General features: G+C 46.0%; 5 protein-coding genes across 20 annotated transcripts in view; 1 reads left to right on the top strand and 4 right to left on the bottom strand.

Moving 5' to 3' along the window:
* Positions 1–45,283: 45,283 nt before the first annotated feature.
* Positions 45,284–73,313, bottom strand: CHAF1B (chromatin assembly factor 1 subunit B). The gene is made up of 14 exons (XM_069582343.1): positions 73,206–73,313; positions 72,403–72,632; positions 71,086–71,218; positions 70,276–70,393; positions 69,186–69,289; positions 64,871–64,967; positions 62,717–62,801; positions 61,300–61,393; positions 52,394–52,463; positions 52,202–52,293; positions 48,831–48,978; positions 47,634–48,065; positions 46,932–47,026; positions 45,284–46,065 (listed from the first exon to the last, which is right to left on the bottom strand). The coding sequence occupies exons 2-14, from the start codon at positions 72,526–72,528 to the stop codon at positions 45,965–45,967; spliced, it is 1,695 nt and encodes a 564-aa protein (XP_069438444.1). The 5' UTR covers positions 72,529–72,632; positions 73,206–73,313; the 3' UTR covers positions 45,284–45,964.
* A 7,433-nt stretch (positions 73,314–80,746) lies between these two features.
* MORC3 (MORC family CW-type zinc finger 3) lies at positions 80,747–125,410 on the bottom strand. Its single transcript, XM_069567793.1, has 17 exons — positions 125,288–125,410; positions 110,523–110,595; positions 107,866–107,998; positions 106,745–106,959; positions 106,061–106,208; positions 104,472–104,619; positions 102,307–102,435; positions 101,980–102,102; positions 98,799–98,896; positions 97,069–97,173; positions 96,387–96,509; positions 96,205–96,279; positions 95,292–95,337; positions 93,974–94,140; positions 89,729–90,617; positions 86,308–86,465; positions 80,747–83,905 (listed from the first exon to the last, which is right to left on the bottom strand). The coding sequence occupies exons 1-17, from the start codon at positions 125,324–125,326 to the stop codon at positions 83,752–83,754; spliced, it is 2,823 nt and encodes a 940-aa protein (XP_069423894.1). The 5' UTR covers positions 125,327–125,410; the 3' UTR covers positions 80,747–83,751.
* Positions 123,961–128,291, top strand: LOC138427810 (uncharacterized). The gene is made up of 2 exons (XM_069567807.1): positions 123,961–125,481; positions 127,264–128,291. The coding sequence occupies exons 1-2, from the start codon at positions 124,746–124,748 to the stop codon at positions 127,266–127,268; spliced, it is 741 nt and encodes a 246-aa protein (XP_069423908.1). The 5' UTR covers positions 123,961–124,745; the 3' UTR covers positions 127,269–128,291.
* An 11,256-nt stretch (positions 128,292–139,547) lies between these two features.
* DOP1B (DOP1 leucine zipper like protein B) lies at positions 139,548–269,925 on the bottom strand. 16 transcript variants are annotated; one of them, XR_011255472.1, is made up of 37 exons: positions 269,723–269,925; positions 263,305–263,469; positions 235,378–235,559; positions 234,664–234,834; positions 227,718–227,907; positions 225,184–225,282; positions 224,735–224,858; positions 222,405–222,514; positions 218,918–219,032; positions 213,517–213,637; positions 211,462–211,581; positions 206,065–206,167; positions 204,501–204,692; positions 201,240–201,897; positions 198,359–198,630; positions 187,411–187,563; positions 186,269–186,369; positions 184,878–185,068; positions 180,530–182,132; positions 179,700–179,811; positions 178,671–178,859; positions 175,376–175,498; positions 173,643–173,798; positions 169,331–169,386; positions 166,507–166,611; positions 166,330–166,396; positions 163,573–163,717; positions 156,715–156,800; positions 156,386–156,495; positions 156,096–156,242; positions 154,635–154,696; positions 153,993–154,121; positions 145,111–145,302; positions 143,296–143,351; positions 142,855–143,016; positions 140,964–141,093; positions 139,548–140,108 (listed from the first exon to the last, which is right to left on the bottom strand). XR_011255472.1 is itself a non-coding variant. In XM_069582234.1 (37 exons), exons 2-37 carry the CDS (start codon positions 263,440–263,442, stop codon positions 139,854–139,856), a joined length of 6,870 nt encoding a protein of 2,289 aa, XP_069438335.1. In that variant the 5' UTR covers positions 263,443–263,469; positions 269,723–269,925; the 3' UTR covers positions 139,548–139,853. The 16 variants fall into 16 exon arrangements, 7 of the variants coding, with proteins under 7 accessions (XP_069438335.1, XP_069438346.1, XP_069438354.1 ...); XR_011255475.1 differs by having other exon boundaries at positions 145,111–145,177; XR_011255474.1 differs by having other exon boundaries at positions 156,715–156,797.
* An 8,871-nt stretch (positions 269,926–278,796) lies between these two features.
* Positions 278,797–279,505, bottom strand: part of LOC138436538 (carbonyl reductase [NADPH] 3) — an 8,703-nt gene continuing 7,994 nt past the window's right edge. Inside the window, exon 3 of the mRNA XM_069582205.1 lies at positions 278,797–279,283. Within this exon, the coding sequence (XP_069438306.1) occupies positions 278,847–279,283 (437 nt within the window). The 3' untranslated portion in view covers positions 278,797–278,846. The remainder of the gene's footprint in view (positions 279,284–279,505) is intronic.

Genomic DNA, 279,505 nt, shown 5'->3' with positions numbered 1-279,505 from the left:
CAGACTTTCCTGGTGGCCCAGAGGTTGGGAGTCTGCCCGCCAGTGCAGGGGACGTGGGTTCCGTCCCCGGACCGGGAGGAGGCCACGTACCACGGGGCAACGGAGCCCATATGCGCCACAACCACTGAGCCCTCGCGCCCCAGAGCCGTGCTCCGCAATAAGGGAAGTCACTGCAATGAGAAGCTCTTGCGCCACAACTAGAGAGCGCAGCAGTGAAGACCCAGCACAGCCAAAAAGAAAACTAAACAGATGTATAACGCCATTAACATATACGTCCACAAGGACCATGTTTCCAGGACCTCTTAGTCGCGGATTTTATGTAATATATATATATTTATATATATTTGAAAGAAAGGGACTTGCTGAGGACTGCTCCATGAAAAGAGAAAGCTGCCTGGTAGGGAAACATACACACAAGATTAGAAAATTCTCATTTACAGTTGCAATAACCCTTAAGAAAAAGATGCATGTTCCTGCTCTTTCTGCAGAAACATTAAGACAGGCCTAGTTACAGGTTCTTCCCTAGATAATAGAACTGAGTCCTCTCACTGAGGTTTATACTATGCACTTCTAGAAAGGTTTGGTGATTATGGACTCGCCTCAGATTAATATTTTCAATATAAAGGGAAAAACAAGGTAAATATGTAAGATTTCAAGAGGAAACCCTTATACTGAAATATGTTATCAAGATATTTTTTAATATGGCAATAGTACTATTTGGACTCCTTTATTCATGCACGAAATGACATTATCCAGAAAGAAAAGTCTAATAAACACTGCAATAATGAGTATAAAAGATATTTTAAGAAATTTGCAACAATTGCAATCTGATATGAAATTATTTGCAATTTTCAAAGTCTCAAGAGTTGGAATACCAAAAGAAAAAAAGTGTAAAGCAACTTGCTCAGGTGACTTGAAGACACTTAAACTCCTTGAGCGTGAGAAGACATTCATGAAACCGGAAATCCAAATCTCCTTCTGCACATAAGTGATTGTTCATTAAATGCTGCCTGGGGGCCCTGGGATGGGGGCAGCAGGACCGCAGGGGAAAGCTGAGCACCGTTCTTGAAGACGGCAAAAGCCTGGGTCCTCCATTAATGATACCAGGCAGGGCCTGGGGGGCACAGGGGCACAGAGCCTTCCTGTGTCCCTCATCTCCTTGATTACAGGAAACAGCTGACTCATTGGGAAAGACCCTGATGCTGGGAAAGATCGAAGGCGAGAGGAGAAGAGGGGGACAGAGGGTGAGATGGTTGGAGGGCATCACCGACTCAATGGACATAAGTTTGAGTAAACTCCGGGAGTTGGTGATGGACAGGGAGGCCTGGTGTGCTGCGGTCCATGGGATTGCGAAGAGTCGGACATGACTGAGCGACTGAAATGAACTGAACTGAACAAGAGATGGTGAAGGACAGGGAAGCCTGGCGTGCTGCAGTCCGTGGGGTTGCAAAGAGTCAGACACAGCTGAGCAGCAGTAACACAGGAGAAATGGGGAGACGCTTGCTAAACCAAATCGGGCCTCCGGCCTAGGCAAGCCCATCGCACATTCTTTCTGCAGAAAACGTCCATTTTAGACAAATGAAATCATAATTGGCAGAGCTCTGAAACTGAATGGCCACGGAGGGGAGAGAGGGGAACAAGCAGAGAAAACCCAGGCCGGGGGTGTGGGTTGGGAAGGGATGACAAGTAAGTGAAACAGATTTAACTAAGACTTGGAAGATTAAAAAAAAAAAAAAAAAGCCACCGCACTTCTCTACAGTATCCTCACTCTTTCCTACCCAAGAGAGACAGGAGTGTGTGTGTGCGTGTGTCTGTGTGTGCCTGCGTGTGTGTGTGAAAGAGAGAGAGAGAAGGAAAGAGAGTGAAATCTGAGGTCCTGTAATACTGGAAGCCATTTCTTGAATCACAAGCACAGAGCCATTTGCTGGGCAAATATCCAAAGGAAAACACAGAAATTTCATTCTAGTAAATTATTTTAAAACACCACCAACTGGCTTTCGCAGGTGCGTGTGGGCAAGGCATTAGCAAACAGCCCATTTCCTGCCAGAGAAAGGCCGGTGGAGGTCACCCCGTAAATGTGGAGGGCCCAGGCCCCCGCCCCGGGGCATGTCACCTGCACACTCCCCTCCCCTCTCACTGGGCCGGTTCTGCCCCAGGAAAGCTCAGCGCCATGCACACCTTAATTCTTCTCTCTTGAGGGCATTTCTATTTATGAAGCTCAATAAATGTCAATAAATGATTGACAGCCTGGAGCTTTCCAGCACACGGGAGCCCCTGCAGGGAGCATCACCGGCCTCCAGCTCTAGGGAGGTCTGGATTTTTTTTTTTTCAGTCATCCCAGGCATTCTTCCAAACTAAAGAATTTGCATAGGATTCCTATCCAGCATAATAAATAGCAAGAAGGCAGGACTTAACAGCCAGGAAAACACTGGAGAGTTTTGGTTGAGCGGTTTCAACAGGTGTCTGGGAAGCTGGTACCTGCCGTGGGTAGGAGCTCACTGTGACCTTGCTGATCAAGGAATGGAGTCGAGGGGCTTCCAGGACAGAGAAGAGGTTGTGGGAAGGGGCAGACCCAGTGCTGCCCTTGGGAGTGCTTGACCCCAGCCCTCTGCTCCGACAACCCTCTCAGCAGGAGGGGTCGTCTCCTTTCCATCCGTAGCTCCATGGATATTTCTGCTATGACATTCATCATTCACCTTTGTAGGGTTTATGAATTGCTCCATAATACCCGAGCATAAGAGGAGGGCATGGCAACCCACTCCAGTGTTCTTGCCTTGAGAATCCCATGGACAGAGGAGCCTGGCAGGCCACAATCCATAGGACACAACTGAAGCAACTCTGCATGCACGCAAGCGCCAAGCGTAAGAATATCACCTGCCTTTGTTTTCTTTTTTAATTAAAACGTGTGGTTCTGTTTAAAACCATAATGAGATACCACTACATGCCCATAAGAATGGCTAAAATTTAAAGGATTGACAACATCAGATGTTGACAAGGAAGTGAAGCAACTGCAGCTTACATTCTTGGGAGGTGGACTGTAAATTTGAACCACTGCTTTGGTAATTCCGAGGGGGCACTTGGGGGTGCTTCTGGGTGCTGGTAATGTCCCCTCCCTCGACCTGGGAGGTAGCTACACAGCTGTACTCGTTCTGGAATCATGTATCCAGATGGACACCAACAATTGAGGTACTCTGTTTCAGTGCTTGTTTTCTTTACAACTCACGCTATGCTTGTCTTCTTTCTCCACTAGATTGTTCTAGTCACTTTTTTTACTCCCATACCCTTGTACGGGAGTGAGGAATCATAGTTCCTCAACAAGTGACTTGTGACTGAAGGCATGGCTTTGGGCTTTACAAAAGAATGCCGCTATTGAATCCCTTCAGATATCCCACTCATACATTTTACCTATGACATTATTTTATTTGAGGCTTCCCTGGTGGCTCAATCAGTAAAGAATCTGCCTGCAATGCAGAAGATCCAGGGTCAATTCCTGGGTCAGGAAGACCCTCCTGGAGAAGGAAATGAATGGTTACCCACTCCAGTATTCTTGACTGGGAAATAAATCCCATGGACAGAGGAGCCTGGCAGGCTAAGGTCCATGGGGTCACAAAGGGTCAGACACAACTTAGCAACTAAACCACACTGCACAGTATTTTATTTTAAAAATCCATTTGCACAGAATTTCTTGGGATCACATTGTGTGGAACACAAGGCCTCCTAGAACCATGGGCCACTCCACTAATGGAAACTCCACTACAGGGGAGGAGAAAGAGCAGGCTGATGGACTTTATACGGTGCCGAGAACCCATCCTTTTTCCCAAGTGGTGGTTGACCCTCATTTCACCAGGGGAGCCAGTGGTAGACCGCAGAAATAGACACATGCTCCTTCCATGCCCAAATGCGGCCAGAGCTATGGTTAAACCGGGGTCTTTGAAGAGAAGCTCTGAAGTATGATTCCGGTGCTCGAAAATACCTGCATACAGATGCCTTTACACAAAATTTTTTTCATGAAAGCAAAGGCTTTCCATTCATATGAAAAGAATTTAAGCTTCCCCTATTTGATCATCTCCAAATCTTCCAACTTATTTACGGCCACTCCCATCTCCTGCTTCCTTTGTGCTCCTCTCTCCCCCTCTCAAAAGCTGTCTTCACACGAACTGGGGTCCCCAGCCCTCCAGATTTCTCTAGACTGCCTCCTCCACTATCTCTCTCTGTCCTGTGTTGTTCAATTCTTTCATATCTTTCCTGATTTTCTATTTGTTCTATCCATTATTGAGATGCAGCTTTCCGCGTGGCTCAGATGGTAAAGAATCCGCCTGCCAACGCAGGGCACTCAGGTTCGACCCGAGTCAGGAAGATCCCCTGGAGAAGGGCATGGCAACCCACTCCAGTATTCTTGCCTGGAGAATTCCATGGACAGAGGAGCCTGGTGGGCTAGTCCTTGGGGTCACGTAGAGTTGAGGTAGGGATATTGAAACCTCTGACTGTAAATCGGGGATTTGTTTCTCCCTACAGTTCTGTAAGTTTTTACTTCATGTATTTTGAAGCTCTGTTATCAGCTGCATAAACTAAGAATTATGCCCTATTCATCTAAACCTAACCGTATCAATAGTCACCTTAAATCTAAATGGTCCAAATATTTCAATTTAAAAAAAGAGGTTGTCAAAGTGGATTAAAAAGCAAGACCCAACTATAAGATGCCTATGTAGAAATCCACTTTAAAAATAAAGACAAGTCCATTCTCTATGTCTGTGTCTCTAGAAGAGGGTAGAGTGAATTGAGAGAGAAAGTAGCATTGAAATATGCACCTTAAAATGCGTAAAATAGAGAGCTAGTGGGAAGTTGCTATACAGTATAGGGAGCCCTGTGATGACCTAGAGAGGTGGGATGAGGGGATGGGAGGGAGGTTCAGGAGGGAGTGGGTATGTGTATGCTGATGGCTTGTTCATGTTGTTTTACAGCAGAAACCCACATAACATTGTAAAGCAATTATCCTCCAATTAAAAATAAAATCTTTTTTCAAAAGACAAAGTAAGTTAAAGGCAAAATAATAGGAAGATACACATTGTTAACACTAATTTTTTTTTAAAGGATAGAGTGGCTATATTAATACCAGACAAAACAGGTTTTAGACCAGAGAAAATTAACATGGATGTTAAAAGGTTAAAATAATGATGAAGGGGTCATAACAATTTTGAACTCTTCTGGATACTATTCACTCTTCCAGCTCCTTCTCATAAAACAGCGAACGTAATCTTTTAAAATTGGGAGCTGCCAGCAGATGGTGATTGCAGCCATGAAATTAAAAGACGCTTACTCCTTGGAAGGAAAGTTATGACCAAACTAGACAGCATATTAAAAAGCAGAGACTTTACTTTGTCAACAAAGGTCTATCTAGTCAAGGCTATGGTTTTTCCAGTGGTCATGTATGGATGTGAGAGTTGGACTATAAAGAAAGCTGAGCACCGAAGAATTGATGCTTTTGAACTGTGGTGTTGGAGAAGACTCTCGAGAGTCCATTGGACTGCAAGGAGATTCAACCAGTCCATTCTAAAGGAGATCAGTCCTGAATAATCATTGGTTGTACTGATGCTGAAGCTGAAACTCCAGTACTTTGGCCACCTGATGCAAAGAGCTGACTCATTGGAAAAGACCCTGATGCTGGGAAAGACTGAGGGTAGGAGGAGAAGGGGGCAACAGAGGATGAGATGGTTGGATGGCATCACCGACTCAATGGACATGAGTTTAGGTAAACTCCGGGAGTTGGTGATGGACAGGGGGGCCTGGCGTGCTGTGGTTCATGGGGTCACAAAGAGTCGGACACAAATGAGCAACTGAACTGAACTGAGTTCAGGACAGCAGACTAAATTCAAATGTTTAAGTGGCTAGCCCGCCCAGGACCTCATCAAAAAAAAAAAAAAAAAAAGGACAAAATATAACAACAAAGAGAATAGGAGAGGGGACATCAGGGTTTTTTTAATTCATGAAGATAGAAAGCTAATATGAAAAATATAATTATTGAATCAGGATGGTGAGAGACACAGCTGAGCGTACAAGTGAGAAGTCTGCAGTTAAGAAGAGGGACTCACCCTATGGCAGACCCTAGGGATATTCAAAATGAAGGCTTGCAGAAGAGGAGAATGGAGGCGAGAATGAAAAATGTCAGGGGATTCCTTGTTTATTGCCTCCCCTCGGCCCCACCACACACACACAGAACATGAAAGCAAGTGGACAAACTAGGGAAAGAATCATTACCTGGGAAGAGGGAGGTAGTGTGGGTGCTTCTACTTTGGGCTTTTGAGAAGTCCTTGAGGGTAAAACCAGCTTCTTGCTCCCTCTGGCGTAAGGGAAGACTTTCTTTTGCCAAGCCCTGCTTCTGCAAATAACACTCCTTGCCAGCTTCTGTATTGCTTTACGTTTCAAAGAAGCATCAGACATTTGAGGAAAGCCTGCAACGTGCAAGAGAGAGAAAAGAGAAAAAACTGACGCCAGAGGAAACAGATAGTTCAGAGAAGAGAAGGTTTTAAAATCTCTATTCTATATTCTCGGAGAAATTCAAGATCTTATTCCATCCATAACAACAGAATGCCATGTAAAAGATAAGAAAATGGAAAAGGCTCTTAAGCGAAAGCTTTTCTAATAGAATACATTTTTAACAGTTAAACAGAGGGATTGGAACATAAAGTAGAGAAAATGTTCCAGAGCATAACAAAGATTAAAGTGCAAATAAAATTGAACCAGAAACTAAAAAAATCATATAAAACATATGAAAGACACAAAGCATCATTTTAAGAGGTGAAAAATCTGACAACCAGGAGTTCCTGAAAGCAATAAAGCAAAAGGACCAGTGGAAAAAAACGGTGAAAAAAATTTCCCGAAACAGAAGGGAGACCTGAATTTTCCAGATTGGAAAGGGCTTAGCATGTGTGAAATGGAATGAATAATCAAAAATTTACACTAATAAGATACATCCCCATGAAATTTCAGAACATCAGAGTAAAAGAAGAAAAGACTTTAAAAAACCCCAGAGAGAAAAAAAAAAAAAAACCCTCCAGATCATATAGAAAGAATAACTGGCTTTTTCTCATTCAAAGCAGCCCTACATTCTCGTTAGTCCCTTTCTCAGCGTACTATCCACTCCCCTATAGGCCTTCTTAGACTGTGTGACTGTCTTTATTAATTCACACATATGGTTTTTTTTTCTGTCTCCTCCATTAGATTCCAGGTCCTTCAAGGCAGAAATTTTGTCCATCTTTCTGGACAAAAAATAAGGCTGAAAATAAGTCTGTGTTTGAATTGGAGGGAAGCAGAGAAGGTAGGAGGCATGAGACCCTCCCTGGAAAGTTAGCAAACCAGCACTGACTCATGCTATGGTGTAAATGACTGCTATCTCAGCAAGTTCAAGTGCCTGAGGGTGGAGGGAAAGAGGCACCAGGATTTACTTGGGTCCTTACACCACGTGGCAGCCTATCCAACGAAAGAACATTTTTGGAAGAGGTCTCAGCCCAAAAGCTGCCTTTGGAGCTTGAGTTAAATTCAGTCCCTTGTCTGCCTTTTCCACACTGGCCAGGCCACACTGGCATAGAAATCCTCCTCTCTGATGCACCCCTTCCATTTCAGCCACCTGCTTTTTTCCACTCCTGAAACACCAAACTGCAAAGCCCAAGCAGTGTATGAAGGCCTAGGTCTTACAGGATTAAGAAACTCTACCAGCACACACCATGGGTTCCACGGGAACATTTCAAGCAGGTGAGACTGGAGGACTGAGAAATTGAGAAAGTGTTAAATGATGGCTGGTAATACTATAGGAAGCCACAGAAAATTGCAAGCAACACATTTTGAAAAGAAGAGAATCTTTTTAATTAAAATGTAATAATGACCCAGTAATTTCACCCCTAGGTAAATACCCAAACTAATCGTAAAAGGCTAAAAAAAAAAGAAAAGAAAAGAAAACAGATACTTAAACAAACCCTTATACATGAATGTTCATAGCAGCATCACTCACATTTTCCAAAATGTGGAAAAAATCCAAATGTCCATTAACAGGTGGATAATTAACAAAATATGGTATTGGGTTGGCCAAAAAGTTTGTTCAGGTTTAAAACCCTGAACAAGCTTTTTCTCCAGGCCACTGTGTCTGTACAGTGGAGTATTACCCAGCCCCCAAAAGGAAGAAGGGACGAACACATGCTTCAACATGCATGTGTGTGTGCATGCTCAGTGGTTTTAGTCGTGTCTGACTCTTGGCGACCCTACAGACTAGCCCGCCAGGCTCCTCTGTCCACGGGCTTTTCCAGGCAAGAATACTGGAGTGGGTTGCCACTTCCCCCTCTAGAGGATCTTCCCGACCCACGGATAGAACCCGCGTCTCTTTACGTTTCCAGCATTGCAGGCAGATTCTTGAACACTAGCGCCACCTGGGAAGCTTTAATGTTAATGCACCTCAAAGAAAACATGCTAAGTAAAAGGGACCAAACACCAAGGTCACTCACTGCATGATTGCAATTGTATGAACTTGCATGATGTCCTCAGGATTTATCCACATGGGCATGTACCAAAACTTCATTCCTTTTTAAGGCTGAATAATATTCCACTGTATAGCTAGACCAGACGTGCTGTGTATGTTCCCTGCTGGACCAGCTCAACCAGATGGGAGGTTCCCAGGGTTTACGGGGGAGAAAAAGCCTGCTTCAAGGCTTAGAGAAAAGGCTCTCAGCTAACTCAGCATTGAGCTTTCTCACAGCCCAGGAACTCTTTATCCGTTGTTTCTTCTACCTGGAATGCTCTCTCCCCTAAATCGTCAAATGGTTTATTACTTTCCTTCACTCACGCTCCTTCTCAAATGTCAACTCCTCAAAGATGCCTTCATTTCCTCTCTAGGAAGATCTGGAAGCTGCTGACCAGTGGCAACTGTAGGATAAAATAAGTGTTAAGAGAAGAAAAATCTTGCAAACCAGGCTGCTCCAACTCAACCTCTCTACCTGATGCAGAGGAATAAACTGAAATCCAAGGGTAACCCCCTCGTGCACAGAACGACATCAACCCAGGTTCCAGTAGAGTCAACAAGTTCAGAATGAAAACACAGGGTGAGAGTTTCCAGAAGGCTGCTGTCCACAGCCTTGCTCCCCCTTCCAAACCCCCAAACAATTGAAGATCTAAGCAGAGAATAGAAACTATCGGCATGCCACATTCCAGAATAATACTACGGGGATGGCTCAAACAGTGCTCAGGAACACAAAAAGACAAATTCTTCGAATGTTACTTTTGAACAAACCAAATAATAAACATGTCCAAAAGTTTAGTCAAGGCTGTTTGAAGTGTACCCATCTCTCCACCTCCACCCACAGGTAACTACTATATGGTGCTCTTTATAGAAAACTCCAGACAGATCTTAATGTTTTCATCACACCCAGAAAGATAATTAAGTGATATGATGAAGGTATGAGCTAAAGCTACAATAGTGATCATATTGCAACATATAAATATATCAAATCAACACGCTGTACACCTTAAACTTATACAATGTTATACAGAAATTATATATCAACTTTGAAAAAGAAACTCTAAAAAACAGGAACAGGGATAATTACACTTTGTCACTTCTTACCATTATGACTTTTATGTCCTTTTTTTTTTTTTTTTTTTTGCCTTACTGCAATATTTGTAACCTCCAGAACAATGTTGAATAGAAGTGTTGAAAGTGAGAATCCTTGCCTTATTCCCAATCTCAGAGAAAACAACTGTCTTTCACCATCGGATACAATATTAGTTTGGGCTTCCCTGGTAGCTCAGATAGTAAAGAATCTGTCTACAATGCAGGAGATCCATTGGGTCGGGAAGATCCGCTGGAGAAGTAAATGGCTACCCACTCCAGTATTCATGCCTGGAGAATCCCATGGACAGAGGAGCCTGGTGGGCTACAGCCCAAGGGGTCACAAAGAGTTGAACATGATGGAGCAACTAACACACTAGCTTCAGTCAAGTATATTTTAGAGAAGACTATACGAATGGATCAGTTCAGTTCAGTTCAGTTCAGTCGCTCAGTCGTGTCCGACTCTTTGCCATCCCATGGACTGCAGCTCGCCAGGCCTCCCTGTCCATCACCAACTCCCGGAGTTCACGCAAACTCATGTCCATTGAGTCGGTGATGCCATCCAACCATCTTATCCTCTGTCGTCCCCTTCTCCGCCCACCTTACAGTTCATGAATTCTTGACTGTTTGATAACATATTTCTGTTGCCTTGTCATAGGAATGATGACTTGACTGGGTGTGGAAAACTGGGCCATACAGAACTCCTCAAACAAAACCTTCATTAGACACTGTTCCATTTTCTTTCTTTCATTTAAAACTGCTAAGGATAAATCTGAAGTTAGACAATTTTCTTTTAGTATATAATGTTATTTTTGCTATATGCCCTTTAACCTTACCCTTTCAGTAATTTCACTCAGACTTTATAGTTCTTTATTATTTTTGTCCTAAGTAATGAAGGACTCAGTGTACAAATGTGTCTATGTTTTCCTTCATTTCAGGAAATTCTGGTTTTTATTATACCTTTTAGTTTTTTTTCTACTCAACTTGTTCTGTTATATTTTTTAGGTCTACAAAATTAACTGTATGTTGGATATTTGGGTTGTCAGTCCTCCACATTGAGCACTGCTTTTTTCAGATGGAAAGGGTTATTATCATGATCACAGTGACAGCTTCATAGAAGTGTGTGTATGTGTACCTAGACAGATCAAATGGCATGCTTTGTAGATGTGCAGTTTGGTATACTTTAATTATATCTCAATAAAATTGAAAAAATATCACTTAAAATGTAACCTGTTTGAGAGTTAAAATAAATATAAGTAACTAAAAATGAGGAAGTCATAGGATGAAATATCAGCTTTGAGTCTTTAATCTGTTAAATATAAATTACCTCTAAATAAGGCAGACATTCTAATTGCAAGAATATAATTGTTTTAATACCTGGAAAAGAAGAAACTGTTTTTAATTGACAATAGTATAAAGTAGGGGAAAAAACTCCAGAACAAGCAAATAAAATTGGGGAAGAGGAGGACAGATGCTCTGTTTTTCATCTGTCATAAGAGAAAATAAAAAAGAGATAATTGTGGTACTGAAACTGATATATTGTGAGAAAATAGGCTTAAGTATATTGTTTAAGTTATAAAGGTAAATTTGGAATCCAAACAGACTATATGCCTTCTAAATTTAAAGGAGAAAAAAAGTTAACATAGCAAATGATTAGAAATAGAAAAAAAAACAGAAAGGAAATATTAAATACACGCACACAAATATTTTTCAGTTAGATGTGATCATTTAAAAAATAATCAGGTGAACTTACTAAAAGGTAAGAATTTTCATACTGGAAGGCAATGGCACCCCACTCCAGTACTCTTGCCTGGAAAATCCTATGGACGGAGGAGCCTGTTAGGCTGTAGTCCATGGGGTCGCTAAGAGTCAGATATGACTGAGCAACTTCACTTTCACTTTTCACTTTCATGCATTGGAGAAAGAAGTGGCAACCCACTCCAGTGTTCTTACCTGGAGAATCCCAGGGACAGGGGAGCCTGATGGGCTGCCGTCTATGGGGTTGCACAGAGTCAGACACGATTGAAGCGACTTAGCAAGTATATGCCCATATATTAATACTAAAACAAAATAACTTAGAGAAGCTGAAAGCAAAATTACAAGCAACATGATAGATACATGGTGAGTATAATCATGGCAAATAAAAATAAAGCAGGGGAAGACATATAATATTAAAACTAAGGAAACTTGAATTTTTTGAATGAAAACTAGGTTATACACAAGGGTCACTTCATCATGGTCAATTTTATAGTCCATAATGAAAAAGTCTCTCTCATGAACTGGAAAGAACTGGCAGGAGCACATTCATAGAAAAACATTTTAAGTCACTATTATCAAGTAAGGCCCAATAAAACAAAGTTGAAAAAAACAAAAAAAACCCTCAGATATAAATGACCTGAATAATAGAATGAAGAAGGTTGATCTTATACATATATGTCTAATTCTGCATCCTGAAAAGAAAGAGAAAATACAGTACTCTGTCTTTTCAAAAACAATGGCAGTCTTATACAATTTTATAATATGCTGCTACTGCTGCTGCTAAGTCACTTCAGTCATGTCTGACTCTGTGCGACCCCATAGACGGCAGTCCACCAGGCTCCCCCGTCCCTGGGATTCTCCAGGCAAGAACACTGGAGTGGGTTGCCATTTCCTTCTCCAATATATTAGATCACAAAGAAAACCTCAATAATTTCCAAGAAGTGAAATAGAAACCACATTCTAAAGCTATAATAAAACTAAAAATAATAAAGTTGAAGCAAAAAAAATATTAATACCCAACCTATCGGAAATGTTAAAAAAAAAAGTCTGTTTTTCCTTGTTTCAAAAAGGAAATCAAACTAGAACTGCAGCCTATCTAGGAAATTACAATAATGAAGGTATTAAATATCAAACCCCAGGGGATAGGGTCAAAGTTGAAGGCAAAGTAATAATCGTATCCTTAAACACTTCTTGCAAAAATGAACCACGAACTTGGGTTGGGGGGGGGACTAGAAAAATTAATACAAAACTTATTGAAAACATAGAGAAAAAAATAGAAGAATTGATAATGAATTCAAGATTTAGGGTTTTTGCAAAACAAAGTACAAAGACCACAAACCAGCTTGATCACTTTTTGGAAAAAAAAAAAAAAAGATAAGGATGAGAGAACACAAATACATAAAATCGAAATTAAGCAAGGGAAGCAATTATTAAACAATAATTTTGGCAACTCTTGCCAGTTAATGGTCTTCTGAGAAAGTGCATCTTACATAGACCTGGACTGAAGAAAAGATGGGAAAGCTAACTCAGTAATTTGGGGGAAAATAGTAAAGGCTGGCAGTGAACTGTTCCCCCACAAAAGCCTCATGCTCAGATGGGCTGATGGCAAGTCTTTCAAACTTTGAAAGAACAAGCACTTTCTAGGCTGTTTAAACTTTTCAATGGCTGGTGGTTCCTCCCACTCAAGACAGTTGTTAAGTGTGGAGGATAAAGGGAGGCAGAGGGCCCGCTGAAACTTATCAGCACGTTTGAATTTGGAACGGCTTTCCCCACTACAGGTTCCGATCGCAGAAGAACCATATAACCAGCCGGTGACGCAGCTTGGGGAGTGTGAGCTCACAAGTGGTAGCTGATGCCGTACAGGTGACCTACTAGCTCACCCCTGAGAAACTCACAGGAGAAAAAGGCAAGAGGGGGTTCTTCTCTGGTGGCACAGTGGATAAGAATCTACCTACCCATGCAGGAGACATGGTTTCCATCCCTGATCTGGGATGATTCCCGCTTGCCTCTGAGCCAGGAAGCCAGGGGCTACAGCTGTTGAGCCTGCGCTCGAGAGCCCAAATCAGCTGTAATTCCTGAGCTCACGTGCCACAACTAGCGAAGCCCTGCCACCCAGAGCGTGTGCTTGGCAATAAGAGAAGCTGCTGCGATGAGAGGTCCGAGCACCGCAGCTGGAGACTGACCCCATCACCACCACCGCCAGAGAATAGCCTGCAAAGCAACGAAGACCCAGTACAGCTCAAAATAAAACAAATAAAATCATTTCTCAAAAAAGGAAGAGAAACATCAACACAGAAGGATGGATGGAAGAAAAACAACCCAAGAAAGAAATCTAGGAGGACTGAGCGGAAATTTAGATCCAGTGTGGCTTGACGCTCAAGTCACTGAAACACAGACCCAGGAGAAGTGACCAAGGGCATGAACTTGATGTGGGCCATTCAGTAGGGAGGTTGGGGTGATGGTAAGAACACAGTCAACAAGCCCCAAATGGAAAGCATGCCTTTCACAGTTACCGAGCAACTGCGGGAGGCCAGGCACAGAAAAAAGGAAAGGGTGTCATTCCCACCAGTCGGCAGTGGCGGCGGCGGCCGGCACACTAAGCGCAGCCGGGAGCTACCCCACGTCCGAGGTCAGGGGTAGCGGCCTAGAGTGCCAGGCTGCGATGGCCCAGGAATGGCCGAGAGGAGCTACCCCACGTCCAAGGTCAGGGGTGATGGCCAGGAGGAGATACCCCGCGTCCAAGGCCAGGGGCGGCAGCCGGAAGGAGCAACCCCATGCCCAAGGAGTAGTGGCTGCTTGGGCACAGGAGGGCCTAGAGGAGCCATCCCACATTGAAGGTCAGGAAGGGCAGCAGGAGGAGATACCCCTCGTCCAAGGTAAGGAGCAGTGGCTGTGCTTTGCTGAAGCAGCCGTGAAGAGATACCCCACGCCCGAGGTAAGAGAAACCCAAGTAAGATGGTAGGTGTTGCAAGAGGGCATCAGAGGGCAGACACACTGAAACCATACTCACAGAAAACTAGTCAGTCTAATCACACTAGGGCCACAGCCTTGTCTAACTCAATGAAACCAAGCCATGCCTGCGGGGCAACCCAAGATGGGCGGGTCATGGTGGAGAGGTCTGACAGAATGTGGTCCACTGGAGGAGGGAATGGCAAACCACTTCAGTATTCTTGCCTTGAGAACCCCATGAACAGTATGACAAGGAAAAATGATAGGATACTGAAAGAGGTACTCCGCAGGTCAGTAGGTGCCCAATATGCTACTGGAGATCAGTGGAGAAATAACTCCAGAAAGAATGAAGGGATGGAGCCAAAGCAAAAACAATACCCAGCTGTGGATGTGACTGGTGACAGGAGCAAGGTCCAATGCTGTAAAGAGCAATATTGCATAGGAACCTGGAATGTCAGGTCCATGAATCAAGGCAAATTGGAAGTGGCCAAACAAGAGATGGCAAGGGTGAACGTCGACATTCTAGGAATCAGCGAACTAAAATGGTCTGGAATGGGTGAATTTAACTCAGATGACCATTATATCTACTACTGCGGGCAGGAATCCCTCAGAAGAAATGGAGTAGCCATCAGGGTCAACAGAAGAGTCCGATATGCAGTACTTGGATGCAATCTCAAAATTGACAGAATGATCTCTGGTCGTTTCCAAGGCAAACCATTCAATATCACAGTTATCCAAGTCTATGCCCCAACCAGTAATGCTGAAGAAGCTGAAGTTGAACGGTTTTATGAAGACCTACAAGACCTTTTAGAACTAACACCCAAAAAAGATGTCCTTTTCATTCTAGGGGACTGGAATGCAAAAGTAGGAAGTCAAGAAACACCTGGAGTAACAGGCAATTTTGGCCTTGGAATGAAGAATGAAGCAGGGCAAAGACTAATAGAGTTTTGCCAAGAAAATGCACTGGTCATAGCAAACACCCTCTTCCAACAACACAAGAGAAGACTCTACACATGGACATGACTAGATGGTCAACACCGAAATCAGATTGATTCTATTCTTTGCAGCAAAAGATGGAGAAGCTCTATACAGTCAACAAAAACAAGTCCAGGAGCTGACTGTGGCTCAGACCATGAACTCCTTATTACCAAATTCAGACTCAAATTGAAGAAAGTAGGGAAAACCGCTAGACCATTCAGGTATGACCTAAATCAAATCCCTTATGATTATACAGTGGAAGTGAGAAATAGATTTAAGGGCCTAGATCTGATAGACAGAGTGCCTGATGAACTATGGAATGAGGTTCGTGACATTGTACAGGAGACAAGGATCAAGACCATCCGCATGGAAAAGAAATGCAAAAAAGCAAAATGGCTGTCTGGGGAAGCCTTACAAATAGCTGTGAAAAGAAGAGAAGCGAAAAGCCAAGGCGAAAAGGAAAGATATAAGCATCTGAATGCAGAGTTCCAAAGAATAGCAAGAAGAGATAAGAAAGCCTTCTTCAGAGATCAATGCAAAGAAATAGAGGAAAACTACAGAATGGGAAAGACTAGAGATCTCTTCAAGAAAATTAGAGATACTAAGGGAACATTTCATGCAAAGATGGGCTCGATAAAGGACAGAAATGGTATGGACCTAATAGAAGCAGAAGATATTAAGAAGGGATGGGAAGAATACACAGAAGAACTGTATAAAAAGGATCTTCATGACCTGGATAATCACGATGGTGTGATCACTCATCTAGAGCCAGACATCTTGGAATGTGAAGTCAAATGGGCCTTAGAAAGCATCACTATGAACAAAGCTAGTGGAGGTGATGGAATTCCAGTTGAGCTATTTCAAATCCTGAAAGATGATGCTGTGAAAGTGCTGCACTCAATATGCCAGCAAATTTGGAAAACTAGCAGTGGCCACAGGACTGGAAAAGGTCAGTTTTCATTCCAATCCCAAAGAAAAACAATGCCAAAGAATGCTCAAACTACCGCACAATTGCACTCTTCTCACACGCTAATAAAGTAATGCTCAAAATTCTCCACGCCAGCCTTCAGCCATACGTGAACCATAAACTTCCTGATGTTCAAGCTGGTTTTAGAAAAGGCAGAGGAACCAGAGATCAAATTGCCAACATCCTCTGGATCATGGAAAAAGCAAGAGAGTTCCAGAAAAACATCTATTTCTGCTTTATTGACTATGCCAAAGCCTTTGACTGTGTAGATCACAATAAACTGTGGAAAATTCTGAAAGAGATGGGAATACCAGACCACCTGACCTGCCTCTTGAGAAATCTGTATGCAGGCCAGGAAGCAACAGTTAGAACTGGACATGGAACAACAGACTGGTTCCAATTAGGAAAAGGAGTACGTCAAGGCTGTACCTTGTCACCCTGCTTATTTGACTTCTATGCAGAGTACATCATGGGAAATGCTGGGCTGGAAGAAACACAAGCTGGAATCAAGATTGCCAGGAGAAATATCAATAACCTCAGATATGCAGATGACACCACCCTTATGGCAGAAAGTGAAGAGGACCTAAAAAGACTCTTGATGAAAGTGAAAGAGGAGAGTGAAAAAGTTGGCTTAAAGCTCAACATTCAGAAAACGAAGATCATGGCATCTGTTCCCATCACTTCATGGGAAATAGATGGAGAAACAGTGGAAACAGTGTCAGACTTTATTTTGGGGGGCTCCAAAATCACTGCAGATGGTGATTGCAGTGATGAAATTAAAAGACACTTACTCCTTGGAAGAAAAGTTATGACCAACCTAGATAGCATATTCGAAAGCAGAGATATTACTTTGCCGACTAAGGTCTGTCTAGTCAAGGCTATGGTTTTTCCTGTGGTCAAGTATGGATGTGAGAGTTGGACTGTGAAGAAGGCTGAGTGCCAAAGAATTGATGCATTTGAACTGTGGTGTTGGAGAAGACTCTTGAGAGTCCCTTGGACTGCAAGGAGATCCAACCAGTCCATTCTGAAAGAGATCAGCCCTGGGATTTCTTTGGAAGGAATGATGCTAAAGCTGAAGCTCCAGTACTTTGGCCACCTCATGTGAAGAGTTGACTCATTGGAAAAGACTCTGATGCTGTGAGGGATTGGGCACAGGAGGAGAAGGGGACGACAGAGGATGAGATGCCTGGATGGCATCAATGACTCGATGAACGCGAGTCTGGGTGAACTCTGGGAGTTGGTGATGGACAGGGAGGCTCGGCGTGCTGCAGTTCATGGGGTCACAAAGAGTCGGACACTACTGAGCGACTGAACTGAACTGAACTGAACATAAATAAAGAAAAACAGTTCATTCATCAATTTAAAAAATTATTGAAGGGCCGGGGAAAGAGGGAAAGCCCCTGGATTCTTTGTGCTGGGCTCAGTGTCCAACTCTTGGTGACCCCGTGGACTGTAGGCCTCCAGGCTCCTGTGTCCATGGGATTCTCCAGGCCAAGAATACTGGAGTGGGTTCCCTTGCCCTCCTCCAAGGGATCTTCCCAACCCAAGGATGGAACCCAGGTCTCCCCCATTGCAGGCGGATTCTTTTCCATCTAAGCCATCAGCTCAGTTCAGTTCAGTCACTCAGTTGTGTCCAACTCTTTGCAACCTCATGAACTGCAGCACGCCAGACCTCTCTGTCCATCACCAACTCCCGGAGTTTACTTAAACTCATGTCCATTGAGTCGGTAATGCCATCCAACAATCTCTTTTTGTGTGTTTGTGTGTGTGTGTAATAAAGTTTTATTAAAGTATAAAGGAGATAGGGAAAGCTTCTGACATAGGCATCAGAAGGGGGCAGAAAAAGTACCTGCTTGTTAGTGTTAGCAATGAAGTTATATACTCTCTAGTGAATCCAAAGAATGTCTGGAGGTTGTAAAGACCTCACCAGACCTACTCCCATAATTTACCTTTTAAGATAAAAAAAAGTTTGTCCTTTCTTCCTCCTTGAGAATTCCAGACCCCTCTCTCCTTGGGGACCCCTAGACTTTTTATCAACCTGCCTAGGAAATGACTCTCTCATTCCCCCCTTTTCTTTTAGGAGAATTATGTTGCCTAGGGAAAAGGGGCGTCGTTCTCGTTCCATAACTGCTTTCGAGCTGAGAAGGGGCGTTGTCCCTAAATTGGCAACATATTCTCCTAATCCTCCTATTGAGGATATCTGATCCAGGGGCCCCAAATAGTAGTTGGAGGAAGGTGCAGCAGTAGCAGGAGTTTGAGCAACCTTTTGTAACTTAAAAGCTTTCATGCAGCTAGAAACAAATCCAATTATACAATACAGATGTAAGGCAACATAGTCACTAAAACAAGTTAAAATCAAAATTAAAAGTCACATTATGCCCATAGTTAAAATGCAATGTGTTGCACCAGTCCATTTTAGGGTTGGTAGATGTCATCAGATGAAGAAGAGGCATTGCATGTGATTGTTGTTGAAGGTATTCACAGACTTGGAGAAAGTCCTTTCCTTGAAGTGGAGATGTCCACCACGGGAAGCCTTCCACTGATGAAGAGAATCTTTATAACCTCCTTAGCCTGTTCACTTGTCCTGAAGGATCCCAGACGAGTCCCCAAGATGAAAGGTTGTTGTTGAATCACGACGCCGGGATTCTTGGCCCCTGGAGGAGAAGAATTCAATCCGGGGCCAGAGGTGAGGCTTGATTGCTCAGAGCTTTTGTGTAATAAAGTTTTATTAAAGTATAAAGGAGATAGGGAAAGCTTCTGACATAGGCATCAGAAGGGGGCAGAAAGAGTACCCCCATCCAACCATCTCATCCTCTGTTTTCCCCTTCTCCTCCTACCCTCAGTCTTTCTCAACATCAGGGTCTTTTCCAGTGAGTCAGTTCTTTGTATCAGGTGGCCAAAATATTGGAGTTTCAGCTTCAACATCAGTCCTTCCAATGAATATTCAGGACTGATTTCCTTTAGGATGGACTGGTTGGATCTCCTTGCAGTCCAAGGGATTCTCAAGAGTCTTCTCCAACACCGCAGTTCAAAAGCATCAATCCTTCAGCGCTCAGCTTTCTTTATAGTCCAACTCTCACATCCATACATGACCACTGGAAAAACCATAGCCTTGACTAGATGGACCCAAGCCATTAGGGAAGCCCATTTCTCAAGTCTAAAGCTACCCTTCTGTGGTCTGCTAGATCCAAGGGCTGGGACCCCTTTGCCATCAGACTCCAGCAGGAGGTGCCAGAGGGAGCCAGGCCAGTGTGATTAACCGCCCCTGGTTCTGACTCCAGGCGCCTCGGCTTGCCTTGTATCTCTTTGTACCTCTTCAGAGTGACATGGCAGCCAAGTAGATTCTCCTCAAGATCTAAGCTCTGACTCTGAGGGGACCCAACTTGTGCCCTCTCATTTCTCCTCATTTCCCTAGTGGCTCAGGGGGAAAGAATCCACCTGCAGTGCCGGAGATGCACGTTCAGTCCCTGGGTCAGGAAGATCCCCTGGAGAAGGAAATGGCAACCCGCTCCAGTACTCTTGCCTGGAGAATCCCGTGGACAGAGGAGCCTGGTGGGCTGCAGTCCACGGGGTCACAAAGAATCAGACAGGACTGAGTGACTGACCATACTCGCAGGATAGCAAAGACAGCAAAATATATAATATACACACACACCAGGCCAAGCTCAGTATCTCAGTTATGCATACTGATACAGTTCCTTAGTAAACTATTAGCAAACAGATTACATAAATATACACCGTAAATAAACTGATTTATTCTAAATAGATCTCAGAGGTCTCAGTAGGTCAAAAAAGGAAAAAAGTAAGAGTATCACAAGGATCATTAAGACAGACTTTCACAGCTTGTCCTTTTTTTCGGTGGTTTTTTTTTTTTTAATTGTAGTTGGTTTACAATGTTGTGTTAGTTTGAAGAGTACAGCAATATGATTCATATATATATATATGTATATCCTCTTTTTCAGATTCTTTGCCATTAAATAGGATATTGAATATAGTTTCCTGCATTGTACAGTAGGACATTGCTATTTATATTATATGTAGTAGTATCTGTTAATCCCAAATCCCTAGTTTATCCCTCCCTCTCCCTTTCCACCACCTTTTCCAGCTACAGAAAGAAGCAGAAAACAAAGTCAGGAAAAAAAGCATTTCTTTAAATATGAAACTAGGGGACTGGCCTTGTTGTTGAACATTATTATGGAAGTGTTGAACTAGACTATTGAACAATAGAATCAAGAAGAGAAATAAATCACTGAAAATCAGAGGGAAAGTTATACTTATTTCCTGATAACATGGTTGAAAGCCTAGAAAATCTAGTTCAATAAGATGGTTGGTTAAAAAAGAAACAGACTTCCCGGGTGGCCCAGCGGCTAAGACTGCAGTCCCAGGGCAGGGGGCCTGGGTTCGGTTCCGAGGACATTGGAACCCACATGGCGCAACTAAAGATCCCACATACTGCAACTGAGACCTGGTGAAGTCACATAAATATATAAAAAACAAATAAATAGATAGATGATAGGGAGATAGAGAGGGATGGAAAACTTTTAAATAACAAGCAATAGCCATTGTATTCAGATCAAGGCAGGATCTGCAGACACTGCAACAGTTGTCAGAGAGAGTTGTTAACACAAAGAATTAGTTAAACAGGTACTGGAGGGTGGAGAAAAGGAGATGGTGGTCGTAGTAGGCAGATAATGTCCCCCCAAAGATGTCTGCATCATAACACCCAGAACCTGTAAACACGGAGGGTGACAAGGCAAGAGCAACTGAGGTTACAGGTGGAGTTAAGGTTTTAATCAGGGGACTCTAAAAGCCTCTGATGCCGGAAGAGATTGGGGGCAGGAGGAGAAGGGGACGACAGAGGATGAGATGGCTGGATGGCATCACCGACTCGATGGACATGAGTCTGAGTGAACTCTGGGAGTTGATGATGGACAGGGAGGCCTGGCGTGCTGCGATTCATGGGGTCGCAAAGAGTCAGACACGACTCAGCCACTGAACTGAACTGAACTGAACTGAACTGAACTGAATGGGGGAGTGGCCGAGATTCTTCAGGTGGGCCCAGTGTACTCTCAAGGGTCTTTATAGGGGGATGGGGTGGGGGGGATGCAAGGTGGGGGACACGCTGCGGAGGGGACGTGGGGAGGAGGCACCAGCAGAGAGCTGGCAGCCTGAGAAGGACTTACCCCAGTGTTGCTGCTGGCTTTGAAGGTGGATGAGGGGAATGAGCTCAGGAATGAGACGTCTGGAAAAGGCAAGGATTCTCCTCAAGAGCCTCCGGGAGGAGCCAGCTCTGCCAACACTTAGATTTCAGCCCAGGGAAAGCAGCACGGGACGCCTAACCTCCACAACTGTAAAATGATAACTTGGTGTTTTTCTCTATGTTTTGGCCATGCCCTGCAGCACATGGGATCTTAGTTCCCTGTTGTTGTCATTAAATCGCTGAGTCACGTCCGACTCTTTGTGACCCCATGGACTGTAACATGCCAGGCTCCTCTGTCCTCCACTATCTTTCAGAGCTTGCTCAAACTCATGTCCGTTGAGTTGGTGATGCCATCCAACCATCTCATCCTCTGTCGTCCCCTTCTCCTCCCACCTTCAATCTTTCCCAGCATCAGTGTTTTTTCCAATGAGTCGGCTCTTTGCTTTAGGTGGTCAAAGTATTGGAGCGTCAGCATCAGTCTTTCCAATGAATTTTCAGGATTGATTTCCTTCGAGATTGACTGGTTTGATCTCCTTGCTGTCCAAGGGACTCTCAGGAGTCTTCTCCAGCACCACAGTTTGAAAGCATCAATTCTTTGGTGCTCAACCTTCATTACGGTCGAACTCTCAGATCCATATGTGACTACTGGAAAAACCATAGCTTTGACTCGACGGACCTTTGTCAGCAAAATGATGGCTCTGCTTTTTAAGATGCTGTCTAGGTGTGTCATAGCTTTCCTTTCAAGGAGCAAGCATCTTTTAATTTCACAGCTACAGTCACCATCTGCAGTGATTTTAGAGCCCAAGAAAATAAAAGCCAGTCACCGTTTCTGTTTTCCCCCCATCTATTTGCCATGAAGTGATGGGACCGAATGCCATGATCTTAGTTTTCTGAATGTTGAGCTTTAAGCCAGCTTTTCCACTCTCCCCTTTCACCCTCATCAAGAGGCTCTTTAATTCCTCTTCACTTTCTGCTATTAAAGTGGTATCATCTGCATATCTGAGGTTGTTGGTATTTCTCCCTGCAATCTTGATTCCAGTTTGTGATTCATCCAGCCCAGCATGTCTCATGATGTACTCTGTATATAAGTTAAATAAGCAGGGGGACAGTATACAGCCTTGATGTCCTCCTTTCTATGACCAAGGATCAAACCTGTACCCCCTGCATTGAAAGCATGGAACCTTAACCACTGGACTCCCTGGGAAGTCCCTATTTTGCATTGTTTTAAGCCACTTAGGGTGTGACCATTTGTTACCGGAGTCACAGGAAACCAGTGTGGACAGTGAGTTAATACAAAGAAAGTAACTGCAGGAAGCAGCTGAGCTCTGCGATGCTTGGGAGCAGGGGAAGAGCTGAGAGGTCTGGAAGCTCAAAGCACAGGTCTGCAGAGCTAGGACCACTGAGGGTTGCAGGGGGCTGGCTCAGGTGGTGCAGGCTGGCACCGACACCAGGGCCCTTGAGGGCCCTGCAAGGTGACACCAACAGGATGGCAAGCAAAGGAAGATGTGAGCTCACCGTCTCTAGCCTTGTGGTCTCCCTCTGAGCCGCTGCTAACAGAAACGAATGCACAGTCAGCTTCCAAGGGAGAAATGTCATGGGAATCCCCAGGCGGTCCAGTGGTTAGGACTTGGCACACTCCCTGTGTGGGGTGGGAAGAGGAGGCCCAAGTTTGATCCCTGGTGGAGGAACTAAGATCCCACAAGCCTTGTGGTGCAGCCAGAACAAACACGAAAAAGGAGAAATGCAAGGATGAGCATCCCTGTCTCGCTCCTAATCGGAGAGGTGAAGCTTTCCGTTTTTCTCCATTGAGTATAATGTTCCTTGTGGATTTGTTGTGTGTAGCCTTTATTAGGTTAACATTATGTTGCTTCTGTAGCCAGTCTATTGAAGATTTGTATATGAAAAGAAGTATTTTGTCAAATGCTTTTTCTGCATCTGCTGAGATAGTTGTGTGATTTTTATCTTTCATTTTCTTAGTGTGAGGTGTTATGCTTATTGATTTGCGTCCATAGCACCCCAGGGATGAATCCCCTTGGGTCCCGGTGTATAATCTTTTCTATGTGTTCCTGAATTCGGTTTGCTAACATTTTGTTGAGAATTTTTGTATCTACATCTATCATGAATATTGGTCTATAGTTTTTCTCTTGGGATGTCCTTATCTGGTTTATCAGGGCAGTGCTGGCCTTGTGGAAAAAGTTTGGAGGTACTCCCCCCTCAATTTTTTGGAAGTGTTTAAGAAGGACCTGCATTAATTCTTCTTTGATGTTTGATAGAATTCGTCTGTGAAACCATCTGGGCCTGAGGTTCTCTGTGTTGGGAGATGTTTGGTTTCTGATTTAATCTCTGCTGATTTGGTCTCACCACTCTCACTTGACAGTGTTGGAAGGCCTACCTAGAGCAATTAGACAAAGCCAAAAACAATCAGGAAGGAAGAAATAAAATTGTGGTTTTCAGATGATCAGATTCTGTATACAGAAAATCCCAAGAGTCAGCCAAAAAAAAAAAAAGCCATTGAAAGTAATCAATGATTTTAGTAACGTTGCAGGATACAAAATCAACGTGCAAAAATCAGTTTGAGATGGATCTTTTCATCACTGGCAACAGAAACACACCTTCACTGATACATAAAGCTGCAGTTATTAAAACAGTATCAGTAGACATATCCCTAGGTAGATTTATGGTACAAAAAAGAAAAGAGAAAGAGATTTATGGACATAAGGAAATGTATGAAATTTAAAAAAAAGTGACTTCAAACTAATTGGAGAAAGATAAATTACTCGAGGAAAGGTGTTGAAGTGCCTGGCCAACTTTGGAAAATAAAGCTTAACTTTCAACTTCACTTCTGACACTGCAATACAATAAATCTCATAGAGATCAAAGATTCACTCTTAAAAATAAATGATAAACCTAGAAGAGAAAGAGTGAACATTTTTATAGTCTTGGGGTGACAAAGGCCTTTCTAAGCAGAAAGAGAAAAAACAAACTTAACTATATACAATGTAGAATTTAAAGCTCGCAAAAATTACACATAAAAAATCAAGACAAACTAGGGGAAAAAATAATAATACATATGTAAAGGCACTCAGATAAACTGATAAGAAAAAAAGCTAAAGAGAAAAATGGGGGAAAGATGGGCATAAACACGGCCAACTGAAAAAAAATTAATGGGTGACTTCCCTCGTGGTCTAGTGGGTAAGACTTTGCCTTCCAATGCAGAGGGTGCTGGTTTGATTCCTGGTCAGGGAGCTAAAATCCCACATGTCTCATGGCCAAAAAAACAAAACATAAAACAGAAACAATATTGTAACGAATTTAATAAAGTCTTTAAAAATGGTCATCATCAAAAAAAAAAAAACCTTTTAAAAACTTAATGGAAATTCCAAATGAAAGCAAAGTATTTTTTAACTACCAGCTTACCAAGGATTTCACTGTGTGTTAAACTGACACCTGCATGGCTGGTGGGAGTGTGGACTGGTATGAGCACTTAGCAAGCATTTGATGACACAGATCACCCTTTGACAGATGCGTATCCTTTGACTTGGTGGTTTCTAGGCCTTATCCAGAAGGAATACTTTCACATGGGAGCAAAAGTAGCTGCACAAGATATCCCTTGTGGCATGTGTCTTCACTCATGGGTGTGTGTGTGCCCAGTCGTGTCTGACTCTTTGCGACCCAATGGACTGTTGCCAGCAGGCTCCAATGTCTGTGGAATTTTGCAGGCAAGAATGCTGGAGTGGGTTGCCGTTTCCTACTCCAGAGGACTGATCCAGGGATCAAACACGTGTCTCCTGAGTTGGCAGGCAAATTCTTTTACCTCTGAGCCATCTGGGAAGCTCTTGTTTTCTTCATTACCAAAAAAGAAAAGGAAAAAAGTGACAAGATGACTCGGGGTGCCTAATGGGGGGAAATGATTAAGGAAACCATGCTAAGACCACTAAGCACCTATTAAAAACTCTTCCCAGGCTTCCCTGGTGGCTGAGTGGTCAAGAATCCGCCTGCCAATGCACGGGACATGGGTTCAATTCCTGGCCTGGGAAGATCCCACATGTTGTGGAGCAACTAAGCCTGTGCACCACAAGAGCTGATTCTGTGCTCTAGGGGCCAGGAGCTGCAACGACAGAGTCCACATGTTGCAACTGCTGAAGGCTATGCGCCCCAGAGCTGGTGCTCCCCAACAAGAGACGCCAGAGCACCCCAACTCGAGAGTATCCCCTGCTCACCGTAGCTAGGGAAAGCCCGTGCCCAGCAATGAGGACCCCATAGACTGTAGCCCGCCAGGCTCCCCCGTCCATGGGATTCTCCAGGCAAGAATACTGGAGTGGGTTGCTATTTCCTTCTCCAGGGGATCTTCTCAGCCCAGGGATTGAATCCAGGTCTCCCACATTGCTGGCAGACTCTTTACCCTCTGAGCCACAAAGAAGACCCAGCATAGCCAAAAATAAATGAAAAACCAAACTCTCCCCAAGGTCACAAATGGCCTTTACTTTGCAAAAAACCACTGGCCAGTTTTGCTGTCCTTAACCTTGCTCGTTATGGTCGCATGAGAACCACCCCATCCCTTCCGGAAGTCTGTTCCTTCGACCCGAGGACACGTGGTCGCCAAGCCCTCCTCCCGCTCGCCACCTGCTCTACTGCAGTCTCTTTGCTCTTCTTCTCTTCCAGACCCAGATCTCCGTCCTTGGCATTTTCCTCTTCCTCGACTGGTGAGCTTGTTCAGTCCCTGATTTTAAAATTTCATTCACATGCTGCTCTTCCAGAGTGCCAGGTCTGACTACTCCACAGCCTCCTCCATTTCCCTGCTCACAAGTCTCCTAGCCTCTCCAGCAACACGGCTGAAAGAGAAACCAGGCTTTCTCCCCAAACTGAAAGGTTCCCCCATCTTGATCCATGGTGTCATTGGCCCGTTAGTCCTAAACCTAGTGCTGTTCGTGTCTTCATCTTACAACAGTTAGGCAGTAAGACGCTGGGCAGAGGCTGCTAGTTGTGCACCGGTTGTCCTTTCTACCCTATCTCCCTACCAACAGGATTCCAGTCTTGTTTGGAGGTAGCCCTGGGCTTCGCTGGTGGCCCAGAAGGTAAAGAATCCGCCTGCAGTGCCGGAAACCCAGGTTCGATCCCTGGGTTGGGGAGATCCCCTGGAGAAGGAAATGGCAACCCGCTCCAGTATTCTTGCCTGGAGAATCCCATGGACAGAGGAGCCTGGCGGCCTATAGTCCATGGGGTCACAAAGAGTTGGACACGACTGAGTGACTAACGTGATGACGACCAGTGTACCCAGAAAAACACATTTATATTTCCAAGCCTCATATCTAGACCTGGGCCAATTAAATATAAGTGGAAGTTGCTAAGGCTTCTGGAAAGCCATCTTTAGCATCTTTTTTATCAGTCCCTGGGTCACAGATGTGACATTGGTGGTATGCAGCCGCTTTATGACCACAAAGAGACATACACTATGTAGCTGTGCTTTGTGTTTAGATCTTTCAAATATCCAATAGCAAGTATATACAGTAGGTGCCTTTTTAAAAGTGACAATTTAAGATTAATTGATTAGTTACCATTTGTCCAGAAAATTGATGTTAGCCATCCTTGTGTTTCTGCATTCCAGGTCCAGCTTCTTTGTCCTCCTACATTGGAAATTAGGGAACTTCCTGGCAGTTCAGTGGTTAGCACTCTGCACTTCTACTGCAGGGGGCCCAGGTTTGATCCTTGGTCAGGGAACTAAGGTCCTACAAGCTGCCTGGTGCAGCCAAAAAAAAAAGGAAATTAGCTACAAACAGACTAATCAATGTCCTCAAGACTCAGTAAACCATAGGATCCTCTCCTGCTCCCTTCATCTTGAATGTTGGCCGGCTGCACAGTGATTTTGTTTTTTAAGGAAAAAAAGGAAAACTAATAAATCTGAGAGCTGTCTGAGCATCCAGCAGTTGACACCTTCTCTGATCCCCAGGTTGGAAAATGGGAAGCCAGTAACCGACGTACACAGGAGAAATCCCGACTGTAACTGGTTATGAAGCTCATAAATATGCACCTCCAGGCACCCCGGGAGGTGGCCACAGTGTTTCGTGTTTCAGAATGTCATTGCAAAGGGGGCCCACTTGTAAAAACACTTTTTTCCACTGAGCATTAGCACCACCGAGAGGGGGATCAATCCGCTGGACTCCTTACAAGGGAACAAAAAAAGACGAACCTTTCAACCAGGCGTTTTATTGACTTTTTAACACACGCTGGTCACCGCCTTTTGGTTTTTGCATTTCCACAGTTATTTCCTCTCTTTACTCCACTTTTTATCTCCAAAGGTACATTTTCTTTTTTCTAAGTGGACTAAATAAATAAGTCTGTGAAAGGTTGACTTCGTAGCAGGATATGGGGGACATGTTGAGCTCTCCGAGCAGGAAATGTACTTGCCAGGGAGTCGATAAAGCATCTCTCTTTGGAGGTGTGTTTTGGAATCTGGGAAACAGCCCGAGTCTGTCTGGCAAGAGGAATAGCATTCAGCAGCCCTGGGGCTCGGCAGGACGCTCAGACGCGGATGCAGGTCTCAGCAGAACAGCCTAGAAGGTGTTAGTGATACGCTGAGAGCCCGCAGGGAGGGGAGTGCCTGGTTATATATGATTCCCGATGATGGGGGCTTGTGGGGCCTCCCACCACCTGCCTAATTCTTGGAAACCTTTCTCTCCTGAACCAAGGCTTTGGCTTCCGTTTGATCTGGACATTTCCAGAAGGTGCTATCTTAGGGATAAAGTATGGCCGTGCAAGTTAAAACCCCAGATGGCATCCATGTGATTTATGTAACAGACGCCGTCCTCCTGGTGTTAAAGCTACAGAAAAAAAGAAGAAGAAGAAGAAGAAGAAGAAGAAGAAGAAGAAGAAGAAGAGGAAGAAGTCTGTTTGCTCCCAGCTGCAGGGCACATTGGCAGGTGCTGTCTCTGGCTCGGATGTCACGTCAGGCAAAGGGAAGCCCCCACAGGCAAGAGAACTGGGCCTCCTTTGAGCTTGAGCTTCTGCTTCTTCCTGGCAGGGCCCCCGCCCCAAGTCTCAGGCTGGATGCTGGTAACAGCAGCTCCCCGCTCAGGGGACCTTGAGATGCCCGGGCCCAGGTTTCCTCCTCTGTAACCGAGGGCGCTGACAGAGCAGCCCCGAAGTCCCAGCGCCCTCTGTGTTCTCCAGCTGCCAACACTTCCTCATTCTCAGGAGGCAGGAAGAGCGGAGGGTGTGCAGGGAGCCCTTCCAAGGGCCCCTGAGACGCTTGGCATCTCTCCCTCTGGAGAGAAAAGGGCAAGCACGGAATCACTGGGTCCAAACAGGCCTGCAGGCTGACCTTCAGAATACCCAAACCAGTTGCTATTTGTATCCCCAAACTGGTGCGGTCTGGGGGAAAACCCCAGGAGTCTCCCCATGGGTTTATTCTTTTTTCTAATTGGAGGATATGCTTTATTGACTCATTAGAAAAGACCCTGATGCTAGGAAAGATGGAAGGGGAGAGGAGAAGGGGACAACGGAGGATGAGATGGCTGGAAGGCATCACCGACTCGATGGACGTGAGTTTGAGAGAACTCCAAGAGCTGGTGATGGACAGGGAGGCCTGGCGTGCTGCGGCCTACGGGGTTGCAAAGAGCTGGACACGACTGAGCGACTGAAGGGAACTGATGGAATTCCTTTACAATGCTGTGTTGGTTTCCACTGTGCAACAGGGCGAATCTCTCATAATCATATATGCCTTCCCTCTTGAGCCTCCACGTCTGACCCCCCCCAGCCCAAGCCATCACAGAGAGACAGGCTTGGCTCCCCGTGTGATACAGCAGCTCCCCAGTAGCTGTCTATATCACACGTGGTCATCTATATGTATCAACATAACTTTCTCAGTCCTTCCAACCCTCTCCTTCCCCTTCTCTGTCCACGAGTCCCTTCTTTACATCTGCATCTCCACTGCTTCCCTGTAAATAGGTTCATCAGTATTCTTTTTCTAGATTTCACACACATGCATTAATATACGATTGTGGGGTTTTTTGCCACATTGAGTCTTAGCTATTGCATGCGGCATCTTTCCTTGTAACGTGTGGCTCCTCTCTGTGGTGCACACTTTCCTCCAGTTGTAGCTCAAGAGCTTCCCTCTAGTTGTGGTGTGTGGGCTTAGCTGCTCCGTGGCTTGCAGGATCTTATTCCCTGACTGGGGATCGAACCCATGTCCCCTGCATTGGAAGGTGGGTTCTAAACCACTGGACCTCCAGGGAAGTCCCTCTCTTTATTGTTTTGAATGCAGGTAACCTTCATCTTTGGATGACTCGAATGGGCACCAAGCTAAAGCAAACTACTGTTCCTGCTGGAGTGATTTGTTCGGAGCCAACAGGACTACATGTCCAAGCCCAAGTAACAGGGACAGGGACCTGGGTAGGTTGGTAGGAAGGGAACAGGTGATGGAAGGTGAGAGGTAGATGAAAGGGACAGGGGAGTATGGTTATATGGCAGGGAAATGGTGCATGGATGGATGGATGGATGGATGTTGGTTGGATGACGGCTGGATCATGGTAGGTGGATAGGTGGATGGGTGAGTGTGTGGCTACAGGAAAGAAGCCATTCTCATAATAGCTTTTTTTGGTCACATAGGGAGCGGCATGCAGAATCTTAAGCTCCCTGACCAGGGATAGAATTCCCCCTGCAGTGGAAATGCAGCACTTTAACCACTGGACCGCCAGGGAAGTCGCTTCATAATAGCTGTTAGAGAGAAATGATCAGTGTTCACAATGATTCCAAAAAATCCTGTGGCTAAAGAGCAGGTTAAGAGACAAATGTTCCTCATTGGTTTAATGTTTTCCACCTTGTGAGTTTGCTCTTTGCAGAACTTGTCTCTTTCAGCAAAGTTTTTATTTCCCAGCTGTCCTTTGTAGAGTCGCATGACAGAGCCTTTCTTGCCTTAATGGCTCATTCATTCAACAGCTGGAGAAGGCAATGGCACCCCACTCCAATACTCATGCCTGGAATATCCCATGGACGGAGGAGCCTGGTAGGCTACAGTCCATGAGGTCTCGAAGAGTCCAACAGTACTAAGCAACTTCACTTTCACTTTTCACTTTCACGAGTTGGAGAAGGAAATGGCCACCCACTCCAGTGTTCTTGCCTGGAGCATCCCAGGGACGGGGGAGCCTGGTGGGCTGCCGACTATGGGGTCGCACAGAGTCGGACACGACTGAAGCGACTTAGCAGCAGCAGCAGCAGCAGCCTTCAATAGCTATTTATTCATTGTCTCGCTTTTGACAGGTAGCCCATGCAATACGTTTGTTCTATTTTTTTTTCAACCTCCAAATAAAAGGGAAATCCTGACAGTCTAGGCAGACAAAAAACATACAAGCAAATTAATTTATAATCACACACCGTGATCAGTGCCATGATGTCATGACAGAATGACAGGTGGGTCTCATCCGGGAAGAGGTCAGTGAGGACCTCTTGAAAAGAAGAGGTTGAAGCCAAGACCTGAGGGTCAGCAAAGAGCCAGGTGAGAGTACAGCAGCGAAGGGGCCTCCAGGCAGAAGATGTGGTCTATGCAAAGGCCCTGTGCAGGCAGAGAGCTCGGTGTTCAGGTTAGATGGACAGCCAAGATGGCCCCAGTGTGCTGTCCAGGCTGACCTCATATATGGTGCATTGGCACCATCTCAGGGTCATCAGTTATCCTAATGTATCTACCCAAAGTGCCCTAGTTGGGGCAATCTATTTCAGGGTCACCCTGAGGATGAGAGGCAAGTGATAAACACATCAGAGGGGACTTTGGGAGCCAAGCACGCTGGCTGCATGAGGAATTCTGTCTCTGCACACTGAGAAACCACTGGATAGGACTCCTGCAACTTTCTCAGGTACCAGGTACATGTAAAGGCAGCTGGGAGATCCAAGACCAGGAATTCCTGTCCGTCCATAAGTCAAAATATCTTTCCTGAGCATATCAGACACTATGCTATGCACTGGAGATTTTAAAAATGAAAAAGAAAAGACAAACAAATGGCTAATAAGCACATGAAAAGATGCTCAGCATCCTTAGTCATCCATGAAATGTAAATCAAGAGCACAATGATAATTACCATATGTACTTGTTTCTTCAATTTTTTTTTTTTTTGATGTGGACCATTTTTAAAGTCTTTCCTGAATTTGCTACAATATTGCTCCTGTTTTATGTCTTGGTGGGGGGTTTTTGTTTGTTTTTTGGCCATGAGGAATGTGGGATCTAAGCTCCCCGACCAGGAATCGAACTCACTGATTGACCCGGTGCATTGGAAGGGGGAGTCTTAACCACTGGACCACAAGGAAGTTCCTGTATTCGTTTCTTAGGACTGCCGTAACAAAGAACCACGAACTAGGCAGCTTAGACGACAGAAAGGTCTGGTCTCGCAATTCTGAGGCTGGAAGGCCAAGACCATGGGTGTGGGCAGGGTAGGGTCCCTCTGCGGCTGTGCGGGCCCCTGAGGCCTTTCTCTTTGGCTTGTCCATGGGCGTCTTCGCCCTGGGTCTTCATGTTGCCTGCCCTTTGTGCATCTCCACCCCTGTGTCCAGGTTTCCCTTTCTCATAAGAACCTAGGCGTGTTGGATACAGGCCCGCACTGATGACCTCGTTTTAACTCAACTGTTTCTGTAAAGATCCTATTTCTAAACAAAGATCCTATCTCTGAATAAAATTACATTCTGCGGTGCTGGGGTTAGGGTTCCAGCGTACCTTTTTGGGGGGCACAATTCAACCTATTGTGCTATTGTTGTTGTTCAGTTGCTCAGTAGTGTTCAGCTGTTTGCAACCCCATGGACTGCTGCACGCCAGGCTTCCTTGTCCTTCACTGTCTCCTGGAGTTTGCTCAAATTCATGTCTGTTGAGTCAGTGATGCCATCCAACCATCTCATCCTCTGTCATCCCCTTCTCCTCTTGCCTTCAATCTTTTCCAGCATCAGGGTCTTTTCCAATGAGTCGACTCTTCACATCAGGCAGCCGAAGTATTAGAGCTTCAGCATCAGTCCTTCCAGTGAATATTCAAGGTTGATTTCCTTTAGGATTGACTGATTTGATATCCTTGCTGCCCAAGTGACTCTCAAGAGTCTTTTCTAGCACCACAATTCAAAAGCACCGATTCTTCAGCGCTCAGCCTTCTTATGGTCCAACTCTCCCCTCTGTACATGACTACTGGGAAAACCATAGTTGACTATACGGACCTTTGTCCACAAAGTGATGTCTCTGCTTTTTAATATGCTGTCTCGTTTGTCATAGCTTTTCTTCCAAGGAGCAACCATCTTTTAATTCTGTGGCTGCAGTCACCATCCGCAGTGATTTTGGAGCCCAAGAAAATAGAACTGATGACAGACTCAGATGGATACTTGTATCCTAGGGTTCATAGCAACATCATTCATACCAGCCCGAAAGTGGAGACAATCCAAGTGTTCATAAACCAATGAATGAACAAGCACAATGTGTTATGCCTGTACACGGGAATATTATTTGGTCATAAGAAGAAGGTAAGGTCTAGTACGTGCTGAAACGTGGATGAACCTCAAAAATATTATGCTAAGTGAGGGAAGCCAGTCACAAAAGGACGGATAGTGTATGATTCCAGTTGTATGAAACATAGAGTAGGCAAATTCATACAGACAAAGTAGAACAGAGGTTGCCAGAGGCTGTGGGGTGAGAGGAGTGGGGAGCTGCTGTTGAGTGAGTACGGAGCTTCTCTTTGGGGTGATGGAAAAGATCTGGAGGGGGCGGTGCTGGTAACAATACAATGAATGTAATTAACGCCACTGAGTTGTATGCTTTAACACATTGTTGATCAGGGGATTTTTGCAGAAATTAATGTCTGCGGTGATTTGTTACATAAGTGACATGATGCTTCAATAGTATTGAAGCATCTCTGGTGAATAATGTTCTGGTAACAAAAAAACATTGATACATCTTTGACCATAAAAAGTTAAAATGGCTAAAATGACAAACCTTATGTTTTATATATGTTATCATAACTTTGGGCTTCCCTGATAGCTCAGTTGGTAAAGAATCTGCCTGCAATGCAGGAAATCCGGCTTTGACTCCTAGGTTGGGAAGATCCCCTGGAGAAGGGATAGGCTACCCACTCCAGTTTTCTTGGGCTTCCCTTGTGGCTCAGCTGGTAAAGAATCCGCCTGGAATGCGGAAGACCTGGGTTTGATCCCTGGGTTGGGAAGATCCCCTGGAGAAGGGAAAGGCTACCCACTCCAGTATTCAGGCCGGAGAATTCCATGGGCTACATTGTCCATGGGGTTGCAAAGGGTCAGACACAACTGAGGAACTTTCACTTTCACTTTCTTTCATAACTTTAAAAAAGAAGATCCAGTCCCTGCTTTCTATGGAGTCTCACATAGGTGGTGGGGGTGGGAGTGGCAGAGTTGGAGCTGGAGAGAGAGCTGGTTCTGCTCCAGAAATCCCCCTTGGGAGTGGACTTGGGGGCAGCATCACCCTGGACAAGGATCGGAAGGAGTGGCCCCCAGACACTCTGGAGGTTCTGCCAGTGGTGATGGGTGGGAACCCCAGGCCGCACAAGGGCTTGTCCAAGAGAGACCAAGGTGAGTTCTTGTCAGTGGTTTTCAAATCTAAAAGCAAAACCACTGTTAAAGGAAAAACATCAATCAATTTAAGAAAGAAATCGGCTTCCCTGGCAGCTCAGAAGATAAAGAATCTGCCTGTAATGCAGGAGAGCTGGAGTCAACCCCTGGGTCAAGACGACCCTCTGGAGAAGGGAATGGCAACCCACTCCAATATCCTTGCCTGAGAAATCCCATGGATAGAACAGCCTGGCTGGCTACCATCCACAGAGGTCACATGCTGGGGGCGCTCCGCAGAAAGAGAGAGGCAGTGGAACTATCCTCAGCAAAGCCGAAGGGTCCCAAAGAGAGGTGAGCCTGCTGTCCGCCAACCCAGCCCCTTGCCGAGCGAGAGAAAATCAGAGGTGACAGGAGTTCCGTCTGAGCAGTTCTGCTTTATTGTCACAAACTCTTGGTTTATATAGGCAAGCATGGGGGTTTTGCGAGGGACTTTCCATAGTTGCACCAATCACATTAAAGGTCAAATCATCATGTGCCATAGTTGCACCAATCTCGTTAAAGGTCAAATCATCATGTGCCTTCATTATAACAGGAGTCTAAGGTGATCACGCACTGTCCACGTGCACAGAAATCAAGAGAGCCAATCAAAAACTTTAACATAGACCACGCCCCTCTCTCTTCCGCCAGGCGCCATCTTAGTTTCCAACCGCAAAGCTAACCCATCTTTTTTAAGGTTTCCCATTTAGGGCCCCACAGTCACAAAGAGTCAGATACGACTGGGCGACTAAGTCTCAAGAAAGAAATGGGCTTCCCAGGTGGCATTAGTGGTAAAGAACCTGCCTGCCGACACAGGAGACTTAAAAGACTCTGATTCAATCCCTGGAGGAGGGCATGGCACCCCACTCCAGTATCCCTGCCTGGAGAATCCCATGGACAGAGGAGCCTGGTGGGCTACAGTCGGTGGGGTCACAAAGAGGCGGATAGAATTGAAGCAACTTAGCAAGATAGGCATGGAAAATTTTATTTGCACCAACCTGAGGATTACAACCTGGGAGACAATCTTTCAGAAAGCTCTGAGGACCGTTCTGCCTGTTAAAGCACAGTTATATACATTTTTAAGACAAAGCGTTATACGTCATTATACACATTGACAGTTCGTACGATCTAGAGCTACACGTACAAAGCAAGTAGTGGGTTATGGCTCGCTGTGGTCCCTTAACAATTAAAAAGGAAGGTTATCTCCTAAGGAGTTGTGACCCTTTATGAGATTAAGCAGGAAGGTTATCTGTTAAGGAAGTCTGGTTAATGCAGCATAAGACACACCGAAGTGGAGGGAGGAGGCCCAAAGGGGCCAAGAAAATGTTATGTCTAAACTTTCTTGTCTTGTCAAAAATTTGAATTTTATTTCACCATCCCTGATGCTCAGTGAGTGCCTACTATGCAGAAGGCGCTTCACCGTCTCATTTCCTTCTCACAGAACCAAGGAGATGAGAGTGGTTGGCACCCTGGCCTTCCCCAGGGAACCCGAGGTGCAGCGAGGCCATGTGACTTGCCCACGGCCACAGGCATTAATCGGTGGGGACGGGCCTCCAGGCCAGTTCTCTGGGCCCAGGGCTGCCCCCTTTCTGTCAAGGGGAGCCCAGCAGATCCATCCTAGCCGCTGGGAAGGGGTCCCGGGGCCAGGCCAGGCCAGGCAGGTGGCCACAAGCTCAGGCTGCCCTTTGGGGTCCCCTGAGTGTGTTGGCAGCCCCAGGCCCTCCACTGCATATTCTGCCAGCACTCAGGGCTGGAGCGAGCACATCTAGGAACAGAAAAAAAGACCCCAGGATGAAGGACCAGCCCTGATTCCTCCAGCATCTCAGCTGAGCCTTGAATGGCTTGTGCCCAGAGAAACTAACTTCCCTCCCCAAGGTGGCTGGTAGGTGTGCTTCACCACCGAGGCCCTCTTTGCTTTCTTTTTAAAATATTAATATTTATTTGGCTGCCCTGGGTCTTAGTTGCCGCATGCAGGATCTTCATTGTGTTTGTGGCATGTGCCATCTAGTTCCCTGACCAGGAATCGAACCTGGACTCCTCCGCATTGGGAGTGCAGAGTCTTTGCCACTGGACCACGCCTCAAAGTCCCAAGGCCCTTCTTTCAACTCTCCGTTAGTGAAGCACAGCATGGCACCCCCATGTCACACAGAAGAGAGCTCTGGTTGCACAATTAGCTCCACTGCTGAGCAGATAAGCACAAAAAGCCAACCCGAAGCTGCAGGTGAAGGCCAGGCCGTTGAGGGAACAGACCTGGTGTCCGCCCACCTCACCGGCTGCAACCCCCAAACACCCTGCCTCCGGATGGCCACATGGTGTCTCCTCCATCTCCTGCGTCAGCCAGGAGACAGGAGACTCCCGATGAAGCCGAAGGTCTGGCCTTAGAAGTAAAAATGGCCAGTGACTCCCAGCCGAGCGAGGACCGGACGGACCCAGGTATGTGACTCAGGCCAGGCTGCCCCGCGATGCTGTCATTTCTGCTGCTGCTGCCGCCACCGTGGTTTCCACCACCCGGGGCAGGCCAGTGGTTTGGCAGCTACATGTTCGGAGACCCTGCTCTTCCTGGAGCTTGTTTAGCCTGGAAACGAGGGCACCCCGAATGAGTGGTGGAATTCACCTCATTGGAACAAGGACACATTGGAACAAGAGTGTGCGCTGCTCTGTGTGGACATAGGCAGACCCGGGTTTGATTCCATAGGTGGGAGATGCGTCCCCCTAGGCTGAGCAGGGATGGAGCACAGGGTGGAGAGCTCCCCGTCCCTGGGAGTGTCCAGGTTAAGGCTGGGTGAGATGAAGCCTCAACGCACAGCAACCGTGCTTGGGAGCAGGGGGAATTACCTGAGCAGGACTGCTGGTGGTGGTCAAGGGCCTGGCCCCTGGGGCTCTGTTTTCCTGGAAGCCAGTTCAGCCTCTGTCCCTCATACAGCCCAGTGTGGGCACCTACCCCTCCTGGGCCTCGGACCCTCCTCTTCCTGTAAGAAGGGCAATTGGCCGAACATTCGGGAATCCCACCAGGCTGACGGCTTCCAGCTCTGTAACTCCAATCTCTAAGGCCCTCGTGGTGTGCAGTCTTGGAGTTTCATGTCACGAGTGAATAACCACAGTCATCAGAGTCAGAGTCACTACAAGGACTATCATCTTGATCTCCGGAATGCTCCTCGATTATGGGCTCCCCCTATTCCCACCCCAGGCCAACATTCTGGCCCAGGCCCATCACCACTGCTTGGACCATTGCAGTCGCCTCCTGACTGGGGTTCTCTGCACCATTCTCAGTGTGCATGCAGAGGGCTCTTTCTAAAACACAGCGGGGAGTGGGTGCCTATGAGGGGTTCCCCTTTGTACTTTGACTATACTCAAGCTCCTCTCCATGCTTAACCTGCCCCCATCTCTGAACTCATCACACACCATCTACTGTCTGGTTCACAAAGCTCCAGCCACATGAGTATCAGTTTATCTGTCTGTTCCTGAAAGGTCAGGCCTTCCCACCTTGGGACCTTTCTGGCTGTTTCTTCTACTCACACCTCTTCATATTTCAAGCCTTGGCTTAAATATCCTTCAAGTCAGTATTTGCCCTGCTGCTAAGTCTGCTAAGTTGCTTCAGTCGTGTCCGACCCTGTGAGACCCCATAGACGGCAGCCCACCAGGCTCCCCCTGTCCCTAGGAGTCTCCAGGCAAGAACACTGGAGGGGGTTGCCATTTCCTTCTCCAATGCATGAAAGTGAAAAGTGAAAGTGAATTCATGTCCACTTTTAGTGACTCCAGGGACTGCAGCCTACCAGGCTCCTCCGTCCATGAGATTTTCCAGGCAAGAGTACTGGAGTGGGGTGCCATTGCACGCACAAGGAGGCGTCACACTCAGTGGTGGAGGTGATGGAGGTGTTACAGGAGCAGGAATGGCTGATGTGTTTGAGGCTCAGCGGGTGGGGGGCACCTACTCCATGCTTCTCGCTGAATCGGCATTGCAAGTCTGTGAGGCAGGGGCTCTCTGTCATCTCATGTTACAGGTGAGCAAGACAGGAAAGGCTCAGCAAGGCTGAGCAACAAACCCTTGGCCACATAGCAAGTGGCAGAGTCAGGGTTCAAGCCCAGACAGGCTGGCTGGCCCCAGAGCCCATGACCTTCTAACCCTGCGATTGCTGAGAACCTGGGTTCTGCTGGGTCCAGCTGCCACAGGTTAACTCACAGGTGCTTCCGCTTGTACCTTCTCATAGGAAACCAGCTCCATGCTATTTTAATAGTTCCTGAATTGCTCTTTGAGGAGTTGTCAGAATATCGTGTAGTCTCATAGATTAGAGTTATTTGGGTGGAGAGAGGGCATTCTACCTAAATATCTAAGAGCTATTAAACTAACCATGAATTAGGGACCCAGATCTCCCACTCTGCAGAGTCCAGTCTGCTGGTCTGCTCTCCAGAACATGAGCATTCTGAATTTCCAAGGTTGGCCAAAACTGGTGGTTGTGGTGGTTTTCTTATGTGAATTTATTTCTTAGGGAAGTGGAGTTGACTTGTAATGTTGTGTTCAGATCTACAGAGAATTGATTCAGTTGTCATATTTTTTTTTTCAGATTCTTTTCATTATATGGAGCTTCCCCTGTGGATCAGATGGTAAAGAATCTGCCTGCAGTGCAGGAGACCCAGGTTTGAGCCCTAATATATAGATACCAAATATAGTTCCCTGAGCTATACAGTAGGCCCTTGTTATTTACGTGATGGCTAATTTTAAGTGTCCATTTAGAGAGTGTTTTGGGGTGAGAGTAACATTTAAGTCTGTGAACTCTGAGTAAGTGGATTGTTCTCCCTAACCTGGGGGTGGGGTTCGTCCAATCAGTTGAAGAGCTGAATAGAACAAAAAGTCCAGCCTCACTAAGCAAGAGGGAGCTCTCCCGGGTTTCCACTTGCCAGCCTTTGGACTGGAACTTCAGCATCAGCTTTCCTGGGTCTCTAGGCGGCTGGCCCACACTGCAGATTCGGGACTTGCCAGCCTCCATAATCTTGTGAGCTAATTCTTATAGTGAATCTCTCTCCCTCTCACTTGTGTATTTACACATATGTATAAATTCACATGTATGTATATTTATATACACATACATGTGTATAGTTATATACATACATGTGTATGTATACTTGTATACATAAATATAAATATGTGTGTATATTTACATGAATGCATGCTCAGTCAACTAAGTCATTTCCAACTCTTTGCGACCCCATGGGCTGTAGCCCACCAGGATCCTCTGTCCATAGCATTTTTCAGGCAAGAATACTAGAGTGGGTTGCCATTTCCTTCTCCAGGAGATCTTCCCGACCCAGGACTCGAACCTGCATCTACTGAGTTTCCTGCACTGGCAGGTGGATTCTTTACCGCTAGTGCCACCTGGGAAGTGTGTGTATATTTATATGCACATATATATAAAGATATGTGCATATTTATATATACACACATATCCTATTGTGTACTTGTCTGGAGAACCCTAGTATAGTGATTAAATATGTCCCCAGGGATCGCAAAATTTCTCCCCTGAGAAAATGGAAGTCTCAGTTTAAGAGGAAGGTACATGTCCCACTCAATCCTTTCAACCACCGTTTGAGGCAAAGGCTGGATTCCTATTTTACAGATGGGAAAACTGAGCCCTAGGGAGATGACGTAAAACGTGCCAAGTCATACAGCAGTTTAGCAGTTGAGCCAGAATGGAAACTCCACCCTTTCTAGCCCCAGAGTCCACGCCTGGCTATGCTCCCCCCAGAGCCCCTTCACACCGCCTCACACACTCTGGCAGCCACATTTGTGGTGAGAACCCCACAGTCACGTGGCTTGCTGGCCTAAGCTCCCCGCCACCATCTAGGACAACGCCCTCGTCAGTCTCACGTGCACTAGCAAGTGGAACGAGGGCTAAAATTGTTAAGTGCTGGCTTGAAATCTAAAGCCAGAAGCTTTCATGTTGATATACGGCAGAAACCAACGCAATAATGTAAAGCAATTATCCCCCAATTAAAGATAAATAAATTTAAATTAAAAAGGGGCTTCCCTGGTGACTGAGAAGGTAAAGAACATGCCTGCAATGCAGGAGATCTGGGTTCAATCCCTGGATTGGGAAGATCTGGAGAAGAAAATGGCAACCCACTCCAGGATTCTTGCCTGGAGAATCCCATGGACAGAGGAGCCTGGACAAATTTAAAAAATAAAACTGCAAGGGCCTCGAGTGTCCTAAGCAGAAACTACCCTCTCACTCGGCTCCCGAGGAAAAGGTTCAGAGCCAAACGCTCCTCCGATCCCAGCACGCTGACTGCTCACCTCTGAGCCTTTCGGGTCAGTCGCCTGTCAGCTTGCAGGGAACGTGATAAATTGAATCTCATCTTTGTTTCTGCACTTGCCACATTATTGAACAGGGGATTTTTGCAGAAACTAAGGACTGTGGCCAATGATTTGTTATGTAGGTGAATACCGAAGCATCTCTGGTCAGCAACGTTTGGGTAACAAAAAGCACATTACTACGGTCAGTATTAACATTTTTCCACAGCAGCGACAAGGTCCAGCTAACAGCTGCATCACATATAGCTACACCGTGACTTAATCTCCTTTTGGCAGACACTTTGGTGATTTCCAGTCTTGCTTTCCATTTCCAAACATTGCAACGAATCTTTGTATATATGTCTGTACAGTTGGGAGGCATAGCGGATATTACATTTGTGGCTAATGTAGAGAAATGTCATTATTAAGGCTGTATTTATTTATTTATTTTCTTGGTTTAAAAATTTTAAAGCCCTTCTGAAGTTAGTGTCTTCAAGCTCATTATACTTTTGGCACGGTGACTATAAGTGCCTTTTCAACCTAACTTAGATGCATGTGAAGTTCTCCTGGTGTGCTCTGAGTCAGCATGTGACTTGGATTTATAGAGCTCTTTGAGAAGACAAAATAGCATTTAATTATCTAGAAAGTAATAAACGTGAAAACTGTATTGTAATAGATAATATACTACTTCCATAACAACGGGATTAGAAACCCTTTCAGTGAAAATATTTGAAATGAGTTAATTAATTTGACCGTGGAGCTAAGGCCTGGCAATATCGCCCCCTAGTGGCTTGTTGGAGCGCTCGTCCCACCGGTAACCGAGAGCTCGTTCCCGCTTTGGGGAGGGGCTCCAACAGCAGAGCATTAACTCATTCTAACTTCTGGGTTAGAAGCAGAGTGCCACTGGGGCGCGGGGGAAGAGCAAAGTTTTCTTCAAGATTCGGCCTCTTCTTGAGTAGTTGAATATGGAGCTTCTTTATGAAATCAATGAGTCCAAAGAATTTTAACGCCAGTCATTGGCATATCGTCCGGATTTCACAACTCCTACCCATTCCCTTGCACCGCAAGGAGATCCAGCCAGCCCATCCTAAAGGAGATCAGTCCTGAGTGTTCATTGAAAGGACTGATGTTGAAGCTGAAATTCCAATACTTTGGCCACCTGATGCGAAGAGCTGACTCATTTGAAGACCCTGATGCTGGAAAGAATGAAGGTGGGAGAAGGGGATGACAGAGGATGAGAAGGGTGGATGGCATCACCGACTCGACTGATGTGAGTTTGAGTGAACTCCGGGAGTTGGTGATGGACAGGGAGGCCTGGCATGCTGCAGTCCATGGGGTCGCAGAGTCAGACATGACTGAGTGACTGAACTGAACTGAACTGATCCCATTCTCAATGCCAAGTGAGCTTGAGGTGCCAAGGGAGGCTGAGGAGCTGGTGGTGGGGCTCCTCACCAGCAGGGGACTGCCATCTGTCCTCACCCCCATCACTCAGGAGCAGCCTGAGCCCGGGGGATGCTCACTGGATGCATCAGAGATGAGCTAAGTGTGTCTTGCGCTTGCGAACGCCTAGAAAGCCTGAGCTGCCTCCTTCCTTCCTCGCCCCCTCCTTTGTTGTTTTTCCCGTCTTCCCGAGAGGCCTTCCCCACTGAAAGCTGCAGCCTACCCTCCACTCAGCTCCCATAACGCCCCTCACCTTTCTCTTTTTTCCGTAAGTCACCTTCTTATACGCGCTAGCTCTATGGTTGGCCTCCCCCAAGCAGAACATGAGCTGCGGGAGGGAGGGCAGAGCTTTGTCTGTTTTGTGCCTCAGTGTATCCACTGGTGTCTGCGTGCTGTGCTGTGCTTAGTCGCTCAGTCGTGTCCAACTCTTCATGACCCCGTAGACTGTAGCCTACCAGGCTCCTCTGGCCAGAGATTCTCCAGGCAAGTATACTGGAGTGGGTTGCCATGCCCTTCTCCAGGGGATCTTCCCAACCTGGGGCTCGAACCCACATCTCCCACATGGCAGGCGGATTCTTCACCAGCTGAGCTATCAGGGTATCTAGGTGTCCAATGAACAGATGAACCAAGTGAGCAGATGAGGACACGTGGATTACTTCCATAATCCACTCCCTCCTCCATCTGTTGCTCTGTCTGGCCAGCAGGGGCTGAAGTTGGCATCCAGGGACACTCATGTCAAGCCTGACAGGGATGTGGACCCCTCCGGGAGAGGTGGGACTGGGTGGGCAGCAGAGACTCTTGAGCCAGGCAGTACCAGACTCTAGTACCAGGCCGGGTCAGTGTGGACAGCGCCCTCTAGTGCCCGTGAGAGTTCATACTTAGGTGAGACCAGGTGTCTATTGAAAGTCGCTCAGTCGTGCCAACTCTTTGCAACCCCATGGATTGTCCATGGGATTCTCCAGGCCAGAATACTGGAGTGGGCAGCCTTTCCCTTCTCCAGGGGATCTTCCCAACCCGGGGACTGAATCCAGGCCTCCCGCATTGCAGGCAGCTTCTTTACGAGCTGAGCGACCAGGAAAGCCCTTGTGTGACCCCCACACAGAAGGAGACGGGATCTGGTTTACCCTCCACCCTTTAATTCTGTTTCTCATTTCTGCCCTCCTGCCTTTTCTCTGACCCTTCTCCCCTACCAAAGGAGGCATAGTCTTTAGAGCTGTGAAGAAACTCCCTCAGATGAAGTAGTTTGTCTGAGGTCCTGCCTCTCCCATACAGACCGACAGACAGACACACACACACACCTCAGGGGAGAGGGAGCTGAGACTGCAATACAGCAAAAATAACCCAAAAGGGGAGATGCAGGAGTGCTGGGAGAGTCTAGCTGGGACGGGGGGCCAGGCCCGTTCATCCTGCACCCCTCACTCACCCCTAGGACTCGAGACCTGCGTTACTTAAATGGACACTGACCAATCATCTTGGTAAGAAAGGTCCATAACATCAATCCAATGCAGACAAGGGTGCTTTCAGCAAGGACAACAGTGGCTGGCAGGGGGCAGAAATGGGTCAGAGGACTGGACATTGACTCGCCCTCCTGCCTCTTCCCCACGGGGGGGCCCTGGCCCTGGTGGGCATCCTGATAGGCCTGGTCACCCAGGCCTGGTATGATGAAGCCGTCACCTCTGCTGCCGGCTGCCCCGCGGGCCTACAGGCCACTCCTCCCCAGACTCCAGGAAACTCGTTATCAAGTTCTCCCAGGCCTCTCTCCATCCAGCAGGCAGCCGGGATTCAGACACAAACCCCACCCACCTACAAATCAGAATGGCAGGCAGGTCGCTGCACTCAGTAGGGATACGGGCCCCCCAGCAGCTGCCCCGCCATCACCTGGGTGAAGCAGGCTCTGGATCGGGACGTGGGGGTGCCACCGCTGGGGCTCTCACTGCCACGTGTAACTTACAGTCAGGGTGGCAGACGGGGAATAACTGGGCCCCGCCTCCTCCCCCCATTCCTGTTGTCGCCCCTCTGCTGGGGGTGGTCAGAGAAGCAGACCTGCTTACTGAGGCACGCGGGACCCACAGTGACTCCTGTTTGCACGGGACCAACCCCTAGAAAAGATACATCGCTCCAGCTGCAGGATATTTTCATTTTTTGGCTGAGCTGCCTAGCACATGTGATCTTAGTTCCCTGAATAGAGGTCGAACCTGTGCCCCGCCCCTGCACTGGAAGCACGCCAGTCTTAGCCATCGGACAGCCAAGGAAGTCCCCAGCTGCAGGAAATTTAAGGTCATTTTTCCTCTGAAGAGCTGATGGCATCTCCCACATTGTTATCCTTTCGGTTTGGACAGAAGTGCTGCTGTCCCTCAGTGATGGATCAGAGAAGCAAGAGAAAGCTTTCGGTGCAGATGCATTTAACCGGCAGAGACTGCCTCCAGCGGAAGCTTCCCTCTCTTGACTTCTCAATCCTGGCTGCGCCTCAGATGGCCAGAGGAGTCTTCAAGAATCCCGAGGCTCAGCCAGTGCCCCAGACCAAGGAGGCCAGACTTGAGCGACAGGACCCGGCCATCGACGTCTGACAGCTCTTTGGGAGACCTCAAGGTGGAGAACCCCTGGTCAAAACAGCTGCTCTTTGACCTCTCAAAACGTCTTTGTATATTGGACGTGACCCACACCTGCGTTACTACAACTCTGTATCGATTCACCTGCAAGCTCTCCACGTTGTAAATCACCCCCTTTGCCTCTTTCCCGTGGAGAGGGAGGCGGGCTCTTTTTTCCGTTAACTGGGTTGTGGACAGAGCTTCCCAGGTGACTCAGCGGTGAAGAATCTGCCTGACAATGCAGGAGAGGCAGGTTGGGGAAGATCCCCTGGAGGAGGACACCAACCCGCTCCAGTATTCTTGCCTGGAGCATCCCATGGCCTGAGGAGGCCGGCGGGGGCTACAGTCCACGGGGTCGCAGAGAGTTGGACACAACTGAGCACACACACGGGCACAGGCTGTGGATGAGGCAACAAAGAACCAAGTTCTTTCCAACTCTCTTGCTTGCTGCCGGCCTGAGCTGAGGAGGGTCGTTCTCCCACCCTCAGGGGCTCCCCGCCAGAGGTGGGATGTGCGGGTCCTGAACTTGCCCTCTGGTCTGGCTCAGACAGGGCAGGGGGCACTGGTGCAGCCTCGCCTGGGGGCTTCATCGTGCCGGGGTGCCGGCGCCAGGCGTCGTGGAAGCAGCTGTTAGCTCCGCTCAGGGTGACACAGCCGCACCGGCATCCGGGGCCGTGCCAGTCACCACCTCTCGGTCACGTCGCCAGTGTCTCCTGTGCCAAGAGGAGCCTCCAAACGGGTGATGCCCGCTGCAGGGATGGCACATCACATCTCAGCCCGCAAGGCCCATTTAACCCCAGGAGGGAAAGGACCACACCAGCAGCCCAGGTGCTGAGCGAGCAGAAGCACAGGCCACCGAGGACAGGTACTTCTGCTTTGAAAAATCAAGAAGGTAACCTATGTGTTAACCAAACTGCATATAAAGTAAAATCACAACCCTTCCTCCTCCCAAAAATAACATAAAAAAAAGATTTTTAAAAGGAAATATGCTGAAACAGTAGCAAGGGTTTCCTTCCACTCCATTTCCTTCGGAGATGGGTGATTTCCACCTCCAACCCCGTTTTTCCCCCCAATTCACTCTAGTTTACTATCTTTCTAAAAAGAGCATTATTACCTTTAAAATCTGAAAGCAAACATAACAAACTTCCAGAAGTTAATTAACTATTTAGAAGCTAAGTTGATCAAATAATCCAACACACTAAAACCCAATGGAATAAACCTTCTCAAAGTACTGACTCCTCTAATTCCGGCTGTAGGAGAGCCCACCGTCAAGTGTCTGCGTTTTCATACAAATATTCCGAGGCAGGAGTCACTCATTTTCACATCAGGGAATACTGAAAGTAAAAGGCGCTCAGTTCGTATCCAAGTCTTTGCGACCCCACGGATGATACAGGGCTCCCATCTCAGAAACTCAAGAAAAAGAGAATGCAATCTATTAAGATGTTCGCATCTCCGAGGTAAAAACAAATCCTAAATACAAGAGGCGGCATATCTCTGGAGAAGACCAGGCCACGTGTATCTTCCGTTGGAGAAATCCACTTCCGACAGACGGCGCTGCTCTCAGCTGCCTTCAGGCCCACCTCTCGCTGGCACCCGCGGGCCCCAGAGCTAGCCACCTTCAGGCACAGGACAGGTCTCATCGAGGGTCCGTGACTCGGGGTCCTTCTCCATGCTCACCAAGTCGGGGCCGCTTCAGTTCCGGGGGGCTGACCTGAGGGTCTGCAGGCGTCTCTGAGGCTTAAACACACACAAGGTTGGTGGGTGAGTGAAAACGTCTCTAAGTTAAGAGCTGAAGTTTACGAGGTAAATTTCGTGTCCAGACAAAGGAACTGGACTGCCTGGCCTGGTCCTTCGTGGATCTGAGGGGGAGATCTGACCCAGTGGTTTGCAGCCAGGGGTGGCCGTGCCCCTCGAGGGGCAGTGGGCAGAGTCTGGTGACACTGCAGATGTCACGAGGCGGGGGAAGGGATGACAGCGCCCAGGGTGCTGCTATGCCACCTGCATCCACAGGACAGCCCCACAGCGAGGACTGACGCCCACAGCACCAGCAGGGCCGAACTGAGAACCAGCTCTACACCATCTCCCCGCCTCAGGTTTAAACAACAAGCCTGGTAAGATGCATCCTTTTTTAAAGCCAGATTTTATTTACTTTTATTTATATGACTGTGTGGGGTCTCAGTGGAGACACACAAGATCTAGTTCCCCAACCAGGGACTGAACCCAGGCCCCCTGCATTGGGAGAGTGGAGTCTTAGCTACTGGACCACTAGGGAAGTCCCAAGATGTATCCTTGATTTCTCGGAAGTGACTTAAAGTCACGTGGTGTTCATTTCCAAAAGAGACAGTATTCTCATTAATTATATTAGACAGTGTCGCTTAAAAGTGAAAGTGTTAACCCACTCAGTCGTGTCTCTTTGTGACCCCATGGACTGCAGCCCACCAGGCTCCTCTGTCCACCAGATTTTCTGGGCAACAATACTGGAGTGGGTGGCCATTCCCTTCTCCAGGGGATCTTCCTGACCCAGGGATCAAACCTGGGTCTCCCGCATTGCAGGCAGATTCTTTACCAGCTGAGCCACCAGGGAAGCCCGCAGTGTCACTCACCTGATGGAATTTCCTCTGTGGAAGGGCTGGAAGTTATAGGGGTTGATATGGAATTCAGTGGAGAATCTGTCTTTAAGGGTATTAAGTTTATTCTCCTGGATTAAGAAGAGAAGTAAAAGGTCGTGAGCGTCACAGAGGTTGACTGTATATGGTACCAAGGTTCCTAGGAAAAACAGGTGTGAGGTGACCTCATGCGAGGCCCTGAATACTATGTCAATGTGCCTCCTTACTTAGTAACTAAGGATCATGTACTCAGTTAAATCGTCAACCAGCCATCTAAAAACTTCAAAATCCATGCTTTGTTAATTTCCAATGACGCACTAACCACCCTGCTAGATGCTTCATATTAAGACTATCAGAAAGGCTTCCAGTATGGAAGCTCTAAGACACGGACGGTTCTTTTTAAAAAAAATCCAGTCTCAATTCTCAACAGTTACTTTTTAAAAATTCTAACTGCAAGAAACTCACAAGAAATTAAGGGGGGGAACTTTAATATCAAAAAGACTTCAAACATTATCCTACTCCCCTCCCCCACCAGAAGCGAGGTGGACGGAGGTCTGAGCAAGACCAGGGCCCCTCAGATGTCAGGAAACGCTTCTCTGGCCGCCGTGTGGGAGCTCGCACAGTACAAGGCGGGGGGCTTTCAGCTCATGCTGTTTTCCCAACTGCAAGGACGCGTTCTTTCTGTGTCTGAGTGCTTACCGGGGTGTGGGCTTGCTCCAGGCCTGCAGGGTGTTCAGGGTGACCCTCCGGGACGGCTGGGCCTTGGCGTTCTGACTGCTGGGCTGCAGGGGCTTCTCCTTGGGGGGCCCTGCTGGGGAGCCTCTGGCACCAAGCGCGGCCGCGGGGGTGTCCTTGGCCGCTGGGGGGCCCGGAGACTGTTTCGCCTGCGGGGGGGTGGTGGAGGGGCTGCTGGGGTCCTGGATTCTGCCGGTGGGGGTGCCCTCCCCCGGCCTGGGTCCTGGCGAAGACCCAGAGGGGGTCTGACCCTTGGTTTTCTTCGCTGTATCAGGAGTTCGCACACTCAGAACCGGCTTCTCTTTCAGGGGGATTCCCAGCTCATCTTTCTTGAACGTCACAAAGGAGCAATAACCGTCCGTGGAAGAGATGGCCAGGAAGGCCCCATCGCTGGACCTTCGTTCCCAAAACAGAAGCAGAAGGGAGGAAGTTTACCAAACGCTGCTGGCTACTCTGGGCACGCTCATCACCAGGCAGGAAAACAGAAGTGTGAGCACCGTCCCCAGCTTTGTTTGAAGACAAGAGTCGTTGTGGGGAAGGGGCCCAGCTGAGAAGGGGCTTGTGTGACCCCTTCCCTGCCCCCTGCTCCACCCGCCTCGAGCTTCTCAGGGCCCCAGCACCTCTGCCTTGTCATGAACTTAACCAGGGAATCAAGGTGAGACGGCCTCCTCTCGCCCACCAAGATCAAAAGAGGACTAAAAGAAGATCAAGAGTTACAAAGAGCAAGAACCGGGTGGCGGGGTGGCGAGGCCCAGGCTGGGCCCCAGCGGGCAGGAGAGATGGAGGAAGGTGCCCGGGGTGCTAAGAACCCCAAGCAGGAAGGCCAGGGCGGTGATACCCCCAGACAGGCCCACTTCCGGGGCCCCCTGTGTGTCTGGGCTTCCTTCCTCCTGGGGACCTGGCAAGTCCCCAGATGACCAGGGAGCCCAGGCGTCTTCCTCTCAGTTTATGAGAATGAGAAGAATCCACAGGGTGATCCGTGTGGCATCAATACCCACCCAAGGTGACCACCAGAAGCAGTATTGTAGCAAGTGAGACACAGCTTTCCTTTTAACGTTAATACTTTTTTTCAAAAAAAAAAAAAAGCTGGTAAATAAGAGCCAACCAAGCCAACTACAGGGCTACCCCAAGCGAGGGTACGCGTCCTCACTGTCCACTCACCAGGAAATATCACTCAGGGTGTGGTAATGGATGTTGGACACGTAGCCGAATGGGAACAGCTGCTGGGTGTCGTACAGAAGCACCGAGTCCTCGGAAGCCACGGCGAACACCAGGCGGTATGGCAGGCTTATCAGCTCCATGCCCGGTTCTGGTTATGGGTGAACACAGGGGCAGAGAAGGTCAAACAAGCCAAGCTCTCAGAGCAAACACATCTCCACCCGACCCCCACCAAGCCCCGCCCCTGGGGACGTAAGTGACATAATTTCACAAAAGACTGGTTTGCTGTATGCCTTACAGAATTCAGTTTTGTCTTACTTTATATATGAATATCAGAATCTAGGGCTTCCCAGGTGGCTCAGATAGTAAACAATCTGCCTGCAGTGTGGGAGACCCGGGTTCGATCTCTGGGTTGGGAAGATCCCCTGGAAAACAGCAACCCACTCCAGTATTCTTGCCTGTAGAATCCCATGGACAGTGGAGCCCAGTGGGCTACAGTCCATGGGGTCACAAAGAGTTGGACGTGACTGAGCAACTAACACACACCTAAGAATCAAGGAGAACCATGCATGAACCAATGAGGACACCATGTTCTGATCTGAGACTCATGGGCACCTGAGATCCGAAAAGAAGGGAAGGAAGATGTGTGGATGAGGCAAGTCACCCTGGGGTCAGCACCTGACGAGGAAAAGTCAGGGTCACATAGAAATGCCTTATCAAGGGATGTTTTCATGCTGTCTGCGCTGTGCTAAGTTGCTCAGTCGTGGCCGACTTTTTGCGACCCCATGGACTGTAGCCCGCCAGACTGCTCTGTCCTTGGGGATTCTCCAGGCAAGAATAGTGGAGTGGGTTCCCATTTCCTATTCCAGGGGATCTTCCCAACCCAGGGATTGAACTCAGGTCTCCCGCACTGCAGGAGGATTGTTTTACCAGCTGAGCCACCAGGGAAACCCAGGAATACTGGAGTGGGTGGCCTATCCCTTCTCCAGAGGATCTTTCCCACCCAGGAATCGAACCGAGATGTCCTGCATTGCAGGCAGATTCTTTACCAGCTGAGCTAGCAGGAAAGTCATTCAAGGAGAGGTTTAGAAAGTTGAAAACAGCTTCTGCATCTAGCCTTGGAGGAACAGGGACCAACTGACCCTTCCCCTGAAAGAAGTGAAATACCTGGCAGAACACTGAAACCAGGGTCCGGGGGACACTGTCCACAAGCCCATGGAGGACAGCGATCCCACAGAGACGGGAAGCAAGAGACCCGAGCCCCGCCACCGCCCCTGCCTTCTGCCTGGAGTTCCCAGGCCCTGCAAAGGTGGAGGAAACCCAGGCGGCGTCCAGCAGATGCCCTGAGCTGGGAACCAAGAGGCTTGGTGGAGCGTGCGGCGGTGGGGCAGAGAGATAGCTGTGGGGGCCTCCCGAGTGTTCAGCCGACGCTGGCAATACATGCATGTGAGAAAACTACAGGCAAGAAAGAGCCATCCCTAAGAAGGCCAGCAATCAGACAGACAATCCACAGGATGGGAGGAAGTATCTGCAACTGATGCTACGGACAAGGGCTTCATTTCCAAAATACACAAACAGCTCATGCAACTCAACAACAACAAAACAACCCTATCCAAAAATGGCCAGGAGACCTAAACAGACATTTCTGCAAAGAAGACATACAGATGGCCCATATGAAAAGATGCTCAACATCACTAATTACTAGAGAAATACAAGTCTAAACTACAGTGAGGCACCACCTCACACTGGTCAGAGCGGCCATCATTAAAAAGTCTATAGACAACAAATGCTGGAGCCAGGAAGCACAGCCAAACTTAAAAAAAAAAATAAAAAGAATGAAAATACATCTGCATCCACTAAAGTAAAATCCCCACAATGTCTAATAAAAAATTATCAGGCACGCCAAGAAGCAGAAAAATATCCATAATGAAGAGAAAAAAGTCAATCAAAACCAACCCTTTGTACACAAAGCCATTAAAAGAGTTGTTTTAAAAACTGTAGTCCACATGTTCTAGAAGCAAGAGGAAAGCAGATATGCATAAGGAAGAGCCAACTTGAACTCTGGAGATGAGAACCACACTGTCACAGGAATGCACTGGATGGCACCAAGGGCAGGCGACAGAGAAGAAAAGGTACGTGAACTCAAAATACGGCTGCAGAAACCATCCAAAATCAAACACTGGCAGGTGGGGGGTGGAGCTGGGGGAGCCGAGTGAACAGAGCCTCAGCAAGCCGTGGGGGCTTCAAGCAGCCGGACACACGTGTGGCTGGAGCCCCTGAAGAAGGGGGAGAGAGAAGGTGACAGCACAAAGTCTCTGAAGAAGTAACTGGCCAAGTTCCCCATATCTGGGGCTTTCCTGGAGGTCTAGTGCCTAAGATTCTGTGCTCCCAACACAGGCGGCCTGGGGTTCAATCCCTGGTCAGAGAACTAGCTCCCTCATGCCGTAACTAAAGATCCCGCACCCACAACTAAGACTGGGTGAAGTGCTCAGTCGTGTCCGACTCTTTGCGACCCCATGGAACAAGCTCCTCTGTCCATGGGATTCTCCAGGCAAGAACACTGGAGTGGGTTGCCATTTCCTACCCCAGGGGATCTTTCCGACCCAGGGATCAAACCCAGGTCTCCTGCATTGCAGGCAGATGCTTTACCATCTGAGTCACCAGGGAAGCCGCTGATCAGGTACAACCAAATAAATAAATATATATATTTTTAAAAGCTCCTCTAATTTGATGGAAACTATAAACTTGTTTATAGTTTAGCTCCTCTGTCCATGGGATTCTCCAGGCAAGAACACTGGAGTGGGTTGCCATTTCCTACCCCAGGGGATCTTTCCGACCCAGGGATCAAACCCAGGTCTCCTGCATTGCAGGCAGATGCTTTACCATCTGAGTCACCAGGGAAGCCGCTGATCAGGTACAACCAAATAAATAAATACATATATTTTTAAAAGCTCCTCTAATTTGATGGAAACTATAAACTTGTAGATCTAAGCCAGTCAATGAACCCCAAGCACAGGAAACACAAAGAAAACTGTGGCAGGCACACTGTGACAGGACTACTTAAAGCCACCGACAAACAGAAAAATCTTAAAAGCAGCCAGTGGAGGGAAAACAGTTACACAGAAATCCAGTTCATGTATCAGTTTTACTGCACAGGAAACTGATGATGAATGATAGTTGACCAAGCAGCAGAGAGACAAAGCTACTACTTTCATTCCTTTACAGTTGCTTGTAGCAAAAGAATGAGTGTATTCTAGACAATGCGTAGGCTGACACGTTATTTTGATAACGTCAATCTTTGCTCCTAAGACTGGTCAAATGGAACTAACCCCCATACTCACCTCTTCCCTCCCCACCCCGGTCACTTAACACACCTGCTTCTGGCACCGGCCTCAGCTCGAAGTAGACGGGGCAGCAGCGGACAGCGAGCGTTGCCTTTGCGGGACACGGGAGGTGGGCGATGGGCCTGGAAGATGAATTGAGGTTTTGCAAAAAGGCACCGTCACTTAACAAAAGCAATAAAAAAAGAAGGGGTAAACGTTTCATATATTTCTTTAATTGCCTACCTTTTAAGATTTTTCCTGGAGAATACGTAAGTCGTGTTCGTTACATTTTCACCAGATTCCACGCACCCAGCTGGAGAAGCAGGAGAGGAAGGCAAGGCCTGTGTTATTATCAGACTGTTCACCAACAGAGATGCAAGAGCTTCAGTTCGGGTTTATATAAGATTCCCCAGAAAGATTATTTCCCGGACAATGTTTGATGACTAAGGACAAATGCAAACATTTTGTCCCTGTCTGGGCTCAGCCCTTACTGCAGTTCTAGCCACCTGTCACCCCCCTGAGTGTCACCTCCCAAAAGGCTCAGCCGCCTGGGAGCCCCTACCAGGCCTGGGCAGGAAGAACAGAAAGCAGGGATCCTGGCCTCAGTGACCTCTGCCTGGGAATCCAGCCAATCCCTGTGGTGAAGCGCTGTGATCAGACCCTCGGCTTGCTGTCCACCCCCCCAATTCTGACCTCAGGTGCCACCCAAAGGCTGAGACTTGGGCTTCTTTAATCTGCCTGATGGTACCCTGAGGCTGCCAGAAGACCAGCCCTCTGCTGACATCTCCAGCCCCTGCAGAAGCTGCCTTTGCCCTGGGGAGCAGTCCACATCTGAGAGCTCACTGCAGGCTATACTCAAAACCAGGTCAGACCCTGTTGGAGAATGCCAGTCACACACAGCTACTTTTGGGAACATCTCCATGTTTTATACTAACATTTCCACATACCTATACAACCACACAGTCTTCCACATGACCATTCCATACCCCAGGGGAGGGCAGCAGACAGAGCCAGTGTCTCCCTACCCTCTCCCGCTCACCCATCCTTCCATCCCCAAATAATCCATCTTAACAAACCATTGGGTCATTGCTAATTTCCTCCATGCTCACATAATCATCGGGCTTCCCTGGTGGCTGAGAGGTTAAAGCATCTGCCTCCAATGTGGGAAACCCGGGTTCGATCCCTGAATCGGGAAGATCCCCTGGAGAAGGAAATGGCAACCCACTCCAGTATTCTTGCCTGCAGAATCCCATGGACAGAGGAGCTTGGTAGGCTACAGTCCATGGGGTCACAAAGAGTCAGACATGACTGACTTCACTTTCACATAATCATCACAACCAGTTATAACTCAACTGCAGGTACATTATACAGTGGCTTTTTAAAACCTGTTTTACAAAATGGGATATTATTCACACTTGTGCTCATTACCAGCATGGCACCAATGGATCCTTTCTTTAGTAGCTGCCTACTGTGCACTGGTATGAAAATACCACAATTCATCCTAAGTGAGTATTGCTTTTTTTTTTTTTTTTAACAACTACAAACCATGTTTGCAATAAACACGCTTGGACATATACCCTATGTACTGTTTTCATTTTTTAATGAAGTGAATCTCAGATGACTCAGCAAAGCCGATGCGCTGATCGGTTACCAGACTGCTTTCCAGAAAGGCTCTGATAATCCGCACTCCCTCCAGCAATAGCCACACCCACACCCTTCAGCCATAGGTATTTTCAGCTTTTCAGTGTGAAATGAATAGAGCCATGCCTAACTTATATTAAGGTAACTGGCACTGCCTTGACGGTTGTTGGGTTTCTGAACATTCTCCTGTGTGTGCTGATATCACCCAAAGATCTGCTTTTCTACAAACTGCCTTTTGTATTTGGCTCTCATTTCTCTCTTCCAGATTTTTTCCCTTTGTTTTTTTGTTCTTCTTGCCAATTGGCAGAGTGCTCACATACGATATCATTTAGCACTTTCTTTCCTGTTCCATGAACATTATTTCCCAGCTCCATCATATGACTACTGATACTGTCTACTGCATTTCTTGCCTGTAGGCAAGCTCTACATTCTACAGCCAAGTAGGTCTATCATTTAAGAGCTTCTGGGTCTCCAGTCTTTTGCTTGGTCTTCCCCAGTCCTAGAAAGGCCTTCTAGATTTTCTTGTAAGAGTTTTACATTTTCATGTTTGATATTTAAGTATGGAGTTCACCTGAGATTTATTTTTATACATAAGCTAGGAGTCTAGTTTCATTTCCTTCCACACATCTGGACATTCCAGCATTCTTCACTCACTAACCCCTTCTTCCCACTGAAATACCCTCAGGTTACCTACTAAATTTCCTTTTATCCCAAGATCTATTTATGGATTCTGCTCTGGTCCACTGATCTATATGCTTATTCCTATACCAATATGGGTAGAAAGGAGCCTGGTGGGCTGGTCCACAGGGTAGCAGAGTCGGACACGACTGAAGTGACTGAACACCCATACCAATACCATACTATTTGGTAACAGTTATTATTGTTCAGTCACTCAGTTCTGTCCAACTCTTTGTGACTCCACGGACAGCAGCACACCAAAATTCCCTGTTGTTCTTCAATATCTCCCTGAGTTTGCTCAAACTCATGTCCATTGAGTTGGTGATGCCACCCAACCATCTCATTCTCTATCATCCCCTTCTCCTCCTGTCTTCAATCTTTCCCAAGATCAGGGTCTTTTCCAATGAGTTGGCTCTTAGCATCAGGTGGCCAAAGTATTGGAACTTCAGCTTTCGCATCAGTCCTTCCAATGGATATTCAAGATTGATTTCCTTTAGGATTGACTGGTTTGATCTCCTTGCAGTCCAAGGGACTCTCAAGTGTCTTCTCCAACATCACAGTTGAAAAGCATCAAGTCTTAAGCACTCAGCTTTCTTTATGGTCCAACTCTCACATCCATACGTGACTACTGGAAAAAACCATAGCTTTGACTAGACAGACCTTTGCCGGCAAAGTACTACCTTTGCTTTTTAATGTGCTGTCTAGGTTAGTCATAGCTTTTCTTCCAAGGAGTAAGTGTCTTTTAATTCCCTGGCTGCAGTGATCGTTCACAGTGATTTTGGAGCCCAGAAAAATAAAGTCTGTCACTGTTTCCATTGTTTCTCCAACTATTTGCCATGAAGTGATAGAACCGGATGCCATGATTTTCATTTTTTAAATGTTGAGTTTTAAGCCAGCTTTCTCACTCTTCTCTTTCACCTTCATCAAGAGGCCCTTTAGTTTCTCTTCCCTTTCTGCCATAAGGCTGGTGTGATCTGCATATCTGAGGTTATTGATATTTCTCCTGGCAATCTTGATTCCAGCTTGAACTTCATCCAGCCCAGCATTTCACATGATGTTCAGTTCAGTTCAGTCCAGTTGCTCAGTCGTGTCCGACTCTTTGTGACCCCATGAATCGCAGCACGCCAGGCCTCCCTGTCCATCACCAGCTCCCGGAGTTCACTCAGACTCATGTCCATCGAGTCCGTGATGCCATCCAGCCATCCCATCCTCGGTCGTCCCCTTCTCCTACTGCCCCCAATCCCTCCCAGAATCAGAGTCTTTGCCAATGAGTCAACTCTTCGCATGAGGTGGCCAAAGTACTGGAGTTTCAGCTTCAGCATTATTCCCTCCAAAGAAATCCCAGGGTTGATCTCCTTCAGAAAGGACTGGTTGGATCTCTTCGCAGTCCAAGGGACTCTCAAGAGTCTTCTCCAGCACCACAGTTCAAAAGCATCAATCCTTCGGCACTCAGCCTTCTTCACAGTCTAACTCTCACATCCATACATGACCACAGGAAAAACCGTAGCCTTGACTAGACGGACCCTAGTCGGCAAAGTAATGTCCCTGCTTTTGAATATGCTATCTAGATTGGTCATAACTTTTCTTCCAAGGAGTAAGCATCTTTTAATTTCATGGCTGCAGTCACCATCTGTGGTGATTTTAGAGCCCCCAAAAATAAAGTCTGACATTTTTTCCACTGTTTCCCCATCTATTTCCCATGAAGTGATGGGACCAGATGCCATGATCTTAGTTTTCTGAATGTTGAGCTTTAGGCCAACTTTTTCATTCTCCTCTTTCACTTTCATCAAGAGGCTTTTTAGCTCCTCTTCACTTTCTGCCATAAGGGTAGTGTCATCTGCATATCTGAGGTTATTGATATTTCTCCTGGCAATCTTGATTTCAGCTTGTGTTTCTTCCAGTCCAGCATTTCTCATGATGTACTCTGCATAGAAGTTAAATAAGCAGGGTGACAATATACAGCCTTGATGTATTCCTTTTCCTATTTGGAACCAGTCTGTTGTTCCATGTCCAGTTCTAACTGTTGCTTCCTGACCTGCATACAGATTTCTCAAGAGGCAGGTTAGGTGGTCTGGTATTCCCATCTCTTTCAGAATTTTCCACAGTTTATTGTGATCCACACAGTCAAAGGCTTTGGCATAGTCAACAAAGCAGAAATAGATGTTTCTCTGGAACTCTCTTGCTTTTCCCATGATCCAGCGGATGTTGGCAATTTGATCTCTGGTTCCTCTGCCTTTTCTAAAACCAGCTTGAACATCAGGAAGTTCACAGTTCACGTATTGCTGAAGCCTGGCTTGGAGAATTTTGAGCATTACTTTACTAGCATGTGAGATGAGTGCAATTGTGCGGTAGTTTGAGCATTCTTTGGCATTGCCTTTTTTGGGGATTGGAATGAAAACTGCCCTTTTCCAGTCCTGTGGCCACTGCTGAGTCTTCCACATTTGCTGGCATATTGAGTGCAGCACTTTCACAGCATCATCTTTCAGGATTTGAAATAGCTCAACTGGAATTCCATCACCTCCACTAGCTTTATTCATAGGGATGTTTCCTAAGGCCCACTTGACTTCACATTCCAGGATGTCTGGCTCTAGATTAGTGATCACATCATCATGATTATCTGGGTGGTGAAGATCTTTTTTGTATAGTTCTTCCATGTATTCTTGCCACCTCTTGTTAATATCTTCTGCTTCTGTTAGGTCCATGCCATTTCTGTCCTTTATTGAGCCCATCTTTGCATGAAATGTTCCCTTGGTATCTCTTATTTTCTTGAAGAGATCTCTAGTCTTTCCCATTCTGTTATTTTCCTTGATTTCTTTGCATTGATCGCTGAAGAAGGCTTTCTTATCTCTTCTTGCTATTCTTTGGAACTCTGCATTCAGATGCCTATATCTTTCCTTTTCTCCTTTGCTTTTTGCCTCTCTCCTTTTCACAGCTATTTGTAAGGCCTCCCCAGACAGCCATTTTGCTTTTTTGCATTTCTTTTCCATGGGGATGGTCTTGATCCCTGTCTCCTGTACAATGTCACGAACCTCATTCCATAGTTCATCAGGCACTCTATCTATCAGATCTAGGCCCTTAAATCTATTTCTCACTTCCACTGTATAATCATAAGGGATTTGATTTAGGTCATACCTGAATGGTCTAGCGGTTTTCCCTACTTTCTTCAATTTAAGTCTGAATTTGGTAATGAGTTCATGATCTGAGCCACAGTCAACAAAAACAAGACCAGGAGCTGACTGTGGCTCACATGATGTACTCTGCATATAAGTTAAATAAGCAAGGTGACAATATACAGCCTTGACGTACTCCTTTCCCAATCTGGAACCAGTCCATTGTTCTATGTCTGGTTCTAACTGTTGCTTCTTGACCTGCATAACAGGTTTTGTAGGAGGCAGGTAAGGTGGTCTGGTATTCCCATCTCTTTAAGAATATTCCAGTTTGTTGTGATCCACACAGTCAAAGGCTTTGGCGTAGTCAGTGAAGCAGATGTTTTTCTGGAATCCTTTTGCCTTTTCTATGATCCCATGGATGTTGGCAATTTGATCACTGGTTCCTCTGCCTTTTCTAAATCCAACTTGAACATCTGGAATTTCTTGTTTCATGTATTGTTGAAGCCTAGGTTGGATAATTTTGAGCATTACTTTGCTAGGGTGTGAGATGAGTGCAACTGTATGGTAGTTTGAATATTCTTTGGCATTGTCCTCATTTGGGATTGGAATGAAAACTGCCCTTTTCCAGTCCTGTGGCCAATGCGGTTTTCCAAATTTGCTGGCCTATTGAGCACAGCACTTTCACAGCATCATCTTTTAGGATTCGAAATACCTCAACTGGAATTCTATCACCACCACTAGCTTTGTTCATAGGGATGTTTCCTAAGGCCCACTTGACTTCACATTCCAGGATGTCTGGCTCTAGGTGAGTGATCACACCATTGTGGTTATCTGGGTCATGAAGATATTTTTTTGTATAGTTCTTCTGTGTATTCTTGCCACCTCTTCTTAATATCTTCTGCTTCTGTTAGGTCCATACCGTTTCTGTCTATTGTACCCTTGTTTGTGTGAAATGTTTCCTTGGTATCTCTAATTTTCTTGAAAAGATCTCTAGTTTTTCCCATTCTGTTGTTTTCTCTATTTCTTTGCATTGTTCACTGAGGAAGGCTTTCTTATCTCTCCTTGCTATTCTTTGGAACTCTTCAGATGGGTATATTTTTCAGCATTCAAATGGATATATCTTTCCTTTTCTCCTTTGCCTTTCACTTCTCTTCTTTCTCAACTACTTGTAAGTCTTCCTCAGACAAACATTTTGCCTTTTTGCATTTCTTTTTCTTGGTGATGGTTTTGATCACCACCTCTTATACAATGTTACAAACCTCCATCCATAGTTCTTCAGGCACTATATCATATCTAATCCCTTGAATCTATTTCTTACTTCCACTGTATAATCGTAAGGGATGGGATTTAGGTCATACTTGAATGGCCCAGTGGTTTTCCCTACTTTTTTCATTTTAAGTCTGACTTTGACAATAAGGAGTTCATGATCTGAGTGACAGTCAGCTTCCAGTCTTGTTTTTTCTGACTGTATAGAGCTTCTCCATCTTCAGCTGCAAAGAATATAATCCATCTGATTTCAGTATTAACCATCTGGTGATGCCCATGTTTACAGTCTTTTCTTGTATTGATGGGAAGAGAGTGTTTGCTATGACCAGTGCATTCTCTTGGCAAAACTCCGTTAGCCTTTGTCCTGCTTCATTTTGTATCCCAAGATCAAACTTGCCTGTCTCTAGGTTGTCTCTCGACTTCCTACTTTTGCATTCCAGTCCCCTATGATGAAAAGCACATCTTTTTTTGCATTATAAAATCTCTGACATTCAGACAAAGAGATGCCTGCTCAAGTGTTATTCTTCTTTCATAAGCGCTAATGCTCAGTCATGTTTGACTCTTTGTGACCCCATAGACTGTAACCTGCCAGGCTCCTCTGTGCATGGAATTTTCCAGGCAAGAATACTGGAGTGGGTTGCCATTTCCTTCTCCAGGGGATCTTCTGGACTCCCTGGATGAGAGGACTCCCAGGATTGAACCTGCATCTCCTGCATTGCAGGTAGATTCTTTACCACTGAGCCACATGGGAAGCTGGTTGCATTATTCTTTGCATTTACTCTACTAAACAAACCTGAGATGTCATCCAATTAAAAAAACAGAAAACCAAAAGAAACAACCAAAAAACCCTAAACGGGATCCTTAAGGGAACCCTTATATGGAAAACAATGAGTATGTTAATTTTTAGAACACAAAATATCTATTTGTTCAGAACTTGTTTTATAACCATCAATAAGACCTTCTAGTCTTCTTCACCAAGGCTCTGTGACTTATTAAATTTTTTCCTATGTAGTACCATGTCTTCTGGACTTTGTACTATTATGAATGGAACAACTGTCCTTTTCACATTTCTAAGTACTTATTCTAGTGTAGCAGATAAAGAATTTATGTATTTTTACAATATTTAGCCACCTTATCAAATTCTTTTTTGATTCTGATAGTATTTTTTTTAATCTCTTGGATTTTCTAGAAACATAACCCTATCACATTTTCTTCTTTTCCAATCTCTGTCATTGCATTTCCTGCATTTATTAACACCACTGAGAATCATTAACAGTGACAGCAGATATCCATCGGGTATCTGATTTAAACTGAAAATGTATTTAGAGCTGCCATTAAGAAAAAGGATTTGATACTGAGTTTAGTAAGTAACTTTTAATTTACTTAAGCAATTAATTGCTCTTGGTCCTGGGACCACCCCCAAGCCAATGTCATTCCCACATGTTCTCTGTTGTCCTTTTATAGTCTAATCCACACGTCTGTGTGATTCACACACTCCTGGAGGCCCCCACTCAGCCTGGCTGGAACACGTAGTGGCAAACCTGACCTGCGCCCTCCTGTTTGGTGGAGCCCTGGTTCACATCACTGAATCACACACAGGATGGTGCCCGAGCAGTGGAGAGCAGGGGTCTCTGAGACCACGCTGGCTATAGCACTGTCCTTGCTGATTCTGCTAGGCTCACCCTCTCGCCCTCCTGCAGACAACGAGCCTGACATGTCCTCGCTGACTCTGCTGACCTGTCAGACTTCACCACTACACACCCACAAGTTATTCCAACCCGACTTGTCTGTGTCTAGACCCTGTCACAACAGGATGCTTCATTACTCAGAATAAACATGATAAGGGCACTTTCTCATTAGTTTTAGAACTATGACCTCGGTATATATGTCTAGGGAAAAGGAATTTGTTAAAATTTTTTTTTTAATTGAATTTATCTAAGAGAATATATTTATCACTCTAGTCTAGTGGCTCACAAACTTGTCTGTGTGTTAATACCACTGGGGATCTTTCTGAAATTGCAAAACCCAGACCACACACTCCAAACCAGTTAAAATACAATCTCTAGGGGGGTGGGACCCAAGTACCAGGACTTTCGGAAGCTCGCTGGAGGTTTTGGAAGGGCTTCCCAGGTGGTGCTAGTGGTAAAGAGCCCATCTGCCAATGGAGGAGACCTAAGAGACGTGGGTTCAATCCCTGGGTCAGGAAGATCCCTTGGAGGGCATGGCAACCCACTCCAGTATTCTTGCCTGGAGAATCCTGTGGACAGAGGGGTCTGGTGGGCTACAGTCCATGGGGTTGCAAAGAGTCAGACACAACTGAAGCGTGTGTGGACAGGTTGGGACCACTGGTTTCATCAGAATTCCCTGAACTGCAAAAAGCATCCCAGAATGAGGAGCCCAGACCCCAGCACTGCTGCCCTCCTGCCCTCAAATCCAAAGCTTCGTGAAACACACCTGGTGTGAGAAGCAAAGATCCATCAGGAGTGAAACTCAGTCTACGGAAGAACGACTTCATGCTGTCATCGTGGAACATCCGGTAACTTCTCGCCTGCAGCACACGAAATTTACATGTTATCCTGAATCTTCACATTCACAATAAAGGCTTACCAATTCCTACCTCTTCACTACATATTGTCATCTATTACTGACATAATAATAGGTATGAAATTGTAACACATTACAAATCAAATAATCACACAGGACTGCAAAGGCCATCAGTCTTGAACTCATCTCCCATTGTTGGTAAGGAAAGCTGTGTGTGTGTGTGTGTGTGTGTGTGTGTGTGTGTGTATCTACGTGTTTGAAAGTGAAAGTGTAAAGCTGTTCAATTGTGTCCAACTCTGTGACCCGCCAGGCTCTTCTGTCCCTGGGACTCCCCGGGCAAGAATACTGGAGTGGGTCTGTGTGTTTGTGTGGTTCAACAATTATTAAATGCATATACCTCTGTAAGAACACACCATGCTGTGAGCAGTGCTTTGCCTGGGAAATGAGACTGGGAAAAGGCAGGAAGTTAACTAGGAGCCCTTTTGTTTGTTATCTGTGTGCATATATTTAGAATCTCCCACCAAATGAACCCTTTTTAAAAAGAAAATAGTAACCCCATCATCTTCCCAGACAACATGGCTTGAACACCTATGTGGAACAGTTTTTGCTGCCATGCACCTGACACTTTAGAAACACTAAGCATTTAATCCTCCAGACCCAGGCCAGCCCACAGCCCACTCTGCCTTATTAACCTGCTCCCCAGGACTGCTTTGCAGTCATCCCTCCTTTGGTCCAGTAACCACTTTGCTCCCTTTCAGCTCCTTGCCTGCCTTAGTATTCAGTCATCTGACATCTCGAGGACCAGGGCGCTACCTTTATTTGCTGCTTCTTCCCAAAGATCAGAACCCTTCCCATTCCTGGGTACCAGCCCAGTGGCCCACGTTGCCCCTCAACCTGCCTGGAAGGTGCTGGACCCACCTGCCCTCCTGTTGCCTAGGGCTGGGATGTTCCTGGTCAGTGGTTCCTGACCCTCACTGCACCTCAGACCCCAGGGCCCTGGCTGCCTCCAGCCATGTGAAACATATCTCTGGGGGTGAGGCCCAGGCACCTGTACTTTTACATGCTGCCCAGGTGACTCCATAGCTCATGCAGGACTGGAAACCCCTGAGATTCACCACCTACTCTTCCCCTGGCCCCCAGAGGTCCCCACTCCCACTCAGGTCAGCCCAGCACCCCCACACTGAGACTCGGCAGTCTGAGAGGAAGTCACACCGCAGTTCAGGTGTCGGGGCCTGGCCGCCAGGGGCTTAGCCGCAAGATACAGAGGCACTCATGACTTCCTGGGTCCCAACTTAAGCACAGGTGGGATAGAATGTCAATCCTGTACCTCTCCTTCGGCCCCCACTCCAGACAGCATCTTTGAGACGTTAAAAGCCACACGTTTCTTCTGCGTGCTGTACACCCTCAGGATCCTAAACAAAGAAGACAAGTCTGACCTATCTCTTCTAGTAAGTGAATTACGTTTCACATAGAAACAATCTAGTACCAGAACTAAAGACTGCTTCAACAACTTGCAGCCTGCAAAACCACTGACCAAAGACTTTCACACTTAACTGAATGACATGGGCAAATATTAACAACTGAAAGGCTACCTACCGCTAATGTAGGGGGGGAAATACGCCATAATTTCACTTTTTTACGGAATGTTTCAACTTGTCAAGGGAGATGAACTTCGGGTCTTGGACGTGTGGCCCAGTGGCCATCTGCACAACTGTCGTGAAGTTGATTTTGTGTGGAAGGGTCTTGGCCTCAGGGATTTGCAAAAATAAGGAAAACACTAGCAGGTAAACTGGTTGTTGGTAATTCATATTATTCCCCAAGCCGATCAGACTGTTTCACTCCTGAGTGTTGAATAAAACACATACATCAGGGGATTACCCTGGCAGTCCAGTGGTTATAACTCGGCCCTTCCACTGCAGAGGGCATGGGTTCAATCCCTGGTTGGGGAACTAAGATCCCACATGTCACTGGGGCAAAGCCAAAGAATTCGCCCACATATACCAGAAAATAAATGACATCTGGAATGTTATAGGAGATTCTACAAGAGATAAACACTAATTCTTCCTTAGTGTTTTCATTCCAGGGTTATCTGAAATCCAGTTTGTTATACTCAAAAGTAGCTGTATGTGCTTAGTCACTCAGTTGTGTCTGACTCTGAGACCCCATCAGGCTCCTCTGTCCATGGAATTCTCCAGGCAAGAACATTGGAGTGGGTTGCCATTTCCTACCCCAGGGGATCTTCCCAACCCAGAGATTGAACCCGGGTTTCCTGTACTGCAGGCAGATTCTTAACCATTGGAGTCACCAGGGGAGGCACTTCTCAATTAAGGCAGTAATAAACCTAACAAAAGACTTCATGGCTCTATACGCGCTATACTAAAAATGTCATTATGTACTTTTTTTCTAGTGATAACTTTCAACCTAAAACAAATCTGCAAATGGCTAGAGCAGGACCATTATAAATCTGAGAAGAAAAGCTGAAGAGACTTGAAAAAGGACTATTATGACAGGTGAGCGATATGATTGGTACCTCTGTGTTTTTTTTTTTAAATTTAGCTACACCAGGTCTTTGTTGCAGCATGTAGGATCTAGTTCCCTGACCAGGAATTGAACCCAGGTCCCCTGCAGTGGGAGCACAGAGTCTTAACTACTGGACCACCAGGGAAATCCTCCTGGCTTTTTAAAAAATTCTTTGTTCCAAGAACACAATTAAATTACTGTATTTAATTATACCAGTAAATACAGCAACAGGACCTCCTTGAAACAAGGAGGAAAACAAGATAAAATATCTTTTCAAATTAATTTAAATGGAGTTGTTAAAATCACTGTAGCAGTAAACACTAATCAAAAAAATGAAAAAAATATCCAACCTTACCACTAGGTATCTCTTCTTTCCTAAGTCATATTTATAAGACTTTTTCTTTAAAAAAGTTCAGATTTAACTCAGAGCTATTTCTGCATTCATTCACCCATTCAATAAAGATTTATTAAGTACTAACTTTGTGTAAGGCTCTTGTCCTAATCCGTCTCCAATTTCTTACTCTGTTTTAAGAATGCTGCTGCTGCTAAGTCTCTTCAATTGTGCCCGATTCTGTGCGACCCCAGAGACGGCAGCCCACCGGGCTCCCCTGTCCCTGGGATTCTCCAGGCAAGAACACTGGAGTGGGTGGCCATTTCCTTCTCCAATGCATGAAAGTGAAAGTGAAGATGCTCAGTCATATCCGATTCTTAGTGACCCCATGGACTGCAGCCCACCAGGCTCCTCCGTCCATGGGATTCTCCAAGCAAGAGTGCTGGAGTGGGTTGCCATTGCCTTCTCCAGTTTTAAGAATAACAGTAAAATAAAATGCTTTCTATGAAATCAGGAACAAAAGAATCAAAGCTAGATTGTGGTTTATATTGGTTAAGCTGTAATAAAAATATCTCTGAAGAAAACTTCAAGCTAACAGAGGTGAGGACAACTCGTCAAATACTAACTTACCTGTCACAGCTCAGGGTAGCAACATATTGACCCAAAGGATCCCAGGTTACTCCTTGTACGTAACTTTTATGTTCATTAAAAATTGAGATCTTCTGGCCTATGGATAAAGCATACAACACACTACTAAAATCCACTAATGCACAAATGGTACAGACTACAATTTAAGTATTATTACTTTGCTGTTCCATCATTCAGCAGCGGGTGATTGAGCCTCTCTACCAAACCCCAAGTCAGGCTCTGGGGTCAAAGATAACCACACGGTCCCCCGTCCCAGGGAGCTCAGAGCTCCCAGTGGCAGCTATGCACACACAGTCCCCTTGGAGAGCAAGCTGGACAGAAAGAATACGAGTGGCAGGGGCACGGGGAGGGGAGAACAGACCACCACTGGGCACGCACACTGACACCATGGGGAGGACGAGGGGCAGCCAAGAGAGCAGGGGTGAGGGTGGAGAAGGCGTGAGCTCAGAGTTCAGGCCTCCAGGTTAGGCAGGACATAAGGGGGCCAGCGGGGAGAGAAGGCAGCATTCTGAGCAAACCCACGGGGTGAAAGCCAGCTTGGTGTTCGGGGAAATGACAGGCAGCTGAGACTGCTGGTGTGTGCGACACCCTCGTGTGCGAGAGAAAGGTTCTGGGGGCTCACAGTGCAGCTCGGCGCAGCGCTGAGCTGGGAAGTGACCTGCATGTCAAGGATGAAGCCGAGGGTTGACGAGAGCACACACAGGAAGTGTCACTAGTCGGGAGGGGACAGGAGACCAGGTGAGAGCCAAGGGCCTGCCCCAGAGCAAGGCAGGCCCAGACGGGAAAGGGCTTTGGGGGAGAAACGTGGAGGATAAAACCAGTCACACACAAAGACGACCTGGAAGAAGTGAAGAGGGAGTTAGGAAGCCTTGGCCAGTCTTTGAGAAACAAAACCCTCTTCTGGAGGGAGCACTCTACACCTGGTCACTCACTCTGGCGACCTCCTCGCCTCTCACTCACTCAACCTTCTGCCGGGGGCACCCACTCCCCACACCCACCACTGCCCCCTAAAACCGCAGGCCCCAAGGTCACCAGGGACCTTCATGTGCACACCACAGATGTCAGACTAACTGCGTCCCCCTCCCCTTCATGAGGCTCTTCTCTGGGAGTCTGCTGGGATTAAGTGGCTGGGGATGAAGAAACGGCTTCGGGAGATCTTTGGAGGTCTGTGGGGGAGGCTGCTGGGGAAACAGGGGTGGGATTGGACCTCACAAGCGAAAAGGGCAGGGACCTTGGGACCACCCACTCGCCCCCGAAGGCTGCTGGGGACGCATCTGCAGGGGCTTGGGGTGCAGCGTGTGGGTCTGTGACCAGCTGTGTTCAGCCTGGGACCAGGACCACAGCCGATCCTGGGCTGGGGTTTGTCTTGGTGGGGCAGGTGGATGAAGACGGTCTGTGTTTGTACATGATCCCCTTGGGAAACAAGCTAGACAGGGAGAATACAAGAGGCTGGAGGGGCCGACAGACCAGGAAGCAGAGGGCTCAGTGGACCGCGGGGCTCCTGGAAGGCAATGAGCAAGAATCGGACGTGCTGAGGGACCAGGTGGAGATGTGCTGATGGGGGGCAGGCCACCTGGCCTGAGGTGTCCCTGTCAGAGCTGTCGGAGGACAGGCCTTCAGAGACAGATGCCCAGCTCTGGGACAGCGGACAGGAGACAGGACAAGTGCGGACCAAGTGGGCATTCTTCTTCAAGGGCCATCTTCAAGATGATGACTTAACTCTGGAGTCAAAATCACTGCAGATGGTAACTGCAGCCATGAAATTAAAAGACACTTGGCTCCTTGGAAGAAAAGTTATGACAAACCTAGACAGCATATTAAAAAGCAGAGACATTACTTTGCCAACAAAGGTCCGTCTAGTCAAAGCTATGGTTTTTCCAGTGGTCATGTATGGATGTGAGAGTTGGACTATAAAGAAAGCTAAGCGCCGAACAATTGATGCTTTTGAGCTGTGGTGTTGGAGAAGACTCTTGCGAGTCCCTTAGACTGCAAGGAGATCCAACCAGTCCATCCTAAAGGAGATCAATTCTGAATATTCATTAGAAGGACTGATGTTGAAGCTGAAACCCCAATACTTTGGCACCTGATGTGAAAAAATGACTTATTTGAAAAGACCCTGATGCTGGGAAAGATTGACGGTGGGAGGAAAAAGGGACAACAGAGGATGAGATGGTTAGATGGCTTCACTGGCTCAATGGACATGAGTCTGAGTAAAGTGGGAGTTGGTGATGGATAGGGAAGCCTGGTCTGCTGCAGTCCGTGGGGTCACAAAGAGTCGGACACGACTGAGCAACTGAACTGAACTGAAGGTGATGGGCAGGAGATGGAATCACAGCACGTGCAAATCCACAAATACAAAAACTTACTGACTTTGAACAACCTTGCCCATGTTACACATTTAAAACAAAGGCTTACAATGAAGTCTCGATTTCCACACTCCTTAAAAACCGCTCCTCCCCCTGCCCCCTTCTCTGCTGTCCCAGGATCAGCATGCCACGTGCTAATAAGTAAAATCAGGTAGCTCTACTGCTCAAAGCCCTTTGGCAGCTCACGATCACACCTAGGATACAACCTGAGACCCGACCCGGGTGGCCGGGCCCACCACCACCCTCCAGCCTGGGGGTCCTCCTTCCCCCTCCTGCTCCTGCAACCCTCGACTTCCTGTTGCCTGGACACAACAAGCTGTTTTGGCCACAGGGCCTCCGCACCTGCTGTTCCCACAGGCAGGAACACCATTCCCCAAAACAATGCACACAGTCTTCATTCCCCAACTTCATTCCAGTCTCTTTTCAAACTCCACGTGTTCAGAGAAGCCTTTTTGATCACCCGACCACTCGCTGACCCCTCGGGGCGCCATCACTTCCTAACATCAGATGGACGGTTGCGCACTTATTCACATCCTGCTAGAACGCGACCATCATATTTGGGTATTTTCCAGCACCTGCAAGAATGCCCAGCGGGCTGGTAGCGTTCAAGGTCATTACAACTGGTTTCAGAGGTGCTGGATGGAGTGTCTGCAGACACCAAAATATCAAGGTTTGGGAAAAAGAAGATGAGGATGCTGGTCACACCCGTCTTCCCCTTGGCCGAAATGTTTGGGACTGATTAGGGAGTGTGACACAGAGGAGGCAAGAGAAGCTGCTTCAGGGAACAGCATGGAACTATTAACACAAGAGAGGCTTTTGCAGTATGGATGGAAACCGGGCCATGCACCGCTGAGACCGCAGAGGATGCCAACAGCCACAGCCTGACCCCTGACCTGGGTATCTGGGCTGGTGGAGAATGACCAGATAAAGGAGAGGAGAGGAAGAGGTTTGGGAGAAACCAAGCTTGACTGCAGGACTGTGGCGGGAAAAAGTTGTTAGGCATTGGCCACCACTGCTATTTTCAAACTGTAGTTAACTTCTCATGTGTTTACCTCCCATCTCCTCCCACACCCATCCAAAACAGATTCTTTCAAAGCAGTGAGGTATCCTTTGCTTTATTTGATGTCCTGAAATGTAAAGCTGACCATGAAGTGAAGTGAACTGAAAGTCGCTCAGTTGTGTCCAACTCTTTGTGACCCCAAAGACTATATAGTCCATGGAATTCTCCAGGCCTGAATACTGGGGTGGGTAGCCTTTCCCTTCTCCAGGGGGTCTTCCCACCCCAGGGATTGAACCCAGGTCTCCCACACTGCGGGTGAGCCACCAGGGAAACCTGATCAAACCTACCGCTATATCGAGCAGGAAATGCCCCACTAATAAGGATGACTTGATAACCTTCCAAGATCCTCAGGTCTGTGAAGGCAGGGATCAGCCCTGTCCCTCCCCACCTGCTCCCCCGTCATGTCTGTACCCCCAGGCGTGTGGTGTCTACCTTGCTTTGGCATCAGCAACTCATGACTCATAACACCACTGCTAAACCTCATACATTCCAACTGCATCCCTGGCATACGGGGATAATCCCTAAGCTGTCCAGCTAAACTTCTGTTTCAGTCCGCTAAAGAAACTCTTCTGAAGCGTTTCATGGTTCGACTTTTCAGCCACTTGGAATATCGCTCCCCTAATAATGGGCTTTCCTGGTGGCTCAGACAGCAAAGACCCTGCCTGAAACGCAGAAGACCTGGTTCCAGCCCTAGGTCGGGAAGATCCCCTGGAGGAGGAAATGGCAACCCACTTCAGTACTCTTGCCTGGGAAATTCCATGGGCAGAGGAGCCTGGTGGGCTATAGTACATGGGGTCGCAGAGAATTGGACATGACTGAACAACTAACACTTGCACTTTGCCCCCGACAATAGCAAAAACACATCAGCTACCTTTACTAACGTCCCACATGATGGCCGTGTTGTCCACAGAGGCAGAAGCCATTAAATTCCCGTCAGTTGCCCAGCAAATATCATACACGTCTTCTAAGTGGCCCCTAGAACCCAAAGAGGAAAAAGAAAAGAAAAAGCAATTCTTGTCTTGAGGAGAGGAAAAAAAAAAAGTCAAAAATTTAAAGGCAAACTCAGGGCCCACACAATGGGATTGTAGAATTCCCACTAGAGCTACATTAGCTATATAGCTATATTAGCTGTAGCTATAAACTACTACATTCAAGGATATTTGTATCTTTAAAATTGATTCAAGTTTACTGAAGAAAATTTTATAAGAGAAACTAGGGAACTCTATTTTAATGGCTTTTAATGGAAAATCCATTTTAATCCATATTTTTATCTTTTTAAGCCAGGGGTCCCCAATCCCTGGACTGCTACCAGCCCGTGGCCTGTTAGGAACTGGGCTAGCTGGCAGGAGGCTAGGAGGAGGCAGGAGGAGCTTCCTGTGTATTTACAGCCACTCCCCGTCGATCACATTACTGCCTGAGCTCCGCCTCCTCTCAGGTCAGCAGTGGCTCTGGATTCTCACAGGGCCGCGAGCCCTGCAGTGAATGGTGCTTGAGAGGGACCCAGGTGGCAGGCTCCTTGTGAGAATTTAATGCCTGATGATCTGAGGTGGAGCTCAGGCCATGAGGTGAGCTCTGGGGAGTGGCTCAGGGAGGAGGACCTCAGGAGACCATGATGAATCAACTCCCTGCATACTCTATCACTGAGCAGCAAGTGACAACTGTATAATTATTTCATTATATATTATAATGTAATAATAACAACAGAAATAAAGTGCACAAAAAATGTAATGCACTTGAATCAGTCAGAAATCACCCCTCACCCCAAGTCTGTGGAAAAACTGTCTTCCATGAAACCTGTCCCTGGTGCCAAAAATATTGGGGGGCCGCTGTTTTAAACTATGCCTGCATTACTGTCTTGCACAAGTAAAAGTTTTAAGTGAGATATGAAAGTCTAAATGCCTATCAGCTGAATGCATTCAGGTCCTAAAGCTAAACCCTCTGCAGGTCCCTCCCAAGGTTACCTCAGGGTTTTTACAGCAGTCCAATTCTCCTTGTTCAGCTGAGCCTCATCCTCATCCTGAAAAGCAACCTGTTCCGGCTCCTTGTTATCATTCACCTTCCAGAGCAGAATGACAGCATCTGCAGAGTGAGTCGATTAAACGCAAATCACGCTTTCCTGTGTGGCTTCTTCACTTCTGGATTTTTAGGACATTAAACAATATCTACAGACACTATGGCCATGAGGATTTACCTCTAAGAATTCGGGCAGGAACAGCAAGTTTCCCTTCTGAACAAAAGCTTTCTAATTTACTGTGTTCTTATATTGTGTTTTTCTGTATCAGATATTTTAAGCTCTATAATGGAAATCTGGGGGGGTTTTTTGGGGGGGTGCATACTGGGTGGCTTATGGGATCTTATTTCCTGACCAGCAATGGAACCAGGGCCCCCAGCAGTGGAAGCACAGGGTCCTAACCACTGGACCACCAGGGAATTCCCTCTATAATAGGAATTTTCAAATGTATACAAAAGTACAGAAACCGTTCACTGCAGCACTGTTTACAATAGCGAGGACATGGAAGCAACCTAAATGTCCATCAACAGAATGGATAAAGAAGATGTGGTACATAAATGCAACGGAATATTACTTAGCTATAAAAAAGAATGAAATACTCCCCATAACATATCCCCATAACTCCCCTAAACTATCTAAATGACAGATTCAGAGGGTCAAGCGACCTCTGAAATGAGAAAGTATATCTAGCTCAAATCTCAGTATTGGCTATGAGACATGTGTGTATCTGGTTTCTACAGATTCAAAGTAAAATACTCACCGTCCCCTCCTGATGCTAAAATTTCCCCATTTGGAGAAAAACGTACGACATTGACCGCTTTGGTATGACGAGCAAGATTGGACAAAAATTCAACGATGGCCTTTCCATCTGGTCCTTTTTCTACCTTCCAGATCTGTTGATACAAAAACACTCATTCAGAGAAACATGTAGTGAGCAGGCTTCATACTGCACCTACTAAAACAACCCTGCACTGATTTTCAGAAAGAAAATTTAGTTTCTCTTTTGAAATGTAAGAGGAAGTAATTCCTATCTGAAATATAAACCTCCAGTGCCACTGCCTCCCACCTCTTTCTTGTGCAAACTCTTCCCCTAGAGGAAACGGGCTCAGGGTTCTGAAATAATAACATCACCACATCCAGTGACATCCGTCTATGTAACAGGACCCTAGGAAGAAAGTTGCTCGCTATTGCCTCATTGTTGACTCAAGATCCTGAAAATTTATCCATCTGGGCTAAATACACATATACATACACTTTGTCACTCAGCTGTGTCCGACTCTTTGAGACCCCCAGGCTCCTCTGTCCATGGGATTCTCCAGGCCAGAATACTGGAGTGGATTTGCCATTTCCTCTTCCAGGGGATCTTCCCCACCCAGGGATCCAACTGGCACCTCCTGCCTTTGGCAAGCAGATTCTTTACCGCTAGTGCACCTGGGAAGCCCCTGGGCTAGGTAACTTAGTACAATAATTTGTGATGATTGCCTGCAGTGTGCGTGCTCAGTCCTGTCCGACTCTTTGCAACCCCAGGCTCCTGTGTCCATGGGATTTCCCAGGGGAAAAAAATACTGCAGTGGGCTGCCATTTCCTCCTCCAGGGGGATCTTCCCGACTCAGGGATTGAACCTGCGTCTCAGGCATTGGCAGATTCTTTACCACTGAGCCAGCCAGCTGGGTAGCCCCGCGTTTAACAGTCATTATAAAAACACAAGAGTGCCCTGCTCGGGAAAACCATCTAAGGCTTGGAATCTGCGATATCTGCTCGCGTTTACCGATCCTGCACTTCATTACTGACTCAAGTCGGAGATTCTGTCAGCAACCAAGGACATCTGTTTTAGTCAATGGTGGGTTTTACTTCCAATTCTGGGGCTTTTGTCTGTGTAATCTGACGTGTTCAATATGTTGCTCCATTAAAAGCTCTGCCTATTATAGTTTTATTTCCATTATCATAAAATTGGTTTAAATGTTAATGAAACAGTATACCTAAAAAAAAAAACAAAAAACAAAAACACAAGAGTGGAGGGAGAATGCCACTTCAACGTTGCTTCCAGGGCCCTTCCCACTCCCCATGCCCCGCTTACCCTGACAGCCGTGTCCACCCCCGCGGAGGCCAGCCGGTGGATCCTCCCGGCGGCTCCATACTGGAAGTCCAGGCTGTACACCGGCTCCTTGTTGTGCCAGGCGATCTCGCAAGTGATGACTTTCATCCTCCGGAGTCTTCAAGGAGCGAAACACAGTTCCTCAGGGGGTGGTGCGTGGGGGTGGGGGTTGGGGTGCCCCCGTTGGTTCTCCAAAGACGGAGGAGAGAGAGCTGCAAATGGTTGGTGATGAGATCAATCTCTCATCAAGCACTGAACGCTCAAGCCTGAGCCCAGGAGCCCTGCCGACCCTGGGAGAGGATGTCAGTGCGGCCCTCTGACGCAGCCCTCGCAGCTCCACCTTAAGTGGTTCGCGGAGTCCGCGGCTGTTTTCAGTTTATTCTCCGGGTATGTCCAGAAAAGCAACGAGGGACGGACACCCAGGGAGGGGAAAGCAAGGCCCGGGCCGGGCCAGGCCAAGCTGAGAGGGGGCGAGACCGGGTATCTGGGGGTGGGCGCCCCGGGGAGACGGCTACCGGGGGTGAGGGAGGGCAGGGGCCGCGGCGGAAGGGCTGCTCGGCAAGCCGACCGAGGCCGGGGAGGAAGGGGGCAGCCGGGAAAGCCGGAACCGGACCTGAGACCTGGCTGAGAGGAGGCCGCCGGGGGCGCTTCTCCTAAGCTCCCCCGGGTCCTCGCGGCTGGCCCTCGACGAGGGCCGCTCGCCACCTCACCCGGCTCCTCACCCTTCACCCAGGCCCGGCCGGGAAAGCGCGGGGACGCGAGTGGCCGCGCGGGAAAAGCAGTACCTGCAGGGATGCGTTCAAGCCGCTGGGCCGCCAGCTCCCGCCGCCGCGCGCGCGCCGCTTCCCGCGCGCCGCAGGCCCCGCCTCCTGATGGGCGGGGCCTCGGGACTCCCCGCCTCCGAGTGGGCGGGGATCTAGAGACTTCCCCCCTCCTCGTAGGCGGGGATCCACAGAGGCCCCGCCCCGCCGCGGAGGCGTGACCAGCGCCCTTGGACTCGGCTGGCTCCCGCCGGTTTATTATTTCCCTGCGGAACGACGCATCGGTGGAACGATGAGGGAGTCCAGTCACTTCTTCCCTTGTTAATTTAGCAAACATTTACTGAGCATCTGCTATATGCTGGACCCTATGCTGGACCTGGATACACAGTGGAGAGCGAAGCTGACGCAGACTTCAGTTCAGTTCAGTAGCTCAGTCGTGTCCGACTTTTTGCGACCCTATGGACGGCTGCACCGCCAGGCCACCCTGTCCATCACCAACTCCCGGAGCTTACTCAAATTTATGTCCATTGAGTCGGTGATGCTATCCAACCATCTCATCCTCTGTCGTCCCCTCTCCTCCCGCCTTCAATCTTCCCAGCATCAGGGTCTTTTTCAATGAGTCAGTTCTTCGCATCAGGTAGCCAAAGTATTGGAGTTTCAGCTTCAGCATCAGTCCTTCCAATGAATATTCAGGACTGATTTCCTTTAGGATGGACTGGTTGGATCTCCTTGCAGTCCAAGGGACTCTCAAGAGTCTTCTCCAACACCACAGTTCAAAAGCAGACTTACTCTCAGGAGAATTTGCAGTCTGCTAAAAAAAAACGGAGGGCCCTTCTGTAGGACAGGTGGGGACACTGTAACTCTGAGACTCACCCAAGACTACCACGACTTTCACTAGTGCAGTGACTATCTGACAGCTGTAACCTGTTTTGGTCACTAGTGATAGATAGTGAAGTCGCTCAGTCGTGTTACCTACCAGGCTTCTCCATCCATGGGATTCTCCAGGCAAGAATACTGGAGTGGGTTACCATTTCCTTCTCCAGGGGATCTTCCCGACCCAGGGATCGAACCCGGGTCTCCCGCATTGAAGGCAGACACTTTAACCTCTGAGCCACCAGCGAAGCCCTTTTGGTCACTAGTGTTTCAAAATAAATAAACCACAGAAACGTCTTCAGGCCTCCTGTCATTTTCCCAAATAATAATTTAAAAAGTGAAAAGGAGTATGTCAAGGTTATATATTGCCACCCTGCTTATTTAACTTATATGCAGAGTACATCATGTGAAATGCTGGGCTGGAGGAATCACAAGCTGAAATCAAGATTGCTGGGAGAAATATCAGCAACCTCAGATGTGCAGATGATACCACTCAAATGGCAGAAAGAGAAGAGGAACTAACGAGTCTCTTGATGAACATGAAAGAGAAGAGTGGAAAAGCTGGCTTAAAATTCAACGTTCAAAAAACAAAGATTATGGCATCTGGTCCCATCACTTCATGGCAAAATAGATGGGGAAAAAGTGGAATCGATGAGATTTTATTTTCTTGGTCTCCAAGATCACTGTGGACAGTGACTACAGGCATGATTAAAAGACGCTTGCTCCTTGGAAGAAAATCTGTGACCAACCTAGACAGCATATTTAAAGGAAGAGACATCACTTTGCCAGCAAATGTCCATATAGTCAAAGATACGGTTTTTCCAGTAGTTGTGTATGGATGTGAGAGTTGGACCATAAAGAAGGCTGAGCACCGCAGAATTGATGTTTTTGAATTGTGGTTGGAGAAGACTCTTGAGAGTCCCTTGGACTGCAAGATCAAATCAGTCCATCCTAAAGGAAATGGGTCCTGAATAGTCATTGGAAAGACTGATGCTGAAATTGAAGTTTCAATACTTTGACCACCTGATGCACAGAGCCAACTTATTGGAAAAGACCCTGATGCTGGAAAAGATTGATGGCAAAAGAAGAGGGTGACAGAGGATGAAATGGTTGGACGGCATCAACAACTCAATGGACATGAGTCTGAGCAAACTCTGGGAGATAGTGAAGGACAGGGAAGCCTGGCAGGCAGCAGTCCATGGGGTTGCAAAGAGTCAGACATGACTTAGCAACTGAACAAAAGCAGCAGCAAAACACAGTGAAAAGAAACATGAAAGGAACAATGTGCTTTTACAGTCCTGAATGTGAACTTACTTTAGACTTGAAGGATCAAAGAAAGTTTGAAGAGGAGACATTTAAAGTGGGTTTCAAGTGATAGAGTTTTGGAATGAACAGCTCTGGGAAATGCGAATTGAAGGTAAAGGAACTCACTGTCAACAATAGAGATACAAAGAAGCAGTGGGACCTGGCCGTGGGAAAGGATGGGTGGATCAGGGACCCATTAGTCTCTGGACATAAACAAGCCGGTCATGTGGACAAGTGCAAGCATGCGTTCTCAGTCGCTGCAGTTGTGTCTGACTCTTTGTGACCCTATGGACTATAAGCCCACCAGGCTCTTCTGTCCATGGGATTCTCCATGCAAGAATACTGGAGTGGGCTGCCATGCCCTCTTCAGGGGGTTTAAATTCTCCTTCTAAATTAATTGGAATCCTGATTCCATACATTAGTCTGGGAGCTTGGTTGAAATGAGATTGGTCCAGATAAACAGACAATCTCCTTGTGCTGACTGACAGCAGGTTTCTGGACCTTCAAAGCCAAGGCGTTTTGTGAAGCCAGTCCTACCCTGTGCAACCTTGCAGAAGACAGCTCAAGGGCCTCCCCGACGTGACTCTCCCACTCCCCACCTTTCCTGCTTTCTCTCTGGATGTTTTGGCCCTGAATTCAATCAGGTCTCTTGCTCCTTTGGCAAACAAAAATTGGGATTTGGGTTTTTTATATTTTTTTGATGTATTTATATAGTCTCTAGATCATTTTGGAGAATTCAAAACTATGTGATTATTCAGTACCTGGTGCTTACAGTATACCTCAATTAACAGATGCACTTATGAACACTTCCTAAAAATAGAATTTAACATTTTAAAGTGAGGTCGTTAATCAGAAGGCAGAAATGAATGTAGCAAGGCCTTTAGAAATGGGTTAATTTTCCAAATGTGACATTTTACCTGTAAGTTTCCTGGAAGGAAAGGAAACAAATATCCTGTGATGCAAAGCCTCGATGAAAGGAAATACAGGTTTGTCTGAGGAGCCAACTCTTGCTTTTAAAAAAATTTTTCTTTTCTGGCATTTTTAGGAAAGAGTTGTCATGGATTCCTATATAAATGCTAGTCAAACGCTTTTATCCAGTTTTACAAAAGGTATACAAATCGTCTACAAACTGTCTCATGTTGATGAATATGACTGCATGCTCCTTAAGTCTAGAGGAAGCTAGGACAATGTAGTTTTTAGATGTTCTCTGAGTTATGGCTAGAATTTAGAGAACTTGGGAGTGGGAATGACTAATATGTGCTGTAGATAATCTAGTTGTTTGAAAAGCACAGATAAGAGGAGGGGAAAAAGGAAGATTCCACTCCTAGGTATGTACCCAAAAGAATTAAAAGCAAAGACACCAATAGATATTTATACAATAGTATTCATAGCAGCATTATTAATAGTAAAAAGTGGAACCAACTTAAATGTCCATGGATGGATGAATGGATAAAATATGGTATGTCCATACAATGGAGTATCATTCAGCCTTAAAAAGCAATGAAACTGGTATCTGCAACAATATAGATGAACCTTAAAAATGTTATGCAAAGTGAAATAAGCCAAACATAAAAGAACAAACACGTTATGATTCCACTTAGATATTTAGAATAAGCAAATTCGTAGAGACAGAAAGTAGAGGCCACCAAGGGACAGGTGGGAATGGGAAGTTATTGTTTACAGGATATACAGTTTATGTGAAATGATGAAAAAGTCCTGGAAATGGATGGTGGAGGTAGTTGCCCAATGATATGAATGTACTTCATGCCTCTAAATTGTACACTTAAAAATGGTACTTACACAATAAAAAAATTCGTCAATATTTACAATCACAAATTATTACCAGAGGGATAAGTTAATGGGAATATAGATAAAACAAGATTGACCATGAGTTGGAAACTGTTGAAGTGACGGGTGCACATGAGTTCATTATAATAGTTTTTCTACTTTCCTTTTTACGGGAGTATGGTTGATTTACAATGTTGTTTTAGTTTCAGGTGTGCAGCAAAGTCAATGTTATACATACACCCATTTTTTAGATTCGTTTCCCCTATAGGCCATTACAGAGTACTGAAGAGTTCCCCGTGCTATACAGTAAGTCCTTGGTTATCTATTTTATATATAGTGGTGTGTATATATATCAACCCCAATCTCCCAATTTATCCCTCCCTCTTCCTTTTACCCCCTGGTAACCATAAATCTGTTTTCTACATCTATAAATCTATTTGTTCTGCAGATAAGTTCATTTGTATCCTTTTTTTGGTTCCACATATAACCAACATCATATGTCTTTCTCTTAGTTCACAATGACACTCTCTAGGTCCCATCCACATTGCTCTACATGGCATTATTTCATTCATTTTTATAGCTAAGTAATATTCCGTTGCATTATGTACCACATCTTCTTTATCCATTCTTCTGTTGATGGACATTTAGGTTGCTTCCATGTCCTCGCTATTGTAAACAGTGCTGCAGTGAACGGTTTCTGTACTTTTGTATACATTTGAAAATTCCTATTATAGAGGGAATTCCCTGGTGGTCCAGTGGTTAGGACCCTGTGCTTCCACTGCTGGGGGCCCTGGTTCCATTGCTGGTCAGGAAACTAAGATCCCATAAGCCACCCAGTATGCACCCCCCCCCCCACCAAAAAAACCCCAAATTTCCATTATAGAGCTTAAAATATCTGATACTGAAAAAAACAATTTAAGAACACAGTAAATTAGTAGAAAATGAGAAACTACTGGTTAAAGTGATTACAGGGAATACTTTTATCATATAGTTTACATAATGGAATTAAAGATACTATATAATGATACATAGTATTTATTATTGCCCTGCTGCTGCTGCTAAGTCGCTTCAGTCGTGTCCGACTCTGTGCGACCCCATAGACAGCAGCCCACCAGGCTCCCCCGTCCCTGGGATTCTCCAGGCAAGAACACTGGAGTGGGTTCCCATTTCCTTCTCCAATGCATGAAAGTGAAAACTGAAAGTGAAGTCATTCAGTTGTGTCCAACTCTTGGTGACCCCATGGACCCTCAGTTCAGTTCAGTTGCTCAGTCGTGTCCTACTCTGCAACCCCATGAATCGCAGCACACCAGGCCTCCCTGTCCAGCACCATGGACCCTAGACCCCTCTAATTCTATGCCCAGGAAAAGGTCAGACTGTGAGCTGCTTAGACAACTCCCAAGTCACACAGCAAGTTGGGAAGAGCCCCCTCTAGTGTCTCAGCTGTCTGCACAGAGAGACACTCCACCAAGGGACTCGCAAAAACATGGGACAACTGTCTATTCAGAAAAAGAAAACAAAAAGCCCAAACTTACTTCCAGTCAGCCCTGGTTCAGATCACAGCAAACACTTTGAAAACTGGCCACACAGTTGAAAACACAGGCCAAAATTTTCCACAGTATTTAACAAGAAACCCATAGGTAAGACTGTTGACTCATGTACTCAATACTTCGTGAATATAAAGCACCATTACACTGTTATGAGGATACAGCTGGGTTCTGGATAATACCTACCTACTGAAGACACTCAACCTAAGGATTAGCCAGGTTGGGGTACAAAGTTCTTTTGAGTCTATGTATTGTTACCATAATACCGAGTCCTGACTGCTTTGCAAGAAATTAACACTGAATCTCCAACTTGTTTTATCTGTTTGAAATAGGTAATTGAATTTACTCAGCCCACTCTTAGCAGAATGCTTGTTCAGGAAATTTAACTTGTGATTCACACATTATAATGGTTAATTCATTCTCTATGACCCCATTCACCTAAAAACTTCACCTGCATTTGAATGGCTTGAATTTACGACGACTGTCTTCTCTGGTCTTGAATTTCTCTCTAGAGGCCAGTATATGTAAATTAACTTTGTGATCACAAAATTAATCCTGGAAAACAGTATATATTTTCCTCTATGCCAAATGGAAGGATATTAATGGCATTCTTTGTGAGCTGTGACCAATGTCCAAAAGACAAATATTGTTGACCTTTGAACACGGGCTTGAACTGCCTGGGTTCACTTATATGTGGATTTTTTTCAATATATTGGAAATTTGGGGGGGAGATTACAATTTAAAAAAAAACAGTTGAGCTGCATGACCCAGAAATATCTAAAAATTTTAGAAAAAGCTGGAGGAGAGGGCTGAATTAGTTGGCTGGCATCAATATATACACATTACTATATGTAAAACAGATAACCAAAACATACCTACTGTATAGCACAGGGAACTATACTCAATATTTTGTAGTAACTTATAAGAGAAAATATAAAAATATACATATATAACTGAATCACTGTGCTGTACTCCTGAAATTAACATGGTGTAAATCATTTATACTTCAGAATTCATATATAACAGTGCATGATTTATTTAATAAGGAAAATTTAGGTATGTCATAAAAGTATAAAATATACAGAGATACTATAGGGTGAGTGAAACTTAATATAAAATTAATGTGTTGTTTCCTATTTTATAACTTTGCTCTCAAAGAATTATATTACCATACAGTAAGTTTCTAACTGAAAGAACTGCTTATCATCACAGGTAAGTTTCAAAAAAAACTGCAACATTTCCAATACTATATTAAGAATATGACTATAATACTGTATGCCATAATGACTATAAAACTGTATACCATAAAAATTTGATAATAATTAGTGTACCGAATAGGCTATCATGAAGCAATTATATCAGTTACACTAGGCTGCCATAAAGCAATCATATTATTGCTTCTTCATTATCGGTGCATGAATCATTATACCTGTAAATAAATATGAATTCTTCACATTACCTTCCCATTTTCAGTATCTTTCACATGAGACAATACTGAAGTACACACTGAGATGGTCCATCTTTTTGTAAACAAATGACAAGTTCTGGTAGTACAGTACTTTAAACATTTTCCTTATGACTCTTTCTCTAGCTTACTTTAAGAATACAGTAAATGATACATATAACATATCCTACTTGACTATTCAACAGGAAGTCTTCTGGTCAAGTTATTAGTAACTTTGGGTGGGTCAAAAGTATGTGGATTTTTTGACTAAATGGGGGTCGGTACCCATAAAGCCGCACGCTGTTCAAGGGCCAGAAAAACATGACTCCAGTGAGTCTCTCACTCCATCCCAATGAATCTATGTGACACCGTGCAAAGTAAGATTTAACCAACAGCACGTTTTCTGAAAGCTTTGAGCCATTTGTGGCCACATTAACAGACACTCAGCTTCTTTAAAACAATAAACTGAAGAATCCAAAAGAGGCAGCAGAGTTATGACGGGGACACAGGAAAAGGAATTAAAGTGGCCAATAAAACATGGGAACATGTTCAACCTGGGACAAAGAAATGCAAGCCTCCATTTTCCCACATATTAGTAAGTTTGATGGAGATAGGAAGAAACACACTTGTACATTTATTTTTCATAGGAGTTTAAGTACAACGATTTCTGGATGGCAACATTTATTAAAATTAACATACCATATACTCTTTGACCAATCAGTATTCATGACAAGGAATTTACATTCTGGATACGCTTGAAAAAGTATGTGTGGTGGGTATTTATTTTCACAGTAGTGTTTTTTCCAGAAAGAAAGAAAAGGAGCATTGGGAGCGTATTCATGTCATTTTAAAATGCTACTAAAGCTGTTCAAAGAGTAATATGGAAATGTTACCAATTACATGGTATAATACCTGTGTAGATTTGATACAAATATATAATCAAATATAAAGATACAAAATTTAATAGAAACTGAATGCATATATATGAATGTGTATATGTATGCAGCTAATATCTTCTGGAAGGACATACAAAAAAATACTGGTCACCTTCAGGGAGGCAGTGGGGAAGTCTTTTCACAGTATAGCATTCTGTTGTTATTTATATTTCTAACTTGGGCACCAGCTCTGCTTCCCTTTCCCTGACCTCGTACCCCAGGAGAAAGTGGCCATGCAGATTCTGGGTTGGTTTCAGGAACCATTTGACTTCAACACTTACACTCATCACTAGAGGGTGTAGATCAATGGCTCTTGGCTCTGATGGTGCACTGGGAGGCCTTAAAAAAAGTCTGACAACTGGTTCAACCCTCAAAACTCTTATAGTATGGGGAGCATCCTCACGCTGGGATTCCTAAGAACTCCTCAAGTGGTTCTAAAATGCAGCCAGTGGAGAACCACTAGTACGTATTTAACCTTTGATTATTCCTCCGTGTCAAATAATGACCTAATGGGTCTTGCGACAGTACAAGTCAAGTGTCTGAGACTGTGGGCAGTCACCAGTGCCTCCTGGTCACAGTAGGAATTAAGACCGAATAAAGGAAACCTCAATATGCCCCACTGGCCTTGCCGTGTGAACATTTAGCGTTCACTGAGTTTGTAGTCTCTGCTGAGGTCTTGTTTGTAGGGACTGTGGACAATTCTAGTTTACGTCCTCATACTGTTTTGTTTTAAAGCTTTAAACAATTGGTTTAAGCAACACACTCCTCCCACACTAGCCTTTTAACAAATTTAACAAAAAAAAAGAGGTAGAGGTACCTCAATATATGCGATGTGGGTCCATGTTGTTCTCTTAAATTTGCTAGCCACATTTTCAGTCTTATCTTGGCAATATTTTCTTAAAGAGTGAATATTAGGTTAAATATTTTAAAAGAATCAACTTAGCAAGCAAGTTTCTCTTACTAATTCTATGATTAATTTTCCCATTAAGCCAGTTAACAGCCATATAATATGGATTTCTGCAAGAATATAGCTGACCAAAAGGAAGGGGAAAATTGCAAATTCCAGAAATAAGTGCTACATAAATATTCACAAACTTAGACATGCTATACACAGCTGCTCGCATTTAGGCAAGTTTTAAATGATTTATACAAAGAAAGTTTCTTTTTCAGTGTAAAATGCACGCACACACTCTCAAGGTGAGCCCAGTCTTAGACTCTTAATGGAAACAAACAGTATTAGTCTTCTAAATGTAACTTCTAATGAATATAATGAGCTCAACTTGAGGGTCTTAACAGACACAATCTTAGTTTTCAAAATATAACTTGAATATAGAATTCCTTAAAAGTAATATCTGAAATGTTAGCCATCATATATATTTTTATTACAAGATTTTTAAAATCTGAGGAGATACAATTGTGACAGAAAACCAGCTTCATACCAAAAATACACTTTTAATTACCTTATCAAGCAAATAAAATTTCACTTATTTGCTTTTTCTAGAAGTTAATGTACAATAAAAAATTTAACATTGTACATGACAGACATGTAATTAAGCATATAAAAGGAACATGTATTCAATGTTCAGAAACAAAAGTAAAAATAAATAGCAATGATAAAACTTTGAAAAAAATAATGCACATTTTAGTTGTGGAAAATACGATTCTTAATTATATACACAGTTATACTTAATAGAAAGCCATCTCTTTATAATTGCACAAAACAAGGGACCAATAAAGCATAATTTTTAGGGCATGTAATACTATAATCCTAGGTTGTTTGTTGCTTAACTCCAGGATATAAAACACTTAGGTTTGTAATATAATAAAAAGTATGCAGTACTGCTGGAGAAAGATTGTCTTCCTCAACTCATATTAACCTGCAGTAATTCTACAAAAGGCTGTACAGGAAATTTCACAAAAAGAAATATTAAACAATTATTGTGCCCACTCCATGCAAACTAAGCAGCCAAAAATGGGCTTCAAGGTAAATGTAGTGGGACATTTAATATTTTTGATACTTTTATACTAAAAATCACCACTTTTTTCTGCAAAAAACACTTTGCATTTGATCATGATTGGCAATCTCAACACACAAAACATCCCAGCAAAATGGAGTTTCTGCTTTACTTTCTTTTAATGAAAAAAATATTTCAGGAAATAAGAATTTATAAAAAAGAATCATTAATGCTCAATTCACTGAAAACTTATCAGGAATGTTATTCCATTTTAAAAAACCCTGTTTTAAACTTTTCTGTAAGAAAATCAAAGGTAACATTTCCATTCGTATTATGGCACAGCCCTCAAGTCAGAGAAAAATACACTTTAGGGAACCAGAAAAGATTGCACAAAGGTTAGGGGTCAACCTGAAAACCTCTTGGTGAAAAACACTTGAGTCCTTTAGGGCAATAAAAAAATATGTGCAGACTTAATTATAAGTATTTACATTTCAAAGCAGAATCATGAGTTAGCTGTGTAGCTGCTCAATATCAATGATTCACAGGCATTTCAAAGGTGTGATAATGTGTACACAGTATTTGTGTCCACACTTGAATGCATAGAATACAGCAAAGAATACAGTTCTCCAGTCTGTTACCTATCATACCTATAACAAAATTGTTTACATTTTGAAAGCTGTACAACCAAAAGACTGAGCAAATACTTTTCATTATCTCAAAGACACTTTAAGTACTACTGATTTCACTCATTTGTTCCACAACTTGTCCTAAGATCTCATCAACTACATCAACATCGTAATTCACTTGCTGAAGATCGAGATCAGGTACAATCATGGCCAGGAGCTGTCCTACGTTAACTCGAAGAGATCGAAGTTTGAGGCTGAAAACACAAACATTATACCTATTAGATGAACATTATAATAATACAGCTTAATATTCACATAGGGCTTAAAATTTAAGAGAAATATTAAAATGGAATCTCTAGAATGGCACACAAACTAAATGAAAAGCAAAACTTCCTCAAGAGAACTGGATTTAATAATTCACTTAATAATTTATAATTTAACAACTAAATATTTATCTGTTGGTAAATACAATGTTTCATAAAACTAGAAGCTCTGTTTGGTTCCAACTAATATAATTTTAATTCGAGACTGGAAAAAATGTGGACTGGTAAACACATAAATAACAAGATGCTATTTACAACTAAAAATCTTGGTATTACCTGGAAAACAGTATTTTTATACTAGTGAGAACACTGGTCTAAGAATAAGATGTAGCTCTTTGAATTTCAGCTTCCTTCAGAGGAAAGTAAACTGAACTGTTCCCTAAACCATGTTCTGTGAGATATCCATAGTTGTATAAATGGATGTGTGGTTAACTAAGCTTAATAAACTTTGGCTTAAATAATGTTAAACAAGATCTTTTTTAAATGCAGAATTTCTCTGAACCTGTCATATACTAAAGTTCACTATCAATTGTACTATGAATTCATTATAAACACTGGGAAACTCTAGATTAAATGATCATGATGATTCGTTCCTGATGTCCATACATGTAGCTATCTGCATATGAACATTCTGGACTTTAGATACACACCTACAACTATTCAGCAAGTGGTCTTTCCTTGAAGATTGACTGAAAACACGTGGATGAAGAGAATGTTACAGTTGTTTCTATTCTGTCCCCTCCCAAATATAAGAAGTCTGTCTTTAGTTTAGATACTGATCTTTCTAGGGTAGAAATCTCTGAAGGAGCAAGATGCTCATCTTTAGGTTGACAACACACAAAAATGTGATTGTACATTTGGTTTCTGAGCTTATCTTAGGATTCCATTGGATCTTGGATAAAATTTTACACCATTCCCATAACAGTTGCTTTCTGTCCAAGCTTACCCACTCATCTTCAATCAGATGCCTAATTTCTATATAAAAAACAGACAAAGCGCCAGGATGACCCTACAGCCATCTCTGACCCTCCTATCCTTTAAGTCTTTGGAGTGTCCTGGCTAACTTCCCTTCTCTACAGGACACATCACAAGACCCTATTTCAGTGTATGTAACAGCACTGAGAGAAAGCACTGTGAGCTCCATATGCAATTTTAAAGAATGTAGCCACATTAAAAACTAAAACGAAGCAATAAATTTAAGTTACATATGAAATATCATTTCATCATATGATCAAAATATTGAGGCGTTTTCTTCTCCTTTTTTAGAATATGAGGGTATCAAAATCCAGCATGTATTTTATACTTAAAGCACATCTCAACTCAGACTAGCTACGTTTCAAGTGCCAGTGGCCAAATGTGGCTATACTGTCTTGGAAAGCACAAATATAAATGATCATCAATGACTCAAAGTTCAGTGTGCAAGTGGACCATCTGGAAAACTGTTTAAAAGTTTCCAACTCAATAACCTGTACTTTGGCCCAAGGATCTGTATTTTACAAGTACTACAGATGTTTGTGGTTAACATTTTCCAAGACACCAATTGGGAGTTTATTTTCTGAAACCTTGGCCCCATAGTTATATGTACTAATCTATTCATTCTATTTCCATAAACAGGTTTAATGAAATCCTTCAAAAACTCAAATGTCAGGTAAGGATGGTAAACTATTTCCCAACAACAGTATGTTTTAGGTACCAAGTCTTATTATATTAGTAGGAAGAGTTATACAATTTTATCCCTTAATGACCATTTTTTTCCTTAATGAATATTTTTGAATGATAAGCTACCAACAGACCACCAATACTGTCAGAACCCCAAGTCCATTTAGTACCTTGTTTTCTTATTTTCACAGAACTTCCTCCTTATTATCACCTGTAATGGCAATTTTCAGTAATTGTGGATTTCCTAAGTTAAAATTGCGGAAGGCACGCAGTAAAATGAGACAGCAAACCATAAATAAGTCGTGCCAAGTAGAGAAAGAAATCAAGGTTAAAAATTAAGTTTCATGAAATGGACCCTTATCCTCTAAGTCACTGCCTAATTCAGTCCATTCTTTAACATCTGGGACAATTTTCACTTTCTCACCCCCAAATATTCCTAACCACTCTGATCAATCAGAGCTTTATTCCTTTGAAATTCCTATTTCACTTAGGTTCACTAAACTGTTAGTTCCCTGAAGGAAAGGATGACGACATGTACTTCTTTCTGTATCTATCATAATGCTGGGATCACAGCAGTGAGCAACTTCTTTTGACAGAACAACCTTTGAGGAATACTAGCAGTATCACGCTAACCAGAACTGCAGCCCCAGCCAAACTGCCTCATCTCACATTACCTTTCCCCATCAGTGTAATTTACAGACTCCTCGATGTTACTTGAAGTTGATACATCAGCTCCTACTTGTCCACTTGCAGATTTTAATTGTTCGATTTCAGCTTTCAGTTCTTCACACTGCGAACGGATTTGTGATTTTTCCACTTCCAATAATTCAATCTGATAAAAAATTAATTTTATAACTGTAAAATTTTAAAATACTACTATCAAAGTACAAATTTAAGCTAAGAAATGTACAAAACTCTGCTTGATGAAAATCTCCATCAAAAAATTAAGACACTACTCTAGTGGCTCAGACAGTAAAGAATCTGCCTGCAATACAGGGACTTGGTCTGGAAAGAACCCCTGGAGAAGGGAATGGCAACCCACTCCAGTATTCTTGCCTGGAGAATTCTATGGACACAGGAGCCTGGCAAGCTACAGTCTATGGGGTCGCAAAGAGTCAGATACGACTGAACGACTAACACTTTCACTTTACACTCGAAAAAGAAAACCAAGAAAACGTAGACAAAAAACAGCATAGTATAAATAAAGCGTCACTTGTTTAGTTTCTCTTAAATGAAGACCTACAAGACCTTTTAGAACTAACACCATGAAAGATGTCCTTTTATCATAGGGCACTGGAATGCAAAAGTAGGAAGTCAAGAGCTTGGAGTAACAGGCAAATTTGGCCTTGGAGTATAAAATGAAACAGGGCAAAGGCTGCTTTTGCCAAGAGTTTTGCCAAGAGAACACACTGGTCATAGAAAATACCACTTCCAAAAACACAAGAGATGACTCTACACATGGACGTCACCAGATGGTCAATACCGGTATCAGACTGATTATATTCTTTGCAGCCAAAGATGGAGAAGCTCTATACAGTCAACAAAAACAAGACCGAAAGCTAACTGTGGCTCAAATCATGAACTCCTTATTGCAAAATTCAGACCTGAATTGAAGAAAGTAGGGGAAACCACTAGACCATTCAGGTATGACCTAAATCAAACCCCTTATGAATATACAATGGGAGTGACAAATAGATTCAAGGGATTAGATCTGATAGACAGAGTGCCTGAAGAACTATGGAGGGAGGTTTGTGACATTCTACAGGAGGTGGTGATGAAAACCATCCCCAAGAAAAAGAAATGCAAGAAAGCAAAATGGCTGTCTGAAGAGGCCTTACAAATAGTTGTGAAAAGAGAAGCTAAAGGCAAAGGAGAAAAGGAAAGATATACCCATCTGAATGCAGAGTTCCAAATAGCAAGGAGAGATAAGAAAGCCTTCCTCAGTGAACAATGCAAAGAAATAGAGGAAAACAATAGAATGGGAAAGACTAGCGATCTTTTCAAGAAAATAAGAGCTATCAAGGGAATATTTCAAGCAAAGATGGGCACAATAAAAGACAGAAACGGTATGGACCTAAGAGAAGCAAAAGATATCATGAAGAGGTGGCAAGAAAACACAGAACTGTACAAAAAAGATCCTTATGAACCAGATAATCACGATGTGTGATCACTCACCTAGAACCAGACATCTTGGAATGTGAAGTCAAGTGGGCCTTAGGAAGTATCACTACAAACAAAGCTAGTGGTGGTGACAGAATTTCAGCTGAGGCATTTCAAATCCTAAAAGATGATGCTGTTAAAAGTGCTGTACGCAATATGCCAGCAAATTTGGAAAACTCAGCAGTGGCCAAAGGACTGGAAAAGGTTAATTTTCATTCCAATCCCAAAGAAGGGCAATGCCAAAGAATGTTCAAACTACTGCACAATTGCACTCATTTCACATGATAGCAAAGTAATGCTCAAAATCCTTCAAGCTAGGCTTCAAAAGTTTGCAGGCCAAGAACTTTCAGATGTACAAGCTGAATTTAGAAAAGGGAGAGGAACCAGAGATCAAATTGCCAACATCCACTGGACCAGAGAAAAAGCAAGAGAATTCCAGAAAAACATTTACTTCTGCTTCACTGACTATGCTAAAGCCTTTGACTGTGTAGATCACAACAAACTGTGGAAAATTCTTAAAGAGGTGGGAATACCAGACAGATTACCTTACCTACCTCCTGAGAAACCTGTATGCAGGTCAAGAAGCAAAGAATTAAAAATAGACATGCAACAATGGACTGGTTCAAAACTGGAAAAGGAGTACGTCAAGGGTGTATATTGTCACCCTGGTTATTTAACTTACGTGCAGAGTACATCATGCAAAATGCCAGGCTAGATGAAGCTCAAGCTGGAATCAAGATTGCAGGGAGAAATATCACTAACCTCAGATATGCAGATGAAACCACCCTAATGGCAGAAAGCTAAACAGCCTCTTGATGATGGTGAAAAAGGAGAGTGAAAAAGCTGGTTTAAAACTCATCATTCAAAAAACAGAAGATTATGGCATCTGGTCCCATTACTTCATGGCAAATAGATGGGGGAAAAGTGGAAACAGTGACAGATTTTATTTTCCTGGGCTCCAAAATCACCAGGGATGGTGACTGCAGCCATGAAATTAAAACACACTTTCTTCTTGGAAGAAAGTTATGACAGACCTAGACAGCCTATTAAAAAGCAGAGACATCACTTTGCCAACAAAGGTCCATAGAGTCAGAGCTATGGTTTTTCTAGTAGTCATGTATGGATGTGAGAGAGGGCCCATAATGAAGGTTGAGTGCTAAAGAACTGATGCTTCTGAATTGTGGTGTTGGAGAAATCTCTAGAAGAGTCCCTTGGACTGCAAGGAGATCCAACCAGTCCATCCTAAAGGAAATCAGTCCTGAATATTCATTGGAAGGACTGATACTGAAGCTGAAACTCCAATCCTTTGGCCACCTGATGTGAAGAACCAACTCGTTTGAAAACACCCTGATGCTGAGAAAGATTGAGGACAGAAGGGGATAACAGAGGATGAGATGGTTGGATAACATCACCAACTTGATGGAACGAGTTTGAGCAAGCTCTGGGATTGGTAATGGACAGGGAAGCCTGGCGTGCTGCAGTCCCCATGGGGTCACAAAGAGTCGGACACGACTTAGTGGCTGGACAACAACAACAAACATTGTCATCTACCTCATATGGTCATTTTCAGGCTTATAAATAACAGGCATAGAACTCCCAGCATATTAGTAACTGACTGTCTCAGAGCCAATGAGCAGGATGATTCCTCATGGTTCAGTAGGGTCCTGTGTAAACAGGACATTTACCAGACCTGGTCCCCACCCTTTCAATTCCATCACTGCCCATCCCTTCAAGATGCTGAAAGAACCACAATGACCCTTCGCATTTCCAGATGCCCACATCAGGACCACTCCCAGTCGAGAACCAGTGGACTAGCAGGTAGTCGAGAAATGGAAATATTCTGAAGTGATTTATTCCAATCTAGCAACTGAGGAGTTAAGGCTGGGATGCCCCTGGACACCGACACCTCTCATTATGCTGAGGGATATAACTCACCTCACTTTTATACTGGTCCCTTTCAACACTGCATTTGTCCAGCTGCCTAAATACATCATCAAGCTGCACAACCATTTCATCCATCTCACTTTTACTCTCACTACTGGAACAATGACTGCATTCAGCCTTTACATGTTGCAAAGCGCTACACTGCTTTTTCAGCCTTTCAATTTCTTCCAAGGCTTGACGATACTGAGATACCACATGGTCTGGACTTTCAGGTTTACCATTAATACTTTCCAGTAAAAATACAGCATCCGTTTCAGTAGACTGATGGCAAGTTTCCTTCTTCACGTATTTGTTATTCATTTCCAGTATTCTCTGCTGTAACACGTTGATTTGGTCAGTAAACATGTGGCACTGTCTTTTATAATTCTCTCTTTCTTGGGTGACGAGACGCAGCTCATTTCTTAGTTCATTTAACTGGCAACTAGCGTCACTAGCAGATTTATCTGAGGTTCCCTGGGTTTCATGTGCCTTTCCTTCAGTTCCCACACAGGCTGGCAGTGCGGCTGCGTCCTTCCTTACATCTATCTCATCTTCAGTGGCCTCTTCCTTTTTAACGACTAAACCTGGCACTTCAGTCTGGGTGGCTGTAGTGGTTCCCTGATCGCACCGGGATGCTGAGGTACCTGTGGAACCAGGCTGGCCACAAGGTTCCTTATCACCCACAGGCTCCACTGCAACACTGCTTTGCTCCATGGGACTCTGCTGCAGTTTCCCTTCAGTATCGTCATCTCCTGCAGGCTTGGGAGTACTATTCTCTTCTAAGATGATGACATCTTCATCATCATCATCATCTTGATGAGAATTTTCAAATACTTGATTACTCAATCTCCGATTCTTTGCATTCAAAATTGAGGAGCGAGTGGGGAGTCTCCGTTTCAGGCTGGAAAAAATTTCATATATGAAATATAGGATTATAAAATGTAGATATGGAAAAAATAAGATGACCTTGAAGTAATCTATCTTGAAATTCTAAGAAATGCCCACATTCATTTTTTTAAACAACATATTTACAGAATACTGCTCAATGATTTAATAAAGCAGAGATTATTTTCTCCTTTTACAGATGAGGAAACAAGACTATTAAGACCTCTTCAAAGTACCACATTGTTATACTGCCAATTTATCTCATTTGATGTCTTCTGGCATTTCAATTTAACATCTTGAAACAGAATACCACCACTAGCCCCAGGGGTGCTCTCTGTAACCCAGGGGTCGCTGAACGGCACTGCCATTCCCGTCTGTCCATCGTACTTCCATCAACATTCAGGGATCAAAGGTGGGTCACAAGGTGAACCAGCACACCCTACCCTTTCATGGAAAACAATTTCCCCTGCACTAAAAACTGCCTTGGTTTCTTCATCTGATTAGTTTTCTGTGAATTTATCACCAATTGATCACTTTTTGTCCCACCTAAGAGGGATATTTGTACTGATGTGCCATTTGGGTCTTATGTGTTAAGACCTCATTTCTCGAGAAAGATCACCCCTTTCCTTAGGCTTACTCTCTCATATGAAGAGGGCATAATCTTCAATAAGAACTTGAGAAAGGGCACACGACATAAAAAATGTGAAATATTACACAGTGAAAATATTCTTTTCACCTCTCAAGTTCACTGATGGTTTGGTTTTTATACAGACTTCCAGGTTGGGAATTACTTTCTCAAAACTCTAAAAGCATTATCCCATCATTATCTACCAGTCACTGTTCCTGCTGCTCTGATTGCTGATCTTTTGAATATAGCCTGCATTCTCTCTTAAACAAAAAATTCTTTTCCCCAAGTGCTTCAAAACGTCATGATGATATTTCTTATCTTCTCCCAGACATTACGTTGTGGAAATTACGCCTTTCTCCCATTATTTCCACCCTTCTCTGATGTCCCATCCTGGAACACCCTCACTCAGAGGTTGGTCCCTCCAGTACACTGTCTTCTTTTTCCTGTCTTCCATTTATCTCTTCATTCTGGGATAGTTATCTGTTAAACATCTGCCCAGCTCTCAGTTAGCTCCGCATGGTCTCTTCTGCTCCCTTTGTTTGAGCTGTGTGCCTCTGGGGACCCTTGGCTGTATTTCTATTTCGGACCGGAAGCAGTGAGGGCTGGCTGTGGGAGCCCAAGGATGCCATCATCACCACCCAGGGCTTTCCTCTTGGGAGCCAGGGAAGGGAGGAGGGGAGACAGGCTCCTTACCATTCAGTATTCAAACGTTCCCCTACTCCTTCTGCTTCCAAAACAGTGGCAGTGAAAGCTGCTCCAGAGAGTAAGCTCCTACCTTCTGACAGAGGAAGAGCAGCGGCACTTCTGGCCTTTGCAGGCTGTGAAAAGACCCAGGGGACTACCCTCCCCTGAACTCATACTAGCCTCCTGGTCTTACCCCCAGTTTCCCACCTTCAGAAATGTCCAATGCTTCCAAGTTCTGAGACAGTCTAGTAATCCAAGCAGTTAAGCATTTAATTAGAAGTTACCCTGTTCTTTTTCTTACCAGGCTAATTCCTATTTGTTTGTCAAGACTTAGTTTAGGGACTATCTCCCCAGACTTTGGCTCTATGAATTTAGGAACAGAGGTTTACAAATTAAAAATCTCGCTCTGTTCTCTTCTACCATTTTGGTGGCTATGTGTGTGCATTCAAGTTGCTTCAGTCCTGTCTGACTCTTTGCGACCCCATGGACTATAGCCTGCCAGGCTCCTCTGTCCACGGGATTCTCCAGGCAAGAATACTGGAGTGGGTTGTCATACCCTCCTCTAGTGATGGCAGTCACTTTCAAAGATAAATTCCATTACCTTGTCTATAAACATTATAAAAATTTTACTTTTTTCTTACTTTGTCTGGAACCAGCTTTATGAAGAAAACCCAAGAATATCATGGAGACTAGTTTAAAAAAATTCACACATGTTCTCAGTTAAGCAGCAATCCAGGCACAAAACAAGACCTCAAAATGTAGGCTATATATAAAGAGCAAACTATTTCAAAACATGACCCCCATGACGTATATATGCATAAAGGCAGTTATTGTAAATCTTTTCTCAATTTTCAAAAATTCTTTTGAAGGGCTTCCCTGGCGGCTCAGTAGTAAAGAATCTACCTGCCAGTACAGGAGACGTGGGTTCGATTCCTGCCTGGGGAGGATCCCACATGCCTTGGGGGCAGTGGGGTCCCACGCACAACTGCTGGGCCCACATGCTACGACTACTGAAGCCCGCAGCGCAGGAGCCTGCTCCACCAGTAAAGGGGCCACCGCGTGGCAAGAGGCTCGTGCACCGCAACTAGGAAAAAAGCCCTCGCGGTGGCCAAGATCCAGCACAGACAAAGAGAGATCAGCAAATTAAAGAAAAACCTCCCAGAACGTCTGGTCTCACTATTTCAGAGAATCTAGTCTCAGTGTTTCTCTTCAAATCCAGACGGAGTCTAATGTATTAGTTAACCGACATCAGTCTTCATTCTTCACCTGTGTTCCTTCTATTCGCTTTGTAAGGATAACCTGTGCAGAGTATTGCTTTTAGAATTTCAGGAACCAACCTAGCACCGTCTCATCATAAAGCATTCCCTGACCATTCCAGTCAAGAGTGCTAACTGTTCACTTCGCGTCATCATACATCTTTCTCTCCTTTTTCCATCCACTCATCCAAACACACAACATGTCGTGGGCTACGCTGAGAACTCATGGGCCACAGCAACATGATACTGCTGTGCTGTGGACTGCCACTGCTTCGCGTTCTTCTTTACTCAGATGCTGTTTATCTTAAAAGCAGGAATTTTCTCACTATACAGAACTGCAAAGAGGTGACAGTATGATCAATTTTCACAATGAAAAAAAAACATTCTTTTAATTGATTTAAACAGTAACAGAAGTAGGGTAGAGGTAAGTTTAGACAATAAAAGCAAAATACCTCATCCTTATGGCTTCCCTTGCGGCACAGCGGTAAAGAATCCGCCTGCCCATTCAGGAGACATGGGTTTGATTCCTGGATCAGGAAGATCCCCTGGTGTAGGAAATGGCAAGCCACTCCAGTATCCTTGCCTGAGAAATCCCATGGACAGAAGGAGCCTGGCGGGCTACAGTCCATGGGGTCGCAAAAGAGTTGGACATGACTTAGCAACTGAACAAAAACCAACTCAAGACTTTTAAAAATATGTGTATAAACTACACCTTCTTAGGAGTGCATTATTGCCATAAAAGTGTCAAGTAAAGGCTGTCTCATACTTGTTTCCCAAATGGAAAAACACATTTTAGCCACTGACCTGTTATTCTCAGGTTCAGATTGGGGTGAACCTCGATGATGGTTTATAAGCCTTGTTGAGTAAGTATTTGCTACTTCTGAAAGATGTCCTCGTGGAATACTTTCCTTAACGGGAGTAAAGGTTTGACTTGACACAGGGGTTTTTGGAAACAGAAGTTCGGCATGAATCTGTTGAAGGAAAAAAAATTTGATCTTAAAAAGAGATTTTTAAAATGTGTCCTGTCCAAACACAAAGTACTCTTTCCCTATCCCCCTACCCCAGAGGCACTGAGAACTATCCTAACCACGTGAGCTTGTGCTGTGTACACTGAACCACGGAGTGACAAAGAGCCGAGTCCAGCCTGCAAGTGAGTCAAGACTGGTTTCACATTTTTAAACACATGAACAAAACAGAGAATGAATACACCACGGAGACTGTATGTGTGGTCCACAGAGCCTAAAATACCACCTGACCTTTTACAGAAAGATTTGTTGACCTTGGACTATATAGAGAGCCTACACAGGTACGTAATAAAAACATTATTCCAAGAGAAAGAAACAGAAGATAGAGTCACAGAGACACTGCCTTTAAAAAATCTAAACCCACTATTCTTTTCCTCCCATTTCTGTTCTCACTCTCAAACCCTCAGCCTTTATATAAGAAAACATTCCAATGTATTGATAAACATACATATACCAACAGCCCACAACTTCCAATACAAGAAGTACAACTACCTACTTACACACCAAAAAAAAAGCTCAACACCATTAAGCATTAAGCAAGATAGGGCTATGGGATTCAGAGAGGCAAACTACTATGTATAAAAGAGACAAGCAATAAGGATATATTATTATACAGCACAGGAAATTATAGCCATTGTTTTTATTGGAGTATTATCTGTAAAAATTCTGAATCACATGCTGCACACCCAAAACTAATATTACAAAATAAACTAAACTTTCAATTAAAAAAAGAGAGAGAGAGAACAGGAGGGAGGGTCAATGATGTAGCTTTGGTCTAAGTCAGTACTAGAATGCAGTGCCCTAGGTGTTTCTGTTAATTTTTCCTTGACTGTCTAACAAGAAGATTCTTCAAAGAATATCTACCTTTCCCCAGATGCCCAACTTATGAATAAAATTGAACCGTCTGAGTGAAGTTGTTGGGTTAGGAAGTCAGGGCTGGGAAGGAGGGTAAGAAGCGGGTACATGAAGAAAAGAGAATGTGAACTCAACGAACAAGACTGCTTCAACCTGCTACGCAACTCCTGAGTTTAAAGTTGAGTACTAAGTTAATCACCACCCAATCCAGGACACAGCTGTAATTTGGAAGGCCTCATTACCTGAGGGACTGTTTCCGGTTGTCTGATCCTGAACTTTTCCCTGTCTCTTAAAAAAAAAAAAGAGAGAGAGAGAGAAAATAAAAAGAAAAATGAACAATTTTAAATTTATTTCATTTTTCAATTGTTTTCCAATGACATACTTGCCACTTCACTGCTAAGTCACTTAGACAGGTAGGTACACTGACCTCTGCTTCACTGTCATTATAATCAGTGTTAAGCCCTAGGCAGGGAGGTACTTTCTACCTCTTATCTCAGTAACACCCTCATGTCTGCCAATCTTGCTTCAAACTTTATCTTCAAGAATAATGCACCTGAAATCTTCATGAACTTGACCTTCCACGAGCAGTACGTAAGCCTAATGTTCCCCGTGGCTCACTGCTGTTCCCAGCTTCTCTCTCTACCTCTATTCTCCATTAGGCCCATTCACATTATTTACTCTGGTTAAGCTGAACAAACCATTGTTCTCCACCCAACAAATTCCACTGCTCTCCACCCAACAGGAATTTTCCTGATCCATGTCCCCAACCAAAGGAATTTATCCTTATGGGCTTCCTCACAGGACAGAGTCAGGCCTTTTACAGGAGTTGTCAACTTCACACTGGTAACGCACACACGTTTCACTTTCTCTGTTAAAAGGGCAGTACTCACTTCTGATTCATTGGTGTTTTAGCCCCAAAAAACAAAACTATACCGCATATGCAAAGTATCTTGTAGACAGGACAGCCATAACCAGCAGGTATGCACAGCATAAACTTAAAAAGCACTTGATGGTATACAGCAGACACTCCACATCTTGGACTCATCTCTTGTGGCTATACTGCTGTCTCTCAGAGACGCACTGACTGATGCTGCAGGCAAAGCACTGCGGACGGTCTGGGTTTTATCCTCCCACACACGTTAACACAACACTCACTTCTTTTTATAGGTTTTCTCATAAGTGGGATGCACCACATCTTCATCTTCAGGTTCTTCTGGAACGTCACAATTTCTAGTCAGAAAAACCACACGGGAATAACACGTCACCAGCGCCTATTCATACATCTTGAACAGTACTTTCTGCCTTTCCAAAAAAGGGTGCTACCAACTATATGGTACCTGAACTGTGGGTCAGGGTTATTGGAGCAATACCATTTTTCTGGAAGTTGATCTATCCCATCTGGTAATTTTCGCCACTTTAGACAGGTATCACATTGAACCCATGTCTGATCAGGACGTTTCCTGTAACAAAATAACAACTCAATATTAACATGGAAATACCGACCTAAGGACTTCATTGGACTTTCTCCCACAAAATTCTCCTATTAATTTTGTCCCTGAAAATTCCATAACTACTTTGGTGGACAATTAGTTTTTAAAAACAATTCTGGCTACTATTGAAGTGACAGACTAATTTAAACAAAGTGATTTAAATCTCTTGTTTATAGCACATTATTAATTTTTTCTGTAGTAAGAACTCAAAAACCTAAGAAAATACTACAAACAACGTGCTCTGAAATTTATATTAAGTTAGCATCTGTAGTGTCAAATCCAATATACTTCTTAGCACAATAACAACTCAAGTACAGAAAATAGGCAAGTTATGTTATTGCAATTTAAGCAATTTTTATAGCTGTATTACATTTTACCCTCTACTATAGCATCTCTCTCGGAGAAGGCAATGGCAACCCACTCCAGTACTCTTGCCTGGAAAATCCCATGGACAGAGGAGCCTGGTAGGAGCCAGCCTTCCAATACCACATCCTGATATTAAAGTCAATTATTTTTTAAATGTACTTACTGAATATCTTCAACTGGCAAGTGCAGAGGGTATTCTGCATGTTTTTTCACTTTCATTTCATTCCAGTAATCATTCAGCTTATCTCCTAGTGCTGATATTGTTAGCCTCAAAAAGAAGTAAATTATAAAATCAGTTCAAGAAAAAAAAAAAGATAAATATTAAATCTCTGTCAAACACAAAGTAAGCAGAAGCAACCTAGTATTTATTATGTGAACACTAGGGGGTGGGGCGGAGAAGGCAATGGCAACCGACTCCAGTACTCTTGCCCGGAAAATCCCATGGACAGACGAGCCTGGTAGGCTGCAGTCCATGGGATTGCTAAGAGTCGGACACGACTGAGTGACTTCACTTTCACTTTTCATTTTCATGCATTGGAGAAGGAAATGGCAACCCACTCCAGTGTTCTTGCCTGGAGAATCCCAGGGACGGGGGAGCCTGGTGGGCTGCCATTTCTGGGGTCGCACAGAGTTGGACACGACTGAAGTGACTTAGCAGTAGCAGCAGGGGGTGGGGAGGGCAGGGTGGAGGGTTCTCCAAAACGTTAATTAAGAACGCTCAGAGTCATGGCAATCTTCTCTAAGTATCTTTAAAAGGTCATAGAACAGAGCCAGGGTCACCAGGAATAAGACAGAATATACTAGTACTTCAGGTCCTCTGCTGAGAAAGTATGCTGCCAACCAACCCACCAACTACTTTCTGAATCTCAACCCGGCAGCCCTTCCAGAGGAGCTCCAGCTGTGCTCTCTCGCCACACTCTTCCCTCCAGCAGCAGAGACTGTTCCAGCCTACGCACGGCCCTGGGCAGAGACAGGTTTCCTCTAAGGACAGCTCCGCCCTACATCCGCTGCTGACAGCAGGCCATGTCTACAGATGGAGACTGATCGGGCCTCTTGGCAAGCTCCCGCCATGGCAGGTATTGTGTTCTTAAGTCGGTCACAACCTCTACTGGGATCTGAACCTCTGACTTCTGGGACTGGGAACCCTCCCCAAGTTCCTTTACTGTCTACTCTTTTTCAACCCAGAGGTAACAGTTGTTGTTTTTGCTCCTGACAGTTCTGGATAAGCCACTGTCCTTTTTAACCCTTTGAGCAATCACCTTCTACTACTGTGGTTAACAGCTCCTTATATTTTGTTTAAATAACAGAGGTAGCTGTAGTCTCAGGACTGCACTCTGAATGATATAGTTATGATTTTCTCTATCATGTGTTTTCTAATTTGCTGATTCTGCTATTATTCCTTTCCTTCCACTTTATTTGTTCTTTATTTATAAGAAGTTTGCATTCTATTCTGTAATATATGCTCACTAGGACAGCTGTTGGTACTTCCTAAATTTACAAGTAAAATTGATGATCATATTTATTTTATGGCTTCTAATCATTCTTAGAAGATAGGAGTATTTCTATCTAAAGTACAGAGGATTAAAGTTTCTTTAAGTTCCCATCCAAGATGGAAATTTCTAGATTTTATACTTCACAAAAAAATGTTACCAAGCATGAAATTCCTCTAATACAAATCTCAGAAATATTTCATTAGTAAAGACAGAGGAGAATATATTTCTATTTGTGATGGAGTAGAATATAATTCCTAGGGTGGAAAAAAAATGATTACATGTGTTTTCTAGGTAAGCCTCCCACAAAAGAGAAACAAATTCAGCTTAGAAAAACTTGAGGAAGTATTTCCAAAATAAATTGTAAAAAGTCAGTCATCAATCATTTTAATAGGTAACATACCTATATTCGTTAGTGTAATCGAAATCTTGTTTATTATGAGTTGGTTTTAGGAAATAGCAGTCTATAATCCCCACTACTCCAACACCCATGTTGTTTGCCTGAAAAACAAAATGAAATTGGCATTTTAAACATTAGATATGATACTCCTGCACTGCAGGCAGACTCTTTACCAGCTGAGCCACAAGGGAAGCCCTTCATGATGCTCAAAACAATTATTCCTTCACCAAAATTTAAGAACTTTATGAAACATTTTCCTATATTTTATCTCATGATTCTTATGACATTTAGATTGAGTAACAGTATCTGGAATCTAACTTACTTCTGGGGGAGATAATTCATAAAAATATAATAGCGTTCCTCCAAAACCACTTCCACTTTCAAGCATTCACTTAAGACAAGTATAATCACTCCCTGTTTTATACAAGGGGAAAAAATCCTCTCTACTGGGATGCAATATCTTAGCAGGTAGAAACCACAACTCACTCCTTCCTATATCAGGGCCTAGCAAAGGCTCTGGCACATTAATATTCCATAAGTTTGCTAGACAGAAATTAAAGTCATTTATCCAAAGTTATATATTCAGTTGCTAATTGTGATGAAATAAAAACTTTAAATTCAACTGACCTAATTTATTTTTAAACCTGCTAGCTAAAATATTGAACTCAACATATCTGAATCATATTCTGATTATCTACATATGATCAACACATATATTTTGTTCATAATTGTAGCTGAGTCTAAGTACAATGATAAAAAGTGAAATACTGACATATAAAAAGAACATTTTCATAGATACAGCTATAGATAAAGCCATAAAAACCTAATCTCAATGTGACTCTACTAAAAGCCATCAGTGCTTTCTCATTTCATACAAGTTGTAAATCACAGCACCCTTCACTTGTAGTTCTTTTCATGTTCTTTCTGGCCTTACCTTCCTCTTCCCCCATTACTGCATTCCCAATTACCATCTGGTCCAAAGTGAAGTGAAAGTCATTCAGTTGTCTCTCACTCTTTGCAACCCCATGGGTTATACAGTCTATGGAATTCTCCAGGCCAGAATACTGGAGTGGGTAGCCATTCCCTTCTCCAGGGGATCTTTCTAACCCAGGGATTGAACCCAGGCCTCCCACATTGCAGGAGATTCTTCAACATTGTTGGGCAGATTCTTTAACTGCTGAACCACCAGGGAAGCCCACCTGGTCCAAATAATCCCTTCAAGATTGCCATTCTCTCAGAAGCCTCTTTCTTTTCCTTTGCAGACCTTCTTTTCTGGGCCTAGAAAACTCTTGTTAGACTTTCCAAAACAGTAAATTAACTCAGTCTCCTCTCAATCACCACTTTCTCCAAGAAGCCCATTCTGATGCTTCAAGTCAAAGTGAAAGTTGTTCAGTCATGTCCAACTCTTTGAGACCCTATGGACTATACAGTCTATGGAATTCTCCAAGCCAGAATACTGGAGTGGATAGCCTATCCCTTCTCCAACGGATGTTCCTCATCCAGGAATCGAACTGGGGTCTCCTGCACTGCAGGCGGATTCTTTACCAACTGAGCTATCAGGGAAGCCTGATGCTCCAAGGAGATACCATATTCCCCTCAGCAAAAAGAGCTCTGGGGGCATGTGTATCTTTTCCTCTTTTTCTGCTGACATCTAGCATGGCAAATCATACCAAATACTTAATAAATTGTTTACTGAATCCAAATACTAGAACCAGTTCATCTTCTGGTACAGAAAAACATTAAAAGTTGGCTGTAAAAGCTTATTTTTTTATGAGTTCAAACTTAACCAAAAATAACACAAATTTAGCTGGGTTGGAAAAATGAGCTACACATCTTACTTACATCAAATTGATTAAAAGAAAAAAAAATGTGTATTTTGTAGCAGACACTATTGGTTCTTTTGAATCCCAATTTGAAAAACTGAAGTATAGCTGATTTATAATACTATGCTAGTTGCAGGTGTATGACACATCCAGTATTTTTAATTATACTCCATTTAAAGTTATTATTAAATACTGGCTACATTTCCTCTGCTGTACAATACAGCCTTATAGCTTATTTTATACATAGTAGTCTGTACCTCTTAATCCCCTGCCCCATCTCTCCCTGCCACCCTGTCCCCACTGGTAATCACTAGTGTCTTCTCAATATTTGAGTCTATTTCTGTTTTATTATATTTATTGAGTTGTTTATTTTTTTGATTCCACACGTAAGTGATAATATACAGTCTTTTGTCTTTTTCTAATATATTTCACTAAGCATAATACTCTTCAGGTCCATCTACACTGTTGCAAAGAATTCAGAGTAAAATAAAATGAACAGAAAATGAAAATCATGGAACTCGAAAACAAAATATGCCTAGACTTAAAATCTTTTTAACAAAGCTTAATTTTAGAATTTAACACTAAATTCTTAACACACACATCAAAAAAACATTTCTGTGGAAACAAGTAAAAGATAAACAGACTAACACAGTAGGCAATGTTCATCATCCTAAACTGAACTCTACAAAAATGAAAGTGGTTTAGAAGGAAAATTTTAACATATTTAGGAACTAATCCAGAAAAGTAAATCACCTATCAGATACTACTTTTTAGGCTACTGCAGCAACAGTGAATTAAAACCAATCAATTTTATTCTCACATAAAATAATCCAGGATCCTTATCCAAGTGTAGCGACAGGATCCGCATCTGTACCTGAGAGCCACACTCATCTTTAGGTCTAAGGCAAGCTATGTATGGGCCCCAGTTCCTCATCTGTAAAACACAGAAAATGCTCTGTCCTCCTTGTAAGATTATTCAAGACCAAATGAGAAAATAATACATGAGTGCTCTACGGTCAAGCCCCATAATGCTGTTAAAAACACTGATATTAGAAGTTGAGGCAAAGGCAGGGGGCTTCCATGGTGGTCCAGCAGCTAAGACTCTGCACTCTCAATGCATGGGGCCTGGGTCTGATCACTGTTCAGGGACCTGGATCCCACGTGCCGCAACTAAAGATCCTATATGCCACAATGAAGAAATCCCACACCCCAAAACTAAGAAACGGTGCAGCCAAATAAATACATATTTTAAGACAAATAAATAAAAGTCATTAGGTAAAAAGCACATTATTTCACGTTTGACCTGTAACATGTTATCCTAACTTTTAAAAAGATTCAGACATTTTCAGATATAAGCTTACCTTTAACTGACATCCAACTTTTTCATAAGCTTTGATGAGTCTGTTTCTGTGATACATCATTATTCCATAATGATCTTTATTTCTGCAATTGAATCCAAAAGTAATTCTCACAGTTTTATTAGTCTTAAATATTAAGGAAAATTCTGAACACACTATCTCACTTCCCTTAATTCATCCTATTTCATTGAGTTCAACGGTGCATAAAAAAGGACAAAGTTGGACAGGATTAGAATCTGTTGTCAGGATAAAAAAAGAAATGGGCAAGGGAAATACACTTGATATCTCTCTCTATATATATACACAGCATCTTAAGAAAGTAAAGGATACTAAAAACTTGGGTCGATATATATCACGTTCAATGTAGGCAAGGCTCTTCGAAACTAGCTGGGTCTTTACTTTCTGTCCACGCAAGATGATCTGCATTCGTGGCTTTAGATATAATATACTGCAGTAAGCCTGCAAAGACACACAACAACTGACTGTTGTTTCCAAATAATTACCAATGGATCTGTTCAACATTACTTAATGTGTTTTTAAAAAGAAAGCTACCGCAGTGCTTTGACAATAAAATACGACAGACTAAAAGGTGCTTTAGTTAGTATTTGATTACTGTATTAAAAACAAGCTCAATATACTGGAGCCAGTAAAAAGGGTTTGCAGAAAACAATCAACTGACCCACACAGATGTTGATAAGTTACGTGGAAACAAGTTTAAAAAGGGCATGTATGGTATAATCTCATTTTAATGGATGACCAGTGCAAGTTCAATGCATGAAGCAGGGCACTCAAAGTCAGTGCTCTGGGACAACCCAGAGAGAGGCGGTAGGCAGGGACGGGGCAGGGGGTGCGGCGGGGGGGTGGGGGGGGAATACATGTGCACCCGTGGCTGATTCATGTTGATATATGGCAAAAACCAATTAAAATAAATAAATAAAATTTAAAAAATGTCTATATAGACAAAAAAGGACCTATATTTTCTGACTCTGCTGTCAAAAACATATATTGTTATTATAATTTTAAAGCATCGATAAATTTTACTTGTGCAGAAATAAGCAAAAATCTAATATAAAAAAAGGGGACTATTGTTAAGTTTGAAAATAAAAAAAAGGCAGCAATATTTAACGGGAGTGGACAGACAACACCTTTTCCATATGGAACTGTAACAATCAGCAGTCATCCAAATGTGCTTTCAATTCTTTTTTATTTTTTAGTACCCTGACCAGGAACTGAACCTGAACAATCACAGTTTGAAAGCACCGAGTCCTAACCACTGCACTGCGAGGCTAAATGTGTTTTCAATTCTTCATGCATCAAAGCTTAGATACTTGAGAATCATAACCAAACCTAGCATCCTAATACATGTTAGAATATGATCTCTTGTGCCTGCCTGCAAGCTCTCAGAAATCTCTAAAGGAAATGAATTGAACAACTCAATGAGGATATAGTAATATGAAAAATTCAATACAAAACTAAAATTTGAACATTTCTCTCACTTTTTTCCTCCTGACTCCTGATTTCAAAAGTAGTGTTTTGTCACATAAAATAAATTTATTACTGATATTTTGAAACATTTTACTTTGCAGTATACTAAAACTATTCCATCTGCTCTGGCTATCTCTGGGTATTCTTGAGCAAGACTTTCTTAACCACTAAGATATACTTCCCTATCACACTGGGGTATGGCAAGAAATAGGAACATCTACCATTGTAATTGCTGGAATCTCAGAACAAGTTACATAGTAAAGCTGTCAACGTTATCCTTAGCTTGGGGTGTGAGATCATTTTATTGCAAAAAAAGGGAACGGGGCAAGTCCCTGGAGGTCCGGTAGTTAGGACCCTGCACTTCCACTGCAGGGAGCGAGGAAGGCCTGTGGCTCCTGGCTGGGGAACTAAGATCTGACACACCAGGATGTGGCTGACCAAAAGGAAAAAAAGGGGGTGCGGGGTGCGGAGTCAGTACTGCATGTCTCACAGTGACTAAGAAACAGCAGTATTATCATATCAACATTGTTATATTGAGACATTAATTCTTTCAATCTTAAAAGCATATTCCACTTTAAGGTCAAATCTCAGAGATATTTACCACAAAATTATATTAAGGCGCATTTTCTGTAGGCTATATGTAAAATGGCTTTAGAGTACCAATCAATGCATGTGTTCTAGAATATTTTAATTTTCTAAAAAGACAGTTTGGTATTTTGATTGAATTAACCAATATGGTCACCAGGGCATCTTGATTCAAGTAGTCCCAATCCAAATAATTGATCACACAGTAAAAGAACTTTTACAACCACTACAGACCTGATGACTTTGCAATTTAAAAACTTTTCTAAGAAAATAAAACAGCCAGTGAGCATGACAAATTTAATACACTGTTTCATGTCTGAGACACTTTCATTTAGAGATTTCTGGCAGCATTTATAACACAAGTGGATAATGTAATTTCCATCATTTGCTAGTTTTCTCACTCCCACAGAGAGCAGAATACGCACCCTCAGGGAATAGTCACTCTCAGGGGCAATTTGGTCCATTCTTTCTTGCTTCTTGTACCCTTTCTTCCCTGCTGTCTCATCTAAATCTTCTGGAATTCTGATGTCATATTTATCCTTATCAAAATCAAACTCTGTTGCACTTTTGTAGCTGTAAAAAATTTTTTTAAAGAGCTAAATATTAACTTCACCATAAGAGAAGCAAGGAAGTAACCTTTAGTTAACAAAATAAAGCACAAACAAATACATGGTAAGAGTCAAGATCTGAGGAGTTGGAGGCAGGAAGGAAGACAAGGAATCCAGGAAGGTGCAGAAACTGTATTTACTCACATATTACCAGTGGGAATGTCAAATGAGAGCGCCACATTCTGATAGCATCTTAAAAAACTAACCTAGCAACTGCCATATGATCCAGCAATTACACTCCTGGGCATTCATCCAATAAAATGACGACCATATTCCCACAAAAACCTCTCTGCACTTATTTCACAGCTTTATTTGTAGTAACTGAAAATTGTAAACAGCTAGATTGGTAAACACACTGTGGTCCATGCATACCATGCAATACTAAAAAAGGAAGCAAGCAGAAACACACAAGAACCTGTATCAATCTTCAGAAAATTAAGCTGAATGAAAAAAAGCCAATCCCAAAAGGTTTCATACTATATGATTCCAGTTATATAATAATATTCTTTAAAATGACAAAGACATAGAAATGGAAAAACATGTTAGCAGTTGCCAGGGATTAAGGAAGGAGTGGGTGTGGATATAAAAGGGATCTTGAGCTGATGAAAATGTCCTTACTGTATCAATGTCAGTATCAACAGTACTATCTTAGTACAGTGTTCCAAGATGTTACCACCGGGGGGAACCTGGGGAAGGAGTACCTGAGATTTCTTACAACTACACAGGAGTCTGCAAGTACCTCAAAATTGAGTTAAAAAAAAAAAATGGGGGTGAGGATGGGAGAGGCAGGGAAGAAAGGAAGAGAAAAGAAGAAGGGAATGCAAGAGGTCAGAAAAGTGTAAGAATGAAAGGACTTTAAGATTATCACTCTTTCAGCTTAACTCCTATGGTTCAACAGATCAATTAGATCTCTCAATATTATACACTCACCCTAAAGTTCATAGCTTCATTTGGAAAGGATTTTATCCTCAGAAAGATTTAGCAACACAGAAGTCTCATCTATGTTACTTTTCTCAACAGATGCTGAATCATGCTTAGTTTTATGTAATGAACCAAAAGGATTTTTCTAACTTTACCAAGTTGGGATTTGTTGGCTGGGCTTTATCTTGCTGTGTCTTTTTTTTTGAGGAGAGGGATGGTATAACCAAGAGCAAAAAAACAGTGCTATGTAGATAGAGTGGCAGAGCCAGGAAATTTATTTATAATAATATAAAATCATCTCAAATTGAAGCCAAAGAAGCCTCAATGAAACACTCTTGGGAAAAGGTAAATCATTAAATATGCCATAAAATGAGGGCCTTCCAATACATTTCTACTCGGTGTAACAATGGATGAACATAATGAAATTACTCCATGCACTTTACTTCCCAAATGGTTAACCAGCTGAGGGTTACCGTTTCATTTACCTTCTGAGATTCCAAATGATGATCCTGGTTCCCTTCTTGCCTATGATAGCATCAAGTTCTGCCAGTAACTGCTGTTCCTTAGAAAATAGAGAATGTTCCAGAATTGCAGCAAGGCTCGCTTTTGATTCTGTTGAATTTAATACCTGTCGTATATCCTAAGTTAAAGACTTAGACCAATAACATTTTTCAATTATAATATGGAAATCAACTCAAACTGAAAAACTACTAAATTATCCTCTAAATTTTAAAATCACAGTGTGATTTCAAATGTACAACAAGAAGTATGAACAAGTATATTATGACTCCTAACGAATTTAATGATTTCAAATATTTGAATGTTTATACAGAAGACATTTTCCTAAAGACATCTTGTTTTCCATGGTTGTTGGTGAAAATTTCAAGCTAGACCGTAAGTCTTACTGACCACAAAAAGACTGAAATAAAAAGGTGAGCTCTGGGAAGCTTAATAAAAATGCAATCACCTTATGTTGAGTATTTCCATGGCACAATTCCAACAGAGACCAGAGAGGGACAAACATTTAGCCCAGATGCAGAGTAGAAGCAGTGAATAGGAACAAGAGCTAGAATGGAAGGTACGATTTAAAAACAAGAACCAGAGGAGGCCAAAAGGATGGAATGGTCCAGACCACTTCCTCAGTTTCCATTTCAAAATCAAAAGGATATGTTCTTTGTTGAATGCCACGATCGGGACAACAACATGTTCTGCTTTTATGACTTCCAAGTACGTCTGAGACAAGAAACCCACGCTCATGCTTTCTCCATTTTTGGTAAAAACCATTGCATCTTTACCCAAACGCATAGATCCTGACTTGAAGCCATTTCCATACAATCCAACTGGGACATGATCATTCATGGTGACTTTCTCACTGAAGCCAAAGCTAAAAAGAAAAAAGTATAAACTTCATTTATTTTAATTCAAACATTGTTAATATCAAGTAAAATGCCTAAGTTTGAATGTTGGCCCTATCCTTCCTTTCTGGAAGATCTGTACTGATGTGTTTCCCCATCTCTTAAGTGAAGGAAGCCAAATCCACACTACAGGGATGTAAGGACTGTTGCTGTTTTTGGTCGCTCAGTCGTGTCTGACTCTTTGTGATCCCATCGACTATAGCCCACCAGGCTCCTCTGTCCACGGGATTTCCCAGGCAAGGATACTGGAGTGGTTGCCATACACACGCTAAAACAGGAGCTCATTGCCTGGCACATCCTAGCTGAATGGATGAACTAATTGAGGCTTCTGGGACCTTGAGATTTCACCTCTTCCTCCTGCTGGGGAGAACCTGCCTTTTCTGGCTGGAGGACAGCAGAAGCACCTCTGCTCCAAACCCTCCCTCTATCTCCATCCTGTACTACGTATTTTAGCTTCCATGTCATCCTGTTCTTTGACCCTAGAGACCAAGGCCTTACGGCTATGCCACTTCTTCATCCTTTGAATCACTTTAAATTTACCAGTTCCCATTCCCCAAAGTGTTAGGTTTTATTGGATATGGTAGCTAAAACGATTTTTCTACTAAAGCACAAACAACAGAGGACAATGTGCTACAGCTCTAAAGGAATGGTGGGATCTTAGGGAAGTTAAGACAGGGGAGGGATGATGAGAATGGCCGGGATTGCCGAATAGCCTGACAGCAGTGGAAACTGATAGAAGGCTTAGAGAACAGAGCACATTATGGGCACAACAGTTCATGTCTAACAAACAGGAACTACAGGCAATGAGAATGGTACATGAAACACTTCAACTAGGCAACAACAATGATTTTAAGGAGTGCGACCCTTTTACATACCTTAGCATTTTATGTAATTTGTCTGAAGTCATACCATTCCCATTATCAGTGAATGTCAGGCATATACAGTCATTTATTACTGTTTTGTCAATCCATATCTGTTTAGCATTCACATCAGGATCATAAGCATTATCTGGGAAATAAAAGTTAGAAAAATTTTGATTTTGGTTTTTAAAGAGCAATCCATTGTGAACAACCCTTTATAACCAGCAACAGAATAATATATTTTAAGGAAAATTTAAAAGCTGAAATATTTCCAAACTCCTAAGATTTGATGACATGAAACTAACCTGTGCCATGCTATATATTGCTCACTGACTCTTAAAGAATTAACTCTATCTAAAGCCATCCATCTGTTACATGAAGAATGGCGACAGGAACCCACTACAAGTGTAAAGCCAAAAGAATCACTGCCATGAAGAGGTGATCAAGACAGGAAGGTCTCTGCCCGAAGAACTAGCCTAGCTATCATAAAGGAAACTGAGCTGAGTATCAACAGCACTTCAGGCTGACATGGAAAGTCCACACAGGATCACTCAATGAATGAGAAAGCAGTATGGCTAACGTACACACAGACGAGTTTACCTGCTGCACATTTCTTCAAATTTTAGCCCTTTTTAATCTAACATAAGCTTCTGACGACAGGTACATTTTTATCATCTTCGTGAAAGTGACAGTCGCCTAGTGATATTTACTCTGCAACACCATGAACTGTAGCCCACCAGGCTCCTTTGTACATGGAGTTCTCCAGGCAAGAATACTGGAGTGGGTAGCCATTCCCTTCTCCAGGGAATCTTCCCAACCCAGAGATCAAAGCCGGGTCTCCAGAATTGCAGGCGGGTTCTTTACCATCTGAGCCACCAGGGAAGCCATCTCTGTACACCTCATCACTTAACACCCTTGTCTAGCATACTTGTTTCTCTCAGAACAGTTATTAAGTATTAAGGACTACAGCAAAGAAAAAGGAAAAAAATTTCAACAGTAGCAGTAATAACATCAACTTATAAACTATCTAAAATCTATCTGAATATTTCTGACTGACTAAAAATACTTTTAAGGTATATTTTGAAGACTTTATTATAATATAAAAAGTGGCTCTCAAGCTCCTGTAAGCCTTCAATTAAAATAATCTTTCTCATCAACCACTTCAGCATTATTAAAAACAACACACTTAAAATGTGATACACCACAAAGAGCATAATGGCTTTCAGTTGCCCTATCCCAAAACTAGACAAGTACTATGTATGAATGAAGAGTCCCAGCTGAGCAGTTCCTCTGGGTTGCCATAAAAAGGAAAAAGAGTGACTATGAATAGCTGTAATGTTATCTCATTTATACTTCAGAGTTTACATCTCAACAGAACATGTTAGGGACTCTGGAAAATCTAACTACACCAAAGAAAAGAAGGAAGTGAAAGCCACTCAGTCATGTTTGACTCTTTGTGACCCCATGGCCTATGAAGTCCATGGAATTCTCCAGGCCAGAATACTAGAGTGGATAGCCTTTCCCTTCTCCAGGAGATTTTCCCAACTCAGGGATCAAACCCAGATCTCCCATATTGCGGGCAGGTTCTTTACCAGCTGAGCCACAAGGGAAGCCCAATAATTCTGGAGTGGGTAGCGTATCCCTTCTCCAGAGGATCTTCCCGACCCAGGAATCGAACCTGGGTCTCCTGCATTGCAGGCGGATTCTTTACCAACTGAACTATCAGGAATAAATAAAAGAAGGGTTCTCAAATTTTCTTTCTTTCCTTATTCTTGGTGCATCCATTTTAGAACCATTCCTTGACAAATAATCTAAAGTGTATCTAAGAATTCCCCAAAAATATGGTTTTCCTTTATTATCTGTTTCACAAACACGTTTAAATCAAACAATTCATGTGTATGAATTTTACCAAAGAAAAACCATAATGCAAATCCGATCATGACCTTGCCTCTTTTCTCATGTTCACTAAAACACTTTTAGGACTTCCCTGGAGGTCCAGTGGTTAAGAATCTGCCTTGCAATGCAAGGGACACTGGTCTGATCCCTGGTCGAGGAAGACCCCACATGCTTCAGAGCAGCCAAGCCAGCAGACCGCAACTACCGAGCCCACAGCCCGAGAGCTGCAACTGCGGAGGCCCGTGCACCGAGCGCCCGTGCTCTGCAACGGGAGAAGCCCGCACACCACAAGGAAGAGCGGCCCCTGCTTGCCGCCTCTAGAGAAAGCCTCCATGCAGCAGCAAAGACCCACAACAGCCAAATACATATACACATGTACATAAAACCTCCTAATTACTAACAGCAGAAAAATACTAGAAATAATTTCCAACTTTAAAATAAACATAATTCTCATTTTTCGGCAACAGACCTATTTCTTTTATGATGAGACTAAAAATATTTTCAACATAAATGCTTCAGGAACTCTGCAAATTAAAATACTTTGCTCTGACAGTAGTATAGGGAAATACTTAAAACAACAGTATACAGGGAAAGCTGGGCAACGACCGATCGGAGTCTAGTTTGAATGGTTGTGATGCTAGATAACCTTTACTAATGTTATCACTGACACATTTGGTTTTTTTAAAAAGCACGTCTTCATGTTACTTTTCAATAAAAAGCTTTCTAGAACTTCAACTGCCAGCAACAGATTATATATGAAACATCAATTTACTTACCTATTAATTCAGCAACTGCACTAAATGGCCAAGTGTGACTTGTAGAATTTGTATGTAAAAACTTCGGGCAAAGCTGAAACAAACCAATGATTCATGTAAATTAATTAAGGTCTCACTTTTGCAAATAGAAGCCAAAATAATCTTTCGTCACAGTATTAACACCAAGATCAAGCAAAAAGGACTTAACTGCTTGTGCCAGGAGATACCTGGAAGATAAAGCCCATATTAGATTCCTGGAAAATGAGGCTGAAAATCAGCCAGTTTCTCATTAAGATGGGTGGCAAACCCCTTGCCTCTTTGTGCCCACCAATCCAGAGTCGTATCAGAAAGGGCCCAATGCCAAGATGCTCCACCCTGCTGGAGCTGCCTCAAAACTGAGAGCATTAGTTGCTCAGGTGTGTCCCATCTCTGAGGTCCCGTGGGCCCACCAGGCTCCTTTGTCTATGGGATTCTCCAGGCAAGAATACTGGAGTAGACTGCCATGTCCTCCTCCAGGGGATCGTCCAGATCCAGGGATCGAACCTGCATTTCTAACGTCTCTTGCATTGACAGGTGGGTTCTTTACCACTAGAGCCACCTCAAAATTACCATGAGATAAAACTAAGACTTTGTCAAAGGGATGTTATCGCCTTTTGTGCATTAGGCTTAATAAACATATCTATAAAGTCCTCAAACAATGCCAAGTAACAACTCAAATGCAACAAACCTCCTTGACTTCCAGAGATTTTGTCTGATTCATCGTAATAAAGGATGGAAGAGTATGTTAATCATACAGGGCACTCTCTTAATTCTGAGTAATGCAGATTTCAAATGTGTAAAAATGTACAAATGGTTCAAAAAGGCTGAGGCTTGGATATTTCAATACGCAGAGAATTTTCATGAAATGAGGACTTTTCTGTGTTCATTTTGAACAGATTATCTCATATTTAAGGAAGAAAAAAGAGGCAATTTAAGTGTTTCATGTAAAGAGCCTAGAGATATGACTATAACCAAACATTTGTAGTGTTCAGCTGCTCCCACAAGATGTCAGAAAAAGCTCTGCTTTTCCTCTGTCCACCCTCAGTTTTAGACCATCTTCAAGCATGTTTACCATCAGGTTGAATTACACATGTGAAAAAAGGTATTCTGTGCAAGAGTGGTTTGCAAACTGGAGTATATGGAATTACGACTTTCTACAGCATTTATCTACGTAATAACGGAGTATAAGGAATTCCAGAACTTTCTAAAGCAGAGTTTTTATAAAGAAAATCAATTTCCAGACCATCATCTTCTACAAGAACCCTCCTGTCAATTAGTCCACCTGAGTCCTATCCTAGCCCCTCCTCTTGTGCAAGCATCACTTCTCCATTTATGAAAGAACACTCCTCAGCCAACCGAGATCCTGCTATGGGGGATGGTCTTGGGGTGTCGGCTACCAAAAGAGAGAATGACTGATCAACACCAGTACCCGTAGAAGAGTTTGTCTTTGTTCTCTATTTTATGAATTTGTTAGGTGTGACGTCTGGAGTTAGAAATTGGGTATTCTGCAGCAGATGCAGGTTTAATCCCTAGGTTGGGAGGATCCCTTGGAGTAGGAAATGGCAACAATTCCAGTACGCTTGCCTAGAAAATCCCATGGACAGAGGAGCCCAGCAGGCTACAGTCCACAGGTTCAGCCAGACACAACTGGGCACAAATGACACAGGGGTGAAGTCTGGAGTTAGAAACTAGGTATTTAGGTCCCTGTTTAATAGTTTTAGAATATCTGGCAGACTGTGTGCAGATTGTCAACTTTCATTTAGTGACTTCATTCTATACACCACCTCCAAAACATGGTACACAATGTTTCCTGGGTAAGAGTCCCAGGGGAACAAAGCAAAGAAGGCATCGGTGAGAAATGATGAACGATAAATAGTGGCTTTTAGTGTATTTAAACACAAGCATTATGTATCAGTTCAGTTCAGTCGCTCAGTCGTGTCCGACTCTTTGTGACCCCATGAATCGCAGCACGCCAGGCCTCCCTGTCCATCACCATCTCCCGGTGTTCACTCAGACTCACATCCATCGAGTCCGTGATGCCATCCAGCCATCTCATCCTTGGTCGTCCCCTTCTCCTGCCCCCAAGCCCTCCCAGCATCAGAGTCTTTTCCAATGAGCCAACTCTTCACATGAGGTGGCCAAAGTACTGGAGTTTCAGCTTTAGCATCATTCCTTCCAAAGAAATCCCAGGGCTGATCTCCTTCAGAATGGACTGGTTGGATCTCCTTGCAGTCCAAGGGACTCTCAAGAGTCTTCTCCAACATCACAGTTCAAAAGCATCAATTCTTTGGCGCTCAGCCTTCTTCACAGTCCAACTCTCACATCCATACATGACCACAGGAAAAACCATAGCCTTGACTAGACGGACCTTAGTCGGCAAAGTAATGTCTCTGCTTTTCAATATGCTATCTAGGTTGGTCATAACTTTTCTTCCAAGGAGTAAGCGTCTTTTAATTTCATGGCTGCAGTCACCATCTGCAGTGATTTTGGAGCCCCAAAAAATAGTCTGACATTGTTTCCACTGTTTCCCCATCTATTTCCCATGAAGTGATGGGACCGGATGCCATGATCTTCGTTTTCTGAATGTTGAGCTTTAGACCAACTTTTTCACTCTCCACTTTCACTTTCATCAAGAGGCTTTTTAGTTCCTCTTCACTTTCTGCCATAAGGGTGGTGTCATCTGCATATCTGAGGTTATTGATATTTCTCCCGGCAATCTTGATTCCAGCTTGTGTTTCTTCCAGTCCAGCGTTTCTCATGATGTTCTCTGCATATAAGTTAAATATTGCATAGGAACCTGGAATGTCAGGTCCATGAATCAAGGCAAATTGGAAGTGGTCAAACAAGAGATGGCAAGAGTGAACGTCGACATTCTAGGAATCAGCAAACTAAAATGGACTGGAATAGGTGAATTTAACTCAGATGACCATTATATCTACTACTGTGGGCAGGAATCCCTCAGAAGAAATGGAGTAGCCATCATGGTCAACAAGAGAGTCCGAAATGCAGTATTTGGATGCAATCTCAAAAACGACAGAATGATCTCTGTTCATCTCCAAGGCAAATCATTCAATATCACAGTTATCCAAGTCTATGCCCCAACCAGTAATGCTGAAGAAGCTGAAGTTGAACGGTTTTATGAAGACCTACAAGACCTTTTAGAACTAACACCCAAAAAAGAAGCATTATGTATAGGTATTATTAATTCTCATCTCTAAAACAATTAGCTGGAAAGAAAAACTCCCTAGAACAGCCAACACACACACACACACACACACACACACACACACCCACACCAGACAGACTATGGAGTATCTGATCACACACATACACACAGGTCATATACACTGATCACACACACACACACAGCCCTATAGAGTATCTTTAACTAGACGCGTGATCCTGATCTCACACACACAGCCTCTGGAGTATCTTTAACTAGATGTATGATCCTGATCCCAGGTAAGCAATTGAACCTTCTGTGCCTCAGGTTTTATCGTCTGTGAAAATGAGGATGATAATAACAGCAGCTTACCAACATGTTAGAAGAATTAAACAATTTAATATTTGTAAATACTCAGAAGAACACCTGGGACATAATAAGCATTATAAGTGTGTGTTGTCTTTTTTTTTTTAAGGTAAGCATATCTTTAAAGTCCCAGGTGGCACAGTGGTAAAGAATCCCAATGCCAATGCAGGAGATGCAAGAGACATGGGCTCAATTCCTGGGTCAGGAAGATTCTCCTGGAGTAGGAAATGGCAACCCATTTCAGTACTCTTGCCTGGAAAATTCTTTGGAATGAGGAGCTTGGCGGGCTACAGTCCATGGGGTTGCAAAGAGTTGGACACGACTGAGCAACTATGAATGAACTATGAACATACCTTTAAAGGCACAACTGAGCTCACATATAAATAAAAAAAACACTCAAGGGCCTCAAGTCAAGAAGAAATTAAAAACAAAAATAAGATTTGAAAATAGGGATACCCTAGGGACTAGAGTGGGGTGCTTAACTGGAATATAAAGGTTTCCATTTTAATGGTGACTGTGGATTGGAAATGTGGCAGAGAAGCATGTACTTGCAGGTAGCTGCCCCCTCCTACCTCAATACAAAGGCGGGCAGAGGAAATATGCTCAATGAGAAGCTTGTCTGTTTCTGTCTGCAGTCAAGGTTAAAAGAAAAAAGTGTACCATGAAGTTCTGTAAAGAGGTGCGTCTTTACTTGGGTTAAGTGTTTCAATTTAACCTGCAGAACCACTGTGGAGACACAGCCTCAACCGGACTGCACATGATTCTCTGGGGTCATTCAGTTCAGTTCAGTTGCTCAGTCGTGTCCGACTCTTTGCGACCTCATGAATCACAGCACGCCAGGCCTCCCTGTCCATCACCAACTCCCGGAGTTCACTCAGACTCACGTCCATTACTTGGGGAATACTTGAGTACACAATCTAAAACAATCTAAAATAATTGTTTAAGGAAACAATCCACCAGGAGAAAATGTTTTCAGACAAGACACAGTAGTCTTAGTGCATCCCCAACTTCAACACTGGGTAAAAGAAATATCAGCCTATAAAACTGCTCCTGCTGCTGCAGCTCGCTCAGTTGTGTCCGACTCTGTGAGACGCCAGGGACTGTAGCCTGCCAGGCTCCTCTGTCCATGGGATTTTCTAGGCAGGAGTACTGGAGTGGGTTGCCATGCCCTCCTCCAGGGGATCTTCCCAACCCAGGGATCGAACCTGGGTCTCCTGCATTGCAGACAGATTCTTTACCACTGAGCCACCAGGGAAGCCGTATAAAATAAGAATCCCTTGAAATAGCTAGACCTTTAAAAAGTAAGACTCCCCTCCAAAAAACACACAAAAAGGAGATGCAATGAAGACCATATAGATATTTTAAAGAATCAACAGAATTTTTAGAATCAACAGCATTTTTAGAATCAACAAATGGCCCCAGATTTTAAAAATCCTTTAAATATAAGACTTTGAATGTGGACGCCTGAACACAGGAGTGTTTACCTCGGCTCCCTCTTGGAGCTGCTATCTAATGAAGGAAAAGGGGTGGGGGGCATAAACCCAGGAGAACAAAAAGAACCAAAGCAGCAATTAAAAATAGTGGACAAAATAGCAGCTTGGAGACTGGGAAGTACAGAGTAGTGACAACTGCTTCAATGTCCTGGAAAGAGCGAAACCCAAAGCCTGCAGGAGATGGGAAAACCAACAAGAAGAAGGTCAGAAACCCTGGCAATCCCAGGAAGACTTAAGAAATAAGACTTGCTCCTTTGAAGTCAAAGATACTAGATGTCATATGAAAAATGGGAAAGGCTGAAAGTATTTAAAGAAGAAAGATTCCCAGATCCTTTTACCCTGAGCAAGTCCTTCAGCTACACTCGGCAAACCATGGGAAGACAAGAGGTCTGTTCTCTGGAGAAACTGATGGCCGTGGACTCGGAGACAAGTGGAAATAGGTGGGTAAAAGCAAGCCAGGCAACAGGCCAGAATAAATGCTCAAAGGATTTCCACAAGGGTGTAATGACCATTGAATGAGGAAAAGACAGTTTTGCAACAAACAGTGCTGGGAAACCCTGATATTCGTAAAAGAATCAAGTTGTACCCCGTTGTTGCTCAGTCACTAAGTCGCCTCTGACTCCTCGCGACCCCATGGACTCTAGCGCGCCAGGCTTCCCCATCCTCCACTATTTCCCAGAGTTTGCTCAAGTTCATGTCCACTGTGCCGATGATGCCATCCAACTACCTCATCCTTTGCCACCCTCTTCTCCTTCTGCCTTCAAGCCCTTCATGGATCATGCCCCTGTCATGGTGAAGGGGCTTACATAATAAAGCTACGAGTCATGCTGTGGAGGGTCACCCAAAGCAGACGGGTCATAGAGGACAGTTCTGACAAAACATAGTCCACTGGAGGAGGGAATGGCAAACCACTCCAGTGTTCTTGCCACAAGAACCCCCTGAACAGTACAAAAAGTCATACCCTTCCCCTACACCATAAATAAAAATTAACTCAAAATGAATCAAAGGCCTGACCTTCTGAGCTGAAACGCTAGAATCTTTAGAAGGAAACATAGAGGAAACATTTTATGACATCGGGTTTGGCAATGATTTTGACATGTCACCAAAAGCACAAGAAACCAAAGAAAAAAGAACCTGAATTGTACTAAAATTTAAAACTTCTCTACATCAAGTGCCACATTCTATAGAGTGAAAAGGCAACCTACAGAAGAGGGGCAAAAACCCAGCAAAGCAAGTAATATGCAAAATATATAAAGAATTCTCACAACTCAAGAAGAAGACGATAAACAGATTTAAAAATGGGTAAAGGACTCAAGACATTTCTCCAAAGATGCTCAACATCTCTAATCATTAAGGAAATGAAAATCAAAACTACAGTGAGATACCACCTTACACTCAAAGGCACGACCATTATTAACAACAACAACAAAACCCCACAACAACAAAAACAGAAAATAACAAGTACTGGAGAGGCTGTAAAGCAACTGGAATCCCTGTGCACCCGACCACAGGACTAGAAAAGGTCAGTTTTCATTCCAATCCCAAAGAAAGGCAATGTCAAAGAATGTTCAAACTACTGCATAATTGCACTCATCTCACAAGCTAGCAAATACTCAAAATTCTCCAAGCCAGGTTTCAATAGCACATTAACTGTGAACTCCCAGATACTCAAGCTGGATTTAGAAAAGGCAGAAGAACCAGAGATCCAATTGCCAACATCCACTGGATCACAGAAAAACGAAGGAATTCCAGAGAAACATCTGCTTCATTGACTATGTGAAAGCCTTTGTGTGGGTTACAACAAACTGTGGAAAATTCTTAAACAGATGGGAATATCAGACAGACCATCTTACCTGCCTCCTGAGAAACCTGTATGCAGGTCAAGAAGCAACAGTTAGAACAAGACATAGAACAGACTGGTTATTGGGAAAAGAGCATGTCATGTAAAATACCAGGCTGGATAACTCACAAGCTGGAATCACAATTGCCAGGAGATACACCAACAACCTCAAACATGCAGATGACACCATTCTAACACAGAAAGCGAGAACTAAAGAGCCTCTTGCTGAGGTGAAAGAGGAGAGCAAAAAAGCTGGCTTAAAACTCAACATTCAAAAAACTAAAATCATGGCATGTAGTCACATCACTTCATGGCAGATAGGGAAACAATGGAAACAGAGACAACTTTATTTTCTTGGGCTCCAAAATCACTGCAGGCGGTGACTGCAGCCATGAAATTAAAAGACGCTTGCTCCTTAGAAGAAAAGCTATGACAAACCTAGCTTTGCAACCCCATGGACTGTAGCACACCAGGATTCCCTATCCTCCACTATTTCCCAGAGTTTGCGTATTAAAAAGCAGAGACATCACTCTGCTGACAAAAATCTGAATAGTCAAAGCTATAGCTTTTCTAGTAGTCGTGTACAGATGTGAGAATTGGACCAAACAGAAGGCTGAGTGCCAAAGAATTCATGGTTTTGAAGTGTGGTGTTGAGAAGACTCTTTGAGAGTCCCTTGGAGAGCAAGGAATCAAACCAGTCAATCCTAAAGAAAATCAACCCTGAATATTCACTGGAAAGACTGAAGCTGAAACTCCAATACTTTGGCCACCTGATGAGCAGAGCCGACTCACTGGAAAAGACCCTGATGCCAGGAAAGATTGAGGCCAGGAGAAGGAGACGACAGAAGGTTTAGACAGTTGGATGGCATTACCAACTCAGTGGACATGAGTGTGAATAAACTCCGGGAGATAGTGAAGGACAGGGAAACCTGGTATGCTTCAGTCTATGGAGTCAAAAAGAGTCGGACATGACTTACCCAACTAAACAACAAAAATGGTGAAGCTAGTGTGGAAAACAATATGGAGGGTCCTCAAAAAACTAAATGTAGATTTACCATATGATGTAGGAATTCTATTTTTAGGTATAAACTGAAAAGAACTGACAGCAGGGTCTTTTTCCCCTTAACTGCAATAGAGTTGATTTACAATGCTGCGATAGTCTCAGGTGTAGAGCAAGGTGATTCAGTCTTATATGTACTTCAAAGTGATTCTACATATATACATACACACACACACACACACACACACATACTTTTTCAGACTCTTCTCCAGTATCGTTTATTATAAGATGTTACATATAGCTCCCTGCGCTGCTATACAGTAGGTAGGTCCTTACTACTGATTTTGTGTACAGTAGTGAGGGTCTTTAAGAGGTATCTGCACACCTGTGATCAGAGCAGCATTACCCTAACAGCCAAAGTGAAAGCAACACAAATACCGACTGATGCACAAATGAACAAATGTGGCACATCTGAATATACAGCGGAATGTTAATTATTCAGCCTCAAAAGGGAAGGAAAATTTAGCACACGCTACAGTATGCATGAACCTCGAGGACGTTATGCTGAGTGGAATAAGTTAACCACAAAGAGACAAATGATGTATGATTCCACTTATATGATGTACCCACAGATGTCACATTCATAGAAGGTAAAACGGTGGCTGCCAGGAGCTGGTGGAAAGTGGAACGAAGAGTTATTTTTTCATGGGTTCAGAGTTTTAGTTTTCCAAGATGAAGGGTTCTGGAGATTGGCTGTACAATGCGAACGTATATAACGCTACTGAGCTGCACGTTTAAAATGTTTCAGTTCAGTTCAGTCGCTCAGTCCTGTCTGACTCTTCGAGTCCGTGATGCCATCCAGCCATCTCATCCTCCGTCATCCCCTTTTCCTCCTGCCCCCAATCCCTCCCAACATCAGAGTCTTTTCCAATGAGTCAACTCTTCGCACGAGGTGGCCAAAGTACTGGAGTTTCAGCTTTAGCATCATTCCTTCCAAAGAACATCCAGGGCTGATGTCCTTTAGAATGGTTAGGACAGTAAATTTTATGTTATGTGTATTTTACCACAATAATAAACAAATAAAAACCAAGTGAGCAAACTGAACAACATAACACTCCTATCTCCTGTCCCCTGCTGAGCTACCTGAAGAGCTAGCAGCCAGGATTACCTATGCCATGGCGGAGACCAGATGCAGAATTCCCTCTGGAAAAAAGGAATGATTTCTAAACTTTTTATCTGGTTCTTTTACAACTGTACCATGCCACTCTGGACAGCATTTTCCCCTCTCACTTAAAAAAAAATTATTTTAAAAGTTATTTTATTGTTGTTTAGTCACTAAGACATGTCCGACAATAATGGCACCCCACTCCAGTACTCTTGCCTGGAAAATTCCATGGACGGAAGAGCCTGGTAGGCTGCAGTCCATGGGGTCACTGATGGTCGGACACGACTGAGCGACTTCACTTTCACTTTTCATTTTCATGCATTGGAGAAGGAAATGGCAACCCACTCCAGTATTCTTGTCTGGAGAATCCCAGGGACGGCGAAGCCTGGTGGGCTGCCATCTCTGGGGTAGCAGAGTCGGACACGACTGAAGTGACTTAGCAGCAGCAGCAGACTGTAGCCCACTAGGGTCCTGGGTCCATGGAATTCTCCATGCAAGACTACTGGAGTAGGTTGCCATTTCCTTCTCCATGGGATCTTCCTGACCCAGGGATCAAACCCAGGTCTCCTGCACTGGTGCGCAATTGCTCAGTCATATCTGAATCTCTGCAACACAATGGAGTGAGTTGCCATTTCCTACTGCTGGGATCTTCCTGACCCAGGGATAGAACCCGAATCTCCTAAGCCACGTGGGGAGACAGATTTGGGGAATGATAATTCCTTGCTTTTTGACTGCTGCCCCCCCTCACCCCGTCCCGTTGTCCTGCTGAACTCCTGCATTGGTAGGTGGATTCATTATCACTGAGCCACCAGGGAAGCCCCAAAGTTATTCTAAACATCCTTATTTTCTAGTCTAACATTTTTATTCTCTAGGAACAACAGATTCTGACACAGAGTACCTCAACGACAAGCTGGCTCTTCCTACCTGATCACCCAATACTGAAACTCACCAAAGGACAAGCTCTATTCAGGTATGAACATCCAGCTTTTAGTGTCTCATCTGGAAATATAAGCACACTTGAGAATGTGTAAAATTAGAATAAAAAAACAACACACAGTAAAAAGAACATAAAAAAGACAGAGGCAATGCAGTGAACAAAAGAAAACTTCAAAAACACTATGAATAATACAGCCAGTGACAAGAACAAATATTTTGTCGAGTTTTTTAAAGATTTTCGGAGAACAAGACAATGTTTCTAATAATTAAATACATGGTAAAAGGTAGGAAATCAAATGGAGACAATGTTTTTAAAGATATTCGGAGAACAAGACAATGTTTCTCATAATTAAATACATGGTAAAAGGTAGGAGATCAAATGGGGAAAATCTCCCCAAAAGAAAAGAAAAAGCAGTGAAAAGGAAAACAGAAGATGAACAAAAACAGAAAAACAGATGGGAAATTGCTGTCAAAAATCTGAGAAAATTTCCCTGATGTTATTACAGGTTTCTAGCCTAAGTACTAGAACAATGTACTGCATGTGTGCTTAGTCACGCAGTTGTGTCCAACTCCTTGAGACCCCATAGACTGCAGCCCAGCCAGCTCCTCTGTCCATGGGGATTCTCCAGGCAAGAATCCTGGAGTGGGTAGCATGCCCTTTTCCAGGGGATCTCCCCAGCCCAGGGATGGAACCCAGGTCTCCCTCACTGCAGGTGGATTCTTTACCATCTCAGTCACCAGGGGAAGCCCAGTATAATGCATAGGACTCTATTAAACAATAAAGCATGCCTTGAAAACTCTGACAAGAAATCACTTCCAATCTAGAATTACAAGCCCAGCCAAATTATATGTAAAGAAAGAGCAAGGATAGCATAAACATATTTCCAAGAAAAGACACATAAATGTTCTTCCCATGTACTCTGTTCTCAAGAAGCTACACCTGTTTTTGGAAAAATGGATAGGCTTCACTGTTAACAGTAACAGAGACAGTAAATGTTTACTGACTATTTACGGCATGCAGAGGACCGTTATAAGACTTCTATGTGTACTGGTTCAGTTAATTTTTAAAGCAGCCCTTTTAGGTGGTAAGATGATTATTCTCTCTTCAGGTTACACATTCAGTTATGTCAGACTTTGAACCCAGGCACATGGGCTCCAGAACCCACGTTCTCAGTCACTAAGCTACTGCTGGTGGCCGAGAGAAAACCCCAGAAGAGGAATATGTGATGGGAAGGGAAAACAAAGAAAAGGGGAAGGAAATGTCCATAAAATTGATAAACGGAAGTCCCCAACTCACAACTAAGCCAGCAAAAAATGACAAAATTTGGGTGTGCTCGAACACATCTGGAAAAGATTTTCCAGTTGTCTGAAAGTTTGGATGAAAGAGTAATCAGTACAGAGAAAAACTAAGCAAACAAATACAAATCAATTACTAACTTCAAGGAAAACACAAAGCTATACAGCAAAGAAAAAGCAATCATAGTTTTGGCTGGCTCATTTCTGAATAACGCTAAGAGTGACAATAAATCATATGGTAATTCAACCAAAAGAAAAAGTGAACTGAAGAGTGTGCATATGTGTCACTTAAATCTATAGCAGGATTTCTGGAAAACAAAATGGTATCAACATTTACTTAGAATCATGGAGGCAAAAAGCAAAAACTTAAGTTTCTGTCACTCTGCATTCCATTTCAGAATTTACAGAGCTAATGATTTTTTAAAATTTGCACACATTATGGGTCACTTTATGTTCTATGATTTTTGACAAACCCATAAACAACATCTGAGAGCTATACCAAAGGGATGATCAAACCTTCAAAAATGAAACTATTTATGGGAACTGAAATATCTATTTCACATAATTTTCATGTTACGAACATTAGTCTTTGATCTTTTTTTCCCCAAACATTTAAGGATCTTGTAGCCATACAAAAACAGGTGGCAGGCTGGATTTGGCCCATAAACTGCAGTTTGCCAACTCCTGTCCTAAAGCAACAGACCACTTGGAATACAGTCCAGAAGCTGCAGATAGGAGATTTCCATCACTGAGCTTCAAAACAGTCCGCATTACCCATAAAACAAAGATGTAGCTAGCACATGGACAGCAGCTACACCCAGAGAACCAGCTAACCACAGGGCCAGTCTCTCAAGATGGTATTGACCCGTATCTTTGCTCTCTTTGTCTTCTCAATCCTGAAGACAGAGACAGCAACTTGGGAGGGGCTGGGGAGTGGGGAAGAGAATCAAAGTGCAGAAATAGCAAGGGAAAGAAAAAAAAAACAAAAACAACCCAGTTCACTTTTCCTCACCAGTTTTCTGGACCAAAATTTGGCCCAATCTGAGGGGAAGGAGCGAGCTTTAAACTGAAGAAGAGCTTCTCAAGTAATTTAACAATGCTAAAGTGCTTAGTCAGTCAGTCGTGTCCCGCTCTTTTGAGATCCTATGGACCATAGCCCTCAGGCTACATTCATGGGGATTCTCCAGGCAAGAATAACTGGAGTGGGTTGCCAAGCCCTCCTCCAGGGGCTCTTCCCAGCCCGGGGATCGGGGATCGAACCCAGGTCTCCAGCATTGCAGGTAGATTCTTTACCATCTGAACCACCAGGGAAGCCCGGTGATTAAACAGTGAAAGTGTAAGTGAAGTCTCTCAGTCGTGTCCGACTCTTTGTCACCCCATGGACTGTAGCCTGCCAGGCTCCTCCGTCCATGAGATTTTCCAGGCAAGAATACTGGCTGCTGCTACTGCTGCCAAGTCACTTCAGAATACTGGAGTGGGTTGCCATTTCCTTCTCCAGAGGATCCTCCCGACCCAGGGATCAAACCCAGGTCTCCCGCACTGCAGACAGACTCTTTACTGTCTGAGCCACCAGGGAAGCCCAGATTAAACAATACCTGAGGCTAACTGGTGGAGAAGGCAATGGCAACCCACTCCAGTACTCTTGCCTGGAAAATCCCATGGATGGAGGAGCCTGGAAGGCTGCAGTCCATGGGGTTGCTAAGAGTCGGACATGACTGAGTGACTTCACTTTCACTTTTCACTTTCACTTTTCACTTTCATGCATCAGGGAAGGAAATGGCAACCCACTCCAGTGTTCTTGCCTGGAGGATCCTGGGGACGCGGGAGCCTGGTGGGCTGCCATCTATGTGGTCGCACAGGGTTGGACACGACTGAAGCGACTTAGCAGCAGCAGCAGCAGCAGCAGAGGCTAACTGGAAATCACTAGGATATGCCCAGATTCACTCAGGTTAATTAGCAACAATGTCTAAGGCCAGCAGTAAGAAAGAATAAAATTGCTCTCTGTATTCCATCTACTTAATACAAGCTCATTCAATAAACCACTTAGGAACCCAGAAGCATCTATTAAAGATATGTAAAGAATGCTCATAAACCAATTAAAAGTTCCCCTCAAAAGAAACAGAGAATAGAAACACGGGCATGGAACATGAAGGGCTTTTTTTCTTTTTCTTTTTAGGAAGGTTTCTTTTAACCCAAAATCAAAAGGGTGAATGAAGTGTGACAAACTTTCAGCTTCTCAGTCAAACGTAAAGTGAAATTTTACACTAATCAGGAAAAAATGTTAAAAGTCAGATGATAGCAGGGGTCTGTTAGGAATCTCGCCAAATGAAAGTCAAAAGGCAAAAATACCATTTTAAAGCAATCGTATTACCATTCGAATGATGAGACTGGCACAGCCATTCTCTGGCCTGAGCAAACACCCTGACGAGAAGGGGTATATTTTTGCATAACAAGGCAAACTTTTTCAGGAGAATCGGGTAGGGAGAGCAAGCCCACACTCTTGAGGCAGAGAAATTTTAATTTATTGTGACTGCTCCCTTCGGAAAAAAAAAAAAAAAAGACGCACAGGTACAAAACACGCTCAAGATTTCCAAGAGGCCGAGATGCTCCGGAACGAGACACCGCCAGGAGACAAGACGGGGCAAATCGGAGAGCTCGGTGACCACCTAGGAGCGATCTGGGCTCCCGTTGGATGAAGCGGAGGGAAAAGTGAAGTCGCTCAGTCGTGTCCGACTCTTGGCGACCCCGTGGGCTGTACAGCCTACGAGGCTCCTCCGTCCATGGGATTTCCCAGGCAGGAGTACTGGACTGGGTTGCCATTCCCTTTCTCCAGGGGAATCTTCCCCACCCAGGGATCGAACCCGGGCCTCCTGCATTGCGAGCGGACGCTCTGACAGTCTCAGCCACCCAGGGAAGCAGGAGGGAAGGCGGCAGGAATTGAAATGAATGAGGATGACGAGTCCCAGCTCGCAGCACCCCGGGGCCAGCCGCCAGGAGGTCAAGGCCGCGGGGCATTTCTGGCCGCCGACGGCCACTCCCCCAGCACTCCGGGACGCTCCGAGGGCCCGCGGAGGCCGGGAAAGGGTCAGGGGCCCCCGCGGGCCGAGGGGCGGGCTGGCCGCCGAGGCCTCGCCCTCGGACGACAGCTGCGGGGCAAACCGGGGGAGGGAGCCAAGGAGGAGGAGCCGCCCCGCCCCGAAGCCGCGGAGGCAAAACAGAAACCCAAAGCCCAGGAAACGAAACGAGACACGGCCCGGCCCTGCCTGCCGCCGCCGCCGCCGCCGCCGCCGCTGCCGAGCGTCTAAGCCGTCGGGAGAGAGATGGCCGCCGCCGCCTGCCCCGGCCCCGCCGCGGCCCCAAGCCGCCGCGCCGGGCCGACGAGCCGCCCCCGCCCACCGCCGGCCTCCCCACCCCCCCCCGAGCGCCTCGCTTGCCCGCCTGCCCGCCCTCCTGGGACACGGCCCGCTCCACCCCTCGCGGCTGCTCACCGCGCTGAGGCGGATCCCGCTGGGTGGCTGCGTCGCCATCTTGAGCGAGTTACAAAGCCAGGACCGGCCTCAGCCGCAATCAGACTGGGAGGTGGCTGCGGAGCGCCCGCCTACTTCCGGGGCGGGGCGCGCGTGGCTGACCCCGCCCCCCGACTTCCGCCTCCCGGCCCCTTGTAGTTGGGAGCGTAGGGCAGGTAAATTCCTAGTAGGGGTGAAGGAAGCCGGGACCGCTAGAGAGGTGGGTAGGCTTCAGGCTCCCGGCGGGAGCCTTCAGAGTAAGGTGCATACGGCCCACAGGCTTTGCCAAACAGTAATCGGTATTTTGTTGTTCACTCGCTCAGTCGTGTCCGACTCTTTACGACCCCGTGGACTGCAGCACACCAGGCCTCCCTGCTCATCACCATCTCCCGGAGTTTGCTCAAACTCATGTCCATTGAATCAGTGATGCCATCCAGCCATGTCATCCTCTGTCGTCCCCTTCTCCCGCCTTCAATCTTCCCCAACATCAGAGTCTTTTCCAATAAGTCGGCTCTTTGCATCAGGTGGCCAAAGGATTGGAGCTTCAGCTTCAGCATCAGTCCTTCCAATGAATAGTCAGGGTTGATTTTCTTTGGCATTGACTGGTTTGATTTCCTTGCAGTCCAGGGGACTCTCAAGCATATTCTCCAGCAGCACAGTTCGAAAGCATCAGTTCTTTGTGCTCAGCCTCTCACATACATACCTGACTACTGGAAAAACCGTAGCTTTGACTAGACAGACCTTTGTAGGCGCAGTAACGTCTCTTTTTTTAATATGTTGTCTAGGTTTGTAATAGCTTTTCTTCCAAGGAGCAAGCGTCTTTTAACTTCCGTCCACAGTGATTTTAGAGCCCAAGAAAATAAAATCTGTCACTGTTTCCCCATCTTTTTGCCACGAAGTGATGGGACTGGATGGCATGATCTTAGTTTTCTGAATGTTGAGTCTTAAGCCAGCTTTCTCACTCTCTTCTTTCACCTTCATCAAGGGGCTCTTTAATTCCTCTTTGCTTTCTGCCATAAGGGCGGTGTCTTCTGCATATCTGAGGTTATTGATAATTCTCCTGACTAATTGATATTAATCAGTATGGAGGCTGCAAATAATAAAGAGCTCTGGGGTCTTGGGAATTACAGCTGGGGATACACAGTTCATTTCAGTTCAGTTCAGTTGCTCAGTCGTGTCCGACTCTTTGCCACCCCATGAATCGCAGCACGCCAGGCCTCCCTGTCCATCACCAACTCCTGGAATTCCAGTGGTCATGTATGGATGTGAGAGTTGGACTGTGAAGAAAGCTGAGCACTGAGGAATCGATGCTTTTGAACTGTGGTGTTGGAGAAGACTCTTGAGAGTCCCTTGGACTGCAAGGAGATCCAATCAGTCCATTCTGAAGATCAGCCCTGGGATTTCTTTGGAGGGAATGATGCTGAAGCTGAAACTCCGGTACTTTGGCCACCTCATGTGAAGAGTTGACTCATTGGAAAAGACTCTGATGCTGGAAGGGATTGGGGGCAGGAGGAGAAGGGGACGACAGAGGATGAGATGGCTGGATGGCATCACTGACTCAGAAGTGAGTCTGAGTGAACTCCAGGAGTTGGTGATAGGCTCTAGCAAAATAGAATGTTTGGGGAAGAGAAAGAGTCAGGGGGTTATAAAGGCAAAATCCACAAGTTTTGTTAAAGTTGTATTGCAAGAATTATGATTGACTTTGATAGTAAAAGGAAATATTTGTCCTTAAGGGATGGATTTGTCACCAGTTATTTAGGGTATGGGCCGGATAAGTGTCTTGAATTTCTGGAACCCTGTGCAAATGTTCAGGATATCTTTGTTAGATGATAAGTGGTCAAAAGGTCAGATTCAGTCTGGGCAGAGACATAAGTCACTTCCTCAGTGGCCTCTGGCTCCAGTCTGGAGAGTTCTTTTAGCAGTACAAAACTGACTCTTTTTTGATTTTCCTTTTGCAGCTTGAGGTCCCCAAGTTTGAAGACAGGTGCCATGGGTATTGGTGACCCAAAAAGATGCACTTGAAGTGCTTGACTGGGCTGGACATGAATTACACTGAAGAAAGCCGTCACATGCCCACCAGTGTCATCCTGTTGTGAAACTTTAATGAGACGAGGTGACTCAGGTGGTAAAGAATCTGCCTGCAAGACAGGAGACCTGGGTTCAAACCCTGGGTAGGACAGATCCCCTGGAGAAGAGAATGGCAACCCACTCCAGTATTCTTGCCTGGAGAATCCCATGGACGGAGAAGTCTGGTGGGCTACAGTCTATGGGGTCGCAAAGAGTTGGATATGACTGAGTGACTAATACTTAATGAGATGAAGACTTGTACTTTGGGGAAATACCCTAAAAATTATCACCCTTCATCCTGATGAAAAGAGTCCTTTCTCATATGCAGTTTAGTCCTTTTGCTCCTGCACATGTATCTATATCAGCCTTGAGCTGGGTCTTGGGCTAATTAGTAGGATATAGAAATGAATAAGTTGGGACTTCCTTGGTGGTCCATGGGTTAAGCCTCCGAGATAACGCTGTAGGGGGTGGGAGTTCCATCCTGGGTGGAAAACTAAGATCCTGCTTGCCAGGCAGCCAAAGAAAAATGAAAGAAATGAATAAGTCAAGGGCTGTCAGATATTGCAGTTAAATAAAGAGTTAAAAGGTTTTCCTTAAAATATTCACTGCATTTAAAAGAAAAATACTTATTTGGCTGTGCCAGGGTCTTACTTGTGGCATGTGGGATCTTTAGTCACAGCATGTGAACTGTTGGTGCAGCATGTGGGATCCAGTTCCCTGACTGGGGATGAAACCCAGGCCCCTGCACTGGGATTGCAGAGTCCTACCCACAGGACCACCAGGGAAGTCCTCATTGCATCTTTATAATTGTAAAAGAAATACATTTGCTTTGTAAAATTCAGATAATACGGAAATATGAAACATAACATTTACCCCAATCCCTTTACCGGAACATATGAATTTGGTGTACATTACTCCATATTTCAGTCCAGTTCATTCGCTCAGTCATGTCCAACTCTTTGCGACCCCATGAATCACAGCACACCAGGCCTCCCTGTCCATCACCAATTCCCGGAGTTCACTCAGACTCACGTCCATCGAGTCAGTGATGCCATTCAGCCATCTCATCCTCTGTCGTCCCCTTGTCCTGCCCCCAATCCCTCCCAGCATCAGAGTCTTTTCCAATGAGTCGACTCTTCGCATGAGGTGGCCGAAGTACTGGAGTTTCAGCTTTAGCATCATTCCTTCCAAAGAAATCCCATCGCTGATCTCCTTCAGAATGGACTGGTTGGACCTCCTTGCAGATCTCCATATTTACTATATGCTAAATATATATGCTAAATACTATTTACAGTATGGAACTAGACCTTACATTCTCCTCTGCAGCTCGTGTTTTTAATTATTTCAGTTTGAGATTTCTAAGTGCCCAAATAGTTTTGAACAAAGGAGGAAATGTTAAAAACAAATAGGACTTTCCTGGTGGTCCAGTGGTTAAGAATCTGCCTGCCAATACAGGGGACGATCCCTGGTCCTGGAAGATCCCAAGCCATGAGACAGCTAGCCCACGTGGTGTCCTAACCCCCATGCTCTGAAATAAGAGAAGCCAAGTACTGCAATTAGAGAGTGGCCCCTGCTCACCACAAAGAGAGAAAGCCTGCACAGCAACCAAGATCCAACACAGCCAGAAATAAATAAATACAATCAAAAACAACAACAACAAAACCTGTGCTCTGTTGTCACCCTTACTATTGACCACTGGGTTCTCAACTGAAAAAAAAAAGCACAATCTAAAAGTTGAGAATTATGTTTTATTCAATGGACATACTGAGGACTGAGGCCAAGAAGACAGCCTCTCAGACAGCTCTGAGGGACTGTTCTGAAGACGTAACGGTGGCGCTAGAATAGGGGTTTTTGCAGAACACCTAGGTAGTCAGAGTGTCAAAAGATTACAGTTAACCGACAGAGGATGAGATGGTTGGATGGAGTCACCGACTCGATGGACATGAGTTTAAGCAAGCTCTGAGAATTGGTGATGGACAGGGAAGCCTGGCGTGCTGCAGTTCATGGGGCTGCAAAGAGTCAGACACAACCGAGCGACTGAACTAAAAGAAAGCCAATCATCTCAAGTTAGTGAATTCAGTGCTTTTCTTGATATGAGAAGAGGCAAGAGTCTGGGCTTATTGAAATCAACCCTTTGATGTGCACCTTAACTATTTAGAGCCAGTATCCTATTTTTCCCATCCTGAATCCCCTCAAGGTGGGCAGTGGTTGATGATTTGATGGCCGCAACATCCTTCCTTTACTGATACAGCAGGTAACATTCTTTGTCCACAGGATAAATGGCATGTGAAACACCTAAGTAAGAATGCTAGTTAATACCATTTGCAATGCTCTGAACTGGGTAATTTCTCAGTTCCTTCCAAGTTTAAGATCATATTATTACATTAGAGGCTCTTTCAACTGTTTATTGAGAACCTACTTTGTGTCTGTCAAAGTGAGGGGTCCTGGAACGCAGTGATGAGTAAAACAGAGGTTTCCATTCCTGTGGAATCTACAGTCTCTCGGCTGTTTATTCAATAAGTTGCAGCCCATTTGTTGTGAAATCAATTTGGTGAGTTTGTTAAAAAAAAAAAAAAAAAAGACTAGAATAACATACTACAGTGTCAGCCTGGGCCCAAATCCAGGTTATTCATTTATTAACCATGTGATGTTCAGCAATGTGGATTTTGAAATGAGATTAGCCTGGACTATCTGGATGTGCCCTAGATGCGATCACAAGTGTGTTTATAAGACAGAAGCAGAGAGAGACTTGGTCACAGAAGGCCACTTACCACTGAAGCATCTCTCTAGAGACTTGAAGATGCTATGTGGCTGGATTGGAAAGTGGAGAAGGGCCATGAAGCAAAGAATGCAGGGACTGTAGCTTCAGAAACTAGAAAGGCGAGGAAACCCCATTCTAGAGTCCCTAGAGTTTACAGAGAGAATGAGTCTCTGCAGACATCTTGGTTTCAGCTCGTTTTGGACCCCTGGCTTCCAGAACTCTAGCTTCTGAATACATTCCTGCAGTTTGAAGACACTAAATTACAGTAATTTGTTAGAACAGCAACAGGAATAGACAGTAGTCTATTCAGGTAGAAGCAAACACTTACCGGCACATACAAATTGTTGCCTCCCCACCCCGAAAGTTTTTTAACCCAGTTGTGCATACTTCAGTTCTGCATTCTCAAGGCTTACTCATATGAAAGAAATGTGAAGCAGACATGTTCGGGCTAAACTTAAAAACCACGTGGGTATAAAAGGGGCTTTTCAGGAAAGTAAATGCTTTTGCTTCTGTTAGATATACTCAAGCTGACTTGGAAATCTCTGTTTTTTAAAAAATGTAAAGCTGAGATTGATATGATTTTAATGGTTAAAAACTACCTTCTTTGCGGAATGCTGAATGTTTGTATCCCCCATCCCCCCCCAAAAAATCCATGTTACCTAGCCTCCCCCCCACCATGTGATGGCATTTGGAGGTGGGGCCTTTGGGAGGATAATTAGGTCAAGAGGGTGGATCCCTCATTAATGGGATTGAAAGTGTGAAAGTGTTAGTCACTCAGTCCAACTGAGTCCAACTCTTTGCAACCCCATAGACTGTAGCCCGCCAGGCTCCTCTGTCCATGGAATTCTCCAGGTGAGAATACTGGAGTGGATTGCCATTCCCTTCTCCAGGGGATCTTCCCGACCTAAGGATTGAACCTAGGTCTCCTGCACTGCAGGCAGATCCTTTACCACTGAGCCACCAGAGAAGCCCATGAATAGAATCAAGAGTCTTTGTAAAAGAGACTATAGAGATGCCTCAACAGCCGTCTGTTATGTGAAGACACAGCAGGTAGAACCAAGAAAGTGTTGGGATTTTTTGGCCATACCACACAGCTTGTGGGACCTTAGTTCTGTGACCAGGGATTGAACCCAGACCCTGGACAGATGAGAGTGCCAAGTCCTAACCACTGGACAACCGGGACATTTCCAAGGTGCTTTGAGCTTGGACTTCCCAATTATAGAATTGTGAGAAATTAGTTTATTGTTTAAGCCACCCAATCTGTGGTGTCAGCAGCCCAAACTAAGAAAAGAGAAATTTTAAAATTCCATACAAGAGTAAGAATATTGGAATAGAGTAAAATTTCCCACTGACATAAATCAAACACAATATGAAAACTGGTTGCTTTCAAAAACCTACACAGCTGTGCATCTTGACTTCCATGGACTATCTCTCAGAGGTCCTTCAGCACTGTACATGAAAACCTTCATCACATTATTTTACTGTTTCCTAACATTTTATTATATCATGTTGTCATTCATGTAGCCAGTCTCCTACTGGTGGATAGTGAGGTTGTTGCCAAACTTCTTGCTATTATCAATATTTACAATGAATAACTTGTACATAAGTCATTTTGCACATATGCATGTATATAATAAATTCCTGGCAGTAGAATTATGGAATCAAAAATATACACATGGCTTACATGATTGCAGTCCCCCCAGGGATTGAACCACCCCGTACAGCACAGAGTCTTAACCGCCGGATCGCCAGGGAAGTCTCCATTCATTTTTACTTTTGGTAGAAATTGCCCCCACTTTCTCCACAGAACTTGTACCAATCTATATTCTATAGCAACGGAGGAGAGATGCTGTTCACCTATAACTGATGTTGGCTGCAATGGTCAGCGACTAATATCTCAGAGCAATGTTTTTTTCATGTTGTAAGTATGGGTATCGTTTTACATTTGTGAAAGCCAATTGTGTGTGTGTGTGTATATGTACTCCGTATTTATATCTTTTGCCCATATTTCTATTCTATTTTGATTGTTCTTTCAGTACTGAAGAAATTAGTCCTTTGTAATATGTCTCAAATGTTTTTCTGTCTGCTGTCTTTTACTTTGCTTCTGATGATTTTTTGTTGTGCAGTTTTAAAATTTACATAGCCAAAACTTATAGAACTTTCTCTTAGGCTCCTAGAATTTATGTTCATCTAAGAAAGATCATCTCCATTGTTGGCTTAATACCTTTTCTTCAGTTCTTCTAGCATTTTCATCTTTCCTTCACGGTTTCCAATCTTTGATCTGTTTGGGATTTGTTTTGGTGAAAGATGTGAGAGATGAATACAACTCACTTTCCCCCTGTTGGGTACCCAGTTCTCCCAACACCATTTGTTGAATAAGATACCTTTCTTTCCCACTACAGTTTGAAGTACTACTTTTATCATGTGTTAAACTTTTCTATGTGTTTTGTTCCATTGATAGAATTGCTAGTCTAGTCCTATTGATCTCTTGTCCGTTTCTGCACTGGTACCAATTATTTTAGCTTTATAATATAAAGATTATATTGAGGTTAGTTCTCTCAACTCTTCAATAAGTTAAAATTTATAACTTGATGATGCTGAATTTTCCTCTCCAAGATCTACTAAATCTTCCCTTTAGCTCCAAGTCTTGTCTGCTTTTGTAGGGTTGTCTTCAAGGAGCTCTTCTAAAGTTTTTTTTTCCCCCTTGTTTTATTATTGTTGTTATTGGAAGACAGATTTCATCTGTCTCATAACGGGTCACATATATATATTACATTGATACCAAAAAACTATATTGATGTGTACATATTACCTTTTATTTTCTGGCTGTGCCACAGAGCATGTGAGCTCTTCATTCTCTGACCAAGATCAGAGAGATCCATGCCAAGAATCAGACCTGTGCCCCCTGTAGTCCAAGCGCGGAGTCTGAGCTACTGGACCACCAGGGAAGTCCCTGTGTTAACTTTCTATTGAATTTATTGCGTTTAGGCCATTCATACTGTTCACCTGGCCACAAGCTCTACCCAAACCGCCCCCCCCCCCCGCCCCCACAACAGTTTTAAACAACTTGTCTTTTTCCTGATGGAATCTATATTGATAGCCTGGCTTAGCTTCAGAAACAAACAGAAAATAATTGGAAGGAAAATGTGGGACAATATACAGTCAAGGGCTTGTTACAGTAGTGCCCTTACTACAACACAAAGCTCCCCGAGCAGTGCAGTTAGTGCCCAGTCAAGTGCTCCCCCTCCATACGGTATGGAAGCGTTTGGTTGTCCAAGGGTCCAGGAAGAATTCAGCATGAGCCCAGTGAAGTCCGAGTGGGCACTCCTCACAGAGATGCTGCAGCTGGGCTGGGGTGACTTAAGTCATCGGGCAGTGCTGGGACCAGCAGGATACGGTGGGAAATCCCACCAAGCAGAGCACCCTCCTGTGTCCACAGAGGGGAGTCACGAGAATCTCAGCGAGGGGATTCTTTGAGTGATGGAGAGGCCAAGATGGGGGCAGAAAACCCAGTTTCCGGAGCCCACACTCTCTACAGTCCTACAGACTGATTTATTCAAACTTAGTTTCACTTCCGTTTTTCTTCTTCCTTCCAGCAGCACCTTGGCAGATAAGTCAACCTTTCTGTTCTTCATTTAGCTCTCTGCCGTCTGCCCGTAAATGCCAGACAGCAAAGGAACCAAAGAGACAGGCTCTGTCTTTTCCACAAAAGGGCGCTTGCCTTGGACCAGTTATGAGCACTGCGTCATTGGGTGTTTTCATAGGGTCCCTCTGGGAAGGTGCCTTGCTGAGCCTGAGGAGAAAGAAGCAGGCCTGGGGCGTTTTGGATCTCAAAGACGGGTTCCTCTATATCTGTTGAATAAACCAACAAATGACTTGAGCTGGTCTTTGCCAGGTGAAAAGAGGAAAACAGTATCGAGTGGATGAAACAACATATGTAAGAAATGCAGGAGATGAAAAATCCCAAGTGGTTGGAGGAGACAGGAGAGAGCGAGCTAAGGCCTTCAGGAGGCTAGAAACCCCATCAGGCATCAAGAGTCATTACTTTAAAACAATTTTTTTTTTTTCAATGTGGGCCATTTTTCAACTCATTATTGAATTTCGTTACAATATTGCTTCTGTTTTGTTTTTGTTTTTTTTTTTTTGGCCAGAAGGCATGTAGGCTATCAGCTTCCCAACAGGGATTGAACCTCCACGCCCTTAACTCCTGGACCACTAAAGAAGTCCCAACAATCATTATTACAATTTCAATTTAGGGTAAAACGTGGAGCAACTTCTTTTTCTGAAGCTGAAACACTGAAGGGCAAGTTTGTCCTTATTATTCCCCCTCCCATCTGCTTCTGGTTGACTTTGGGTGGGGGGAAACTTGGGCTGGTACAAATGCTTGTTCACCAGATAAGGTGGGGCCCGGGCTATCTCCCCTGCTCTCACTTTAAATTCACAGTATTTTAAAATTTTTACTGTGGTATTATACACAAAGCGTAACATTTATCATTTTAGCCCTTGGGTGGACGATTCAGCAACATTAATTACATTCACATTGTTGTAAAACTGTCAACAGCGTCCATCTCCAGGACTTTCTCAACCCTAACCGAAATTTTGTGCCCATTGAACAATGACTCCTCAGCCCTTTCTCCTCCAGCCCATGGCAACCGCTATTCTGTTTCCTTTTCCTATGAATTTGACTAGTTCAGGCAGCTCGTGTAAGTGGAATCATATTTGTCCTTTTGTGACTGGTTTACTTCACTTAGCATCATGTGCTCAAGGTTCATCCAAGTTGTAGCTCGTGTCTGAATTTCATTCCTTTTTGAGGCTGAATCATCTTCCACTGTATGTCTATACCACGTTTATCCATTCATCCACTGATGGACATACAGGCTATTTCCACTTCAGCTTTTGTGGATAATGCTGCCACAGATGTGGGTGTACAAGCATCTGTTTGTGACGCTGCTTTCAGTTTTTACTGGAATTGCTGGATCACAGGGTAATTCTATCTTAAATTCTTTGAGGGACTCTCTTCGTAGACCCAATTTTAAAGTCCATTTCCCCCTTGGCTTGAAGGTAGGCATACTGATTTAGATAGAGTACCACTTGGAAAGAGCTACCCGTTTAGGAGGAAAAGTAACCAGACAAGCTTCAGCCTTGCGGGCTTCTTCCTTGTTTCCGTAAGAGGCATCATCTCTGTGAACTCATTGCTCTGCACACTAGTGTTTCTCTAAGAGTGGTCCAGGAAGCCCTGGCCTCAAAAATAACTTATAATACAGACTTCCCTGTGGTTCAGTGGATAGGAGTCTGCCTGCCAGTGCAGGGGTCCCTGGTTCAATCCCTGGTCTAAGAAGATTCCACATGCTGTGGAGCAACTAAACCCGTGCATCACGACTCCTGAGCCTGTGTGCTGCAAATACGGAAGCCCATGTGCCTAGAGCCCGCGCTCTGCAACGAGAAGCCCCCAGTGAGAAGCCCGCATAGCGCAAGTAGCGAGGAGCCCCTGATTGCCAAGATACCACTGTAGGGACTGTCACAACGTCCAGTTGCCCCTTGGTGTAGAATGGACTCCTCTGCTGGTCCAAGTCCACATGACCAGTCTCTCCTTTAATGGTGCTGCTTTTCCATGTTTGTGGGTTCCTGTAGTCAAAGCTATGGTTCTTCCAGTAGTCACGTAAAGATGTGAGAGTTGGACCATAAAGAAAAGCTGAGCACCAAAGAATTGATGCTTTTGAATTGTGATGCTAGAGAATACTCTTGGAGAGTCCCTTGGACAGCAAGGAGATCAAGCTAGTCAATCCTAAAGGAAATCAACACTGAATGTTCATTGCAAGGACTGATGCTGAAGCTCCAATACTTTTGGTCACCTGATTCAAAGAGCTGACTCATTGGAAAAGAACTTGGTGCTGGGACAGACTGAAGGCAGGAGGAGGGGCGGGGGACGACAGAGGATGAGATGGTTGGATGGTATCACCGGCTCAATGGACATGAATTTGAGCAAACTCTAGGAGATAGTGAAGGACACCGAAGCCTGGCATGCTACAGCCCATGGGTCGCAAAGTTGGACACGACTTGTGACTGAACAACAATTAAACTGCAAATAATACCTAGTAGAAGGCATTGTCTTACATCAGAATTTTATTCCAAAGACCAGATTCTGTCTGGTATCCCAGGTTGTTGTTCAAAGCTTTTAATTACAGGCTTCATCAACTGTCCAGACCCATCCAGCTCCTAATTTTGCTGGGCATACACACATACTGGGAAATAAGGCTTGTTCTCCTTTAAGACACTCCTCACCACACCTTGAGAGTTGGGAGCCACCCACTGTGCCGTGACCACAGGGTGGCCAGGTTTGGCAGGAAGCCCACTGAGCAGGGTGCCCTCAGAAGTAGTCTTCCACACCTCGCCACTCAGCAGCAGCCCTCCTGGGGTTTTCCTGAACTCTTCTTGGCACTGGGCTTGAGGACATAGTGCTGTAGACCAAGACGAACATAGAGTCTGTTGACTTTGGAGAACTGGGTAACACTGCTTACCTCCTCCGCTGCTTAGGAAACAACCCAGATGACACAGCGCCACGCCCAACCCCTGGAAAGCACCCCAGTGGTAACGACCGTGTCATTCCCATACATATGGGCTCTGTTCTCACTGCATCGCCCTGCAGCTGTGTGTGTTCCAAACCCTGCTTTCTTAGAACAAGGGTTCCAGCTCACTGCTTGCCCCCAGAGCAGTGGCACTTTGGTCCTTGGGCTGGACACCTGGTTTACCTTCTAGGAGGAACTGAGTCAGAACAGTCATCTTCAAAGTGGGGTGGAGAAGAGGCTCCATGAGGAAGGAAGAAAAAAAAACTGGTAATGTCGTTTTTCCTCATACTTAAACAAAAACAACAAATGCGGGGACTTCCCTGGCTGCCCAGGGATTAAGGTCCTATTCTTCCACTGCAGGGGCCCAGGTTTGATCCTTGGTCGGGGAGCTAAGATCCTACGTATCGTGTGATGTGGCCAAAAAAAAAAACAAAAAAAAACTCTATCTTCTCTTTTATAAAATACACAATCTATGTGGATACTCAGGTCAATTAATGCAACACACAGGCTTGTAGATTCTGAGAGTGAGCACAAGCTTCGCTTTCGCTGGTGGGGGCTTCCCAGGTGGCACAGTGGTAAAGAATCCACTTGCCGGTGCAGGAGATCCAAGAGATGTGGGTTCGATCCCTGGGACAGGAAGATCCCTGGAGTAGGAAATGGCAACCCACTCCAGTATTCTTGCCTGGAGAATTCCATGAACAGAGGAGCCTGGAGGGCTGCAGTCCATGGAGCTGCAGAGTCAGATATGACTGAACACACACACACACATGATTAAAACTATACAGACCACTGAAGCAACACGGGTGAGTCCAGAGATTGTCATACTTAGTGAAGTCAGATAAAGACATCATATGATATTGCTTATATGTGGTATTAAAAAAAAAGATACAAAGGAACTTATAAAGCAGAAACAGACTCATAGACTTAGAGAACAAACTTATGGTTACAGGTAGGGGCAAGGGTGGGGGTTGGGGGGAGGTACAGTTAGGGGTTGACATGTATACCCTGGTATATTTAAAATGGATTATCAACAAGGATCTACTGTGTAGCATGTGGAACTCTGCTCAATATTATGTAACAACCTAAATGGGAAAAGAATTGGAAAAAGAATAGATTCATGTATAACTGAATCACTTTGCTGTACACCTGAAATTAACACAACATTGTTAATAGTATGCTCCAATATAAAATAAAAAGTCAAAAAAATAAGACACAAAAGATCCAAAAAAAGTGGAAAAAAAATATAGATCACCAAGGGAACACAGAGAGGATTAGTTCCTACAACTCTGAGGGGTAATTACCATTGATAATTCCACTTCGTAGTTGAGAAAACTGAGGCACAAAGTATGCCCAGTCTAGCATGAGGGTAAAACTGAGTCCTCAAACTCATATCCTTCGAGTCAGTGATGCCACCCAACCATCTCACCCTCTGTTGTCCCCTTCTCCTTCTGCCTTCAATCTTTCCCAACATCAGGGTCTTTTCCAGTGAGTTGCTCTTCACATCAGGTGGCCAAAGTATTGGAGCTTCAGCATCACATTTACAAGACTTCTTTTTTACTGTTTTATGCTAAACAGAGATGTATTATTAAATCCCTTTAAGATTTCTACTTGATAAAAAAGGATTAAATTACATACGGTATTGAGTTGTTTTAGACACTGGAGAGAGAAAAAAAGGAAAATCTAAGTACAGATACAAGAACTATCTTTCATAGCATAATAGCTACTGATGATATAAATAAGCTATTAGATTTGTTGTCAATTTTGGGGGGTGCCATACCATGCGGCGTGTGAGATCTTAGTTCCTCCACCAGGAATCCAAACTGGGACTCTTGCATTGGGAACACTGAGTCTCTGCTGCTAGACCAACAGGGAAGTCCCTGAATGTAATTTTTAACACATATTTGTATGATTACCCATACGTGATGGTGCTTTTTGACTCTTAGCTATTATGGAGGGAACCAAGTGGTTCTGTGTTCCCCACATCCTCTCTTGGGACCAGTGACACAAATTGCTTCTGTCCTGCTCACAAACTCATACATGGTTAGGATGTTACAAGAAACGAAACCAATAATGTTTGTCAAGTCCCCAAACACCTCTGTCTGGAGAAAGGATGTATCTGAGAGCCCACATCGGAGCAGTCAGCATCGTCTGACCTGGAAAGTGATGTCATGGAATGCCCTGGTGGCTGAAAAGGGAACATGAGACAGGCAGGTCTGGGAGGCAAGCCCGGAGCACAGGCAGAGAGCATGCAAGACGGGTGCCAAGTGGACTCTAAATAGGGAAGCTGGTGTAAGACAAAGAGGCTTGAAAAGAGTGAGACGGCACGTTGCCATCCCCCAGGAGTCTGTGCCGAGGAACCTAGGAATTATTTTCACGAACAGAGACGTCTGCAGAGGTATAGAGTTCCCAGAGAGGACAGAGGAATAAGGAAGAGTCCAGAGTGAATTTCCCCGACAGTAGTTTGAGGCATTAAAGCCTCTGTGACCACGATGATTGATTTATGTCAAGTGGAAAGTGCTGGTCAGGCACACTGCAGTCTACAACTGAGGTGACAGCTGTCGGAGGGTTGAAAACGGTGTATTTTTTACGCAGCAGAAGGTGCAAACACGTGATTTTAATGCGGCAAGAGTTAAATACACTGAGATTGTCTTCACGCTCACACCTCTGCTGAATAGTCAAAGGTAACGGGGCTATTAGTATTTTCAGAAAATAATGTATTTTCATTTTAAAATGTGGTACCAAAAGAAACACTTAAAGGGACACATGTATGAAAGGTTAAAAATAATATTCAACAAGTTAAGAATGTTTAGAGAAATGTACTGACACATCTGCAACAAAAAAACCCAACTTTGCAATCTCTTCATGGTTTACTTTATATTACAAATTTTGTGCCACCGTTAGATGATATATTAATTTCACTTCTTTACATACATTGAGGAAGAAACATAAAATCAGACCTAAATATATTACAAGGCATTTCAGGGAGGTGTTTTTTGTTGGCCACCGAAAAAAAAAAAAAAAGATCTGAAATTTACTTTCGAAATTGAGATAGACTTGTTTAGAACCACTATCCTGGCTCCTTTTCCATTTTCAGTATATCCTGGCTTTTCTCAAGGTCTCAGTAAATGGCTTACACAAATTCTCTGGTCCAAGGTTAACATTCCAGATGTTCCAAAAAGTCATGTTCAACACATTCTTCCAGTTGTTTCAAGACCCTTGGGTTATCTGCGACAGGAAACTCCATGAGTGGAGGAGGGCCTTGGGTGTCGGCGGGCAGTCGACTCTGGGTTTTAAAAGCACAGTTTAGAGTCCCAAAGAAGGGAATCAGTTGCCTAATGCTGGAAAGAGAATGCTGGCGCAGCAGAGGGAACTCGCTCTTCATGCCGATCTCATCTGAGCTGCTGATTTCCTGCAGAAAACGAAGACACGCTAACGGTTAGAGAGGCCCATGCAGGCGGTGAAAGCTAAGACACGAGTCCTCTAGGAAAACTCCCTGTCTGCTCTGAAGACAGCAGCGTCAACTCGAATCCCATGTCCCCACTGCAGTCTTCCACCCGATATCGCTGTGAGCCATCCTGCTGGGGCCCCTGCCACCCCTCCTGTAGGCCCTTCCTCTGAGTCACGGAGGGACTCTGCGGGCACGTCTCCTTCTACAGCAGGGGTCCCCAACCTGTGGTCTATTCAGGAACAGGGCTGCAAAGCAGGAGGTGCGCGGTGGAACAAGATGAGATTACAGAGTAGACTGGACATTAGCAACACACTCCGGGTGTCCCTGTCTCCCATGACTCCCAGCTGGGACATCAGGTTGCAGGAAAACAAGCTCAGGGCTCCCAGTGATGCTGCATTATGGTGAGCTGGATCATTATTTCATTATCACAATGTAACGATAAAAGAAATAAAGTGCACAATAAAGGTAATGAAACTACCCTGAAACCACACCCCCAACCCATCCCAGCTCCCTGGCCCGTGGAAAGAGTGCCTCCCACAAAACCACCTCCTGATGCTGAAGAAGTTGTGGACCACTGTTCTGTAGGACTGTGTCCACCCAGGAGGCTTTGCCTCTTAGCATCCGGGATGAGAAAGTGACATACAAATGCTAAGACAAAGATGAAATGTACAACCCTCTCCAAGTCTGAACACTTAAGAGGCATTTTGAACACTGTTCAAAGTCATTGAAATCAAATGGCATATGAAGTACTTCACTCACCCCGAGCCCGTCCCCCTCCACCACAAATACAAATTTTGTAAAAAGGAAAACAATTACCCCATATTTTAATTTTAGAAGTTCAAGAATCCTAACAGTGTGGGGCTTGCATGCTTGGTGATCCTCCTCTAAATCTGAGGAGAAGGCAGGGCTTTCTGTGTCCACTTCGGGAACAAATGCCCACCTGTAACTGGAGGAAGAGAATCCAAGGTCAGGCACGTGGGCTCAGAGCCCACCCAAAGGGTTTCAAATAGCTTCTCTGAGATGTAATTCACGTACCACACAGTTCACTCATTTAAAGTGTACTATTCAGGACTTCCCTAGTGGTTCAGTGGCTAAGACTCCACGCTCCCAGTGTCGGGAATGTGGGTTCAATCCCCGGTAGGGGAACTAGATTCCACATGCCGCAACTTAAGAGTTCACACGCTGCAACTAAGACCCAGGACGGCCCAAAATACAAATAAATAAAAAGCAGATCGCACCATTCCACAGCTTTTGGTATATTCACAGAATTGTACCTCCATCACCATCCATCGTGATCAATTTTAGGATATTTGAAAACCCCAAATAGCATCGCTGCTCCCTTTAGTGCTCACCCCTCAATCCACTCCAATTCTCCCTCAATCTCATCCCTCAATCCACTCCTCAATCGAGGCCACCACTAAACCACTTTCTGTCTGTACAGGTCTTTTTTATTCTGGACATTTCATATAAATCAAAATCATGGTTGTACATGATTACATTCCAACCAATGTACTACATGGCTGTTTGTACCTGGCTTCTCTCACTTAACCTACTATCGTCAAGGCGCGCCCACGCTGTACCACGTGCCGACACTTCCATCTCTCTGTGTTGTAGACTGCAGCACTGTCTGGACACACCATATGTTATTTATCTGCTTGTCAATTGATGGACATTTAGGTTTTCTCTACTTTTTGCCTATTATGATTAGTGCTGCTATGCATATTCACGTACACTGGAACTCACTTAAAGAAAAAAAAAACAACTTTCTTTTTTAGAGCAGTTTTAGGTTCATCCAAAATTGAGCAGCAAGTATGGAGGTTTCCCATCTGCCCCCTGCCCGCTCTCTGCTAGGCTGAGCCCCCCTGTCAACACTGCCACTGGAAACGTACATCTGTTACAATCGATGAACTGACATTGACTCCCCATCATCACCCCAAGTCCAGAGTTAAGCTTAGGGTTCACTCTTGGAGCTGCATCTTCCATTGGCTTGGACAAGTGTGTAATGACACGTGTCCACAGTATGGTGGACACACAATCACACATAGTTATCTCACTGACCTGAAAATCCTGTGCCCTGCCTCCCTCTCCACTCCTGGGACACACTCATCTGTTTACTGTCTTTACAATTTTGTCCTTTAGATCATCATGTAGTTGAAAACATATGGTACGTAGCCGTTTCAGACTGGCTTCTTTCATTCTGTGTTTCTAACCATAAACATTTCTACACAATTCCTCTCTTTAGGGCGACAGGACAGAGAGAAGTGGCATCTGGGGCCAGGCATGAAATGAAACATACAAGCGGCCGTGTTAAGCCCACAGGAAATGTGAGCCAACAGGGGCAGAGTGAACTGGAGAGAGCGTGTTCCATTTAGTTAATTAAAAACAAAGAGACCAAAAAAAAAAAAAAAAGAAAAAAGAAAGAAAATACACAAATGCAGTGAGGATCACCAGTGCAAGACTCTGTTTTATAAGCACCCAATAGCAGAACCCGCTGAAACACACACGAACAGAAACCCATCCGTAAACACCACTGTGAGCCAAATTCACCAAACCACAGATGTTGCGAGTAATCTGAAACTGAGTATTCTGAGCAGGCTCCTCAGCCACTGGTAACCCACATGGTGTACAGGAAAGAACAAGTGAAAGTGTTGACGAGGAAAGAAAAGTCACCCCCTTCAAAGAGGACATGTGGTCTCCTATGACTTACATTTGAAATAACGGCATCTTGTCAGGTGGAAAAGAAAGTGCTGTGTCTAGGAATTTGCAAGCTGATAAATAGAGGACCAGCTCGCTCTGGGGTATCTCCCCCACCGACTGTCCGTTTCCATCAGAGGCTGCAACTTTAGTTCTGTTGATTTTGTTGCTGTTTCTATAAATTAACAAAGAAACTCTTGTTAGAAATTCATTCACATCCACTGTAGTCCTTTTGCCTATGAAAGGTCCATAAGAAGGTTTTTTCCTTTTGAAAAATGGTCAGAATAGCTGGTCCCTTCACAACTACTTCAAGAAAATGGTGTTTAGGATGAGCTAACCCTACATCATAAATTGATGTCCACAGTCTGGATCTTAAAAAAAAAAATCAAACCAAAAAAAATACAGTGATGTCCATTAACCTTCACATATATGCACAGACTCATACACTACTTACCTCAATGATTCATTGTCCTTTTGCAGCTCTTCTTCAAGCTGTATGAATGCCTGAATCTTAAAAAAAAAAGAGTGAATTCAAGTTCCTATTTGAGAGAGGTTAAATCTAGCTTAATGTTTACAATTTATATGTCCATAAAAAACAGCAAATAAAACAAAAGGAATCAAAAATATGAAAAGAAAACCTACAAAATGGGAAAAAAATATTTGCAAACCAAATACAGTAAGGGATAACATCCAAAATACTTAAAGAACTCATACAACTCAATAATGAAAAAGCAAAGAATCAAATAAAAAATGGGCAGAGGACTTGAATTGACATTTTTCCAAAGAAGATATAGGAATGGCCAACAGGCACATGAAAAGATGCTCAACATCACTAATCATCAAGGAAACGCAAATCGAAACCACGATGAGACATCACCTCACACCCGTTAGAACTGCTGTCATCCAACGGGCGAGATTACAAATGTTGGTGAGGATGTGGAGAAAAGGGAACCCTTTGTGCACTGCTGGTGGGATTATAAACTGGTAGTCACTGAGGAAAACAGCAGGACGGCTCCTCAAAACATTAAAAATAGAACTGCCGTATGCGCCACGAAACCCACTTCTGGGACTATGCTCCAAGAAATGAAAATATTCTCAAAGAGATATGTGCACCCCCATATTCAAGGCAGCATTATTTACCAGGCTGGCCAAAAAGTTCGTTCAGCTTTTTCTGTGACGTTGGAAGAAACTGAATGAACTTTTTGGTCAACTCGATACAGTAGCCAAGACATGGAAACATCCTGAGTGTCTATCAACAAATAAATGGATTAAGAAACTGTCTCATATATATATATGAATATACACACATATATGTATATATACACACACGTGTGTATACATACACACATACATGCATATGTATATATGTATGAGAACACACACACACAGTAGAATTATTCAGTATGAAAAGGAGGAATCTTGCCATTGGCACATCTGCAGTAATTTGGAAGGACGCTGAGGGCATAACATTATGTAAAATAAGGCAGAAGAGGAAGACAAATACTGTATGATCTCACTTATAAGGGGAAACTAAGAAACACACCAAAGCAAAACCAAACCAAACTCACAGAAGAGATCGGAGGAAGGGGGTGGGAGGAGGGAAAATTGAATGAAGGTGGGCAAAAGGTACGAACGTCGATTTATAAGACATGTTATTACTAGGGATAATGCTGGATGTGACAACTGTAGTCAAAGCTGCTCTAAGTCACAGGTGAACGTAAAGAAAGTAAATCCTGGGTTGTCATCACAAGGAAAAAATTCTTTTCTTTTGGATCCGTATGAGATGATGGATGCTAACTGAACGTGATAAGGGTCTCATGATATACTTCAGTCAAATCATTATGTGTTACACTTTAAACTTATATGCTGCTGCATGACACTTATATCTCATTAAAAGTGGGAAAAGCTCAGTTTAAAAAATAGCAAATAGTGAGTTCTATGGCGGTCCAGTGGTTAAGACGTCAATGCTTTCACTGCTGGGTTCAACCTTTGGCTGGGGAAGTCAGATCCCAAAAGTCACGTGGGATGGCCAAAAAAAAAAAAAAGCAAATAATATCAAATTAATTTAAATAACTACAGTTGACAGGTCAACTATGATTAGAGGATAAAATATCTCTACTTAACCAAGAGCTGACCATGCACTACCAACATGATTGAAAATTTTAAGTTTTACAGATCAAATTAGATATACACGAAAGGATACATTATTCCTGAAAATGCATTTTAAAAAGCTCCAATTTTACCTCAAAAATAAAGTACTTGCACTTACCAATTCAGAGACCATTATTGGCCACAGTGAAGTCAAATGTTGGGGAGATATTCTTAGCAGCAAAACTCTGAAAAAAAGAAACATCTGAGCAGCAACTGAGGATGTCTGTCCCACTCTGAGATTGTCTGTCAGGCGTTCTAAGGAGAGAAGATTTTCGAGATGTCACACAAATGAGGAGTTTGGAGCTTCTCACTAGACAAAGAGGAAAAACACAACTGCAATTGCTCTGACATTTGACAACAACTGTAGGTGAGCTGGGTGTTGGGAGAATGGTATTGCTCTCCATATTTGCCCATAGCCCTCTTCTTTGTGAGGCATAGCAGTTCATGGCCTTTGCTAAAGAAGTAAACCGAGGGTCTCTTATTCCCCTGCTACAGCTGAGTAGGAAGGAGGGCATCAACTTCTGGCTCAAGCCAGAAATCCACTCCATCATCAATGAGCGTGTAAATGATGTTGGTGGTTTTTTCTAATTCTTAATTTTTGGTCATGCTGTCTAGCTTGCGGGATCTTAGTTCCCTGACCCGGGGTCAGACCTGTGCCCCCTGCAGTAGAAGCATGGAGTCCTAACTGCTGGACCTCCAGGGAAGTCCTGTAAATGTTCTTCTAAGCATACGAAGTACCATATGTACAAACTGTAAGATCACATAGGTTGGTTGGCAGATGACACTGTATTTTGGGGGTGAGGAGTGACAAGTGAAGTGAGTAAATAAAAGAATTATACAGTTAAGGTTAGATTTGATGACTATGACAAAAACTTCAATTCCTGCAGGAAAAAAGTTGAGTGAAACTCTCTAGTCCCTAAGTCTTCCCCATTCCTCCACTGAAATAATTGCTTATAGAATATGATTCTTCTCATAATTTAAGGTTTCTGAGGAATATGACAAGTTGCCATGGCAAACAGCTGAACTATGGTCATGCTGGTTAAGATTCACTGGAGTACATTAGTAATAAACTTCTCTTAAAATCATATAATATTCTTTCTTCCTGAGTATTTAAGCTATGTTAGACAGTGAAAGCAAAAAGTTGATCTCTTATGGTTCCAGTATGAAAAGGTAGCATTTCAGACAACTATACCACATGGGAGAGAAGAGCATCCTCAATGATGTAAAATGTTGACACAAGTATATACATTCTATGTTCACTGCAATCCCTATAGTGACCACTGCAAAAAACTTTAAAAAGAGACACATCTCCAAACCCACTTTAAATACATCAAAATAGAATGCTGAAAAAATGTTCAAGTAACCTCAGGAAAATAGAAAAAGGCAAACAAAGGAATGAAAAATAAAGAACAAACAGAAAATAAACAAAAAGGCATAATATACCCTGCTGCTGCTGCTGCTAAGTTGCTTCAGTCTTGTCCGACTCTGTGCGACCCCATAGATGGCAGCCCACCAGGCTCCCCTGTCCCTGGGATTCTCCAGGCAAGAACACTGGAGTGGGCTGCCATTTCCTTTTCCAAACCATGAAAGTGAAAAGTGAAAGTGAAGTCGCTCAGTCATATCCAACTCCTAGAGACCCCATGGACTGCAGCCTACCAGGCTCCTCCATCCATAGGGTTTTCCAGGCAAGAGTACTGGGGTGGGGTGCCATTGCCTTCTCTGTAATATATCCTGACATGGCAGTAATTACATTAAAGGTAAACTGTCTAAATCCACTAGTTAAAAGAGAGAGATTGGTTGAATAGATTAAAGAAATGACCTACTTGTATGCTATCTTACACAAAACTCACTTCAAATATATTAGTAGATTAAAGATAAAAGGATGGGAAAAGACACACTGGGCAAACATTTAAAGAAAGCTGGAGTGGCACTATTAATATGGAATGGACTTCAGAGCAGAGCAAAGCACCAGGGTCAAAGACGGACACTGCAGAGTGAAAGGTCAGTTCAGCAGGAAGATATAACATTCCTAAATGCCTGTGTACCAAACCACAGAGGTCTAAATTACAAGAAGAAAGAACTACCAGAACTCAAAGAAAAATAACTTCTGACAACTGTAGCTGAGGTTCAAGATCCCTACCCCATGATGGATAGAAGCCTTAGGAAAAAAAACAGTCAAGTAAGGATATAGAAGAACCAAGCAATACCATCAGCCTGCAGGATCTAAAAACACTTGCAGAACACTCCACTCAACACAGCAGAATGCATCTCATTAACTGCTCGTGGAACATTCACCAAGACTGCTTAATGACCCATGACAAAATCTAACTTCAACAAATTTAAATTCTACAAAGAATGTTCTCTGACCACGTGTGTGTGCTTAGTCACTCAATCGTGTTTGACTCTTTGTGACCCCATGGACTGTAGCCTGCCAGACTCCTCTGTCCATGAGGATTCTCCAGGCAAGATTCTCCAGGGTTGCCATGCCCTCCTCCAGGGGATCTTCCCAACCCAGGGATCAAACCCAGGTCTCCCACATTGCAGGCGGATTCTTTACCGTCTGAGCCATCAGGGAAGCCCACTCTGACCATAATGGACTCAAACTGGAAATTAATTATAGAACAACTGGAAACATTTGGAAATTAACAAACTTCTATTAATAAATAAGATATGGGCTGAAGAGGAGGCATCAAAGCAAATAAAACATATAAAGCAATGAATGAAAATTAAAAGATTATCAGATTTTGTGGGATACAGTTAAAGTAATGAGAATGAAATGTATAGCACTAAATGCTTACATTATAAAAGAAGAAAGCACTCAATTCTATAATTCAAGCCTCTATCTTAAGAGACTTGGAGAAGGAAATGGCAACCTACTCCAGTATTCTTGCCTGGAGAATCCCATGGATAGAGGAGCCTGGCAGGCTACAGTTCATGGGGTCGCAAGAGTTGGACACGACTTAGTGACTAAACCACCACCACCACCACCTAAAAGCAAGGACAAAGAAGGGCATGATAAAGAGCAGACATTAATGAAATTGCAAACAAAACAAAAATAATACACACAAAAAAATTCAAACTAAAGTTTGGTAATTTGAGAAGAACAATAAAACTGATAAACTTCTAGAAACACTAACCCCAAAAAAGAGAAGGTAAATTATCAATGTCAGGAATGAAACAAAGGTTATCTCTATAGGCATCAAAAGGATAATGACACTTGAATTACTGTTTAAATGAGGATGCAAAATGGTACATCCACTCTGAAAAACAGTTTGGCAGTTTCATAGAGAGTTTCTTAAGAGTTTCTTAGAGAGTTAGATGACAAAAGTCCATCTAGTCAAAGCTATGGTTTTTCCAGTGGTCATGTTTGGACGTGAGAGTTGGACTATAAAGAAAGCTGAGCGCTGAAGAATCGATGCTTTTGAACTGTGGTGTTGGAGAAGACTCTTGAGAGTCCCTTGGACTGCAAGGAGATCCAACCAGTCCATCCTAAAGGAAACCAGTCCTGAATATTCACTGGAAGGACTGATGCTGAAGCTGAAACTCCAATACTTTGGCTACCTGATTCAAAGAACTGACTCATTTGAAAAGACCCTGATGCTGGGAAAGACTGAAGGTGGGAGGAGAAGGGGACGACAGAGGATGAGATGGCTGGATGGCATCACCAACTTGATGGACATGAGTTTGAGTAAGCTCCGGGAGTTGGTGAGGGACAGGGAGGCCTGGTGTGCTGTAGTCCATGGGGTTGCAAAGAGTCAAACACGACTGAGCGACTGAACTGAACTAGAGAGTTAAACACACATTTACCACAGGACCCTGTAATCAAACCCTTGTGTAGAGAAATGACAATTTACAACCACACAAAAATGGTACATGCATGCTTATCATAGAGGCTTTATTTCTAATAACCCCAAACTGGAACAACACAAATGTCCTCCAGTTACATGGATAAATGAACTGTGAAACATTCATAAAATGCAGTATTATTACTCATTAAAAAAGAGCAAACCTTGATACACCCATGAACCTACTTGCCTCTGGATGGATCTCAGAGGCATCGTACTCAATGAAAAAGCTGTTCTCAAAAGGGGACATGCTGCACGATTCTATTCATACAATATTCTCAAAGTGACAAATGAAAGTGATGGAGAACAGGCGAGCAGTTTCCAAGGGTCAAGGCTGGGTAGAGGGTGTGCCTCTACAAAGAAGTGAGTGGCTTGATGCTGGGAAAGATAGAAGGCAGGAGGAGAAAGGGACCACAGAGGATGAGATGGTTGTATGGCGTCACCAACTCAGTGGACATGAGTTTGGGTAAACTCCAGGAGTTGGTGATGGACAGGGAGGCCTGGCGTGCTGCAGTTCGTGAGTCAGACACAACTGAGCGACTGACCTGAAATGAGTGGCTTGAGGGCATCGGTTAGTGGTGAGGGAAGAGTTCTATGTCCTAGCTGTGGTGCTGTCCACAAGAATTTGTAGAGGAGATTCATTCACAGAACTGGACATACACACAAACATACACAAGAAGGATGCATTGTAGAAACTGGTGAGATCTGAACAAGTCTCTAGTTGAGTTGCGGTAATATTCCCATGTCAATTTTCGGCCTTGATGAGGGACTATGCTTATGTGAGATGTTACCACGGGGAAAGCTGAACAAATGGTACCCAGGAACACTAGGTACTATTGGTGCAACTTCTTGTGAGTCTTAATCTATTTAAAGAAAAAACAGATTTTAAAAAAGTGGTTTGTACAAATAGGGCATATTTTGTATTGATACTTCAAATCAAAATTAAACTCGAGATTATTCTTCAGTCCAGATGATCTATTTTAGAATCTCTAATACGCCTTTCTTAGCTGAGTGGTAAACCTTACAGACTTAAGGAGTCCTTGTGAGCAGACAGAGGAGACAGCCCTGAGCCAGAACCATGCACCACTGTCAAGGTTGCAGAATCGCGTTTTAGGCTGGCCAGGTAATCTTGCTGAGCCCACTTCCTATCTGTGAAACTCACCTGCCTCAAAGGGTGCTGCCTGAAGACCACAGCCTACTGTTGGGAGCCAGAGAGCTCAGACTCCAGTCCAGGTTTTGCCAGGTAGTGGCAATACAACTTTACAGAGGTGCTGATCCCTCTGAGCATCGGTATCCTGATGTGAAAATGGAACTAACACGGGACAACGAGGGAGACTTAAAAGATGGGAGGGACTTCAGGAGACCTAGAAGGAGCTGCCCTCATCAGTTAAAGGGCACGGAGTGTTGCCTTGGGGTCTTTCTGATCCCTTCGTCAGGGGCCTTTCTAGGGGGTGATGACTATCTTCCTTTAATTCTAGACAAGCAGCATTTGGTCATCCTTCCCATTAAAAATAATAATTGCTTTGAGCTCATTTATAGATTCTTCTGAGGTCAATGTAAAATTTATGTCATGAGGAGCCAAGATATACGGCGTTATTTAGCTCCACACTCCATGCACAACGATCACCCTCACCCAGGGCTGCTTGATGGTGGTCAGTCAGGGGGAAAGGACCCCAGAGGGGACCCCAGAGGAGAAACACCAGGCCTTCCCTATTCCTGCCTCTTCTGATCAGGCCTTGACTATCCACCATAGTGTGCGATTATCTAGAACCTTCTGGATCGTCTACTCCCTTGACCTCAGGGCTCCAGAGGCTATTCAGTGACCCAAGACTGTCAGAGAATACTCTGAAACCCACCACTCCAGCACCGCCAGAGAGTTCCACTCTATTTTTTCAAACAGGTAGTATTTAATTAAAAAAAAAAAAAAAAACACCCTTGAATTATCCAAAGTGGAGGGTATTTATTTGGAGAAACTCTTTCTCCAAGGGCTCCCAAACCATTTCCTACTTAAAGTCAGCATGAAGGTGACCTTCATATACAGATAAGAAAGTAAAAGTGAAGTCGCTCAGTCGTGTCCGACTCTTTGAGACCCCATGGACTGTAGCCCACCAGGCTTCTCCATCCATGGGATTTTCCAGGCAAGAGTACCGGAGTAGGTTGCCATTTTGCTTCTCCAGGGAAATCTTCCCGACCCAGGGATCGAACCCGGGTCTCCTGCATCGTAGGCAGACGCTTTACCCTCTGAGCCACCAGGGAAGCCCCATATACATATACGCCATATATAAAAGTACCATATATAATGTATATGCTACTCTGTGGCCCCTACTTCCCTTCCCCTCTCATGATCCCTCAGAAATGAAATGTTTACATGCTGCCGTGGTCAGACCCTCCATGCCGCTGGTTAAGGAAGGCCACTGTCTGTGTTCTTGTTCTGCACACTGAACAGTGTCTCTTCAGCCCTCTGGGGCTCAGCCCAGGGTTTAGGAGAGCGTCTGATGGGAGAGAAGGTGGGCTGCCCAGGGCACTGGCCCCTGCACTCTGCTTCCGGGACAGGGGGCTTGACGCTGCCCTTTCAGGCCCCCGTCCCGTGGCCAGGTGTGTAAAGCACCATCCCAGATGCTGCCCATGAACCACAGGAAATGGGGTTCCTGTCATTCTTCCTCCCTCCCAAATCCTGTAAGGACGCCACGAAATTCAGCTCTGACTGTGTTCGGGGCTGAAGGCTTTGGGGGGCTGCCATCATCTTCATGGGCATTCCTGGTCACCCTCTGATCTCATCAGCCTGTTAGTACTTCGAGTAAGGACATGTCCTATCTGAATATCCACTTTCACACATCGTAGGCATTCAGGATGTTACGGCATGAACATCTCCATGATGCGCTTGACATTGCGGATGTTATGTCAGCTGAAGTATAAAATGGTATTTTTTATTATTGCCAGTGTAAAACACTATCATAGTTAATACCTGGGAAAGCTGTTAATGTTTTGGTCTAAAATCATTAAGACCTTTCAAATGGTTAATCAAGAAGGGACGTGGGCTGAGAACTAGTAGTACTAATATTTAGGGAAAGCATATACTTCGTGAACTGACAGATATTTATACGAAATTTTTTTAGGAAGGCAGCGTTAAGAGACCTATTGCATAATTCTACGTGGAACAACCTGAATACCCTTCCATTGGTGACCGGGCAAACAACTCACAGAATGGAACACTGTAGAGAAACAAACAAAAAGGAGTAACTCTGGGTAAGTGCAATAGCATGAATGACTCTCAAACACAAAAGAAGCCAGACTCAAAGGCTCTACACTGTCTAATCACATTCACATTTATAAGACATTCTGGGAAAAGTGAAACTATGTGAGCAGAAAGCAGATTTAGTGGTTGATGGGGTCAGGGGAGGAGATGACTTCTGAGCGGCAAGAGCGAACTTTCAGGGGTGATGGAAATGTTCTGTATTTTGACTGTAGTGGTGATTACATGACTGTGTGTTTATCGAAATTCACAGAACTGTACAGCCAGAAGGGTGACTTCTACTGTATGTAAGGTGTCAGTCACTCAGCCTTTCTGACTCTGAGCGACCCCACAGACTGTAGCCCACCAGGCTCCTCTGTCGTTGGAATTCTCCAGGAAAGAATACTGGAGTGGGTAGCCATTCCATTCTCTGGAGGATCTTCTGGACTGAGGGACTGACCCTGGGCCTCCTGCACTGCAGGTGGATTTTTACCATCTGAGCCACTAGGGGAAGTCATCTTTACTGTATGTAAATTATACCTTAATAAACCTGACCCTGCCCCCAAATGACTGACATCATCATAGGTTTAGTACTTATAAAACTGTTTTTACACTAGTACTCATGATATTTAACATGATCTTGAAAGATTTTTTTTTTTTGCTTCATTATATCTTGTTTAGGCTATAAGTCTTAAGAAAAACACATTTCTATTTGAGAATTCTTTCATATCTTGGAGGAGGGTGAATTAGAATGTTCATCTTAACATTTCATGAGGAGGGGAAAAAAAAAAACCCTTCAAAGTCATGTGTAATATCCACATTCATTTTTTAAAAAAGGATTTTTGATGTTGACTGTTTTTAAAGTCTTTATTGAATCTCTTGGGCTTCCCAGGTGGCTCAGTAGGTAAAGAACCTGCCTGCAATGCAGGAGACGCCAGAGATGTGGGATTAATTCCTGGGTTAGGAAGATCCCCAGGAGGAGGGCATGGCAACCCACTCCAGTATTCTTGCCTGGAGGCTCCCCGAGGACAGAGGAGCCTGCTGGGCTGCAGTCCATGGGGTCGCAGAGAGTTGGACACGCCTGAAGCAACTGAGCACAGCACAGCGTTGAATTTGTTCCAGTATTGCTTCTGCTTTATGTTTTGGTTTTTTGGCCTGGAGAGATGTGGGATCTTAGTTCCCCAACCAGGGACTGAACCCCCTACCCCCTGCACTGGAAGGTGAAGTCTTCACCACTGGACCACAAGGGAAGTCCCAATCATTCATTTTTGAGGCAGATAAAGGATACTGATAGGGTGAAGGAGAGAAAAAAAACTGCTAAGGAAAAAAGGCACTCCTCCACAGTCTTGCTCCTTCACTAGCCTCCATTAGGCTACACCCTCTGAGTATCTGAACTGCACGAGGGATTGAGCAGGGGACAGTGCCGAAGAAGCATGGCCAGATTTTAAACAATAACCCAATAAAGACCAACAGCATTATGCTGCTAAGTCGCTTCACTCATGTCCGACTCCGTGCGACCCCGTAGACGGCAGCCCACCAGGCTCTCCCATCCCTGGGATTCTCCAGGCAAGAACACTGAAGTGGGTTGCCATGTCCTTCTCCAATGCATGAAAGTGAAAAGTGAAAGCGAAGTTGCCCGACTCTAGCGACCCCATGGACTGCAGCCCACCAGGCTCCTCCGTCCATGGGATTTTCCAGGCAAAAGTACTAGAGTGGGGTGCCATTGCCTTCTCTGAACAGCATCATAGTAACTGATTTTTAAGACAAAGTTCCCGATTTGCCAGAGTCCTTCTACGATCGCCCCTGCGGCACGCTCGTCTAACGTTGGCCCATTCTGCCAGCACATGCTGTGGGCCCCTCTGGTCTCCAGCCTGGGCCTGTCTGTGAGGGGAGGGGGTTTGGGGGAAGGGCGGGCCTTCTTACCTTGGATTAGAGGAAGGTAAAGGTGGTACTGATCAAGTTCTCCACTGAAGACAGCGAAAGCCTGGCGCTTTAGCAGCATGGCTTTCTGCTCAAAACTGGAGAACAGCTTTAAAGAACTGCTCTGCATGTCTGAAATAAATACAGCAAATAAGTTTCACTTAGTGAGGAACCCACAATGAGAGGTTAAGTGATGAGAAGTTCACACAAGTGTTCATTCCTATCTTCCCTGGTGGAATATGGTCTTGATTAAGGGCATGTAGCTATTATCCAAATATTTAAAACTTATAGAAGTATTTATTTCTTGAGCGATACTTAATGATAGGGTATTTGAAGACAATATGCGGTATAGGAAAGTACTCCTAACAAATTATGGTCACCTTATCATTGCTTTCAAAAGTATTTTCTCCACTATAAAAATGCAAAAATGGTGGTTAGAGGCATTCTTGTCAACTGACTAGAACTAGGAAGGTTCATTCATGGAGTCCCAGCAAATACTATGCACCACATTATAGTTTGTGGCTGAAACTGCACCATAAAATGTTTGAGTCACATTCTGAAATACGTGGTAAAAGCTCATTATGACCAAAAGGCATCGGTCCTTTAAAGTATGACTTATGTGCCCATTAACACAGAAAAACTTACTCATTAGATCTTTAAACATTGTTTTCTCATGAGTCAGAAGATGGTCAATAATGGACTTCCAACTGGATATTTAAAAAAAAAAAGCAAAGTTAAATATGCAAAGGGTGACAGCCCAATCAAAAATATCAAAGAAAAACAACATGTCCCTTTAAGATTAAAAATTGCTTTCTGAAAAGTTACTGAAAGGGATGAATTAGGAGAAACTAAGCAGAAGCTCTTCATTTATAACCGTAATATAGGGCGTAAATAACATACGAAGTAATGAATAATTCCCAGACCACCATAAAAGAAGGCATTTGTGTCAAAGTCCTTTGGCTTGTACAAAAAAAAGAAAGTCGCTCAGTTGTGTGAGCTCCTTTGTCCATGGAATTCTCCAGGCAAGAATACTGGAGCGGGTTGTCATTCCCTTCTCCAAGGGATCTTTCCAACCCAGGGATCGAACCGGGTCTCCTTCACTGCAGGCGGAATCCTCTACCATCTCAATCAAAAGGCTTTTGCAAGGCTTGCCCTTAAATGTATTTGCACAGATGAAGTCCATACACTTGTATTGAGGAAGAGCAGTGGGGGTCCCGAAGACAAATACCACTAGTTTTCATCAGAGCCTCCCACAATGCAACAGGATTACAGGGTGAAAGTCGCTCAGTCATGTCCAGCTCTTCGAGACCCCAGGGACTATACAGTCCATAGGATTCTTCAGGCCAGAATACTGGAGTGAGTGGCTGTTCCTTCTCCAGGGGATCTTCCCAACCCAGGGATTGAACCCAGGTCTCTGGTATTGCAGGCAGATTCTTTACCAGCTGAGCCACCAGGGAAGCCCAAGAATACTGGAGTGGGTAGCCTGTCCCTTCTCCAATGGATCTGACCGACCCAGGGTGAAAGCCAAGGTCAAAGAAGCTGACCAGTCTCTACCTTGACCCCTGCTGTTAATGAAGACATGTTCAGCCAAGCCATGGGCAGAGTTACGAGTGGTTCTGCTGACCTCCGAGTAGAAAGCACAGTCAGTTCAGCCTGATTCTACACATCTCTGCTGCCCGCGCAGAGCCTGGTGGCTGCATGGTCTCAGCGAGGACTCGTGGAGTGTAAGCCCAGAAGTTGGGGGGAGGGACCCCGGAGGGTCACCACAGAGCCCTGACGTCTCAGTGCTGGTCCAGCATCTTGTGATTACAAGACAGAGCAGCACTAGGCCAAGTACCGCTGGAACCCCTTGTTATGCTCTTTAGGAATAATAATTCTTCTCTTGATTATTAAAAAAAAAAGGGGGGGCACCGGTGTCATTTTCAAAAGACTTCAATTCCTTCCCCGGAAATACACCGTTAACCTGTGAGGGATGTCCTAAGATTTGGGATGATAATAGCTAGCTCTGCTCGCCATTTCAGGAATGGGAACTAATTATAGAAACCCACACACTTTGCCACTTGATGGTTCCTGGCCCGTTTTTTAAATCAGGATGGCGTTTCTTACTGCACACAAGACGTGTCCATCTGGAAGAAGGCCGGATCCAAGAATAACTCCAGGGCTTCTTTTTTCCAGGCTCGTTTCGTATAGGCATAACCGCTCAGAGAACTCAGCAGCTGGGCGCCCGCCCGGAAGCTGGGGGCGTTATAGGTGCTGCAAGGGGGTGGGAAGGGTAAAGGGTCAAGGTCAGAGGCCGTGAGAGGAGCCCTGTTGGATGCATTTCCCATTAGCCATCTTCCCACACCTGGGCAGGAGTGGCCGGGTTTGGGGGGGTTACAGAGGTGCGGCGGCAGTACCTGTGATTGCGCAGGTAAGGAAAAACATAGTGGAGCAAACGTGAGATCAAGGGCACCGCTTTCTCCTTCTCGTCACTTCGGTAAACCATGTCCAGGAGCGACGCCAGGACCTAGGAGAACCAGAATTGGAAAACAGGACTCTCCTAAAGGAAGTGGCAATGTGGGCACATACAGCCTAGCAGGACAACCCCACGGGGCAGCCGGAGGCCCAGGCTGGCTTACCGGCTCAGCCGGGATGGTGCAGCCCGAGCCCCCAGTCTCTAAGAATGGACGCGCCCCCGTGAAGCCTCATTCCCCTGATGGGGATGACGAGGCAGACACGTACTTACCTCTGCCAGGAGGGACAAGGCCTGCACGCTATACACCGAGGGTGCAGAGGCGGACACCATCGCTGAGGTGGCCACGGCAGCATCTGCTGAGAGAGCCATTTGTGTTTAAACCGTGACAGATGGGGGATGTGCCCGCTGGCCCAGTGGTTAGGATGCTGCGATCTCACTGTTGGGGCCAGGGGTCACTCCCTGGTCAGGGAGCTAAGATCTCACAGGCTGAACAGCCAAAAAAAACAACCTCAAGATGGACTGGTCACCATTTATGCCCCGAAAGCATCACGTGAACGTGAGTCACGCGTCTCCACCTTTCACGCTGATTACGTGTGTAAGTACGTGTCACATAGTCTTCTCTTCTCACGTGTTCAGTTTCAGCAACTGAGAACCTTTGTTTAGCACCAGCTCACCATCTTCCTCCCCGCTTCTCTTCCCATCATCATTCTTGCAACTTCAACATCCCCTCGGGTGGTGCCTTGGTCACCCTGGCCTCTGAGCCGCTCTTTTCAGCGATCTTTTTATTTTGCTGCAGCTCAGCCGGCCACTGTCACCCTCACACACGTGGTCGCGCCAGTTTCCCAAATCTCCATCTCTGGCCTCCTGTCGTGACCGTGTCTTACTTCACCTGCTCACTTCTTCTTAGAATGCTGCTATGACAGCTTCCTCCAGCCCCTGCAATTCCCCACCTTAATTAGCCACCAACCCCCCAGGTCTTCGCGTCTCTTCCTCCCCACCCATACTCGTGGTCCATCAGCCACCTTGAGAGCATCCTTCATTCTTTTTCTCCTCTCTCCCTCCTGAAGCACTCACTCAGAGGCATGCAAAGCTTGGATAAACCCAGTGATTGCCTAGTTCTGCACAGCAAAATGCTCTGGAGAAAATCAAACCACTACGAAATAGATCTCACTCTATTTCATGACCATGAACCTCAAAAAACACCTGATGCTACTAGATACACCTCCCCAGGTATCTCCGCGCTATGCTGGCTTCCTCACTCTCCAACCGAAACCACCTCCTCCCTCCAGAGCCACCACTATGTGCGCCTTCTCAGGGGCAGCCTCACTTCATATTTCATTCAGAAAATGAATGTAAACAAATGGGAACTCCCTCAGTTTGGACCCACGCGTTATTAATCTAGAACACTGATATCCATGTTCTCTGCCTTGTCTGTTTGATAGACATGTTCCTGGCTCTTGTCAAAGAACAGTAATTCCATTTACCATGTTAATCCTGGCCCTTTGGCTGTCAAGACCTGATGCTGGGAAAGACTGAAGGCAGGAGAAGAAGGGGATGACAGAGGATGAGATGGCTGGATGGCATCACAGACTTGACGGACATGAGTTTGAGTAAACTCCAGGAGTTGGTGATGGACAGGGAGGCCTGGCGTGCTGCAGTCTATGGGGTCGCAAAGAGTCAGACATGACTGAGCGACTGAATGGATGGCCATCAAAAACGTCACTTTCTAACTATCCTTTCACTTTCTGGGACTTCCCTGGTGGCTTAGACGGTAAAAAGTGTCTGCCTACAATGCGGGAGACTTGGGTTCGACCCCTGGGTTGGGAAGATCCTCTGGAGAAGGAAATGGCAAGCCACTCCAGTACTTTTGACTGGAAGATCCCATGGACGGTGGAGCTTGGTAGGCTATAGTCCATGGGGTCGCAAAGAGTCGGACACGGCTGAGCGGCTTCACTTTCACTTTTCACCTTCTGATATTGACTCCTACTGCTCTGCTGCACTGTTCCATCACCATACAAATATGCTTAGATGAACTCTAACTGAGAAATAAGCCAAATAAATGGTATTCTTTGGCACTTAGTACTATTCATTACGGCTTCCCTGATGGCTCAAGCGGTACAGAATCTGCCTGCAGTGCAGGGAATGCGGGTTTGATCCCTGGGTCAGGATGATCCCTGGAGGAGGAAATGGCAACCCACTCCAGTATTCCTGCCTGGAGACTCCCATGGACAGAGGAGCCTCTTGGAGAATTACATTGGCAAGTGGGGAAGGCAGCATAGCGCCGAGGGACGTTGCGGGGGTGGGGGCGGTTCTCTATGGGAACCTTTGTAGCTCAGTTGGTAAAGAACGTGCCTGCAATGCAGGAGACCCGGGTCTGATTCCTGTGTCGGGAAGATGCCCTGGAGAAGGAAATGGCAACCCACTCCAGTATTCTTGCCTGGACAATCTCCTGGACAGAAGAGCCTGGCAGACTATAGTCCATGGGGTCACAAAGGGTCAGACATGACTTAGCAACTAAACCACCAGCACCGCTCTATGGGAGGGTTGGCACATGGGCTGTAGTCCATAGGGTCTCAAAGAGCCGGACACCACTGAGCATGCATTCACTACTTCATTCCTGTCCCGCTGATGATTAAGCCTCAGCGGGTTATCAACACCCACTGCCAGGTCCTTCTCATCTCAGCCCTTTATCCCCCCCGACCCCAGCGTGCCATGACCCCCAGCCGGGTCCAGAGAGCCTGCGTCCTTATCTCACACTGCTTCTCAGCAGCCTTCTACCACACGCCTCCTCCCTCCTCCTGGAAACACTCTCCTTCATAGTTTCCATGACTTGATGTTTTCTTGGTTTCTCAACCTACCCCAGTGACCTTTCCCAACTCTTTCCCAGACCATCTCAAGATTTAATATGGCCATGCAAACTCAGGCTCCATTCCCCTCCCCTGAGATGTTCCTGCTGCCGTCTTCTCCATCGCGGGCAGCTGTTTAAACCAAAACCCGAAGTCGCCCTTGAGTGCCTTTCGGTGACTCTCACGTCCCAGTCCATCAGCAGGTTCCGGGGACCCTGCCCTCCCACCAGCCCATACGTTCTAGCGTCCATGCCTCTGATTCAGTGTCAGTTGTGCCCGAAGCAACCACGAGAGCTTTCTGTCTGAACCTCTGGTTTCTGTTCTGGGTTGCTGCGGCCCATGTTGCTCCCAGCTGCCACTCTGATGTTTTCTGAAAACTCAGTCTGATCCTGTCACTGCTCCAAACGCTTGAATGGCTTCCCGCAGCAAGCGGGCAGACGGCCAAGCCCAGAGGCGAGCTCAGCCTCGAGCCCCATGGCCCTACTCCCCCGCGCTCTCCAGGACCTCGCCTGACTGCCCGGTAGGCTCCCAGTGGGCTGGTCTCGAGGTTTCTCAGTCTCAGCCCACTCCCACCCCAAGGGTTTTCCATTCCCGCCCCCACCCGCCCTGGGGAGTGCCTCCTTAGGTCTCTGCATGCTCGCCCTCTTATGTTTATGGCTGTGCTGGGTCTTTGCTGCCGTGCACGGATTTTTCTCTAGCTGCTGCAACTGGGGGTTCCTCCCTGTTGTGGTGGGCTTCCCTGGTGGCTCACATGATACAACTGCCTGCCAGGGAGGAGACCTGGGTTCGATCCTTGGGTCTGGAAGATCCCCTGGAGGAGGGCACGGCAACCCACTCCAGTGTTCTTGCCTGGAGAAATCCATGGACAGAGCCTGGCGGGCTACAGCCCATGGGGTCACAAAGGGTCAGACATGACTGAGACGCTAACACTTCTCGCTTCGTTGCAAGCGTGCAGGCTTGGGCAGTTGTGGTGTACCAGCTTAGTTGTCCTAAGGCAGGTGGGCTCTTAAGCTCCCTGACCAGGGATGGAATCCTTGTCCCCTGCATTGGCAGACGGACACTCAACCACTGGACCACTAAGAAGTCCCCACCCACCCCACTTTATCTTTCCTTTCTCTGCACAACTGTCATTTCCATGGGGATATGTTCTGTAATATCTAAAGTGAACCCTGCCCCACTCCCATTAAAAAAAAAAAATATATATATATATATATATATATATATATAAATTTGGAATGACTTTGCATCTCCAGAAGAACTGAAAGATATCTTTGTTAATTTACTCTAGACCATCACCTTCCGTGTCACCCCCGCGACAGCAGAGGCCCTGCTCGTTCTGTTTGCTGCTGGAGCACCAGCGTCTAGAACACGGTGCATGGCAAACACGCAAGATGGAAGACCCTGCATGTCTGCTCCATGCATAAAGACTCCAAGCCGAAAAAACTCATCATTTGAGGCCTCATTCTGTTTCATGCTTGATATGGCCAGGGTGCATCCTTAGTTTGTTCAAGACTGAAATAAAAAATAGTTATGATCCAGAGACCCTTTTGATACTCTGCTGCTGCTGCTGCTAAGTTGCTTCAGTCGTGTCAGACTCTGTGCGACCCCATAGACGGCAGCCCACCAGGCTCCCCCGTCCCTGGGATTCTCCAGGCAAGAACACTGGAGTGGGTTGCCATTTCCTTCTCCAATGCATGAAAGTGAAAAGTGAAAGTGAAGTCGCTCAGTCGTGTCCGATTCCTAGTGACCCCATGGACTGCAGCCTACCAGGCTCCTCCGTCCATGGGATTTTCCAGGCAAGAGTACTGGAGTGGGGTGCCATTGCCTTCTCTGATACTCTACAGTTTGCTAATTAGCTCAGCTCAGTTCAGTCACTCTGTCGTGTCCGACTCTTTGCGACCCTATGGACTGCAGCATGTCAGGCCTCCCTGTCCATCACCAACTCCCGGAGTTTACCCAAATTGCTCCTTAAGAAGCCTCCAAGTCACTTTCCGCTTTGAAATTCTATGATTTTTTTTTTCTTTTTACGCTGCATTGTAGGGTCTTGGTTCCCCAACCAGGGATCAGACCCATGTGCCCTGAATTGGGAGCACTGAATCTTAACCACTGAACCAAAGGAAGTCCTACGATTTCTCTTCTTAAATAAAAAATCAGATAATTATTTTACTACATTACTGTCTTGAGGTTAAATCTAACGACGGCACAAAAGTCAGGCCCTGTTACATTTGACACAGTTCAGCTGAGCTGTTGCTGGCTGTTCAGTCGCTCAGTCATGTCTGACTCTCTGCGGCCCCACAGACTGCAGCACGCCAGGATTAAAGAGGCAGTTTAATCTTTACACCACAAACTACGGCAGAGTAACTGAGAGCAAAGGAGTCAAGGAGAGGCACAGACTCTCTTTCCCTGGAACCACACCTATAATCAGAGTCACAGCCTGAGAAAACATAATTGTTGGTTTACGTTAGCAAATGATAGTATACTAGCTACAGGATCTTCAACACAGAGTAAAGCGTAATTATTTTTCTTAAGTAAACCGCAAAGCTAGCTGTCAAATAAATACGGCGGAAGTGATGGAATGGGGTACCATGGTTTAAACATCTGTTGGACGCCATCCCTTCTCCTCCTGGGAAGAGAAGCCCCTCTTGGGTGGGAGACCGCTTCTCAGGGCTCCAAGATATGAGCCCTTCCTGCCCGCTACTGGGCCAGCTGCAGACCAGGGAAGAACCAACCAGAACGCCCGCACAAGATTTGATGAACTGCGTCTGAACATCTGGTTCCCACTCTGCCCTCAAAACCAGACACGGAGAAGACGCGTGGGCATTCCACGCGTGTGAGCCAGAACACCTTGTGCCGCTGTGTTTCTGTTCTCCTGAAGTGGGTTTTTGCTACTTGCAAGAGAAAAGAGCCCAGATTTCTTGGCACGCCATCCTTTGTACATTAAACCCCACGAATTCAGTTTTGTTTCTGCTGCTATAACAACTGCTAACGATAATGATCAAGGTCACATCAAAATAGGAGGGAAAATAAAGGTGAAAGTTAAGTGAAAGTCGCTCAGTCATGTCTAACTCTTTGCGACCCCATGACTGTGCAGCCCACGGCATTCTCCAGGCCGGAATACTGGAGTGGGTAGGCTTTTCCTTCTCCAGGGGATCCTCCCAACCCAGGGATTGTACCCAGGTCTCCTGCATTGCAGGCGGATTCTTTACCAGCTGAGCTCTCAGGGGAGCCTGATTTTCTTGTCTAGTGCTGAGCAATGTGGGGACTGGGCATAGTGTCTCTGTGTTAAATAATATCGAGAACTTGCAACAATAGTTATTAATACGTGCTCCAAGATATGCCTAATGCTGAAAGAAAGACTAAACCAACTAAAGCGCCTCACTTATCAAAACAAGCAACGTGTTCATGAAGATTCACTTGTGCCCCCGCCTAGCACTGTGCCCACCAGTGCAGAGGTATCTGATCACTAACTCCACCCAGTACCCACCTTGAAACATCTGCTACAGACAACTCGACCTGTGCCCCACAGCTCCCTACCATCATCCCCAAGTGTCCCCTGTTGAGACATCCCTCTGACTCAGCCAAGTGTCTCCCTTGCTGCAGCGGATCCAATAACCTGAGATGTGCCTGACTGACAGATTCATCTGGTGGTCTTTAGGGCACCAGCAACTGACAGTTTACACTGTGGCATTTAATTCAGACCCCTCAGGGGTTTCTGGCTGGTCAGTGGTCCTCCAAATAAACAGATGAGTCTCCTTTGAGAGTCTCTCGATCATTTGCTAGGAAGTTATAACTAATAATAAATAAGGCTGGGGTGTGCATACTGTGTGTGACTGCCGTGATAAAATCTTAATGACCTAGGCAATGACCAAATACAAGGATCTCTGGAAGGCAGGCCAGAAATGAAATACATCAACTGCTTAACAACAGTGAGCTGGTTTACTACGTTTTCTTTCCACGGCTCCATAAAAACAAAACAAAACAACAAAAAAACACATATGGCTTCTCCCTATTCTTTACCTCACAAAGATTTCTAGCACTGAGTCCATGTAAATTATCTTGGGAAGTTATTTCCCAGGACACTCATCTAGGCTCACGGATGGCTGGACACAGTAGCATGGGTCACTTGGGATCCTTCCAGTGGAATTCTACTGTTCGTTTTACTACAACTTATGTTTATGATACTACAACTTATTTTGTAAGAAGCAAAGCCAGACGACTTTTAACGCAGAGAGAGACCCGCTACCTGGAAGCAGGCATTACTTTCTGAGCCATGTACACCTACCGTGCAAGTCTTCCTCAGCATCAGATTCTTCTAGAGAGATCTGAGGCTGGGCCTTCACTTCCAAGTTCCTGCTCAGCCAACTGGTTTGTTCTAAGGAAGACCCAGCAATGTTCCCAACAGCTTCCAGAATTTTTTGAGTGACTTCCTGAGAGGAACCGAGAGAAATGAAGAAAGGAAGTTAAGAGAGTCTAAGTGAATAAGGCAGCACCATCGACAGAAATATAATGCAAGTCACAGCTATGAAGCATATAGGTAATGAAGTCTTCGAGGATCTACCTGAAAAGAAGAAACAAGTTCACCGTGTGTAACTCGATACATCCAAAGTAGTACCAACATATAACCGATCTAAAATATCAACATATAACCAATATAAAATTATTCGTGAGATTCGGCATTCTTCTTTGGGCTAAGTCTTTTAAACCTGATGTGTGTTTTATGCTTACGGTACGTTCAGTTCAGGCAAACCACGTTACAAGGGCTCAGCAGCCATATGTTGAGCTGTGGCTGCTCTATGGTCAATAGGTAAAACGGATACACAGGAAGTCACAGCGGCACAATGCATTTGGCAGGTTCAATTCCTGGTTTCTTTAGGACCAGGGGTTCTTACTAGAAATGCACCTTTGATGAACACGGCCAGAAACAAAACTGAGTAAGTTCAAACTGACTTGAGGGTGAAGAGCATAGGAGTGCTCTCAGTACAGAATCTGGCAAGAAGCCCGGACACAAGTGGAGATGCAGAGCGGGTATCATGGGGCATCATCAGCTAAGAAGGGCTGCACGTCCCTGACACGTGAGCAGACCTGGGTCTGCTGTGAGTGCAGTAGGTGTGTTCAGGCATGAAGCAAGAGTATGTCCCTCCGTGGTGGGAGGGACGGGGGAGCGCACCCGGGCAGAGGGGCGGGGGTGGACGCTGGCAGCAAGGGAGATTGCGGAAGGACGGATGGATCTGGGGCTGATGGCACTAAGCGAAACCAGGCAGAGAAAGACACACGTCAGATGACAACACTGACATGTGGAATCTATGATACGACACAACAGAACCTACCTAGGAAACAGCAGACTCACAGACACACAGGACAGACTTGTGGCTGCCAAGGGGGAAGGGACACAGGAAGGAGAGAGCAGGAGGCTGGGGTTAGCAGATGCAAACTATCATATATACGGGAGGGACAGATGACGAGGTCCCACTGTAGAGCAGAGGGGAACTGTATTCAATATCCTGCGATAAACCATAATGGAAAATAAGAGGAGAAAGAATGCACGTGTGTATAACTGAGTCACTCTGTACAGCAGGCATTAACACGGCACTGCTTACGCTTCATGGAGGAGGCAATGGCACCCCACTCTAGTACTCTTGCCTGGCAAATCCCATGGACAGAGGAGCCTGGCAGGCTGCAGTGCATGGGGTCGCTAGGAGTCGGACACAACTCATCGACTTCACTTTCACTTTTATGCATTGGAGAAGGAAATGGCAACCCACTCCAGTGTTCTTGCCTAGAGAATCCCAGGGATGGGGGAGCCTGGTGGGCTGCTGTCTCTGGGGTCGCACAGAGTTGGACACAACTGAAGCAACTTAGTAGCAGCAGCAGCAGCTTACGCTTCAATAAAATAAATAAGAAAAAAACATCAAGACAAGGGGTTGAGGACTTGAGAAGCTGCCACTTCGAGGGCAGTGAGCAGATGGGGAAGTCAGGGTGCCTGGAAGCAGTAGGAAGGGGTCACTGTCTGGAGGGCTGGGACCCTCTGTGGTGGATGCAGGGTCCCATCGAGCTCCTCCAGCGGCCTCAGTGGCCATGGCCAAAGCTCGGCCTGGCGGACTGGAGGGGACAGGGCCATGGCAGGCTACGGACCGCACGAGGTGGAGCGTTTCCAGCTTGGCATAGGAAGTGTTGACCATGGGCTGGGCTGCAGTATGTGCGCTGGGATGGCTCTTTCCCCTCTACTGGGGGAGCCAAACGAGTCACTGGGCTTTACGCAGAATTCCAGAGCTTCAGGGTCTCACAAACGCCAGGGGTCACAACAGGGAGCGGCAGTATCGCCAAGGCCATGAGATACACAGCACGGTTGAATGACCTTGACTCAAGGGAAGGAAATGCAAGGGGACATATGTAAACGTGTAGCTGAATTCACCATGCTCTACAGCAGAAACTGACTCGACATGGTGAGGCAACCACATGCCAACAACAACAACAAAAATAAATGAATAAAGGGCACTGAAAAAGAAGTTAAGGCCTTGACTCGAAAAGCTCCTCACCCGATGATTATAAAGGTTATATAACATACTGATTCTTCTCACTCCTTCCTTACTTCTACTTATTGGCTGGGTTTCTACTCAAAGATTTTCCGTCTCCGGTGGCTGAGCTTTACTTCTGCTTTTCAGTGGTTTTGAAGTTTCCCATGAGTCTGAATTGCTTTAAAAAGAAGCGGGGAGGGTTCTAAGGAAGGGAATCTGTGCATAAAGATGGAGCTGAAGAGTGAGCCTGCACACATCGGGGTCCAGGCGGAAGCGAGCAGGCGCCTGGCAAACTGCAAGGTGGACGGCGCAAGGCTGACATGAGAACCGTCATCCGGAGACTCTATTGAGTCCTCTGAAGACAGTGATGCAGGGAGTCAGATGTGGGAACACGTGTAAACCTAAGATCTGGTTCTGCCCCATGTTTAATGTTTATCATCTCCACTGAGACTGTCTGAAGGCCGGGGCGGGGAGCCATGCTCTCCTGGGAGAGGAACAATCCTACTGGACGCGCACATACAGACCTGCAGGTCTTTTTGGTCCTTCTTGCTCTCCAGGTTTGGAGTTCTTGTCACAAAGTCATTCAGCATGCTGTTGAGAGACAATCAGCTTCAGAATGAGAATGCTAGCAGAAATGAAAACATACATGTTCCTGGAGGAAAAAAAAATGCAGTAACATTGAGTGGCTAGGAACACGGTACCTGAGAAGCAGAAAGTAACCGGGGGGAGCCAGATTCAACTGCACAGACTCCTTCAACACACCCAACAGCGAAGCGAAGTTCTCTTGCAAGGCTGTTGCTGGGAGCCTATTTAATAAAAACAAACAAACAACAAAAAACCATGGGGGGGGAAAAAACATCCAGCCATGAACAGGTCTAATGAAAATGTTTTCTTATAAGCACATTTTAGGTGCAGGCGGTTAGAAGGCATGGGACGATGCCTTATCTGCCTGACCTGTTTCGTTCTTCTTAAATTAAAATACACATGTGCTAAATTGCGGTATTCTGGCAAGAACTTGGGGGTTTGGATACCAGCCACCTGTCTAAACAAACAGGTCAGACACTCCTGGTTTCCTCGTCTATAAAGTGAAAGCCTTGAACTGGAGGACAGATCTCTGGGCCTGTCTGGCTCTATTTAGCATTTGGCCTCCCTAACATCACTGGAAATGCAGAGTGAGCCATCGGGAGGTCGCAGAGGGTGAGGCCAGGGGTCACCCAGCAGGAGGCTGATCTTTAGTAGCTCTCAGGTCAGGCCTCATGGGGAATCAGGACTTGGGGTTGTTGCCGTGGGGTGATGCTGCACTGCACAGGGAGGCAGCTGGACCACAGCCAGAGGGTCCCAGGGCCGAGTGCTGGTCCCTGACTCGAGGTGGGGCCTCCTCCCTGAAAGGAGGCGGCCTCCCTGCGGCCGCTGGCCTCACTCAGGCCACTGAAGCAGGTGCTTGCTGGGATTACGACACATATGAGTGAGCACTAGGAAGGACACGGGGAAAAGTGGAAGCAGTGACAGACTTTATTTTCTTGGCTCCAAAATCACTGAGGATGGTGACTGCAGCCATGAAATTAAAAGACGCCTGCTTCTTGCAAGAAAAGCTATGACCAACCTAGACAACGTATTAAAAAGCAGAGACATTACTTAACCAACAAAGATCCATAGAGTCAAAGCTATGGTTTTTCCAGTAGTCATGTATAGATGTGAGAGTTGGACCATAAAAAAGGCTGAGCGCCAAAGGATCGATACTTTTGAACTGCGGTGTTGGAGAAGACTCTTGAGAGTCCCTTGGACATCACACCAGTCAATCCTAAAGGAAATCAGTTCTGAATATTCATTGGAAGGACTGATGCTAAAGCTGAAGCTCCAATACTTTGCTCACCTGATGGGAAGAACTGACTCATTTGAAAAGATCTTGATTCTGGGTAAGATTGAAGGCAGGAGAAGGGGATGACAGAGGATGAGACAGTTGGATGGCATCTCCAACTCAATGGACAGGAGTTTGAGTAAACTCTGGGCGATAGTGAAGAACAGGGAAGCCTGGTGTGCAGCAGTCCATGGGGTCTCAAAGAGTTGGACACAACTGAGCGACTGAATAACAACAAAGGACTAGCTCATTTTCCCCTCCTGGAGCAAAGCAGTGCAGTGATGCTCGTGGTGGAGGGTGAGTGGCTGGCCTGAACGCAATCCTGGGCCGGGGGACTCCTGGGACTAGGACCCTCCATCTACCTTCCTGTAACCCTAGGGTGTCGTGGGTCAGAATAACCATGGAATGTGAACTTGTTAGCCAGGGAGCTTGCAGCTGGTGGTCAAATTTACTAATGGTGAATCCCCTGAGACATGTGAGGCTATTGAGGCATCCATGAGATAGGGCTATACCCCCTTCATTCCTGTTACTGCAGCTCTAACCTCCCTGCACAGTGGACACATCTGGGAGCTGTATCCAGGACCTGCTGTAAGAGCCACAGGAGCCAGCAAAGAGTCCTCTCTTCCTGCAGAGAGCCACCTGGGGAACCTGCAGCTGAGACCCCTGCAGATGGGTGTTCAGCTCAGTAAATCCACGCAGAAACCTCAGTTCAGTTCAGTTGCTCAGTCATGTCTGACTCTTTGTGACCCCATGGACTGCAGCACGCCAGGCTTCCCTGTCCATCACCAACTTCCCGAGCTTACTCAAACTCTAGTCCACCGACATGAAGCCTCCCAGCAGAAAGCACAGCAAAGCACTGAGGATCCAAAGTAGTCACTTCTTTTCCTAAAAGAGGTTCTTAAAATTCCCCTCCTTTTTTTTGGTTATCAAGGTAATGCAAACTGTTTCTTCTGAAGTTTACCAGGTCTCACACAAAGCTGTGCTGACATAAAGTGTTCAAGAGACAGCACACAGACTTGAAAATGTCAGATTAGCTCTCTGTAGAAGGAAGAAGTGAGACTGTCGGGGTGTTCCGATGGCTTGAGAGAAATTAGGACACCGCTTAGATCCCCAGGTCGGCAAGATCCCCTGGAGGAGGAAAATGGCAACCCACTCCATTATTCTTGCCTGGAGCATCTCACGGACAGAGGAGCTTGGCGGGCTACAGTCCATGGGGCCACACAGAGTCGGACACGGCTGGGTTAGTAACACATAGATACTTTCTGAACTAAGGCTCTCCAGTAATCAAGAAACACACGGGTGGAGGCAGGGAGGGATAAAGAAGTAGTTGGGATTAACACAGACACACTACTGCATACAAAATAGGTGAACAATAAGGACCTACTATAAAGCAATACGCAACATCTTATAACTTGCAATGAAACAGCATTTGAAAAGGCGCGCGCGCGCATGCACGCACACACACACACACACACACACACACAGAGCCAGCCACCCACCCACCCATATCAAACTGAGTCACTGTGCCGTACACCTGAAACCAACACAACACCGTAAATCAACAGGGCTTCAGTCAGAAGAAAAAAAGGAGGACAATCAAGAGCAGTTACTTATAACCACTGCAACAGCAACTATAACTGAGAAATGTCTTTGAGGGGCTGCGTTACCTTTGGATGAACGCATAGCAAAACTGCAACACGGGGACATCCACCAGGGGAGATTTCTGAAAATTAAAGCACAGCTAATTACTCCAAATTGGGAGGAAATAAGGCTAAGACAAGAATTCAAATACAGAAATGAAACAGGTTTTATCTGCTAACAAAGCAAAGGTTTCCAGCTCCGGGAGTCTTCTGAATATAATAATACAAAGGATCTCAGTGAAATAAAAGCTAATGTATCCTGTGAGGCGCACATCCTTAGGTCCCTGTTCATCAGACTACCAGGCCCTTCCCACATTTACCTACTTCCCACCCCAGACTTTTAGCAAGTATTTAAGCAATAGTTGGCATAATGACTGAACCTCCTCAGACACGAAGCTGGTGGCCTCAGGAGCCCGTGTCGAGCTACAGACAACGCCAAACACGAATTCTGAGCTCCAGGAATTTCCCCCAGACAGCTCAGACAACTTCCCTACGTCCCAAATGGCTCAAATTACTTGCAAATAGGTTTTCAAAACACATATTTTTCCCTCTTCTCTTTGTCAGTTATAGAAGTTAAGCCAATTAACTAAACTAACCACAAAAGCAACTTTGTTATTCGAAAAGTCAAAAGCCAGTAGGCCAGATGACGTCTAGGGTCTTCTGGGTTTTTATCTTTAAGCCCAGGATTTGCAGACGCTTGTAGATCAAGTACTGAAGGAACAAAGCGGGGAAGCCCCTGCACTCTGCACGAAGCTGTCTGTCGCAGGGCCAGCTCCCCCGTGGCTGTAGCCAGGATATCATTCGGAGGGACCGACCAGCCATGGGGAAGGCCAGTCTCCAGCCACCTCGACCTGCTCAGAGTTATAAATGCCAATCCAAGGTCTGTTACGTGAACATTCACGTTCAAGAGTAAAAGGCGGGACCTTCCTGCCAGTCACGCGGTGGTTAGGAACCCGCCTTCTGATGCAGGGGACGCGGGTTCCACCCCTGCTCAGGGAACCAAGATCCCACGTGCGGCAGGGTGACAACGCCTCATTGCTGCACCTAACGCGTCTGTGTGCTGCAGCAAAAGATCCCGCATGCCGCAACTAAGACTCAATGCCCACAGGAAATACACAAATAAATACTTTTTAATAAAGGGTAAAGGGCAACCAGTGCTGTGCGCGCTAAGTCACTTTAGTGGTGTCCGACTCTTTGCGACCCTGTGGACTGTAGCCCGCCTGGCTCCTCTGTCTATGAGATTCTCCAGGCAAGAATACTGGAGTGGGTTGCTGTGCCCTCCTCCAGGGGAATCTTCCTGACCCAGGGACCGAACCTGGGTCTCCTGTCTCCTTCATAGGCAGGCAGGCTCTTCACCCCTAGGACCACCTGGGAAGCCCCAAGGCAACAAGAGTCCTAGGCCGTGGAGAGATCTGGGGGCAGATGCCATGAAGCCTCCCATGACCATTTTATATCTGATTCCTTAAGCCGGTTCCATGATGTGGCCTCACAGGGTTAAGCTGTAGGCTGCCTCATCTTCCCCCAACTAGAATACAGGCTGACTGTGGACGGGGGTGGCGTCACTCTTCAGGATTCCCCACTGTGGACGCACATACTTGATGTTCAATGAACACGTGGAATGAAGGAAGATTTATTTGTTATAAAATTTTGGTAAAATGTATTTGACAAAATTTCCTGCTTAAAACATTTTTAAGGGTACAGGACAAGGGCATTCAGGACATTCACAGCTACTGTTGGGCAACTATGATCACCATTCATCAGCTCTATTTCATCTTCACGGAGTGAAACTCAGTCCCCATTAAAGACCTACGCCCATGCCCTCCTCCCCAGCTTCTAGTAACTATCTTTCTCTTTTCTGTCTCTGTGGACTGGACCACTCCCAGTACCCCATGTTACGTGGAATCATGCAATACCGTCCTTTTGGACTGACTGATTCCCCTTAGCATAATGCTGTTAAGGTTCATCCATGGTGTATAGCGTGTGTCAGAATTTCCTTCCTTTTCAAGGCTGAGTCATAATCCACTGCATGTGTACAGACCTCATTGTGTTTATCCATTCATCTGCTGACGGGCTATTTCTACTTTTTGGCTCTGGTATACAAATATCAGTTTGAATTAAAACTATTTTTAGGGATCACTTGGTCTACTCCATTAATTTTCATTTAGGGAATTATTCTTAAGAGTGTTTCTGACGATATCATCTTAAATTACCTGAGAGAGGACAATTATTTCAAGGTCAGAACAAATCCCTGGTTTCTATCAAATTAATTCAGAACAAAATAGCTCCAACACTTTCAATGAAGAAGTCTGCTTTGGTGAAATCAAAGACTTCTCAGGCATAAAACTGTAGAGTCTGTTCTGTTGCAAAACCACTGTGCATAAATGAAAAGGTGTCCGAGCAGTAGAAAAGCTCCCTCAACTGCTATGCAGAAATTGGGCAGAAAAACAATAGGAGCTTTGTGGTTCAATCACATCACCCTTCAAAGACCACTGATCTCCCTGCAGCCAGATGAAAGCTCTGCCTTCTTAGAATCTCCAGTATGAGTTAAGTCCTCTGATGTGAATTTTGTACTTCGACAAAAATTATGCAGACTTTTAACTTGCCCATGGACAAAGATGCTCTCCTTGACCTAGTCTAGTCAGGCCCCTCTGCTTTTTGTATTTTTAAAATATTGACTTGTTTATTTGGCTGCTCCAGGTCTTAGTTCTGGCATGCGGAAGCTTTAGTTGCATCCTATGGGATCTAGTTCCCTGTTATTGCTGTTGTTCAGTGGCTAAGTCATGTCTAACTCTTGGTGACCCCAAGGATTACAGCATGTCAGCCTTCCCTTCTCCTGGAGTTTGCTCAAACTCATGTTGGATTCAGTTCCCTGACTAGGGATCAAACTTGGGTGCCCTGCATTGGACAGCACAGAGTCTTAAGCTACTGGACCACCAGAGAACTCCCTGGGTGTGTTTTTTTTTCAGGCACACAGCACAGCTTGTGAGATCTTAGTTCCCCGACCAGGCACTGAACTGGGACCCTCAGCAGTGAAAGTGAAGAGTCGTAACCACTGGACTGCCAGGGAAGTCCTTAGCCAGGCTCCTCTGAGCCTTCATCTTGACCAAACCTCAGCCTTGATCTACAAGGTTGTACCTTCGGCACAAACGATTCCATCCACCCCACACGCTAATAAGAGACTTGAGCAAACACGACTGTGGTTCCCAGCAGCTCAAGGCTGTGTTCTAGGGAGATGACCTCGACCCCCTTAAAATGAGAAAGCTCACGGCCTCGGAAGGCATCTGCTGTGTGTTCAGCCAAGTCCTGATATGTTCCTGACCTTCCCTCCTTCGAGCATTTATTAGGAAAAGCTTATGGTTACAAATCCTTCCTCTGTCCCTCTGGGATGTGAATGCATCTCTGTCAACCCAGGAATGTCTTTCCCAAGGACATGACAGCCATCCCTTTAAAATATCATCAAGAAAGACAGGGCCCCTATCTTCCAGTCTCCTGGGGAGCATAAGAACCAACCTTTCACAACACAGTCGGTAAGTATGGTCTAATTACACTCAACAAGCCCCTTTCTGCTTGTTTGTAACTTTCCACTCCCCTGACTCTGCTGAAGCCCTGCTCCTTCATCCTTTCTATTCATCCTCCCCATAAAATACCTATTCACCCCTGCACAAACTGGAACTGACCACACCTCTTCCCCCTACTGCTGGAGCTACTGAATGAAGTCGGTCTTTTCCACCTTTAACTAGCTTTGTTTATCTTTGATGCTTTTTAGGCTGCAAGTTCCTGGAAGCCAAGTGCCATTTCCTCTTTCTAGATTTACTTGATTTGGCGCATAACAGGCCCTTGATAAGAACCACTACCAGGGATTTCACTAATGGTCCAGTAGTTGAGAACGCAAGAGACGTGGGTTGGATCCCTGGCCTGGGGAACTAAGATTCCACCTGCCTTGGAGCAACTAAGCCTGTGTGCCGTAACTGCTGAGCCCAAGGGCCACAACACGAGGGCCCAGGTGCCCGCAACAAAAGATCCTGCAAGACGCAGCTAAGACCCAGTACAGTCAAATAAACAAAATACGCTGCAGAAAACAGAACCACTACTGGGCAGAGTGCTCTGCGGTGGACTGTAAGGATGGAAGTCGGTCCTGTCTCAGGTGGTTCGCACCTCAAGACGGCAGTCCGTGGAGCACGTCTTGTGCATCTCCACAAGGTCCGGCGAGAACACCTCCCTTTTATGGCCCCTTGAATTCCCAGGTGCTCCTGCAACCTTTGTTTCCCTCCCAGACACCATCTATACGATGTGGACTGGAAGAGTCCTGCATTCATCCGAGGGCCCCCAGGCTCCTGACCTCGTCCCCGCGGACCTGCGGCGGGTGCTTCACCACCTCCTTCACCAGGTGCAGCACTGAGTCTGTCTGCAGGGTGCTCAGCGCACAGATCAGATCCACAAGGGTCAGCTGGGACGTGCTGGCCGCCGGAACGATCTGCCGAGAAGAGGACCGTTCCTTGAGAGAGACAACAAAAATAAGCAGGACTCCCAGAAAGCACTCTGTGATCCTTGCTCCCGGAGGAAGAGATGCGTTTTCATCTTTGAAACAAATACTTAAAGGAATACTAGGTAAAGGACTGTATTGGTAGGAAGAAGAGTGAGGTTAAAAAAAAAAAAAGCTTTTAATCACAGGAATGTAATCATTATATGATACAGATGAGGAATAAAAGGCATAGCCAGTGACAGGTAATTGCTCTAGTCTTTATGAGTTCAAGCTAACAAAGTGTGTTGGAAATAGACTATATTAACTTGAAGGAAACAGGCTGATTATCAAGAGCCAGCCCCCAGAGTACGAGGACAGCAAGTGAAACAGGAAAACCAGGTTCACGGGAGCTGGCCAAGGCAGGAAAGTCTTGGCGTGGGAGGTGGGTTTTGATGATCGACATGGGGGTGGGAGCCTGCCCTTGGAAGTATGAGGGTCCTCGCTGGGGAAGATCCCACAGGTGCTAAGCTGGGTGGCCTGGATCACCAGCCTCTCATGCCTCCTCAGGTAACGGGGTCCATGCTGGGCACTGAGCCAGTGCCTGGGGGTGGGGCAGATGCTCTGACGGAGGTACCGGGCAGGAACCTTCACGGACGATGGATGGAACCGAGGGTGAAGCCCGTGCTGGGTTTTCAGAAACAGGAGACCAAGCTCCTGGCAGGACCTTGTGATGGACCAGTCAGTGGAGAACACTTATGCAGAATGTAAACCAAAGTCCTGGCAAGGGAATGCGATGATTTCTTTGCCATCACAAACGAGTATCATTTTTATAAGTTAAATAACTGTGTCAGTCACAGTTGACGTTTGCCTTTTTTTAACTTATAAAAATGATACTCGTTTGTGATGTTAAAGAAATCATCGCATTCCCTTGCCAGGACTTTGGTTTACATTCTGCATAAGTGTTCTCCACTAACTGTTCTCCACTAACTGGTCCATCACAGCAACTGCGACAAGCATACCTCTCTGGGTCGGAGGTGGCGGGAATGTTGACGGGGGTGGGGAGGTAACATGTGTGGGGGCAGGGAACTAGGGAAAATTTCTATACCCTCCTGATTCTGCTGGGAACTTAAAACTGCCCTAGAAAGAGAAAGTCTTTAAAAAGATTGGTTTGAAAAAAAAAAAAAAAACAAAAAGAAAGCTTTTAGAAGGCACTATATCCAGGGAGGGGCCCCCAGGGGTCCTCACGGGTAGAATGAGGAACCACTTCTTAAACTGGGGGGCAGGTCCCGCAGTGGTGTTTTTCTTTGAAATGTACATGTTAGATACGTTCTTGGAAGCACACTACTAGACAGCAGATTAAAATGTTAAATGAAAAGTACAATATACGTGCTTTCATTGTTTGGTAGAAAGAGAAGAAAACAGAGGTTGGGTGGGCTCCACTCCCTCCCCCCACCTTGCTGTATCAGGCACAGCTAGATGATGATGTCACGAGTTTGACACCGGCCGGGAGTGGGGGGGTGGGGGCCGCCTCCGCAGTCTCCCCTGGCGGCCTCTGGGGTCACTTAGATCGCACAGGGCCGTCCGTGTGGGTCTTCATTTTCGGGCTTTACCTTTGTCTTACTATGGCGTTTCCCCTTCTTCCTGCTCCACACGGCTGCAACTGCTGCTGTCAGCTGAACTCCAAGAGGCGCTGTCAAGGGGTTCAAGAAGTCTAAAATTTTTTGTCGTATGGTCTTAAAAAACAAAACAGAAAAATGATGAGTGAGAGCGCAGTCAGGGCTCTAGTGGACTGTGCACTTCACACTAGCACCTGTGACCTTGGGAGCTTTCGTCTTAGAGTCGTGGGCACTATGCTGGGGTCTGGGGGCAGGCTTGGGGGGATGGTGGTGGTGCAGAGCACCGCCTGGAGGAGTTGAACAGGACGCATGGGGGACAGTCCAGGTGCACGAACAGCGGAGCAGAGACTCCTGGGAAGTGATGGATACCATCTTCGAGCAGATAGGAGCAGGGCAGGGCTTGGAGCAAGTCACCTGAGGCTTTGCAGACCCAGCGAGAAAGCGGGGACCCTGCAGGGAAGCCCCCAGCCGTGCTGGCCTCAACCAGCTCAGGGAGGTCTTGTAAGTACCAGGAAGGATGTGCTTCAGTTTCCAGAAATATGTGCCATTTACCTAATTTTATTATGCAGCCAACAAAAACGGACCCATGCCATGGCCTGGGGATGTCACTTGCCACCCTCCCCTTTGCTGTGCCTGGATTTCTCTGTATTCCTTCCTTTGTGGATGCTGCAGGTCTCCCAGCCTCTAACACACACCTGGGAAGGCACATCCTCTCATCCTGGGTCTTGGCTCAGCCCCTCTGCCTCAGGAAGGCCTCCTTGACCCTCAGAGCAGGGGTCACAGGCTGGCAGAGTGCCCTGCATTTCTTTGCAGCGCTTCTCATCATTTTAAAGTGGATGGTTAAGGTCTGTGCCTGCCAGGAGGACAAGGACCTCCCTCTATCTTCTCCACTTGTGGACAGGCAAGGGCCAGGTACAGAGCAGCAGGCACATATGCGCCTGTGGAATGAATGGATTTATCTTGGGCTTCCCCTGCTCCTTGTAGGAAAACCTATGACCAACCTAGACAGCATATTAAAAAGCAGAGAAATTACTTTGCCAACAAATGACCGTCTAGTCAAAGCTATGGTTTTTACAGGAGGCATGTATGGATGTGAGAGTTGGACCATAAAGAAAGCTGAGCACTGAAGAATTGATGCTTTTGAACTGTGGTGTTGGAGAAGACTCTTGAGAATCCCTTGGACTTCAAGGACATCCAACCAGTCCACCCTAAAGGAAATCAGTCCTGAATATTCATGGGAAGAACTGACGCTGAAGCTGAAGCTCCAATACTTTGGCCACCTCATTCGAAGAGCTGACTCATTGGAAAAGACCCTGATGCTGGGAAAGATTGAAGGTGGGAGCAGAAGGGGATGACTGAGGATGATATGGTTGGACGGCATCACCAACTCAATGAACATGAGTCTGAGCAAACTTCGGGAGTTGGTGATGGACAGGGAGGCCTGGTGTGCTGTAGTCCATGGGGTCGCAAAGAGTCAGAGATGACTGAGGGACTGAACTGAACGTCCCTGTCCCCACTGCCTTTGTCTAGCATCACTTTAGATACAACTGAGCTGGGAATGGGGACGTCTTCTCCCTCCTAACGTGGTTTCTGCTTGAGAGAGATCACGCGGGCCCCAGCTCGGGGCCTTGGGTCCTTCAGGGAGGGCTTGGGTGAAGTGCTCAGCAAATGTTGCATTGTTGTTGTTCAGTCACGTCCAACTCTTCACGACCCCGTGGACTGTAGCCGCCAGGCTCCTCTGTCTATGGAATTCTCCAGGAAAGAATATTGGAGTGGGTTGCCATTCCCTTTGCCAGGGGATCTTCCGAACCCAGGGATTGAACCCATGTTTCCTGCACTGCAGGCATGTTTGTTTGCTTCTTTTTTAAACCACTGAGCCACCTGGGAAGCTCCTGGAAAGCCCCCAATAGATGTCAGCCACCACCACAATGAATTCTTCCATCAGTCCAGGGGGTAGGCTACTAGTAACAGACTCATTTCACAGAGGAGGAAACGGAGGCTCAGGCTGAGTGAACCTTCTGAACCTTTTTAGAGATTAATTTTTAGGCTGAATTTAAGCAGGTTCCTGTGGTAGATTTCACTTGGAGGTCATCCCTGGAACCAACAGAAAATTTTTGGAGGCCACCTGCACTTCCCAGAACCTAAAAGCCCTCTGGTCTGGGACTTATACTGCCAGACTGACCACAGAAAGAATCACATGCTCTCTCTACACCTCTCACCTGTCACCTGGGAATAATAATAGCACCTGCCTTGCAGGTGAGGCCTGAAAAACGCCAGTAAATATAGAGTGCTCAGATGATGCCTGGCACCCTGTTTGCAGCGGAGCAAACAACAGCACACAGAGGTTTAATGCCCGTGCTCAAGGTCCCACAAAGCAGCTGAGCAGGGAGCCAAATCCAGGCGACCTGGGTCCCTGGGCCTGACCTGTTCTGCTGAACCCAGGCTGCCAGAGGCTGGTGTTAAGCCCTAAGGGCCCGTGCCAGCATTGCTCAGTGGACGGGAGACATGGCCAGACAACTGGGAGCCATGGGACATGGCGATCACATACTGAGTTACGTGCCTGGGTGCCTCCCAGGGAGAGTCAAGGGGTTAACGCAGCGCGGGACCCTCTGAGGACTTCCTGGGACAGATCCCTCCCTGCTTGTCCTCTGCCAGCCTCTTGTTTGTGGAAAAGCTTTCGCCTCCCAGGCCTTCCCTGAGTCATCAACGCCTGGCTCAAGAATTAATGACTGAGGGGCTTTCCTGATGGCTCAGCAGTCAAGCATCCAATGTATGAGATACGGTTCCAAGCCCTGATCTGGGACGATCCCATATGCAGTCAAGCAACTCATTCATTCCTTCTGCCACAACTACTGAGCCTGTGCTCCAGATCCCGGTAGCTGCACTGACTGAAGCCTGCGAGCCCGAGATTCTGTGCTCTGTGACAAGAGACGCCACCGCAATGGGAGGCCCACACACCGCGATGAAGCATAGACGCTGCTCCCCGCAACTAGAGAATGCCCTTGCTGCGACGAACACCCAGCATGGCCAAAAATAATTTTTATAAATAGCCAAAGGGGAAAAAATAAACTGAAAAGTACTCACAAAAGCCTTCTTCCCATGAATATAAGGCTTACTCTAATAAACAAGCTGGAGATTTCTACTTCCGGTTTACTTATAACAGTACTTCTAACCTGGGTTTCTCTGGGCACGTTGTCTTTGTGTATGTATACATCCCTGTGTATTTTTATTTCTGGCAGGACAATACAAGACAAAGGAAACTGTAGGCCTGCAGAGGAAGCTCTCTCACTTTGGTGGTTTTAAAGTAAACGGAAGAGGATCCCTTCGTGGCTCCGAGGAGATCGACGGGTCTCTTCTGAGTCTCCTCCTTCCTGAGAACGTTCCAGAGAAGGGCCATGGTGTTAACGATTCGAGGGAGCTCTTCCAGAATAGCATTCTTGGCATTCTTCAGATTGGTAGGGTCGGTCACAGCAGCGGTCTGAAAAACAGAGATAAACACTTGAGACCTGGCTGCGTTTCCCTTTCCATGAGGACGCTGGGGCTGGTGAGATGGAGTCTGGGCTGGAGCACTCCCCAGGGCAAGGCCTACATGTGGTCTAGAAATAAGATGCTTCCCTGAGAATTTAAACCCATGACTTCTCTTCAGAGAAGGATGTCTGTGAGTCTGAGGCTCATTACAAACTTGTTACAAACTTTGCAAATCCTTCAACCAAAGTACTAGCTCCATTCTAAAATTTAACACCAGATAGGGTCGAGTGGGCTTCCCTGGTGGCTCAGGTGGTAAAGAATCCGCCTGCAATGTGGGAGACCGGGCTTTGATCCCTGGGTTGGGAAGATGCCCTGGAGAAGGGAATGGCAACCCACTCCAGTATTCTGGCCTGGAGAATCCCATGGACAGAGGACCCTGGCAGGCTACACTCCTTGGTGTCAAAAAAAGTTGGACGTGACTGAGGTTATTTTCACTTTCACTTTCTAGGGTAAAGTAATCAAAACATAAAATGCCTTCAAACTCCATAAAGTCAAGTAAAAAAAAATACATGGAAAAAAGATCACATTCTATGCCACACTGGGCAAAGGCTGAAGTTGCCCAAAGAGTGGCCAATGAGAACAAAACCACACGTGCGTTATTTCAGTACGTACATTTGCACATATTCTTGCACACAGGCTCACATTGTTTGAGTGCGTGCTACTTGGCATTAATATTGGCACATGTGTCTGTATTACACATATTCATTTCTCATTTGAAACAGACATAATCCCAAAGAAGACAAAACAATACATGAAAACTGCCTTGAACTTGGGAAAAAAAGCAATTTACCTTTTTGCTTTGGTTGGGTTGCTCCAAAAGACAGAAATGACTAATGGTTGTTAGGCCTTCCAACAGAGTAAGTGGATAATCCGGGGAGATGTTTTCCCTCTTGGAGGTTATGCTTTGGTGAAGAAATGAGAAACTGGTTTTGAAAATCTTTAAGAATGAGGCCAGAAAAGTTTTTAATCCTAAACATAGAAACCACAGAGATATCACCATCTTAAAACAAACTGAGGCTCTCATAATGAAATACTGCTACAAAAACGACAGGCCTCTTTCGAGCTGTTTTACATTTATCTGGTCGCTTTGGAAAAATGTTTCCAGATGTTTTAGGATTTCTGTGCAGAGGATTCACACTTTTATTTGTTTCACAAAAATAACGGAGACAGATTGACTGACTTGTCCTACAACCCAGATCTGGCCTGGGTGGTCATATGGAATTAAAAATAAAGGAATCCACATACAGTTCCTTGTTACCCTCTCTTGACAATTCTAGCTAGGTTTCTGACTAGGTTGAAAGGACCCTCCAACTGGCAAGGGCCAATAAGCCATTCGTGACAAAAAGCTGTCACTAAAGCAATAGGAATATGCCTCTTCCCAGGTGGCACTAGTGGTAAAGAACTCGCCTGCCAAGGTAGGAGACATAGGAAACGCGGGTTCCATCCCTTGGGTAGGGAAGACCTCCTGGAGGAGGAAATGGCAACCCACTCCAGAATCTTTGCCTGGAGGATCCCATGGACAGAGGAGCCTGGCGGGCTACTCCACAGGGTCTCAGAAGAGTCGGACACGACTGAAGGGACTTAGCACCCAAGCACCAGTTGCCTCAAGGCTCACTATACCTGATGGACAGCTTCGCTGACTCGCTCTCATACTGCTTGACCAGCTCATCCAAGTTTTTGCAGATCTGGACGAGGAAGGGTGTTACTGTCCAGCCCAGGGACCTTCCGAAGTACGGCAAGGAATGCGTGACCAGGCTTACCCAGGCCGGGTGCATGCCGTAGCCATAGGCTGGCTGCAGGCCCCTGACCACGGCGGCCACCAGCAGCCCCTGTGACGTGAGTGGGTGGGGCCGCACGTACTGCAGGGCGCTGATGGCCTGCTGGAAGTTCAGGGCCCGTCGCCACTCCCGGGGCAGGTCGGGCAGCTGTTCCGCCTCCTCAGGCGCCTGGCCCAGGTGGTGCTCCAGCACGATGAGCACCTGCAGCAGCTTCAGCAGCTCGATCTGCAGCGGGTGCTCGCTCCAGATCTGGTCCTGGCCCAGGTTGATGACGTGTTCCTCTAGCACGCCCTCCTCCTGCAGGGCTCCGCCCGGCGCAGCAGTGGCCAGCCCATAGCGCTTCTGGCTTGTGTACATGGAGGCGGACAGCGAGAGCAGGACGAACTCCTGGACCCGGCATCTCTGCAGCAGGCCCTGGATGAACTCCACGTTCTTGCCCTCGGCCGCCTTGGCCACCGAGACCAGCTGCGTCATCACCCTGATCAGGACCTCCACACTCTTGACCTGCACGTCCCGGTTGCCCAGGATGTCCCGGTGAGAGACCCTCAGGGAGCAAGGGTAATAGCTGCGGAGGAAATTGAGGCACAGGTAGGTGAGGAGCTCGATGAGCAGCGAGTGCGGGCAAGCACTAGGGGGCTGGCTGGGGAGCTTGCCGTAGAAGCTCTGGCCCGCCAGGGCCTCCTGGTGGCGGGCCAGGAGGTTAGAGATGAGGTTGAGGTGTGCCGTGGCGCTGGTGTCCACGCTGGTCCTGGACACGGCCTCGATGAACTCGCGCGGGTTGGTTTTGAGCACAGTCTCCAGCACCGAGAAGGCGTAGAGCACCCGCCGCGAGTCGTAGGGTTGCAGATAGAGCAGGATGTGCGCGAATAGCGCCTCCAGCATTGCCTGCCTCTCGCGCTGCTGCTTCCGCAGCCGGGCTGCCGTCAGCGCCTGCAGCTCCGCGGCTGCCTCCTCGTCGCTGGACGGCAGCGACTCCGAGGCCTGGGTCCGGTCCGAGTCTGCGCGCGCCAGGCATGTGGGGCCGCCCGCCTGCGGGCCAGGGGCCCGGGTGGCCGCGGCCAGGGGCGCACAGCACTGCTCGCCACCGCTTAGCTCCTGCGGGTCATGCGCCGGCGAGGAGACGGAGGACGTGTTCTCGCTGCTGTCCGTGGCGCCAGAGCTCGTGTCCGCCGACTCGGTGCGCTCGCTGCCGTCCTCGGCGATTGTGTGGGCCTGCCCGTCCAGCAGGTCCTCGAGGCGCATGGGGCGGTCATGCTCGTGGGGCTCGCCGCCCGTTGGGCGCGCCTCTGGCTCCGTCTCCACCTCGGCCCAGATGGCCTCGCGGTCCACCGTGGTGAGCTGGCTCAGGGGCGCGCCATCTTCACAGCCATCCTCTGGCAGCTCGGGTGCGGCCCATGCCTCAGCGAATGAGGCTTGCTTCCTGTTGAGCCAGCGGTGCCAGTCTTCTGCAAGGGATGGAATGACAGACAGCTTGAGAACAGAAGGGTTAGTTCAGTTCCACCGTGATCTTGGTCTTAAAGGGAGGCAGCAAGATCAATATTAGTAAAACGCTCCATGGGGGTGGGGAAGGGGCAAGACAAATTCTTGGCAATATCTGGATGGGTTGGGATAATCCTGGAGAATTTCATGGACGGCAGAGTGGCTTTCACTTTCACATAGAGAATATAACCAATATGATATAATAACTATAAATTGAGTATGCTCAGAGGCTCAGCAGTGTCTGACTCTTCAAGATCCCGTAGGACTGTGGCCCACCAGGCTCCTCTGTCCCTGGAATTCTCCAAGCAAGAATACTAGAGTGGGCTGCCATTTCCTTCTCCAGGGGATCTTCCCCACCCAGGGATCCATCCTGGGTCTACCGCATTGCAGGCGGATTCTTCACCAACTGAGCCACCAGGGAAGCGCACAAATGGGAGTGTAACCTTTAAAAATCATGAATCACTAAGCTGTGCACATGAAACTTGTGTAGCACTGTAAATCAAGGATATTGCAATAAAAAATAAAGCATGAAAAAAACAAAATATAGTTCCTGAATGCAACGATAATAGTAGAGTCTAGGTTACATAACAGATGGAAGTCAGACAAAGCAAAGTGAACAGGTCTTTTAAAATGTTCAAGAAATTGGGTAATTTAGTTATACTTTCATAGAAAATATAAATACACCAAGTTTAGGGGAAGGGTGATCTATAAAAATGCCTATCGTTTTCTCCCACAACTTTCCTTTCAAAAAAAGGTACCCTACAGAAACGTCAACAGAAGGTTTTTCAAAACTGAAAGGGTATCGCTGAAATGTGCTGTATAAAGACAAACAAAGCATCTGCAAGTACGAGGACTGAACCTCATGGTGCAGGCCTGCAGAGGCTACTGCTGGGTTTCCTAAAGACACACCTACATGCACTGATATGGAGCAAAGTACAGAGTACATTGAGTACTCAAAACAGCAAGCTGCAGAATCATGCTGTTCACAAAAAGTCCGCTTAGGGGAGAGTGTCTGTAATACACAACTACGGAAATGTCTGGGAGGATATCTGCTGAACCATTAACTGTAAAGTGCTCTACTGGCTGGCGTGGCAAGGGACTTTATTTGTGCTTTTATTTCCCGATTACTCCGATTTTTAAAATATGCACTTGTCAGTACCTCTGAGATCAGAACACAGACAACGCTTTAACGTGCTCAGGTCTCTTTTAAAAAGGAGTGAAAAGCCAGATGTCTTCGGCACTGCCAAACATTTTTAATAGGCAGCTTTCAACAAATCTATTCCATGAACATTAAGCCAGGTTAGGAAAGAAGGAAGGATAAGATATTAGAAATATGAGCTTCCTGTTGTTCCACTTTAAACAGTATTTAAAAATGAGATTTCCAAAGGACTACCGCAATAGCAAGGAGGGGAAGTACAACCCTTCTGGTTGTTTCCAGGGAGCGAACAGGGCAGAGAAGACACATTTTTCCTTAAATTTTTCAGGTAGCATTAGACAGGAATTAGAAGACGCAGCAAGAAGTGCCCCGAGACTTTTAACACCTGACGGGCTGTAGAGTTTCTTGTTAAAGCAAAGAAATGCTTCAAAATTGAGCTGCCATAAATGCAGATCAAACTTTTAAGAAGGTACTTAGTTTACAGTTCTTTGTATTTTACTTTCTTCTAAGTGTGGAGTAATAAAATGCCTCCTAGTTTTTAAGGACGGAATCTTGTAAAGAGAGGCAGCCACCTGGGAATCTTTGCTTACTTAGGTGTTGGGCTGCATTCCTCCGTAAGATGAGACTGACGAACACTGAGTATTTACAACCCACTAAGCTAAACAAACTAGTCAAAGTCTGTAAAGCCATTGCTTAGAGAACTAACTGCAGGAAATCATAAAATCCACCTATTGTGGGAAGTGATGGTAGACCATAAACTGTGCTAGGTATTCATCAATGAAATCATCTGTTTCATTTCAGTCTTTCTTTTCCTTTTCCTGCCTCTCCTCTATTCTTTAAAATTTAGTTAAAGATGCCTCTGAAAATTCTCAGAGCCCAGAGGTCTGTTTCTTCTACTTCTCTGATTTTAGGTTAGCTGGAAAGAACCCTGGAGAGCAGACAGAAACCACTTACCTTGTTGACAGTTCTTGAGCAGAAGTGATTTTTATATAGCGCAACTGATTAGCTTACATGCAGGTTTCGACACGCTTGACCATTCATACCTGGGAAAAACCTCTGCTCTCCCATCCCAGGTCTGAGAAGAGCTAGCCTGGGCAGCCCAAAATGACCTTCACACCAGACCTCAGACTTCCTTCCTAAGTGAAGAGGTGGCCTTGAAGACCTTCAAGTGGATGGTCTGTTTTCTCTCCTACTACCTTGGATGCGCTTGAAGTGCTTTCTCCAGCAAAAGAACCAAGAATCAGCTATATTTATTGGAACATGGGTTGCTAGTATTTTCCTTTTTAATATATAAAAAAAAATTATATATTTTTCAGTGAAAACAACAAACCTACGACTTAGCATTTCTAAGTGCTGGTTCATCTGATCCGGAAATTTTAGGAGGCCCCACAAAGTACTTCCCCCACTTTTCGAACCTGGTGAAACCATCCTGTTGGTCTGAATGCCTTGACTGAGGCCCCAGGGTGGCAGGGAGGCCCTAGCCGCCCCTTCCCTCCCCCTGGGCCCAGGGTCCCCGGGATGCAGGGCCAGCCTGGCCCCCGCATGGTGTGCTCACCCGCCGAGTTCTCCCGCGTGAGGCAGTGGATGGCGGTCCGCTGGGTCTTGGGCTGCAGCAGCAGCAGGAGCACGGGCTCTAGGATGCGGGCCGCGTCGCCCAGGGAGAGAGCCCGCACCAGCCAGCCCTGGGCGGCGGCCCCGATGGCCCCATCCGAGCTGCCCAGGCTGTCCAGCACCACGAACAACGACCTGCCACGGGGGTGGGGCGGGGTGTGGATGCGCACCGTCAGGGCGGTCAGGACACCCTTGGGGAGTTCTACCCGGGGAGGCTGGACTTGCAGGCCCAGGCAGATGAGGACCATAAGGTCAACCCTGCTTCCAGCTAGGGTCACTGTTGCTGGCTTGTTGCTGAGTTGCTAAGTCAGGGGAGCTTTAAAAAATGCTGATGCCTGGGCCTCCTCACAAATGGGGGGCAGGTGTGGTACATTAGGACCAGCTGGAATCTCTCCAAGGCTGCGTGTCTGACCCCACATCTAGGGCTCCAGGAACAAGATAAAAACGAAAATGACATCGCTCAGTCGTGTCCGACTCCTTGTGACCCCACAGACTGTAGCCTACCAGGCTCCTCCGTCCACGGGATTTTCCAGGCAAGAATACTGGAGCGGGTTGCCATTTCCTTCTCCAGGGCATCATCCCGACCCAGGGATCGAACCCAGGTCTCCCACCTTGCAGGCAGACACTTTACCCTCTGAGCCACCAGGGAAGCTTACAAGAAACAAGGTGGGGGATTTTTGAAAACCAATGTAGAACAGAACATGCCTGTAATAAAACGCATGGTTTGGGGCCTGGGATTGAGGACATCGCAGCTGCACACACCCAGTGTGGCCGCCACCCCAGTTAAGATACACGTGTGTGCATGCTCTGTTGCGTCCTACTCTTTGCAACCCCAAGGATGGTAGCCTGCCAGGCCCCTCTGTCCATGGGATTTCCCAGGCAAGAATACTGGAGTGGGTTGCCTTTCCCTTCTTCAGGGGATCTTCTTGACCGGGGGATCGAACCTGCATCTCCTGCACTGACTGGCAGGTGGGTTCTTTACCACTGAGCTGCCGGGGAAGCCCAGCCAAGATTTACCCCTCCTCATCTTCCTACCAAGCCCCCTTGGGGGGCTTGTTCCGCCAGCTCCTCAGGTGACTCTGAGGCATGCAGGGCTTCCTCCCTTCAAGATCAAGGTAAGAAACCCCCTATGAGGTAGTCACACCTGTCTGGCCTGAATTCACTGAGAGGACCCCAGGAATCTCTCTGCATCAAGAACACGGGGTGGGGGCGGGGGGTGGTTTCTGTTTCATGCATCTCCCCGATCCTAGCCTGGCACACTGACCCAGCACCTCCCCAAAGTGTCCTTTTCCTTTAAGGGTTGTTATTAAAAAAAAAAAAAAAAGTCCCTGTCACCTGTCAAAGGAGCGATTGTGAGACGTCACTCTGCTGCCCTGGATCTCTCTGGTCAGGTGCCAGATGACAGAAAATCGAAACAGAGCTTCCAACCTGGTTCCCTTGAACAGGAGAGAAAACGGGAGTGAGGCGCCTGGCTTCTTTCTTAACAGAACGGCGTTCTCAGTGGTCACGAGCCCCATTTAAATGACAGACGAGAATTCAGCGGAAAGAGGGCAAGCAGGGCAGAGGTGCCTGAGCTAAGGGGCCTGGTGTCTGGAGGGGCAGTCCGTGTTCCGGACTCCACGATAACCAGAGTCCAGGGCCACAGCCAGGCCTGCGGCTGGAGAAGAACACGGGGCATGACCTCCTCGTGGCCCCTGGCAGCGCCCTCCCCAACCTCTCTGGCACCGGTCTCACGGAAGGCAACATTTCCCCATGGACTGCGGTCAGACGGGAGATGGTTCCGGAAGGGCTCCATGCTCATGACAGCTACTGTGCCCTTCATCTCTCACTCAGTACCACCGCTGACCTGACGGCAGGCCCTGGCCTGAGGCCTGGAGCTTGGGGGCCCCAGCTTAGAGGACAGGCCCTGACAGCAGGGCAGAGCCAGGGCTCCAGGGGTGACACATTCTCCGCAGCTGCCTGCTTCCCCCAGAGCTCTGGGGGCCCTGCAAGCATCACGGGAGCCTGGGCAGACGCTCCTGGTAAGCTTTAATGCAACACACTGGGTGGCTCGTGCTTCTGCGGGCCTTCCAGGCCTGAAATTACTGATGTATTAAAATGCTGCTGATGCAACACCCCTGCCTGTTAAACAGGATGTCCACTGCGCCCCAGAATGGCTCCTGTCGGATACAGGTGAGTCTGCCTGAGGGCTTCCCTGAAAGCTCAGATGGTAAAGAATCCGCCTGCAACGTGAGAGACTCGGGTTCGATCCCTGGGTTGGGAAGATCCCCTGGAGGAGAGCATGGCAACCCTCTCCAGTATTCATGCTTGGAGAATCCCACGGACAGAGGAGCCTGGCGGGCTACAGTCTGTAGGGCCACAAAGAGTTAGACACGACTGAATGACTTAACGCATGCCACCACGTGACACCTGGGCCCCGGGGGCGGGCGGGTGTCAGGACCAGAGTCAGACGGAGGTCGCCGGCTGCAGAGACTCACCTTGTCGGGGTTCAGGAGGGCGTGGCAGATGATGTCCTCGCAGACGTTGGCCGTGGGGGCCAGGCAGTGCAGCCGGTAGAACAACTCCACGCACGTGATGTGATGCTCCTGGGTCTCCTTATTCAGCTGATTCCAAAGCACATGAGCCACCCTCTGGACAGAGGGGAGACTGGGTGAACATCGCCAAGTCCTGCCCCTTTCCTCCTTTGGCAGGCCAGTCTGGCCCCCAGCTGCCTGTTCCTGCCTACCTTTGCTAGGCGAGCATCCTTAATACACAAAGAACCACCACTGCCAGGCGAAACGAACCACCTCACAGTCCCCTCAGGAGCCACTGGGTAAGGGGAACGGCACATGTGAAATGTAGGGGTCAGCAATGCAGGACACTGCAGCTCTAGCTCAGACCTCCGCTTTCAGAGGGGAACCACCTAGCAGCAGGCACCTGTTGACAATGGAGACGTCCTCTCAATCAGCACACAACAAGGCTCCCTCCGAGCTGGTGCTGGGGTGCCAGGGTTGCGTCCTCTAGGAAGTTTGGGGGGATCTGTGGTGGTCACTGTCCTAGGGTAGACACCTTAGCACCCTACCACCGGTGGTTGGCTCTAACTGGTGTTCAGATTTAATCCCACAAACTTGCTTCTTCCCATTTCTACGCTCAATGCTGTAACAGAGGCCGGGCTCATCTTCAGGGCCCAAACTATATTGCAGGATCAAGTCCTTCATCTACTCAACTCTGATCTTGGCTCTTAAAACGTGTAATGTCTGTGAGTGACTGTAGCCCCTTCCCAAGTTCCCGGGGACACCAGAGGGACCAACCAGGGTGAGACTCAAAAAGAAGGCTGATTCCCACTCCTAGGAGGGGGAATTTCTGAAGGCATTTTTTTGGGGGGTCATAGAAAAAGATGATGTCTCACAGATTATGTTTTAGAGACCTTGTATATCAAAGAACTTCTTTTGACTCATTTATTTCTGAGCTTCCCTGGTTGCTCAGATGGTAAGGAAATTGCCTGCAGTACAGGAGACATGGGTTTGATCCCTGGGTTGGGAAGATGCCCTGGAAACGAAATGGTTACTCATGCCAGTGTTCTCACCTGCAAAGAGGTGAGACTGCCATCAGTCTCAGATGACAGAGGGGAGACTCTGTCATCTCATGGACAGAGGAGCCTGGCGGGCTACAGTCCATGGGGTCGCAAAGAGTCGGACACGACGTGAGCGACTAACACATTTCTGTTTGACAAAATTCTTCTTTGCACAGATCAAATTAATCTCTGACTGGCCTGAGACCCTAACCATTATTTATTTTTCACTTAAGGAAATGTGATTTCCAATTATCAAGTTACACGTAAACTTCATACAAACATTCTGTCAATTGCAAATTGACACTTGCCAAGAGCACTGGCAGCAACAGAACGACGGGCGTTTGCCATCTGCCTCTCCGGAGGCTGAACCCTGTGCTGCCGCAGCTGCTGACCAGGGTGGAGGGGGGAGCCCTGTGCTCCAGGGAATCTGATGATGGGACAGGTCTTTAGATAGTCAGATATTTTCAAGAACTGACTTGAACTGATCCCCACCTTTGCATCTCTTCATATCTAGAAAGGGCTTCCCTGGTAGCTCAGCTGGTAAAGAATCCGCCTGCAATGCAGGAGACCTGGGCTTGATCCCTGGGTTGGGAAGATCCCCTGGAGAAGGGAGAGGCAACCCACTCCAGTATTCTGGCCTGGAGAATTCCATGGACTGTATAGTCCGTGGGCTCACAAAGAGTTGGATGCGACTTTCACTTTCATATCTAGAAAAGCACTAAGTCCCTTCGTGGTGACATCAGCTCCTCCTGACTAGCAGAAAACCTCTTGTAAAGTAAGCGCTTCCTTGCACTAAACTCCTCCTTCACCGAAATCTTATATATTGACCTTCTTGGAAGGACTGATACTGAAGCTGAAACTCTAATACTTTGGCCACCTGATGCAAAGAACTGACTCATTTGAAAAGACCCTGATGCTGGGAAAGATTGAAGGTGGGAGGAGAAGGGGATGACAGAGGATGAGATGGTTGGGTGGCATCATCGACTCAATGGACATGAGTTTGAGTAAGCTCCGGGAGTTGGTGATGGACAGGGAGGCCAGGTGTGCTGCAGTCCATGGGGTTGCAAAGAGTCAGACATGACTGAGCGACTGAACTGAACTGAAGGTTTAATAAAAGTTGTATATTGTTATATCTTTTACAAGTTTGTCAGCAAGGAAGGAACCTCGAGCGAAGAAACTTCTAAAAAATGTAAATGAAATATGAGCTTTTAGATAAACTTTATTAAGAATAATTATGCTTCAGGAATGTCTGTCTAAAATAGTCTCTCCAGATCAGGGTAAGTTATATTTCTAGGGTTTGTGCTAAACTAAGTGATGAAAGTTTATTGAATAGCCAAGTCATTTCCAAATAAAATAAAGTAGTCCCTTTACTTGCAGTCCCTAGTACAAATTTATGTGTAAGATGCTCCATCTGGAAGATTTTAAGGTTTTTTGGAGGGTTTTTGAGACTTGACATTGATCACACACAAAAAAACATGCCTGCCCATTCATCTTTGCCTTCTTGGTCCCTATGTGCTGGACATTTTCTTAGTGGCTGGCAATCTGCCATTACTACTTAGAAAGGGCAGGGCACTCTTGGGACATCTGACCTTACTCTTGCTGGCACTGTAGGCAGAATGAACGTTGGTATGTAAGCTATTCCACGGGAACGAGAAAAAGGCTAGAGGATCTGGAACTAGCCTGACGCCTGGAGTCTGAGAACCTGGGGCGCACCCTGGCTGAGTGTATAGGTTGCTTTACCGTCTCTAGTTCCAGCATCTCAATGTGGCCAGGCTCCAGCCCTGTCTCATTCTTGAGAACCTGGTAACATTAATATATAACATATGCTCCAGTGCTTGGCAAGTAGCACGTGCTCAGGTGCATAAATCTGAATCAAAATAAAAATCAAGGCTTCAGAAAGAACTCATAAAAGCATACCCAAACAAGAGGAAAGTACTGAGTGCTATCATTCTCATTCTATTAATAGCCTTCCAAGAATTCATGGATGAAATTCTTTCTTCTCTTTTCCTCTCTGTGCCTGTGATGTAGCTATGCCAAACTCTGTGATATATGCGGGACCAGGGAAAAAGATCTGCCCAGTCACCGTGGTTCCAAGTTCTACAGAGTCAAGATCTATACTGTGACTCAACTTTGGTAGGAAGGAAGAGAGGGAAAACAAGGAGAAGAAGCTGAAGAGCAACTAAATCCAGAATCTGCCAGGACCCAACATCATGAATGGGGCTAGACTGAACATACCATGGACCCTCTGCCAGTGAAAATTATAGAGAAAGAAAACAGCCAGCGATTTAGAGTTGCTGGACAGTATCCTAAGGGCATTCAAGAAATGAGGAAAAACTCGAGAGAATCTACAAAAATTCCAACACAAGAAGCAATAAGTCTATGGCACTTCAACTAGGACCCCGTCCACCTCTAGTCCAGCTTGACTTGGTAGGGGGTGGCCAGGAAGGTGGGCCTCCTCTCCTCCCAGCTCCCCCAGCTAATAATAAGGCTTTTGTATCTCCCTGGGAGGAACAGGCCGCCAGTATCTTACTCCTCTGCCTTGGCTCTTGGGTGGAGGCTCTATCTAAGCATAGCAGGCTAAAAACACTCATCACTCATTAGGAGATGAAAAGAGGCACACCCAGAAGACCAGAGGCCACCACTCTGCCCAGCAACCCGCAAGGAAATCACACCAAGAGAAGCAGACAACTGACCCAGTTGGACAATAGAATTCAGAGATTTTGCCCAGGGGGAGAGGTGGGTCACAAAACAGAGTTGCACAGCTCTCTATAAGGGAACAGAGTGTAGGATGAGGTCAAGCTAGGAGTGCTCTCAGATATAACAAGAGATTTTAATGGTAAGTAATTAAGAGGAGGCTGCTAGCTCCATGATAGCAACAAGCTACACCAAAGGCCAGCTCATTTACCAGAAATAAACAGGGACACATCTTATTTTATTAAAGTCGCTCAGCAACCCCATGGACTCTACAGTCCATGGAATTCTCCAGGCAGAATACTGGAGTGGTTAGCCTTTCCCTTCTCCAGGGGATCCTCCCAACCCAGGGATTGAACCCAGGTCTCCCACATTGCAGGAGTATTCTTTACCAGCTAAGCCACAAGGGAAGCCCAAGAACACTGGAGTGGGTACCCTGTCACTTCCCCAGTGGGTCTTCCCGACCCAGGAATTGAACCAGGGTCTCCTGCATTGCAGGCGGATTCTTTACCAACTGAGCTAACAGGGACACAGAGAACTAGGAAAAATCCTCCTGTGTCAAAACAAATCTCTAAGACTGGCCTCAAAAAAACTACTTGAGACAGGGACTTCCCTGGGGGCCCAGTGGTTAAGAATCTGCCTTCCAATGCAGGGGATAAGAATTCATCCCAGGGTAGGGAAGTAAGATCCCACATGCCACAGGGCAACTAAGCCTGCAGCTGCAACTACAGAGAAGCCCACACATCACAACAAAGATCCTGCATGCCACAACTAAGACCCAACACAGCCAAAAAATAATATATTTACATACACACACACACATAAAGAACCATTAAAAGAAAAAACCTACCTGAGTCAAGGCTGTGGAGTAATTTGTGCCCCAGGGCATTGTTAAAAATAATAGAGCCATTATCCAGTGATTAGTGAAGTCTAAAGGCTGGACTGGAAGAAACACACACTGGAATCAAGATTGTCGGGAGAAATATCAATAACCTCAGATACGCAGATGACACCACCCTTATGGCAGAAAGTGAAGAGGAACTAAAGAGCCTCTTGATGAAAGTGAAAAAGGAGAGTGAAAAAGTTGGCTTAAAGCTCAACATTCAGAAAACAAAGATCATGGCATCCGGTCCCATCACTTCATGGGAAATACATGGGGAAACAGTGTCAGACTTTATTTTGGGGGGCTCCAAAATCACTGCAGGTGGTGACTGCAGCCATGAAATTAAAAGACGCTTACTCCGTGGAAGAAAAGTTATGACCAACCTAGACAGTATATTCAAAAGCAGAGACGTTACTTTGCCAATAAAGGTCCGTCTAGTCAAGGCTATGGTTTTTCCTGTGGTCATGTATGGATGTGAGAGTTGGACTGTAAAGAAGGCTGAGCGCCGAAGAATTGATGCTTTTGAACTGTGGTGTTGGAGAAGACTCTAGGGAGTCCCTTGGACTGCAAGAAGATCCAACCAGTCCATTCTGAAGGAGATCAGCCCTGGGATTTCTTTGCAAGGAATGATGCTAAAGCTGAAACTCCAGTACTTTGGCCACCTCATGCGAAGAGTTGACTCACTGGAAAAGACTCTGATGCTGGGAGGGACTGGGGGCAGGAAAAGAAGGGGACAACAGGGGATGAGATGCCTGGATGGCATCACTGACTCGATGGACATGAGTCTGAGTGAACTCTGGGCAGTGATGATGGACAGGGAGGCCTGACATGCTACGATTCATGGGGTCGCAAAGAGTCGGACACGACTGAGCGACTGAACTGAACATCTGGGGGTGATACCAACAGAGTTTAACAGAAATCAGGGAAAGTCAACGAAAATCTTGCTAAAATCACCATCATCTCAAGAGGGGCTGCACATTCCTAAGCCAGCAGCCTCCAAGGAGCAGCACTAAATGCCTCACCCTGCACGGGAAACAAACTAAAACAGTCAAGTCACTAAACAAACAACAGAGACAACAATAACAACAAGTCACTAGTGGGAGTTGGAGGGAGGTGCCAGAACACAAAGTTACAACAATATATTATCTAAAATGTTGAGTCCTCAATAAAGGTTACAAGCCATGGCAGAGATACCAGAAAATGTGACCCACGCACAGGGATTAAAGAAGCAGACAGCAGAAGCCAAGAGAGGAACCAGATTTAACAAAGACTTCAAAGGAGCCATTATACATGTGTTTGAATAACTAAAGGAAACCATGTTCAAAGAAGAAAAAAAAAAAGTATGATGACAATGCCTCATCAAACAGACAGTAACAATAAGAAGTCAGAAATTATTATAAAAAGGAAACTCTGGAGTTGAAAGTACAATAACAAATGAAAAATTCCCTAGAGAGGGCTCAACAGTTTATTTGAACTAGCAGAAGAGTCAGTGAAAAAGATTGATAAAAATCATGAAATCTGAAGTATATAGAAAAAAAAAATAATGAAAAATGAATTGAGTCTTAGAGAAACGTGCAGAGCACCAGCATGCACATAAGTAGAATGCCAGGCCAGGAAAAAGAAATGAGCAGGAAAGATATTTAAAGAAATGAGGGCTGAAAACTTCCCAAATCTGATGAAAAACCTCAATGTACATATCCAAGAAGCTCAATGTATTCCAAGAAGGATAAACACAAAGAGATCCACACCCAGACACATCCTAGCAGAATGATAAAAGGACAGAGAAAATCTTGAAAATAACAAGAGAAAATTGATTTGATAATTTACAAACAAACCCTAGTAAGGTGTAATAGCCAACTTTTCATCAGGAACAAGGGAAGCCAGAAGACTGGTGAATGACATATTCAAACAATTCATTCAAATGCAGGTTCAAACATTTAGTTGAGCATTTGTTATGGATTATTAAACAAGTGCTGCTTGAAATATTTTATAATCAAGTGTATGTGGAAAAGATTAAAGTGGGCTTATTCTTATATTCAGTGTGTTGAAAGAAAAAAAAAAAGAAACATCTTATATCCCATAAATCTATCTTACATAAAAGAAAGAAAAATAAAGACATTTCTAGATAAAGAAAATCTAACAAATTTTGTTGCTAGCAGCTCTACTTTACAAGACTAATGGAAAAGTTCTTTAGGGTGAAAATAATTGACCCCAGACAGTTATCTGAATCCATACAAAAAGCAAAGAGCACCAGAAAAAGTAATTATGTAATTATAAAGAGACAGCATTAATGCATATATTCCTTCTCTTTTCTTCTTACAAATAATTTTAAAGACCAGTTGCGCACAACAATAGGGGCACACGCACTGCTGGTCCCATCACTTGTGGAAAAGTGTATCACAACAGCACAAGCAAAGCTGGCCTGGAGTAAAGGAACAGCACCGGATGTAAACGTGAACCCACAGTGAAGAGAGCCAGAAGGGGGACATGCAACAACAGACTGGCTCAAAGTCTGGAAAGGAGCATGTCGAGGCTGTATACGGTCACCGTGCTTATTTAACTCACACGCAGAGTGTGAGAGCATCAGTCGCTAGGTTGTGTCTGACTCTGCAGTCCCATGGACTGCAGTCTGCCAGGCTCCTCTGTCCACGAAATTCTCTAGGCAACAATACTGGAGTGCGTTGTCATGCCTTCCTCCAGGGGATCTTCCCAACCGAGGGACTGAACCTGGATTTCCTGCATTTCAGGCAGATTCTTTACCACCGGAGCCATCGGAGAAGGCCTGTATGCAGAGCACATCATATAAAACGGCGGGCTGGATGAACCTGAAGACGCAATCAAGACTGCCGGGAGGAATGCCCATACCCTCAGATGTGCAGACGACACCACCCTTATGGCAGAAAGAGAAGAGGAGCTAACGAGCCTCCTGATGAAGGCCAGAGAGAGTGAAAAAGATGGCTTAAAGCTCAACATTCAGAAAACGAAGATCATGGCATCCGGTCCTATCACTTCATGGCAAACAGATGGGGAAACAATGGAAACAGTGACAGACTTTATTTTCTTGGGCTTCAAAATCATTGCAAATGATGACTGCAGCCATGAAATTAAAAGATGTTTGTTCCTTGGAAGAAAAGCTATGACCAACTTAGACAGGATATTAAAAGGCAGAGACAAAGGTCAGTTTGCCAACAAAGGTCCGTCTAGTCAAATTTATGGTTTTTCCAGTAGTCAGGTATGGATGTGAGAGCTGGACTATAAAGAAAGCTGAGCACTGAAGAATGGATGCTTTTGAACTGTGGTGTTGGAGAAGACTCTCGAGAGTCCCTTGGACGGCAAGGAGATCCAACCAGTCAATCCTAAAGGAGATCAGTCCTAAATATTCATTGGAAGGACTGACGCTGAAGCTCCACTACTTTGGCCACCTGATGAGAAGAGCCAACTCGTTGGAAAAGACCCTGATTCTGGGCAAGACTGAAGGTGGGAGGAGAAGGGGACGACAGAGGATGAAATGGTTGAATGGCATCACCAATTCAGTGGACACAAGTCTGAGCAAATTCCAGGGGATTATGAAGGACAGGGAAGCCTGGCATGACAGGGAAGCATGCAGTCCATGGGATCACAGAGTCGGACACAACTAAGCAAGTGAACAACCAAACTCTACGAATATATACTTATTTTTCTTTTACCAAGTTCTTAAAATATCATAAGGTTATACAACCACATCTTGTTCAGTTTATAACATACCTAGATGTATTATGCCTAATAACGGCACAAGAAAGGGAAGAGGAACAGAGCTATTCAAGAGGTGAAAAAGGATCAGCCAGTCATGTCTGACTCTTTGCAACCCCATGGACTGTAGCCTGCCAGGCATGTTTCTGCAACTCACAGGAATTCAGAATGGAAGTGAAGTCAATTCTGATAAGATGCATATGGTAAACCTTAGCGTTCAGTTCAGTTCAGTCGCTAAGTCGTGTCTGACTCTTTGCGACAAAAAGAAACAACTCCAAAAATACTTTGAAAAAAATCATTAAGGGGATTAAAACATTACACTGGAAAAGGGCACTTTATGAAAAAGAAAATAAAAAAGAGGAAACAGGTGGGAAAAAAAATCACATACAGAAAACAAGGAAAATGGCATATTTCTATGAATATAGTAAAAACCACTGAATCATGAACTTGAAATTGGTGAATTATATTTAAATAATGCTCTTAACAAAAAAAAAGAACTTCCCTGGTGGTCCAGTGGCTAAGCCTCCACATTCCCAATGCAGGGGGACCCCAGGTTTGATCCGTGGTTAGGGAAGTAGATCCTACATGCTGCAACTAAGGCCCAGCAGAGCCAAAAAAAAAAAAAAAAAGTGGGGGGACAGAACCAAGCTGGAGATGGCTTCAGCTACATGACTTGCTTGAGGAGGGTTCAACCCAATAGGTGAAAAGCCAGCCCACTTCAAAAGCCGTTCAGAGGACAGGCTATCAAGACCTCAAAGGAGAGTTTACTTCCAGCACTTCACATAAAGCATCGAGAATCTCTCTTCCTCAGGGTCTCCGGGTATGCAGGGCATCTGGAGCCCCTCCTACCCTCAGGGGAAACGGGTTCCCCCTACAGGCCCTGGTGAGTGGTCCTGTCCCTGTCTACAACGCACGACCACTCCACCCTGGCCTGGGTCACTGTTGTGGTCGACTGGACAGCAGAAGCCGCCTGACCCAGGCGTGCCCTGCTGACTGTCCATTTAAGAGCCTTGACAGGCGAGCTCAGAACTGTGAAACAGAGACGCCAGTGTCATTAGCTCTGACAACCAAGCTTGAGGGTCCTGAGGCTGACTGAAGGTCGAGTGACAAGCAGGTTAGGTCCTGGCTGGCAGGGAGACATGGAAAGGAGGCAGCCTTGGGCTCTGACAGCTCCCCAGGTGAGACCTGTGAGCGCCAGCAGCATTCCACTTCCAACCCTGCCCTCCACAGGCTCCATCTTTATAATAAACCTCAGTTGTATTTTTTTCATGAGCTAGCTGGAATAGCTTTCAGCTTCTTGCAGTTGATTGAGCCCTATAATACCTTGTTTTCTTACTCTGTCCCCAAGAAAGATGGACAACACCTGCTCCCCATCTTCAGCAGTAAGCTTTCTCACATTTGACAAGCACTAAGTTTTCTAAGAGGAAGAGATGGTTGGAGGGCTTCACCAACTCAATGGACATGAATTAGAGCAAGCTCTTAGCAGAGACATTACTTTGCCAACAAAGGTCCATCTAGTCAAGGCTACAGTTTTTCCAGTAGTCATGTATGGATGTGAGAGCTAGACTATAAAGAAAGCTGAGCGCTGAAGAATTGATGCTTTTGAACTGTGGTGTTGGAGAAGACTCTTGAGAGTCCCTTGGACTGCAAGGAGATCCAACCAGTCCATCCTAAAGGAAATCAGTCCTGAATGTTCATTGGAAGAACTGATGTTGAAGCTGAAACTCCAATATTTTGGCCAACTAACATGAAGAACGGATTCATTTGAAAAGACCCTGATGCTGGGAAAGACTGAAGGCAAGAGGAGAAGGGGACAACAGAGGATGAGATGGTGGGATGGCATCACTGACTCAATGAACATCAGTCTGAGTAAAGTCTGGGAGTTGATGATGGACAGGGAGGCCTGGCGTGCTGCAGTCCATGGGGTCGCAGAGTCAGACATGACTGAGAAACTGTAGTTTTCCTTGAGGCTAAATAACCTCAAAGCCTCAAATCTCACAAAGCGGGACAAAGTTTCTCTTTCTGTGTATTTAGATAAGTTAACAATTCTTACTTATGCAGTCCAGTCAGCCAGCCTAACACTGAACACAAATATTACTGAACACTTGCTGCAGGGCCATAAACTGCCAGGAGCTGGGGTTAGAGACAGATAAAGCAGGCCCAGGGCTCCAGCCACCCTCTCTGGCTGCTACCTAAGGCACCATATTCTTTGTCACCACCACCAAAACCTTAGGCCTTCCCAGGTGGCACAGTGGTAAAGAATCCGCCTGTCAGCACTGGAGATGCAAGACATAAGGGTTTTGATCGCTGGGTTCGGAAGATCCTCTAGAGAAGGAAATGGCAACCCCCTCCAGTATTCTTGCCTGGAGAATTCCATGGACAGAGGAGCCTGGGTGGGTTACAGACCATGGGGGTGGCAAAGAGTTGGACATGACTGAGCAACTGACCGAATACACACACACACACACATCCACCCACCCCAACCCCAAAACCTCAGGGACAGCTGCAAAGAAACAGTCTGGGAAGAAGGTCTCAGGGTCCCAGCTTTCCTCTTCCCGGTGGGAAATACCTGATAGAAGTCTGTTTCCTCTGCAATGACTTTCAGTATTCCTGGGGCGATGGGAGGAACCGTCGCCATCTGCAGCTTGCCGAAAAATGGGTTGTGTCCGGAGCTTTTATAGCGTTTCATTTTGTCTTCGATGACGAGGGCGAGGGACTGGGAGTGGTTGATCACTTCGAGGAGGGTGGAGATGGCCACATTCTGGAGGTAGCAGTCAGTCACACAGCAGGAGATGGTCATCAGGGACTTCAGCCAAGGTGGAAAACCGGAATCGCCAGCTCCTGAAAGGGAGCCAACCAGAGAGGACGGAGACACACAAAAACCTCTCGAGACTGGCTCACCAGCCTGCGGACTCTAAGACCTTCAGGTCCGGGAGGCCACCTGCACAGCAGTGTGACCACCTTCTGGTGGTGACACGCTCCACTCTCCCCCTTCAGGGCCAGGGGACCGATGAGACCAAAGTCATGTGTTAACAGACGGTTCAAGTTCTACAAATGTCACTCTTGGGGCTTTGAGATGATTCAAAACATGTTTCTCTTGTTTAAAAAATTTTGTAAATGGGACTTTCCCTGTGACCCAGTGGTTAAGGATCTGCTGGCCAGGGCACGGGACACGGGTTGGATCCCTGGTCTGGGAAGATCCCATATGCCTTGAGGCAACTAAACCTGTACCCTACAACGACTGAAGCCTTCACGCCCGGGAGCCTGTGCTCTGCAACAAGAGACGCCACCCCAGTGAGAAGCCTGCATGCCACAACTAGAGAGTAGCCCCTGCTCGCCGCAACTAGAGAAAGCCCTGTCGCAGCAATGAAGGGCCTGTGCACAACAAAGACCCAGTGCAGCACCCCACACACACAAACAGTAAACACATTAAAATCTGAATTAAAGTACTCGTTAAAATGTACATATAGTAAAAGTTACATTTGTTGGTGCAGAGCTCAAAATGTGTTTTCAAAGTTCTCTTGGTGGTAGGGCACATGGCATTAGCTTTACAAGAGACTAAAAATATACCAAAGATATCAATTCTAAATGCATTTCTTTCAACGATTCGGTCATCTGCAGCTTGGGAGTCAAGACACATTGCATGGGACGTTTAACAAAGGTGACGATGAGAGGGGAAATCGTCACCCTCAGCTCCTACCAACTTGATCGCTCTTCTTTTATACCTTCCCCTTGATGCTTTTTTCTTTAAAGTGTTCCCTGCCTGTAATAGATTCAACTGCATGTGACTGAAATTCACATGTGAATGCCCCAACCCTCCAGGGTAACAGTATTTGGAGGGGGGGGGGGAATACCTATGGGAGTGACTGGGTCTAGATGAGGTCCTGAGGGGTGGCTGACATGATGGGATTGGAGCCCTTATTAGAAGACACCAGAGAGACCCCCTACACCTCCCGGGATGTGAACACATGGTGAGAAGGTGGCAGTCTGTAACACAGGGAAGAGCTCTCACCAGACGCGGACTATGCTAGCACCCTGATCTCGAACTTCTAGACCCAGAACTGTGAAAAAATACATTTCTGTGGTTTAAGCACCCCCCAGCGTATAGTATTTTGTTATGGCAGCCCGGGCTTAACGTACTGCCGGTAACAGTCTGAACTGCGCCCTCACAGAAATTCTTATGTTGAAGTTTATAAAGCTGCAGGGTCTCAGAATGAACCTCTTGGGAAACTGGTTGCAGATGTAATCAGTTAAAATGAGGCCCTGGTAGAGAAGAGTGGGTGGACCTCTAATCCAATATAATGGGTGCCCTGAGTCCGTGCGTGCTTAGTCGCTTCAGTTGTGTCCGACTCTCTGCAACTCTATGGACTGCAGTCCGCCAGGCTCCTCTGTCAATGGGATTCTCCAGGCAAGAAGACTGGAGTGGCCAGCCATATCCTTCTCCAGGGACTGAACCCATGTTTCTTACTGTCTCCTGTATTGGCAGGCAAGTTCTTTACCACTAGTGCCACCTGGGAAGCCCAGTGGGTACCTTACCGAAGGGAAATTTGAACACAGACTTGTACACGGGAAGAATGCCATGGAAAGATGAGGGCTAGGCTCCCAAAAGCCTGGGAACCACCAGAGGCTGGAGGAGAGGCCAGAACACACCCTTCTGAAGCACCTCAGAGGGAGCACGGCCCTGCCAACACGCTGACCTCAGACTTCTGGCCTCCAGACCATGTGACAACACATTTCTGTGGTTTAAGCCACTCAGTGGGTGGTACTTTGTTATGGGTAACTTTAGTAACAGGTCTCACGAAACAGTCTATGTACTGACTAGGATGAGGCTCCTTTTATGTCTCAGCCTTTTTAACAGGCTGTGCTGGGCACCAGAGGTTAAAAAATATAGACCCAGGGGTTTCCTTGGCACTCCAGGGGTTAAGACTTTGCGCTTCCATTGCAGGGGGCGTGGGTTCAATACTTGGTCAGGGAACTAAGATCTCACATGCCGTGTAGTAAAGTGTTAGTCGCTCAGATGTGTCCAACTCTTTGCGACCCCATGGACTGTGACCCACCAGGCTCCTCTGTCCGTGGGGATTCTCTGGGCAAGACTACTGGAGTGGATTGCCATTCCCTTCTCCAGAGGACCGTCCCGACTCAAGGATCAAACCTGGGTTTTCTGCATTGGAGGCAGATTCTTTACTGTCTGAGCTACATACAGGGAAGATCCCACATGCCAGGGGGTGCAGCCAAAAAAAAAAAAAGGGAATTGTGAAGATACAAAGGGAGGTTAGGTTCCCGTCTGGTGAAGACAAACCCAAACTGTACATGGCAACTATGAAACAAGGAAGGAAAATGGGGTGGGCAGACAGCGCCCTTTCCGTCGCTGTGGAGTCTTAACTCGTCTATAACCCTCAGGGGCCCAAGGCTCCTGACCCCTCACGGCACACGCCCCGGGAGCCCCTCACCTGGAGGCTGGAAAAGGACCTCACAGAGCTGCTCCGTCTCCTCCTCGGACAGGTACACGGGGAAGGTGGCGCAGTCCAGCAGCAGGTGGCAGGCGGCGGCGAAGGCCTCCCGGACGCCCTCCCGGGAGCCCCGGAGGTTGAGGACCACTTGGTGCACGGCCCACCCCTCGTCCTTCTTGCGGCTGGGGCTGCGGGGCGGGGGTGAGGGCGGCTCCATGCTCCTGGCCTTGAAGGGGGACCCTCGGGCCGTGAAGAGATCGGAGAGCATCTGCTTGAACTGGGGCACGCCGCCCAGGGGCCGGGCCTCCCACGAGCCCTTCCCACCCTCATCCCGCGGACCCGTGGGCTCCTCCGCAGACTTGGTGTCTTCCCCGGACGCCGTCAGCTGCTCCCCAAAAACGTTCTTGTGGGCGAAGTTGGCAATCAGCTCCTGGATGCAAAGGAACGTCCTCTGCATGCTCCCGCCCTTCTTCCAGACGTCGTCTTTGTCTGGGGAAACCCGGGGCACCCGCAAGTGCTCTGAGAGCTCCGGCGACGAGGCGCTCAGCCCGATTCCGCTGTCTTCCGATTTCAGCGGGGGAAATGGGGCGTCTTCGTCGCCAGCAGGCATGGCGTCTGTGTCGGAAATCACTTCAGTGTTTTCACCTCTGACTGGACTCTGCAAAAAAAAAAAAAGGGAAGCTTGTATCGTGGATCTCGTAAGACCGAGGGGTTCAAACATCAAGCGAATCAGGCTACGAATGCATCCTCCCTGTTTTTCGAGACCACAGTTTTCTACGCCAAGAGGATCTCCACATGTATCATGAGAGAGCCCTCTTACTATGTATTTAGACCCTTCGGAATCCAAAAAGGTCATTTAAGAACAGTTTCTGCCAGCAGGGACCTACTGTATAGTACGGGGAACGCTGCTCAGTGTTGCGTGGCAGCCTGGACGGGAGGGAGGGGAACTGGGGGAGAAAGGATGCACCTGTACGCACAGCTGAGTCACTCTGCTGTGCACCAGAAACTATCACAACATCGTTCATCGGCTCTCCTCCAGGATGGGCTTCCCAGGGGGCATTAGTAGTCAAGAGTCTGCCTGCCAGTGCAGGAGACGCGGGTTCCATCCCTGGGTGGGGAAGATCCCCCAGAGGAGAAAACGGCACCCCACTCCAGTATCCATGCCTGGAGAATTCCATGGGCAGAGGAGCCTGGTGGGTCACAAACAGTCCATGGGGTCGCAAAGAGTCAGACACGACTGAGCAACTGAGCACAATACTTTAATGTGAAATAGCCAAATTTTAAGAAAGCAAAATGAAATGAAAAAAGTTTCTGACATTTAAGAATATGAATGAGGAAATTGGGTTGAGCACAAAATACAGGCATAAAGGAATGAAATAAGAGGAGACAACAAGAACAAAGTATTAACCACATACATGACTCACATACACACAAACATGTATAGTACATTCTGTGGCTTTTTCAGAAGGATGACACTTCAATGAATCAACTTCTTATATACTGTTACTCAGGGAATACTACATTAAACTGAAACCTTTTCAGCACCTGACCCACTCTCTGGGGAAGAATGAGACAGTATTATGCAAATATTTGGAAACATTGTTATTTATATTTGTACACAACACATGCTTATACTTTATAGCTTACATCCTTTTGAAGATTTTTTCCAAGAGTTTTAACAGCTAGGGGGAAAAAAAAAAACTAGCTTTGAGAGTGAAGGAAGAACTGGTAACTAGTCTGCAAACTGAGCTTCAAGCCCCACGGGCAGCCTACCTGCCTCCCAGCACTAACCAACATGCAAGGCTCTCCTTTCAGGAAAAGGAATAAGGTGAAGTCACTCAGTCATGTCCAACTCTTCGACCCCATTGACAGTAGCCTACCAGGCTCCTCCATCCATGGAATTTTCCAGGCAAGAGTACTGGAGTGGGTTGCCATTTCCTTCTCTAGGGGATCTTCCCAACCCAGGGATCAAACCCAGGTCTCCAGCATTGCAGGCAGATGCTTTACCCTCTGAGCCACCATGGAAGCCACCCTTCTTTCAGGAAGGGTTCCCATTTTTAGCCTGTTCCTGTCTGCCACTGCACCGAATGGATCTCAAGGGCAGGACTTTCAAATCCCTAAACAAAGCAGAAAATTAAAAAATAATTCAAAGACCATGGGCCTTAAGCTGCTCATGGAACCGTATTGTTATAGTCTTTTTGGAGGACAATTTGGCAGCATCTCTTCACATTAAGAAATGGGCTTGATTCCCATTTCTAGGAACTGATTCCTCAGAGACACTGGCAGACTTGACAGCAGGTTGTATGAAGATGTTGACAGCGGCACTGTAGCAGTTAAAAACTAGAAATAACTGGAAAAAAAAAAACACACCCTCAATAGGGGAGTAGTTGAAGAAACTGTAAAGCCATACCATAGATTCTCATGCACAAATGAGAAACCAGCAAGATACCTCTGTCTGTACACAGATACAGATGCTCTCCAAGTAGTGTTTGGATGAAAACCAAAGCAAATCAGAGAAATAATATCTGTTATGGGTTGAATTATGTTCCCCCCCCAAAAAAAATGCTGAAGCCCCGCCAACACCAGTATTTGTGACTGTGATCTTATTTGGAATTAGGGTCCTTGCAGATGATCAAGTGAAATGAGGTCATTAGGGTGGGTCCTAATCCAGTGTGATGGGTGTCCTTATAAAAAGGTGAAATCTGGACACACACAGATATGCACACGGGGAAGATATGGGAAGGGGGAGGCTGAGATTGGGGCAGCGGGTCTACATGTCAAGAACGCCAGAAACACTAGAAGACAGAGGCAATGCACGGAACAGATGCTCCCTCACAGCCTACAAGGAACCACTCTGCTAACAACTTAGCCTCGGACATCTGGCCTCCAGAGCTGGGAGACGGGAACTTTCTGCTTTTCTGTCATCTTACTGCAGCCCCAGGGACTACTATCTCACTTGTACATAAAAAAAAAAAAAAAAAAAAAGGCAAACTTCCTCATATACAAACATACACATAGAAAGGTCAAGATGGTGAGCTGTGTGTAACCATTAGCTTAGCGGTGGGCTTCAGCAGAAACACAGCAGGGCAGAGGGTGAAACAAACGGGGTTACTTCAACACAACAAGCTTTCACAAAGCATATGAGGGTCTTAGAAGCCTGCCTTGGATAGTACCGATATGTCTTCCAGTCTTTACTCCTATCCATGGAGGCCCAAGGGCCTGTTAGCCCGAAAAGCCATGTTGGCTCCTCCCAGCACATACCAAGCTCCCACTTGTGGGCTCCGTGTCCAGGTAGGAAGGCGGCATTTGGACCTTGCTGAGCACTTTGAAACAGGTCCTCAGGGCGTGCGTGAGTTCGGGTAAGCTCAGCATCTCCATCTCCTCGGCCAGAGGCTGCAGCAGGCAGCCAAGCACCTGTGGGAGGTACTGGGTTTGCACCTCCGAGTAAAGTTCCTGTGAAACACAGATGTGGGTTTAACTCATGTGTGATCAGCAGAAAGCGGTGCCTTGGAAAACGCAAGTGTTTTTTGAGCCTAAGTTTGTTCCATGTTTGTTTCCAAGTCGCAAAACAAAATAGTGTTTCTTCTTGATCTAATACATCCGTGGACATTTTTTCTCTTTTCAGGTGGCTTCCATCTTTCTAGCAGAAAATGACTGCCATATTCATTTCTCTATTAAGGGAATTTGTTTCCTTGGAGAAAATTAGCCAAGGATACAACTTTTAGGAAATACATTTACTTTCTGGGACCTCCCTGGGGGTCCAGTGGTTAAAACTCCATGCTTCCAAATGCAGGGGGTGAGGGTTTGATCTCTGGTCAGAAAATCAAGGTGCCAGGGCAGCGGGACCAAAATTTTCTTTTAAAAATTTTTTAAAAAAGAAATAACAGTAGGGTGCAGCATGCTTGGGGCTAGTGCATGGGGATGACCCAGAGAGATGTTGTGGGGAGGGCGGCGGGAGGGGGGGTCATGTTTGGGAACGCATGTAAGAATTAAAGATTTTAAAATTAAAAAAAAAAAAAAAAAGAAAAAAGAAAAATAAAGATTTGAGACGAAAAAAAAAAAAAAGAAATAACATTCCTTCTCTGGTGGATCAGCTGGTAAAGAATCCACCTGCAACGCAGGAGACCTGGGTTCCATCCCTGAGTTGGGAAGATCTCCTGGAGAAGGGAAAGGCTACCAATTCCAGCATTCTTGCCTGGAGAATCCCACACACACAGGAGCCTGGCAGGCTACAGTCCATGGGGTTGCAAAGAGTCAGACGTGACTGAGCGACTTTCATTCTATCTATCTATATATCACGATACTCATTCCTAAATAACTGCTGTCCAAGGATGCCACCCAGCTCCTTATCTGGTCTCCATAACTTCATCTCAGCCCACTTACCACTGGCTGAAGTGTTATAACTCCTGATATCACAAGGGCCTAAAAGATATGAGATCACGTTCAGCTACATCTTCCATGCTGAAACAAACATTAAGTGGTGTCTATGTACAACCACCTCTTCAGTAAGATGGTGGCGGGGGTGGTGGTTTAGTCACTAAGTCGTGTGTGACTCTTTGCGACCCCAGGGACTGTAGCCCACCAGGTTCCTCTGTCCATGGGGATTCTCCAGGCAAGAATACTGGAGTAAGTTGCCATTCTCTTCTCCAGGGGATCTTTCTGACCCAGGGATCGAACCCCGATCTCCTGCATTGCAGGTAGATTCTTTACCAACTGAGCTACACAAGGGAAGCCTTGTCGGTAAGACGAGGTTTAGAAAAACACCACTAATAAGAATGCAGACGACAGCCAGCACAGAGTCACCTCTGGAGAGCAAAGAACCTACCAGGGGGATCACGTCCAGAAGGAACACGAGGAGGGTGCAGAGCTCTGAGACCGTCGGGGGAGGGCCGATGATTCTCCCAACAGAGGGACTCTGCTTCACGGGTCTGCATGAACCACAGGAAAGAAAAACCACTTTCTTGTAATACTGTCAAGCAATTCCTATGATTTCCAATAAAGTAATTTATTCTATTTCAACCACAGTGAAAGACAGCTTCTGTAGTTCTAATAATTCAGCCTTGATGCCCAAAACGATCTAACACAGAGAAGCGTCAGTAAGTCTTGAGTCTAATTATCTCCGAAACAGGTTGACTCTGACCTGAACCTTATCATAGCACCTGAGGGTGGTCCATACACCCATGGGATTCCACACCCGGCTGATCTGAAACTGTCAACAGCAACAATTTCAGGTCCCCAGCCCCAAACCAAAGGCATGTTCCCAGGGAAGGAGCCTGGCTCCAGACTGCAGGACAGCTGTTCGACTTCCTGTGGGAGCAACCGGAGATAGCTCCCCCGCCCACTCCCACCCCTCTATCATCCTCATGAGCTTAGAATCCCTCAGCTCCCAGAGAGAACTGCTGCTCCAATGGGGAACTCTACTGGTAGCTGCTTATCTTATTCTCAAACTCAACACTTCCTTTTCAATAAGTAGGCAACTGGATACCTAAGTTAAAAAGTCAATATACTGGTTCTCAAAACAGAAATTTTGGATTGATCCTGCTATCACAGTACAGTTCGACTTAACTTTCTTCACTGTAAATGATCGCTTAGGTATCTCAGTGTACATCTGGGTAAGAAATAGAAGAACTGCATTCACTACATCCAGGAGGTTCTGCTCCTAGGTGCCTAAAGAGACCCCCCATGTCTGCATATAAAGAGACAGGATCAGTGCAGTCACCAGGGTACTACCTGCAGCGATGAAAAGACTGAAACTGGTTTATTCACACACTGGTTGACTGCACCCAAGGTGAACGGACTAGGTGTGTATGTTACCATACAGATAAATCTCCAGAGGGCTTTGACCCCCACCTCCCAACCAAACACACATGGATGAAAAGTTATATGCAATTTGATACCATTGATGTAAAACTTGAAGAGGCAAACAGACTGTATTGTTTCTGGATAGCTGTTTTTATACTGGATACTTTTTATATTTGTTATAAAAGCATAGACATCACTGGGACAAACATGAACTTCAGGACAGTGATTAAAGCTAGGATGAAAGAAGGGAAGACGCTGGGAAGAAAAGGGGTTAGCTCTGTCTGGGTGGTAACGTTTTATTCCTTTTTTCTTTAGGTCTGCTTCTTTTTTTAATTTTTTTATATGTACCATTACTTTTTTTTTTTAAACTTTACAGTATTGTATTGGTTTTGCCATACATCAACATGAATCCGCCATGGGTGTACACGTGTTCCCCATCCTCAACCCCCCTCCCACCTCTCTCCCCGTACCATCCCTCTGAGTCATCCCAGTGCACCAGCCCCAAGCATCCTGTATCATGCATTGAACCTGGACTGGCGATTCGTTTCATATATTATACATGTTTCAATGCCATTCTCCCAAATCATCCCACCCTCTCCCTCTCCCACAGAGTCCAAAAGACTGTTCAATAAATCTGTGTCTCTTCTGCTGTCTCGCATACAGGGTTATCGTTACCATCTTTCTAAATTCCATATATATGCATTAGTATACTGTATTGGTGTTTTTCTTTCTGGCTTACTTCACTCTGTATAATTGGCTCCAGTTTCATCCACCTCATTAGAACTGATTCAAATGTATTCTTTTTAATGGCTGAATAATACTCCATTGTGTATATGTACCACAGCTTTCTTCAACATTCATCTGCTGATGGACATCTAGGTTGCTTCCATGTCTTGGCTATTATAAACAGTGCTGCGATGAACATTGGGGTACATGTGTCTCTTTCAATTCTGGTTTCCTCGGTGTGTATGCCCAGCAGTGGGATTGCTGGGTCATAAGGCAGTTCTATTTCCAGTTTTTTAAGGAATCTCCACACTGTTCTCCATAGTGGCTGTACTAGTTTACATTCCCACCAACAGTGTAAGAGGGTTCCCTTTTCTCCACACCCTCTCCAGCATTTATTGCTTGTAGACTTTTGGATCACAGCCATTCTGACTGGTGTGAAATGGTACCTCATTGTGGTTTTGATTTGCATTTTTCTGATAATGAGTGATATTGAGCATCTTTTCGTGTGTTCGTTAGCCATCTGTATATCTTCTTTGGAGAAACGTCTGTTTAGTTCTTTGGACCATTTTTGATTGGGTCGTTTATTTTTCTGGACTTGAGCTGCAGGAGTTGCTTGTATATTTTTGAGATATCCTTTTGAGATATATTTTGTATATCCTTTGTCAGTTGCTTCATTTGCTATTATGTTCTTCCATTCTGAAGGCTGTCTTTTCACCTTGCTTATAGTTTCCTTTGTTGTGCAGAAGCTTTTAATTTTAATTAGGTCCCATTTGTTTATTTTTGCTTTTATTTCCAATATTCTGGGAGGTGTGTCATAGAGGATCCTGCTGTGATTTATATCAGAGAGTGTTTTGCCTATGTTCTCCTCTATGAGTTTTATAGTTTCTGGTCTTACGTTTAGATCTTTAATCTATTTTGAGTTTATTTTTGTGTATGGTGTTAGAAAGTGTTCTAGTTTCATTCTTTTACAAGTGGTTGACCAGTTTTCCCAGCCCCACTTGTGGAAGAGATTGTCTTTAATCCATTGTATATTCTTGCCTCCTTTGTCAAAGATAAGATGTCCATAGGTGTGTGGATTTATCTCTGCGCTTTCTATTTTGTTCCATTGATCTGTATTTCTGTCTTTGTGCCAGTACCATACTGTCTTGATGGCTGTGGCTTTGTAGTAGAGCCTGAAGTCAGGCAGGTTGATTCCTCCAGTTCCATTCTTCTTTCTCAAGATTGCTTTGGCTATTCAAGGTTTTTTGTATTTCCATACAAATTGTGAAATTATTTGTTCTAGCTCTGTGAAAAATACTGTTGGTAGCTTAATAGGGATTGCACTGAATCTATAGATTGCTTTGGGTAGTATACTCATTTTCACTATATTGATTCTTCTGATCCATGAACACGGTATAGTTCTCCATCTATTAGTGTCCTCTGATTTCTTTTACCAGTATTTTATAGTTTTCTATATATAGGTCTTTAGTTTCTTTAGGTAGATATATTCCTAAGTATTTTATTCTTTTCGTTGCAATGGTGAATGGAATTGTTTCCCTAATTTCTCTATTTCCTCATTATTAGTGTTTAGGAACGCAAGGGATTTCAGCCATCACTGGGACAAACATGAACTTCAGGACAGTGATTAAAGCTGGGATGAAAGAAGGGAAGCCACTGGGAAGGTAAGGGGTTGGCTCTGAGTGGTAACGTTTTATTCCTTAAAAAAAAGATATGAAAACCGAAGGTCAAATACTGTCCACAATTTTAGCAATGGGTTCACGTGTGTCTCACAATATTTCCCATCTTTTCCTGCACCTGAAATGTTTCACAGTTAATTCACTTTTTTAAAGAAAGTGTTCCTTGTAACTCTGAAATGGAACTAAGCTGACCAAAACACATTCCGGTCTCAATATAGCATGGCCTTGCTGTCACCCGTGGATCCAATTACAAGTAATTTATTCATCACAGATTGGAGTGCCTGCTGGGTCTGGCACCAGAGGCAGCAGAGGACATGGCAGGAACAGCTGGGACGTCAGGCAGGCAGGCCTGGCTCCAGTCTCAGCTGCTGCTGATCTGCTGTGCTATGTCACACAGGATCCATCACATCTATGATCTCTGGCTCTCTTACCTGATGGATGTGCCTTCTTCTCCTGGGGGTATGTGGAAGGGACAGCCTGAGACAAACGTTACAGGTACTGAAGACAGTGTGATAGTGCAGAATGTTCCAAAGGAGGTGACAGGAATTAAGTTTTATAGCATGAATCACAGGACACAACTGGATCTGAGGGATTACACCCATCCTCCTTTATGGGGAAAATCTCCTGGGAAAGGGCCCTGCAGGGAAGCTTGCAGTCCCAAGCTGGCTACCACCCCACAGTTTGGAGTCAGTGCAATCCACCAGATTGAAAGTGACGGAAAAGCTGATTACAGAAGCTCAGAACATAAACGCTTTCATCTGAACCCATTATACACTGATTTCAGTAAGAATTTAAGATGACTGATGATTTGAAAAATACTCTCTCTTTAGTCCCTGGGCCACAAAACCAAGCTTGTTGAATAGATCAGGGCTCTAAGGGCACAGTGGGAAGAAACCTGACTAGATTGATGCCAACTATAAAATGCATGGGTTTGTTTCTAAAGTTTGACTTTAATAAGGAAGCATCATGAGAAACGCTGGACTGGAAGAAACACAAGCTGGAATCAAGATGCCAGGAGAAATATCAATAACCTCAGATATGCAGATGACACCACCCTTTTGGTAGAAAGTGAAGAGGAACTAAAAAGCCTTTTGACGAAAGTGAAAGTGGAGAGTGCAAAAGTTGGCTAAAGCTCAACATTTAGAAAACAAAGATCATGGCATCTGGTCCCATCACTTCATGGGAAATACATGGGGAAACAGTGGAAACAGTGTCAGACTTTATTTTTTGCGGCTCCAAAATCACTGCAGATGGTGACTGCAGCCATGAAATTAAGAGACACTTACTCCTTGGAAGAAAAGCTATGACCAACCTAAACAGCATATTCAAAAACAGAGACATGACTTTGCCGACTAAGGTCCGTCTAGTCAAGGCTATGGTTTCTCCTGTGGTCATGTATGGATGTGACAGTTGGACTGTGAAGAAGGCTAAGTGCCAAAGAATTGATGCTTTTGAACTGTGGTGTTGGAAAAGACTCTTGAGAGTCCCTTGGACTGCAAGGAGATCCAACCAGTCCATTCTGAAGGAGATCAGCCCTGGGATTTCTTTGGAGGGAATGATGCTGAAGCTGGAACTCCAGTACTTTGGCCACCTCATGTGAAGAGTTGACTCATTTGAAAAGACTCTGATGCTGGGAGGGATTGGGGGCAGGAGGAGAAGGGGACGACAGAGGATGAGAGGGCTGGATGGCATCACGGACTCGATGGACGTGAGTCTGAGTGAACTCCGGGAGTTGGTGATGGACAGGGAGGCCTGGCGTGCTGCGATTCATGGGGTCGCAAAGAGTTGGACACAACTGAGCGACTGAACTGAACTGAACTGAAGAAGCATCAGCATTGTGTGAACCCTATCAATGGCAAGGTTCTTAATTCTGAATTTGTGAATCCAATCATGTACTCAGCAGAGATCATCCCAGTGTTAGCCACTGAGTATAACCTGACCAGAGTGAGCAGCTATAAAAAACCATGACAGCCTCAACTCCTTCCCACATGTTTATAAAGCCTGAACTGGAGCCTTACCTGAAACAGTCCTCAAAACACCTTGTCATGTAATCCCAGAGGAAGTCTGAACTCAGGGACGTGATCAGCAAATTCACTGTCTTAACAATCTCAGAGGCGTTTCTGTTTTCTTTTATTGCACTGTAAAAGAAGAGGGATACTTATATCTATGAAAAATCCTGTGTTACAGGAATACCATGTCTGAAAAACACAAATTCATTGTACCATTCATTCACCTGGCGTGCAGTATGTGAATAAACCCGTTTCAATCTTTTATGACTTATTTCTAGAGAGGCTGACAAAGTTGGTCATAGATAAAATATTACTGTTCTTATATAGGGAAGAGCAAGCACGTGCCATCCTAAGTAGTATATATATTGATACATTCCCTCAGAAGTAAGCTTAAGAGCTACTGAAAAAAGAATGTGATATGGAAACCAGATTAAGTCCAGCTATTGGTAATTACATACTCTATTGGTAAAATAACATAGTACAGCCATTTAGGAGAGAAATTTGGCTAACATTTAAACGCACATCTTCTGTAACTCAGGGCATTTATTCTAGGGACGTATGGTATAGAAATCCTTGTACAAGCACACAAAGATGTACACATAAGGGAATTATGAGAACGTCATTATAAAATACTGAAAAAGTAGAAACCACCCAAAAGTCATTCAGAGATTGATCGATTAGTCAGGATTTCTTAAGTAAGTGACAGCTCCTTACTAAGGACTCTAAGGCAACCATTATCCTCCATAGGAGAAGACTGTAGAGCCAGTCATAACTTGCATTAAAAAAAAAATAAACAGGCAACTGAACAGTTACTGTAACTTCAGCTTAAAAACAAAAGATAGGTTGCTATATACTTATGCGTTGAAAGTCTGGAATGTTTTATGTTTTTCTCAGAAGGGCGGTGGGATTATGGATGGTATCTTTTTTTTCTCGATACTTTTAGATATTGGTACATTCTACCATGAACATGTATTACTTTCATATTCAGGAAAACAGTAAACTACTCTTATTCTGTGAGGAAAAAAACAAACACGAAAGACTCTTGGTATACTTACAGTTAATAACCAGAAAAACCTAATAGATTTCAATTTTCAATACCTGTGTGTGTGTGTGTGCATTCAGTCATGTCTGACTCTTCGCGACCCCAGGGACTGTAGCCCACCAGGTTCCTCTATCCCTGGGATTCTCCGGGCAAGAATACTGGAGTGGGTCGTCGTGCCCTCCAGGGCACCTTCCCCACGCAGGGACTGAACCTCCATCACCTGCATTGGCAGGCAGGTTCTTTACCACTGAGCCACCTGGGAAGTCCTAAATTTTCAGTAGACCAATGCCAAGTCAGGGAAAAAGGAATTACATTAAGAATAAAGGGAAAAGGAAGAGGCAGGAGACAGGAGTTCAATTCCTGGGTCAGGAAGGTCCCCTGGAGAAGGACTCGACCACTAACTCCAGTATTCTTGCCTGAAGAACCCTAGGGACAGAGGAGCCTGGCGGGCTGCAGTCCATAGGGGTGCATAGTTGGACACGGCTGAAGTGACTTAGCACGCACCCTACCTTGAAAAGAACAAAAACAGAACAAGACACAGGGCTGATGGATAACTACACACTGTGTAAGTTATTGCCTTGTCTGCCGTCTCCCAAACCCCACTTGCTGTGCCTTCTGGTCCTAGAGCATGAGCCCCTGGGGCCCCTCCTCGCCCTCTGACTTGTCTCCTGAAGACTCACACCCACCAGCCCCACTTCCTGACCCCACCTCCTCCCTGCCCTCCTCCCGGTAACTCACACTTGTACACTAGACCCAGCTACCTTTGTTGAACAACTTTTCACACTCTGTCAAAACACAATCTGTACTTCCCAGGCTGGGGCAGAGATAAGATCAAACTCCCTGTAACCTTCTCAGCATTCAACAGGGAAAAGTTGATTCAGGTTGACTGATTTACGAGCAAAGGTTATCTTAAGGAGTGGCTTGACCTGCTACACCTCCGAGCACATCACAATGGATGGCAAACAGAAAAAAATGCAGCATTAGGGAGGGAGGAAGAGTGAATTTGAAAGCCACGCCCCTACCTTATCACTGAATTTCCACTCTGAGTGTAGCTAAGTTTAAGATCAGAGCCAAGAGCATCTCTGCAGTAAGAATAAAATGCCCGGATGACTTCGAGAAACAAATTCTCAACAACTTGAGGCCCTGCAATTAAAAAGAAAATGGCCAAACAAATGAATGAATGAGTAAATAAGAAATAAAATATCAATATTTTTTAAAAACCCATTTTTAAACCAACAAATGACAAATGTGTAAAACATATCATGAGTAACTCCATAAACATAGATAATCTGTATAGTCTTAAATGTATAGAAACTTAATTTCGGTTGTGAAAATCACAACTTTAATTGAGGGAATAACATCCATGAAGACACTCACCATTTTTGTTGTTGTTCAGTCACTCTATCACGTCCAGCTCTTTGTGACCTCATGGACTACAGCACACCAGGCTACCCTGTCCTTCACTATCTTCCGGAATTTACTCAAACTCATGTCCACTGAGTCACTGATGCCAAACCACCATCTCATCCTCTATCGTCCCCTTCTCCTCCTGCCCTCAATCCTTCCCAGCATCGGGGTCTTTTCCAATGAGTCACCGCTTCGCGTCAGGTGGCCAAAGTATTGGAGCTTCAGCATCAGATGTTCCAATAAATATTCAGGGTTGATTTCCCTTAGGATTGACTGGTTTGATCTTAGTGTCCAAGGGAACATTTTTGTAGGACTTACTATGTGCTGGCCACTACTCTGAGAATTCTGTAACTATTAACTTATTTAATCCTTACAACAGCCAAAGAACCAGGTATGTAATGAGGTATCCTGATTATGGATGAGGCAACTGAGGCTGAGTAACTAGCCTAGGTGGATTCTCCCAGGTGGAGGCAGGGGATGAATATTAAGAGTACAGAAACTGCCCAGCCAGAGGCAGTGCCTCTACATAAACCCCAACAGAGTAGGGCAATTTCCTATTCTGAATACTTTTAATGATGAGCAGAATGACAGAAGAGAAATAACCAACCCAGAAAAGCTTAAAAAGGCACAAGAGAACTGGACCCTGCCAGAAAGGCAGGTGGGAAGCGACTGGACATTTCTGCTCCTCGAGCACCAACCAGCAGGCCTCATGGAAGGGCATGGCTTCCCACCCTAGTAATCAGAGGAATGAACACAGCATGAGGCAGAGAAAACAGAAGCTCTGTCAACAAAGCATAAGCAAATAATCTAATCTCTTACGCTTCCAGAGGCAAAGGCCCCCTTTTCACAATAAGCCCCAGGTTGTATTTTATCTATAGCGTAAAACTGTGTGTGTGTGTTCAGTCTTGTTGGGTCTTTGTGACCCCCTGGACCATAGCCTGCCAGGTTCCTCTGATCATGGAATTTTACAGGCATGAATACTGGAGTGGGTTGCCATTTCCTACTCCAGAGGATCTTCCCAACCCAAATGATTTTCCTAGTGAAGGAAAGTGGTTGACATTCAAGGAGAAACGACAAACTGGCTAATGCCTGGGAGACAAAGCACAGGCAAGACTGACCGTCTCAGGCCTTCCAGTCGACAGTATCACCCGCCCCTTTGCCCTTCACGTGTACCTTTCAATGGGAAACTAAATTATGAGAGAGACAAATTCGACTTCTGTGATGGGGCAGAAGCCCATCATTCATCCCATTCCAGAAAATAGAACCTGGAGCCCTAGTTAGTTCAACACTCACTTGACCCAGGTCAAGGCCTTGACATAAAACACCCATCCCCAAGGCCGGAGCCTGGAGACACACAAGCCTTGTGCTTTCAATTTGATCAGGAGCAACCAGAGCTGCGTCTGTCATGCACCCAAGTTCATCTCTGTTACAGGAGTTAACATGTTGGGGATGGGCCATCCGAGGGTCATCAAGTAAGGAGTAACGTTCTGACAAGCAGAGGTCAGGTTCTGCAGTCAGACAGACTCCAGAGTTTCAGTCCCAGCTCCTGGGTGGGCCCTGGAAAATGACTCAGACTTGCTCTACTCTAGTCTCCATCTGCAGAACATGTGTAGTCAGAAAAGTTACTCAGGGTTTTTGGAGGTATGACGTATGCATGGATGTTTATCAATGATGTGTGTGTTAGTTGCTCAGTCATGTCCAACTCTGAGTTGGTCTGTAGCCTGCCAGGCTCCTCTGTCCATGGAATTCTTCAGGCAAGAACACTGGAGCGGGTAGCCATTCCCTTCTCCAGGGGATTTTCCAGACTCAGGGGTCAAACATGGGTCTTCTGCACTGCAGGCAGATTCTTTACTGTCTGAGCCACGAGGGATGTATGGATACGAGAGCTGGACCATAAAGAAGGCTGAACGCTGAAGAATTGATGCTTTTGAACTGTGGTGTTGGAAAAGACTCTTGAGAGTCCCTTGGACTGTAAGGAGATCCAACCAGTTCATCCTAAAGGAGATCAACCCTGGATATTCATTGGAAGGACTGATGTTGAAGCTCTAATACTTCAGCCACCTGATACAAAGAGCCAATTCACTGGAAAAGACCCTGGTGCAGGGAAAGATTGAGGGCAGGGGGAGAAGGGGTTGACAGAGGATGAGATGGTTGGATGGCATCACTGACTCGATGGACATGAGTTTGAGCAAGCTCCTGGAGATAGTGAAGGACAAGGAAGGCTGGCATGCTTCAGTTCATGGGGCCACAGAGAGACACAACTGAGTGACAACAACAACAAATAATGAAGCACAAAATGATTGCCCCTCAATGTCACTATTATTAACAACAGGTAGGACACATCAGGACCACAGTCTCCCTTCTAACTTGACCAGAAGCCTACGTTTCCTTTTATTTGTCTAGACGTTAGCGCCTCCCCGGCTGCACAGATGCCTCAAGCCTGTCTCTGAAAGCATTAAGGAAAGGTCCCCGTCCTGACGCCTGATGGAGAGGAACTTCGCTAACACTCTCCGCTCCTGTTCTCTGCAAACAGCGCCCGAGCAGCAGGCCACCCTGAGCAGATGGCTCAGAGGACGCCATCGAGACTGAATCCGGGGCAGAAGGGCTTTCCTGGCTGGTGACGCTGTTCAAGGCGTGAGGTGCTGATTTCTCAGGGTGAATGGACACTGGAGCAGTTTCTTATCTTTTTTAAAGCAAGGGAGAGAAAAGGCCATTTTCCTCTTCGACGCCCAGAGAACCACAGTGTGTAAAGGGGGAGCCTTTCGGACCCAGAGTCTAGTTTAACCTGAGGCCTGAGACAGATGGGCTCTAGGTGGGGCGTTTACAACCAGACTCCTGTTTACATTTCTTGAGGAAAGGAGGCAGGTGGGCTGGAGGCTGGATATTTACCATCAGCCTCCTGTTTGCACTTCAAAACAGGAATAACAGAAACAGGGTAAAGAGCCAGGCTTCCTTCCTGTTTTAAGATACAGCCGTGGGCAGGGACAGGGGGGCTGAACTCCATTTGCGTAAAGGATCACAAGTTCACGTATTTCCCCTCCTTGGGGCAAGGGAGACACAGCACAGGAAGGCTCCTTGGGGGGTCAAAAGAGGAGGGGCACCATCCCATAATAGGTAATGCTAAGCCTCCCCCCTGTTGGCCTTTGGGCTGGAATCCATCTTGGGAAAAAGTTGCACACACATGTTGGGGAGGGTCCTCAGGCTCGCCGGGTGTGGGAAAAGAAATCAGGTAACTGGCCAAAGGCAGAGACCCGGAGGAACTGCCCTATACAGATGATTTAACCATCTCTCTGCTGCTCTCCGCAATAGACGGGATACCCACACCCTTTCTCTGCCTTGCCGATGGACCTGCCATGTGCATGCTCAGTCGTGCCCGACTCTTTACGATCCCCTGGACTGTGGCCCACCAGGCTCCTCTGTCCATGGGATTTCCAGGCAAGAATACCGGAGTGGATTGCCATCTCCTTCTCCAGGGGATCTTCCGGACCCATGGATCGAACCTCGGTCTCCTGCATCTCCTGCACTGCAGGTGGGTTCTTTACCACTGAGCCATTGGGGAGGCCCTATTTCTGCCTTCCTTCTGTCTTAACAAACTATTTCTCTGTGTGCTCTCCTACTTGTTGTTCTGAGTCTCTAATAATAAACTTTGTACCTGTTTTTATAGCTTTTGCCTCTTTGACAAATGTATTTTACAGTGGGGGCAAGGGCCAGTGGAATTTTGCTTCTTGCCTCTAGCCCTTGCTGGACTAGTGGCCAGGATTCCTGGCTTTCATCCACGATCAGTTCAGTTCAGTCGCTCAGTCGTGTCCGACTCTTTGCGACCCCATGAATTGCCGCACGACAGGCCTCCCTGTCCATCACCAACTCCCAGAGTTCACTCAGACTCACGTCCATCGAGTCCGTGATGCCATCCAGCCATCTCATCCTCGGTCGTCCCCTTCTCCTCCTGCCCACAATCTCTCCCAGCATCAGGGTCTTTTCCAATGAGTCAACTCTTCGCATGAGGTGGACAAAGTACTGGAGCTTCAGCTTTAGCATCATTCCTTCCAAAGAAATCCCAGGGTTGATCTCATCCAGGATACCCAGGTTCAATTCCTGGGCAGGGGTCTAAGATCTCGCTTCAAGTTACCACTCACTGCTGTCTCTCCGAAATCAGACCCTCCTTCATGTGACAGAGAAAAAGACTGAGGCCTACATGGCAGAGAGAGCTTGTCTGGACTCCCAAGGCAAAAAGATGGAGGAGGGTCCCCTGTTTTCTTGAGAATACAACCAAAGCCATTTAACTGAAGACACGTTCTCACAAAGTCAGTATTGTACATGCCCTGCAGGCATGTGTTCCAATGAGCATAACAGCTCAAAGGTATTTTCCTAAAATAAAAATTCAAGTAACTGTGCAAAAAATTTAAGAAGAAACTGCCTGCAAAGGTGAGAAACCCGTGTTCGATCCCGGGGTTGGGAAGATCTCCTGGAGAAGGATATGGCAACCCACTCCAGTATTTGTGCCTGGAGAATCCCATGGACAGAGGAGCCTGGTGGGCTACAATCCTACAGAACGTGCGATCGCAGAGAGTTGGACACGACCAAAGCGACTTAGCAGCAGCAGCAAACAGTGAAAACTGAAGCACAGAGCATGACTGAAGTCCCTCGAGATTCTGAAATTTCAAAGATTAAACTGTATTCTAAACGATGCGGTGGCTTCCCTTGTAGCTCAGTCGGCAAAGAATCTACCGGCAATGCAGGAGACCTGCCTTCAATGCAGGAGACCTGGGTTCAATTCGTGGGTCGGGAAGATCCCCTGGAGAAGGCAATGGCAACCCACTCCACTGTTCTTGCCTGGAAAATCCCGTGGATAGAGGAGCCTGGCGGGCTGCAGTCCATGGGGTCGCCAGAGTCGGACCCGAGTTGGCAACTAAAGCACTACCAAACAATGGGGTGATTGCACCTCACCGATATTGAACTCCCGCTCAGCAGGGAATCCACCTTGGGCACATGTTGGTAGAGCACGTCTAGCATTACCTATTTCCGGCTTGTCGAGCAGACTGACGAGGATCCGGAAAGGCTTCAGGTACCCGTGGTGGCGCTCCTCTACATCGATGTCAGGGAACTTCTGGTGCAGGATCTCAGCCAGACCCTATTTTGTTTTGTTTTTTTTAAAAAAGCCACACATTAGGGTATTATATACAGTATAGTGTTGATGGCTTATGGTGAATGGTGTTGGATTCGGAGTCTCCAAAGGAGAGGGTTTTGCTTTGGGACTAGAGACTTGGCTTTAGTCACTCAGAGCTTTGTGCAGCAAAAGTTTTATTAAGGTGAAAAGTGGACAGAGAAACACTTCTGACATCAGAAGCAGGTGGAGTTCGGGTGGGGATTTATATACTTTCTCAGTTGCTTACTAACAGTAGAAAGGTCTTACCAGACCCACTCCCACAACCTATCTCTTAAGATAACAGGATGACTCAGAAGGTTCTTGAGGAGAAACATGTACTTGAGCAGGATACATTGTTGCTATATAATTATTAGTACAGAGTTTAAGCAAAGGAGAAAAGGAAAGATATTCCCATTTGAATGCAGAGTTCCAAAGGATAGCAAGGAGAGATAAGAAAGCCTTCCTCAGTGATCAATGCAAATAAATAGAGGAAAACAACAGAATGGGAAAGACTAACAAACATTTCATGCAAAGATGAGCTCGATAAAGGACAGAAATTGTATGGACCTAAAAGAAGCAGAAGATATTAACAAGAGATGGCACGACTACACAGAAGAACTGTACAAAAAAGATCTTCACAACCCAGATAATCACAATGGTGTGATCACTCATCTAGAGCCAGACATCCCGGAATGAGAAGTCAAGTGGGCCTTAGAAAGTATCACTACGAACAAAGCTAGTGGAGGTGATGGAATTCCAGTGGAGCTATTTCAAATCCTGAAAGATGATGCTGTGAAAGTGCTGCACTCAATATGCCAGCAAATTTGGAAAACTCAGCAGTGGCCACAGGACTGGAAAAGGTCAGTTTTCATTCCAATCCCAAAGAAAGGCAATGCCAAAGAATGCTCAAACTACCGCACAATTGCACTCATCTCACATGCTAGTAAAGTAATGCTCAAAATTCTCCAAGCCAGGCTTCAGCAACACGTGAACCATCAACTTCCAGATGTTCAAGCTGGTTTTAGAAAAGGCAGAGGAACCAGGGATCAAATTGCCAACATCCGCTGGATCACTGAAAAAGCAAGAGAGTTTCAGAAAAACATCTATTTCTGCTTTATTGACTATGCCAAAGCCTTTAACAGTGTGGATCACAAGAAACTGTGGAAAATTCTGAAAGAGATGGGAATACCAGACCACCTGACCTGCCTCTTGAGAAATCTGTATGTAGGTCAGGAAGCAACAGTTAGAACTGGACATGGAACAACAGACTGGTTCCAAACTGGGAAAGCAGAACGTCAAGGCTGTATAGTCACCCTGCTTATTTAATTTATATGCAGAGTACATCATAAGAAACCCTGGGCTGGAAGAAGCACAAGCTAGAATCAAGATTGCCAGGAGAAATATCAATAACCTCAGATATGCAAATGACACCACCGATATGGTAGAAAGTGAAGAGGAACTAAAAAGCCTCTTGATGAAAGTGAAAGAAGAGAGTGAAAGAGTTGGCTTAAAGCTCAACATTCAGAAAATGAAGATCATGGCATCTGGCCCCATCACTTCATGGGAAATAGATGGGGAAACAGCGGAAACAGTGTTAGACTTTATTTTTTTGGGCTCCAAAATCAGTGGAGATGGTGACTGCAGCCATGAAATTAAAAGACACTTACTCCTTGGAAGGAAGTTATGACCAACCTAGATAGCATATTCAAAAGCAGAGACATTATTTTGCCAACAAAGGTCCATCTTAGTCAAGGCTATGGTTTTTCCTGTGGTCATGTATGGATGTGAGAGTTGGACTGTGAAGAAAGCTGAGCGCCAAAGAATTGATGCTTTTGAACTGTGGTGTTGGAGAAGACTCTTGAGAGTCCCCTGGACTGCAAGGAGATCCAACCAGTCCATCGTAAAGGAGATCATTCCTGGGTGTTCATTGGAAGGACTGATGTTGAAGCTGAAACTCCAGTACTTTCGCCACCTGATGCGAAGAGTTGAGTCACTGGAAAAGACCCTGATGCTGGGAGGGATTGGGGGCAGGAGGAGAAGGGGATGACAGAGAATGAGATGGCTGGATGGCATCACTGACTCGATGGACATGAGTCTGGGTAAACTCCGGGAGCTGGTGATGGACAGGGAGGCCTGGCGTGCTGCAATTCATGGGGTTGCAAAGAGTTGGACACGACTGAGCAACTGAACTGAACTGATAGAGTTTAAGGAAAAGCAGACCCTTGAGCAAGAGAGTTGTTTTGCTGTGTAATCATTAGCTCTGGGTTAAAAGAAAGTTAGTCTTAGAAGAGATAGATTGTTGTCATAACAACTCAAGAGTTTAAAGAAAAAAACATGTCTTATGTGACTAAGATGAAGGAATGTAGGGAAAACAAAGATTTGTCCCTTTCTCCTTGAGGGCCCTTGACTCCTTATCGACCTACTTAAGAATCAGCTCTCTCTCAAAAGAGACACAGATGTAAAGAACAGACTTTTGGACTCTGTGGGATAAGGCGAGGGTGGGGTGATTTGAGAATAGCACTGAAACATGTGTACTACCATATGTGAAACAGATCGCCAGTCCAGGTTTGATGCATGAGACAGGGTGCTCAGGGCTGGTGCACTGGGATGACCCAGAGGGATGGGGTGGGGAGGGAGGTGGGAGCGGGGTTCAGGATGGGGAATACATGTACACCCGTGGCTGATTCATGTCAATGTATGGTAAAAACCACCACAATATTGTAAAGTAATTAGCCTACAATGAAAAAAAAAAGAATCAGCTGTCTCAGAGTGACATCAGGGGTCACTTCTAGTTGTTCAATGTTCTGGGATAGAAGTAAAAGCAGTCACACAGCACGAGATGACAACCCGTGGCCCTCCGTACCATGGGTCTTGCAGCCTCGGATTCAGTCGTCCACAGATTGCAAATATTTGGGGGGAAAAAAATTCCAGAAAGTTCCCAAAGGCAAAGCCTGAGCTTGCCATGCATTAGCAACTACTTATATAGCATTTACGCTGAGTTCCGCAACATATTTACATAGCATTTATGTCACAAATCGTCTAGAGGTGGTATCACAAGTAATGCAGTGCTGAGTTACGGCACACGAGAGGACGAGCATATGTTGCATGCAAACACCAGGCTGTGTTATATACAGGGACTTAAGCATCTGTGGAGTTTGGTATCCACAGGATGGGAGTGCAGGAAGGGCTGGAACCACTCCCTGTGGATTCCAGGGGATGACCACACATGGATTTTCCCCAACTGTGTATGAAGGAACGGGCCCCATGTCTACTCTGAGGTCCCACAAGGAACCTCACTGAAAAACCACAATTAGGAAGGTCCTGATTGAGATCCCCTTTCCAGAAATGCTCCTTTACCTCAACTAAAAGATCCTTGGAGTATTTCTCAAAAAAATACACAGACTGGTCTTCATAAACATTTGAGACTTCAGATTCGGGCACGATGGTATTTCCTTTAATATCTGAACCTATAAAAGAACAAGAACCATGAGATGTAAAGTAATTTACACATTTAGAGTACATCTTATTGTGCAAAGGTCTTATGCTCTGGTATTTCAAAAAATAGAATGCCTCCAACAGAAATCAAAAATCAGATTCAGTGAAACCAAGTCCTATCTTTCTGACAGTGGTGTGCCAGGAATAGACAGGCAGAATTCCATCTCAACGGGCCTCAGCTGAGTTCATCCTGACTGTCTTTGACAAGTATGATTATGAGAATCAAACAGAATGCCTATCATTTGTGAAAACCAGTGCTTACTTGTACAGCAGTGTGAGAAATCAAGGTATTCTCATCTGGACGCACTCACTTTGAGCCGTGGCTGAGTCTCTAAGGTCCTTAGGGTAAGGCACAGCATCTTTCTAAGCAGAGTCTGGACTCCTGGGGTCACAGCTTATACAAGTAGAAGCTGCTACTGAGCTTGGGTCCCAGGTCCTCCCTACAGACAAGGTGCTGAGCCCCCTGGGAGGGAGCTGTGCATTTGACAAAATCATCCTTTTAACAAAAAAAATGTTTAAAGAGCCTGTAAATATCCCTCTGGAGATGCTTCATAAGCTTCCATGCTATGACTTCTGAAAGCTTTATAACCAGGGGAAGAAAGGGTTAAGAGGACTTTCTGACATTGATATGCCAGGTGGCACAGTGGTAAAGAATCCACCTGCCAAGCAGGAGACATGAGTTTGATTCCTGGGTCAGGAAGATCCCCTGGAGGACATGGCAACCCACCCCAGTATTCTTGCCTGGAGAATCCCATAGACAGAGGAGGCTGGCGGGCTATAGTCCATGGGGTTGCAAAGAGTCGGACACGACTGAGTGACTGGGCACCACGAGGGTTAAAAAAAAAACAAGCTGAGAAGCAGAGGATTTTCAAGCCAGTGAAAATCCTCCGGGTGACACTCTAATGGGAGACATGTATTATTATAGACCTTTGTCTAAAGCCACAGAATGCACAGTACTGAGTGGGAATAAACGGGGTAGGGGGTGCCTGTGGTGATGATGATGTATCGGTGTAGGTCCCTCGACTGTGATAAATGTGCCGCTCCACTGGGGGATGCTAGTTAGGGGGAGGCCCGCGTGCATTTCAGGGAGGAGGGCTAGATGGGAACTTTCCATACCATCCTCTTAGTTGTGCTGTGCCTAAAACTGCTCTAGAAAAATAAAGCCTTAAAAGAGAAGCTCTGGAGTCCTTTCACAATCACTCTGTACACCATCTTCTCTTAGGGACATGAACTTGGGAATCTGCAACATTCACAAAGTGCTACCTTTTAGGCCCTATGATCTCCTGAACTTGTCCCCATGAAGCCTTTCAACTGACAGTCAAGGGCTCTTTTCCTGCAGGTGTACAGTCTGTCCACAAGAAGAGAAGTGCGCAGAAACATGAACGAGGGTTCTCGTGGGCTCCCAAAGTCACCCAAACAAAGTCAAAGTGTGAGTCGCTCAGTCGTGTCTGACTCTTTGCAGCCCCACGGACTGTAGCCCTCCAGGCTCCTTTGTCCATGGAATTCTCCAGGCAAGAAGACTGGAGTGGGCAGCCATTCCCTTCTCCAGGGGAATCTTCCTGACCCAGGGATTAAACCCGGGATATCTGCATTGCAGAAAGATTCTTTACCATCTGAACCATCAGATGGTAAGTCATCTGATGACTTACCTCCCCAAATGCATCAAAAGCCACAGATGTTCCCATCCAGACAAAACCTTCCTTGACCATATTCCCACGTTTCTGGATTTTCTCACACACACCCGTATCCCATGAAGCTTCTCCACAGCAGCAGGCTTCTACCTAAATAAGGCTTAGCCACTGTTATTTTGTGGTCTTTCAAGTTTCTTAAAATGGAATTCAGTTAACATTTTACAAATCTCATCGCTCAGCTGCTCAGTCGTGTCTGACTCTTTGCAACCCCATGGACGACTGTAGCCTGCCAGGCTCCTCTGTCCGTGGGATTTCCCAGGCAAGAACACTGCAGTGGGTTGCCATCTCCTTCTCCAGAAAATCCTGTTACTTCTCTGTATTTTATGTACTGACTGCAAAATAACCAAAGCTGCAGGCTAGACAGCAGAACTCTGCTGACCAGTTGACAGTTCGGTCTGCATGCTGTCTTCCTGCACTGATGACATTCAGAAACGCATCACCAAGATTAGAATTTATTCCCCAAATCAGCACCTTCCCTCTGGGTCTCTAGCCCCTATGTACCAAGTAACCACGCGTAAAGCCTTCTGTTCAGAGACATATCCCGTCTCAGGAGGGTCTGAGTGGCAGCTGAGAGGACACGCACAATGTCGGATCTGAGCAGGGGGATGGCTCTCTCGTTGGAATCCTAGGAGGAAGACAGAGGAAACTTTACCACAAGGCGATGACACGGTAAACTGCTGGCCTTCTGACATGCGGACCCTCTTCAGCAGCCTACAAAGCTTTACCTTAAAGAGAGGTTCTCAAAAGGGGTGGGTTCTTCACACGCTGCCCAGGGGAGAAGCTACTCGATTCTGCTATGGAAACACCACCCACACAGAAATGAGCTGAACGTGGACAGTGGTCACTGAGCACCTGCCCTGCCCTCCTGACAAGACAGCCCGGGTCTCTCCCACCTACCCCACGGCCTCAGAGAAGACCAGCACTGCCCTGGAAGAACACAGATTGCTCACCAGACAGGTATAAAATGGGAAGAAGAACAGGACAATCTCCAGGTTATTTCTTTGCACCAGCACGTTTGAGTCCAACAGGGAAGCACATAAGGACTTTATCTGCAAGGGACAAAACGCCGTGAACATTTCACGCCCAAGACACTGAGCATCATTTGCAGCTATTCTTTTTAATCGTAAAAATGAAAACAACTTTCCCTGGTCATCTTGAAACCATTGTGTTAACGTCACGTGGAACAGAACAACACGGTGTAAATATGGGAAACTTGGTTCTAGCTCCAGATGCTGGGGGTGGGGGTGGGGGTGGGGGTGGGGTGGGAGGGCTCTGTGTGGCGGGAAAGACGGCACTGTTTGATTTCAGAAGTGGAGAGGCTTGGACCGGATGGCCAGGCTCAAAGACCTCAGGTCCTACAATCCCAGAAAGAAACGTTTTTAGGTTCCAGTGGGGACCTTCGACTATACTAAAACTCCAATGACATCCAGCCAAATGGACTCCAAACCAATTCAATTCGGATTTTGAGGATCCTTTCTGAGTGCAGATAGATGTGCTACAGCTGCCCGATAGAAAACCAGCCGGAAGAAGAGTTTTAACAAAAAGCTGTGAGAACCGGGAAGAGGAGAGGGCGAGATCTTTCATCTGGGGGGAACAGCGAAGCTTTGTGGGGAAGCTGAGCTTCAAAGACAGGCAGGACAGACACTGAGATGGGAGAGAAGAGACGGGCAGTGAGCGCAGGACGAGGGGGGGACCAGCTCAAGCAAAGACGGCATCACAGACTTGCCAGGCCAGGAGGGGCGGCGAGCTCTGGGAGCGCAGATGGCCAGGAGCAAAGAGTCAGGCCTCTGGGCGACCGGGAGCAGACCACCAGGGCACTCCTGAGGATGGACTTTATTTGCTGGCAGCAGGTAATTTTTCAAGCACAGAAAAGATTTAAGCAATGTTATGCTTCAGCAAGTGAAGTCTCACAGCAACCAAAAAAGGACTGGATGGGAGAGGGAAGAGATGGGGAGAAATCAGTTAGAAAATTACATGGTGGTCCGGGAACAAGACCGAAGGAGACGAAGCAGGGAGGTGAAAACAGAGGAAGAGACGCAGCGGGGCTGACGGGGCAGAGGAGGGAGTGTGTCTGTGAGGGTCTCCTCTGTCCTAAGCACTGGACGACGTGCCTTCATCACTCTTTTCCTCGGAGAGCCCCATGGGGAGATCTATTACTTCCACGGTGCAAAGAGGAATGGATTCTGCGGGGTAAGGAATCGCTGCCCACTTTCTTAACGACGAAATCAGCTTTGAACGTTTTCAGTTTGAAGTGAGGTCCACCACTAGGTGGCGATAGACTGCAAGCCATTAAGCCTTAAGTTTGGGAGAACTGATTTGACTCAGTGGAATTGATGCTTTTGAACTGTGGTGTTAGAGAAGACTCTTGAGAGTCCCTTGGACTTCAGGGAGATCCAATCAGTCCATCCTAAAGGAAATCAGATCTGAATATTCATTGCAAGGACTGATGCTGAAGCTGAAACTCCAATACTTTGGCCACCTGATGCGAAGAACTAACTGACTCACTGGAAAAAACCCTGATGCTGGGAAAGATTGAAGGCTGGAGAAGGGGATGACAGAGAATTAGATGGTTGGCTGGCATCACTGACTCGATGGACATGAGTTTGAGCAAGCTCTGGGAGTTGGTGATGGACAGGGGAGCCTGACGTGCTGCAGTCCATGGGGTCTCAAAGAGTCGGACACAACTGAACGACTGAACTGAACTGAACTGAAGTTTGGGAGTGTTTCCCTGATAGCTCAGTTGGTAAAGAATCTGCCTGCAAGGCAAGAGACCCCAGTTCCATTCCTGGGTCGGAAAGATCCCTGGAGAAGGGATCAGCTACCCACTCCACAATTCTTGGGCTTCCCTGGTGGCTCAGCTGGTAGAGAATCCACCTGCCATTTGGGAGATCTGGGTTCCATCCCTTAGTTGGGAGATCCCCTGGAGAAGGGAAAGGCTACCCACTGCAGTATTCTGGCCTGGAGAACTGGAGAAGTTTGGGGAGAAAAAGACAACAGATCTGAAAAATTCCCAGTTTTCAAGGTCATGAGAAGGCAGGTCACCTCCAGGGAAGAAGGCCTGGGGACAGACCCCTGAGGAACCTGGACAACCTAGGTGTGTGAGCAGCCAGAAGGAGAGGAGGGCACGTGGGAAGACGGCAGGAGCCGGAGGTGGGAGCCTGTTTGCGGGCGGTGGTCAGTGGTCAGTGTGATGGAGGTAGCTGGGGCGGGGGCTGAAAACACGGCTGCGACTCAACAGCAAACCCCCAGCTGGGGGCTCTCAGGAGCCACCTGTATTGCTGAAGGGCCCTGCTCAGGTGTGAGTAGCACGTGTGAACACATGCGTGATGCAGGTGTCAGAGACCACGACCACGTCCCCATGTGGGCTGTGCAGCGATGCCGCCTCCTCACCTGCTCAGTCTCTCTGAACACCTCCACATCCTGCTGTGCCCACCCGCCCCCACTCCACCCCAGCCCCGCCCCCCACCAGGCCCGGGGCACCCACCGTGAGCTGGTAGTCAGTCCCCAGCATGTACTTCTGCTCCCGGCCGGGCGCACCCCGGTTGATGTGGCCCACCACGAAGAGCGAGGCGGGCAGCCGGATGGACGGGCTGGCCAGGACACTCCCCCAGAGGGCAGCGTAGAAGACCTCCCTGCCGACCACCAGGGACAGCCTCAGGAGCAGCGCGTCCGTCCTAGGACAGGAGAGCACAGCGTCAGGGCGATCCCCGCAGGCCAGGGAAACGCCACCTCCCTCATTCTGAGCCGCCGCCGTCTGCCCCTTCAGTGTCTGTCTGTCCGTCCGCCAGCTGTCACTGAAAACTGAATTTTCTAGGACAAACGTGTCACCAAGACGGGCCGCGTCTTGGCCGAGGGGCAGCATCTGACCGGTTGTGTCCCCCTCGGGGCACAGAGATCCGTCTCCACCTCTGGCCTCACCACAGATGTCACCGTGCTTGTGGGAGGCGGGCGCACTGCCCCAAGGAGATGAGCAGGTCGGCCTCCCTGTATAAAAGCACGAGGAGTCATTAATGTGCGGAAAAAAGCAAAAGGCTGACACGACTGATTAAAGATCTAAGTAATGATAAAGACTTCCGTAGTGGCTCAGATGGTAAAGAATCCGGCTGCAATGCAGGAGACTTGTGTTCAATCCCTGGGTGGGGAAGATCCCCTGGAGAAGGAAATGGGAAACCACTCCAGTATTCCTGCCTGGAGAATCCCATGGACACAAGAGCCTGGCGGGCTACAGTCCATGGGGTCACAAAGAGTCGGACACGACTTAGGGACTGTCACTCACTCAGTGATAAAGACATCCCTGACCTGAGCACCTGACACTGGGCTTCAGAAATCCTGGGGACAGGTGTTGCCTGGGCCCCCCCCCTCCATGGCACAGTCTGGAAGGTCTGGGGCCGTTTCCCGACACTCCACCCCCAGCACCTCCACACCTCGACTGCCACAGCAGGAAGCACTTCTGTGGACCACCTGCCTGGATCCAGGTCTCATCTTTACCCGGGATGCCGTGACATCGCATCAGCACCTGGATGGACCTCCTCGGACAGCAGCAGCATTGGGGGGTGTGAGCTTGTTTTTCCACCGACACGGACCGAGGCAGGCCCCTCTCCGCTTGGGGAGCATCTGCGTCTAGCGGGGCCCTTTCCCACCAACTGTGAAAACAGCTTGTGGGCCCGGTGACGGCACTTATTACTGTGGAGGCAGCTCCCACGAAGGGATTTCGCTTAAGGAGGGGGTCTGACCTGAAATCTAGAATGAGTCCATCTTTCATACGCTTCCTATTTGCATCGACCACGGCGGGGGGTGGGGTGGGAAAAAGACAGGACGACAAGCCCAGAATAAAGCAGTGGCGTTCCAGAATCAGCAATCCTGTGTCTACTTCTTGGCAGTGGAGCCTGGGACAAATGAAAGCCCTGTGCATGTCATCTCTCAGCCGTGGCAGAGAAAAGGCGTGAAACTACGCGAGCGTCTCTTGAATATACACTCATCACGGGTCTGTTCTCCTAGCTGACCCTCCCCAGTGCCCAGATGGGTGTATGACACGCAGCTGGCCCTCCAGAAGACTGTCAGATGAATGCCACTCTCTCCACTTCACTGTGACCCACGCTGCGTGCAGCTTGCTCTGGTTGTTCAGCCGCTAAGTCACGTCTGACTCTTTGTGACCCCACTGACCGCAGCACACCAGGCCTCCCTGTCCCTTACCATCTCCCGGAGTTTGCCCAAGTTCAGCTTGCTCAGTATATATTTAAACATTTCGTACAAAAAAAGTCTACTACCTTTCAACATCAAAAATTAATTCTGTTTTCCTTAACCCTAGCATGAACCTTTTTGACTCATAACATACCCGTAGCGAATGACACAGAGGAAAAAAAAAAATGAAGAAGCATCAGTAACAGCCAAATGCTTAGAAGGACACAGAATGGTTTAGTGGCTAAAGGTATTGATCAGCCTTCTGTCAGGGCTGAGCCAACAAATACAGCTTCTCTCTGCTGAGCTCTGAAAACCACCAAAAGCGCTAGTTTGGGGTAGAAGCACCATTCAGCAGCTGCAGTTGTGGTAAGCTGGGCAGATGGGTCCCTGTGGACCCAGTGGACGCACAGGATGGTCCTGAGCTAGGAAGAGATTCCCACAGCAGCAGATTAATCCAGGAAGCCCCTGGAGAGCTCTCCAGGGTCCCTATCACACAACATCAACACCAAGCTGAAACCCATCACAAACACTACAGCATGGACACTGCTTTCTCCTGCCCCTTGCTTACAAAAGCGTATCCCCAAAGCACGTTTCAGGGAACAGCGGCCACGGGAGAGGGGGTTCCACCGTCTGAGAGCCTGGGGAATGCCACTTACGCTATCCCTTCTTCAACATTCAGAGAACACTGCCCAGTTTTCTTTATTAAACGGGCTTCCCTTGTGGCTCAGCTGGTAAAGAACCCACCTGCAATGCGGGAGACCTGGGTTCAATCCCTGGGTTGGGAAGATCCCCCGGAGAAGGCAAAGGCTACCCACTCCAGTATTCTGGCCTGGACAATCCCATGGACTGTATAGTCTATGGGCTCGCAAAGAGTCAGACAAGACTGAATGACTTTCACATTAAAGAAGCAGTTTAATATAAAAGTAAAAATTTTACCTTAAAAATGAACGGATATTAAAAATTGAAATAATGTTACAGGTTAGAAAAACAAGCAATTATGAAAGGACTATGCCGTGGAGGGGGGTTTCCTAGGTGGTGCTAGTGGTAAAGAATCTGCCTGCCAATGCAGGAGAGGCAGATTTGATCCCTGGGTCGGGAAGATCCCCTGGAGAAGGGAATGACAACCCACTCCAGTATTCTTGCCTGGAGAATCCCATGGACAGGAGGCTAGAGGGCTACAGTCCATGGTGTCATAAAAGTGTTAGACATGACTGAGCAACTAAACAAAACTTCTATGGAGAGCAAAGTAAAGAGCACGATAACTGGGGTTAAAAGCTGAAGTCAAAGTCACTCAGTCGTGTCTGACTCTTTGCGACCCCATGGACTGTATAGTCCATGGAATTCTCCAGGCCAGAATACTGGAGTGGATAGCCTTTTCTTTCTCCAGGGGATCTTCCCGACCCCGGGATCAAACCCAGGTCTCCCACATTGCAGGCAGATTCTTTACCAGCTGAGCCACAGAGGAAGCCCAAGAACACTGGAGTGGGTAGTCTATCCCTTCTCCAGCGGATCTTCCCAACCCACAAATCGAACTGGAGTCTCCTGCATTGCAGGTGGATTCTTTACCAACTGAGCTTTCGGGGGGGAATGGGGGGGGGGGAGGCTAATTAACTGTCTACTAAAGAATTATTCACTTATCACCTTAACTGTGAAGTTCCAAAATAAGTGTGCACGGTTTAGCATCCAGAATGGAAATCTTCTGTATTTAAAATCGACAGTTAATAAAACCAAACACACACACCATCCCCTAACCCCTTCCTCAGTCACCTTAGCTGCTGCTTCCTGTCCTCTGTGAACGCAAGCTCATTCCTACGAAATTGCCACACACTCTTCTACCCAGCTGACAGCCAGTGAGGAAGGCGGGCTGTGTGCCGTGGGCCCCGGGCACTTCCTGACTCTGGCCACGTGGTCACTTGCTGAATGGACCCTCGTGGAAGCTGAACTGTCATAAGACCAAACAGCCTGGGGCTGTGACCATCTGAACCAGCAGGGCAATAACAACAGCGCTCTGCAACATCACATCAAGTAAACACGGGAGAAGGGGAAAATCAACCCTGAATACTCAGTGGAAGGACTGATGCTGACGTTGAAGCTGCAACACTTTGGCCACCTGATGCGAACAGCTGGCTCACTGGAAAAGACCCTGATGCTGGAAAAGACTGAAGGGCGAAGAGAAGAGGGCAGCAGAGGATGAGATGATTGGATGGTATCACCGAGTCAACGGATGTAAACTTGGGCCAACTCTGGGAGATAGTGAGGGACAGGAAGGCCTGGTGTGCTGCAGTTCGTGGGGTTGGAGTTGCAAAAAGTTGGACTCGACTTAGCGCATGATCAAGGGGGAGAAAACTCTAGGACCAGTAGGGCTTCATCAGCGTGGTGCTGGCCTTGGCCAGAAGAGGGGCCAATGAAGATTCTCCCACTCTCATTTAAATCAGGGTTTCTCACCCTGTACCACGTGGACCCCTGGGGCTGGGCCCTCCTTTGCAGTGGGGGCAATCGTGTGCATCCTGAGATGTTCATGCACACCCCTCACCTCTACCCACTAGATGCCAGTAGCACCCGCCCCACCCTGGTGTAACACCCAAAAAATGTACTCAGGTACTGCCAAGGGTACCCCAGGGGGCCAGAGCCACCCTAGGCTGAGAACCACTGGGTTCAAGGGTCATGTCTGGGGAGCCGGGTTTTGCCTGCTTTCCAACCACTGAAAACTTCCCACTTCTCTTCCATCTCCTCGGAGCAGGGGTTTAGTATCCACCCCCAACCATGAATCCTGTCTTCCTCGTACAGCAACTCACAGCAAGCCACGTGGGTACTTCCTGTGCACTTTACAAGAGGGATCCTGGGCAGGAGTGGTTTGTGGACATCAAAGGGTTATTAGAAAGGCAGGGTGAATAACGAGACCGAACGCCGGCCAAAATCTCCATTGCCTTATGGTTCACTGACAAGCAGAGACCAGGAACTGTCCCCGCCTCCACGAAACCCATGACTCAGCAGCCCCAACGCGCTCACTCACTCAACCCTCAGCAGTTTCCACCGGCTCGGACATTGTGACCGCCCCACCCCCAGACCCTCTGCAGAGCATCTGCTGGGAGTGGGGGGTTGGGGGGGGAGTCTGACTCAATTCTTGCGCAGGTTAGCAAGGAACCTTCTCAAACTGATCTGGATACACACAGTCACCTGATTGCTGTGGCCACATGCCTGCACTTAGAGACCATACAACCCTGCCCCAGCCTTCACCTCGGAAGGCCAGTCGCTCATACCCTTGAGCGCCAAAGACACCGGATCGGGCTTTGTGTCACAGCCGCAGGTATCCCGTGACTCACGGAGCTTTACTCAGCTCACAGTTGAACGTTGAGAAATCATAATATTAGGAGAAAACACTCGTGTTCATCGGCTGAAGCAACTGTTCAAATGAACATTTATTGATCAGCCGGAAGAATATATGACAACACCCTGACTTCTGACAGGTTTCTGGTGTGATTCATTCTTACAAGTTAAAAAAAAAATTGCCTTACACTGTGGGAGCTGAAGTGCTCATCTTTAGATGATGGAGGCACGGGGGAAGCATTTACAGTAAACATCTATTAGGAAAACATGAATGGACCAGAAGAACTTCTAGAAAGAGCCTGGGGCTAGGAGTCAAGACCAGAGTCAGGTAAAGGCTGGCTTGTTAACTCCGTGTGACCCTGACTCTTTCTGAACCCACAGGCCCACCTGGCTTCGCAGGGCATGGTGCTAGGTTTAAAATAGCAACGAACAGACCCTGCCTCCAAGGGAACTGGATGCTAGTGACCTAGCATGTCACTGAGGTGGATTCCCCATGGGGAGGTAGAGGGCCACCAGCCGCTCTGAGTGGAAGCCTCAAACAGCCCAAATGCACATCAAACGCCAGGATGGATGCGCGTGACTTTAACGCACCCTGGGTCACCAGCCACCATCCCGCAAACATTCTGATTATTTGGTTTCTTTGAGGGTGCACTCTGAGTGGGCCCTGGATGGATTCCGTGGTTCCACTCCACGCCCCCTGACACCCCCTGCCACAGCTGGCACCATAAGGCAAAGGCAGCACGGCTGGGGTCTCTGGTGTGGGGAAGATTCGAGCAGGGCTTTGGGTCATCACATGGAAACTTGTGCAAGCATGCAGGTTTCTAGACCTGCCGGCCATGGGCCTGCTGCACATGGGCTCTGGAAACGGGTCCTGTGAACAGAAGCTCATCACTGCGGCATCACTCAGAACAGTTCATACCCTGGAAGTTGAGTTTTCATACTATGATTCTCCAGAAACGATTCTCTGTGTATATGCCATGGTCCGAATGGATAAATCCTCTCTCCCATTCCACTCAGTTGTGTTTGACTCTTCGCGACCCCATGGATTATACAGTCCATGGTATTCTCTAGACCAGGATACTGGAGTGGGTAGCCGTTCCCTTCTCCAGGGGATCTTCCTAATCCAGGGATCAAACCCAGGTCTCCCACATTATTGGCGGATTCTTTACCATCCTAAGCAGTGACCAAAACCACCACAATATTGTAAATAGCTTCCAATTAAAATAAATAAAAACAAATGAACACCATTGCATGAACTTCTGTGCCTGTGAGCTTGCCAAATTTCTCCAAGGTGCTTGAAACTCATCAAGCCGAGCCCTACCCATCAATGAAACCCAGGCTTGCTTTTTTATTTGGAAGCAGCCTAGTAAACAATGGGTTTCCCTAGTGGCTCAGAGAGTAAAGAATCTGCCTGCAATGCTGGAGACCTGGGTTCGATCCCCGGGTCTGGAAGATCCCCTGGAGGAGGGCATGGCAAACCCCTCCAGTATTCTTGGCCTAGAGAATCCCCATGGACAGAGGAGCCGGCCAGGCTCCAGTCCGTAAGTTCCTGAAGAGTCGCACGTGACTGAGCGACGAACGCTTTCACGTTCACGAGTATAGAGAAGGAGGGAGACCCTCAGAACCTGACACGTAAGAGGCAGAACCCCATCCCCCGCCGCCCACAGACCGAGAGACTCTGGGGAACTTTCTCATCTCCCCACCCTCACCTGGAAACGTGGTAAAATTCAAAGGGGCACGTGGTACTTCGTCAGGCAGAGACGCCACAGAAAGGTGAACGCCAGCCTGACTTCTGCACCTACCCTGCTTCCGAGGTCTTCTCCGCATGTCTCCCCCCGTTTCTCACAAAGCAGCGGAATAAAACACAAGCAGGCACCCCCTGACCCGGGGGCGGGCGGCCCTGGGCTCTGGCCGACACCCACCTGTCATAGATCTCCGAGCCCTCCTCCAGGCCGGGCAGCAGGCCAACGACAAAGGCCTGGAGGCTCGGGAGCAGCAGCTTCTGCAGTGGGAGGAAATACTTCTCGTACAGGCCGAGCAGCACGGGTCTCACCGACATGGCTGCATGAGCCAGAAGCGGGAACAGCCCGCAGCTTTGGGGACAGAAAAAAAAGGGAGAGGAGGGAAAATGAGAGGCCTGCTCAGAAGCTCCAAGGGATCGGCCAGCCACAGGGGGTTTTGAGAGCGGCCGGCCAGCCGGCCAGCCAGCCAGCCGTCTATGCTGGTGATGGAGGTGCCCAGCTGTCACAGGAGAGTCACCACCCAGTGCGGGCAGGGGGCAGGCCACAGGCAGTGTGCACGAAGTGCGTTTCAGCTCAAGGGGAAAAGTCAGGGAGGACCGACTCCAGAGGGCGAGCCCTGGGGGAACCTCCTGATGGACGGCTTCATGGTGAACTGACGCATCACTTTGTTCATCCTTTTCTTGGAGGAGGAAATGACAACCCACTCCAGTATTCTTGCCTGGAGAATCCCGCGGACAGGGGAGCCTGGTAGGCTTTTGTCCATGGGGTTGCACAGAGTCAGACACGACTGATGCGACTTAGCAGCAGCAGCAGTATACTTTTCTGCTCTGGTGAACTGAAACGTGGATTCCTCAAGGACTAGAAGAGGGAAGTAGTGGGTGAAGCTAGCATTACCTGTACAGGAACAAATCCTTGGCCAGCCATTTGGTCCCCACGATCTTAAAGATGATCTCATAGGTTTCTAGGGCTTTTAAGTGCACGCCACTGGGCAAGGCGGGATGCAGGCACTGCGCTAATCTCTTGCTGATGACAAGTCGTCTGGGCAACAGGGAGTACCTCAGGTTACTCTGCAGGGCCTGGAAAATAAGAGGAGATGCATGTGAGGAAGAAGGCAGTGACGCGGACTGTGGGGCACGCATCCCTCGAGGCCGGGAAGACCCAAGCAGGCTGCGGCATGGGTGTAACACGCAGGATGTGAGTGGACAGGAAGACACAGGGACGGCTAGGGAGGGCTCAAGGTCCAGGGCCGCGAGCCAGCGTCAGGGAGACAGGGCTGGGGGAGCCCCCAGCATCGCTGGAGGGGAGGCAGGGTGTGGTTTTGAGAGTGAGGGTGATCCTGCGTCCCTTCAGCAGAGAAAGAAATCGCAACCCACTCCAGCGTTCTTGCCTAGAAAATCCCATGGACAGAGGAGCCTGGTGGGCTTCAGTCCATGGGGTCACAAAGAGTCAGACACTGAGCAGACCGTACATGCGTTCCCTTCAAAGGGCCTCCGTCTCCAACAGGCCAGCTTCCTGTGAAGCCTAGTGCTTCTGTCTGGGGAAGCCTCCAGTTTACACCTGTGACCGAATAGAACACAGACCTCCAGGTCCCCGAGAAGAGCCTTGTGTGTGAGCCGCGGAAGGCCTGCGTTTCCCATCAACCTCCCAGCTGTGCTTCATGGCTGCGTGTCCTGAGTGCAGTTCGTGGGGTCGGGGGAGGGGCGCCCAGCAGAGATGGGGAGCCCTGTGCTTCTAGGCCAGGATTCCTGACGTCTTCACCAGGAAGTTCCACAAGAGGAAGTCAGATCCCTGCTGGTGTGGAATGACAGTCCCCCTCCCCGCCCCAAGAGGGCCTCCTCCAGCAGGACACGGGCCTGTGTGCGTGCTAAATCGCTCAGTGTCCAGCTCTTTCTGGCTCCATAGATGGTAGCCCACAAGGCTCCTCTGTCCATGGGATTCTCCAGGCAAGAATACTGGAGTGGGATGCCACACCTTCCTCCAGGGGATCTTCCCCACCCAGGTCTCGAACTCCTGTCTCTTGCGGCTCCTGCACTGGCAGGCAGGTTCTTTACCACTAGTGCCACCTGGGAAGCCAGGACTGTAGGCCTGGTCTGTGCTAGGGCATTCCTGGGCGCTCGCTGCGCCTGAGAAATATGGTGGGCACCTCCTTCCTGGTGGCAGGTCCATGCTGTTCTTCATGGCATTGAGTGGCCACTGTGAGAGCGCTGGGTGGGTCCTCGTGACTCAGTCTTATACACCCAATGTCTGCCCTTCCCGTGGAACAATCCACATGACTCACACAAATATTTACTGAAAGCTGACAGGGTGAAGTCCATGCTTCTCACAAAGCCGCTTAAGAAGGCCTCGACGGCGGACTCCCACCTGATTCGCCGGACCCACCTCTCAATGCTTCGGCTTCAAACTTTCTAACAACACAGGTCCACCGGAGGTCCCTGCCTGGCCCCCGCTGCCCCCCAACCAGGTCTGCCTGCATGTTCTCCTCACTGGACTCAGCTCAGCACCTACTCAGGGAGGCAGGAGCATCCCCCACCCCAGGGCAGGGTGCCCGTGGAGCTGTGCTCCGTTGGGTTCCACGTGTCGCTGACTGGCAGCGTGTAGCTAAGCACCATCCTCTCCCGGGCTGAGCTGTGTGAGCCATTTGGGGGCCGGATCTGCCTTCTTCCTCTGCTGTTCTCGAAACCTCTCTCTGCAGAGTGACCTCTCCCAAGGCAGACAGCTCACAGGAACATCACCCGACATGTGTCAGAGCTCTGTGATCTCAGGCCCGTGACAGCTTACTTTCTAGAAGCAAGGAAAACGATCTCACCTCTAAAACACACACTGAGGCTATGCAGGAGGTCAAGGGAAAAGAAGGAAAATGACATTTTCCACCAGAAGCACAGAGTAAACTGAACTCTCAAATCAATAAAACTATCGCTAAAGGGAAAAAAACACCACCTCAAGATCATCAAGAAATACCTTAAAATATTATTTGTAAGAGTTGGATGACTTAAAAGAAAGGGAAACCCAACCAGGGTCTTTTAATGCGCTCGTGTCCAAAAAAAAAAAAAAAAATTTGAGGCAGTGACCTGGCAAAACGTGCTGTAACAGCAGGTGAGAACTGAGGTATCGAAGCAGAGAGAAAACAACCGTGGGAAACACACAGGAGAGAGCTCATCTGATGACTTTCGAACACACAGAAAAGCAGGTGGAATCGGAACGCACCACCCAGGTTCAACAGGTGTGAGCTGGCCAATCCTGACGACAAGGCTTTTAGGAAACCATGCCTGTGACCCACTCACTGGCTGGCCTCTCGATACTTGGGTCCTGGGCTTTCTCCCCGATCTCAGAGGAGGACAACTAGCTCTAGCCTCACCTGTTGCATCCGTCAGGCAGAGCTCCTGCTGTGTAAGTCACTATCTCACTTCTGCTCAGCACAGTCTCAGGACTTCTGCTACTCAAGGTGCAGAAGATGGGCTGCTCCTCCCAAGGGGCTCCCCTGAGACCCACAAGCGTTTGTCCACCCACCGCCGCACCCTGGGGCTATACATCAGCAGGATCTCATTTCTCCACCCTTCTGAACACTGGTGCGGGCACCATGACCTACCCCGACAGTGAGCTGAGTGGCATCATGTGTCACTCCTGGCACAGGCTTTAGAAGCCAACTTCAAGGCCCAGTGGGTTTTCTTTCCCTGTTTCTAAGATCGTGGAGACCCTGCCATGAACTGCAGCCCCTCCCAGACTGGGCCCCTGAGAAATTACAGACAGCAGGAACCACCCACTGACCCACAGAGGCAGAGCTCAACCATGCTGTGAAAGCCACTGAGCTGTTTGTTTTGGCGAAGTGTTCGTTACCATGGCATACCCTTCCCTCTCCTGACTGATACAAATCTTCCCAGGTAAATGGAATTACAAGGAAGCACAGCCACTCATTCCAAATGAACAAGGCTGGTTGCTATTGCTTTTAAAATTGTTACTCCATTTAATTTTGTTAAAGAAACATAACTGAGAACTGCGACCCTACCAGAACACGTGTGATGGATTGTTCACTGTACTCTGCCCACACGAATCCAAGCAAACACATCACACCCCAGTCAGGGAGTCAGGGGCTCTGCGTGACAGGTATGCGAAGATGAAGGAAGCTGTCTGATTTGAAGATGAGAGATGAACAGAGGGTGAGATGGGGGATGGCATCATCACCTCAACAGATATGAGTCTGAGCAAACTCTGGGAGACGGTGAGACAGGGAAGCCTGGCGTGCTGCAATCCATGGGGTTGCAGAGATTCGGAAACAAACGAGCAACTGAACAACAGAGAACAAAGGACAGAATCAGACAGTACTTAGAAAAATGAGAAGGTGCTCATCCTTTCTGATTAAAAAGAATACAAATCAAAACTTCTGTGAAGTGCTTTTCTTTTCACCCATCCAGCAGATTGGCAAGTTAGATGAAAGCACACAGGTTCAGGAGCAGAGCAGAGACACCCAGAGATTATGAACTAGGTTCATCAAGCCCACAGTCAGGACTTGGCCAGACAGTATTTGTAAGCTTGCTCCTTGGAGTGGCTATGATACAGATTGCCCTATGTACTACTCTCATCACGAATAATGGGGCTAAAATAGTGCCTCGGTCATAGTGATTTTGTTAAGACACTTCTCACAGAGGCTGGCATTTAATAAGTGCTTCAAAACTCAGGTTACACAAACAATGAGACAGGGGTTATTGTGATGCCTGGTTTAAGTACGCAAGCGTCAGGGTCAGAGTCTGGAATTCCAGTTCCATCCTCTGTTAGGTGAACCCCTTAACTTTTCTGGGCTGCAGTTTCACAGGAAAAAAAGGGGCCTCACAAAGTTCCGAGCACCAGGACATATCACACACAGGGTCTACCACGAGTAAGCAATTAACAAGAATCTCCTCTTATTATGACAGTTGAGTTCAGTTGTATCCGACTCTTTGCGACCCCATGGATTGTAGCACGCCAGGCCTCCTGGTCCATCACCAACTCCCGGAGTTTACTCACACTCATGTCCATTGAGTTGGTGATGCCATCCAACCATCTCATCCTCTGGAGTCCCCTTCTCCCGCCTTCAATCTTTCCCAGCATCAGGGTCTTTTCTAATGAGTCAGTTCTTCGCATCAGTATTACAGTTTCAGCTTCAGCATCAGTCCTTCCAATGAATATTCAGGACTGGTTTCCTGTAGGATTGACTGGTTGGATCTCCTTGCAGTCCAAGGGACTCTCAAGAGTCTTCTCCAACACCATAGTTCAAAAGCATCAATTCTTTGGTGCTCAGCTTTCTATATAGTCCAACTCTCACATCCATACATGACTACTGGAAAAACCATAGTTTTGACTAGATAGACCTTTGTTGGCAAAGTAATATCTCTGCTTTTTAATAAGCTGTCTAGGTTGGTCATGACTTTTCTTCCAAGGAGCAAGCATCTTTTAAGCTCATGGCTGCAGTCACCATCTGCAGGGATTTTGGAGCCCAAAAAATAAAGTCAGCCACTGTTTCCCCATCTATTTGCCATGAAGCGATGGGACCAGATGCCATGATCAGAGTTTTCTGAATGTTGAGTTTTAAGCCAGCTTTTTCACTCTCCTCTTTCACTTTCATCAAGAGGCTCCTTAGTTCTTCACTTTCTGCCATAAGGGTGGTGTCATCTGCATATCTGAGGTTATTGATATTTCTCCAGGCAATCCTGATTCCAGCTTGTGCTTCATCCAGTCCAGCATTTCTCATGATGTACTCTGCGTACAAGTTAAATAAGCAGGGTGACAATATACAGCCTTGATGTATCCTTTCCCAATCTGGAACCAGTCTGTTGTTCCATGTCCAGTTCTAACTAGTGCTTTTTGACCTGCATACAGATTTCTCAGGATGCAGGTTAGGTGATCTAGTATTGAAAGCTCTCCTGCTTATAAAGAGCTCTCTTGCTTTTTCAATGATCCAACGGATGTTGGCAATTTGATCTCTGGTTCCTCTGCCTTTTCTAAAGCCGCTTGAACATTGGGAAGTTGACGGTTCACATACTGTTGAGGCCTGGCTTGGAAAATTTTGAGAATTATTTTGCTAGCAGGTGAGATGAGTGCAACTGTGCAGTAGTTTGAGCATTCTTTGGCATTGCCTTTCTTTGCGATTGGAGTGAAAACTGACCTTTTCCAGTCCTGTGGCCACTGCTGAGTTTTCCAAATTTGCTGGCATATTGAGTGCAGCACTTTCACAGCATCATCTTTTAGGATTTAAAATAGCTCAACTGGAATTCCATCACCTCCACTGCTACTGCTGCTAAGTCACTTCAGTCGTGTCCGACTCTTTGTGACCCCATAGATGGCAGCCCACCAGGGTCCCCCGTCCCTGGGATTCTCCAGGCAAGAACACTGGAGTGGGTTGCCATTTCCTTCTCCAGTGCATGAAAGTGAAAAGTGAAAGTGAAGTTACTCAGTCGTGTCCGACTTCGTGACCCCATGGACTGCAGCCTACCAGGCTCCTCCATCCATGGGATTTTCCAGGCAAGAGTACTGGAGTGGGTTGCCATTGCCTTCTCCATCACCTCCACTAGCTTTGTTCATAGTGATGCTTCCTAAGGCCCACTTGACTTCACATTCCAGGATGTCTGGCTCTAGGTGAGTGATCACACCATCATGGTTATCTGGGTCGTGAAGAGCTTTTTTGTACAGTTCTTCTGTGTATTCTTGCCACCTCTTCTTAATGTCTTCTGTTTCTGTTAGGTCCATACCACTTCTGTCCTTTATTGTGCCCATCTTTGCATGAAATGTTCCCTTGGTATCTCTAATTTTCTTGAAGAGATCTCTAGTCTTTCCCATTCTATTGTTTCCCTCTATTTCTTTGCACTGATCACTGAGGAAGGCTTTCTTATCCCTCCTTGCTATTCTTTGGAACTCTGCATTCAAATGGGTATATCTTTGGTTTTCTACTTTGCCTTTCACTTCTCTTCTTTTCTCAGCTATTTGTAAGACCTCCTTAGACAACCATTTTGCCTTTTTGCATTTCTTTTTCTTGGGGATGGTTTTGATCACTGCCTCCCGTACAATGTCACCAACCTCTGTCCATAGTTCTTCAGGCACTCTGTATATTAGATCTAATCCCTTGAATCTATTTTTCACTTCCACTGTATTGTCGTAAGGGAATTGATTTAGGTCATACCTGAATGGTCTAGTGGTTTTCCCTACTTTCTTCAATTTAAGTCTGAATTTGGCAATAAGGAGTTCATGATCTGAGCCACAGTCAGCTAGTATGAGATTTAAAGATAGAGACAAAATGCACTGCATTTTAAAAGAATTGACTGAAATCCAATCACTTACAAATAATGTCCTTTATTGTCACAAAAGCAAACAAGGACACTGGTTAGATGTCTTAAGAAGAACATTTGAGGAATTGTTGTTCAAGCGTGTCTGACTCTTTGTGAACCCATGGACTGCAGCAAACCGGGCTTTCCTATTCTTCACTATCTCCCGGAATTTGCTCAAACTCCTGTCTATTGAGTCGATGATACCATCCAACCATCTCATCCTCTGTCGCCCCCTTCTCCTCCTTCCCTCAATGTTTCCCAGCATAAGGGTCTTTTTCAATGAGTCAGCTATTTCCATCAAGTGGCCAAAGTATTAGAGCTTCAACATCAGTCCTTCCAATGAATATTCAGTGTTGATTTCCTTTAGGATTGACTGATTTGATTTGCTGTCCAAGGGACTCGTAAGAGACTTCTCCACCACCCCAGTTTGAAAGCATCAATTCTTCAGCACTCAGCGCTCTTTATGGTTCAATTCCCACATCCGTACATGACTACTGGAAAAATCATCTTCCCAGGTGGCTCAGTGGTAAAGAGTCTGCCTGCAAAGCAGGAAACCCAGGTTCAACCCCTGGGTAGGGAAGATCCCCTAGAGACGGGAATGGCTATCCACTCCAGTATTCTTGCCTGGAGAATTCCATGGACAGAGGAGCCTGGCGGGCTATGGTCCATGGAGTCACAGAGTCGGACATGACTAAACACACACACACACACACCAGTGGCTAAGACTCTGCATTCCCAATGCAGGGGGCCTAGGTTCAATCCTTGGATAGGGAGCTCGATCCCAGATGTTGCAACTAAAAATCCTGGATGCTGCAATGAAGACAGAAGATCCCACGTGACACCACTAAGACCTGGTACAGCCAAATACATACATACCTAATATATTAAAAAATACATATATATAGTCTACTTTCATGAGACTGTCCTGCTGTCTCACTGAGAACTAATGCGTGGAGAGAATCGGCTCCACGTTTTTAAGGCAAACTTAGGACAGGAGTTATCTAAAGATGTATCCCTCACTCTGGCTGTTACGTATTCCAAGCACTGAGTGCTCATTCAGCCCTGGTGGCTGTCTTCACCCAGACACCCTCGATCCAGGTGCATCTCTGATTGTGGGCTGTTAACTCCGGCACCAGCGCTGTCACCCTGGGGCATGGGCTAAGCGTCTGGCCAGCATGGCCAGCCCACTAAGATACTTCTCAGTGGGAAGTTGGGGCAGGGGGAAGCATTCTACTGCAGCTGCTCTGGAAGGAACCTGGTGGGCTCCTGATGCCCTCAGCTTCTGCTGCTTTTCAAGAAGGAGACCTTGTCCTCGGAGCAACTCTGTCCTAGGTGGTTTCAAAACTGAGTGCTGGGCACTGCTTCTGGGAATATAAGATGGGTCAGCTGCTGTGCTCCTCACAGTATTAAACACTTGATTTATTTACCAAATTATTAATTCCATTTGATCCAGCAACTCCATTTTTGGGCACACACCCAGAAGAACTGAAAGCAGGGACTCAGATAGTTATGTGCACACCACGTTCACTGCATTACAATTCACAACAGCCCAAAGGTGGAAACCACCCAAGAGCCCATCAATGGACGAATGGATGAACAAAGGTGGTTTGTATGCACAATGGAATATTATTCAGCCTTAAAAAAGAAGGAAATCCTGCATGTGCTACAGCACGGATTAACCCTGAAGGCACGGCATGAAATAAGCCAGACACAAAAAGACAAAGTACTACATGATCCCACTTACATGAGGTTTCTAGCGTAGTCAAGTGATAGACACAGAAAGCAACTGGTGGTGAGCAGGGGCTGGGGAGACGGGGGAGTGGAGGTGGGTTTAATGGACAGGGCGCTTCCAGTCAGGACGAGGCAAGGCTCTGGGATGAGTGGTGGTGACGGCTGCACAGCAGCGAAGGGCACAGCCTGTCACTGGACTGCACGCTCAGCAAGAGCTAAACGGTGAATTCTACCCTATGTGTATTTCACCACCAAAAACCACGAAAGAAATGAACGCTGTATTCACCCAGCTGCTCTCGCCAGACCGGTCTTGAGCTGCAAGGACCATGAACTCCTGAGTGACGTCCACGCCTTGGATTAAACTGAACACTCTTTCCTGACCAGAGAGCAAAGGGCCTCTTTTTTAACAGTCCTGAAGGGACCCAGGAACTTAGTCCAGCCTCTCGAGAGTGAGAGTTTCTTACCCTTTAATTAGCAAAATAGCTCCCCCTCACCCCAGAACCGAGTCCCACCTGCTAGAGCTTGAAAACACCAGATTCCTTCCTCCTGCCCCTCGAGCTGTTTAAGAGCTGCCAAGACTGAACCCGGTTCAGGTCAGGGAGGCCCACCCTGACTCTGCCTTCCTCTTTCCAGCCTCCATCCAGGCATTTCACTTTGGCAAGACACTTTTCCAGTGAGCTAAGCTCAGGGAATATTTCCAGGGAAGCTTCATTGTTTGGGTTGTGTTCTTTAGGAAAACAGAAACCCAAAGTGACTGGCCAATAAGCTTAATACACACACACACACAAGAACACTGAATAAACAATGTATGCTTAGAGTGAAATGCTCTTCTACAGCTGTAGAATAAATATCTCAGGCAAACAGATGAATTGAGAAGGAAAACATGGCCATGTTTTCAAAATTACTTTTTAACATGCTAACCAAAAAGGAAAAATATGATTAGACAGGAAATTAAACTTCCTTATTTGTTTCACCCAAGCACTGCATTATTTTACAGTATTCCTTGAGCTATAATTAAGATATAATTACAACAGTTTTAACCTCATTGTATTCATAGGCTCAGCAGACTGATCTTAGAACAAAATAATAAAATACAAAACATAAGTTGTAAAGAAAAGGTCTGAACCACATCTGAGCTCCATTAATAGAGACCAGGAAGTGTCTCACTTCACTCCACCCAAGGCAATGTCTATATTTCTCTTTTGTTTCACTCTGACATTATCCAGTCTGACACTCTGATATTCTCCAGGACTCCCAGCATGATTAAAACAGCTCTATGTAAGAAACATGATTAAAAATTCCAAAAGGGCAAGTTGTGGACTCGAAAAGTAACTCAATATACTTGGAAATGGTTAAGATGATAAATTTTATGTTATGTGCATTTTAATCACAGTTTTTAAAAATGTTAGAGTAATTTAATATCATGGGTGAGGGGAGAGTTAAATTACATTTTTAAAATGCTCTAGCCTTTAAAATAAAAATTTTAAATGTTTCCTTAAAAAATTTCTAGACGAAAACATGTCCACATTGCTATATATAAAACAGGTAACTAACAAGGACCTACTGTATAGCACGGGGAATTCTGCTCAATACTGTAATGAGCTATATGGGAAAAGGATCTAAAAAAGAGTGGATCCACGTATGTGTGTAACTGACTCACTTTGCAGTGGATACTAACACAATGTTGAAAAGCAACTATCCTCTAATACCTGTGTGTTAGTCACTTAGTCGTGTCCGACTCTTTGTGACCCCATGGACGGCAGCCCACCAGGCTCCTCGGTCCATGGGACTCTCTCCAGGCAAGAACACTGGAGTGGGTTGCCACTTCCTTCTCCATACTCTAATATGAATTAATCTGAAAATAAAAATAAATAGAAGTTCCCAAAGGAGACAGCCCAGACCTGCCCTCCCAGTGTTAGTGCTGACCTCAGAAAGCCTGACGCTCGTCTATAAAGGGATGCTGAGGAAGCCAATTTAAAACCCCGGCTCTTGTCAAGCAGATGGTGAGGCCCTTCATGTCTCCCTTCTGGAAGTCCATCATCATTATAAGGATGTTTGTTTCACGGCACAAAAATGAAGCTGCACGGTGAGTCAGACTGGCTAGGTGGCACAAGCTTGAACACTCACTAAACACTTGCCAGGGGACAGCAATGGTGCCCTCCAGACGGAATGAAAACAGGACAGCCACTGAGTACAGACAAACCGCCAGGACTTCTCGTGTTAAAGCAGGCCTCGGTGGAGAGCATCCAGCCTGCCCTCAGATGGCAGCGACCTGGCCACCGCACCAGCTTGGGAGGGGGCAGGAGACAGGTGGGGAAACTAGCATGTCACCAGGGCTTCCGAGAGCTGGGGCAGGGGGCCAGGATCCCAGGTAGCCAGCGAGGCCAGCTTCGGTTTTCACGGGCAGCGGGGGAGTGACGTGGGTCAAACTCCTCCATACGGGACAAGCCTCCTGCTGACGAAGGTCCTTGACTCATGTGTTGCTGTACTGCTTTCTGACCAACGCTGAGAGCAAGCCTGCAGAGCTGCACCCTTACGGAGTCAGTTCTCATCCACACCGCATGGTCCAAGCAATAAAGCTGCCGGCAGAGCCTGGGATGCGGAGGTTCACTCAGCCGCCTGCATCCGTTAGAGACCCAACAGGACACTTTTTTTTTCTCTTTTAAAATTGTCTTAAAGTTTATTTCGTTTGCATCTGGTTTACCTTATTGCTGGAGCTTGCGTTCATCGGTACTTTCTGAACAAATAGCACGTTGGTGGCACAGGAAGAACGGACTGAAGGCTGAGCATCTCCATGCCTGGAGAGACTTTACGGTGCCCAGAGAGGGGCATGGTCCAACCATGTGTGCCAAGAACCGCCAGATTAAGCCCTGGGCCTGGGCTCCACTCGGCGAGTCTCAGAAACTCGTTTCTATCAGCTTGTGCAGCAGGCTCGGCCGTGGAGGGAGGACCAGGCGGGCCTCAGGCTCAGGAAAGACCAGGAAGCCAAGGGCAGGGCCAACGCAACGGGGAACCCAGGCTCTGATGGAAGCACCAGGACGGAGCTCTCAGGCCCTCACCAGCCGTCCAGCCTGTCCCAGGCTGCCGCCCGTCATCTCATGTTATTAACAGAAAACGCGCCATCACCTGCCCTCACGCTGGTCCCGCGGACCAGACTCCAAAGGGAGCTGAGGCCTCCAGGGCATTCAGTCCACTCCTGCCCCCGAGAGCGTCAGGATCTCACACGTGTGCAGGCACACGGGACATGGCACTGGGGGCCACCCCAGGCTCCCGGCTGATGGGACTCAGGAGTCCGACACTAGGCCAGAAAACTCTTCTTGAAACATCCCAATGAACGCTTCGCTGCCTCACGGAGAGGCAGGCTACGACATGTGGGCTCACACACGGCTCTTTGCTTCCTCTCCTCTGAATTTACGACGTGCGGGCTATAAGAGCCACTGCGCTCATCACTACACCTCCTTTCCCTGTCCCTCCCCCCAGTTTATAAACTTCAGGGGCTACTATGATGCTTTCCAATGCTTTCCAGGTTTCCAGACTTGATTCTTTGCTGACTGTAAGACAGGTCCTGGGCCCTCCCTCACGTCCACTTGCCAACCACCCCACCCGCCCCACTCCATGGACTTGGATGGGCCGCTGGGGCTGAAACACCATGTGCAGAACAGCCTGAGCCTCATTCGGTGTCTTTATCAGTAAAGGGAGTGGAGAATTTTGGAGGATTCTAGGTTTGAAAAATAGTGACTGAGAAGTATATATACTTCTCACCCACTGGTGTTAAAGGCAATCACCACACTGTTGGGGGAGGGGGCCAGTGATGAAAAATCGTGAAGGTCAAGGCAACTGAGCTCTACAGTAAACCACATGAAAGGCAAATGAGCAGGCGGGGCAAACACACCCTTCGGAGTGCAGTCTAAACCCTGAAACATACAGGATGTGGAGACGGCTGAAATAACCACCATATATACGTGGATTCAATAAAAAATGCAAGCCTACCGTTTAGACACACAGATGGTCAAATGTCTGGAAACACCTTATTTTTCTGCTCTTTAAACGTATTTTAACCCACATGCAAATGACAGGTCTAACAGACAAACCAAAAGCCCAATAACCAACTTGTCAAAAGTTTAAGAGCTGGGAGGAAAGAAAGAAGATGTGGCGGGTAAGAGTCTCATTACAAATTCCAAAGAGGCTTCAGACACAGACGCTTTACTGGTAGAACTCAACGTTCTTCAAACTTCACAACACCAGGGAGAACAGAACTGGCGTGCTCAAGTGAGACTCAGTGCTGGGACTGGAGTCCCAGGGGCACCTCCCGACTGCCCCCACCCGCTGGAGCAGAACGGGACGCGCCCTCCCCGGTGCCTGGGATGCCCTGGCCCACAGGGACCTCGTGCACCGAGAGGCACGGGGGCGGGCAGCCACAGCGCTGGGGGCGGCAGCGCAGCTTCAGGTCGGGGCTGAGACTCTCCACCACGGCGCTGGCCGGGAGCCCACTTGGTCCGGCAGCCCCGTCCTGGGGTGCGCTCCTGCGTGGAAGCAGGCAATGCTGAACAGAGCTGCTGGGGGCGGGTGGTGGGGCTGCCAGCGGCACACCCAGTGGTGGTGGCCGAGGCCGAGGGCCTGGCTCACTCTCTCCAGGCTGGCTCGAGCCCAACACCGCCTCCTTCCTCCAAACCCAGCATCTACAAAGCTGCAGCTTGTGCCTTTAAAGTCCGGGCACACACCTAGATGCTCCTCCCCCTTTCGGTGGGACAGAATGTCAGCAAATGTTGGAAGCCACGTGTTAAGGACAGCAGGGTCCCTGGCTTGAGCCTGTGGAATGATCATGTGAACGTCAGTCGCCCAACCTGGACCCACCACTGCAGAACTGATTCATGAGCAAGAAACTTCAGTCTTAGGGTGGCACTGAAGTTTTCGACTTCTTTGAGACAGCAGCTCATGGTACTGTTACTGAAGCACTGACAGTATCATCGGTGTTCAACCTAGATCCAGAAGACACTGACAAAAAAACACAAACAGGACTGGTTGATGGTATGTATACCTGTCTACCCGAAGAACTCAATACAACTAGCTGGAAAAAAAACTAAGAAATAAATTCACCAAGTTGGCTAGTTTCCAAATTCTGTAAATTGATAGTTTCCAATGTGGCAACAGTCATTAAAACAGACAGTGTAAAATAATCCCATTGAAAATAGCAAAAAATAAATACATGTATAAAATATCGAATATATTTAAGATACAGTAAGGATCTATGTAAGAAACACAATCCAATGCTTAGGAACCTAAGTGAATGCTTTTCAGTCAATGAAGAGACCACCACATTTCCAGGCGGGAGGAAGCCCGACTGTGGGAAGATGTCACTTCTCCCTGAAATATACAATAACTGATACCTAATACCAACAGCCCCTGTAAGAGTTTCTTTAAACTTTGCAAATGATTCTGAAGTTCACCTGGAAGAAAACCACCTGGGAAAGGTAGAAAACTTCTAGAACCGAAGAGCGGTTATTAGGCTAGGGTGGAAACCATGTTCCTGCCAGATAAAGGCATGAAGCACAGGAGCTGCGAGGCGTGTCCCCGGCACCATGCAGACAATTAGTGGAGCACAATAAAGTCCACACAGACTCGTGTGTCCAAAGGTTTAGCTCTACGTTCACTGAGCCAGCAGCTCCACCACGGGAGACGCACCTTACACAAACAGCCACAGGAACAAAGACACCTGTTAGAACCTGCTTTAGAACTGTGAAAAACCAGAAGTGAACTAGTCTAACAGCAAACGGTTTCAAGATCTTGCCATCCCTATACAGTGCCCCCTCAGTCCCTTTTTTTCTTATACACACATAGGAGACACAGCTATACATGAACTGTTCAACCTGGCTTTTTTGCTCCTCTACTTTGAGTATTTTTCACGTAACTACAAGTCCACCTCAGGCGAACGCTGCTGGCCATCACATTGTTGCATCATCCCCTACTGAGGGCGGTCATTCCCAGTGTTTCACTATTACATATATCGAAATGATGTAGAGAGTCTTAGAATTCTATTTGTGTTGTATTTTTATCAGGTTAAAACAAATATATGGTGATCACACACTAACCATCTGATCATTAATCATTTGGGAATGCAAAAGATAAAGGGAGATATGACCACACTCCTACCAATATGCCCAAAACAAAAAGACTGCCATATCCTATGCTCTTAAATCAGGAGAATCAATATTGTTAAAATGGCCATCCTACCCAAAGCAATCTACAGGTTTCATGCAATTGCTATTAAGATATCCATGACATTTTTCTCACAGAACTAGAACAAATAATCCTAAAATTCACATGGAACCATAAAAGACCCTGAATTGCCAAAGCAATAGGGGAAAAAGAACAAAGCTAGAGGTTACCAGCCTCTCAAGACTTCAGGTTATACTACAAAGCTACTGTAATAAAAACAGTATGGTACTGGCACAAAAACAGACACATTGTTCCATTAATCTATGTGTCTATGATCTATGCAACCTGACTAGAGAGCACAGAAGTAAATCCATGCCTGTATGGTTAATCAATCTAAAAATACAGAGGAGGCAAGAGCATAGAATGGAAAAAAGTCTCTTCAACAACTGATGCTGGGAAAATGGGACAGGCACATCTAAAACAATGAGATTAGAATATCACCTCACACCATATAAAAATAAACTCAAAGGGGGTTAAAGACCAAAATGGAGTAAATGTAAGACCAGAAACCATAAAACTCCTATGAAAGAACATAGGCAGAACTCATTGCAATATTTTTTCTGGATCTAAGGAAATAAAAACAAAAATAAACAAATGGGACCTAATTAAAAGATTCTGCAAAGCAAAGGAAACCGTGGACAAAACAAAAAGAAAACCTATGGAATTGGAGAAAATATTTGGAAATGATAGATTGACAAGGTGTTAACATCCAAAATATACAAAGAACTCAGACAACTCAGTATCAGAAAAAAAAAAAAAACAAAACCCTCAATCAGAAATGGGCAGAAGACCTCAACTGATGTTTTTCCAAAGAACACACATAGGCAGCTAACAGGCACCTGGAAAGATGTTCAACATCACCAATTATTAAAGAAATGCAACCAAACAACAGTGATATCTCCTCACAACTATCAGAACGGCTATCATCAAACGGTTGGATATCAATTGTTGGAGATGGTGTGAAGAAAAGGGAACACTCATACACTGTTGGTGGGAAAGTAAACTGGTGCAGATACGATGGAAAACAGTATGGAGGTCCCTAAATTAAAACTAAAAGTAGAATGACCAGTAATGATCCAGTAATTTCTACTCCTGAATAGTCAGAAAAGATAAAAGCGTTAATTTAAAAAGAGACAAGCACCCCACTGTTCGCAGCAGCACTGTCTACAGCAGCCAAGACAGAAGCAGCCGACTGCCTATCAACAGAAAAACAGATAACAAAGATGTGGCGTGTGCACGCGTGTGCGTGTGCGCCCACATGTGCACACACACAATGCAATATTTACTCAACCATAAAAGAGAATGAAATTCTGCATCTGCAGCCATGTGGATGGACTGAGAGAACATTATGCTTAGTGAAATAAGTCAGACAGAGAGACATCATGCAATACAAATATTTTATGATATCACTTGTATGCGGAATCTAAAAAATAATACAGTGAATGTATATGCAAACAGAAAGTGAAAAGTCACTCAGTCGTGTCTGACTCTTTGCGACCCCATGGACTATACAGTCCACGGAACTGTCCAGGCCAGAATACTGGAGTGGGTAGCTTCTCCCTTCTCTGGGGGATCTTCCCAACCCAAGGATCTAACCCAGGTCTCCCACTTTGTGGGCGGATTCTTTACCAGCTGAGCCACAAGGGAAGCCCCAAACAGAAAAAGACTCACAGATATAGACAACAAACCACTGAAGGGGTTAGGGACAAATTAGGGGTATTAAATTAAGAGATACAACCTATTATGCATAAAATAGATAAGCAACAAGGATATATTATATAACATAGCACAGGGAATTATAGCCATTATTGTATAATAACTTTTAATACAGTATAACCTGCAAAAATACTGAATTCTATCCTGTACACCTGAAACTAATATAATACTACAAATCAACTATACTTCAACTTAAAAAAGAAAGACTGCCCATACCAAGTGTTGGTAAGAATATGGAAGAACTGGAGTTGTTATAACTGCTGGTGGGATGTAAAACGATATAGCCACTTCGCAAGACAATTTGGCAGTTTTTTAAAAATTAAATATTTACCTGCCTACTGGAAGCAACCCAGTGTCCATTAATAGGCAAAGGACCAAGTAAATGGTGTGTATCCATAAAACTGTACTCAGCAGTAAAAAGGAATAAACCATCAATACACAGGCCTTGGAGGACTCTCAGAAGAGTTTTGCTGAGTAAAAGACGACAGACTGTGGGGTGGGGGGAGGCGAGGCGAGGGTGAAGAAGAACATGCACTGTATAAGTCCGTTTATGTAAAATTTCAGAAAACGCAAACTAGTCGAATTGTAAACGAAAGCAGCCCAGCAGTTACCTAGGGATGGGGGAAGAGAGGGGACGGAGGAGGGCTCACAGAAGGCTACGAGGAAACTTCCAGGGTGATGGATGCATGCTCGTTATCTTATGTGGTGAAGGTTCCACGTGTACACGCTCAGTTGCTCAGTCCTGCCCCACTCTTTGGGGCCCCACAGACTGTAGCCTGCCAGGCTCCTCTGTCCATGAAATTTTCCAAGCAAGAAGACTGGAGTGGGTTGCCATTTCCTCCTTCAGGGGATCTTCCTGACCCAGCGATTGAACCTGGGTCTCCTGCACTGCAGGCAGATTCTTTATTGTCTGAAACACCAGAGAAGCCCCCACACTGAACTGAAGATCAGAACTCATCAATTAAGTGCTTCATAAATGTATAGCTTACTGCACAACAAAGCTATATTAAAAAAAAAAAAGAAAGAAAAGACCATTTAAAAAGATAAATAAATGGGAACGCTTGTATTTGGCTCAAACTCAAGCTTAAGTGCTGGTATTCACGTTCCAATGGTCATCCTTTTCGAAAAATAGCCCGGCTTAACTCATTTCCTTCTGTATTAGTTTACCATAACAAAATACCACAGTCCGGGGGGCTTCAACAACGGAAGTTTATTTCTCACTGTTCTGGAGGCTGGAAGTCCACGATCAAGGTGCCAGTTGATTCGGTTCTCCTCCGGGTTTACAGAGGTGCCTTCTCATTGGGTCCTCGTGTGGAGGGAAGAGAGCTTGCTCTTCTGGGAAGGCCACGGTCCTACTGGATTAGGGCCCCACCCATATGACCTCACTGAACCTTACTTATCTCCTGAAAATGCCACCTCCTGGTACAGCCACACTGGGGGTTGTGTTGACATGAATTTGGTGGTGGGAGTGGGGCTCGGGGGGACACAATTCAGTCCTGGTTTCTTAGCTTTCCTGATATTATTTAGAACATGTAAGTGAATCACAAGCCCTTTCCCTTGTCCATATACTCCATTCTGCTGGATGAGCCTTTTCTCTTTTTTTTTTTTTCAGATGAGCGTTCATCATTAGTTTACTGGAAGAATAATTCATCTGCCCAAATCTGGACTATTTCCATCCCTTCAGAATATCTGAAGACTAGCCAGAAAAAGAAAAAAAAATCCTTTGCTCAGATGTAAAATAGAGTACCTCAGCTATAAATTACTCCAAGTGTATCAGACTCCTTTCAGCAAAGAGAAATGCTCCTTTCAGAAGGACTATGTTGTTGGCCTTACGGTGTCTGAGCGGCTCACAGCGAGGCCGCGCTCTCGACCCCGAGCAGCAACGTTCCTGCCAGTTCTCAGCTCCCCCGGGATAACGTGGGGTGGGTAGGAGTCAGTGATGTCACCTGGGCCCCGGGACATCCCCCACCAATGAAGACAGACAGAACAGTGGCGTCATCTTCATGACTAGGAATGGGAGTGCTACTAGCTGTGCCTCCTAAACCCCAGCATCGAGACCATCAGAACACTGCCAGAGACAAGCGGGCCCTCTGCTCACCACTCTCCCGCAAAGGCGCAGGATCCACTCTGAAGCATCACTAATCGCCAACATCCTCAAATGTGGTCTCTGCTCAGGAGGCCTTCTGGCTCACGTCTTTCCAGTATGACCCGGATACCCCTCTTACCTGACCCCTTCCACCCTCAAGGTCACCCCTCCAGACAACAGCACAGGTTGCTGAAGATGACTAGAACAAACGCCCTAAACAGACACCATTTCTCTACAAGACGAGGTCCTGAAGGTGAGCTCACGTGATGCAACCAGGCATCCCAGGGCTGAGGCGGGGGCTCCCGGCCCTACTTTCAGCTCATGCACTAAGCAGAGTCTGGTACAGTGGGTATCACGGGCGGCAATGCCAACTGTGTCTCAGCGGACAGAGGACAGATTGGGGAGGACTGAGAAGGCCCTCTCAGGGGGGACACATGGGGAAGCCCAACCTGGAGGGCTGACCTTCCCTAGAAGACACCCACAAACAGCCCCCACTAACTGGCTGGTGCAGAGCTGGTGAGGGGCTGTTGGGTGGACCACAAGTCATCAGGCCCATCAGTGGTCTGAAAGTGTGTTCCCCAGTGTGAGGATCTTAGGAGTGGCCTTTGGGAGGTGATGAGGTCATGAGGGTGGAGCCCTTGTGAGTGGGATTAGTGCCCTTTTATTATGAAAGAGGCCCTGCAGGGCTCCCTGCCCCCTACCATGTGAGGACAGAACCAAAGGCGGCTGACTGTGAACCGGGAAGAGGGCGCTGGCCAGATGCTGAGTCCGCCTGCACCGTGACCTTGACTCCAGCCTCCAGAACAGTGAGAAATAAATGGGTGTTGTCGATTAGCCCCTGGGCTGCGGGATGGTTACGGCAGCATCCGGAGGGGACTACGGCGGTCGGGAAGGCTGCCCTGAGAGGCCCAGAAGTTCCGGGCATGTCTTGGGTCACCACACACACAGGAGAACCGCAGATCTTCACGGTGCTCCAGGGCAGCAAGAAGAGATGAAATAAGTACCCTTCCATGAGGCACAGGACGAAAGCCATCTGAGCTTCCATGAGAAACAAGCTTTTTTAAAATGCTGATCTATGGAGACACGATCTGCACTTCATTATTACACCCTGTTACGTGCTGAACTGTGTCCCTAAAATTCATGTATCGAAGCCCTGACCCCTGGTACCTCAGAATGCAGATGTGCTGGAGACGGGGCCCTTAAAGAGGTGACCAGGGTAAAATGAGGTCATATAGGTGGTGTCCAGTATGACTGGTGGCCTCATAAGAAGGGGAGATTAGGACACATAAACCACAGGGAGGAGGACATAGTGGGAAGCGGCCAGCTGAGTCAAGGAGAGACGCCTCAGAGGAAACCAAATCTGCTGACACCCTGATCTTGGACTTCCAGCCTCCAGACCTGCAAGATGCTTCACCTGAACTAATACTGTCTAATAGAGAAGTAATTGATCAGGGCGCAGGTAAACATCAGGATCCAGGTGACCTCATCAAGTTTTCAGGCAGAAGAGGTCTCGGAGCTCATCTATCAAGAGTCAGAACAGTTCACCTGGCCTCTAAGTTCCAGCCACATTCCTCTCATCATGCCAAAGGGGCTCTGCTTTAAAAAGCAGGTACTTGTCATTAAGCAGTAAGACTTCAGAAGCTGAAACACACAACACCCAAGACCTACATCCCTTGCTATGCATGCCACCCACTTGCGGGCCAGTTTGTGGAACAGTAGGTATTGCATCAAAGCAGCCTAAAGAGGGTGGCTCACTTAGGAGCGTTACAACATTTTTTTTTTAGAGAAGTTTTACTGCTACGGTTTTTTTAAATGTACAGAGTTTAAATAAACTATCCTTCATTTCCATAATTAAATTTACAATCCAGGCTTGGTATGGTGGTTGGGTTCCTAAGGGTTCAAAATGCACTTGATTAAAATTCATCTTAAAATGATCAGTGAAAGGTGACAGCTTGAAGTCTCAGACAAACTATGAAGCAAAAATTACTCTATTCAGGTTGATACACGTAACAACTACAAAAGATAAACTTTTGCCTAACACAGAAAAAAAATATTTTTAAATGGTACTGAAAGCTTAGCAAGTTTTAGGAACGATACAATTAGAATCTGTCTGTAGTCTGACAAACTAAGTGACCTCTTGGGGCTCCGTTTTTTCTTGTCAAAGTGATGAGCCAGAGGCACTTCTGCTGTGAGACCGTGGTTTATGTTTTAGAACCTGCGATCATCTGCTTTCATTAGAACACAACCTGACCTAACTTTGCAACCTAAAGACCACGATACTGCTTCTTCTTGCATCATAAAGTTTTTTTTTTAATTAACTCACTAATTTACTCACTGAATTTCTGTACCCATGCAAGAGTCCATGCAAGAAATTTGATCATCACTAAAGCCCTAAGAAAATTCTTTATTCACATCAACTCCTACTCCTTGAATGCAGTAGTTGTGAGCCTCCCAGAAATAAGTGATTGCTAAGCTGCAGGAGGCTTGCTCCCTCCAGCCCCTTCCCAAACCCTCTGCGTCCAGTAACTCCAATCCACCCGGTGCTGAAGCTGCCCCCTCCCCTCCTTCAGGCTCCCATGATCAGGCTCCCTCCCCACACTTCAGCCAGAGGTACTCCTCTCCGCAAAAAAGGCAGTGATGGGTCACCCTGCTCAAAGCCTTCCCAGGAGCTCAGTGGCACCCCTCACCGCAGGATAACGTGCCCGGGGAGGAGGGCTCCCTCTCCTCATCTCCTATCACCTCTCCTTCTCCAGCCATGCCCGTCCCCTCCTGGACCTTGGACTCAGGCCCAGGCCCCAGATGGCGTCCCTGCCAGCCAGCGCGACGCATCCGGGCCTCTGCTCAAAATCTCAAATGTCACGTTATCAAAGAGCCGTCTCTGTCTGAGCGAGCGCCCCGTCCTCCTTCCTTGCTACCCACTCTCACGGTTGACCTCTCTTCTGAGCATTCAGCACCTGACATCACGTGTTTATTTGCTGTTCTGTCTGCTGCCAGCAAAGCCTTATGTTCCATGGGAGCAGGAATCGGGTGTTCAACGTCAGGCCCTTAGCACCTAAGTGTTCAGTATATACCTTGGTTCTACTGCTCTATCAGTTTGCTGGAGGGCTTCTGTAACAAAGCGCCAGCCACAGGGAGGCTTACGGCCATGGAACTGGGAGGCCAGGAGGCTGAGATCAAGGCGTCGGCAAGTGTCAGCAGGGCTGGTTCCCTCTGAGGCTGTGAGCGAGAGCCCACTCCAGGCTGCGCCACAGCTTCTGGTAATCTCGGCATTCCTTGGCTTCTATCCGCATTAGCCTGGTCTCTGCCTTCACCCTCGCAAGGCGCCTTCCCTCTCGGCATCTCTGTCTGTGTCCAACTTGTCCCCTCTTACAAGGATACAGTCATGTTGGATAAGGACTTCGTTTTAACCTGGCTGTCTCTGTAAAGACTGGATCTCCAAATAAGGCCACACTCTGGGATACTGGGGGTGAGAACACATCAATTTCCAAGGACACAATTCAACCCGTAAAAGCCACTTTGCAGCCACAGGACATGGAGTGAGTTAGGTAATTTTACCAGCAAAAGGGGGCTGATCATCAGGTCTCCCTCATCTGGCTAACAAAGAAAGCAGAGGGGCATCCCTATCCTCTCTGTGAGCCACAGACTCAGATGTGAGAGGAGCCGAGGGCCCTGCTCAGGGGCTGGGCCCCCCTCTGCCACCTGCCAGCTCTGATCAGGCACAGGCTGTTTAGTCTGGGTCCGGCCTCAGGCCATGCTGTGCACCTCGACGAGGATGACCGCCAGGCCCCCTGCCCACAGTGGGCTCTCTCCGGATGTCCACTGTCATTGGCAGGGCTGCGGGGGGAACAGACAGCATCAGCCTCGTCTCCCCGACACTGAGCAAGTTTGTGCAGGGGGCAGCTCACCCTCATCAGCCCATCATGGCTGCAGAGAACAGGAAGCAGGCGTGAAGAGGACCTAAGAGTGGGGTTACACGGAACGGGGGGACGACTTTTAACAAAGAGCTGTCTTTTCAAACTCACATCCATCCCAAGACCCACGGAGGTCATACACGGACATCTGACGGATGCTCAAATGCACGCTTTCTGGTGGGAACCTGTGGTCTCCCTGCCTGGCCCGAGGGGCTGGCTGCTCCCCAGTCTATCACAGCCTTTCAGCTCCTCGAGCCCCCAACCCAGGAGAACCTGCAAGTCATACTCGACTCCTCTTTTTCCCTCGCCTTTCCCATTTGCTCTGAGGACAAAGCCTCTTGGTCATACCTCCAAAGTATATTCAGAATCCAAGCCCTTACCCGTGGGCCTCCTAACTGGTCTCCCTGCTTCTGCCTGACCCCACCCAGCAGACCAGCTGGAGATGGTTCCAGCACCTAAAAGGGAAGACAGGCCATGCCCGCTGCTGGGCAGCCACCCCCAACTCAGGGGCCACCCTCAGACGCCAGCTCCAAAGGACTGGCAAGATGAGATGCCCTCCCTACCCCTCTCCTCTGCAGCCTCTCCCCATCCCTGGCCTGCTCGGTGACAACCTCCCCAGCCTCGGACACACTAGAGCCTCTGTACTTGATCCAATGGCACCATCTCAGCTACGCTCACCAGGCACTGCCTTCTTTACCATTCCTACCACACTCATCACTCACTAACAAGGTGTATCTTTCATTCCCCATCCAGCTTCCCCACCCCACCAGAATGAGGGCAGGGTCTTGTCAGTTTTGCTCTCTGCTGCACCCTGGCACCTGCTGGCACATTCTAGGCACTCAGACGACCACTGAAAGGAATGGCTAACACTTCCAAAGCTCCTTAGAGAGAGACGCAACTGTACTCAATATCCTGCACTTAAAAGGCAGGCTACAATGATTCAACATTTTTGAAAGCTTTTCCGGCACACTGAAACAAAGCCTGTTTCATAGGATAACTCACTGCTCAAGAGCTGCATTTTTCAAGTTCATAATTTTACCTACCTCAAAATAAACATGTTCTGAGCTTGCCTGGTGGCCCAGTGGTAAAGAATCTGCCTGCCTATGCCGGAGACATCGGTGTGTCGATCCCTGCTCCGGGAAGATCTCACGTGTCTCGGAGCAACTAAGCCTGTGCGCCACAACTAGTGAGCCTGTGTTCTAGAACCCAGGAACTGCAACTACTGAGCCTGTGAGTCACAACGAGAAGCCTGCGTGCCCTAGAGCCTGTGCTCCGCAACAAGAAAAGCCACTGCTCCAAGAAGCCTGCACACTGCAACTAGAGAAGAGCTCCCGCTCACCGCAACTAAAGGAAAGCCGGTGCAGCACAGCCAAAAGCACATACATATGTGTGTGCGTGTTCCTAAATGAATGGGAAAATACTCTGTGTTCATGGATTAGAAGACACTATTGTGCACATGGCAATACTCCTCAAAGCAAGATACAGAGTCAGTGCGATCCCTGTCAAAATCCCACTTGGCTTTTCTGCAGAAATTGACAAGCTGATCCTAAAATTCATACAGAATGCCAAGGAATCCAGAACAACTCTGAAAAAGAACAACAAAGTTCACGGACTCTTACCTCCCCATTTCAAAACTTACTACAAAACTACAATAAACAAAATGGCATAAGGATAAACATATAGACCAATAGAAAAAAAGGAAAGTCCAGAATTAAACATCTCTCTATAGATAACTGGCTTTCAAAAAGGATTCCAAGACCCTTCAAAAGAACAGTCTCTTCAATAGATGGCTTTCCACATGTAAAACAACTAGATTTCCACATGAGAAGGGATGAAGTTGGAGCCTCCTCAAGCCATGAACAAAAATTAACTTGGTCAGCATGACTATCATCAAAGAGTATACAAACAATAAATGCTGGAAACGGTGTGGAAAAAAGGGAATCCTCCTACACTGTTGGTGGGAATGTAAATTGGTGCAGCCACTATGGAGAACAGTATAGAGGTTCCTTAAACTAAAAACAAACTACCATATGATCCAGCAATCTCATTCCTGGGCATAAATCCAGAGACAAACATAATTTGAAAAGAAACACGCACCCCAATGCTTACTGCAGCACTATTTACAACAGCCAAGACATGGAAGCAACCTAGCTGTCCATCAACAGATGAATGGATAGACATAATGAGGTACAAGTATACGATGGAGTGTTACTCAGCCGTGAGAGAATGAACTAATGCCATCTGCAGCAGCATGGACGGACCTGGAGCTTATCATACTAACTGAAGTATATAAAAGACAAGCATCACATGATACCACTTATAGGTGGAATCTAAAAAATAATACAAATGAATTCATTTACAAAACAGAAACAGACTCACAGATTTCACAATCAAAGATATGGTTACTAAAAGGGAAAGGTAGGGGGAAAATAAATTAGGATAGGGATTAACACATACATGCTACTATACAGATACTAAATAGATGATGAACAAGGACCTACTATATGGCACAAGAAACTCTACTCAATAATCTGTAATAACCTACATGGGGAAAGAACCTGAAAAAGAATGGAATACATATATGTATAATGGACACACTTTGCTGTACACCTGAAACGAATATTGTAAGTCGACTGTACTCTGATATAAAATAAAAAATTAGATTTAAAGAAAAAACATATTTCCAGAACATTAGAATGCTTGCACATGCCCCAAACCTACACTCCTTCCATCTGAGACATTTAATGTCTCTGGTTATATACAATAATATGGTCAATGTGTTTACCATGTACTTTTAAATTGCATTTATCACGTATTTATTTCATATCATGTACTTATCATATTGTTTGCATTTCCCAACCATAGATTGTTTAATTTTGAATGTCTGAATTGCATGTGTGCTATGAAGTAATTTTATTCTTACTACTACACACTCAATATTCATCTATGAAAAACAACAGCAGCAAAAAACACGAATTAACTCAAAGTAAATCAAAGATCTAATTGCAAAAACAAAAACTAAAAACTCTTAGAAGAAGAAAACACAGGGGTAAATCTTCGCGATTGTGGAATTGGCAACGGTTTCTTAGATATGCACCAAGAGCGTAGGCAACAAGAGGAAAAACGAATGAGACTTCATCAAAACTTTAAAATTCTGTGCCTCAAAAGACACGATCAAAACCTAAAATGACAGCCTAAAGAATGGGGGAAAAAAACCATCTGCAAATCAAAATCCTGTAAGGGACCAGAATCCGGAATGTAAAAAGAAACTCTTACAAATCACAACAAAAAGACAAATAGCATAGTTAAAAAAATAAACAAAATACTTGAATAGAAATTTCTCCAAGAAGGATATACAAACGGCCTACAGGCAAGTGAAAAGATACTCAAAATTTTAGTCATTAGGGGGATGCAAATCAAAACCCTAAGATATGTAAGATATACCGCTTCACACCCACTAAATTGGCTACTGTCAAAAAAGAAAACCACCCTGAAAACTGAGAATGAGAAGAAATTGGAGCCCTAATACGTAGCTGGTGGGCATGTGAAACGGGGTAGCTACTGAGGAAAACATCTCGATGGTTCCTCAATAACTTCAATATAGAGTGACCACGTGACTAATCCCACTCCTAGGTATACTCCTGAGAGAAATGAAGACAGGTGTTCAAACAAAAACTTGTACACAAATATTCATACGGGACTACTCAGAAGAGCCAACTGAAGAATGGCTACACAAAACGTGGTCTGTTCATACTCTGGAACATTATTCAGCCATAAAACTTAATGAAGTACTGATACAGGCTACAACGTGGATGGACCTTGGAAACACGCTAAGTGAAAGAAGCCAGACACAAAAGTGCCACGTCATCGTACGATTCCTTTTATATGAAATATCCACATATACAGAAAGTAGACTAGTGACTACCAGGGCCTGAGTAAAGACAGAAATGGGGAGGGTTTCCCTTGGGGTGGTGAAAATGTCTGGGAAGTAGACAGTGGTGACGGTCGTACAGCATCACGAACGCACTAAAAGCCACGTATTTTAAGATGGTTGGTCGGGGCTTGGTGGCTCAGCGGTAAAGAGTCCACTGCCAAGGCAGGAGACACAGGTTCGATCCCTGGTCTGGGAAGATCCCACACGCCACAGAGCAACTAAGCCTGTGCGCCACAACTCCTGAGGCTGTGCTCTAGAGCCCGGGCGCCACAATTACTGAAACCCTTGGGTCCTAGAGCCCGTGTTCTGCAACAAGAGAAGCCACCGCCGTCAGGGGCCTGTGCAACTAGAGTAGCCCCTGCTCGCCATGACTAGAGAAACGCTCACCCAGCAACAAACACCCAGCACAAACAACAAAAATAAAAAGGTAAAAAAAAAAAAGTAAAATTTATGTTGCATGAATTTTAACTCAACAGAAAGCAGTAAGCACGTCCCCCTCTCCCCAAAAGTATGGTATTATTAGATTCCAGGAGAGTCAAGTACTAAAATAGTCAAATATGTGGAAGAGCTGGAATATGTCCAAGTCCCACTCCAGGGCATCTCGCTTTCCCCTAAAAAAGCAGCTTACCTCTGTGCAACATAGTGATTACCTTCAGCCAGAAAAGTCCTAAGTCAGAGCTCTGCCACCAAAGCATTCTCAAGCTCTTATTTGCTGTTTTATTATATGTCTCCATCCCAGCCCTGGGGATTCAGACAATAAAGAATCTGCCTGCGATACAGAAGATGAGGGTTCAATCTCTGTGTTGGAAAGATTCCCTAAAGAAAGGATTGGCAACCACTCCAGTATTCCCGGGGAATTCCATGGACAGAGGAGCCTGGTGGGCTGCATTTCATGGGGTCACAAAAAGTCAGACACAACTGAGTGACTTACACTACCACTTTCCTCCCAGCCAGCACCAGCCATGGGGTTCACATGTTGTAAATACACTTTGCAGAGACTGCACAGCTTCCTGGGCACTACCTGCAATAACCGCCCATCTCCTCTCTGCCATCTGTGGGTGCTGATAGCTGCTTTTGGGCGGTTGGTGCTGGACAGCTGCCCAGGTGCCGCCCCTGTGGTCAGGCTGCCCACCTTCTCTCCCCGACCCCTTGAAGCAGCAAATGGACAAATTCTCTCTAGCGAGATTTGTTCAAGCCCCCCTGGTATGTCTGAGCTGGGGAGTGGGGACCACCCCCGACAGACTCAGCTAGCCACCTCCCAGCTCCCATACGTCAAAGTCAGGTGTCACACCCAGGAGCCCAGGTAACCAGCAACAGAACTGGGCACAGCCTCTCTGAGCCCGGGTTATCATCTTCCTAAAGGTCACAGTAATCACCCTCCTTCTGGGCAGGACGGAAATAAACAAAGGCACACGAGGTCAAGCCCACAAGTGATCAGTTTTGGTCTTCTTAGACCCAACCCACTTTCCCTTGTCCAAACACACACACCCAATTTCTGGGCAGATTTCCATAACTGCTTCATCCTTTACTCTTCTAGGAGTTACCAGTTAGCAGTAAAATGGTGGAAAAGATTAGAGAAGAAAAAAAAAAGCCATAAAAATCCTGAGCAGTACAGAAGGATAATTTTGGATCATTTATAAATTTATCTTGTTTAAACCTAAATATTGTTGAGGAAAAAAAGTGTTCAGCTGTTCCTTGGACTCTATCCACACTATACTGCGTGCTCAGAAAGAAAGGGCTGGAAGAGGAGGTTCATACACAGATAGGTTAATAGCAGGTGTAACTCGGGTGACAAATTAGCGGCGGTTCTTCTTATCTGATGGCTGTAATCAGCATGCAGTATAATATTAAAAAGACAAGTCCTTGAAACAATAAAAGGACAGCTGTGTGCCCGCCCCCTGCCCCCACAGTGCAAACACTCCCAGCCCCACATACCTTGTTGAGCTTCCCCAAGGAAGATATGAGATCCGCCCATTCACTCGAGGACTCGAAATTTCTTAATGCCTTTTCAATCACGGAAGAGTAATTTCTGTATCTGTAATCACTCAACAGCTCCTGCTCCTCTGGATCCATCTTACATTCTCGCAGCAGAAAAGGTATCTAAGAGGGAATCGGAGGGAAAACAGATGCGACAGCTCTTCGAGGATGAAGTGTCCCCAGCCCACTGCCCCGGAGGCCACGTGGCCACAAACACTCTTGTGCCCAGACGGGCTGGGCGATCCAACTCAAATATTTAGCAAGGCTGCTGAGCCAGGCACTGGGGGACATAAAAGATAAATGGTTCTGGCCCTCCTGGACTCTGAGGGAGACAAATGGATGAAGCTGAAAGAAGGAACACACTAGGGTTCCACTTAATGGAGGAAGTAAACTCTAGGAGAGAAACTCACAAAGTAGCTAACTGCATGTTGTTGCCAACTGCTAATTCTGAATGCACGTGGTTCCTGCCAGCATGGGGCATCTACTAGCCCTAAGGAAAAGCAGATCTATGGTCCTAACTGAACAGTTGGTTTAGCACCCAATCCTTTACAGCTAGACTCTAAGAGAGGACTGTAAGTATTCTATAAGAAAATCAGTTGGGGGGGGGGGGAGTTAAAAAGCTGAAGGATCTAATCGTGAAGTGTCTGACAGCAGTGGTGTCAGAAATCCACATGACTGTTCATTTGCGTGTGGGTGTGCTCAGTCATTGTCTGACTCCGCATGGACTGTAGCCCACCAGGCTCCCTTGTCCGTGGGGTTTTCCAGGCAAGAAAACTGCAGCAGGGTCTTGGTGCAGGAGATCTTTCCCGACCCAGGGATCAAACACATCTCCCGCATTGCAGGTGGATTCTTTACCACTGCACCGCCTGGGAAGCCTTGCCTGTTTATTTTCCAAGTACCCGTTACCTGCCTGGCCCCCAACAGGGTGCTGCCCCCACGGTGCTAAGTCTCCAGGCGAGGAGTCTGGATGGAGGTATGTTACACCAGGGCCCAGGTGGCTGCCATTTTCTTTCGGCCCGTGTATATTCTTTTTCTCCCCTGTGGCTAGATGCATTCATTATACATGAACCACTGCAGCTACTGCAAAGTCTGAGGCAGCGGTGGTAGGCTGGACTCCTCTGGCCTTTTGCCTTCCACCTTTCCCCTATTTTATGCCTCAAAACAAAGGTTTGATGTTGGAGCTGAAGCCTCACCTTGAAACCCAGGGGAAAGAGCCATCTTTAGGGCATGACTTCCATGCATTAAGTGGAAGGAAGGCGCCACACCAACCTTGGACACTCTGCCCCTGGACTTACTGCTTTCTGTATGTTAAGAGTTGAGTTTAAGCTGTTAAATCAAATGTTCTGTTACTCACAGCTAAACATGATCCTGACTGATTTATGAGCCTACGTGGTATCTCTCTAGCTCACGCTCTGAAAGGAGAGAGAAGCATGGAGTAATGGTGACATGAGTAAATTCCCCCGAGGTAGCGTCCGTTTGCTAACCAAACTGCATGTCATCAATCAGATAAAAAAGCAAATATTACTTCACGGAAGAAACTGAGCTGCAGGAACAATGTGATTTTTAAGCCTCAGTTTTTTGTTTCATGGCTATGGGGAAGTTTTAAGACCCTCCAGGTCTTCTCCTCTTCGCTTTCTGATTGCTCCGGGCCCCCTGTGATCTTCTTAAGGCCAACACAACTGACTTTCAAATCAGCAACGCCAGTGGACTCTGCTTCCTCATTCCCCTCCCAGGAGGACGGTGCGGCAGGCCACTTCCTCCTTCTGCAGACAGCCTCCCACCAGCCCACACTCCTCTGGGCCATCCGCCCTGTGCTGGCTCCCACCCACCTCTCTGCAGGCCCACCCTCATCTACACGCCTGCCAGATGCTGGCATTCCCAGGCAACATGCTTGGACCCCTCTTGCCCTCTCTCTCTCCCCTCAATGATCTATTCCTTTAAGTAATTAATACCAGCTTCATGTTCATGACTCACAGGTTTATAGCCCTCCAAACCTCCCCCTCGAAGACCGAAATTCATGCCAATGCTTCCTTGACTTCTTTCTCTACACATCTGAAACTTAGTGCGTCAAAACTAGACTCTGGAGTGTCCATCAACAGCATGAGGTGTGGCCATATGATGGCATGCTCCTCAGTGATGAGAAAGAATAAAGTGCTGAACATGTCACATGTGGATGGACCTGGAAGATACAAGCTTAGTGGAAGAAGCCGGTCATAAAAGGCCACATATCGTATGATTCCATTTATATGAAATGCCCAGAACAGGCCAGTCTGTAGAGATGGCAAGTGGATGTGTTAGTGGTTGCTTAGGGTGGGGAGTAGGAACAGGGAGTAACTGCAAATGAGCACAAAGGATCTTTTTTACTGGGGGGGGGGGGGCGAATGAGTAATGGAAATGTGCTGAAAACTGGGTTATGGCCATGGCTGCATATCTCTGTAAGTTTACCAAAAATCACTGAATGATATACTGTAAGAATTTCATGGTCTGTAAATTATAACTCAACAACACTGTTTTTAAAAAACCCTCCACTCCTTTTTTCTTTTCCAGTAAGTTTACTATAGAATATTGACTATAGTTCCCCATGCTATACAGTAGGACTTTGCTGTTATCCATTCTATATATAATAGTTCACATCTGCTAACCCCAAACTCCCAACCGTCCCTCCCCCTCCTCCCCTCTCCCTCGGCAACCACAAATCTGTTCTCTATGTTTGTCTGTTTCCGTTTTATACTTAAGTTCATTCGTGTCCCATTTTAGACTCCATACAGAAGTGATATCATACGATATTTGTCCTTCCCTGTCTAACTTACTTCACTTAGTATGATAATCCCCAGTTGCATCCATGTTGCTGCAAATGGTATTATTTCATTTGTTTTTTACGGCTGAGCAGTATCCTACTGTGTATATACACCTTATCTTCCTTATCCATTTATCGGTCGGTGGGCATTAAGTTGCTTGTGTAAAAAAACCCTCCACTCTTGGAGGGGATACGTGCACACTTTCGACTGACTCAATCGTTGGGCACGGCAGAAACCAACACAACACTGCAAAGCAATTATTCTCCAATTAAAAATAAACTTAAAAAAAAAAAAAGCCCTCCGCTCTTAGGGGGGTATATGTACACTTTCGACTGACTCAATCGTTGTACAGCAGAAACCAACACAGCATTGTAAAGCAATTATCCTCCAATTAAACGTAAATAAACTTAAAAAACAAATAAACTAAAAAAAAAAGCCCTCTGCTCTTGATTCTACCTGCAGAGCACATTCCCTCTCCGGTCTTCCTTTCCTCAGAAAGTGGCCCCTCCACCTATGAGACTTCTGACGTCGTCCTGAACTCTTCCTTCTCTTTACCAGCCACACTGAGCCCAAGTCCTGTTGGCTCATCTTCCGAGACACCCGTGGATTCTCCACTGAGTGAGTCATCTCTCTCCTGCAAGCTTGCAGAAGCCTCCTAAGGCTTCTCCTTCAGACTCTTGTCCCTCTGCTCCTGTGCGTACTTTCACACAGCGCTCCAAGTCCTCTTAAAACATAAAGCACTTCCGCACCATGTTTAAACTCTTCCCATTAGGCTTCCCTGGTGGCTCAGAGGGTAAAGCGGCTGCCTGCAACGCAGGAGACCCAGGTTCAATCCCTGGGATGGGAAGATCCTCTGGAGAAGGAAATGGCAACCCACTCCAGTACTCCTGCCTAGAAAATCCCATGGACGGAGGAGCCTGGTAGGCTACAGTTCATGGGGTTGCAAAGAGTTGAGCGATTTCACTTCACTGAGTCTATATATTATATATAGTAAGCCCTCACTCCCTTCATGCCCAGCCCACTTCTGGGCCTGCAAGGCTCTACCTGCCTCTCTCCGTGCAGCACTCTGCTTGTCCTAATTCATCCTTCCACAGGGCTTTTGCACATGCTGGACCTCCCTGCAAAAATACACTGCACTACGCATAGGTACACAATAGGATTGTTCGCTCATTCCTGGAAAGGCTTGCCTTTTTTTTGAAATAATATTTCATAGTTTTTGAAAATAAGGATGGTAATGAGAGATGTAGTTTGTTTTGCTGAGTAAAGACATAAGAATTCAGTACATCACAATGGTCTAAGTGCTTTTTTTTTTAATTCCAGGAGATTTATAAGTCTGATATCCCATATTTCTGAACCACTGTAAATACTCCATGCAGTCTGTTCACTCTATTAGGTGTCAAAGCACTGGGGAAAGAAACAAGAACAAGGCAGGGTTCGACTCTCACAGTTCAGAGCCTAATAAAAGAGAAATACCTAAACACGTAATTTCAATTTAACGTGGCATGGAACTTCCCTGGCAGTCCAGTAATTAAGACTCCTTGATGCCAATGCAGGCAGCATGGGTTCCATCCCTGGTTGGGGAACAAAGAGCCCACATGCCTCAAGGCACTGTCAAAAAACTGAAAATACAATAAAAACTAAAGAATACATTTTTAAAAATTAATGTGCACACAGAGTGATGGAGGGTAGGCTGATGTATTAGAGTGATGCTGGCAAGAAAGGCAGAGGGACCCCAACGAACAGCAGAGAAGTCCTCAAAGTCCACAGGTGTGGGCGCTTGCTAGCAGGAAGAGAGCCTTGTCAGTGACAGCATGTGTGTTTAGGAGGTGGGATAGCCAAGGGGCACCACTGCTCATGGGAAGCAAGGTGTGAGCCCAGTAAAAGCGGGTAACTAGAACAGTTCAATGTTATGGTTGGTTATCAGAAGAAAGCCTCCTTGATGTCACTAACAGCACAGGTGAGAAGTTTGGAAACAAGCAAGCTCTTTTATTTCAAAATATGGGGCACCTGATGCTATGCTCATAAGCAAGACTCCTGGGTGGGCTTGGTAAACCCATCATTTCTGCATGTATTTCTCTCACGCCACACACAAGAGTCCTAAGAGAAGGGTATCATCAGCTTCCAGATGAGGATGTTGGGACTGAGGCCTTCCAAAAAAGGTGCCAGGGTCCCAAGGCAAGCAACTGGCAGAATCAGGATTCCAGTTCAGGCCAGCCAGGTGCCACAGAGCCTCGGCCATATTACGCCACAGGTAAAACTCAAGAGTGCAACCTTCATAGAGCCCTCCTGAAATTCTGCAATCTCCTCCGGATACCTTTTCTGTGAGAGACTCAATAACTCAGTAAGACTGAGTATGACAGCCTAGTAACAATTACACCCAAAGGAGCAGTCCTATAAACAAGCACATGGGGCCAGATGAATCCACCGGAAAAAAAAAAAAACAGAAAACTCTCAGCTGGGAATCTCTCACCGTAACCACGCTTAATTTCTTAGAAAAGCAAGCTGAAGTGAAAAATCAACCAACTAGATCTAAAAGAAGTTAGTTTTAGAGATTTTGACATGAAAGGCCTGTTTCTGAGCTGAAAACACCAAAGTAAAAGAAAATGTCAAAAAGTCACACGTCTCACAAGAGAGACCTACTTATCGATAAATAATGATCCTGTCACAGCACAGAAAAAAACACTCATCTGCAAGCGGTTTAATCGACTCTAGGCCACACATGATTTTGAATGGGGTCTTTCAGAGTGGCAATCAGACTGTAGTGGAAAAACGTGAGGCGTACAATGGGAGCCAGCTTTGGCGGGGAAAAGGCGCCTCCACTTTCTTACCAAAAAAAAATCCTACTAGGGTTCTCCCGAGGGTAGGGCAGCTGTCCCAGATCAGGGGAAACACCTGAGGGTAACAGCCTCCGTAAGCAGGGCACAGAGATGCTTTAAGGACCGTTCAGGGCGTCAGCAGCCGGCGGCGAGACTGCAAAACGACGCAGGCGGGCCAAGCGCGCACTGCGGCTCAGATTCCCTTCTCCAGAGGACAGTCTGGAAGGCTTGGGGTGGTGGCGGGGGCTGGTCTTTCCACGGGGAAAACCTTCATCTCACCAAAGATTTCAATTCCTAGCCCAGCTTCCCGAGTAGGACTAGGAGCAAAAACAAAGCCGCGCGCGGCTCCAACATCCGCCGGCCGGCTGGCGTGCCGTGACCCACCTGACCTCCACCTGCTGGAGGAGAAGGCCGCGCGCGCGAGCCGGACCTGCCTGCCTTCGCCCCCGGGAGCCGGGGGAACCTGGGGGTGGGGGTGGGGGGCCCGGCTCGGCCTGGCGGGCGGCCCCTGGTGGGGCTCGGGGGGGTCCCGGCCCGGCGCCCCCACGCCCACTGGCGGGGGCTCGTTAGGGCCGCCCCCGCGCTGCTGCAGTGCACGCTCCGCCGAGCCACCTGCATGCAGCCCAGGCGCGCCCCCGAGGCGCCGCCAGAACCCCTGGGCACCGGGCGAGGACGCCCCCGCCGCTCGCGGGCCCGCGGGAGGAGACGCCGCCCGGCTCCCTCGGCTTCCGTGCGGCAGACAAGCGCGCGGGCCCCACTTACCGGCGGCGGCGGCTTTTTCCGCGGCGGGCGCGCCCACGAGAGAGGCGCGGAGGAGCCGGCCTGGACGCCACGGGTCGAGCAGGTCCGCCGGGACCACAGAAGAAACGCCACGCCCGAGCCCCAGAGGCAGCGGCTCCGGGATACTGGGGCCGGCCGGGAGGCGGGTCTTCGGCGGCGCGTCTTCGGCGGCGCCTGGGGAGGGCGTGGCCAAGGGCGGGTCCTCTACGGGGCGTGGCTTGGGGCGTGTCCAGGGGCGGGTCCTCGACGCGTAGGGGTGGGGCTACGGGCGGAGATTTTCTGAGGACGGGACGGGGCCAGCGTCGGGAGGTGGAGCCCTCGAGGCGTGTGGGCGGGGCCAAGGGAAGAGCCCTTGGCGCGTGAGGGCAGGGCCGAAGGCGTGTCCTCGACGCTGGGGGCGGGACTGAAGGGCGGTCCCTGGGCTCGTAGGCGGGGCCATAAGGCGGTCCCGGTGGGCGGGGCGGGCTCAGGGAGGCGGGTCCTCTGCGCGCTGGGGCGGTGCCTGAGCCCCGGCCTGGCAAGCCCAGCGTTTCCACCCGGTTTTCCGTAGGGTCAGGGAATCAGCCGGGACCAGGTGGGGCTTGGAGTGACAGGCAAGGAGAAACCGTTGCACCCGAGACTGGTGGGGGTCCGTGGCACCTGGCCAACCGGACCACACCCCAGAGCCTCGGGGAGGAAGCGGACCAAATCCTTCCATACATGCTCGGACCACAGGAGGTTTGGGGGACCCTGGCTAAAGTGCCCACCCCAGCCCACAGGGTTCACTTTTCCCATCCTTGGCATCAGAGGAGGTGAGGAAGATAATTCCTACAATGAGCTTCTTTAGCCCTGGCTCAGGAAGGAGACCTCACATCAAGCCTAAAGGGCATTAATATTTTCGGATGAACCCCTAACTGCTTTCAGGGGCCTTGGGGACCCACACAGTCCAGACCTACTCAGCCTGGCCTGACAGCCTCAGGGCAAGAGGCACCTGATGACTGGGCTCAGGCAGAGTTCACCTGAGCACCTGATGACTCCAGCTTGGGGCTCCCAGCCAACCAGAGCAGTGTCACCTGTTGATTGGGGTTGTGGTTGCTGCAGAATCAGATCTAGTCTGGGATCATAAATACTAGGCCATCCGTGAAAGAGTCTGAGGGGATGGGAGTGGGGAGTCTATGAACATGCTGAAATTGGGTAGAACATGTGTTTATCTGCGTTTCTGGAGAAAGGGTATAGAATTTGTATCACATTCCTACGGGCTCCATCTCCTCACCCAAAATACCAAGAATATTTTAATAGTTTGAGATGCTGGACCCCTCGCCCAGCCAGACTTCTGGTTCTGATCTTCCATCTCCATTCCATCCATATCAAGTGTCCCAGATGTAAGCTCCCTAATAGTCAGTTCTAGAAATGGTCTTAAAGTGAAAATAGAAGAAAACTAAAGGATTGAGCATTTGACAAGACAAAGAATGAACGAAAATTGATTTCCTAATGAAGATGTGATAAACTCCATTTTTACAAAAACAAAGTTGACAAACATATGAGTTCCTTTTCTTTTTTCCTTTTTTTTTTTTTTCAGGCTCCTCAAATCCTACCACTTTCCACATTACGTTGAACTAACAGAGGTAAGGTGGCTTCCCCAGTGGCTCAGTGGTAAATAATCCACCTGCAATGCAGGTGACCCTGGGAAGATCTCCTGGAGAAAGAAATGGCAACCCACCCCGGTATTCTTGCCTGGGAAATCTCATGGACAGAAGGAGCCCGGCCGGCCCCAGTCCACTGGCTCGCAAAAGAGCTGGACACAACTTGGCGACTAAACAAAAACAATAGAGATAGAAGAATTGCTTGTATCCACCGTTAAGAATAATCGGTCTGTCAGTGCCAAGACCACCTTGTACAATTTTGCCTTAATGCATTTATATAAAATAATACATGTGTCTTGTCATTTAGTCACCTAGCGCTGAAGAATGTCAGGGGTGTGGGAACTTAATTTAAATGAACTTTAACAAATCAGGATAGTATAAACCCTTAAAAGAAGAACTCCATTTATAATCAGGCTGGATGGTAAATGTACAGCATTAAGGTTTGAACCTTTCTTCTTTTAAGGATCTGTTACCTGGTTCCAATTGTCTTGTCACCCTTGATCTACTACTGAGCTATGTTCATCTGTTTAAGATATGTAAATAGCCTAGGTGCCTTGCATAATAATACTTTAATTAGGGCACTTCAGATTTAATTTAAATCAGAACTGTAAGCCTTTTGACAATAAAGAAGGCTCTATAAATCAGAGGAAATGACATTTTCTGGCTCAGGCTTAGTGTTTAGTGTCAGTCACTCAGTCATATCTGACTCTTCGACCCCGTGGATTGTAGCCTGCCAGGCTCCTCTATCCATGGGATTCTCCCGGTACGAATACTGAAGTGGGTAGACATTCCCTTCTCCAGGGGATCTGCCTGACCCCGGGCTCAGGCTGGTCCCCCCTATTAGGGAGATTGGCCAGGGAAACACATTCTGAGTCTCCAGGAGCAGATACTGGTGACTCCCTAAGCCAGTCTCTTCTCCACCCACCTGGGTAGGAGTCTTGCATAGTTCTGTAGCTGATGCTGTGCCCACGTTGTGTTGACTTGCAGGAACAAGTAAACCTTGGTTGGGATCATCATCACCTGTTTCATCTCCGCTGAGTCACTGTTTGGGCTCTTGAGCTGTCACAGTCCTGTTGCAGCTCAGTAGGTGAGGGTAAAGGTGATGCTGTGTTTGGGTTCCCCACACAGGTGTCAACCTAGAAAACTGAAAACGCGTGACAACCTGAAAAGTGTGTCACAGAGAAGCTGATGTGGATGGGATCTCTGGCTCCATTCAGCGCCTAAAAACACGTTGTATGAGATAAGTAATTTAAAATATGCCACTTCAGGGAATTCTCTGGTGGTCCTATGGTTAGTTTGCCACACTTCCCCTGCAGGGGGGGACCAGGTTGCTCTCTAGTTGGGGAACTAAGATCCTGCAGCATGGCCAAACAGATAAAAAATAAAATATGCCACTTTGTTTTCCTGCCTTTTATTTTTATGCTATGCATTTCTTTTTTTTCCTCTTTTTTTAAGAAAAAAAGCTTTTTATTTTGTATTTGGTAGGGCAGTGGCGGGGGAGGCTTCCCTGGTGACTCAGCAGTAAAGAATCCACTTACAATGCAAGAGACACAGGTTCGATCCCTGGGTCAGGAAGATCCCCTGGAGGAGGGCATGGCAACCCACTCCAGTATTCTTGCTTAGAGGATCCCATGGACAGAGGAGCCTGGTGGGCTACAGTCCCGGGAGTTGCAAACAGTCAGACACGACTGAAGCAACTAAGTACTCATGCAGGCACATAGCCTATTAACAATGCTGTGATAGTTTCAGGTGAGCAGTGAAGGGACTCAGCCATACATACTCGTGTATCCATTCTCCCCTAAACTCTCCTCCCATCCAGGCTGCCACATAACATTGAGAAAACTTCCCTGTGCTATACAACAGGCCCTTGTTAGTTATCCATTTTAAATACAGCAGTCTATCCCAAACTTCCTAACTATCCCTTCCCCCTATCCTCCTGCTCAGCAACCACAATCTCATTCTGAAGTCTGTGAGTGTGTTTCTGTTTTGTAAGTTCATTTATATTATTTCTTTTTAGATTTCACATATGGGACGTCATACAGTATTTCTCCTTCTCTGTCTGACTTACTTCACTCAGTATGACAATCTCTAGGTCCATCCATTTTGCTGAAAATATGCCACTTTAAAACCATATTTCATTTGTCTAGTTCATGGAAAAGTTCACATAGAGGCTGGACTGGGGATCTAATAGCCATATGGCTTACAAATCCTCTAGATTTGATGTATCGTTTCCTCTAATTTTTACACCAAAGGAATTGCCTGTGATCTTTAGACTCATAATAGTGAAGTTGGAGGTACCAAGTGCTAGGCACCAAGGAATTTTGTGGTCAAACAGTCCTGGATACAATTCTGACTTTTGGCTCTTGCGATCTTGGTACGTTAATCAGCCTCTCCAAACCTTTATTTATTTATTTGAAAAATGACATTAAGAGCTACCTCAGGGACTTCCCTGGTGGTCCAGTGGTTAAGACTCTCTGCTCCCAATGCAGGGGGCCTGGGTTCAATCGCTGGTCAGGGAACTAGATGCCACATGCCACACTAAGAGTCAAATGCCACAGCAAAGATCAAGGATCCTGCATACTGCAACTAAGACCTGGTGCAGCCGAATAAAATATTTTTTAAAAAATCTACCTCAAAGGACTGTGGTGAGAATTACATGAAACAGTGTTGGGAAAGCATTAAGCATGACTTATGGCCTAGCATCAGAGAAGGCAATGGCACCCACTCCAGTGCTCTTGCCTGGCAAATCTCATGGACGGAGGAGCCTGGTGGTCTGCAGTCCATGGGGTCTCGAAGAGTTGGACACGACGGAGCGACTTAACTTTCACTTTTCACTTTCATGCACTGGAGAAGGAAATGGCAACCCACTCCAGTGTTCTTGCCTGGAGAGTCCCACAGATGGGGAAGCCTGGTGGGCTGCCGTCTCTGGGGTTGCACAGAGTCAGACACGACTGGAGCAACTTAGCAGCAGCAGCACCAGCAGCATGGTCTAGCATGCCATGGGTTCTCAATTCATGATTTTTTTCCCCTTTCTGATTCCAAGCCTAAATATTGTTCTTTTTCCTTTACAGCATACTATGAAACGTTCTCATGCACTACTGTTAGTGAGATTCCTTTTGGTTGTAAGCAACAATAAGCCACTTCAAACTATCTTAAGGAAAAGGACAGCTTCTTCTAAGGGTACAAGAGTTTCTTAGGGCACCTCTTAGAATCCAGAATATCAGGGATGATCTGAAGCTGGGGAATAGATGCCTCTGTGAGGAGAGGGGCCTTTTTTAGGGGGAAGGGGCAGTCTGTAGCTGCTTTTTAAAGTTTATTTGTGCTGGGTCTTCATTGTAGCATGTGGGCTCCAGAGCACATGGGCTCAGTATCCCCATGGGATCTTAGGTCCCCAAGCAGAGGTTGAACCCACGACCCCTGCTTGAAAGATAGATTCTTAACCACTGGACCACCAGGGAAGTTCCTGTAGCTGCTTTATTTATTTATTTTTAACTGAAGTTTTTTAATCGAAGCATAATTGCTTTACAATGTTGTGTTGGTTTCTGCCTTACAGCTTAATCAGTTGTAAGTATACATATGTTCTCTCCCTTTTAGCGCTAAAGAATCTGCCTGCCAATGCGGGATATGCAAGAAACACTGAGTTTGATCCCTGGGCGGAGAAGAGCCCCTGGAGGAGGAAACGGCAATCCACTCCAGTAGTCTTGCCTGGAGAATCCCGTGGACAGAGGAGCCTGGAGAGCTACAGTTCATGGGGTTCCCAAAGGGTTGAACGTGACTGAGCACACACATAGCCTCCCTCTGGAACCCCCCTTCTACCCCTCACCCGATCCCATCCATGTCAGTTGCACAGGGTTGGGCTCCCTGTGTTAGGCAGCAGCCTCCCAGCAGCTGGTTATTTCACACGTGGCAGCGCACGTGTTTCAGCGGTACTCTCTGTTTCTCCCACCTGTCCACAAGTCTGCTCCCTGAAGCTGCTTTCCTTCAGAGTCGGCTGCGTCCTTCTCTGACTGTGCCTGGCTCCCCAGACTCCTTAGGCAACAGGAGGTGGGGCGCGGTCACTCACAGGAGCAGCTTTGCTCACTCCCTGATCCAGCCCAGCTGGTCCTGCTCTTCAGAGGAAGGGCCTGCAACTGGCGCAGTCAACAGAGGCTGGCAGGACAGTCATCTTGCAGCTGCTGCAGCTACTCACATGGGAACAAGCAGGGCAAATGGGGCCAGGAGAGAATTCTCAGGAAGAGGCTGCTGGGAAGATCGTTCAGTAAGAGCCCTCTCTGAGCTTTCCATGAGAATGAGGAATGCCACTCTGATCAGCAGCTTACAATTAGGGGTGTTCTGAGTGGGCTACATGCTGATCCAAAAAATACCAAGTCGGGAGATGGGACATGGCCAGAGACCAAAAGAAAAACAAAAAGAAAAGGAGAAGAAAGGGATTGGCCTGTTTAGGTGTGCATTTCCTATCTAACCCCATCAGACAGAGCCTAAAAGTGCTCCATGCTTCCTGTGCTTCTGCCCATCATTGGCAGGAGCCTGGAGGCTGGCTGCAGAAAGGCCAGAGTAGGAAAGGTATTCAGGAAACTTATTGAAAGCCATTAGAATGTTTTTAGAACCAGCCAAGCAGTCATTAAAATGTCTTAGGAGCTATGGTCTGAGACGAGTATTTAATCACAGTGCAGCGTAGGGAAGGTTAGAGGAAGTGATTCAGACTTCCCTCTACACAAAGTGGATGGAAAAGTGACGTGAGGGTTGTGAGAAGCCAGGCTGCCATTGCAAGTCATAGAATCGAGAACCATAAATACCTTGCCCCCCGTCATGGGCCAGAAATACCAGTGTCACCTGGTTAGTCCTGGTCTTCCGCATACATGAAAGCTTGAACGTTCCCGTACTTCACGACTTCCCTGAATGGAGAGCAGTGTTACGCCTTACGTCTGCAGTGTTGTCAGGAATTGGGACGTGATCCTCGTGGTCATAAGCAAGGACAACGTTGCTGTTTCTTACTGTGCATGGTCCATCACAAACTTGAGGTAAATCTGTGGTTACTTTCCTTTGTATTTTGTCTATCCTGTACATGTTGGGTTTTTCTTGTTTGGCTAGCCATTCTTTCTAAAATCTTGACTCTCTTGTAAGCTTTCATTTTTTAAAAATATTAACTTATTTTTGGCTGCATTGGGTCTTAGTTGAGACACTAAGGATCTTCGTTGTGGCACTTGGGCCTAGTTGCCCCATGGCACGTGGGATCTTAGTTCCCTGACCAGGAATCGAACCTGCGTCCCCTGCATTAAAGGCAGATTCTTAACCACTGAACCACTAGGGAAGTCATGAAAAGTGACTTCTGAGTGGGCTACATGCTGATCCAAAAAATACCAAGTCGGGACACGGCCAGAGACCCAAAAAAAAAAAAAAAAAAAGAGAAGAAACAGATTGGGCTATTTTGCAAAGTTACTACTTTCTTTGCAAGTATATTTCTTGTCTTTTGTAACATCCTTTAGTCACCAAGGCTTTTTTTTTTTTTTTTAAATCTACAGGGTATAACCAGAACTGAGGACGCTGTTTGCAAAACCAATTCCATTTGAAAGTGGTGGAGTTGCCTGTTGTCAGAGAGATGATGATAGAGGCTCAGGGAGGCCTCTGAAGCATCACCCTGGGCTGGAGCTCACTGGGGAGCAGAACTGGTTAAGGAGACAGTATCCGCATCTGTCGGAACAAAGAAACGGCCCAGACAAAGTTGCTCAGGATGAATGAAATGAGGGGAGTGGCACACATCCTAGGAAGAACACAGAATGCAAAATCCGAATGGGAAACCCACTGTGGAGGAAACCAGAACCCAGAAAGTAGGGACATCCCTCTCAGGTCCTTCAAGCTGTACTTCATATGTGTTGGAACGAATTTCAGTGTCCTCAAATACAGGAAAACAAAATGAGTTATAAAGCTGGGTGGCAGAACTAAGGAAACAGGATGCATTTATAGAAACAGCCAGGGAGGGACCTTCCTGGTGGTCCGGTGGTTAAGACTCTGCGCTTCCCATGCAGGCGGTCCGGGTTTGGTCCGGGTTTGATCCGCAGTCGAGGAAACTAGATCACACATGCCACAACTAAGACCTGGGGCAGCCAAATAAATTTAAAAAAAAGAAAGAAAGAAAGAAAAGAGCCTGAAAAAAAAGAAAGAAATAGCAAGGGACAGCTGAACACAGATAGGACCCGCTCTGTAGCCGTGGGGCCACTCGGGAGACTGGTGGTTCCCTCAGTGCCATCCCCATGCTGCAGCCCCTGGGAACTTGTTAGAAATGCACGCCCTTGGGCCCCGATGCTGGGCAGTGCTTCATCACTCTCTAGGTGGCTCTGCTGCCCTCTAATATTTGGCAACCACTGGGCTAGGTTATACGTCAAGGCTGTATATTGTCATGCTGCTTATTTAACTTATATGCAGAGCACATCATGAGAAACGCTGGGCTGGAGGAAGCACAAGCTGGAATCAATATTGCTGGGAGAAATATCAATAACCTCAGATATGCAGATGACACCACCCTTATGGCAGAAAGTGAAGAGGAACTAAAGAGCCTCTTGATGGAAGTGAAAGAGGAGAGTGAAAAAGTTGGCTTAAAGCTCACCATTCAGAAAACAAAGATCATGGCATCTGGTCCCATCACTTCATGGGAAATAGATGGGGAAACCGTGGAAACAGTGGCAAACTTTATCTTTTGGGGCTCCAAAATCACTGCAGATGGTGATTGCAGCCATGAAATTAAAAGACGCTTACTCCTTGGAAGGAAAGTTATGACCAACCTAGATAGCATATTGAAAAGCAGAGACATTACTTTGCCGACAAAGGTCTGTCTAGTCAAGGCTATGGTTTTTGTAGTAGTCATGTATGGGTGTGAGATTTGGACTATAAAGAAAGCTGAGCACCGAAGAATTGATTCTTTTGAACTGTGGTGTTGGAGAAGACTTTTGAGAGTCCCTTGGATTGCAAAGAGATCCAACCAGTCAATCCTCAAGGAAATCAGTCCTGTATATTCATTTAAAGGACTGATGCTGACGTTGAAATTCCAATACTTTGGCCACCTGATACGAAGAACTGACTCATTTGAAAAGACCCTAATGCTGGGAAAGATTGAAGGCAGGAGGAGAGGGGTTGACAAAGGATGAGATGGCTGGATGGCATCACCGACTCAACGGACATGAGTTTGAGCAAGGTCAGGAGTTGCTGATGGACAAGGAAGCCTGGTGTGCTGCAGTCCATGGGCTCGCAAAGGGTCGGACGTGACTGAGCAACTAAACTGAACTGGACTGGACCAAGTTTGTCTCCCTGTCAGGGCTAGAGTTTGGGCAGAACAAAATTGCTCAGCTCCCTTCCAGAACCAGACACTTTCTCACAAGGAGACTGTCATAGAGGCTCCCCAAGGACAGAAACAGAATCAAACTACCATGCCACGACTCCTTCATTCACTCCCCAGACATTTATTAAGCCTCGAGGGCCGCAGTAGACATTCACCAGTTTTGGACAACTTTGTCACAGACTAGCTGACCATGGGGCTCTGTGGCATCTGGCGGCAGGAGGGCCAGGTAGACAGGAGTCTCAGCCCCCTCCTCCACCATCCTGGAGGCATGAGCGCCCCCCAAGTCTGTCTTCACCCACCCGGGGCAGCACGCGTTCAGCAGAATCCTATCGGCTTTCCTCTTCTCCTCCAGGCGCCGGGCCAGGATTCTCGATAAGACTGTGACCCCCAGTTTGGACACCCCATAAGCCGAGTTGGGCCAGCCCTCCCTCTCATGCACCTCGTTTTTTGTATCCTCCACAAACTTCTTCATGAGGTCCACCAGGTCTTCCTCTGTGAGCATTTCACACCGGAACTTCTCCTGCAGATCTTCGCTGCAGTTTTCAAGGGCTTGGGAGCCCTGTGAACTACTGACGTTCACCACTCTGCCTGAAACAGGATAACGAAAAATACGGAAGTGTGTCACAAATACACCATCACTGGTTGACTGCTGACAAACATGCAATTCAGTCATGGGGCAGGCTTAATTTCTGATTTAAGAAATGATTCTACCGGTCATTATGAAAAGCTCCAAAAGGCATTTGGAAAAGATGCAAGAAGGCACCTGTGGATTTTAACTTTTTGTGCTTCGTTCCCCCAAAAAGAACATAA

The sequence above is a fragment of the Ovis canadensis genome, chromosome 1, assembly GCF_042477335.2.
Source record: "Ovis canadensis isolate MfBH-ARS-UI-01 breed Bighorn chromosome 1, ARS-UI_OviCan_v2, whole genome shotgun sequence".
NCBI lineage: Eukaryota > Metazoa > Chordata > Mammalia > Artiodactyla > Bovidae > Ovis > Ovis canadensis.
The sequence above is the reverse complement of the archived record's forward strand: the minus strand, read 5'-3'. Positions and strand labels throughout refer to the sequence as shown.

Excerpts from the sequence above, each read along its gene's own strand:
- CHAF1B (XM_069582343.1), bottom strand. The coding sequence starts at position 72,528 with ATGAAAGTCATCACTTGCGAGATCGCCTGGCACAACAAGGAGCCGGTG. Across the intron at positions 62,802-64,870 it reads GCTACCCTGAGCTGTGACAG|GATCCTGAGGGTGTACAGCA; the intron begins GTAAGTTAGTAT and ends TTCTTTGTTTAG. Across the intron at positions 52,464-61,299 it reads ATCTTTGCTTCTCACACCAG|CTGGGTGCGTGGAATCTGGT; the intron begins GTGTGTTTCACG and ends CTGCTTCTCCAG.
- LOC138427810 (XM_069567807.1), top strand. The coding sequence starts at position 124,746 with ATGAGGATGACGAGTCCCAGCTCGCAGCACCCCGGGGCCAGCCGCCAG.
- MORC3 (XM_069567793.1), bottom strand. The coding sequence starts at position 125,326 with ATGGCGACGCAGCCACCCAGCGGGATCCGCCTCAGCGCG. Across the intron at positions 106,960-107,865 it reads AAATTACATAAAATGCTAAG|CTTTGGCTTCAGTGAGAAAG; the intron begins GTATGTAAAAGG and ends TTTTCTTTTTAG. Across the intron at positions 106,209-106,744 it reads CGTGGCATTCAACAAAGAAC|GACAGGTATTAAATTCAACA; the intron begins ATATCCTTTTGA and ends CTTAGGATATAC.
- DOP1B (XM_069582234.1), bottom strand. The coding sequence starts at position 263,442 with ATGGATCCAGAGGAGCAGGAGCTGTTGAGTGATTACAGATACAGAAAT. Across the intron at positions 213,638-218,917 it reads GCTCGACAAGCCGGAAATAG|GGCCTCAAGTTGTTGAGAAT; the intron begins GTAATGCTAGAC and ends TTTTAATTGCAG. Across the intron at positions 198,631-201,239 it reads GGTCCTTTTCCAGCCTCCAG|GAGCTGGCGATTCCGGTTTT; the intron begins GTGAGGGGCTCC and ends GCTCCCTTTCAG.